General features: G+C 38.3%; 7 protein-coding genes and 1 pseudogene across 9 annotated transcripts; 3 read left to right on the forward strand and 5 right to left on the reverse strand.

Annotated features, from left to right (window-relative positions):
* Positions 1-37,509: 37,509 nt before the first annotated feature.
* LOC127424381 (5-hydroxytryptamine receptor 1A-alpha-like) lies at positions 37,510-39,262 on the reverse strand. The gene has a single exon (XM_051669534.1). It carries the CDS (start codon positions 39,181-39,183, stop codon positions 37,972-37,974), a length of 1,212 nt encoding a protein of 403 aa, XP_051525494.1. The 5' UTR covers positions 39,184-39,262; the 3' UTR covers positions 37,510-37,971.
* Positions 39,263-52,498: 13,236 nt separating this feature from the next.
* On the reverse strand, positions 52,499-60,267 carry LOC127424603 (trifunctional nucleotide phosphoesterase protein YfkN-like). The gene is made up of 8 exons (XM_051669945.1): positions 60,140-60,267; positions 58,481-58,632; positions 56,545-57,128; positions 54,672-54,819; positions 54,398-54,563; positions 53,161-53,308; positions 52,895-53,078; positions 52,499-52,605 (listed from the first exon to the last, which is right to left on the reverse strand). The coding sequence occupies exons 1-8, from the start codon at positions 60,265-60,267 to the stop codon at positions 52,499-52,501; spliced, it is 1,617 nt and encodes a 538-aa protein (XP_051525905.1).
* Positions 60,268-61,052: 785 nt separating this feature from the next.
* On the forward strand, positions 61,053-75,701 carry LOC127424389 (regulator of G-protein signaling 7-binding protein A). Of its 2 annotated transcripts, none has more exons than XM_051669550.1 (7): positions 61,053-61,359; positions 61,455-61,625; positions 63,207-63,373; positions 67,554-67,684; positions 68,530-68,671; positions 68,783-68,853; positions 71,584-75,701. In XM_051669550.1, the coding sequence occupies exons 2-7, from the start codon at positions 61,482-61,484 to the stop codon at positions 71,673-71,675; spliced, it is 747 nt and encodes a 248-aa protein (XP_051525510.1). In that variant the 5' UTR covers positions 61,053-61,359; positions 61,455-61,481; the 3' UTR covers positions 71,676-75,701. The 2 variants fall into 2 exon arrangements, with proteins under 2 accessions (XP_051525510.1, XP_051525511.1); XM_051669551.1 differs by having other exon boundaries at positions 61,460-61,625.
* Positions 75,702-78,378: 2,677 nt separating this feature from the next.
* LOC127424604 (complement component C7-like) lies at positions 78,379-85,706 on the reverse strand (annotated as a pseudogene).
* A 1,613-nt stretch (positions 85,707-87,319) lies between these two features.
* LOC127424385 (PI-PLC X domain-containing protein 3-like) lies at positions 87,320-118,225 on the reverse strand. Its single transcript, XM_051669544.1, has 3 exons — positions 118,024-118,225; positions 98,093-98,801; positions 87,320-88,923 (listed from the first exon to the last, which is right to left on the reverse strand). Exons 1-3 carry the CDS (start codon positions 118,124-118,126, stop codon positions 88,767-88,769), a joined length of 969 nt encoding a protein of 322 aa, XP_051525504.1. The 5' UTR covers positions 118,127-118,225; the 3' UTR covers positions 87,320-88,766.
* Positions 118,226-118,864: 639 nt separating this feature from the next.
* On the reverse strand, positions 118,865-203,220 carry LOC127424375 (succinyl-CoA:3-ketoacid coenzyme A transferase 1, mitochondrial-like). Its single transcript, XM_051669510.1, has 17 exons — positions 203,033-203,220; positions 198,937-199,045; positions 198,643-198,733; positions 189,451-189,586; positions 188,992-189,141; positions 185,992-186,098; positions 182,452-182,512; positions 158,285-158,392; positions 158,066-158,180; positions 151,519-151,613; positions 150,291-150,339; positions 150,095-150,167; positions 143,788-143,863; positions 130,430-130,519; positions 127,647-127,727; positions 119,602-119,703; positions 118,865-119,386 (listed from the first exon to the last, which is right to left on the reverse strand). Exons 1-17 carry the CDS (start codon positions 203,117-203,119, stop codon positions 119,351-119,353), a joined length of 1,566 nt encoding a protein of 521 aa, XP_051525470.1. The 5' UTR covers positions 203,120-203,220; the 3' UTR covers positions 118,865-119,350.
* A 117-nt stretch (positions 203,221-203,337) lies between these two features.
* Positions 203,338-211,219, forward strand: LOC127424386 (RAB7A-interacting MON1-CCZ1 complex subunit 1-like). The gene is made up of 6 exons (XM_051669545.1): positions 203,338-203,573; positions 208,235-208,344; positions 208,731-208,877; positions 209,358-209,489; positions 209,571-209,685; positions 210,353-211,219. Exons 1-6 carry the CDS (start codon positions 203,483-203,485, stop codon positions 210,586-210,588), a joined length of 831 nt encoding a protein of 276 aa, XP_051525505.1. The 5' UTR covers positions 203,338-203,482; the 3' UTR covers positions 210,589-211,219.
* A 151-nt stretch (positions 211,220-211,370) lies between these two features.
* LOC127424383 (F-box only protein 4-like) lies at positions 211,371-223,751 on the forward strand. 2 transcript variants are annotated; one of them, XM_051669536.1, is made up of 7 exons: positions 211,371-212,080; positions 213,480-213,715; positions 215,497-215,720; positions 215,832-215,907; positions 216,258-216,427; positions 221,920-222,107; positions 222,384-223,751. In XM_051669536.1, the coding sequence occupies exons 1-7, from the start codon at positions 211,937-211,939 to the stop codon at positions 222,465-222,467; spliced, it is 1,122 nt and encodes a 373-aa protein (XP_051525496.1). In that variant the 5' UTR covers positions 211,371-211,936; the 3' UTR covers positions 222,468-223,751. The 2 variants fall into 2 exon arrangements, with proteins under 2 accessions (XP_051525496.1, XP_051525497.1); XM_051669537.1 differs by having other exon boundaries at positions 221,932-222,107.
* The last annotated feature ends 12,142 nt before the right edge of the window (positions 223,752-235,893 follow it).

A 235,893-nucleotide genomic window follows, 5' to 3' on the forward strand; every position in this document is an offset into this window, starting at 1 on the left:
GATTGTAGATTGATGTGAAAAAATAAAATAATTTAAAGCGTTTTAGCATAAGGCTACAACAACAAAAAATGAAGGGGCCTGAATACTTTCTAAATGCACTGTATTTATGTGTGTGTGTGTATATATATATATATATATATATATATATATATATATATACACACAGCCGTGGCCCATGCATTTTAAGTCTAGGACTTCAGTGCGATTCATGCCATTAAGAAAATACAGTTTCACAATGAATAAGACACCATATGCATACATTACATGGCAGTCAACTAATAATAACAGTTGACATTTTAAAAACACGTCCACGCACAATAGCCAGAACCAAGAAGGTCTAATGCCAAGAAAAAGCTCTCTAATAATATTTGTGATTTAAATTTTGCTTGCAATAAATTTTGTTTCGTCAGGGTACATTTCAAAACTTGATCCGACACTGAATGCTCAAGCAGTCTATTTTACACTTAGAAAACTCCTGATGTTGCTATAACAATGCAATAAGCTCTTACCAAATTGCTTCAAGTGAAAAACAGTCCTCCTTTGCTGTTTAATTAATCAATCGCACGATCATGCAGAACATCTTAGGTTTTTAAATCCATAAGGATCTTTTTCTGAATGGTTATGTGGCAGTGATTACAGCCGACTCATCAGCAAGATCTCGCGCTCTTCGCTTTCAAATTACGTACATCACTTAAAGCATGATTGCGTCACTCAAGGCCAGCTAGAAGGCCTGCACTGGGACATACCCTAAAGACTACACCCACAAGAACAAATAAATCAATCTGATTGGCATATATATATATATATATATATATATATGTATATGTGTGTCATTGGACACGCAAAGTTCCATCCACATCTTTGATTATACTAAATAATCCTTTCGGTTTGGTCTTTCTGTGATCTCACCCACACATGCTGTGAATTGAATTGAGGAGTGAATCTAAAATGTTGCTTCTCAAAAAGGAAGCCATTTGATACACAGCCCAATTGTAATCCAAAATGCACAAATAAAATGGGTGGCACTGCTGCCTGGTGTGAGTTTACAGTGAATGAATTAATGAGGATTGGTGCTTTCAATCTTCAAAAAGGACGCAAAAGCACCATAACAGTATCATAAAGGTGGTCCATGCTTTAATTTCGGTCTGTTCTCCACACAAAGCTTTCGCATGGCTTCAGAATGCTTGGTATATAGTGCATGAGTTGTATGGAAATTGTTTAATACTTCTATTATGCATTTGCATCCTTTTGAAGCTTGAAAGCTCCAGTTGCCATTTATTGCAACTGCATGGAAAAAAAGTGACCAGTACATTCTTAAAAATTTCTAATTTTGTATTTGACATACTGTAAGAAAGTAAGTCATATGGGTTTGGAATGACACAAGGGTGAGTAAATGATGACAGAATGTTCATTTCTAGTTTCTAACTTTTTTAACTATTCCTTAACATTGTCAATTAAACTAATATACTAACTAAATTTTCTTTTACTATGTATTCACAAACTACATTGTGTTGATAGGGAGGAGGCTGTAGACTATAAACAAGGCTACAGAGATCAGCAGGATGGGAGTATTTTGTAATGCAGAAATAACTCTTTGGAAGAACACTGTTTATCAGAATATTAAGGTGAGCTTCTGTGCATGGGTCAACTCTGGCCAGGTTATTCTTGAATAATTTTAATGGTGATTTGTTTCCAAATGTTCAAGTTCCATCCCAAAGTGCTCTGTAAATGTCAAAATCAATTAGACTTGAGGCACTGTCCAAGGCACTTGATCCTTCTAAGCTGCCTATATTATTGGTAACTTTCCCATTCTGCTGTGGTATTGGGAGTTCAAGTAGCTTAGAAGCTACCCCATTGAACACTTAGCAAAGTGAAGGTAAAAATGCAAGCTTTAATTAAACTTTTGATCTATTTTTCTATTACAGAATATCATTCAGAGAGATCAAGCTTCAAATTCCAAATTCTTTGATAGGGTTTTAATAAGATTTTCTCCTGTGTTAAGGTTCAGATTTGAAAGCAATATTTATGTGGGAAAGTACCAAGTACGTAGTAGGTAAACTTAGTTTAAATACCTGGATCTTAATCACAAAAATTACATTAATATGGCTTAAGATTCAAAGCATATTATTTTTTTTGGAGTGTCAGACTTATGCTTGTGCCTCTTATGTGCTGCTGTCAACTTCCTGACACTCTCGTTGAGTTTTTTATTCAGTGTCGGGAACCTATAGGCATGTTGCACAAAGCTGGTTTCAGTGGCTAACCAGGTAAGTTTGAGTTTAGTTTGAGCAAACTCTGGTTTTTCGGTCTCAAGAAGGCAGGTCGGTTTTAACAGGTGTTCATCGCCATAGCAACTTATGCTACACGGCTAACCTGCTCCGGAGCTTCTGGGTTACAGATCGCAAACTGATGCTTAACCAATCAGCTGTGAGTAAAATGACATCTCTAACACAATGAAGTCACTCCCCCTGTATCTATCGCTCCAAATTATAGCGCGCTTCACATGGAAATTTATATATTAAATTAATTTAGATTTCTATATTGCGATTTAATATATTAGACCTAGCCTACATATTAAGATATTATGAGATTGTTTATTTTAGAGATCGGGGAATCTCTTATCTTTTGAGCAGCACATTAAAAATGCATCATTGTGTTTCTTTGCATTTCTTTAAATACTTTACCTGTTTGAAGTGTGTGAATTTTTTCAAATTCTTCATATTTCCATAATGATCTCTTGATCTTCAGCAGAAACAAATATCACACTGAATGTCTCGCAAGAAGTAAATCTCGGCAACTTTAAGCTTCACCCATTGGCTGTTCATGGCAAACGTCACTCATTCATGTGCACGAGCTTCTGGGTTAACCATGAACTCAGGATCAAACTCTGAGTTTACAGAGAAGGTTTGTAGCGAGCGTCTTGAGATCGCCAAACCCGATCTAAATCGGTTTGGCTCTATCTGGTTTTGTCAACCTGAAACTTACTCTGAAACTCTGAGTTTGTTCAACTAGCTTCATGCAACAGGCCACCTGTCAACTGTCTTTGTTTTGGTCTTGTGTGTGTTTTTCTCCTCCATGTGCTGCGTCTCATGTCTTAACCCCAAACCCTCGTTTGCCTTGTTCTCTGTTCATTTGCCCCCCCCATACACTCCTCGTTATATTCTCCTTGAGTCTCTTGTCTTGTGCTGGATCTTTCCTTGTGTGGTTTTATTTTTTTTTCACTATTTTCATTTGTATTAAATTCTAGGTCCAGTGCTTTCTGTTTTGTTTTCTTGTTTGTTTTGTTTGCCAGTTATGCTTTTCAGTTTTTTGCCCTCTCATGGGAATTTTGGTTTGCTGCCCTGTTGGCATCAGTCTGGGCCTTTTGATTTGGTTTTGCATTTTGTTTTGTAGTGTTGTTCTAAATAAAAACTTTAAGAGTTCCTGTCTGTCTGTGCTTCTATATACAAATACCTGACAGCTGCTTGTGTCGCTTGACAAATTCTGCTGTTAAACTATAGGAAACGTATTACCATTCACGCTTCATTACTTTCAGACAGGTTTTAACTTTCTATTCATTTACGAAATGAGAAGTGCTGCTTATGCTCTGGCAGAGGTGTTTCAAATGCGTTCATTTTTAGTTTTGCATTCAATTATATAATATAAAATATTAAAATGCAAATAGGAGTATATTTGAAAGGTGTCTGCTGTATTGTCACACATTTAGTTGCATTTTAAGAGGTATTAGTCTGCTTGTGGTTTAATTTTTTTCAACTTTTTGCTGGTTTATCTTGTTATCCTGGTGGTGTTAGTCCCAAGCAGCCAGGAAGCGGTTATCTGGCCGGGGCAAATAAATTCTATTCTTGGCCCTTCGGTGTGTACATTGGTTTGTTCCCTTTTCAGGTCTTTGTTTGCATGTACCATAAATGCACTCTATTGCAAAATCAGGAACAGAGCTTAAACATGTGGATTTATGAAGCCTTACTTTACTATTATTTATCCTCATATTCTTTGTTTTATGTCCCATTTTGAGATCAGAGTGGTAGCGCCTGATAACAAAAAGTGTAACTATCTATGAATGTGTGGATGTAACAGCTTCTCTTGATTACTCTTCATTTTATTTAAATGTTATACTATACCCACTTAATATGCAGAGACAGCTATAAGTAAGCCAATCATTGTTTGATTCCCCCGAAAAGTGTAAACACACACTTTCAAAAGATAGCACTGTTAGTTTGAGCATCACAGCGTGCTCAACATTGACATTAGCAAACCAATGGCGTGAGTTTGGGGCAGCACTTTCTGTTTTTCTGACCATTGGCAGATGAATTGTTCCAGAAATCTGTTTAAAAACTGATTATTTTTGCAATTTTGTTTGGTGTAGAAGTTACCGATATAGTCTCATGACAATTTGTACTAATTCGTACGAGATGGCAAATTTGTGCATTATCGTATGCCTTGGGTTGTACGAAAACATATGACTTTTAGACCAAACAATCACATACGCTTCCCCCGTCTCGTTCTAAACCTTGATATTTATTTTCTTCCGTGGTACACAAAATTATTTTCCCAATTCAAATTATGGTAAGGGTTTCAACTTTATGGTTGGTTATAGGCATGTTTTTTGGGTTAGGGGTTAAAATTAGTAAAAATCTCACAAATGTGTTCAAAACCTGAATGTTTCTCTTTCTTCCGACACAACAGGGTTTTTAGATTACTATCATGGTTACATTTAGTATCTGGGTAATGTGTTAGACTTTAGTGTATAAATGATTTTGGTTTGCCTCTAAATACATTTTGTGTTGCCTACCACAGAAGAAATACATTTTGGGTTTAAAATGACACGAGGGAAGTGTATGTGGTTGGTAGGTTTAAAAAAATTTTTTTTTACGATTTCATCATCTCAGCACTATTCTTACGACTTTTCATGAAATCGGGTTGGAAATTACACACTTTACCCTTACGTTTTAAACACTGCCCTCCTCAGACTTTCATTGGTGTGAGTGGAAAGTTATTGGAAATGCACAGATAGGCCAAACTGAAAATGAAAAAGTTGTTTCCAGAGAAGTTCTGGACTGTTGCGTAATATAATCTTAACTTACAAGTGTCACTGCCAAAAATATATATTTTAAATTATGATTTTAGATTCTCTCTGCTTGCATTCAGACTCGATATGTGGGGCAAATAAAAAAAACAAAACAACAACACTCGACTCGCATTAACCCAGAAACAGAATATCACCAGTACAACTTTGTGATGTACATACATACACTGAAATATCAGTACAGAATTTAATCATTTCTGACATGCGAATACAAATATGAATTACATTAGATATATCGATGCATAGTACAACTGTCATTGTGCTTTAAACTACTCTGTTTGCCATGAAAATAACCTTTTGTGCTTACATGGCATTACTTTCCGTCCGTCCTTCCATCCATCCATCTTCCCTAAATGACTTTACACATATAGTTTCACTGGTAAAAATATCAATACCCTTTGCTACCATACAAAGGCCATACTCATTAACTAACATTGAAACTGAGAAAAATCCCATTAACTATTTTGATGTGGATTTTGTTGTTTTTTCACACAGTGGTTACTCTGAATTTCAGCAAATGAGACAAACTCATCTGTCACTAGACAGATCATAAGAGACCTGTTTCATTCATAACTCTATTTTGCGTTTTGCCTTTGTGGGGCAGGATCATTGCTTATTACATTTCTGTCAGACAGAACGAATCGTCATCATTTAATATTATACAGTATAATTACTTCTTAAGCAGTTCCCATCTGTGTCAAATTTTAGGTTCTTAATCTTGATCTCTCCATCTAATATATTTCCTTTCACTCCATCCTTATTTTCCTCCTTGATATTATTTGTGAGGACTGTGATTTGTCTTTGTAATTTGCTTTTAGGCTGTAATTCTAATTACTCTAAGTGTAAAGTTGTCAGGGCCCACTTCGATCTTATGATTTTATACAATGTTTATCAGTTTATTTATTTGAATATATTCTTTAATATGGGGAATAAGGGTAAAATATAGTTATTTGGCCTTATGATCTTGACAATTACGCCATGTCACGCCAATTAAAGACATTCAATTAGTAGTCTGAGTAACCCCTGCCCCACCCAATCCCAAATGCCCACCTATAATATCCCCAGCCCACCCTAGCATATTTTTTGCTTTTGTAATGTTGTAGTGCTGCAATACTGTGAGACTGATGATTTAAGGACAGTGTGTTTGTTTTTCAGCTACAGTTACTAGAAAGAAAATTAAAGTAATTTTTAGCTGTCACAGAAAACAAATTTTACAGCACAAAATAAGTAAGGAATAATGTACAACAGACCGCTGAACTATTATACAATAATGCACACCCTAGGTGGTGATGCCGTTGCACCTCGGGTGTGCATTATTTTTCAATAATTCAACAGGCTGGAGTCAATTATTCTGCTTATACCACGGTTACCACACCTTAATACATAGTTCAGGGTTTTATATCTCAAGACATTTTCTGATTTTCATCCCTAAAATGCTCTTGTGAGTGGAACTACTTTCTTCCGCCACGGATTCAGTGTCTTGCTCTGATACAGCTCAAGCCTTCGTTGCTAGTTGAAAACGTCACTTTAGAACTAGCAATGGAGGATTGTGAGGCTTGCGCTGCTTTACTCGAGGATTTACTGGAGTAATGAGGTAGTGTGTGTGTGTGTGCACGTGTGTGCGTGCGTGCGTGTGTGAGAGAGAGAGAGAGTTTGTGTGTGAGTTTGTTTTTGAGGGGTCGAAAGAGAAAAGCTCAGAAACTGAGAGAGATCGCCTGTGGGATTACCTTTATTTGTTGCTGCTCTTGTCAGAAGTAACTTCGCTTCAAAATCGGCAAAATGTAAGTTTAAGCACTTCTCAGCAGCAGCCAGTGTCCCATATTCCGATGTAAACCTTAACCATTTTTAACCCCACTGAGATTCCGGTGACTGACATGACGGCTCTGTCAATAATGTGTATGTGTGTGTGTGTGTGTGTGTGGGAGTGTGTGTGTGTGAGAGGGGGAGGGGGAGTGCGATGGTGTTTCCCACAGATATTTCAGAAAATATAGAAACTGTTGTATTGATCAAGTGTAACTAACTTAGATACAGCTCAAGCCTCCGTTGCTAGTTCGAAAAATGTGTGTGTGTGTGTGTGTGTGTGTGTGTGTGTGTGCGTATGTATGTGTGTGAGCGTGTGTAATTGCGGGGGAGGCGAGGGCGCTTTTCAACCGAAATTTAAATAAATGTAGGATTTTGTAGACACTGACATTCTTAACCAATTTACTTTAACCAATGTCTTTGTTTATATGGTTATTTTGGTGATATGGAACCGTTATGTGGTCAAGACCTGGAACTACTTCATAGCCGTGCATTTACTTGAAAAATAATTGCACACCTTAGAACATCTGTCAACCAATCAGAATCAAGCATTCAGTAGATTCGTGGTATAAGTTTAAAATAATCACTACAAACAAAATCAAGAGAGCTGACCTGCTGACTTGATTGGTTTCAGTGACCACAATTCAAAAATGGTAAAAAAAAAAAAACTAATGTCACAGAAAACATAATAATAAGCAACACGTAGAGGCTGTCTATCAAAAGGATTATTTTGCTAATGTAAGGGTCAAGTTCTATTTCATGAACAGAAGGATTTTTGCATGTTACTGGAAACCCTATGATATTCTTTTTTTCCTCCAAACTTTTCTGTTTTCCATTATTTATGTATTTTTCTGAATTCCATATTCAAAGGTTTAATTTACGTTAGGGTGTCTAAATAAATGAATTCATTAAAACTTTAATCAAAAGAAAACAGAACAATTAATATTCAACATAACATTGCATTATTTTTATCATTTGAAGTACTTTTTTACAGATCTTCACAGCAAAATGCAGCATTTTCATCAAATTTTTATCAAATAAAGTGCTGCACAGCAGAGCATCACAGATGTGAGATATTGCTTAAATACAATACAATTGTTATTGAGTGATTATTATTATTATTATTATTATTATTATTATTATTACTATAGTGGATATTGCGTAACTTCACAGTAGTGATATACACTATATTGCCAAAAGTATTCGCTCATCTGCCTTTAGATGCATATGAACTTAAGTGACATCCCATTCTTAATCCATAGGGTTTAATATGACGTCGGCCCACCCTTTGCAGCTATAACAGCTTCAGCTCTTCTGGGAAGGCTTTCCACAAGGTTTAGGAGTGTGTTTATGGGAATTTTTGACCATTCTTCCAGAAGCGCATTTGTAAGGTCAGACACTGATGTTGGACGAGAAGGCCTGGCTCGCAGTCTTCGCTCTAATTCATCCCAAAGGTGCTCTATCGGGTTGAGGTCAGGACTCTGTGCAGGCCAGTCAAGTTCTTCCACACCAAACTCGCTCATCCATGTCTTTATGGACCTTGCTTTGTGCACTGGTGCGCAGTCATGTTGGAACAGGAAGGGGCCATCCCCAAACTGTTCCCACAAAGTTGGGAGCATGGAATTGTCCAAAATCTCTTGGTATGCTGAAGCATTCAGAGTTTCTTTCACTGGAACTAAGGGGCCAAGCCCAGATCCTGAAAAACAACACCACACCATAATCCCCCCACCACCAAACTTCACAGTTGGCACAATGCAGTCAGACAAGTACCGTTCTCCTGGCAACCGCCAAACCCAGACTCATCCATCAGATTGCCAGATGGAGAAGCGTGATTCGTCACTCCAGAGAACGCGTCTCCACTGCTCTAGAGTCCAGTGGTGGCGTGCTTTACACCACTGCATCCGACGCTTTGCATTGCACTTGGTGATGTATGGCTTGGATGCAGCTGCTTGGCCATGGAAACCCATTCCATGAAGCTCTCTACGCACTGTTCTTGAGCTAATCTGAAGGCCACATGAACTTTGGAGGTCTGTAGCGATTGACTCTGCAGAAAGTTGGCGACCTCTGCGCACTATGCGCCTCAGCATCCGCTGACCCCGCTCTGTCATTTTACGTGGTCTACCACTTCGTGGCTGAGTTGCTGTCATTCCCAATTGCTTCCACTTTGTTGTAATACCACTGACAGTTGACTGTGGAATATTTAGTAGCGAGGAAATTTCACGACTGGACTTGTTGCACAGGTGGCATCCTATCACATTACCACACTGGAATTCACTGAGCTCCTGAGAGCGGCCCATTCTTTCACAAATGTTTGTAGAAGCAGTCTGCATGCCTAGGTGCTTCATTTTATACACCTGTGGCCATGGAAGTGATTGGAACACCTGAATTCAATTATTTGGATGGGTGAGCGAATACTTTTGGCAATATAGTGTATTTCTGTTGCATTTTATTTATTTATTTATTTTATGGAGCTTTTATTTTGGAAGAAAATGGAATGAAGTTTTTGACGACAGCATTACACTGTTAGAAACTGTTCTTTTGATATGAAACCTTCCAATTGAATAAAGCATGTATGAGTATCACTAACAAACTTGTGGCTTAAAACACAAGCTGTGTCTCATTTCGAAGGGTGGTGCTAGGTAGGACAGCTGCTTGTAGGCAGTGTTATACCAACTTCAAATAAGCTTCATTTAAATGAGAAACAGCAACAGAGTTCATCAACAAGTCAGCATTTAAAACATAATTCTTAAAGGTGCACTCAGACATTTTTTGTTTATGTTGTCCAAGCCGACATTGCTTTATACTGACAACTAGTGGCATGGATGTAACATCACTCAAAAGCAAAGGTTACCAATGCCATTGTATAAATGCACTTTTCGCAGTCAGCATTGATAAATTTAGCAAAAGTGTCAAACAACAGGGTGTTGCTGAAACAAAGAGAGTAGTGTTTGGCTGGTCATGTGATCTCAACATGGCAAACCTCATGAGGTGACCCACTCCATGTAGAATTAAACAACTTTTATTTGGCTAGAATGACTGGAGTTTTCATCTAATATGAGTGTATGTGCCATTCATACTTAATGTACTATTCTTTTAGTCCTATTAATTTCTTTAAGTGGAAAACATTTTAATGAGGTAAAAATTAGTTTACCTTTTAGGACTGAGCCAAACTCTCTTAACCTTATGCCAGACTTATTCACTAAATCTTAATTGATGGCATAGATTGGCCACAGCAATTCACATTCAAGATCAACTTTCTTCCTGATGCAAGTGCATTTTGTCATGGCCTCCTTACAACAACAACATCTTATTCTGACAGGTGTATGTGGCAAGTCTTTATCCCACCACACAAGCAATAGGTGGCCCTCTGTTACACAAATCAATTATAAATAAGATTGGCCTGCCAGATATATTTTGTGTAGACTTCTATCTTATATCTCAGAAGCCAGAGCAGAACTCACCAAGGTTGCAAAGTTGCAGCCCATCGTTTGAAGATTTAAGACTCAGTAACACTCAGCTGGACAGGAAATTAAAAGCTCTGAATTAATGTTTTCAGTGTAGACAACTTATCGATTACTGCTTTACACAATCTTTTTTCCCCCGACCTGCATGTAGGGTGGGTCTGATTGTCTGGCAGCCTGGGTGTTTTGTCAGTCATTCCTTAGACTCACTAACTCGTCGGCTCTTAATCCAGGCCACATGCTCCTGATCGATCGTGCTACTACATTATGGAGGATGTTGTTTAGAGGACCTTGACATAATGCACTGCACTTTAACAAAGCCCTGTTTGTCATGTTTATGCCTAGACATGATTTGTAGTAGTGCTGTTGGTTTGCACTTGCCAGTTGGTGATAAAAAAATCAATGAATCGATTTTCATTGATTTAATCACTCAGTACTTGATGAATCTTGATGAATAGTGAATCTGTTTAACAAGGATTACTGCACTTTGCTTCTTTAAAGGTGGTCATTTGTTTTTGTTTTGTTTTTTGTTTTGTTTGTTTTTTTGTCTTCAAAAGCTTCATACTATCCCCAGCTAGCTTAATATGCAGTCAATGATAAGTAAGCCATTCTGAGGTTGTAAAGCGTAGAGTGTAAACACTGTGGCTTTTCATGACTCTCAACATTGCTCTCCTTGTTTGAGCATCCCAACATGACATAGCAACATTGGCTTAACTAATGGCATGAGTTTGGGGTGGGACTATCTGTTTGTTAAACCAATGGAAGATGATGGGAGAGTTTGGGAAACCTCTCTGATGTTCGATTTTGGTGACGTGTTGAAGAAATTACATACTTCACCTTTATATAAGAATAAGCTAGAATCACAGTTACAGTACATTCCCAAGAGGCAGTATGGTGGGAAAGAATTTATGAAAATCCTGGAAGAGTGATCATATTTCCACCAGTTGCTTTTCATGATCAAACTGTAGCCAAGTGAGAAATTTCTTGTAATTTAACTCTAGTCATAAATGGGACGTGACCTTTTTAAGAACCAGAGTTTTGTGACACCAGAGTTTTGACACCTGCTTTCCGGCACTCTCTCGTGTTGGAAATGTGAGAACATACATAGCTAAGCAGAGCTCCCAGTTTTGATCATTGGTTGAGAATTCTTGGGTAAATATCACAGGTTTTATTTTTTTTACACAAAATGCATATAAATTGCTTTAAATACTGTATGAGTCATATGTTAAAATTGAGTGTTTGTAATGGATCATTTTTGAAGGATGCATATGAATTGTATGTGTGGAGTTTGACCATATTTTGCATACATGCAAGGACTGAGTATGTAAATTTAGAATTAATCTTATCTTATTTAATTATTTATAGCCCAGAGTGTTTTCCAGTTTAGTTAATAAGTGTAATACGTGTTATATGTGAAAACGTGTAATGAGAATTCTATTGTTTTAAATGGTTATACACGTCCTTAAAGCCTGGTTAAAAATTCATAAATTGCTTTGAGTGATTTAAGCATGTGTTAAATTTATAAAATGCTGTGAATGATATAAGCATGTATTAAGGTGATGTATGCTGAAGCTTATGGGTAGGCTAATGCCCTGTTCGTATTTTCATTTGACATTAGCCCCTTCCATATTTCGTTGAACCATATTTCATTTTTGTATTTTATTTCCGTTTTAAATTTTTTTTTATATATACAGCCCCATTGACAGCCATCAGAATAAAACCCAAAAAATATCTTTTTGTATCCGGTGTTTTCTTTACAACCGCGGACTACAAAATAATCACTTTATGCATGGTATTAGTCCAGTATAACATTAGGCAAGGTGAGATTGTCATGATCTTATTGGGTCTTTAGAAAATAAGCTTGATTTCATATAGAAACATTGTCTTTCTAGGCACAACTCTCAAAACAGTCACACTTTGTCCAGAGAGGTCCAGGTATCTTAGTCCAGGTATTAACAAGAAGTTGATACCTGTTTGTTTTTTTTTAGGCTAAAGTTGAACTCTTTCTACCTGGGCCCGTATGCAACACCCCTTACTATAGGTTAAAGGGATAGTTCACCCAAAAATGGAAATTCTTTCATCATTTTCTCACCTTCATGCCATCCCAGATGTGTAGTACTTTCTTTCGTCTGCTGCATACAATTGAAGATTTATTGGAAAATGAAGAATATTTCAACTCTGTAGATCCATACAATGCAAGTGAAAGGTGGCCATGCCTTTGAATCTCCAAAAAGGAGATAAAGTCAGCATAAAAATAATCCATAGGACTCCAGTTGTTTAATCAATGTCTTCTGAAGTGATCCAGTTGTTTTTGGATGAAAACAGACCAAAAAGTAACTCCTTTTTCACTGTACCATTGCAGTCTCTAGGCATGATCATGATTTCAAGCTTGATTACACTTCCTAGTGATTGACGCATGTACACAGTAGATGGTGCTATAGAAAGAGTAATCGAGCTTGAAATCATGATCGCCAAGGTGAATGCTGTAAAGATTTACAGTAAAAAAGGAGTTATATTTTGGTCTGATGGGTTATGTTTATGCTGACTTGATCTGTTTTTTGGAGCTTCAAAGGCCTGGCCACCATTCTCTTGCATTGAATGGACCTACTGAGCTAGGATATTCATCTAAAAATCTTTGTGTTCTATAGAAGAAAGAAGTCATACACATCTTAGATGGCATGAATGTGAATAAATAATGAGATAATGTTTGGTTGAACTAACCCTTTAAGAAAACCCTTAGTTATAATTGTAAATGTATTGTCACTACAACATTATCAAACGAGAAGTCGGCATGTTGTTTCTGAGAGTTGGAGTTTGGGTTGGGGTGGGGGTCAGTTTATAAAATATGAATTCCTCTGTAATTATGCATTTCTAAAATATGCATTCCACTGTGTTACTGCCTGAAAAGCTGAAAACAATTCACTTTTGGCACCCCTTGGTGGACATTTCACCTGGAAAATTGAGCTCACACGTGCCAATACGCTCAACAGCACTTACTGCTTTGGCCACTGGGGGCAGTGTTTAGAATTTGTTAAAGGGATAGTTCACCCAAAAATGACAATTATTATTTACTCACCCTCAGGATATCCCAGGTGTGTATGACTTTCTTCACCAGAACACATTTGAAGAAAAATAGAAAAATATCTTGGCTCAGTAGGTCCTTAAAATGCAAGTGAATGGAGATTTCTCTTTTGAAGCTCCAATAATGTCATCCATACAACTCTAGATGTTAAATTAATGTCTTCTAAAGTGATACGATCACTTTTGGTGTGAAAAGAGATCAATATGTATGTACTTTTTATATAATCCAACATGAGGGTAAGCTTCACGAGAGGGTGGAGTCCAAGTTGTCTCTTGTGTGACGTATTCGCATTGACATGTTATGGATAAAATCTTACATTCTCCTCTCGGCTGAGACATCCAGGATAAGCACAAATGCACCACTGTGAGTAAAGAAACAGATCAATACAGATCTAAACCAAAAACAAACACCATTGCATTTCTGGCTGTGACGCACTTGCCTCAGTTCTCGTGTATTTCAAATGCCAATGCGATTACATCACATGCACATACCACTTCTGACCGGAAGCATGATTTCGAGTTAAAAATGTACTTAAATATTTATCTTTTTCACACCTGAATCATTCGTGTCACATTAGAAGACATTCATTTAACAGCTGGGGTCATATGGATGACATTTATAATGACTGTCTGTGATTTTTGGAGCTTCAAAAGAGAAATCCCCATTCACTTGCATTTTAAGGACCTACTGAGCTGAAACATTGCAGTATATAGTATATATATATATATATATATATATATATATATATATATATATATATATATATATATTCTTTTTCTTTTTCTTTTTTCTTTTTCTTTTTTTTTTCTTCAAAAATGTTCTGCTAAAAAAAGAAAGTCATACACACCTGAGATATTATGAGGGTGAGTAAATAATGAGATAATTTTCATTTTTGGGTGAACTTTCACTTTAAGCACAGACCAATTTTAGCAAAAGATGAGTCAACCTACTGTTTCCTATTACACTGTACTTAAAAATGACTGGCTGGTGTAACTTAATAAAAGTTATACCAGTCATATCAAATAGTATTTTCTGACTTGGAAAAAAAAGCATTTAATTTAGATGTTAGCACATGAAACGTATTTTTGGATTTCTAACAATTACTAGCAAACATTGATATAAAAAAATACAAAAAATGACACACTGTTTTGGTTTTTTGACACATTAATAAGCCAAAGGGAATAAAAGTAGTGCAGCTTTGCATAGAAAAGTGACATTACACAAAGACAAAATATTATGTTTTGACCTTGGCTGCCACCTTTGTATTTTGCTTTGTCTCACTCTACGTGTCTGGAAAAGTAAGAGTGCTTCGGCAGATACTTTCACAGACACACTGAAGAATGATGGAGAGACAGAGAGATTGTGATCCTGAATGCTGTGACGTCAATTATTCTTCACAATGTCCTGGAGGAGCTAGAGCTTTATTGTTTTATGAATCTTTTATTGGATAAAAAAATGACAATGCATCTAAGGTTTTAAATGTAAGTACAAGACAGAAAGCACATAATATGCTGCCATTTTTCATGGAGAATTGCAGAAATGTTTTGTAAATCATATTAGGGGCAGGGCTGGAGAGTAACGAAATACATGTAACGAGATTACGTATTTAAAATACAAAATATTAGTTACTATATTCCACTACAGTTACAATTTAAATTATTGGTAATTAGAATACAGTTACATTCAATAAGTATTTTGATTACTGAAGAGATTACTTTGCATTTTATTGTCATTTCTTTAATTTAATATTTAGTCCTTTCAGATGGAAAACATTTATACATATAAATGATGCGATCCAAAGTGTATTTGAACAGTGGTGAAACACTTTCTTATGAGTTTGAAGTTTGAAGTAAGTTTGGAGCAGAAGAAATAGAAATAAACCTTGTGTAAATTGTCAGTTCCCTATCTGTCACTCACTCGACGTTGTGTCGATGTAGTGACACTAGGGGTCACTCTTGGGAGCCCAAGACACCTCTGGTCTTTGATAAAAGGCCAATGAAAATTGGCGAGTGGTATTTGCATGCCACTCCCCCGGACATACGGGTATAAAAGGAGCTGGTATGCAACCACTCATTCAGATATTCTCTTCGAAGCTGAATGGTCATGCTCATTGAGCTGAATTCCTACTGTTCATTCACCTCTGCTGGATCTGATGGTGCATTTCAGCAGCTTCTCCCTCCTCTGCACTGGTGCACTGCAGAGAACGCCCCTGGGCACTTCGGCAGAGAAAAGAGAGTATATTTTCTGAAAGAGTTTATTTCTCTAAAAGAGTATATTTCTCTAAAAGTGCGGCACATACGGAACGTCTTTTTAAAGATGCCTTTCCGATTGTGTGTTATTCCTGGTTGCGGTTGTTATCTCAACTTCAGATGGTCATGATCGCTGTCTTTTGTGTCTGGGCATGACCCACACAGAGGCAGCATTCGTGGATGGTTCATGTTCTCACTGCGAGATCATGACCACGGCAACGTTGCGGTCGCGGCTTGCTTTCGACCTACGGGTTTGAGGCTAGCACTGGGGGCGGTTTGGGGACCCCAATGGGATCGCCTCCTCCGGGTATCCCCCCGTGGACCTCCCATTCCCCAGCACGCTCGTCTGCCCCGATCGGGCTTCCGGATGAGTCCGCCGGCTCATCCCACGGCGAGTCTGGCCTCTTATTCGGAGCCCGCGAAGCTGATGAGCTCTTGAGCGCAGCATCGGAGAGCGGGCTTGTCCAGTCAGACGCAGAAGCCTCAGCTGGGCTCCCCTCTTCGGGGACGATTGCCCAGTCACAGGCTGATGCAGAGATGACGGACATGCTTTCCCGGGCGGCTGCGAGCATCGTGCTAGAGTGGAACCCTCCGCTCTCCTCTAAGCCCTCGCAGCTCGATGATTGGTTCCTGGGATCGCGGCGCCACTCAAACCTTTTACTGCCCGGTCCCAATTCCTCAGTTCCCCTGCCCTCACTACCCTCGATGGCGGGGCGGCCAGGGGCTATACGGCGATTCCCCCGGTGGATAAGGTGCTCGCGGTGCACCTATGCCCGCAGAGCACCGCCACCTGGTGTGGACGCCCAAAGCTTCCGTCCAAGCCCTGTAGGTTCACATTGTCCCTGAAGGCTAAAGCCTACAGATCTGCTGGACAAGCCGCCTCTGCCCTGCACGCCATGGCTCTCCTGCAGGTCCACCAAGCCAAGGCATTAAAAGAACTGCACGAGGGTTGTTCTGCCCCAGATCTGATGCAGGAACTGTGCCCGGCGACCGACCTCGCTCTCCGAGCGACGAAGGTCATGCCGTGGTCTCTCGGGCAGACAATGTCCACATTAGTGGTCCAGGAGCGCCACCTTTGGATCAACTTGGTTGAGATGGGTGAGGCCGACAAGACAATGTTCCTTGCTGCCCCCATTTCCCAGGCTGACCTATTCGGCGACACCGTCGAGGACTTTGCCCTGCAGTTCTCGACGGTGAAGCAGCAGATGGAGGCTATCCGGCATATCCTGCCCCGGCACGGCTCAAGATCCCGCACCCCATCTGCTCATTGCCAAGGGCGTCCCCCTGCGGTGACTGCACCGGCTCCGCTGCAGCCCGCCCCTTCGGCCCAGCCCTGGCGTGGAGCCCACTGCAGGAAGCAGATGCCACCCGTCTCACAGTCGGCCGCTAAGAACCCACGGACGTCCTCAAAGTGCCCCTGAGATGGGCGACCCAGGATCGAAGAAACCCACTCATCTGGAGCTGGTAGGAAGACCACTCCATCCCCCGCATGCCCAAGTGGCTTCGGTACCCAACAGTTCAGCAAAAGAGCGGTTTCCTCCTTCCCTGGGTCATATACCCAGTGTGCACGGTTGTCATCATGACTACCGTCCATGGGTTTTTCCTTGCAGGATTGGCGCTCCAGCGGCAGTCTTCCCACCCCTGAGCGCCCAGCTGTGGCACACATGCACCCCCAATGTGACAGTCTCCACGGGTCACAAGGACAGGCCTCTTCCTCCCCATCCCAGGCTGTTCCAGGGGTGGTCACAAGGAGCCAGGTAAGTGCTTTGATGTCCCTAGACTCAGCACGGCCACGACGTGGCGTGGCACCTCGAGCTCCGCCACGCCACGAGGCCCCACCTGCCGGTACATCCGACGACGTTGTCCCCTTGGTCCCCCTTGCGTGGAACTTGGATGCATGGCTTGCGCTTTCCAATCCGTCACGATGGCTGGTCCAGACCGTCCGACTCGGCTACGCGATTCAGTTCGCCAGGCGCCCGCCCAGGTCCAGCGGTATCCACTTAATCTTGGTGAAGGACAAAAACACTGCTACCTTGCACGCGGAGATCGCTACCCTCCTACGGAAGGGCGCGATAGAACCTGTCCCTCCGGCCGAGATGAAGAAGGGGTTTTACAGCCCCTACTTCATCGTACCGAAAAAAGGCGGTGAGTTGTGGCCAATCTTGGACTTGCGAGTACTGAACCGGGCTTTACACAGACTCCCGTTCAAGATGCTGATGCAAAAACGCATTCTGGTGATCGTCCGGCATCAAGATTTGTTCGCGGCGGTAGACCTGCAGGACACGCACTTCCACGTCTCGATTCTACCACGACACAGACCCTTCCTGCGGTTTGCATTCGAGGGTCAGGCATATCAGTACAAGGTCCTCCCTTTCGGCCTGTCCTTGTCTCCTCGCATCTTCACGAAGTTCGCAGAGGCAGCCCTTGCTCCGTTAAGGGAAGTGGGCATTTGCATTCTCAACTATCTCGATGACTGGCTAATCCTAGCTCACTCTTGGGACATGTTGTGTGCACACAGGGACTTGGTGCTCTCACACCTCAGCCGACTAGGGCTTCGGGTCAACTGGGAAAAGAGCAAGCTCCTCCCAGTTCAGAGCATCTCTTTCCTCGGTTTGGAGTTGGACTCAGTCTCTTTGACAGTGCGCCTCACGAACAAGCATGCCCAGTCGGTGCTGGCCTGTTTGAAGGCGTTCAAACAGAAAACAGCGGTTCCACTGAAACTCTTTCAGAGGCTCCTGGGGCATATGGCATCTTTAGTGGTGGCCACCCCTCTCGGGTTGATGCATATGAGACCGCTTCTGCACTGGCTTCAGACTTGAGTCCCGAGATATGCATGGCGCTGCGGGACACATCGCGTGGTCATCACGCCGGTCTGTCACCGTCTTTTCAGCCCTTGGACCCACCTCTCGTTTCTACGGGCAGGTGTTCCCCTAGAACAGGTCTCCAGGCACGTCATGGTCATGACAGACGCCTCCAAAATGGGCTGGGGCACTGTTTGCAATGGGCACGCAGCCGCCGGCTTGTGGACGGGCCCGCGACTGCATTGGCACATCAACTGCCTCGAGTTGTTGGCAATTCTGCTCACCCTGCGGAGGTTTCGACCGTTGATCCAGGGCAAGCATGTGTTAGTTCAGACAGACAACACGGTAATGGTAGCATATGTCAACCGCTAAGGCGGTCTGTGCTCTCGTTGTATGCTAGGGGTGCCTCTCTAACCGACATTTGCAGAGCAGCGGGCTGGGCAACACCCAACACCTTTGCAAAGTTCTACAACCTCCGGGTGGAAGCGGTTTCATCCCAGGTAGTGGCAGGCAATACAAGCGGATAAGCCCGGGATAGCCGGCCAGGTGTATCGCTTGCACATAGCGCCTTTCACCTCTTCTGAGCTGAAGACGTGCGCCATTAATTTCCAGTAGTGTTCACAAACTATGTTCCCTGGTTGACTTCCTCCAAGCCCTGTGGCAGTCGAGTTTTCAGAGAGACTCGCTGCCGGCCCAGTACACGTGCTAGCTAAGAGCCCTGTTCTGGGGTACGTGCTCCGCATGTGGTGGTTCCCTGTAAGGTAACCCCATGCGATATATATCTTCTGCTAATTCATTTCCCTGTTGGCAAACTGCGTCTTCCTTGGGCAGAGCCCCTCTGCCACAGTCTCCATGTTTGTAGTAACTCCACCCCCATTGGCTACCTTGAGACTCTCCACATGGTTGTCAAGACCATGTGATGTATTTTTTCCACTTAAATATCCCCCCCTCTCGTTGGGCGAGGTGTGGTCTCCACAGTGTCCTCCCCTTGGGAGGGACACCCCCTAACTAGACCTGGCGGCCCAGTCGGATACTCCCCCTTCTTTTTTAGGGAGTGGGGAAAAAGAAGATAAGGAAAAAAAGAAGGGGAAAAGAGGCCACGATTGGGTTAGCCTGTGTCTATCTTTTGGGTAGTCGACTTGTCCCCAAAGGGCCGTTCGACACTCATAACTATATTGGGGGAGGTTACATGTCCTGGGCCTGGTGTGCTGGCTACGAGGCACACAGTGGTCTGCCCGCCAGTTCACGTAACACAGTTCAGCCAGTTGTGGCGTTTCGTATAGGGACCCCTAGTGTCACTACATCAACACAACGTCGAGTGAGTGACAGATAGGGAACGTCATGGTTACTTGTGTAACCTCCGTTCCCTGATGGAGGGAACGAGACGTTGTGTCCCTCCTGCCACAACGCTGAACTACCCGCTGAAATGGCCGGACCTTGTCTTGGCTCTTCAGCATAAAACCTGAATGAGTGGTTGGATACCAGCTCCTTTTATACCCGTATGTCCGAGGGAGTGGCATGCAAATACCACCCGCCAATTTTTATTGGCCTTTAATCAAAGACCAGAGGTGTCTCGGGCTCCCAAAAGTGACCCCTAGTGTCACTACATCGACACAACGTCTCGTTCCCTCCATCAGAGAATGGAGGTTACGCAAGTAACCAGGATGCTTTACGCTAAGCTAAAATGCTATTTCTAGACATTTTACATGCACATGTTACCAATCACAATCATAGTTTTTTATCAAGAAAATTCACATTGGATCATAATTTCTTTTTTCTAGTAAGACCTTTGATATTAGGGCAAAAATCGTATTCTTGATAATAATTTTTGTATTGTTTTCCTGTAAAAATATCTAAAAATCCTTAAAACAAGATCAGTTTGATTTATCTTAGAATCAACACTGCATAAGATATTTAGGTTTTTCAGAGAATGTATCTTTAACATGTGTATTTTGTCTTACTGTACTGGCAGAGTTTTTACAATCAAAACAAGTGAAAAAAATCTACCAGTGCTGAAGAAGTAATCCAAAGTATTTAGAATACGTTACTGACCTTGAGTAATCTAACGGAATATGTTACAAATTACATTTTACAGCATGTATTCTGTAATCTGTAGTGGAATACATTTCAAAAGTAAGAGTCTTTTCATTATGCACACTGGAAAAACTGTTTTGTCATGTAATATATCGAATGTGTTTTATGTAGTAACATCTGATTTAACTGGTTTTATTCAAGCCATATATGTTATTTTACAACACTAAATCTACCTGAATACATTAGGATACACCAACAAAGCGAAAGTCGAAAATAGCTCCTTAAGGTAACAATTGCAAGTTACCATTTTATACAGAATTGGCATTCATTTCTGTCTGGAAATGGAAATATATAGATGTAAATATACTGAATGTTTGTGTGTGTGTGTGTGTGTGTGTGTGTGTGTGTGGATATAATGGCCCCAAAACATATTTGGACACTTCAGACACTTAAAGAAGTCTAACTGCCATTACATTATATACAAAATATAATGATCTATACTATATAATGATTTATATTGAAGTATTTAAAAATACTGAAAGCACATGAATGCTTTTAAAGCAAAACATTTGACAAAAGAAGTTTAAGTTTTATATTGCAGATAAAAGAATTTGGGCACTTTCTGGATGTCAATTTTGGTGAAATATGCAACTTCATAGAACCTCATAGAACGTCTCATAGAATCACCTATAAATTTTTGCAAAATGATTTTTATAGTTAGTGGTGAACTTCACTTGTGGTTACTCTGCTAGCACATCTGTGAGATATTGAGGGAAACTGACTTCATACAGCCACTAAAATTTGGGACCAGTTGGTTAAAAGCAGGCTAATATAAAAAGCAGGATAACATTCCGACAACAAAAAGTAAACTAAGACCCTTTCCTCAGTTAGACTGATTTATAAACTCCTTCCAACATATAGGCTTGTGGATGAATGTCAACACCACGATTAATATGTTGAAATAGAGTGAAACTGGAGCAAAAGGATGAAGATATAAAATAACTACTTGTAATCTCTGGCAGCAAAGCACTAATATGAGTTTTTTCATGTTTAGTTTTTTAAAGGGTTCAAATATTACATTACTATATAGCAGAACAAGCAATAATACATAAATGATTAGAAAAATAACAGACATTGCCAAGCGATCACAAGATGAGAGGTTTCAGGAGTCTAGCTGAGTGTGATAATTTAAGCATTGCATTTAACTGAATTTAACTGTATCAGAATGAAAACAAAATGACTAGTTATATAAATGTTAGCCATTACTAAGCATTAAAACATTAAATAAATGATTAAATGTATGATCCAGAACATCTAGCATAATTTGTGTGCAGACTTGATTTGATCATTTTTATCTAATGCAACAAAATTCATACATTCTTAAGTGTGACTTAAATGTCTAAAAGTGTCCAAATACCTTTAGGCACATAGTGAAATAATGGGAAATTTGAATGCTCTGTGTGTCGCTTTGGGTGAGTGTCTGCCAATTACACACATGTACATGCATTCTTTCTTGTACCCCTGTTCAGTAAATAACAGGAAACTCAAAAAGCAAATATTATCTATTTGCTAGGTTGATTCTTGCTGTCTTTATGGTCCTTAAATTTTAAGCAGGATGTTCAGGATGCCTTAAGTATACAAATTTGCATGCAATTGAACATGACTGCAAAGGGATTTTACACAAATCCTGAAATAAGTCTGTTTTGCCAAGGTGAAAGCTGGGTTTACCTAATTTCAGAGATGAATGCTTAAATCACAAAGATTAAAATGGATTTGGACAGGCCTGTTTCCTAATACATAATGTGTCTTCCAAAGCAGTTTCCTGTTTTAAAGCAAAGAAGTGAATTATACCATCTATGAACCAAAGAAAAAGACAAAGGCAGGTAGCCAACCATATTATACATATTAAAATGACACTATTTATTTTGCGCCTATAAGGACAGTCTTATTCAAATGATGTCTGCACTATTAAAGTGGTCGTTACAGCTCAAAAATACCTCAAAGGTAGCAATGTGTTCTTGGTGCAGAAGGGTGTTATTTCATTACATTACTGACTGTGAAGCCTTTTATTGTGTTTTTTCAAAGTCTCTGAGTGCTCACAGTATTCTTTGCTCATTTTAAAGCCCATTTTGTGTGTTTTCTTTTTCAATTTTGACAGGTATCAAGAGTGATCTACGCAGTGCTCTTTCATTGCAGGGTGAAGTACTTCATTCTTTTTTCTTTCTTACACCCACAGTGTCCTCCCACTATTCCTTCTTTATTCAAAATTTAATGTGGTCATGTCTTTACATTAGTCTACATGTAAGAATGCAGTTACATAAGTACTGAGTAATGCTAATTAACAACATTTACTTAATAAGTAATTCTTTTGTGAAACAGCTTACATAGTATTGATGTAATTCCCATTAACTCCCAAGACCCACTGCAGCAAAATTGCAACAAGTTTAAAGCAATTAAATAATACCAATTCTTCTTTTTGCGTGTTAAAACTACATATAACCGCAGCTCACACTATGAAATGTATCATAGCTACAGATTTTGCTGAAAAATATTTACAATTTGAATCTCTCTCTGCCGATACCACTGTTTTAAAATTGTATTTAGCATTTTCTTCTCCATCCCCAAAACTTTTGTGATAGAAAAATGGCAGCAATCTTAAAAATGTACTTTTCAGTAGGCTGTAGTTCAACATTTCAACAAGTAGTCAATCAATAATTGTAGCTTTTTTTTAATCATATAAACTATTCCTAAGGATTTTCAATCTTACTCTGTTTTATTTATTTATTTATTTACAGTGGTCTGGTAAGGTTTTAATAGAGCAAGCTTCTAAGTGAATTTGCAATAGTACTTTAGTTAGTGAGGAAGGAAGAAAGGAACAACATTTAATCATGCTTAAAGAATCTTTTCTCAGTTCTAATCAGGGTTTGGTTCTTCATTTCCTCTAGTTTTCACTCCCTTTCTCTTTTTGTCTACTGCCCTCCATACAGCGACATTTCTCTTTGCCCAGATTTCCTCACTCTCTGCCACCTTTAAAGGCTCTTTACTTTTTGAGCTTCAGGCCAAGGAACTCACAAGGGGGACTCTTACCTCTTAAAAGGATAGACTACAAAGAATGAGTGAACAAGGCCCAGTGACTCGGAACAGAGCAAGAAATGGAATAAATGAATGTGATTGGAATCCCAAAGAATCCCGTAATGATCATGGGATCATGGAATTGACTTGGGGGTGAAACTACTTGACAGCTTCAAACAGAAAATTTATTCAATAAAGTGCAATACTATGAGGACAAAAATGAATGGAAATGAGCCACTGCATTGAAGGTTTCCATTTGAAACATACAGTACCTATAATGTATATGTATAGCTTTTAGCATTACTGTTACACTATTCACAGATCTGAAAATGCTGAATATTGCAATATTGGAATATGAACGCAGCCTATGTGACATTCACACTCAAGTATAAATGATCCTGTGCCTTAAACATGAAAAGTGGTGTCAATTTTGGGCCACTAACAGAACTAAATGGCATTATATAAAGAATGATTTTTTCAAAACAGGTTTTCCAAGCACTCAACCCCATCCCTGTCTACAATTGTTCAGACATAAAGGCAGTCCCAACCCAAACTTTTTTACACTCATCAGGAAGTCAACCTACAGTTAGCTTACATGTAGTTATTTCTGCACATTAAAATGGGAAAGGGAAAGTATTTAAACACTGAAAAAAAAAAAAAAAACTCCCTACACCTTTAATTACTTTCCATTTCTCCATTGTAATGGATTTTTATTTTATTTATTTATTTGTTTGTTTTTTATACGTCAGGGGGAAATACACATTAATATATATCCAACTGATGTAAATTTGTCAAATTTAACCAGAATGACTAATTTTCATCTGCTGTCCCTGGGCAGGTTGATGTCAAAGTACAAAATCACAAGATACTACACTACAGTCTATTCACACTATAAATAATAACAATACTAATAAATCCCCATAAAAATCAAAAACAACAATCAATTGACAATCACCAACAAATCCTAAAAATATTAAATAAATTAAAAAAAACACAGTACATATATAAGATCCCTAAGACAATACCGCAGGCATTAAAGGTGAACTCAGTAATTTTTTCCCCATTAAAAAAGTGAGATGAGGACTGTAGTCATATCAGTAACCTTGTAAAAGCTGTTTTATTCTACATGGGGCGGGGCGCCCTCATGGGGGCTGCTATTTTAAAATCACATGACCAGCTGAATACTACTCACTTAATCTCAGTAACCGTCTTGTTAATGGACACTTTCACTTTAAATGAATCATGGCTGAATGTAAAGAGTAAATTTCTACAAAGGCATCTGTAACTGAAAACTATTGATTTTGAATGATGCTGCATCCACACCACTAGGTGTCACTGTAAGTCCAAAATGACACAAGCAAAAAGTTACTGAGTGCAACTTTAAGTACCATGTTGGCAATTCTGGTTTGATAATAACCAGACTTGTTAGATCTTTCAAATCAGCAGGATGTCCATTACAATCATGGTTTGTTCTGAAAGCAAAAGCTAATTGACCAAAAGCTCCCTTAAAAATATTTTACAGTCACTCCTTTCACTAGCCCTTGGGACTTTTCCTGTCATTTATTAATGAACTGTTTAAATATAGGTGTGGCAAGACCATTAAGAATTTTCAGGAAAGACATTCATTATGTCAATTTGTAGGCCAATCTGGAAACAGTTGTCCAATTAGTTACATGTCATAAGTATGTATGTGAGTTTACCTCATTTTACTCATACATCGAAAACCACTATTCTAAAAATCCATTGGAAATTCACAAGAGGTTTGAAAATGCTAATTCTCTTCCAGGTTTTTAGACTACAAACCAAACAGCTCTATAATATTGCCTGAACACACATGCTTTAGTTGAGTTTCTGTGAGTGCTCTCCTGGGAGCAGGAATACTCTCTCTAAAAATCAAGTTCTGTTAAGAAGTGGTTGTGTTGTTGTCGATGCACTCAAAATGGAGTATCCCTGATAAGAGCTGAAGTGATAAGACCTGCTCTTTAATGGCCTCCTCAAGTGGTTTCAAGTGAATTGATTTACATGGTAAATCAATCCAAACCCCTATATTTAGTAATTGCAGACACAAACATGATATATTTTCAATCAGTTTATTGTCTTCCAGCTGTGTGATAGAATGGTTTGAAGTCCTGAAAGTGAATCAGGTTGGGACGTTAGTGGACCATTCATGGTGATCTTTCATGGTGACTAATGGAATATGAAGACAGTCTTCATTATCTAAAATGAAATCTAGTAGAAAAAGTCATCTCTGGCCAAATTGAAATGTAAGACAATATGTTATATTATTCTTTGTATATGAGTAGTGGAGTCATAGGTTTTCCATGGACTTTTTTGTTGTTGTTATCAACACCAAGATTTTAGGTAAATAATTAAATGAATGTATAATGGAAAATGTGTATATTGTAACATAACTGGTCATCATTTTTAATCATCTTTTTGTTTTCACTAGTTTCATTTAATTTTACAGTGAATTGTCCTGTGGTGTGACAAATGAACTGAAATAAAAGTATTTAGTCATAAAATAATATGAAGCTGCATAAAAGCCACATGTATAATAAATAAAAAAGAATTCGCAAAATGGTGTTTAAAATAATTTTAGATGGAGTAAAGCATGTCACCCTGCAGGACATGTCTACTATCCCGTATATTGATTTATTCGTATTAATATGAAATGTTTTAGTGTGTTTGATAGACAATATATTTCACTCTTATTTTATTCATTTATGTTTATTTCATGAAAAGTGTTAATGCTATGAAGGTCATGATTTGGAACCATAAGCATCTGAGTCTGTAGCTTGTCACTAATTGTCACAGACCTGATTCTTTGTTGTTTTAACTTGGTACATCAGTAATGAAGCTAGATTCTCATTAATAATTTAGATTTTATCTAAGCACTGATTTGTTCAGTCTTGTCCCTGTTTATGCATTTTGTTAGTTTGATGTCCCTATGTTGCCTGTAATCATCATAATCCTGTATACATTGCAGTTGCTGCTTCCAGGTTTAAAATATAGAGGCTTTTACAGAACAAAGGCATGTAGGAAAGGCATGTGACATGCTGTATTACAACTTCACAGGTTATTTGCCATTACTATGTGTCTGCAAATTTGAAAAGCATGAAATTCTTCTAGCATGAAACTTTAGCACATTACTGAGTTCACGCCTAATGCCTTACTAGGAGATCTATGTTATCTGTTGGATACAGAACAAAACATCCTTGAACAACAACAGGATTATAGGAAAAGAATTGCATTGCCTCTTATTGTGAAGCAGAGTTAATTATCACTCTTTGAACAAATGCAAGGATAGATATTGGAGGATTAAGGTGTGGCTTTGGTTTATTGACCGATTCAGTACCTTGAGAGTAGGTCACAGCAGGGGACGAATGTGAGAGATCTCAGATAGCTAACAAGTGTAGTAACACGTATGTGCACAGTATGAGTTTGCACTGGGAGATATTGCAGCTACAACTAGGGCATGCAAGGATTAAGGGGCCAGTCCAAGACCACAACCCACTCTCTGAAGTTGAGAAATGCATTACATGACAGCAGATATCTCCAATATTGGATTATTGCAAACATTGCAGCTAATTTAAAATTGACTGAAAGATGATTAGATTTCTTTCTATTGATATTTATCAGAATCAGTCTTGCAAAGCCATTCTCAATATGTTTAGGAGGGGACCCTGTCCTATATGAATGATATAGAGAGTGTAAAGAATATTTAAAACATAATGCTTGTCTTGTATGGCTCTTGAGCAATTGAACTTGTATGTTCAGCTCTGTTTGTTAAAGCAGAAGTGTGTAATTTTCTATTGTTAAATATTTGTTTTTTATTCCAGCTTAAAATGCAGAGACATCTATAAATAAAGCATTTGTTGATTTTTCTGAAAAGTGAAAATACTGTGACTCTGTGGCACTATCAAAACATTTCTCTGCTTGTTTGAGCATCCCGACCAGCCCAATGGCAGATGGGGGGTGTGTTCGAGGAAACCTGTTTGAAAACAATAATTATTTTACAATTCCATCGGGTGATGCTAGTGAGGCAGAAAATACACTCGTTTCTTTTCTCCCCTTTTTTCCCCAATTTGGAATGCCCAATTCCCAATGCGCTCTAAGTCCTCATGGTGGCGTAGTGACTCGCCTCAATCCAGGTGGTGGAGGACGAATCTCAGTTGCCTCCGCGTCTGAGACCATCAATCCACGCATCTTATCACATGGCTTGTTGAGCGCATTACCGCGGAAACCTAGCGTGTGTGGAGGCCTCACGCTATTCTCCGCGGCATCCATGCACAACTCACCATGCGCCCCACCGAGAGCGAGAACCACATTATAGCGACCACGAGGAGGTTAACCCAATGTGACTCTACCCACCCTAGCAACTGGGCCAATTGGTTGCTTAGGAAGCCTGACTGGAGTCACTCAGCACGCCCTGGGAAAATACACTCTGTTAATTTAAAGGTCCTCCAATATAGTGATGACAAGTCACGGTAAGACATACTGAGTTTCTGATTACAAGCAGTGCGTTCAACCAAGAGATGAATAAGATCTTATAAGTGTCTTCTCTTTCATGTTTTATAAATGTCTCTTGGAGCACATGCTGCAGGTCTCATTTAATGGGGAGAACACAATATACTGTATAGTGCTACTGTACAGCACAATGCCCCACCAAAATGTGACTTACACACAAGATTATCCTGAATGCTGGTTTCTTCTTATGCAAGGTGAGAGACAATCATTAGTGCTGTATAGTAATAAACAATTATGCCTTATTTTTTATTTATTTTTTTTATTTTTTATAAAGTAGCCAGAGTTTATTAAGCAGTCAATTTGCATCCAAATTACTTCAGTGCACTAATTGCAGGGAAAAGCCCCCCTAGAGCAACGTAGGGTTAAGTGTCTTCCCCATGGACACAACTCAGTGACTCTCAGTTCCTGGATGACCCCTTTTTTAGGACTGAAATATATGGTGTACGAAGTACACAAATCATGTACTTGAGTTAAGATTAAATTCTGTCAACATTTACTCACCCTCATGTTGTTTCAAACTTCAGTCAGCATGTTAGCTGCGAATGTAAATGGTATCTGAGACTTACATTCTGCCTAATATCTCCTTTTGTGTTCCACAGAACAAAGAAAGCCATACAGGTGATGATAGAATTTATTATTATTATTTTTATTATAAGTAGAATAAAAATACTTGCTAAACTTACAACTTGTTACAACCTTTTTAGTAACCCATATCAACAAAGTTTTACTACCTCTGATTTGTTCTCCTATTTGTGAGGAAATGTCGATTAATAGTACCTTGTACTTAAACCTAGTACCTACTACCTAGTAGTACCTTGATTTAATACATAAACAATACACAAGCATCACTGGACGTCATTGTATACTGTCACATAATCTCACTACAATATGCTCTTTTTTTTTCCCTCACAGACTTTTTCAATGTGAACAGCTGTACATTGTTGGCCTTCCTGGAATGCCTTAATACCAATGCAAATTTAGCATGTATTACCTCATTCCCCAGAAATACAAATGTACTTCCAAGTACATCAAACATTGTTTACTCTTCACATTTGATTTGCATCCTGCTGTTGCTCTCTGTGCAGTGGACAGGGAGTGGAAATTTCATGCAAATGAGGGGAATCGTCACACTAATTTTTTGAAGCCTGTCTGTCCTGCATGCTTCTATTGTGCTATTGAAGGGCTTTGATGTCATCAGGTAATTGCTCCCTTAGAACTGCAAAGGTTCATCTTTAGACCATCTCCATGGTGACCAGCACATCTCACACTGGCTACAAGTACCAGAATAGCTGTGTATTATTTCTTGTGATTGGGGCAAAAAGGGACACACAGCTTAAGCTACAGACATTTCTGTGCACCACGAGAGGTTTGGTGCCATAGAGGTGGTCTTATAAAGTGCAATACTCCTTCAGTGCATTTTGAAAATTGATCTGACAGAGATGACCAGAGAATAGCTCTTGGTGCTACTGATCTAAAGATAATTTGAGCATTGTACACTGCATGTGGACAATTTTAATAGATTACCATGTAATTATAAGACAATCCGCTGCCTCAGTAATTACTTAGAGTCATTGTGATACAAGTTGTGAACTTCTAGTTATATTTCATTAGACACTGAGAATAAAGTGGTCTTATTAGCGTGATATGTAAAAAAAAAAAATATAAAGGTATATAAATCCTGCACAGTTAGGTTCAAAAGTCACAGTCCACACTGAAAAGATGGTATTCAAAATCTAATTTAAACCTGGAAGAAATATTATGATGTAAACTCTATTTTAAAAAGCGTAATATTCTGCACTATTTTGAGGTCACAGATCAGTTCAATTATAGTACTTTTAGTGAAAGTGATTTGCTATTTATATAATTTGTCATTTAAAAAACAGTATTAAAGGGTTATTTCAACCAAAAATGGAAATTCTCTCATTATTTACTCACCCTCGTGCCATCCAAGATGTGTTAGACTTTCTGTCTTCTGCTGAACACAAACGAAATTTTTAGAAAATATTTCAGCTCTGTAGATCCATTCAATGCAAGTGAATGGTGGCCAGAACTTTGAAGCACCAAAAAGGACATAAAGGCAACATAAAAGTAATTCATACAACTCCAGTGTTTTAATCCATGTCTTCAAAAGCGATATGTTAGGTGTGGATGAGAAACAGATTCATATTTAAGTCCTTTTTCACTATTAATTATCCTCCCTGCCCAGGACTGTAGGTGGCGATATGCACGAAGAATGTGAATTGCCAAAAACAAAAGGATAATGTGTAAGTGAAAATGGAGATTTATAGTAAAAAAATGAACATAAATATTGATCTGTTTCTCTCCCACTCCTTTCATTCTGAAGACATGGATTTAACCACTTGAGTAGTATGAATTACATTTATGATGCCTTTATACCGTATGCGTTTTGGAGCTTCAAAGTTCAGGCCACCATTTAATTGCATTGTATGGACCTCCAGAGCTGAGATATTCTTCTAAAATCTTTGTCTGTGTTCTGCAGAAGAAAGAAAGTCATACACAACTGGGATGGATTGAGAGTGAGTAAATGAAGAGAAAATGTTAATTTTAGGGTGAACTATACCTTTAAAATAGAAAAATGTAAAATAGAAGCACAATCACAAGTGGATTTTTACAAGATGATCCTGAGCCCCACTATTCTAAGCCTGAAAATAACATTTGTCTGTTTAACATTCAAAAGGCATTTTACAGTTTTATAAATAAATTATGCTTTGTTCTTTTGGGACATTTTAATAATGTAGCTACCTGAATACATTATTACTTACTATATATTTTGCTGAAATTGTATGTAATTGCAAAGCATTATGAGGAAGTGTGAGATAAACTTATTTGGACTGGGGCTATGATTATTCATCAGCGACGTCTCCGCCGTGTTCTACATTCACCGTCTTTTAATGTTCACATGCACTGCACCTTCTTTGAGCAAACCACCGTCACTTAAGGGGAGGTGGCTGGAATTCGCTGCAGGCTAGTAGAAGCTTTAGTGGTGGCCTAGACCTTCTGCTGCATCTTAAATGACTGGGTCAAATGTGTGAAAGTAACTAATGGAATTACTCATTTAATGGAGCCAGCAGCAGAGCAGGAAAATGGATGGCTCAATCCACATCAGCCAAACAGTCAGCATGGGCAGCAAGAGAGAGAGAGTGTGAGTGCACACAGCAAAGAAAATCTGTCAAACATTTTAATAAGACAGTATGTATTTAAACATCATTAAAACTTCAATTACATGTCAGCCGAGTCAGTACAAACATTCATTTGAGATAAGGCTGAAGAAAAACAGGATCGACAGAGCACGCTATCAGGTAAACAAGATCTCTGCGGCCCCAACGGAAAGGAATCAGGAACGTATGACTTTATTGTGCACCTCAGCACGTCTCTATAAGCTCTTTATTGCTAATGATTTTTAGCTTTTTCTCATTGCATTGTTTTCAAGTCATTGCTCAGTTCATTTCATCCAAGAGAGAGAGAGAGAGAAAGAGAGAGAGAAATGTACCTAATATTTTACTAAAGACAGTATGCATTGCAAACATTTGCGGTTTATTTAAATTGAGTCATGAAAGCGAAGCTTAAATAAGGACAACTGATAGTTTCAGTTGGTGTCTTTCAGCCTCTGTCACCACATTACTCAGCCATTGGCTTGTGTTCATTTAGCCCCTTCTCCCTCTTTTGTACTGTATCCAGAGGGCTGAAATCAAACAGATCACCATAATGCCCACATAAACTGAACTGTTACATGTGTATAGCCTGTAACAAAACAGCTGAAGCAGTAATGAACTAGAACTTTTTTGCCTGTGCAAAACGTATCTTGGGTTCTGTCCCATGTGTCCATTCAATGAAATAACATTCGAATAACATTTCATTTATTTATTTATTTATTTTTTTTAAGAAATTGTGTGGCGACTCACGGAGGACTTTCATTTTTCATATGGTAGTTTGATCTCTTAAAGCTCTTTGGTTTGACTCCAAAACCAGCACTTAAATAAAAGCTCCAATGACAAATGCATAAGTCTTTGTATTCTTCCCTGATGTAATTTCATATCTGGAATATATTCTTACCTCCCCAATAAACAGGAGTCTGACAACTGGTCAATCAAATCAAAATTATAATAAGTATTGTTTTGATGAGACGTGTATTTTATTTTTTTTAATGAGAAAGACTAGCTTTATAATTCGATTTTGTTGTCAATACACAGCAAATTAATATATATATATATATTGTTTATACTAAGTTAGAATGGTATAATTTTTTTTTTTTTTTTTTTTTTTTTGTGATTACAAACAGCTTTGTACAACAAGAAATGGAATTATTGATCCACTCCCAGACATAATGGTGGTGTCTACGGTACAACACCCATTACTGGGGTGGTACCCTTAAGAGGACTTTTTCTGTACCGCTATTTTACATGCTATTTTACATTTATAATAATTGTACGCTAAGGACCTATCGTGTACCTTTAAAGGTATATTTAGGTGCTTTGTTCCTCTGGGATCTAAAAAAAAGTACCTTTTTGTCTCCTTAAGGGTCCAACCTCAATGATGCTGTTGTACCTTTAACTGTACTATTTTTCATCTTAGAGTGGATCCACTTCAGGATCAATGAGCTTCCAAGCATGGTAATGCATGCCATACCAAAAGTAAAACTATACAAAATAAATCAAATGCTTTTGAACAAATAATTACAAATCCAGAGTAATACATTGAGTCCAGTTCTCTTACTGTAATAAGTCCACTCAATATTCAACAGGACCATATGCTACAGTCAAGCGATGTAAAATCCATCAGTGTGCTCTATTTTATCCCAACGTATCATGTACACAATTACAAATAAAGTCAGGGAATTATCTTGCAACACAAAGTTTGTGGCTTAAAGGAATAGTTCACCCAAAAATGAAAATTCTCTTATCATTAACTCACCCTCATGCCATCCCAGATATGTATGACTTTCTTTCATCTGCTGAACTCAAATGAAGATTTTAGTCTGCATAAATGTAATATATAAGATTCCAGTGGTGAAATCAATGTCTTCAGAAGCGATTTGATAGGTGTGGGGGAGAAACAGATCAATATAAGTCCTTTTTTACTACAAATTCTCCTCCCTGCTCAGTCAATCTCCACTTTAATTTTCACATTGTTCTTCTTGTGTTTTTGGTGATTCACATTCGCTGTGCACCTTGCCCACTACTCCTAATTTCTAGCAAAAAAGGACTTAAATATTGATCTGTTTCTCACTTACACCTATCATATCACTTCCGAAGATATGGTTTAAACCATTGGAGTCATATGGATTACTTTTATGCTGCATTTATGTGCTTTTTGGAGTGTCAACATTTTGGCACCCATTCACTTGCATTGTGTGAACCTACAGAGCTGAAATATCCTTCTAAAATCATAATTTGTGTTCTGCAGAAGAAAGAAAGTTATACACATCTGGGATGGCATGAGGGTGAGTAAACCCTCAGTTTTGGGTGAACTATCCCTACTATTTCCTATATGCTTTTGATTTCATGCTTTCCAGCTAGTAAAGAATCATTAAAGTGGAAGAAAATCACGATTCACAGGTCTTTGCAATATATTACTTTTTTATATAAAGACATTACAAACATACTGCTTAATCTCTTCTTCCTTTTGAAGAGCAAATGTCTACTTAGAATCTAAAAAGAACTTAAAAGACTAGATGTCTCCAGACTGAGATTTTCTTCAGAGGGTGAGAGTGAACTCTTTTTCCACACAAATTATACACTTTAATAGTTATTTCTAGGTTATACAATCACCTTGTGAATGTCGCTTAAAGCCATTTCAATTCATTCCAGGGCACAAGGAGGAGAAATACTTACTACTGGAAAGTAAAGGACCTTTCCAATCAAACCAAAGTTAGTTAAAGTCACAGTGTGAGTCAGCAACGATTTTCACTCTCACAGAGAATATTATGCAATGTCTGTGAGTTTATTCATAATATCCTTAGTCAAGACTCCAGTTATATAATGCTGTCAGCCCCTGGAACTTGTTAAATGGCAGGTACTGTATGTCAGTCAAAGTACATTTACAAATGTGAAATTGACAAATCATAAGTATTACGTCCAATATAACCTTTTCCATTTATTTTGTCTAAGATGCATATCTTGCTAAGGTTTTGCATTGGTACAGCTTTAGGATGTTATTCAAGTAACATTTCTGCACCATTAATTCTCCCATCACACTGTCCATGAGATCACTGACTTGACACATGTGATATTCCACTAAAAGATTGGAAGATTTACAACCCCAATTCCAGAAAAGTTGGGACAGTATGAAAAATGCTAATAAAAACAAAAAGTAGTGATTTCTAAATTATTTTCACCCTTACAACTAAACATTATATGATGTTTTACTTTGTAAATTTTTTAAAGTACAGTAATTTCAAATCAGATGATTACAACACACAGGGGCAATTTAAGACTAATAATAATTTGACAATTTGTTAAAATAACGACACAATGTGAAACAGGAGATGTTAACAGGTGAGGCAATCATGTCTATAAGGAGCCTCCAAAAACAGCCTAGTCCTTCAAGAGCAAGGATCATTCGAGACTTGTCAATTTGCCAACAAATGCTTCAGCAAATAATCCAGCACTTTGAGAACAATGTTCCCCAAAGACAAATTGGAAGGATTTTGGGCATTTCACCCTCTACAGTGCACAATATAGTTAAAAGATTCAAGGAATCTGGTCCAATCTCGGTGCGTAAAGGGCAAGACGTAAACCACTTCTGAATGCGCGTGATCTCTGGTCCCTCAGACGTCACTGTCTTAAAAAACATCATTCATCTGTAATGGATATCATGGACATGGGCTTGGGATTACTTTAGTAAACCTTTGTTAGACAACACCATTCGCCGCTGCATCCACAGATGCAAGTTAAGACTTTACTGATGCAAAGCAGAAGCCCTACATCAACACTGTCCAGAAGCGCTGCCGACTTCTCTGGGCACGGTCTCATCTTAGATGGAAAGTAGAACAGTGGAACTATGTTTTTTGGTCCAATGAGTCCACATTGCAAATCTTTTTTGAAAAACACAGCCGTCGTGTTCTCCGGGCCAAAGAGGAAAAGGGCCACCTAAGCTGTTATTAGCATCAGGTCCAAAAGCCAGTGTCTGAATGGGCCAGGGGTGTGTCAGTGCCCATGGCATGGGTAACTCGCACATGTGAGGGCACCATTAATGCAGACAGATGTGAACAAATTTTGGAGCAGCATATACTGCCATCTAGCACCGTCTTTTCCAGGGACATCCCTGCATTTTCAGCAGGACAACTTCAAACCATGTACTGGCCGAATAAGCAGAGAGTGCAGGTGCTAGATTGGCCTGCCTGCAGTCCTGAACATCTCCAATTGAGAATGTGTGGTGCACTATGAAGCGCACAATACGGCAACGAAGACCCCGTACAATTGTGCAGCTGAAGACCTGCATAATGGATGAAGGGGTGAAAATTCCACTTTTTAAACTTAGCAAACTTGTGTCTTCAGTGCCTAAATGCTTAATAACTGTTTTTAGAAGAAACAATTATGTTTTACAGTGGTAAACACTCGACTGTCCCAACTTGTTTTGAGTGTGTTGCAATTATATGATTTGAAATTACTGTACATTTAAAAAAAAAAAAAAAAAAAAAAAATGAAATTCACAAGGTAACACATCATATAATGTTTAGTTGTAGTGCTTTCAATATAGCAAAGGGTGAATATAATTTACAAATCACTCCTTTTTGTTTTTATTGTCATTATGCATACTGTCCCAGCTTTTTTGGAATTAGGGTTGTAAGAACCAAGCACTAGATTTAAAGAATTATAAATCAGGAAAGATGTAAAGGATGAATTGGATGAAATAAACTGATTCCTACCAAGATCAAAACTGGAGAGGAGGTGTGTTTTGAAATATTATTTTCCACAGACTTAGAGTATTTAAAACCTTTTTGAGAAACTACAGAAGGCTTTTAATTTTTAATCACTTGAAGCGCTTTGCTTTTGAATTTGCTACAGGTTTAAAGTTTCTGTGTTGCTCGTTTGGTGGAGCGTAGCATGCCTGCAGTATCAGAGCAGCAAAGGGCTCATGGGTATTGGCCTAGCTTTGCTTGAGGCTAACTACAGTAATCCTGATACTAACTGTCACTGCCATTTAACACACATTCTTTGTCTTCTCAGTGCAACACATTAAATGCTTTGCTTTATTTTGAAATCTGATGGAAAAAAATACTTTGGTTTGTTTTCTTGTATTAATTTAATTGTTGATCTATATGAATGAGACAAGGCAGCTAATCACACATATTAAATTAAGTCCATGTGCAAATGAAACATGCTCTGACACTTAGCAGAAACTTCTGCATTTGCCAGGATAAAGAAAGAAATGAAACATTTTAGCAAGTTTGATACAAGCTACAGTTGGTATCAGGTTTCTCTTCATAATCTTAAAGAAATATTCCAGAATCAATATAAGTTAAGCTCAATGGACAGCATTTGTGGCATAATATTGATCCCCATACAAAATAATTACAACTTGTCCCTGCTTTTCTTAAAAAAAGAAGAAGCAAAAATCGAGGTTACAGTGAGGCACTTACAATGGAAGGGAATGGGGGCCAATATTTTAACGTTAAAATACTCACTGTTTCAAAAGTATAGCCACAAGACATATTATGTTATGTCTTAACATAATTTTAGTGTGATAAAATCACTTACTAACATTTTTGTGCAAAGTTATAGCCAATTTTACAACTTTGTTTTCATGTTGTAATATCAGCAAATCCCAAACCTCTTAAACGACAGTAAAAATTACAATTTAAACCATTTTACAGCTCTAATAATACATGAGTTTTAACAAAAGAATTAATGTATGTGCTTTTATAAAGTTATAAGCTTCATATTTCTGCCTTTAAACCCTCCAAAAATTGGCCCCATTCACTTCCACTGTAAGTGCCTCACTGTAACCTCAATTTTTGCTTTTATTTTATTTTTTTAAGAAAGAAAAGGACAGACAAATCAAAATAAATTTGTGTGGTAATCAACATTATGCCCTAAATGCTGTTGATTGAGCTTAACTTGTACTTAACCCAGAATATTCCTATGTCATGTTAACAACTGACCTGACAATAATCACATTTAGATCTGATTTAGATTTAGATTAGTTCAGTAGTCTTACAGTTGTACAGTAAGTCTGAATAGTATAGCTTACCATTTAAATTCCCCTATAAACCCCCCTCCAATAATTTAAATACAGTCCGTTTTTGTGATTTATGTTTTTATTTCAAGGTATTTCCAGTCAGTCCATCTAACTGAATAAAAACTCTGTTCAAAATAACAGAAATTAAAGAAATAGTCACATTACATTTAGCAAATAAATTATCTGCTGGGCCGTGTGTGTGTGTGTGTGTGTGTGTGTGTGTGTGTGTGTGTGTGTGTGTGTGTGTGTGTGTGCGCGTGTGCTTACAATCCCACAAACTTCTCTTTGCTCAGATTAAGGTGCCTTACCCTTACATATAGTACATTTTGTAATATACAGAGAAAGCAGATCAGTCATTTGTTCAGGGATTTATTGTTGAATGCAACAACGCAGATCCCATTTATAATTGTGTTTTGAGAGTCTAATCATCTGAATCCATTCAACGACAAGATACACATTGTCTTGTGGTGGAAGCAGATAAATTTAACAGATAAACAAATACACAAGGACAGAACTCTACCTCTTCTTGTGCAGTACTGCCCCTATTCCTTCAGACTGAATGCATTTGGCCAGTTATTTCACAATCAGCATCTGCATATCAGCATCCAGTAAACAGCTCTTTAAGAAAGAAAAAACTTTTCTTGAGATGACAGTCCCTCAGAGTTCATTGTCTGATACATTTGCATCTCAAAATTTTCTTAAACGCATTTTGGAAGTCTTTATTAAAGTAAGCATATATGATAGGATTTAAAAGCGAGTTGGAATATCCAAGCCAATTAATGACCGCCCCCAGCCACACTGGCATGTAACAGCCTTCACAGAAAGGCAAAACAAGCGCCACGATGAAAAAGGGCAGCCAGCAGAAAATGAACGTGCCCATAATGATTCCCAGTGTCTTCACCGTTTTGCGCTCTCTTGCCAGAGCCACTTTGCGCTTCGCTTCCGTGTTTTTTTCGTTTCTGTTCTGGAAGCACGGCTGTGGGTTGTTAGGCAGGGCGAGGTGGTGTTTGGAGACGTTGTGAACTTCTGTAATCTCGAACGATTCCCCGTCCTCGGCATGCTTCAGCGTTCCGTTTACGCACGAGCTGGGTTGTGGCTCCACGCCGCTTCGCCGCCAAGTTTTGCTAACCTCGCCGTTCCCCTTCCTCGGAAACAACGCCGGAGACACGTTCAGGCATTTATCCGATATTTTTGCTTTCTCTGATTTCTTGACAGTTTTTCTGATGCGAAACCTCGCCGCCCTGAATATCTTCCCGTATAGTACCAGCATGAGAATGAGCGGGATGTAAAAAGCCCCAAAAGTTGAGTAGATGGTGTAACCGTGGTCTTGGCTGATTGTGCACGCGTCTGGATTTGCGCGGTCCTCTGGTTTCCTCCAACCCAACATGGGCGGAATCGAAATGGAAAACCCTATTAGCCAAGTGAGGCTGATCAAGATAGCCGCTCTTCTGGGGGTCCTTTTATTCACATAGTCAATGGGATCAGTGATGGCCCAATACCTATCCAAAGCGATTGCGCACAGGTGCAGGATGGAAGATGTGCAGCACAACACGTCTAGAGAGATGAATATGTCGCACATCTCCTGTCCCAGTGTCCATTTGTTCAGAACCTGATACAGGGCCGCCATGGGTAGCACCAGCACCGACACCATGAGGTCTGTAACGGCCAAGGAGCCGATGAGATAATTAGCCACATTCTGAAGCGATCTCTCCAAGGCGATGGCAGCGATTACACACGCGTTTCCTAATACAGCAAACAGGATTAACGCACCCAGGAAAAGCGAGGCGACTATCTGATAACTCAGAGCAACTTCACTAACTTGCGTCGTGTTCCCACTCCAGTTTTGGATTTCTGTGGTGTTGTTGGAACTCTCCATGGTGAGAGCAATCAGTGCTTAGAAACAGCCCTTTACGCCAGTGTTTCTGCCCAGCGTCACCTCGCTCCTCTGAAGACGCATGACGGTCTCCGGTCTCAGAGTGCCGCGCACTCGAGCTGCTATCATTGGTGCTCAGTGACGAAGTGAATTCACTTATACGAGTCGTGTGAAGTGCGTCAGAGATGGCGGAGAGGTTGGCGCGCGCACTTTGGCACAACGGTTTACACATGAGCCACACGCATTTGGTTGCAAAGATTTAAAGCAGGACAAAGTTATCCTTTTGTGATACGAGCTATTCTGTCACAGCCTGTTTTGAGATACAAGAAACATTCAACAGTTGCAGTTATGAAAGTTGTGGACCGGTGGGTTAAAATTCAATATGCATGTGTGTGTTCTGAGCAAATTGTTGTTGTTTTTACCTAGTGATAAGGGAATTGTATTTTTGGGCAAAGAGATTTTTCATATAGCTAATTCTGGTGAACAAAGTATAAGGAATTGAAAAAGTATTACTGTAATCTCAATTTTATGCCAAATGCAAAATCGTACAATACATAATTACTAAGATTATTATTATGAATGATACATTTTATAAATACATATTATTACTGTATACTCTTGAACTTTTTATTATGGAAATATGAGTCGGAAAAACGCACTTTCAGCACCGCGGACAGTTCCACGTGCTCTCCAGAACGGAAATTTGCTGCCATCTGGTGAGAACATCGCAAATAGATGAAAGGATATAATGGCAGTACTAAACGGGAACCGGTTACTCAACCGTCAGATCACTCGTAACTCCATGCAGTACATCTACCACCTCTTTTACCGCTCTAAATGCCAGAATATAAACAGTAGCAATGCATTTTACATTGATATTCTCAAAGCGAATATACACGATAACCAAGATAAGAAAGTGTGTGATAACACTTAATAATTATGACAATCATTAATAACATTAACAAATATTACATTATATAATGCCCAACTGATCACGTACATTAAATGTAAAATTTACATTCATCACAATCAGATATGTGAAGCATTATACACTTTAAAAAAGCAGTAACCTGCAATTGTTACCCTAAGTATATATTTCTGCCTGATCTATCCTATAAAATTAGTTTTGTTCAGGTAACCTTATTCAGGTTGATTCACTGATGTTACAGTAAATTATATTTTTGACTTGAGTCAATGCAGTTTATTTAGCTATTAACACATAGATCAATTTTTTTTTCAGTGTATAACATACCAACTTATTAATGAAGGGTATTACCATTTAACTACCATGAGCATTACCAGGCATTTTTATTTACCAAAGGGAAACAACAATGAATGATAAATGTAGATCTCATAATGATCCACAAAGCTTTTAATGTAATTTTTTTGTTCTTGATCAGTTTGCACACGTGAAGTGTGCCACTTATTCTGTCTTTCGATTTAGTAGCATGTTGTCCAGCAAATATTCGCTATGTTATTTGTTCATGAAAACAAGGGTTAGGCAAAACCTGAAGATGTGGAAGATATTCTGCCATCTTCATTTCATCAACTAACATTAGTCAGTAATTTGTTGACATTGGCATTTCACTCTAAACATATTCAAAATGTTAATCATTATGTTGATAATTGTGTACTTTATATTAATTACACTTATAAGTGTACTTAATCACTGTACAACTGAATAAACAGAAGGGTTTAAGGCTACTCCAGATTAATAATATGGGGGTAAAACCCTACAAATTAAGCTTCAATGAGCAAAATACATTCAAACTGTATAAAATTACCACACATTTCTTTTTCTGTCAGCATGACACTCATCCTCCCATATGCAACTGATTGTTCTGATTGAAAAAGAGCTGACCACATCTTTTTAAAAAGGTTGGTCTAGTTATTTTCCAACTGTGAGTTGTCCAGTCTTGGGGATGGGCTCAAATAGAGGAGAGAACTTTGGGCATATGGCTGAGGCCCTGTGCCTAGAGGTCACACCTGTGCAGAGGGCCACACTTGGTGTTCGACTTGCCCACAGGAAGGCCTTTAGTCTGGACTGTACTGACACCCATCGAAAAGCTTGCATCAGGAGACCAGACTCCCTGGATGGATACTGTGATGTCAGGGCAGAGCATAAGCTCAGGTCAACAGTCAGCCAGCAGGCTTCCACCTCCCCATGCAGGGCCAGCATGTTGTCTAGGAGGGCCGATCTAAAACCTGTTAGGTTGGGTGTTATTAGAGGCTCACAGATCTCCCATGATGATCAGATAGCAGGCAGCTCCTTCAGCCACAGAGCTCCTCTGATGTCTCTCAGCAGCTCTGAGAAGGAACAGGAGGCTGGAGTACATGCTGGCAGAGCTCCAGTAGGGCTCAGTGTGGCTTCAACCCTGCTTCTGCCCACTGCCGCTGAGGATTGCAGACTAAGTAAAACAGAGAGGAAACGACTGAAGAGACAGGAGAGGAGAGAGCGCTGCAGACAGAGCCAGCTGCAGGAGAATGTGCAGGTGTGATATAAACACAGCAAGACATGTACATGCACACATACACATATGCTGTCTGAGTTGGAATAGTAACATTACAGGAGCAGCTCATGCTGGGGGTGTTATCTGCTTCATGCTCTTAGCAGTAATTGAGGTGTTCTCTGTGACAGATCAACGCTTAGGTCAAAATGTAATCTCTCCTTAGAGCTGCATATAAACTCAGCAAAAAAAGAAATGTCCTCTCACTTTCAACTGCTTTTATTTTCAGCTAACTTAACATGTGTAAATATTTGTAAGAACATAAAAATGTCATTGTTATTTTTGTCATGCTGGAGGGTCATGTCAGGATGAGCCTTCGAGAAACGCAAGTCCGACCATCACCCCTGGTAAGACAAAACCACGACTCGTCAGTGAAGAGCACTTTTTGCCAGTCCTGTCTGGTCCAGCGAAGGTGGGTTTGTGCCCATAGACGACGTTGTTGCCGGTGATGTCTGGTAAGGACCTGCCTTACAACAGGCCTACAAGCCCCCAGTCCAGCCTCTCTCTGCACTGATGGAGGGATTGTGCGTTCCTGGTGTAACTCGGGCAGTTGTTGTTGCCATCCTGTACCTGTCCTGCAGGTGTGATATTTGGATGTACTTATCCGACGATCAGCTGTTCTTCCTGTCTCCCTGTAGCGCTGTCTTAGGCGTCTCACAGTACGGACATTGCAGTTTATTGCCCTGGCCACATCTGCAGTCCTGATGCCTCCATGCAGCATGCCTACGGCACGTTCATGCAGATGAGCAGGAACCCTGGGAATCTTTCTTTTGGTGTTTTTCAGAGTCAGTAGAAAGGTCTCTTTAGTGTCCTAAGTTTTTATAACTGTGACCTTAATTGCCTACCGTCTGTAAACTGTTAGTGTCTTAATGACTGTTCCACAGGTGTATGTTCATTAATTGTTTATGGTTCATTGAACAAGCATGGAAAACGTTGTTTAAACCCTTTACAATAAAGATCTGTAAAGTTATTTGGATTTTTACAAAACTATCTTTAAAATACAGTGTCCTGAAAAAGGGATGTTACTTTTTTTGCTGAGTTTTACAATGAAAGACAACTATGCTATAAACTTAGATAAACTGTGATAACAATTTCTTAAAACTAAGATAACATCTGCAACTTCTACAATCATATCTGTGTATCAATTGTGAATCAATGACAAATCACATAAAGAACAATAGATTTTTAATAGTAGTGTCACATAGAAGGAATGAAGTAGGGTTGTTAGACAGACAAACATACAATGGATGGATGGATAGAAAGAAAGAAAGAAAGAAAGAGAGAAAGAAAGAAAGCCTCTGGATCACTCACAGATCATCAACTTAGAAATTATAATTTTCCAGCAGAGGGCACCTTTTAACAATCAACACATTCTGCACTTGGCATTCTACATTCAATGCAATTATGTCATTCTGCATTAACCCAACCTTGCTGATGTAAACTTTCATTTTAAATCGAAATACTTAATAGATTTAAATACAAATACAAAATGGAAATGTCTTTTCCTACACAATACCTTTCATTAAAGGTGCACTCAGTAATTGTTTCCCCATTAAAAAAGTTTTACTCCTAAAGAAATAAATTGTAATTTTGAAACATATGTATAAAATCACGAGCAGTCATATGAGATGAGGACTCTAGTCATATCAGTAACCTTATAAAAGCTGTTTTATTCCACATGGGGCGGAGCACCCTCATTGGGGCTGCCATTTTAGAATCACATGACCAACTGAATACTACTCACTTAATCTCAGTAACTGTCTTGTTATTGGACACTTCACTCTTGGATGAAATTAATCATGGCTGATTGTGAAGTGAATTTCTACAAAGGCATCTGTAACTGAAAATTATTGATTTTGAACGATGCTGCATCCACACCACTAGGTGGAATTTTAAGTCCAAGATGACACAAAGAAAAATTTACTGAGTGCATCTTTTAGCTTCTTTTAAGAAATTGCAATCCATAGTAACCTTTCTCATAGAATGAATGTTACTCTATATCCACCTTTTTCCTGAATGTGGAAGTGTTCCACGATTCGACTGTTTTCAATATCCGGTCTCCAGTGTTTTCACTCGCATCGGCATATATTCTCAGCAGGTAATGTAGTGTTTGAGGTATTACATTTGTAAAAATGTGGCTATATGTAAAAAAAACATGTGGCTATACAGTGCAAATACTTCACAGAGTCAAGATGACCATTTTTTATTGGCAGTTCCCCAACTGACATTATACAACCTGACATGAAGCGATGGTCCAAGGTTAGTTACTGTTGTTATGTTATGACAGCCAACAACAGCACAAGTTGAGCCTGAAATTCATTTTTACTCCAAAAACACTTAAATGGTTGTTGTTATCCATCTGGATCTCTCATTTTGGTCGTTTATGCATTGCTTCTCGAGACCAGAAACAGAAAACAGGCAATTAGAATCATCATGGCGCCGCCCAGAGGCTGCTCAGGAAAACTGTGGATGCATTATTGCAAACTGACTTTTACGTGCCGCTTTCTACATTTCGCTGCAGTTTCCTGGTGAAATGAACACTAGAGTCGCTACAACAGCTGAGTGGTTTATTTATTGTCACACAAATCACAAGTACAATTGCTGATTTTGATCTTATAAAAACTTATTTTCACTCTATTACTCATTGTTATGATATCAAAACACTTCTACTTTAACGCATGATTTGAAAAACAATACATTTTAACACTTGTATTACAGACCCACCTACATATACACACTTACTCCTATATTGGTAGCTTGCTTGGTAGCTCATCTGATAAAGCGTTGGCCTTTGGACTCAACAATTGTGGTTTGAGTCCAGTCAAAGATGCACAAATATGAAAGTGGCATAGAAACAATACGGAATAACATGGTTGCTTTAGTAAACATAGGGTGACCATACGTCCTCTTTTTCGGACCTTAAAAAGCATCCGGCCGGGATTTCTACATTTGCGGAAATGTTGGCTTTAGTTGCATTATGATGTGCATCTGGTCTAATACTTCACTGAGTGTGCACGCATATTTGCATTGCTTTAACCCCTTTTTGTAAGTCCCGCCTTCTTGCACACCAAATGGTCGATTATAAGAGGCTTGCAGCAACTATTGGCCAAATTCCTGCCTGTCAATCTCTCTGCGAACGCGCGAAGCGCTGTTGTGTTCGGCATCAAACAGTTGCTTGACAGTAGCAGCAAAGAACAGCTGAGTGGAAACAATTCCCAAACGAAAATACAAATTTACAGAAGATTTGCGCAAAATTCCCATGCTTTCGTCCAGGTCGAGATCCGTGGGAAGCAGAAAATGTAAAGCTGGCACTTATGTGTCAGTTGCTAAATAAAGGTGCAAGTGATTTAGAAGCACATAAAGGGTCAGGAAAAGGTGAAAGTTCATCAGGTAAATTAACGGACTACTTTTTGCGACCAGGTAAAATTGTTTTCACATTGCTTCATTTTCCACGGCCATTCAAAATAATAGTAATAGTAAATGAAGTTACACTCATGGCATCAAATATTTTATTTTAGTACATGGACATTCAAAAAAATGTTGGAAATTTTGATTTATTTATATATATTTATGTTATGCTAATAGAGAGTCTTTTTCACTGTATTAAAGTTTGCATTCTAGTAACACTGTTTTGAACCCTATTATTAAGGTGTCCTCTTTTTGGAAAACCAGAATAAGGTCACCCTAGTAAACATGTTTTTTTTATTTTTTTTTTTTATTTTGAATTTGCATTTTAAAACACTATCGGTTAGGATTAGGTGTTGGTTAAGGGTAAGGATGTCTGTTAAACTCTCATTTACCTTTTCGGACACTATTGGTAAGGTTTAGGGTAAAGTTTTAGGTTAGGGAGGTTTGTTTTACTTATTAAAACCTCCATCTAATACTCACCTGAAAAACCTCTTCTGATTTCAAAATTATTTCGCTCAGTTTTGGCGCCCCCACAGGACATTTCACTTGGAAACTGCAGCCAAACATGTAATGAAGCACGTAATTTCAGTTTTGCAAAAATGTTGCAATGCCCATGGAAATTTCATGAGACCAGGCTGAACCATACTACTCTGAAAAAGTATTGGCCATATAATTACTGTTTTTGGTCTGATTACTCATGCTTAAGATTTTGATGTCATGTTGCTCTCTCATTTGTCTTTGTCTCTTGGTATAAGTGGGTTGGATTGTGATTTGGTAGGAGGAGGTAAGAGTCCTTCACAGGGGCGTAGATTCTGGGGGAGGGGATGGGGGGAGGGATCGTCATGTTCTGTTTACACTGTCATCGTACAGTTCAATGTGTTATAATTCACTGACGTCCTCAGCTGATTTAGATTAGGCTGATCTCCGAAAACAAACTCTCTCTGGTTTAAGGGTGAATTCAATTCTAAGCGCTAAGAGTATGGAGCCAGTTCAGACCAGTATGCATATATATACATATTGCATCCTTGTGTGATTTTTTTCCTATGTTAAAATAATGTCTCTTATCGCAGAGACAATTATAGCCTACAGTAAGTAAGCCATTGTAGGTTGAATTCCCCCTAAGAATGCAAACACTGGCTCTGTAGTGCTTTCAAAACTTTGCTCCTTTTGTTTGAGTGACAACTTTTGGCTCAACCAATTGCTTGACTTTGGGGTGGGAGTACCAGTAATACGCTGTTTAGCTGTGAATTTACTATTTGCAAACAATAGCAGACTAAGAGTGGCAAGAGTGTTCAGAAAAACTCTTTAGAAATATGAGTTTGATTCGTCTCTGAAATTACAAAATTCATATTAAAATTAATATTTGATCTAGTTTTTTCTAGTATGACCTTTGATATTAGGGCAAAAATCGTATTCTTGATAATAATTTTTGTATTGTTTTCCTGTAAAAATATCTAAAAATCCTTAAAACGTGATCAATTTGATTGATCTCGTTTTAGAAACAACACTGCATAAGATATTTAGGTTTTTCAGAGAATGTATTTTTAACATGTGTATTTTGTCTTACTGTACTGGCAGAGTTTTTATAGTCAAAACAAGTGAAAGAATTTACCAGTGCTGAAGAAGTAATCCAGACTATTTAGGATACGTTACTGACCTTGAGTAATCTAACGGAATACGTTACAAATGACATTTTACAGCATGTATTCTGTAATCTGTAGTGGAATACATTTCAAAACTAACCCTCCCAACCCTGACTAGAACTATATGGTATACTGTTTCACCTACCATAGTAACCAACAATTGTTACCTTATTGTTACCGTGCTACCTGATCTAACCCTTACATTTAGGTTTGTTCGTGAAATATGTAGTCAGATTGATTCAGTGTAAAATTTTTGACTGGAATAAAACCCAGTTAATTTAGATGTTACCACACAAAGCACATTTTTAAGGTTAACATTTTTTTCCTTGTATGCATTCTCATTGGTATGGCACTATCCATGCTATATAAATTTGGCTTTCTTAAAACATAAAATTGTATTTTATATATACATAAATATATATATTGTAATTATTAAAGATATTGTATTACATTAAACGTACTGTACATAATTAATTTAAAATCATATATTATATATTTATTACAATAATATAATAGTTATCTTATTTTTTCATATTTTCTATGCAGATAAAGGATTTTCTTAATGATGTTAATAGAGGAATTGTTTTTTAGTGGACAGTAGACATGTAAAATGTTGCTATAAGGACTTTGGAGTCCACATGATTTGTTACTTGGTTGTCAAGGGGGATGCGAAGCCTTTTATGAGATGTGCATTAGATGATAATAACACACCTAGGGAACAAGGGGCATAACCCCTGGAGGCCCCCGAGGGTGTGAAAGCTGCAATTATGCACATGGGCCCTGTGCTCCAGAGGAGCCATGTGTGGGACACACATCTACTGCTCTAACCTCATGGGGCTTTCTGTATCACAGTCCAAAAGATGAAAATGTAGGGACCCTTATTGTGTCCAACAATCAATCTGGTTGAAAAAATGTTCTTGGTGTCTCATAGGACCAAGATTTCCCAACCAGCTAGTCTACATAAAATACTGTTTATGCGCAGCATCAGCATAAAACTGAAACCGATGCTCCCTAGTAAAGGTGAACCTCACTAGTTTGTTGAGTTTAATAGAAATGAGTCATCTTCTCTCATCTCTCACTCTGTTAAAGAGCTCTACATGTAACCCATCCAGCAGCAGTGAGGATGAAGAGCTGCCCAGCCTAGACCGTGAAGTCTATATCTGTGCTGTGTGTCTGGATGTCTACTTCAGTCCATACATGTGCCATCCCTGCAATCACGTCTTCTGTGAGCCCTGTTTGTGGACACTGGCCAAGAACTGCGCCACCAATACACTCTGTCCATTGTGCTGAACAAACATAACACATGTTTTCTTCCAGAACGTTTTGTTTGAGGGAAAAGAAGAAGAAAAATAAATAAATAAATACTAAAACATACCGGAATCTTTTTTGTTTGCTTGAATCGTATTATTTTTTGTTGTTGTTGTTGTTTTTGTTTTTTGTAATCTTGTTTATTTGCCTTGATCAACTGGCATGGTTATGATGCCACTTCCTCACTGGATGCTCATTAAAGATACATAATATGGGCAATAAGAGTTAGTTGTTCCACGTGGAAGTTGTCACAAGGGCTATATCTCAGTAAAATAAGGCTTTGAGTCAGAGGTCCAATTACATTGATAGATGCCTCTTGCAGTGGTTTTGTATGTTGGTTTCAAACACCTACTTCAAAACCCTATTAACTACATTTTCAATATATAATTACATTTTTTGCTAAAGCTGTTAGATAAAAAAAGTTATCATCATAAAACCAAGGGCGTAGCCAGAAAATTACTTTTGGGTGGGCCTCAAAAATGGATGGGCTAAGTTTTTGGCCAATTTGTTATTTGTGTATTTTATTTATTTTTTTACCAAATATTCCATAACAACAGAGAATCAGCAGATTCAAACAGTGCTTTCAGAAATCAGAATTTATGCATTTTTTAAACTAAGCCACTGCATAAAACCACACCGGTACTAAATAGGCTAATGAAGATAGATTGTAACAAAATGGTTGAAATACAGTATGTTCATGTCAGGGCAAATGAAAAGTTGTCACATATTTTTTAAATGTTGCAAATGTAAGTTGAGTCAGTCAGCCATTTATTTGTATAGCGCTTTTCACACACATTGTTTCAAAGCAGCTTTACAGAAAATTATGCTGTAATGTCTGCAATGTCTTAAAGTCCTCATTGTGCAGTTTAAATGAATTATGCAACTGAAAATTATGCCTGTATACAAATATTTTGTCTGTATACAATTTATTAATTGATATATTTGTTGGCCAAAACAATAATTTGATATTTTTTGTTACCTATAAATTTTCTTTTTTTTTTTTCTGTATCTCATAATTGTTAACTGTTTGAATTTTGCTGAAAAGTCTATGACAGGCTGTATAATGGCAGGTTCCATTGTGACAACTTACCCCATAGAGTGTGACACCATACCCTGCTATCTACCTTTTTGTAGCCAAGATTTAAAGGCATAGTTCATCCATAAATGAACATTCTGTCAACATTTCCTCACCCTCATATTGTTCCAAACCTCTTCTGTGGAAAACAAAAGGAGATTTTAGGCATAATGTTGTTGACTGACATTATCAATCACCATTCACTTTCATTTAATCTTTTTCTCCACACAATGAAAGTGAATGGTGACTGAGCTTTTCCAGTGAAAGTGTGGCAACTAGCCCCACTTTTGCCTATTCACCATGTGAAATGAAGTGAAGGCAGATATTTTTCATATTCCATTTAGGTTTAAGCAACAACTGGATATCAACAGAGATATCAACATGGGCTGACAACATAATGTTCTGTAAAGGTGGAATTTTTGGCAAGAGACCAGATAACAATCTTCGTACTCTGCTGGAGCCAATTTAAATGTTATGGGTTCTTGACACTGACTGAACAGAAATGAGGTCCTTATGTTGATTTCCACAGTAAATGTGACATAGCTAACACAACAAAAGGGCAGACAGGACAGACTGAGCCAAGAAGCACACTAAGATATACAGTATATGCAGTATATATACTGTATATATACACTGTATACTGTATATACATATATATATAGATAGATAGATAGATAGATAGATATACAAACAGTATATAAATCCACAAAATGGGTCTTGGTTTTCTGAAATTAACCCACTATGGACCTATGGTATTTTAATTAACTGAACTGAGCACACAGATTATTAATGCATAAATAAATTCACACATCCCACTCTTTGCAGAACTAAACCAGACAGCTTGTACGTTCTTCCCAAAGGAATACCTGTCTCAGAAGCAGAATTTCCAGAAAGCGAGCTGTGCAAAATGGCCCCTTCCGAGTTGCTGTAACTCGAATTTTTGGAGGTAAAACATGGCATTAAAAAAAAAAAGAAAGAAAAAAAAAAAGGCATATGAAACAAAAGATAAAAATATCTTAGTTATAACTATAGATATCTTTCAAAAAATATATTATTCATGTGGCATTAACGCTCAGAAAATAAAGATATTGTGCTCTGTCTCGTACTCTCTCTTTCTCACTCCCACTCTCTATCTATCTGTCCTCTCAGGCTTTCAAAGGCAAGCAAGTCCAATTGGCAGGCGCCAGTTCCCTCACGGTAGCTACCGGCTTGATGCCTTCAACTTTGAGGATGATTCGCATGGCTGGTGATTTGACATGGACATGGTGATCATCTATATATACTCTGTCAACTGGGTCATTGGCTTCATTATCTTCTGCTCCTTCTGCTATATCTTCTTCCCTTCCTTTTGAAAAGGAGGCACCGTGGAGCTGTCTGCAAAGTTCCAGATCTTTTAGGACAATGTGGAAGACAGCAAGAAAGACATCACATAATGAAACTGCTTCTGGACTTTCATAATTAATCATAATCATAAATCAGTTTGTGGTTTGCCTAGTATCTGTTTGCTTTGAAACAGAATGTTGGCTAACTGTGTGGTGGAAGTTTTGTATGGATAATCACCAGGGTTTTTTTTTATGCACACCAGTTGACTAGTTATTTCACAATTTGCATTCACATATATTCCGTGTGAATACTTTTATGAAAGGCAGTTTATTAACCTTAAGTGCAATGTTGTGGTTTGTAGAAATCTACAGAGGGATCCAAAAGTCTGAGACCACTAGTGAAAATGCATGTAATTTTATAAATTCTCTTTCAATCTAAATTATATTACCAGTATACCAATTTGAGTGAAAAGTTGAGTTGAAATGATTTATATTTTTTTAAAGAATACATTTTAGAATTTCAGAAACACTTAACAATAAGTTTCCATTCGTTAACATTAGTTAATGCATTAGATATCATGAACAAACTATTAACAATATATATTTTTACAGCATTTATTCATTTTTGTTAATGTTAATAAAAATACAGTTGTTAGTTCATAGTGCATCGACTAATTTTAAGAACACAACTTTTGACTTTAAAAATGTATTAGTACATGTTGAAATTAACATTAACTAAGATTAATAAATGCTGTAAAATTATTGTTCATTGTTAGTTTATGTTGACTAATATTGTTAACTAATGTTAACAAATGGAACTTTATTAAAAAGTGTTACTAAAATGTCTTAGTATTTGGTTTGTTTCCCTTTAGCTTTAATAATAAAATGCACTCAAGCTGGCATGGACTCCACATGTATGTGCAAAACCTAATGATCCACGTTATCCAGGATGTCTTCAGAATGTGCGCTTCAATGGAAGCAAATAAATCAGATGTTTTGCAGAAAGGAGTTAACACGGTCAATGTTATAAATTTGCTTGATGTAGAAATTGCGGAAATATTTCCTCTTCGTTTTATGGCATAACTTGTCTTTGTTTCAAATTTTTCCAAATCCTAAAACTTTTCCAGGTTTACTGTATATTAGACTTTGAATCCCAGATGTGGTCTCAGTCTTTTGGGCCCCTCAGTACTTCTTTATTATCCATAGAATACTCTGAAAATTAGAACAAGCTGCTGAAATCTAAAAAGAAATGGAAGCGGAAGCGTTCAGGCATCTCATCCAATCACAATCCAGCCTCTGCTTTAAAAGCTCTGAACAGCTGTTTTTCATCGCTTCCGTTGTGTTCACCCTCCACCACTCCATCACCACCAGTTTAGGTCCCATCCCGCCATAGGGGTAAGCTCCTATCCCCTGACGTCATTGCCTTCAAGAAAGATCTGACGGGTCAAGCAAATATATGAGCTCTGAATCACAGGACAGGGCTTACACAAAAGGAAACTAATTTATCACTGAATTTGTATCAGTTCTAAATTCTATAGTCTTTCTGGAAGAACTGAGGGTTGTGAATTGTTTAATAATGTTCTTGCTTGTTGTTTATTGGTCAAATGGCCATGATGGTTCTTAATCTGGTTTCAATAATCAATGCTTGGTTTGTTGTCTAAGTATATGTGCCAAAAGTCTTAGAACAATTTCTGTTATTAGACCAATGTGGTTCTGTTTTTTTTTTTTTTTTTTTGCAATAAGAAATAACACTTTAAAACCATATAAGTTGGAGTTTTAGTCTGCACATGGCACTAGAACTTCAATTAAATGGAAGTATTGCTATATTGAACATTTCCAGATAAATAATAATAATAATAACCTCTTAGCTGTAAGCAGTGAATTTTTTATTGGCAGAAATCTTTTCCTGAATGTGAATAAATATATCATACTAAAAGCATGAAGTATCATCCCTTGGCTACTCGAGGCTTTGTCCAGTTTATGCTGTCAAGAAACCTCTGTTCTAAAACACATGTATTCAAACAATGCTGCCAGGACACTGTTTCATGTAAATGTTTATTTTTGATTGGCTGTCTTTCTAGGTATGCACATTATCCTTCCCTCTATTGCTGGCACCACAGTTACTGACATCTCCATCATATCACTTTTAGTAATCTCAATGTCTACACAACACACACAAAGATCACTTTAGCAACATTAATAAAATCTCTAACACAGTAGTTTCTGTATTGTGGGTTGGCTGACTGTTAAAAACAAGAGACTGCCATTAACTGTTCATCTAATATGAGGTCTACTCTTGCTTCTTGCTTTTATACAATTAGTATTCATTGCAAAAAACAGTATGATTCAACCACTAATAGTTCATTTCCTTATAGCAAACCTTAAGTGGATACTTATCTCTTATAAATGTTTAACAAGAGTCATCTGAGACAATTTCCACTGGAAACTTACCAGACACAGAGGAGTTGCCTGGGACTTTGAGAAGGTCCATTGAATGACCTGACTTGCAATTCTTTTGGCCCTTGATATTCTCCCCTGACTCAAAATGGTTGATTAGAATGGTAGATAGTATCTGAGCATTCTCAGTGTGAAAAAGTTGGGGGCAGCTAGTGAACATTGAGTAACCATCCTTGCCCTTGAATTAAACAAGTATATGTAGGTGTCACAACTTCAAAATAAAAGTGTTAATCTCATTATTAAATATTGAACTGTTTTACCTTTGAAAGGTATTCCTTGATGGCAACCAAATACTTCCCATTCCTATCCAAATTTTGGCCTTGAATTTTAACAGACTCTGGAAAAACTCTTCTCCCTGATGGTGCTTCAGGATCAAAGCCAAACTGTATTCCAGCAACTTGGGGAAATCTAGTAGGATGACAACATTTTGTTAATGTAAAAGGGATAGTTCACCCAAAAATGAAAATTCTGTCATCATTTATGCACCCTAATGTAGTTCAAAACATTGTCACCATTCACTTTTTTTGTATGGAAAAAAAAATGCAATGAAAGTGAATGGTGACTGAGGCTAACATTCTGAAAGTCATACTGGTTTGGAACAGCATAAAGGTGAGTTTTCATTTTTGGGTGAAATATCCCTTTAAAACAACATTTCAAAACAGTTAGGTCACAGAGGTTAAAGGGTTAGTTCACCAAAAAATGTACTCACCCTCATGCCATTCCAGATGTGTATGACTTTCTTTCTTCTGCAGAACACAAATGAAGATTTTTAGATGAATATTTCAGCTCTGTAGGTCCATACAATGCAAGTGAATGGGTGTGAAAATTTTGAAGCTCCAACATCCACATTAGGGCAACATAAAAGTACTCCAGACAACTCTGGTGGTAAATCCATATATTCTGAAGAGATATGATAGGTGTGGGTGAAAAACAGATCAATATTTAAGCCCTTTTTCTTCACTTTCACTTTCTCTTTCTTCTGTTTTTGATGATTCACATTCTTCATGCAAGTTGTCCCCTACTGGGCAGGGAGGAGAATTTATGATAAAAAATGACTTAAATATTGATTTAATATTAATTAATATTAATATTAATTAATTAATTAAATTACTATGGATTTAACCACTGGAGTCATATGGATTACTTTTATGCTCCCTTTATATGGATTATGGAGCTTCAAAATTTTGGCACCCATTCACTTGCATTGTATGGACCTACAGAGCAGTGATATTTCTCTAAAAATCTTAATTTGTGTTCTACAGGAGAAAAGAAATTCATACACATCTGGAATGCCAGGAGGGTGAGTAAATCATGAGAGAATTAAATTTTTGGGTGAACTATCCCTTTAAATACTATGGCAATAAATGTGAGAGGACAGAACATCCATAAAAATTAACCTCAGAAAGTCTTTCACATGTATACCCAACCATTTGCTTATCTAATATTCAAATGAATGAAATCATAAATAATGATAAACAAATTCTTGATAAGAATCACCTTCCATCAAAAGTGGGGTAATTCCAGACTCCATTCTCCAATCCATCATAAAGCTGCTGCCCGGTAGCCTCAACCACCAGAACAGGATCCTTAATAGGCAGGATCTGCAAAAGGTCATGCATGGTGAACGGTCCTGCTGGATGTATGCGATCTGAACGTAGTGTGCCTGAGGGGGTAAAAAAATCAGGTAAATTTCCTCAGGAATGATAGCTTTAGTGAAATACTGGACAAAACAATATAACTTTATGGTTGTGAGATAAAGGGAGGTAGTGACCTGAGTTCAGAATCGCAACCTCAGCATGGGTGGCCTCCAGCATGGCATTTGTGATTAGATTTCCCAAACTGCATTCTGCATGTCGCACTGTCACAAACCGTGCATCCAAATCCACATTGGTATGGCAAAGCACTTTTCTAAGCATGTGCTATATAAAAAATAAAAAAAATACATTTTTAAATAGATATTTTAATGGCTTTGAACAGCTTTTAATCAGCTTTGACCTGATCCAATGACAAAAAGATAAAAGTAGTAATAAGCAGTGAGATACAGGTCAGTCAAGAGCAGAGAGCCAATCATAACAGTGGGCGTTTACTGTCAAGTCTTAAAGGAGAAGCAGCACCAAAACTGAGTGTTTCTGACAGAGGGTCACAATGAGGGTGGAAAATGATCATGTTTTACAGGTATATATTTACAAATATACTGTTTATGTGCAAAAACATTACTAATATTATAAGTGAACCTCAAGGATCATATTAAAATAACAAATAAGACATGTCATGACCACTTAAAGCTAATGATCTTGCTTGTGTCAGTCAGTAGCGGATCCTGGCATAGGCAATATAGGCAGCCGCCTAGGGCGGCAATGCTCTCTGGGGTGGCACGAAAGGGTACCTGCTCAGCTGCCCCCGCAAAGAGCTTGCAAGATCGCAATGGGAGAAAGGTGCCCCGAACTGTGCCGCCCTGCCCCCCCAACAGAGCTTGCAAGATCACGATGTAAGAAAGGCACTCCAAATCGTGCCACCCCACCCCCGCTCATAGCTTGCAAGATCACGATGTGAGAAAGGTACTTTTAAATTAGGGATTAGGTGTAATAGCACAAGCATCAATCTGTAAGTATTCTGTCATTTTCTTTATTTATTGACTATAATTTAATTGTGCAATTTAAGTTATGTATATATAATGTAAATGTTAATATAATTTTATTTTATTTTATTTAAAGGGATAGTTTACCCAAAAATGAAAACTCTCTTCATTTACTCACCCTCATGCCATTCCAGAAACATGTCTTTCTTTCTTTTGCAAAATACAAATGAAAATTTTAGGAGAATATCTCGACTCAGCAGCATAAAAGCAGCATAAAAGTAATCCATAAGACTCCAGTGGTTAAATCCATGTCTTTAGAAGCGACATGATAGGTGTGGGTGAGAAACGGATCAGATGTGAAAGTGAAATTAAACAGGCATCACACGTGACTTTCAGATGTGAAAGTGGAGATTTAGAGTCAAAAAAATGGCTTAAATATTGATCTGTTTTTCACCCACATCGGGAAACAGATGAAGTTTAATTCCTTTTTTTAACTATAAATCTCCACTTTCACTTTCTTCTTTTTTGTGTGTTTTTGGCAATTCACATTCTTCTTGCATATCGCCACCTACTGGGCAGGGAGGAGAGTTTAAAGTTAAAAAGGACTTAAATATTGATCTGTTTCTCACCCACACCTATCATGTCGCTTCTGAAGACATGGATTTAACCACTGGAGTCTTATGGATTACGTTTATGCTGCCTTTATGTGATTTTTGGAGCTTCAAAGTTCTGGCCACCATTGACTAGTATTGTATGGACCTACAAAGCTGAGATATTCTTCTGAAAATTATAGCTTGTGTTCAGCAGAAAGAAGAAATTCATACACATCTGGGATGGCATGTGGGTGAGTAAATGATGAGAGAATTTTAATTTTATGTGGGGGGGTTTTTTTTCAGGCGGGGGGGATTCTTGGGGCACCAAGAAAGCCAGAACTGCCACTGGTGTCAGTACCAACAATTACAATAAGACAAACTTAATAATCCTTTTTAAACACACCCTCGTGAACTCTTTCATGTTTGTTTATTATCAAAATAAGAGGATCACATTATAAAATCTCAAACTGTACCTGAATGTTTTTGTAATATTCCTCTACAATCTTCTTAATGCATGGATCTTCATCAAAAATTTTGGAAATGGGAATTTCTTGCACTGTGTACTTGAATGTCTTGCCACTGGTTTTCATAACATCCACTTTTGATAAATATCTGAACTCAGAGCCACTTTTGACAATAAGAATCCCATTAACTTCCTGAACTCCATACTCGTGGTCATGACCACCCAGAATCAGGTCCACATCTTTTGACTCTTTCGCCAGTCTTATGTCATTGTGCCATCTCATGTGAGTGAGGGCTATGATCAGGTCAGCCCCACACTCTCGCAGATGTTGGGAAAGACGATTAGCTGTACAGACATAATCTCTGTATTCAATATTGGCCTTATCAACTGTAGACAGAGTATCCAACCAGTCTTCTTCAACAAGACCCAAAAGACCGATTTTTAAGCCATTCCACTCAATAATGCTGCTTTCGACACCATTCCCAAGTGTCTGGGAGGTGCATCGGTTATAGACATTGCTCAGAAACCATGGAAATTTCATTTGCTGTACAAAGTCTTCAAGCACATCCATGCCAAAATCAAATTCATGATTACCTGCAAAAACAACAGAGAGAAATTCAATGGGACATTCATGGGCACTTATAACACTTCTAAACAACCAAAAAAGGATAAATTACACAGGTAAACCTATATACACTATATTGCCAAAAGTATTCGCTCATCTGCCTTTAGACGCATATGAACTTAAGTGACATCCCATTCTTAATCCATAGGGTTTAATATGACGTCGACCCACCCTTTGCAGCTATAACAGCTTCAACTCTTCTGGGAAGGCTTTCCACAAGGTTTATGGGAATTTTTGACCATTCTTCCAGAAGCGCATTTGTGAGGTCAGACACTGATGTTGGACGAGAAGGCCTGGCTCACAGTCTTCGCTCTAATTCATCCCAAAGGTGCTCTATTGGGTTGAGGTCAGGACTCTGTGCAGGCCAGTCAAGTTCTTCCACACCAAACTTGCTCATCCATGTCTTTATGGACCTTGCTTTGTGCACTGGTGCGCAGTCATGTTGGAACAGGAAGGGGCCATCCCCAAACTGTTCCCACAAATTTGGGAGCATGGAATTGTCCAAAATCTCTTGGTATGCTGAAGCATTCAGAGTTCCTTTCACTGGAACTAAGGGGCCAAGCCCAGCTCCTGAAAAACAACCCCACACCATAATCCCCCCTCCACCAAACTTCACAGTTGGCACAATGCAGTCAGACAAGTACCGTTCTCCTGGCAACCACCAAACCCAGACTCGTCCATCATATTGCCAGATGGAGAAGCATGATTTGTCACTCCAGAGAACACGTCTCCACTGCTCTAGAGTCCAGTGGCGGCGTGCTTTACACCACTGCATCCGATGCTTTGCATTGCACTTGGTGATGTATGGCTTGGATGCAGCTGCTCGGCCATGGAAACCCATTCCATGAAGCTCTCTACGCACTATTCTTGAGCTAATCTGAAGGCCACATGAACTTTGGAGGTCTGTAGCGATTGACTCTGCAGAAAGTTGGCGACCTCTGCGCACTATGCGCCTCAGCATCCGCTGACCCCGCTCTGTCATTTTACGTGGCCTACCACTTCGTGGCTGAGTTGCTGTCATTCCCAATCGCTTCCGCTTTGTTATAATACCACTGACAGTCGACTGTGGAATATTTAGTAGCGAGGAAATTTCACGACTGGACTTGTTGCACAGGTGGTATCCTATCACAGTACCACGCTGGAATTCACTGAGCTCCTGAGAGCGGCCCATTCTTTCACAAATGTTTGTAGAAGCAGTCTGCATGCCTAGGTGCTTCATTTTATACACCTGTGGCCATGGAAGTGATTGGAACACCTGAATTCAATTATTTGGATGGGTGAGCGAATACTTTTGGCAATATAGTGTATGTTATTTGCTTACCATATACAGCACAATGCACGCCTAATGTATTAAGAATGTCAACCATGTGCTTTCCCTTTGTAACTGTACTAAGCACAGAAGGACTCAGGCAGTCGCCACTAAACGCCACAAAAGGATTCAAATGTCTGTATTTTCTAAGTGCGGAGGCAAACCTGCAAAAGAAATCAGATAAGTCACTCTAGGTGAACAATAATCCCACTCATCAGAAAACAATCATACCATAATATAAAAAAAATAATATGTACTGTGGATCTAAAAGAAGTGCCACATCACAGCTTCAAAGTTCAATATCATAATAAAACTCACTAGAGAGAGATTGCTAGCTTTATTCAATATCAAGACAATCAACTGTAATAACTTTAATGAATGACCATGATATAGTCTTTGCTAAAGAAAATAAAAACACTACATTATGTAGGGGCCGCCACAATGCTGTGCCAATTTCTTACTGAAACACTTCCAGCTTATTCAAACCTACTGACAAACTAAGAGAATGGATGTTTCTGTCTGAGAAAGTGACAGACCGGTCAAACTGACCAGTTCCTTTATGTATTTTTTTTTCTTTCTCCCCTTTCCTCCCCAATTTGGCATGCCCAATTCCCAATGCGCTCTAAGTCCTCGTGGTGGCGTAGTGACTCGCCTCTATCCGGGTGGCAGAGGACGAATCTCAATTGCCTCCGTCAATCCGCACATCTTATCACTTGGCTTGTTGAGCGCATTACTGCGGAGACGTAGTGCATGTGGAGGCCCATGGTATTCACCGCGGCATCTATGCACAACTCACCACATGCCCTACCGAGAGTGAGAACCACACATTATAGCGACCACGAGGAGGTTACGCCATGTGACTCTACCCTCCCTAGCAACCGGGCCAATTTGGTTGCTCTTAGGAGATCTGGCTGGAGTTACTCAGCACGGCAATACTCGCTGAGCTACCCAGGCCCCCATTCCTTGATGTTTTTAAACATTTCCCTCTGCTAGACTATTTTGTGGTGGATTCTTCTAATGTCTCTTGAGTTTCCATCATGGTCTGTGTATCATTTAATTACCATTTTGATCTTGGTGAGAGCAAGCAACCAAGCAACAATTTGTCTAAACTCCATACGTACACCATTAGCAGCTTTGTACTCTAATGATACCAGCCTGTTTCTACACTAGACACTCTTTAAAGGTGCACTTAGTAGGCTAACTTTTTTGTTTGTGTCATCTTGGATTTACAGTGACACCTAGCGGCGTGGATGTAGCATCATTAAAATCAATAGTTTTCAGTTTCAAATGCTCTATTCACAGTGAGTCATGAATACTTTAATTCCTGAGTGAAAGTGTCCAATAATAGGGTGGTTATTGAGATTAGGCAAGTAGTATTCAGCTGGTCATGTGATTCTAACATGGCAGCCCCCATGAGGGGACCCTCTCCATGTAGAATAAAATAGCTTTTATAAGGTTACTGATATGATTGGAGTCATCATCTCAAATGATTGCTCATCCTTTTATACATGTTTCAAAATTACTATTCATTTCTTTAGGAGTAAAACTTTTTTTTTTTAAAAGAGGAAACAATTACTGAGTGCACCTTTAACACCAACAGAACCCAGTAAAACTTAACATCCATGCTACTGTTTCCTTCAGGCCTAACCAGTTTTTAATTTTAGGCTATACCTAGCCGCTCCACCGACTGGCTCCTCGGATCTCGCTTGTATCTCGTAAACATCGTTGAAATGTAAAATTGTAAGTGCTGTCTGTCCTTCACTGAACTGACAGGTGTTACCAGGTGCTTGTTCAGCCATGTTTCAAATGTTCGTTTGGAATTTTGAAACGTTTGAATTGTAAGTTACCATAGTAATATTGCGCGCGACACTTACTGTATGTGGAAAGGAAGTGAATCATTTCAAGAATAAGGGGCCGTTCACAACTAACGGTTTTTGCGTCCATCTGTGCTGTTTTTCAATTATTTGTCTATATCAGCATGCGCCAGATGGACGTGTTTGACCGCTGCGCCACTTCTAGCTGTTTTTTATTGTCTCGCGCAGGGCGTCGCGTTTTTTAGAGGCCGTGTCAAGTTAAAATAACGTATAGTTTTATTAATAAGAATAAGTTTAGTTTGTACAGCGCCCTTCCAAAGCTCAATATCGCTTTACTAGAACATTGCATCATGTTAACATTACATTAAATTAGGCTACTTGAGGCTAAAACGCGGTCTCGGGACACCTGCTTTCTGTGTCTGCGTTGCGGCTTTTTAATTTATTTATTTATTTATTTTAATTAATTTATTTTTTTTAAGCACAATAATGCGTTTGGTGTGAACGGCTCTTTAGTTTGCTTCCAATCTATTATGGATTTGTTTTTATTTTTATTTTATTTTTTATTTTTTTACTGATTTTAAAGTTAACTATTAGTTACATTTATGCAAACTTTTAAATACATGCTACACGCCTATTTATCTGTATCTTCTGGTACTTTAAGTGCTTCAGTGTCACATTTGATAAAGTCATAAACACACTGGAGTTGGCGAATCTGTTGCATTAGTATTCTCATCCTATGAGAGTGCAGTGTGCTCGACCACGTCATGCCTCAAGCAACTAACTGCACCTATCAAGGTTAGAATAGCGCTCTTAGATCACCTTCTGCAACATACTCTCAACAAACGCCAAATAGAGTTGAGAATTGCAACTTATTTCGAGTAGTGGTCATTGTCGTGCGGAATTGCTTTGTGTCTACACGTTGCTATTAAGGTCCATCCGCTGAAGACTGTACGGGGCATATCTGCCAAACATGTTTGCATGCGGGTCTTTGTTATCGCTACGTTTCTCTCTGCTGAAGACGAATCCCTGCAAGGACACTTCAGAAGAAGATTCGGCTCCCTGCTGAAGTGAATAAAGGTGACTCGTCTTGTGCATATGGGTAGACCTATCAATTGAGTAAGAAATAAAAAACGCGAGTGGGAGTAAATTTATTAATCAGCATTTTATATTAGGACAGTTTCTTCACTTGATGTGTATGCATGAGTTCTGCACCGAATGGGCGCAAAAACCGCCCCAGAACTGCCGGGACCATTTTCCAGATCTGCAATAAGTCCCCGGCGTCCAGAGAGTCGGAGCGCAGGGAGAGCAGCGAAGCGCTCCGCGCCGTAGCGGACTGCAGAATGGTGGGTATCCTGCGTCACGATCGTGCATCATTATTCTTGTCTGAACCTTTGTAATTCTTCGATCATTATTCACACGCACATCCTATATATAGAATGCGGCACAAACGTTGTACCGTAGGACAAGTCACACACCTCCGTTCTCCAAGCCAAACATATTTTAATTAGCGTCCCTATAGCTAAATAAAAGATGTTTGGCTTGGTGAAAGGAGGTGTGTGACTTGTCCTACGGTACAACGTTTGTTCCAGCTATGTTGAGCTTCCCTTTTCGGGGTGATTTTCCAGTGGCAACAACAGTGCTGCATTTTACTGGTTATGCCATCGATAGAGAGACACTGTAGACGGGTCTGTTGTGTTTGAGGAATCTTTGCCCCATTATCAGAACGCTTCCTTTCAAGCAAATATCAGTAAAATGGCACGTCTATCCAACAAATAGCCTGTTTAACCCCTTTCTTTACTTAAAATGTGCCTCGTTTTGTAACATCTAAATAACTACTGTTATTGAATTCAAAAAATATAATTTACCATCACGGATTCAACCTGAATACATTAGGTTACAGCAACAAAGCGAATTATAAGGGTAAAAGGGTTCATTAGGTAACAATTGCTCCTTAGGTTCACACAAAAATGTAAATTCTCTCATCATTTACTCACCCTCATGCCATCCCAGATGTGTATGACTTTCTTTCTTCTGCAGAACACAAACAAATATTTTTAGAAGAATATCTCACCTCTGTAGGTCCTCACAATTCAAGTGAATGGTGACCTGAATTTTGAAGCTCCAAAAAGCACATAAAGGCAGCATAAAAGTAATCCATACAACTCCAGTGTTTAAATCCATGTCTTCAGAAGTGATATGATAGGTGTGGGTGGGAAACAGATGAAGTTTAATTCCTTTTTTAAACTATAAATCTCCACTTTCACTTTCTTCTTTTTTGTGTGTTTTTGGCAATTCACATTCTTCTTGCATATCGCCACCTACTGGGCAGGGAGGAGAGTTTAAAGTTAAAAAGGACTTAAATATTGATCTGTTTCTCACCCACACCTATGATGTTGCTTCAGAAGACATGGATTAAACCACTGGAGTCATGTGGATTACTTTTATGCTGCTGTTGTATGCTTTTTGGAGCATTGGATGGACCAACAAAGCTGAGATATTCTTCTAAAAATCTTTGTGTTCTGCAGAAGAAAAAATTCATACACATCTGGCATGCCATACGGGTGTGTAAATAATGAGAATAATGAGAATTTTCATTTTTGGGTGAACTATTTCTTTAAGGGGACAATTGCAGTTTGCCAGTTTTTACAGTGTAGTTTCAATGTGAATGATCTGCTGATGTTTCTTGAAGGCCCAAATCAAGACATGTTCAAAAGATTCTTGACAAGTTGCTGACATGTACTTTCATTGGCATCTTGTCATGCTTTATTTATCTGCTTCATTTATTTTCAAATTAAGTTCAAATTAGCCAATGTTTTGTCTCAGCCTGTGTGTTTATGAATAAAAAATTAAAGAGTCTTGCTGTGGGACACAAGCCTGTGTATTTTCTCATCTTGTTTGCTTTTGTTTTTCCTCTCTTCCGTCAGGTTGTCCAGGAGTTCAATACCCTTGTGGCCCTCTATAGGGAGTTGGTTATCTCTATTGGAGAGATTTCCACTGATTGTCCCTCTCTTCGTGCTGAAATGCACAAGACGCGCATGAAAGGGTGTGAGATGGCACGGACTGCACATCAAAACCTTTCCGCAATATCAGGGTAAACACACACACACACACACACACACACACACACACACATTTACATACATGATAACGGCTTATACTCTATTTTTCTTTATATCTTACGTAATACCACATATCCATAATTAATTATAAGTTAATCTTTCATCATATTCTAGCCCCACAATAGCTAAATCCATAAATAGTGTGTTTGAAAGCCATTAACACAAGCAGTGTTGTACATTGAAGTCTTGGTATTTTGGAGGTCACTGTATTGGAGTAATTTCAGGAATAAGCCTGTCATGGAACACACAAGGTCAGTTGAAGATAATTTGTAGCTCTAAATACTATACAGATAGATTGGTGCAACATTAATTTATTTTGCTTTGTCAGCAGATTGGCCATATACAGGTGCATCTCAATAAATTAGAATGTCGTGGAAAAATTCATTTATTTCAGTAATTCAACTCAAATTGTGAAACTCGTGTATTAAATAAATTCAATGCACACAGACTGAAGTAGTTTAAGTCTTTGGTTCTTTTAATTGTGATGATTTTGGCTCACATTTAACAAAAACCCACCAATTCACTATCTCAAAAAATTAGAATATGGTGACATGCCAATCAGCTAATCAACTCAAAACACCTGCAAAGGTTTCCTGAGCCTTCAAAATGGTCTCTCAGTTTGGTTCACTAGGCTACACAATCATGGGGAAGACTGCTGATCTGACAGTTGTCCAGAAGACAATCATTGACACCCTTCACAAGGAGGGTAAGCCACAAACATTCATTGCCAAAGAAGCTGGCTGTTCACAGAGTGCTGTATCCAAGCATGTTAACAGAAAGTTGAGTGGAAGGAAAAAGTGTGGAAGAAAAAGATGCACAACCAACCGAGAGAACCGCAGCCTAATGAGGATTGTCAAGCAAAATCAATTCAAGAATTTGGGTGAACTTCACAAGGAATGGACTCAAGGCATCAAGAGTCACCACACACAGACGTGTCAAGGAATTTGGCTACAGTTGTTGTATTCCTCTTGTTAAGCCACTCCTGAACCACAGACAACGTCAGAGGTGTCTTACCTGGGCTAAGGAGAAGAAGAACTGGACTGTTGCCCAGTGGTCCAAAGTCCTCTTTTCAGATGAGAGCAAGTTTTGTATTTCATTTAGAAACCAAGGTCCTAGAGTCTGGAGGAATGGTGGAGAAGCTCATAGCCCAAGTTGCTTGAAGTCCAGTGTTAAGTTTCCACAGTCTGTGATGATTTGGGGTGCAATGTCATCTGCTGGTGTTGGTCCATTGTGTTTTTTGAAAACCAAAGTCACTGCACCCGTTTACCAAGAAATTTTGGAGCACTTCATGCTTCCTTCTGCTGATCAGCTTTTTAAAGATGCTGATTTCATTTTCCAGCAGGATTTGGCACCTGCCCACACTGCCAAAAGCACCAAAAGTTGGTTAAATGACCATGGTGTTGGTGTGCTTGACTGGCCAGCAAACTCACCAGACCTGAACCCCATAGAGAATCTATGGGGTATTGTCAAGAGGAAAATGAGAAACAAGAGACCAAAAAATGCAGATGAGCTGAAGGCCACTGTCAAAGAAACCTGGGCTTCCATACCACCTCAGCAGTGCCACAAACTGATCACCTCCATGCCACGCCGAATTGAGGCAGTAATTAAAGCAAAAGGAGTCCCTACCAAGTATTGAGTACATATACAGTAAATTAACATACTTTCCAGAAGGCCAACAATTCACTAAAATGTTTTTTTTTATTGGTCTTATGATGTATTCTAATTTTTTGAGATAGTGAATTGGTGGGTTTTTGTTAAATGTGAGCCAAAATCATCACAATTAAAAGAACCAAAGACTTAAACTACTTCAGTCTGTGTGCACTGAATTTATTTAATACACGAGTTTCACAATTTGAGTTGAATTATTGAAATAAATGAACTTTTCCACGACATTCTAATTTATTGAGATGCACCTGTAATGTTCATCTGTGTCCACATTTTTTACATGAGCATGTAACATAAATCATATCATATTACATTTATTTGTTTTGATGTTGTACTGTATTTTGTTATATATTTAAGCAATAACACACAAACAGGAGTGCTTTATACTGAATATCAGCATGGTTGTGATTCAGTCATAGGTAATCAGAGCAGGTAATCAAAGCCATGCTGATATTCAGTACAACAGCACAATAATGAGTGTAATATTGCTTTTATACAACAGTTCTGTAAACAAGGAATGAATATTTAGTAACTTACATTTTAGTCACAGTATTGGCAGTTATTTTGTTTATGTTCTCTCCACTAGTGAAAAATAGTTCCTAAAGAATCCAAATCTGGATCAACCACCAAGAAATGCACAGCTGAAGCGTCCCAATGCTGTTATACAAAATAACAGCACTCTTGCCCAATCAGATTAGAGGACTTTAACTGAAACTGTTGTATAATATAAGGCATATTCTAATATAGCAAAACCTCAGCTTCACAGCACCTTATGAATGACTACAGTTCTTAATAGTTAATTAATATCAGATGTACTTATTCACGTTCTCTTTAATGACTGGCTGATCATGAGGTAATCACTAGGTTCTGAAGGGCAAAATAAATGCTCAGTGCCTGTAACATGATGTCATATTCTGGCAAACTGAGACCATTTTGTCCAAAAACACAAAGTGAACTTGGACTTCTACCGCCCTTGATTAGCTAACACATCCGTCATTAGTGACATTCTCTTATTTTCTGTCATTAAAAGCCTCTGAAATGCTGTTTGCCGATGCTGTTCTTTACAGCGGGCTCTTTACTGTCAATTAAAGCAAGACAGTCTGAATGAACTGACAGATATGGCTCACATCAAATTGCTGAATGAATTGAATAATGTGCCAGAGGTAATGACAGTGTCATTCAAGTAGTCATTGTATGATTATGTGAATATGGGAACTATTTCAATGATAGAAAATCATAGTGCACATCAAGATCCAACACAAACTCTTTCTGTATTGCTACAATCCACAAACTCTCTGCTGTTTTCAAAAGGATTCTCAAAGAGATGATTATTATTTTCTATCTTTTAGGATGGATTGTTATGCCTGGCACTTTGCTGACTGTCAAAGTTTTGGTTTGTTTGTTTGTCCATGTGTTTGTCACAGTTTTCACGCAGCCATGATTAGTGAAATTTCTCTCTAAACACAAAAATTTAATAATACATTTACAGAAGAACTGAGGGTCACCAACTACATTGTGATACATTGCAATGTGTAACTATTTACTACATTGCATTATACTATCATAACTGGATCGCAATTGAAACTTTGCATCACTATTGTGCCTCATAAAATATGACTAGACTGAAAAATTATGGTTTCAGAGTTTCTCTTTATTTAAACAACCTGCTTCTTCACTAATTAAACAGTAGGAAATTAAATGAATGCAATGCACTCATAAATAAATGCAAAATATTGATATAAGGAGCTATGTATCAATGCAATATTATTAGAAACAGTGTTATTATAGTTAACAAAGAATTTAATTGAAAACTTAAACAAAATGAATTAAAACTGAAATAAAAACTTTAAAATAATAATAATAAAAAGAAAATAAACTAAAATACATTTTCATGGCTCCAAAGCTAACTAAAATAAAAAAGACCTCAAATTAAGTTTACTGTTAGTTTTTGATGTACAGCATATTATAAAATGTGAAACATACTCAAACCTTTACCTTTACTTTGGCTACCTTTATTACGCTAAAGTGTGGCATTTCTGTGCCACCAAACAGAAAAATACACCAAATTACAAAATTAAAACACCAAATTACAAAAGTAAACATTGTTTTTGAACAGCTTTCAAATAAACAGATAGTCCAGCCCCAAACTCACACCATTGGTTGAGTTAATGTTGCTGTGTCAGGTGGTTGGACGTTCAAACAAGTGGACCAATCTGGAAATCAGCTACAGTTATCTTTCTTTTACAGTAGTTGTCTCTGCATATTTAGCTGGGATAGGAGAAAATAGTCACATCGAAAACATCAGAAAAGTCACACACTTCAGCTTTAAACATGAAAATCGCACTAGATAGCGATAACACTAGACAGCCCTAAGAAATGTAAAAGCATTAAACATATTAAATTATATCAGTTAACGTTGACAAACAGAAAACAGCACAGCAAAGAGTAAGCTTGAGGGACACTTTACAATCTTCCCCCTTTCTACAGCCCAGAAGATGGAGAAATACATCCAGAGATCTGCCGTCTCTTTATCCAGCTGCAGTGCTGTTTGGACATGTATCTGACAGAGATGCTTAAGTCAGTGTGCCTGCTGGGATCCCTGCAGCTCCACAGAAAAGGTAATGCTGTGAGGGCACTCCTGGCCTCTTAGCCAGAAACATCCACAGCAGGGACGCAAAGTCCAGCTTGAACTGTAGAGCTTCTAGTGACAATGTTTTCGGGAACTGAAGCTACTAGCAAAATAGCGTTCTCACAAACAAAAGCTAAAGATGGCGTTAAACTTGAATGATCCACTTCAACTACCAAACTCTAAGCTTTCTGCTCGCATAAATGTGTTGCTCTGTGAACGTGCAAAATTATTGACAGACAAAAGCTAGTAATTCTTAACAGAAATGCATATATGATCAACCCTCCTCCCAAACCCCAACCCTAAACCTAAACATGGAGTAAAAATGTAATTTTAGAGTGAAAATGCAACCTCCGTCCAGATCGTACTCACCATTGTTGAACGCATGTGAACGCAATTACTTCCTGGTTTCCAGGGGACCAGAACCCATGTTTTAGAGATTGCTTGTGAAACACGCTATTAGTACTGCCACATGGAAAGATGAAAATGATTGAATTGATGCAAAAATGTCTGATGGGGTATAGCACTTGTCAGTAATTCGGCAGAATGTGGTCGATTTCAGGGTACATGAACATTCGGAAGCAGCATGTCGATTTTCAATGTTATCATGTCGCTCACAGAGATTGATTCATTGAAATCTGTACGGTATTAGAGACATTCCATAAAAATATTGCTTACAGCACCTTTAAGCTTAGCAGAAATAGTAAATATAAATGTTCTGGAAGCAAGTTGACAGTTACCCTGGGTTCAAACTTTGAGACAACATATTTTAGTGAGCATTCTATTGTCTTTTTCTCTAGAGTCTGTCAGTCTACAATTTTGGCCATTGTGTTCCAGAAAAACATTATTTAGGTACAACTAAGGTGGACAGTAAAGAGGACAGCTCTGACATCCCCATCATTGAAGACACTTCCTCCACTCCACTGGACTGTTCGCAGACCTTCTACCTGGTGGCCTCAGACATGGAGAACATCGAGAGGTAAATAATCTGTGCTGTTGAAGTGGAAGCTAACTGACATTTCTATCTTTTTTAGCTTTTTTCTTGTCAAATTAACAGTTTGAATCTGAAATGGTTGCTCAATGTTTCCAGGGACATGACAGATATGAAAAATCTGCTTAGCAAACTCAGGGAGACGATGCCTTTACCACTGAAGAACCAAGGTAATATTAGCTCGGCATCTTCAGTTTCTGCTCTCTAAATATTTTGGCTATATTAGAGTTGAGTTCATTTGATACTCAAATGAATGTCCTAGAACAACATCTTCAAGTCTTTTCTTGCTAGTTCTTGGAAGCTTCCCTTACCTACAGAGAAACATCTTCAGGATTGCCTCAGTTTATTGGATTAGTTGCCAGAGTAATCTTTATCCAGCAAGAAATAATCAGAATTTAAAATGAAAACATTATTAAACAGATATGGAGTTTTCTTGATCACTGTAGATATTAGAGGGATGAGACACTTGGTGTCAATAATTATGATTTGGAGAAACATGTTGTCATATGGCTCTTACTGTATACTGTATGTTATTCTTTGCTGCTATATGGTGCTTGGTTACTCTTGTTAAAGGGAGAGCGAACCCAATAATTTAATATTCAATATTCAGACTGATTACACTGTGAATTCGGTGTAAGGAGCTCTGCTGCTTAAATTCTTAATGCAAAATTCAAAACCACTGCCCCCAGTGGCCGAAACTAGAAGTGTTGTTGAGGTGAAATGCCCACAGGGTGGCACCAAAAAAAGTTGTTGAGTTGTAAATTAGGTAATACAGTCAACAGGAATGCATATTTTATTGACCCCTCCGCCTAACTCAAACCCCAACTCTAAACCTAACCGTCAGTGGCGTAAACGTGTAATTTTAGAGTGAAAATGCAACCTTCACGTCAGGCTTGCCAATGTTTATGTGAATGTGATTACTTCCAAGTATAAAATATAGTTATTAGGGCTGTCAATTTAATGTGTTAATTAAGCCACTTTTTGTATGATTTAATCAATGCTTTATTCATCTGCCACAATAATGCAATTTATTTATTATAGTTAATTAACTTTAGTCATTACCGTGTAAAATTTAGTCATTATGCACAGGACCCCAACCCATGTCACTCAAGTGAACACAATTACTTCCTGGTTTTCATGGGACCAGAACCCATCGGTGCTTCTCAATCGGAAGGCTGCTGCCTAGTTAGGCTGGATATCTCGGCTGCCACGTCATCAAACACCGTCGAAGGCCATGGAAGGCAGCCTCGTTTCGCAGCCTTCATTTTCCATTATTTGGAGGACGCATCAATTGCATCCTTCGTGGCCTTCAATCACCCACAATCCCTTGCACATGTCCCAATTTATAAAAAACAATTCGGAAAACGAGTCCTTCTGTGTGCTATTGCACAAATGTGCACTGTCCTGGTTTCTTCCTCCATTTCTACAAAGAACTTGTAGAGCATCAGCACAATTTCCACATCTGTCATCTTCAATGCCACTGTATGGCTGAAACCTTTATGACGTAGCCATGCGCACTTACTAGTCTCATTCTAGTGCTGAATGCTGAGGAGGAGCCTAACCTACAGCCTTAGAAGGACTGGTCCTGGAAGGACACAGCCTAGGCTTCAGCCTTCCGAGTAAGAAGCACCCCATGTCTCTGAGATTGGGTTTGCAACACGTTATCAAAAGCACCAATGGGAAAGGTGAATAAGTTTGAATTGATATAAAGATGACTGATGGGTATGGCATTTGTCAGTAATTCAGGACCTGGGGTATGCCACTTGTCATTAATTTGGCAGAATGGGGTCGATTTTATGAACAGTCAGGGGTACATGAACAGTCAGAACAGCATGTCAATTCTCCATCTAATCCTGTTGCTTTATCATTGTTGTTTGATCTTATGTATGATCTTTTTCTTCCATGGAACGCAAATGGAAATATCTAGCAGAAAGTCTAACATGCTAGTTGTGAGTAGTTGTCAAGCCCCAAAAAGTGCAAAATCGTTCCATAAAAGTAGTAACTCTGTACAATGTTATAAGTCTCCTAAAGCCACAATAGCATTGTTTTAGGACAGATTAAAATTTAAAGGTGCACTCAGTAACTTTTTGATCATGTCATCTTGGACTTACAGTGACACCTAGTGGTGTGGATGCATCATCATCATTCAAAATCAATAGTTTTCAGTTACAGATGCCTTTGTAGAAATTCACTTCACAATCAGCCATGATTAATTTAATCCAAGAGTGAAAGTGTCCAATAACAAGACAGTTACTGAGATTAAGTGAGTAGTATTCAGCTGGTCATGTGATTTTAAAATGGCAGCCCCCATGAGGGTGCTCCGCCCCATGTATAATAAAACAGCTTTTATAAGATTACTGATATGACTAGAGTCCTCATCTCATGTGAGTGCTCATTATTTTATACATATGTTTCAAAATTACAATTAATTTCTTTAGGAGTAAAACTTTTTTTAATGGGGAAAAAATTGCCGAGTGCACCTTTAAGTAATTATTCACTGAAAATCTTGCCTAGATAATCACAAAAAAAAATAAAAAAAATAAATGTTTAATGAATTGCTTAGTATTTGATATGTCCACCCTTTGCTTTAATGACAGCATTACTTCAAGTTGATATGGATTTGATATGGGAGATGTGCAAAACCTGATCCATGTTATCCAGCATGATTTAGGAATGTTCCAAAAAGCATATAAGCTTTAATGGAATCAAGAAAATGTGACCTTTTTACAAGGGTTTATTTTTCCAGGTTAAATTGATAAACCCCCCTGTGTTGAAAAGATGTAAACATTGAACAATTATTTGATGTTAGCTTACATTTGGTGAGCTTATATCCTAAGATACTTACATAGCATAAAGTGAGCTTTAACGCCTACCTGTGTCTGTTTTTTGAATCTATACAGATGACAGCAGTTTGTTGAATTTGACGCCATACCCCTTAGGCAGGCAGAGAAAGAGGCGTTTCTTTGGCCTCTGTTGTCTGGTGTCCAGCTAAAAGCTCTCTCCCAGAATCCAGTCACAAATGACTGCATTTCCTCACAATGTGTGACACTCACCAACCAACAGTACTACTGCCATTTCCCAAATCAGTGCTTTCTTTTGGTGAGTTCTGTCCAATTTCCTACTTCTGTGTGAATAAATAGTAATATCTGTGTGACATCAGTGGTCAAAAAATATATTATTCAATACAACAGATTTTCATTTTTAAGTGAATGTATGTTCGTCCACATTATGCTTAGTAAAGAGACTGGTTTATACAGTATAAATAACTACTGTTTGTCCTGTTCCATTGCTTTTGTGGAGTGTGACACAATCCAGTTTCTATCACATTATCACAAAAGTCATGTGCTGTGCTTTTTTTGTCAAGACAGCTGTTGTAATGAGGAGTACAAGACTGCAAATTAGAACAGAGGTTACAATAGATACTTTATGACATATGTAACAGTTTTGATGCTAAACATTTATGCTTAATTTGCATTAGCTCATTATCAACACAAAACAATGCAGCACAACATGAGTGAACATGGTATCTGTTGATATCTTTGATCTGATTTTTATTTTATTTTTGGCTGTTACCATGCTTTACTACAGTATTATTTAGTCTTCCATATACCGAAAATCCTGTAACCTTTCTCTGTTTGATTCAGCCTTTAGGATAATACAATACCTGAAGAAGCCTTTGTAAATAAAGTATATATCTATGAATAGAACATTTTAGAGATGTACATATACAATGTAAACCTAGCGTTTAATTATTTTTCAAAACTGATTTTTTTGAAAGAGATTGACAGTGAAGGGTGGCATGTCTATCCATCTGGCGTGATATAAGTCCAGATTGGAAGGACTCAGCATGGACTCGCATCTAAATGTGTCAGGCATGGCGCAGATACTGTAGTGTTTATGAAAAGGCGCAGTTTCATTTTATATTGGTAATAAGCCTTTTATTAATGATCGAACAGAACTGGCATTTTGTCTCTTTGTTTTATTAAAAATGATTTTAACATAAAAAATCTAATGATCAGCAGAAGAATAGGTACACAGAAATCAAGTTACAGGAATAGTTAAGATATTACTTTCTTTTCAGAGAAACTCACACTTGGAAGTCTTCTGTTCCTTCCACCAGCTACGTTTACATGCAGCCTAATAACTAATTAATAATTCAAATAATTGCTCAATCAGAATTAAAAGTATTTATATGAACACTTTTCTGGAACAAAAAAACAATGCAATTGAGCTCTATCCAAATGAAAAATCTGTCCGGTTGAAAGATGTGGTGCAAATGTTTAAAAAAAATTGTTAAATAGAAGAATAATAGCCATCTGAATCCGACTACTTATGAAATCAAAAATACCCTGCGTGCATAAACAAGGATGGATTCTGCTTCTTATTCGTCAGTTTCTTAGGGCAACCACCTATCTTTGCTCTGTACTCTAATCCAGAGAAGTTAATTTAGTTAGAGGACAAGAATAATGTCTGTTAAAGTAGAGGACAAAATGAATCTGCAATTGGATTAAATGGATTGGATTGATGAACATCTGTGCATGTCATAGTCAGTAATTCCCATACCAGTATTACTCATAAGATGTCAGCATCATTTATTATTAAGACACTTATTACATAAAGAAATATTCCAGGTTCAATACAAGTTAAGCTCAATCAACAGCATTTGTGAAATAATGTTGATTACCACAAAAATGTATTTAGACTCGTCTAAATCTGGGTGACAGTGAGACACTTACAATGGAAGAGAATGGGCAAACTCGTAAACATTAAAATACTCACTGTTTCAAAAGTATAGCCACAAGATGTAAACAATATGTATGTTTGCCAGCAGCATACTGTATCAATCTGCAGCTCTCACCTGTTTACCCACAGAAGCTACAGTAAACAGGGTTGAGCCTGGCTAGTACCTGGATGGGAGACCTCCTTAGGAAAACTATGGTTGCTGCTGGAAGAGGTGTTAGTGTGGTCTGTGTGGGTGCTATAATGCCCCAGTATAGTGACTGGGATGCTATACTGTAAAAAGGCATTGTCTTTCGCATGAGACATTTAACCAAGGTCCAACTCTCTGTGGTCATTAAAAATCCCAGGGCAATTCTCATAAAGGGCCAGATTTGCCCATTGGCCTCTTCCCATCATGGCTTGCTCATAATCACCTATATTCTTACAACTACTTTTCTGTGTAAAGTTATATCCAATTTTACAACTTTGTTACCATGACGATGTAATGCCATAAACCCTAAAACAACCGTAAAAACAATTAAAAAAACTTTACACCTCAAATAATACAAAAGTTTTAACAGACAAATTAATGTGTGCTTTTCTAAAATTAAAAAGTTTCACATTTCTGCCTTTTTAAACCCTCCAAAAATTGGCCTCATTCACTTCCACTGTAAGTGCCTCACTGTAACCTAGATCTTTTTTTGAAGAAAAGGAGGGACATGGTTTTCAATATTATGTCAATATACTGTCGATTGAGCTTAACTTGTATTGAACACACAGAATATTCCTTTAAAGAGTGAAATGGTTAGTTCATCCAAAAGTGAAAATTCTGACATGATGTTTTAATTTGTGTTTAGATATAAACCACCTGATATACATGATCAACAGTACTGTCAAAACAACACTCTAGGAAGTGATTAATACTGTGTCCTCCTTCAACAGGGCAAAAACAGCATCTATATAACAGCAAATATCACATTTGTCTCTTAGTCAGTTATGGGTATTTGAAAAGGTCTGCACATTAATAGGAAGGTTGTGATATTCGCACCTGGCACCTACCCTTTATTTTCTCACTACAGTGAAAAGGCAGTAATGGAGGATGTAATAAAGCATTTACAGGGACAGACATGCTTTTTAGGTTAATTATTTGGCTATGATGCTGAAGCTGGACAAGCTTTTGGCAGAATCTGGGCTGGTTGTCAGGAGTTTGGCAGGAAGTGTGGAGCTGGCCGAATATGACTGTTTTCAGTGCCCAGTAGAAGGACAGACCAGATATACAGGAATACACAGCAATGTGGCTTTGTTTACTTTTTTTTTAATTTTTTATTTAATTTGATTTTTTTGCAGATTTCTAGGTTAACCACAAATTCAAAGAAAGGAAGGAGACAGTTTTCTTGATATTTGTCTGAATTAAGCAAAGTCATAATTAGACTATCACCATAAAAATCATGGGAAGATGCCCAGCTTTTTAAAACCAAAATTAAAGCCTTTGTTGTTTTAAATCATGTTTAGATTGAATTCTTAACAAACTGAAGAAAAGTATGTTTACATGAATAATAATTGGGTGTTTTTTCAGCGTTTTGCATAATCTGAAAAATGTACAGCTTGATCGCAAATGATGCACAAAAAATATTCTGTTCTTGTGATATTTACTTTGATTTTTCTGTATTTTCTGGATGAGTGTGTGAGATAAGTATGTGCTTAATTGACACTTTTGTCTGGTGTAACAAAGTACACTACCTTTTGATAAAACTTTACTTTTGAACTGTTGACCCACAGCTGTGTTGTAAATTGTATAAAAATGTATACATTTTTCATGATGAATACAGGTAAAGTGGGACAACTGGTAAAGTGGGTCACTTTGGCTTAATCATCTATAAATCCTGTACATTCTTCTATTATTAAAAAATTACTTTGTAGCATATGATAATATACATAAAAGTAGTGGATAATATACTAAAGACAGTATACTTAAAGTTAATCCTAAACGAATGTGGTATGACATTGATGTAGCCATTTGGATCATATTGAAAAACAACGGCAATAACAGATGATCAGAAAGTGGCCCAATTTACCTGTATTCACCTTACAAAATTGATAATTTTCACACAATAAATACTAAAATGGTTTCTAAATATTTCACTCTTTATTTGGATTATCAGTTTTTAAAAATATAAGTTTATGATTTGATTTTCATATTTTATGATTAAAGGTAAAAAAAGAAATAAATAAAGAAGTAAGAAAAAGTGTAAAACAAAATGTATAGGTATTGGAAATGCTTGAAAAATAAATGATGAAGGCAAGGTAAAAAGTTTCCAAGTCATTTAAATTGACCTTAATATAACAACAAGAAAATGTTCAAATGTGTTGGTTCTAATGCATTTCAAAATGAAAGTTTTCATACATTTCATCATTTAAGTGCTCTTAGTTGCACAAGCACCCAGTTTTATGTGAGACTCTGAGCTTGACTGACAAGGTTCAATACTGACAACACGGACAGTCTCTCCTTTGCATTTCCTCACACCCGCCTCACATTCTGTCATTGTCTGGTTGCAGACGTGTCTTCCAGCTGCACACAGACACGGATCCAAGTGTCCAGGGGTGAACATTCCTCATGTGTCCTGCAGCGGCAGCTGTTTGTTTGATCTGAAATCACACAGTTGTTACAGCTTATCATGAACAATTCTTGAGCAACAAAGTTTATAAAATGTGTGGTTAATATGGCAAGTTTGAAAACAATTCAAATATGTCATGTACCATTATTTTATTTACATTTTACGGACCCACTTTGTATTAGGTGGGCTTAACTACTATGTACTTAACCATTTGATACAATGTACTTATTATGTACATACATGTTGTTGCATTGTAATTACATTTAAGGTACTTGCATTTAATTACATTTGTAGTTACACTGTTAACTTTACCCCTAACTCAACCCTTACCCCAAAACCTAACTCTAACCCCTAACCCTAACCCTACCCTTACTCCTAAACCTACCCATACCTCAACCTCAGTAGCAGCAAATGTGGGAATTTTGCAGAACAACATGTAGTTACACAGTAAATACATAGTCTTGTATGTATTTAATGTTAGTACATAGTAGTTAAGGCCACCTAATATAAAGTGTGACCCATTTTTCTGACCACGCTCAACATTAGTAGTACATATCTCCAGAGAAGCCATGCAAAGATGAGAAAAACGCCTCCGCTCTGAAGTCTTTTAAATTATACATAATAGAAAATAAAATACGTGGGTCTTTGCAAGTGGATGTTTGTGTATGTCCATGACATACACAAGCATCCATGACATACACTTTGCATTTAGACAGAAATGTACATATCAGAAAAGCATTCTGCTTTTAAAAAGTACAGTGCACCCAAAAATGCAACTTCTCTCATTACATAGCCAAGTTAATCCTGCTCTGTGCCTGCTTAAAATTCTGTGTAAAGATGCAATGCAGCATAAAAGCCAGTCTAAATTAAGCCTGCTCTATGCCACCTCAGAGCAGCCTTAAACTTTGTTTTTGTAATAATAGAGCTTATATTTCATAATTTAGTTTCATATTGAATGTATGATTTCATATTTTTATTCATTTCATATTTCTATATTCAAAATTGTATATTTAAAACATTAATCTCATATTATGAATGCAATTGTAATTTCTGTGTAAATGCATTAATGCCTGCTCTGAGCAACATTAAACAGTCTGTGTAAATGCATCTAAATGCCTGTTTAAATGCAGCTTCTGTGCCACCGTGGCAGTGTAAAGATGGCTATTGTATGGAAAAAAAGGATGCAGTGAAAGTGAATAGTGATGAGGATAACACTCAGACTACATTCTCCTTTTGTGCTCCACAAAAGAAAAAAATAATAATAATTTGGGTTTGGAACAACATGAGGGTGAGTAAATCATGACAGAATTAGCATTTTTGGGTGAACTATTCCTTTAAGGTCTACATGTGTTGTGTTAAGTCAATAGCCAATAAAACATTTACACAGTGCTGGGTAAAGTGCATGCTAACTAACACTTCAAATGATGTTCTTGTTTCAATGTTCATGTCCAATGGACTCTGTATTTATGGACACATACTTGCATTCAGGGGGCACTTTACAGAAACATTTGTCCTTTGCGAGGTTCTCCCATGGCTGGCATTGCACTGACACTGGGGTTGCCTTCATTATGGGCACTAGTTCAAGAACAAATCACATAATTACATTCTCATTCATTCTTCATTCTTATGCATCAATAGATGTAATACATTTATTGTAAAAGGGAATAGGTTAATTGTATTCAATATATTTTATGTAAAAACAACTTGTATGGGATGTCGCCTATGGCAATACCATTGCATAATGTGTCAAAATCCCTTCCCTTTGATAAACTTACAAGATCACGACATATTTTGCAAAAGAGCCGGTCCCTCTCTTTCTACTCTGGGCAAGACAGATAAATAGCCTCACCGATCTTATAGTTAAGCTTCCATGGCGTTCTAGTGATATCTGGAGGAAGCTGAGGTGGATCACATACTGTTCCTGCCAACAGGAAGCAACCATGAAAGGACATAACAATCAATACACTTGTTTCCAACTAGTGGTTTCTCATTTTTGCTTGAAATGCACAGATAATTGCAGTAATAATTTAAAATATGAGTTTAAATAAATATTCCAGGTTCAATATAAGTTAAGCTCAATCGACAGCATTTGTGACAATGTTGTTTACCACAAATAATGTCCTCTTTATGAAAAAAAAAAAAAAAAAGGACAAGTCTTGGAGGGACAAGTCAAATTAATTTTTGTGGTAATAAGCATTATGCCACAAATGCTGTCGATTGAGCTTAATTTGTATTGAACCTTGATTGGAATATTCCTTTAACAGTAAGAAGTTATTTATACTTTAAGACCCCATGAAATAAAAATTGGTGATTTGCAACTCTTCCATGTCTATTAGTTTTGAAGCCATCTATGTGCTAGTGTACTCCTCAAAGTTGACAAAATTAACTTTCTGCAGCTAGACCCACTTCAAATAACATTCTTTCACTTCCCGGAAAACGGACCAAATAATTTGAAGACTCGTCCTTCGTTACACAGATTTCTGTCCAATCAAATACTAACAAATAATGCCCCTCCCCATGACACAAACTGCAACCAACTAGCAAGTAGGTTCAAGGATGAGAAGCATAAAGCATTCCAAATTTATTGGCTTTGATATGTCCTGCCCAAACTTCCGGGTTCAGTATGTCAACACAGGTAATTTCATGGAGTTTTCAAGTTCCTTGCCTCTAAACAAGTCTAATTATTCAAACAATGTGTTAAGACAGCTCAAAAAAGCATACTCTGTCTTGCACTCTACTGGGTTTTGCATCCAGCTTAGATTGTCTTGGCATTCGGCTATAGGGTCTCCAATCAAATGGCAACCCTCAATACAGGTATCCTCAATCTTGTTGCCCATATTCATCTTTGGGGTACTGGAATTGTGATGAAAGAATAAAATTATAACACATAAAAAATACACATGTAAGAGGTGAATGTTTCATATTAGAACTATAATTACCAGAACAAAGCCAATGGCAAGTGAGGGGGGTGTTTTACAACTTTCCCTGGGCGTCATTGAATCATCAGTGCAGTGAGGCTCTATTGTGCTGGAAATCAACAGGTCGATACCAATTAGCCAAGTTCCCACTAAAGTGTAGACTTTGAATTCTTAAAAGTGTTAGTTCTCTTATCATTATCTATACTTACTAATTTCTTCATGTAAATTTTATATATAAATTATTTACTTTATTTTTTATTTTATTACTTTTCATTTTATATTGTTTTTGTGTTCACAAGTAGAGTCTAAAGGGATGTCTCTTTAAGGTCACAAGAAGCAGTAATTTTCCATTGCATTTGCTTGTTATAATAAAAAATTGTTAAATCTGTTTCTGGTCATATTGTGCACTGATAAAAATGCAACTATGATTATTAATTAAACTCTGCTCTTTATTTAATTATCACTTTGTCTCCTGTCTGTTAGAAGAGTTAACATGACAAAGCGTTGACTGGTGTAATATCAGACAAACAAAAAACTGTTATTTCCTGATGGAGTGAGGACGAGAGAAAGAGATCTAGTTAGAAATAATCTGGATCTAACACCACATAGTGGCAGTGTTGTTGCACAGATACACCGATCAGCCACAACATTAAACCCACCTGCTTAATATCGTGTAGGTCCCCCTTGTGTCATTAAAACAACTCTGACTCACCGAGGCATAGACTCCATAAGACCTCTAAAGGTGTCCTGTGGTGTCTGGAACCAAGACGTTAGCAGCAGATCCTTTAAATCCTGTAAGTTGCGAGGTGGGGCCTCCATGGATCGGATTTGTTGGTCCAGCACATCCCATAGATGCTCAGTCGGATTGAGATCTGGGTAATTTGGAGGCCAATCAACACCTTGAACTCTTTGTCACGTTCCTTAAACCATTCCTGAACAATTTTTGCAGTATGGCAGGGCGCATTATCCAGCTGAAAGATGCCACTGCAATCAGGGAATACCATTGCCATGAAGGGATGTACATGGTCTGCAACAATCTTTAGGTACGTGGTACGTGTCAAAGTAACAGCCACATGAACGCCAGGACCCAAGGTTTCCCAGTAGAACATTTCCCAGAGCATCACACTGCCTCCGCCAGCCTGCCTTCTTCCCATAGTGCATCCTGCTGCCATCTCTTCCCCAGATAAAAACGCACATGCACCCGGCCGTCCACATGTTCTAAAAGAAAATGTGATTCATCAGACTAGCTACTTCCATTACTCCATGGTCCAGTTCTGATGCTCACGTGTCCATAGTAGGCACTTTCGGTGGTGGACAGGGGTCAGTATGGGCACTCTGACCGGTCTGTCCCATACGCAGCAAACTGTGATGCACTGTGTATCCTGACACCTTTCTATCATGGCCAGCATTAAGTTTTTCAGCAGTTTGTACTACAATAGTTCTTCTGTGGGATCGGACCAGACAAGCTAGCCTTTGCTCCCCACGCAAATCATTGAGCCTTGGGCGCCCATGACCCTGTTGCCAGTTCAATGGTTGTCCTTCCTTGGACCACTTTTGGTATGTACTAACCACTGCCTACCGGGAAAACCCCACAAGAACTGCCATTTTGGAGATGCTCTGTCCCAGTCATCTAGCCAGCACAATTTGGCCCTTGTCAAAGTCACTTGGATCCTTGTGCTTGCCCATTTTTCCTGCTTCCAACACATGAAATTTAAGAACTGACTGTTCACTTGCTGCCTAATATATCCCACCCTTTGACAGGTGACATTGTAACAAGATAATAAATGTTATTCACTTCACATCTCAGTGGTTTTAATGTTGTGGCTGATCAGTGTATATTCTCTGGATCTACAGCATCAATTTATTAAAGCTGGAGGGGCTTTAGCAGCAACATAGCTTGTTCTTTTAACATATTGGGACCCTCCTCATCCTCACAGGCTGTCATCTCAACAGTTTTTCCAACACAGTTCCTGCCTCTTGAAGGGGCTGGTAGACTGCAGGAGTGGCTTTGGCTTTTCTGACCCTCCCTGCAAGTGCTCCATGCTGACCAATAGGCCCAGTCTCCATGGATCACTCATAACATATACTAACTGAATACTAACTAAAATGTAAGTGAATGGGTGCCAAATTTTTGAAGCTCCAAAAAGCAAATATAGCCATCATAAAAGTAATCCATATGACTCCAGTGGATTAATTAATGTCTTCTGAAGTGAAATGCTAGGTGTGTGTAAGAAATATATCAATATTTACAACTTTTTTTCACTTATCAAACAACCAAACTTGTTTTCGTTCTTTGAACCATTTTTAGTCCCTGCCGAAATGTACCCAGAAAGAGCCTTACACATGATGAATACTGTGAACACTTCCACTAATATATTCAATGTAATAGAGTGCATGCAAATTTTAAGTGTAAGATGATGCACACTTACTGTGTGTTGCATGCTTTTAAGTTAACAAAGAAAAAGAGAATATGGTGCTGTAGATACAGTATGAAGTTTAATTTACACCATGTTTTAAATCATAGATCATTACATTAATAAAGCACAGTGCTATGCCCCAAAACTCTCTTGTCCCACCTGTGTTTTAGAGCAGCCATCACAGGCTGACCAGGTTCTGAAAGGTCCCCATTGGCAGTGCACTGATTCAGCGGCGAGCTCAATGAATGCACATCTTTACAAATATAACATGTGGTATACAGTATATGTACATTTGTTTATGTAACATAAACCACCCATATTCCCCTAAGAAACAACACGAACGTGTGAGCCTTAGGTTTTTGACCCATACATTTTTTTTTTTTTTTAAATTTAGTAATAAATTCAATCATAAAGACCATCCCCGTAAGGGAAATGTTTTATCTCTAGTATTTTTAATATTTTATAATATATTTTTATTTATATTTGTATCAATAATATATATACAGTGTACAGTGATCAGCTGAATGCCACTTAGGTGAATAAAAGTACCAGTTTCTTTCCATAAGAGCAAAATCTGTACATTATTCCAAACCTTTGGCTGCCAGTGTGTGTGTGTATATATATATATATATATATATATATATATATATATATATATATATATATTTTATTTTTTTTATTTACAAATTTTTTTTTTTTGGGCTGTCAAATTCTTCTCATAGCTTTAAATTTTGTAATGTTTTTCAAAGATGGGTTAAATTTCAGATTTGTTTTTTTTTTTTTTTTTTGTATGACTGCAAAATTGTCAATTAAAAATGTATCATACATTTAGAGTAATTACTTACTGATACTGATGATGTTGCTCAAAAAGGATTTTGATTAAAAATTGGTGATAAGGCCACAGACGTTTTTATTACTTACTGTACAAGAGTTGCTAAAGACAACAGACAACGAAGAAAGATGACAGCTCCATGTAGGAACACACACTGAGTATATAGTTAAATGATGAAAAGATTTCCTCCACAATATTCCTTTTACCATCAGTTGAAAAATAAAATAAATGCATTTAATTAGTATTGCACTTAGCTTTAAAATTATTCCAAAGTTTACCATTTGCATGAACACAAATGCATTATTATGGCCCATGTTGCATTTTATATCCTGCATAATACACAGCCCGCTACGGGAACACACTTAGTCTGTTTATTATCTCCCTAAAACAAGCCATTCGTGGGAAATGCTAATTTCTCTGCCAAAAATACCTGTAACAACACAATCCTCATTTCATGGGAATGTGCGGGGGGCCCTGGAGGTATAAAGAGCACATAAATCTCTCTAATGACTCAGTAGAGTTTCTGGAACATTGGCATTGCTCAGAATTAACAGTCAGTTATGAATGTCCATTTGTGCAAATAAAAGACATATTAAATCACGTTCACTCAGGTAACTAACTGTCTTGCATCTAATGAGGATATAAGACATTTCTTGATTTTTATGTCAAAGTAGGTATTCATACTAAACACTTGATGGAGACAAATCACTATTTTCTCTGCAATCATACACACTTTTTAAATGCAAACTGTAATCTTTACAGAGGAAGTAACTTTTTTGTTAAATACTTTGTCCTGTCCAGAATAATGTGGATAGACTACAGTAAGTAAGGAATTGGTAGGTTGATTTCCATGAAAAGTGTAAACACTGTGGCTCTGTGGTGTTAGCTAAACACTGCTCTGTTTGTTTGAGCCAGCCCGACACAGCAACTATGGCTCAATCAATGCCATGAGTTTAGGGTGGGATTATCTGTTTGATTGACCAATGGTACAGTATACCAGGGAGTGTCCAGAAAACCTGTTTGAAAACAATCATTATTGTTGTAAAACTGATGGCTGTAGCTACAGGCCCATAAATGACATCAACTTTAATATCAAATCCACTTTTACATACACTGATCAGCCACAACATTAAAACCACCTGCCTAATATTGTGTAGGTCCCCCTCATGCCGCCAAAACAGCGCCAACCCGCATCTCATAATAGCATTCTGAGATGCTATTCTTCTCACCACAATTGTACAGAGTGGTTATCTGAGTTACCATAGACTTTGTCAGTTCGAACCAGTCTGGCCATTCACTGTTGACCTCTCTCATCAAGACATTTCCGTCCACAGAACTGCCACTCACTGGTTTTAGGCACCATTCTGAGTAAATTGTAGAGACTGTTGTGCGTGAAAATCCCAGGAGATCATCCATGTGATTATCTAATCGGCCAATCATGTGGTAGCAGTGCAGTGCATAAAATCAGCAGATACAGGTCAGGAACTTCAGTTAATGTTCACATCAACCATCAAAACTGGGAAAAAATATGATCTTAGTTATTTGGACTGTGGCATGATTGTTGGTGCCAGATGGGCTGGTCTAAGTATTTCTGTAACTGCTGATCTCCTGAGATTTTCACGCACAACAGTCTCTAGAATTTACTCAGAATGGTGCCAAAAACAAAAAATATCCAGTGAGCTGCAGTTCTGCGGATGGAAATGCCTTGTTGATGAAAGAGGTCAACAGAGAATGGCCAGACTGGTTCGAACTGATAAAGTCTACGGTAACTCAGATAACCTCTCTGTACAATTGTGGTGAGAAGAATATAATCTCAGAATGCTATTCTGAGATGCGGATTGGCGCTGTTTTGGCGGCATGAGGGGGACCTACACAATATTAGGCAGGTGGTTTTAATGTTGTGGCTGATCGGTGTATATTGACACTTTTGTTTACTGGTTTTGTCCCCCCATTCCTCTAAAGTAAAAGCACCCACTTTCCAACCACAGAAATGCATTTGAGAATAATACTGCCCTATATTGTCTGTGGGTCAGAGGTTAATCTGCATGCTTTTCTACTCTCTTGACCTCAGGATCCACAGTTCCTCTAAGGATCCAATTTGCATAATTAAAAGGTAATTGAGTTTCTCGTTGGCAAGCTGTTATTAGCAAGATGTTAACCGAGCAGGTAATGCATCATAAATTAAAGAGTCATTTCCTGTTCACACACACAGAAATATATCCCCTTACTATTATGGTAATATCTGAGATTTTATAGGATTCATATTTAAAAGCACTGAAAAGGAAATTTTGAGTGAACTTTGTACCTATGAGAGAGTGTATATGCATTGATTGATAATTTTTTGTCTCTTTCACACTCTGACTCTTAATGATTCTTCATTAACATTGGACACTTTTATGGATAATTCAATTATTCAAAGTAATTTGATACATGGCAATCTGGTTAAGTGAATGGTAACTCAGGAGAAAAGGAGCTGAAGAAATGAATATAAGAGTTATTGCTATACTCAGGGCACAACATTCTTGAATCCACTGATTAGACGCATTTCAATCATGAGATTTTAGTGCTTTTAAAGCAACATGGACAAACATTGTGTATGTTGGAGGATGACACATGAAACAACCTATATTATATTATATGATATTAAATTATAATATTACAGTTCTGCCGTATTTTACTCACTAAAATTTCCTTCCATCCTTCCTTCCTTCCTTAAAACACCAAAGGAGAAGTTTAGTTATATGTCTGAGCTGCTCTCTAAGCTTTGTGTGAGGAACAGAGTGAAATGTCATTTATTTCTTCTTATATAATCTTGCTTGAAAGTGGTGGTCAACATTCACTTTTATTGCATGGAAAAGAGCAGCCTGGACATTTTGCTATAAATAACTCTAATTGTGTTCCAAAGAAGAAAGAAAGACACATGGGTTTGAAAAGACATGAGGTTGAGTAAATAATTTATTATATACATTTTTCAGGGTTGTATTATTATTTTTATTTTTTTTGTGAACAATTTCTTTAAGTGTTTTATAATGGGACTGGAAATTCGTGGCACTCAGTGAGAGCTGAGAAATAAACTGCACTCTGAGTAAATCTCACAGTTAAGCCTTGTAGCTTATGATTAGGAGAAACAATGAATAGATAAAAGAGGAACAAATCAAATAAACACATTCGGTAAGCAGCTTTGAATTGCGCTGCAAGCAGCAAAATTGTGCATTTATTTAAATCATTAACTACATGGTCAACACTCCATTACTCCAACACTCATTTATACAGTTGCGTTTGGGTTTTAGGCTCAATATAAAAATATTTGTTAATGGATGGTGTCAAACTGGGATGTGCTAACTGACTAATATTTTTCATCTGTCTGTCTGAAAGCATGTTGGCATCAGGCAAACTCTTATCTTGCTTCAGTGCTGCTTTCAAAATGATACCATGCTGCTTGTAATTGATTGTTTGGCAAATTTCTGAATAGCGCTTCTTAATAACGCTGCTGGCAACTGTCAAGTACAGCTCAGAACACATTCTACTGGCAGGAGAAAGAGCCAGTCAGACAATGTCCACTCTTAATCAGGCAGAAATGGAAACTGACAAAAGATTATATCATGAACGCCACCCACAACAAATTCTCATTTAAGCCCAAGAGAAATGTTCCTCTCGCTCTTCTGTTATATGAACTCTCACTGCAAAATACTTCCAAAATTGTAAAGCAGGGAGTTTTGCTCATCAAGTAGTTGACTTACTTTTGTAAGCTGAACTTCCATCTCAATCCATAAACCATATCTGCACTTGTTCTTGTTCTTTATTTTTTAAAGGAATATTTCGGGTTCAATACAAGTTAAACTCAATTGACAGCATTAGTGGCATAATCCTGATTACCACAAAAATGTATTTTGTTTTGCCCCTTGTTTTTAAGAGGTCAGTTTTTAAATTTGAATATAAATATTATAATATAATAGCAAATATTGTTTAACTGGTTTCCTCTAATTTAGAGAATAACAAGTGAGAGTTTCATACTTTGTGTATGAAAGGAAGCAACATTTTACTGCAGTTTATAAAACAATAAACAGAATAACAGCTTCTACTAAAAAAGCTCACAATCAGAACAGAAAACATAGAGTGCTTGGAATAAGTGAAAGAGAGGTTTTTCACAGCTGCATAGTGCCATTGTCAAAACAAGCCGAGCGGACCTCTGCCAACAATGAATAGCTGTAATTGAGAAAGCATGTAATGGGGCCATGGACTCTGCTCTCTGTATCACAGAGAGATAGAATTGGCAAACTGCAGATCTCTGCAAATTATACTTTTTCTATCGTTATTTATTCAAATGAGCGTCTCATCTGCATTTCAATAGAACGCAACAGTCATGGCTCATTTGGTGGAGGAGATCACAGAAGACCTAGAGCAAGAATTTCAGCACGTTATTTAACTGCATTTCATTTTAACATCAGTGGTTATGATTGTAAACCCAGTCCTTGAAGGGATAGTCACTAAAAACTCTTTCACTATTTATTCACCCTCATGTTGTTCCAAACCCATGACTTACTTTATTCTGCGAAACACAATAAGATACATATTAAAGAATGTTGCCATCGCTAGTAGTTGAAGGTGATTCTTTTTTTTAGCTTAAAAGCATCCCAAAGTGTTATAAAAGCCACTTATATATGCCATTTGTGCATCATATTCCTAGGCTTCTGAAAGCTAACGGTCACTTAGTATGATGAACAGACGGAAATTGAAGTTGTAATTCAAATCAAATCATTGATCAAGTATATAGAGCCCAAATCAAATATGCGACATGCCAATAACATCAGACCTCATTTGAGCTCTGTACAGTAAACATGAGTTGATCAATGATTAGATTTGAAAGTGAGTCACTAATTAGTGCTATTGTATGGAAATCAGCAATTGACACATTCTTTAAAATATATACTTTTGTGTTCAGCATAAGAAAGCAAGTCAAATGGGTTTGGAATGACATGAGTGAGTAAATTACTGAATTTTCATTTTTGGGTGAACTAATTTTTTAAGCTACACAATTTACACATGAATGGGAAGTCATGCCATTTAGGAAGATATCAACAGTTGATTTCAGGTCACTGCCAAGTCTGAGAAACAAAGAAAAAGACTATGTAGTATATATGCAGTATTTACATTTATTGTACACCAGATTTGTCAGAAATGTTGGATTAGGACATATACCAATAGAAAGTTTACATACAATTTTCAACCTTGATGACTACATGCAATTTCATACTGTACAAAGGGATGATTCGTGTATTTATACTTAAGTCCATGCTCAAGGTTGGGCTGTGGGGTTTTCACTTTAATCAACATAATTCAAACACTTGAATGAATAAATAATTCTGAAAACTTTCTGTCCCATAAATTATGTTGAGAGTTGATTTTCTAGTGCCAATGATGTCTTGAGCACAATACCACATAATACCTTAATGATTCAGCCTATAATTACTATTAATTTTAGTCCAAATAGAGAAAACAAAGAGAGAAGGCAGTAGTGTTGGAGAATCAGTCACATTGTTAAAAACATTTCATATACTGATCAAATTCAATTATTTGGTATCTGATTGACTAAAACATTAGCACTGCCATTTATCCAGTTAGTCTGGGTAATTTGAAAATGGCATCATAATTGGTCTGTTTACAACAATTAAGTAATGTCCCTTGTTTATTTATTTAAAAAGGGGATACAAGGATTGTATTGAGCATTTTACTCAACTATCAGATATACTGCTTTTTGTGCACTGTATTTGGATTTAACAGGCCAGAAAACTTCAATGGCCACTCTTTAACAGTCATCAGTCACAGCAGTGCAAATGCAATGAATACTGTATGTATTTTCTTCACAAATACAAAATAATCTGTTTTAGAATCATAGACAATGTAAAGGACGACTACAAAAAATGTAGATACAAAGCCACACTTGTCAGTGTTGATACTGGCAGAAAGACAAATATGCTGTTACATACATTTGCAATTTTTGGTTGTGAATACAAACATCTAATAGTTCACTTATTCAGCATTGTATTGGAACCTTAACTCATCTGTTTGAGCATGACAAATAGCAAGCAAAGTTACAATTCAACAGGTTTACAAGTATTTACAACTTGACAATTATACAAGTTACTATTACCACTAGAAACAGACCTACTATAGAGTCAAACAATATTTATTCCCCATGAAATGAGTTAATGTTATTGGTACTTTGATGAGAAGCGAAATTGTGAAAATGTTGCGCATTTGAATCAGCATAGTGCAACAGATAGGAAGAAGAGAAACATGAGAAAAGGCCAGTCACCTTTTCGCCCAGAAAAAAATGAGAATAGTCAGAATAGTCTGATTTGTCCTAGTTCTCAGACAATACCCGAAATTAATCCACCTGACCATGTCTGCTCTCTACTCTTATCTCTTAACGTTACGGTTTTCATAAGCCCTAAAAATGTCAGAGACAACCAGAGCTCTATGATCCAAAAAATAGATACAAATCAATAAGAATACAATGAAATTAAAGAGAAAGGGAGCAAGTGTAATTAACACCACAAGTGACTCGGGATATTTGGTGGTTCAGGTTGCATTCTCTTCCTCATCATCCAGGTAGTAGTTGAGGGTGATAATGGCGCTGATAAATCCACCCAGCTCCACAAAGTCAGCCGAGATGATGTTAACGCCACTTTCGCCAGGTCGCTGCGAGCGGATCCACTGCATCATGCCAGGAAGAGCCCTGAGAGGACACACATTTATACTCAGTTTCAATCAAAGGGGATTTGTTACCATACAGAATGTCTAAGAAGGTGTTTGTGCTACACCTGGTCACTTCAGCAGACAGAGACTCACCCCTGAGAGGACAATAGCTGTCTCATTTCACTCTGTAGTAAACATGATCACACGGAAAGATGACATGATGCTACCAAATAAAGCGGTAGACTGACATTGTCCCTGTTCTGCAGAGTTAAAGTTAAGCAAACATCATCTCCCCTCAGGCATTTTTGTATCAATTCAAATGTGTTTACCTTTCCCTGTGGTCTGACTGAGAGCATGTTGTGCATGCAACCTCAGAGACACAGGTTCTGGTCCCGTGGAAACCATGAAATAATCAGGCTCACATAAACAACAAGGTAATTCAGCAGTTGTATTTTCCCTCTAAGATTAAATTTTTACTCCAGTGACGGTTAGGTTTAGGGTTTGGGTTTTGGGTATATGGTTCATAAAACATGCACATTTCTGTTGACTGTATTACGTGATTTACAAAAACAACTCGCTTTACAACTCTCTGGCACCACTTTGTGGATATTTGACACATGTATTGTTTAATACAATGTGCCTAAACATTCAAAAAACACTTCCAGCTTCAGCCACTGGGGGCAGTGATTCAAATTTCTGTCGGCACAGACTGATTTCAGAAGCAGAACTTTCAACCTTCTATTGCCGAGTTTACAGTACGATCTGCTCTTGTTCCCTATAAAGTGAATTAGATTGTCGTGAACACAAATTCGGGGGGGGCGGGGAATTGGCACACTAATGACTCAATTACCTGTAACATGCCATTGCTGGCATTAAGCAACAACATTAAGCAAAACAGATAATGTACAGTGCATACATAATAGCATTCAAACATTAAACAAATATAACAAAGCAAGTCACAAACTGTATTAGTCCCTAAATAAAAATCAAAACAAGGCACAATGAGACTAATAAAGTTTGATGTTATCAATGTAGCCACCATATTTGAGTTAAAGGGATAGTTCACCCTAAATGAAAATTCTCTCATGATTTACTCCCCCTCATGCAATCCCAGATGTGTATGACTTTCTTTCTTCTGCAGAATACAAATTAAGATATTTAGAAGAATATTTCAGATCTGTAGGTCCATACAATGTAATTGAATGGGTGCCAACATTTTGAAACTCCAAAATCCACAAAAAGGGAGCATAAAAGTAATCCATATGACTCCAGTGGTTAAATCCATGTATTCAGTCAAGGTATGATTGGTGTGGGTGAGAAACAGATCAATATTTAAGTAATTTTTTGTCATAAATTCTCCTCTCTGCCCAGTAAGGGGTGATATGCAAGAAAGATGTGAATAATCAAAAACAGAAGAAGAATGAGAATGAGAAAGTGAAAGTAAAGTGGAAATTGACTGAGCAAGGAGGAGAATTTATAGTAAAAAAAAAAAAAAAAGGACTTAGATATTGATCTGTTTCTCACCGACACCTATCAAATCTGTTTAGAATATACTGATTTAAAAACCAGAGTCATCTGGAGTACTTTTATTTTACCCTTATGTGGATTTTGGAGCTTAAAGATTTTGGCACTAATTCACTTACATTGTATGGACCTAAAGAGCTATGAAATTTTGATTGTGCTCAGCAGAAGAAAGAATGTCATACACATCGGGGATGGCATTAGGGCGAGTAAATGATAAGAGAATTTTCATTTTTGGGTGAACTAACCCTTTAAGCGCCTTTATAAACATGATTTGATTTGCAAGTGAAAAACAACTTAAATTTTGTTCTTTGCTTCGTATCACTTTAGAAGACTTGGAATGTAGTGCATGAGTTTTATTGACTATTTTAACATTTACTGTGGTTTTACTGCTTTTTTTTTTCTTTTCTTTCTTTTTCGAGCTTGACTATTTACTTATATTATGGCAAATAAACCCTGTGAAGACTTTTTAAAAATGCACATTTTGTATTTCACGGAAGAAATAAAGTCATATGGGTTTGAAGTGACATTAGGGTGAGTAAATAATGACAACATTTTCTCTTCCCCTTTTGTGGAACTCGAGCTGCGTATGATCGCTATGGGACACCATCCGAGTGTCACGTGGTCTGATGCCAATTTATTGGCTGATGGTGCTTAAGCGACGCCCTCTAGGGAGCTACGTCACAGGCTCCATAATGGTGCTTGCTTTCTTGCCATCGAGTCCAATTTTCTGTTCTTCAGTGCACGAATGGTCTAAGCCTGTGTTTGTTTCTAGCGACTCACGTCGAAGCGAGGATTATTTTTCTCCCTTTTGAGTGGTAAACATGTAAGGACGTCATTGAAACAGCGTAAATTTCGGAGCAATTTCAATGTGTTTTTTTCCAAATATTACAAGGACAACTGCGCTTCATCGAATCTCACAATTTCTTACAACGAGGTGTTATCCCTACTTGTTCCAGTACTACGGCCTCCAGATTTGGAGCTCCGTGTGCTGGAGCCGTTTGGGATTTCGGCTTTGTGTCCGAGAAGATAAGAGCACGAACGGACACCGTAATCCTCCTCTCGTTTGTCACACTCCCCTGAGCAAAAGCGTAAGTCTTGTCGGACATGCTCCAAGGCCTAGCTCGGCAGCCATTTTATGACGAACAATGCGTGCAAGAGACCACGCGTGTTGTGAGCCGTCGCCATTAAAAAACGTTCCATGAGAGAATTCATCGTTGGAGGGTGAGGAAACAAAATGGGACTCTCTCTCTCTCCCCTCCCCGTTCAAAGCGCTGCTCGTGGCGGTGGGGATCATGCATGGACCAGTGAGCCCGGCCGCAGAACGAGGGGGCTGAAATAAGAGAATATTCCCCAACTGAGTGATGGTGAACCAACACGTGGAGTGCTTCGTCTGTGCCATTATTCTCTCGGGATTCTATCAGGAGATGCAAGGTATTTTTTTTCTTTCGCCCGTTTCATGGTTCACACGGGCGTTCTGGCGAGAGAAGAGACGCACTGCTGTCTCTGCCTGATTTTTCGATGGCGGCATGGATGTCGCTCTTTTCAGACAGCTGTTGGAACTACACACCATGGTTTTGCAGTCCAACCAAGTGCATCGCATTAAGGAATGTCTTTGAGTTCACCGGCTCCATTTGGACTTTCCCTCGATTTCCCCCCTGCGGCTCGTGCTGGGGAACGCGTTGGTCAAGGCAATGCTTTTGTTTGCAAGGGTGATAGACAACAGATTTTGTGCCTCCTATGAATCGAGGTTATCAAACGCCCCCCCCCACATGTATCGCGTCTCCAGATGAGCGCTTGGTGTTTTTATCGGCGCCGTTCAGAGGACCATACATATGACTAGCTGAAGCCCACTAGCTGAGTTCACTATCAAGTCAAGTTTGCTGCTCAAAGTTGTGTCTGTGTAAACTGTCTATATAGACTGTATAAACATATCTGTTTCTCCCCTGTTTGCCCTTTGGTCAGTATCGGGATGAGTTTGCTGTTGTACACACCTCGAATGCCCGACAACCAGTATATGGTTCAGTTTCCCCCCGCAGCTTGCTCTGGAGAGCGAACATTAAAAAAAAGGCTTCCCGAATTCAGCCTCTGTCTCCATGACCAAAGGTCTCGCATAACAGACATGCATAACAGATCATCAAGCACAAGTGTACACAAAATACACAGTGAACATAAGCACCACATGTTGTCCCCCCATAAAGAATGCTGGGGCCATTGTGGCAAACCAGCTTTCTCAAATAAACATTCCCACCAATGCTCACACACTCGTCCCTGTTCAAAATACCAGGAAAAGGTTTATTCTCTGCTGTAAATGCATATCAGGACACTCATCATTTATGCCTGAATACAATAAAGGCAGAAAAATTATTAAATCCCATTCAACCAGCCACAGTAGCAGAGGGGCAAAGGTCCCCTTCCACTGTGCCATCATCAAAAGTAAGCCAAGTGCGCCATCTAGTGGTTTCATGTCATTCTACAGGCGATAGCGATGCATTAATTTATCTGTCTGCCCGTCTAGCAGCTTGGCAGCAGTTGCAGGGCATTTCGAACTGGATACTTCGAATGATAGAGCATGGTTATGTCATTCAATTCAGGCGGGCTCTGCCAGTATTCAATGGGGTTGTTCCGACAGACGTCTCTGTTCGGGAAGCGCAGTTTTTGATTCGGAAAATTAACTTTCTCTTAGAAACAGGGGTAATTGAGGAGATTCCCACTTCTCAGAGAGAATGCGGCTTTTACAGCCGTTATTTTCTGGTCCCGAAAAAAGAAGGTGGCTTGCGTCCGATTCTGGATTTGAGACGTTTCAATTTCACCTTAATGAAATGTCAATTCAGAATGCTGATGAAGAAACAAATAAAGTACAGCCGGGGGACTGGTTTGTGACAATAGATTTGAAGGACACTTATTTCCATATTCAGATTGCGCCGAAACAAGACAGGTGTTTTCTCAGATTCACTTATGTTTGCAAAGCTTGCCAATATTTGCGTCCTTCCATTCGGACTTGCACTGGCACCACGCATTTTCACAAAATGCATGGATGCAGTTCTGACGCCATTGAGGCTTCAGGGCATCCGCGTTATGAATTATCTCTATGATTGATTGGTGTTAACTCACTCAGAGACTTTGGCTACCAAACATCGAGATGTCATTCTCAGCCATTTGAGCAATCTAGAGCTGTGTGTGAACCTAGACGAACGTCCTGTTGCCAGGGCAATAGACTCTGTTTCTAGGTTTGGAGCTGAACTCGCAGGCGATGCAGGCGTCACCCCAGTGTCTAGCAATGTTCAGAGTGGGACATATTCTCCCTGCGAGAACATTTCACAAACTTTTAGGGCTCATGATCGCAGCGTCCGCTGTCATTCCCCTGGGCATGTTGTATGCAAGACTTTTTCAGTGTTGGATGAACTCCACACAAAGGGACTTCAACCACTAACGAATGCACTTCGTCCCTTCAGAGTGATGCATGGGTGCCAACAAACTCTGCCATGGAAATGGACCCGCCTTCTGATGTCGGGTGTGCTGTTGGGACAGGTGTGTCACCGCAAGGTGATAATGACAGATGCCTCCACCACGGGTTGGGGCGCTGTACACGAAAGTCCAGCGTATGGAGTCTGGATGGGCCAGCGGCAATATTGGCACATAAACTGGCTGGAGATGCTCATGGTGCTGCTGCCGTTAAGGTTTTTCCTTCTGGAGATTCAGGACAGTCATGTCCTCATCCAGTCAGACAACAGGACGGTGGTGACCTACATCAATCGCCTGGGAGCAGTGCACTCTCGTGCCATGCTAAGGCTGGTACATTGCATTCATCTGTGGGTACGGGACAATGTAATATCTCTACGAGCCGTACATGTTCCGGGCCGGGTGAACTTGGGGGTGGATCTCCTGTCCAGACAGGATCTGAAGCCCTGAAAATGGACATTACATTCTCAGATTATGGAACAAATCTGGAGGAGGTTTGGCAGAGAGGAAGTGGACCTGTTCTCTTCAAGCGACATGTCGCACTGTCCCCTCTGGTTTTCTCTCTCACACCCGGCACCACTGGGCATCAAATCACTGGCGCATCAGTGGCCGAAAACGCATCTTTACGCGTTTCCACTGATCAGTCTGCACTTTTGAATGATGGGTAATCCCCCGCTGTGGTTGATACCATTCTAAATGCTAGAACTCAATCACCGAGGAGTGTATATACGTTTAAGTGGCATATTTTTCTTCTTGGTGTACAGCACAAAGTGAAAATCCAGTTCACTGCTCTGTCAGTACAGTGCTAGAATTTTTACAGGAGCATTTCAGGGCCGGGGTTGCCCCAGCAATGCTTAAAGTCTATGTTCCTGCTATAGCGACTTAACATGTGCTTATCAATGGAGTCTCTATTGGTATGGGATTTATCTGTTGTCTTAGAGGTGCTCTCGGGTGCTCTGTTTGAGCCCTTGACAACAGATACTGATACGTTTTTAACTCTCAAAACGGCACTGCTAGTGGCATTGGCCTCATTTAAGAGAGTTAGTGATTTGCATGCCCTGTTGGTCAATCCCCTGTGTATGGATTTTGTGCCAGGGTGTTCTAAGTTTGTGTTAAGACCTTGCTTGGGCTATTTGCACAAGACTATTTCTACGTCATTTCGCTCGCAGACAATTATTTTTCAAGCTTTCTCTCCTTCCTCATTTGAGTTGGAGGAGCATGAAAGGTTACATATGCTTTGCCCAGTTCAGGTGCTGCGAGTTTATGTTGACCGTACTAGCCAGTGGTGTAAGTCAGAGCAGTTGTTTGTGTGCTTTGGTGGCCGCAACAGAGGTGTTTCAGTGTCCAAGCAAAGACTGTCTCATTAGCTTATTGATGCAATTTCGAGTGCTTACGAAGCATGGTTTACCTTTGCCTTTGGGTATTCAAGCTCATTCTACGAGGAGCATTCCATCCTCATGCGCTTTGGCTAGAGGTGCATCCTTGGAGGACATTTGTATGGCAGCAGGGTGGTCCTCTCTGCATACATTTGTTATATTTTATAATCTGGACGAGGGTTTGACTCCTGCTTCCCAGGTTCTCTCTGTTGGAACAGGAGTAAATTCATGATTCCTTTTATTCAGACGCTTTAGCTTGCTTGTGCGCTGCTGAATGCTTGCCACATGGGCTTAGACCGCTGGCAGCTACTGTTCGTATGCCATGAATTTATTTAGTTCCCATAGTGATCATATGCAGCTCGAGTTGCACAAAAGGGAATGTCTCAGGTACGCACGTAACCTTAGTTCCCTGAGGGGAATGAGACGATGCGTAGCTGGCCATACACTCTAGCAGCTGCATAGGCTCGTGCCTTTTGAAGAAAATCTGACTCGATGGTGCGAAAGCGAGCTCCTTTATGGAGCCTGTGATGTAACTCCCTAGGAGGCATCACTTAAACGCCATCAGCCAATAAATTGGCGTGATTGTATAAGGGCTTCAGACCACGTGACACTCGGACGGTGTCCCATAGCAATCATACGCAGCATCTTGTTCTCCTCAGAGAACCATGGTTACGTATGTAACTGGGACGCTTTTTAAACTATCATTTTAAAAGTTTGTAAGATTGTTTCCCTTTTGCGCACCTAAGGGATGACCAACAATTACAATTAGAATCTCTTTTAAACTGAAAAATTGGGATTTGTCTTCCAACACTTAAACTTGCAATTTTCTTCAGACAATCTGAAAGACTTACAAAGATATGACAACATTTCCTGAAAATGAATACTGTATACTGTAGCTAACAGCCAATGCTCAATGGTTTTTATATTGCATTCTGGTAATTTCTAGAGAGCGAAGGTTTCAATGCACTCAAACACTTTTGACAAAGTGACAGCCCTAGAAATGACCGACTCCCTGGGCAATGTACTTGTTACTGAACTGGGGAGCAGATTGAGACACACACTATGACTCAGGAGTCATCTCATGCTCTGCTGCTCACCCTGAGATGATGCGGCGGCTCGCAGGCTTTATCAGCTCATAAGACACTGTGCCTGTCAGATTGCAGTGCACTGGCTGAGCCCCTATCATTTTACACTCTGTACCCCCTCCCCTCATCTATAATTAATCTTCCATCAGTGCAATCAATGCGAATGTTCCAGTTACACCAAGTTACACCAAGCTGAAATAATGTGCTGCTCCATACCAAATACTCAGGGGGGATTGGATACATATGTGGATAGCATGAACATGGTCTCACAAGTTATGATGCATATGGTCTGGCTTAACTGCATGCACAATGGCACAATATATATCATGCATAGTGACAGGCAAAAAACAACAACAGTAGATCATCCACTGACAGATGCAGATGCAAATGTATTCCAAACGACAAGTGGAGAGATATCTTCTCAGTCACTTGACTGAGCACAATATTGGTACACTCTAGAACCAATGGAGCAAATATGTGGTTCTATCATGCAGAGTCTTTTTAAAAAATCAGCTTTATGCCAAGAGTTTCATGTTTTTAACTGAGCCTTATGAATCGTGATCAGTTAAGCTCAAGAGACTGTCAAGCAATGGTTAATAACTGTAATGACATTAAATTGGTACTGTAAAAAATCTGCATGGCACTTTTTTCCCCTCAATATGAGGATAACAGAAAGAGATCTAATAATTCACTATGTTCTCTGATGCCACACATGTCCCTGAATTGATTATGTAATAATGGAGAGCAGTATGCTGACCAAGGTTATTATCGTTGAAAACTAATACACTAATATTTCGTTTTAAAACTGAAGTTGAAGCAAGGTCACAAAATGTAAAGTATATGTGTAAAGTCTGAGATATGAATGATTAGAAAGTACGTGTCTACATCATTAGATTCTGAGCGCTTCTTCATGAGAAGAAAACACTTCCTTCAAATCACTGTCCTGCCTTATGCATGATATTACAGCAGAGAATTCAAAATCACACGCGGATGTGACAGCAGTTCCTGACCGATGCAAGTTCAACAGCACTCAGATATGAGAGGGGCCTTTGCACTAAACACCCTGGTAACATCGAAATCACTCATCAGAATGGACCGCTGTCCATGACCGGACTGGAGCGAGCATGTTTCTTGACCGCAGCTCTGCTACTCTAGTGCTCCAAACATGAAGCAGCTGTTTGTTTAGACGCACATATGTGCCTTCTTTGTATGTCTGATCATGAACAGGACAACATGATGGCTTGCTCAAAAACAGAAGACAATGATTAAAACCATAATCTCAAAGTCATGTCAACTCTCTTTTTGGTATCCTTTACATTGTGCGAAATTTAGCAGGATTTAGGCCTACAGGGTTTACCGGCATAACTTCATCATGACAATGAAGTTGAAATACTAGATAACTTTACACAGATAAGGAAAGTAAGTGAGTTTATCAGACTAGAGTCATGTTAACATATTATGTTAAAGTTTTGTGGCTAGACTTTAGACAGTGTATATTTAATGTTTTGTGCATTGTACCCATTTACATTCATTATATGTGCCTTATTGAACGTGATTTTTATTTTTTATTTTTTCAAAAGAGAGATGAGCTGAAATTATTTGTTGTGGTAATTAACATTATGCCACAAAGTCCGGGGCAATTTAGAGTCTCCAGTTCAAATATAAACTAAAACGAATAATAATATTTAAAAAAACAATAAAAACACAACAATATAAAAATAAAAAATAGTGAAAGTTTAAAAACCATAAAAACCTTGATTCCTACCTCTCTGTGATGGTCTCCCTCAGGCCACTGGTGACACCTTTCATGACGGTGCTTGCTTTAGGAGTGAGAACCACCTGGGACACAAAAAAGGTGCCCTTACGTCTCCGATCCTTGACAGAGGCTTGAAGGAATTGAATAAGCTTTTCGGGATCTGTAGTATTGGCCCAAGGGGAGGGCATCATCTGACCCGGCCACAAGAAAGGAACCTCCAGAGCCATGGGATTGTGATAGAAGACCAGCACCTGATACTCCTTTTCCCAGAGGTACTTCAGGCTTACCTCTTGAGCAAACACTACTGGGCAGAGTCGGTCCCCAAAGATGGTTCGCAGCATCTGGACCAGCTTCTCGTGATGGAGGTTCTGTATGCCATAGAAGTGGTTGAAGTCCAGGAACACCACTTCGCGAGCATGGGAGGCCAGGAATGTGCTGATCTGCTCCAGGCCTTCGCGTACGGTGGCGCTGAACAGACCATGTGCAAAGTAGAGCTCATTGTCGGGGTCTCTGGGTTTGGTAGATATGCGGAGATCAAAGAAGCGGATCCCTGCCTCCAGCTGGTTTGTGAAGTTCATCGTCTGTGTTGCCAACCATTTCCTCATCAGCTTCTTGGCCACAGTACCAAACACAGAGACAAAGTTCTGCACTGTCTCGGGCTGTTCAGGTCCAACTGGTGAGGCCTCATCAATGTAGAAACTAAAAGAGTCATGGGAACCTGGATGAGAGGGTTTTTGCGTTAGTATGTTTCTTTTAGAAAAAGCATATACACTGTATGACAGGGTTCCCCAATTAGTTTTCACCAAGGGCCAAATTCTGTCAGTAATACAAAATCAAGGGCCACTGCCATGTTATGAAAAAGTGTTTGTGCTGCTGCTATAATTATTTTTATTATTACTATTGTTAATATTATTACTATTGTTGTTTTTATTATTAAAAGAGATTTTTTTATTAGTTCTTTTTCTCAGTATTAGTAGCCTGTTTTATTTATTCAAGCAATTATGAACATTTTGTTTGTATACAGATACAAAAAACGACACAACTTTGCCTGCTAAAAAAAAAAAAAAAAAAAAAAAAAACTTGGGCTGGTTTGAGTATTTCTGTAACTGCTGATCTCCTGGGATTTTCACGCACAACAGTCTCTAGAATTTACTCTGAATGGTGCCTAAAACAAAAAACATCCAGTGAGCGGAAGTTCTACGGATGGAAACGCCTTGTTGATGAGGTCAACAAAGAATGGCCAGACTGGTTCTAACTGACAAAGTCTACAGTAAATCAGACAACCGCTCTGTACAAGTTGTGGTGAGAAGAATAGCATATATATATACACACACACACTGGTCTACAGATTTTGCTCTTATGGAAAGAAATTGGTACTTTTATTCACCAAAATGGCATTCAACTGATCACAATGTATAGTCAGGACATTAATAACGTGAAAAATTACTATTACAATTTGAAAAAAATGTTCAGAACTTCTTAAATTATTTCAAAGAGTTCTCATCAAAAAATCCTCCACATGCAGCAATGACAGCTTTGCAGATCCTTGGCATTCTAGCTGTCAGTTTGTCCAGATGTTCAGGTGACATTTCACCCCATGCTTCCTGTAGCACTTGCCATAGATGTGGCTGTATGTCGGGCACTTCTCAAGTTCAAGTTCAAGTTCAAGTGGTTTTTTATTGTCGTTCAACCATATACAGTTAGTACAGTACACAGCGAAACGAGACAACGTGCGCGCTTTGCCTCTCTGATGGCCCGGCACAGTTTGACCTGTTGTCGCCTGCTCTGAAGGCGGAGTCCCGGGTCCTCAGCAGCGCACGCACCTCCGCAGTCATCCACGGCTTCTGGTTGGAGCGTGTGGTGATGGTCTTGGAGAAAGTAACATCATCAAAGCACTTGCTGATGTAGCTGGTCACTGATGCTGTTTTCACCTGCTTCAGAAGCGGTTCTGTGCACCTGATGAGCGGTCTGTATGCTGGGATTAGCATAACAGAGATGTGGTCTGAGTAGCCAAGGTGGGGGCGGGGCTCCGCCCGGTACGTGCCTGGGATGTTTGTGTAAACAAGATCCAGCCTGTTCGCCCCTCTCGTTGCAAAGTCCACATACTGATGGAATTTAGGGAGCACTGTCTTGAGATTCGCATGGTTGAAATCTACGGCGACAATAAACAGTCCGTCAGGGTGAGCATTCTGCAGTTCGCTAATAGCCCCATACAGTTCACAGAGCGCTTCCTTAGCATTAGCACCGGGTGGAATGTAAACTCCGGTTATAATGAGAGTGGTGAATTCCCGTGGTAAATAAAAAGGTCTGCATCTAACAGTCACAAACTCCACCAGCGATGAGCAGCAGCTAGAGACTAGCATAGAGTTCTTGCACCATTCCGTGTTGATGTAAACACACAAGCCACCACCGCGAGTTTTACCACACAGAGCTGCATTTCTGTCGGCACGAAACGAGGTGAGCCCGTCTAGCTGAATGGCGGCATCCAGAACTCTGTCACTGAGCCACGTCTCCATGAAAACAAAGACTCAGCAGTCTCTAAACTCATGCTGCGTAGTCTGCTGGAGTCGGATGTAGTCCAGTATATTGTCCAAGGAGCAAACATTTGAGAGCAGGATAGACGGGAGAGCCGGCCGGCTAGGGTTTGTTTTTAGCCTAGCATGGACCCCTGCCCTCTTGCCGCGCTTCTCACGCACCTTACAGTCTAGCTGATCCCACAAATGCTCAATGGGGTTAAAATCCATAACACTCTTTTCCAATTATCTGTTGTCCAATGTCTGTGTTTCTTTGCCCACTCTAACCTTTTCTTTTTCTTTTTCTGTTTCAAAAGTGGCTTTTTCTTTGCAATTCTTCCCATAAGGCCTGCACCCCTGTGTCTTCTCTTTACTGTTTTACATGAAACTGGTGCTGAGCAGGTAGAATTCAATGAAGCTGTCAGCGGAGGACATTTGAGGCATCTAATTCTCAGACTAGAGACTCTGATGTACTTATCCTCTTGTTTAGTTGTACATCTGGCTTCCCACATCTCTTTCTGTCCTTGTTAGAGCCAGTTGTCCTTTGTCTTTGAGGACTGTAGTGTACACCTTTGTTTGAAATCTTCAGTTATTTGGCAATTTCAAGAAATGTATATCCTTTATTCCTCAAAACAATGTTTGACTGACGAGTTTCTAGAGACTTAATTTTTGACCTAATATTGACCGTAAGACATGCCAGTTTATTGCATATTGTGGCAACTCAAAAACAAACACAAAGACAATGTTAAGTTTCATTTAATGAACCAAATAGCTTTCAACTGTGTTTGATATAATGGCAAGTGATTTTCTAGTACCAAATTTGCAATTTAGCATGATTACTCAAGGATAAGGTGTTGGAGTGAAGGCTGCTAGAAATGGGGCCTGCCTAGATTTGATCAGAAATGACTTTTTTCAAATAGTGTGGTGCTATTTTACATCAGTAATGTCCTGACTATACTTTGTGATCAGCTGAATGCCACTTTGGTGAATTAAATTACCAATTTCCTTCAGAAACAGCTAAATCTGTACATTATTCCAAACTTTTGGCCACCAGTGTGTGTATATATATATATATATATAGAGAGAGAGAGACTATATCTATATATATATATAGATACCTTCAGTATATATTGTATATATTGTCTGCTTTGATGGTATGGTATAATGGAATAATGTATTAGCAACCCCTTGCATTCTTAATGCACCATAAAATAACCCACAGGAAAATTGTTGCTAGGGCCTGCAATATAATAACATGGAATTCACAAGCATGCTTTCAAAGTACAGTAAATACAGAGCAAAGCCAGGTGCTATGTTTGATCTCCAAAAATCACAAACAACTACAACCTATTTAAATACATGCATTGCTAATCTATTAAAATGAAAGCAGCAAGCAATCAATAAACAGTGTCAGAGAGATGATCTGAATAACATTTTTAATGAATAAACAATACATCTCTCCATCTGAAGGCAGCACTGTATTCATCAACATTCACCATGGGAAAGGGCCATTAGGCAAGCAGCTGTCTCGGCAGAGACATTTCAGCAATAAGCACAACAACAGAACCAGTCGAAATGATGGGAGCATTAGATAGTGCTTTTAACAAGCCAATGAGCACTCGTTAATGGGTACAGTGTTGAACAGGCACAGAAAGAAAGAAAGAAAGAAAGAGAAAGAAAAAAATTATAGAACAATGGAAGGAAGGAAGGAAGGAAGGAAGGAAAGACAATAAAGTAAAACAGAAATAAAAAGAAAGTCAGAATCATAGTTTTCATGTTGGTGAAAGAATAAGGAAGGAAGGAAAGAAAGAAAGAAAGAAAGAAAGAAAAAAGACAGGAAGGAAGGAAGGAAGGAATGAATAAAGGAAGGAAGGGGTAAGCGGAAGGAAGGAAATTTGTGTCAAATTGAGATTAATGAGTAACAAGACAATATATCTCATTTCCCTCCTTGACATAGGTAATGTGTTCTGGTACATGGAAATGGAGAGGAGTCTGCACTAACACAATTTTCACATGTCTCATCGGATTAGAGCCTGACAAGGCAGATAAGATATATGAGCATAATTGTGCACTTTAGAAGAGGCATTTTGACAAGGACATGGAGGCTGAAGGTCAAGTTCAACTTCAAGGGCATCTCAACATATTCTAATGGTTACACTCCTTTTTTAAAATTCTAATAGTATTAGCTATTATTGCTGTAACCTTCATTACATTCATGTTGACCGGCAATATAGACCTATTACTGCGTTTAACCAGGGGCGTAGATTCACCAGGGGCGTAGATTGTTTAAAAGAAGTGAGCAATCTGAAATTCAACAGACCTGGGCAAATAATATTCTATGAGAACACACTGGATTTATTGTGTTCTAATAGCTCATGAATTAAATGCAGAGAGTATTCTCCTGTTATGGGATCCCTGCCTTGAGATGTACTGAGCTGATATAAAGTAGATTTGAGGAAAATAATTTTTGGTAAAATGGACCATTTAACAAACTGACAGTAACTGACTGGTCTCATGTTTTACCTCAGAGAGGAGGTGCATTGGATCAAATTAAAGACATCAATAATTCTGTCCCATTTCTGTTTTTGAAACATCCATTCCAGAGATGATCTTTGAGACAGCAAATGTTGTTGTGCAGTGAAGTCACACACTAGTCTACAGCTAGCTGTTGATTTAATGGGCCAATATTGTCCTATTGTTATATACTGTACATTACAAAGATTTAAATTATATTATTATTTAATAATAATTAATTATAATAAATCCATTATTATATTTTATTTAGCTATTTATGTTTTTAAATTAAATATATTATTATTTAAATAAAGTATATACCTGTATCTTATAAATCAAGTGTTAAAAAAGGAAGAACTAATTGAAATATAAAATATGATGCTGTTATGAGTGGTTCTAAGAGCCAAAACACAGAAACAATCATAAAATGGATAGTTCCAGTCATGAATGCTGATCGATCAGTCAGTACAACATTCCAGCCATGCTAAAATACACAATATAATAACACGTGTACACCTTATCACCGTGCAGCATCCATAGTGGAACGGATTGTTATTGTTGCATAGCTATGTTGTTACGTCAGGGATTATATCTTCTAATGGTGGGATGGCACTTAATACATTTGCTTAATAAATAATGTTAATGAAAAAATGCATCCCTTAATTATGTGGTAACTGTTTCATAAAAACAATAAAGCACTCAAGCCCATGCTATATTGTGGATATAGTCATGTCTGAAAGGGCTGCAGCCACTCTGCAGTGCTCCATGCCTAACAATGCCCTTTAAGCTTCACTATATTCACAATATAGCACAGCTTCTTATACCTTATTGCTTAAAGATATGATACTAATGAAAAGCCCCAGTAAAAAACTCTGTTTTCTCAGATTTCATCCTAATGTGAATGGTAACGTTGGATACTGTTTTAAGTGAAGACTAGCATTATTTTCTATCATGATCTATCATTTGTGTACATTCAGAGTTTATATTGACCAATAATCTCCCTGATTTAAAGGTTCACTGTCCACTGCGGTCCAGTGACAGGGTAGCCATGCTAAAAAGCAAACTAACAACTGTAACACTTACAGCAGGTTCTATTTTAGGGTTTACTGTGACCCATTGGGCTGCCATTGTGATGATGTAACTACAGTTCACAAAAGATTGGCATGCAACTGTCAACAACAGGGCACTTCCTCACAGTGCAGCAGGAAAGAGCAGGGGCGGTTCTAGACCATTTTGAGTAGGGGGGCCAGGGTGGGGCCGGGTGTGCTTGAAGGGGGGCAACTGTATTATACCTTAAATGACCCCTGTTCACATATAACACATAATTTGCTGTTTCAATATTTGCAGACATGCAATTTATTTTTTAAAGACAACCAAAAATTCACCAAATTTGAGTAAAAAATTTGAAAATACTGTATATAAACAAATAGGCTCATGACAAATGTTTCAATAAGTCAATACACACTAACATTCTGATTTTACACACAAACTTTAAGCCATGTTGCCATGCTGTTCTTTAGAAAGACTAATGCAGTAAAGTTTTTGGGTAAAATGAATGATAGGCTGCACATCAAGATTTTAAGCTGTAGGCTATAATCAGCATGTACAGGTCTTGTAAATGGTCACGATTTCCTTTAAGATTCTTTTAAGAATTTTTAAGCACATTTTTAAATTCACTAGTTCATTTTAAATGGTCCAGTGTAACAAGTGCATTTTTAAATGTATGTCTCAATTATGAGTTTAAACAAGTTGCATGCATCGTACTTATATGTGACTAATTAGATGGCTTTAATGTGTTTTTTTTTTTAATTTTAATTATTATGTCTGCCAGTGTCTATGCACATTCCTTATTGAGCGCACTTGGTGTGCGCCTCTTATTAGATAATGCAGTTGCTAATATTAAGCTCAATTCTCCGTTATTGAGCACACGTGTGCCTCTCCCTTGTGAATGGTGCACTGCGTGTTAAATATTTGATTGATAAATGGTGTTCATATAAAGGACTTTGTATTTGTTATCTTCCCTGTAAACTGTTTAGTGCTTCTCTTGCATTTAGTTTGTAAGAGAAGCAGCAGAATCAACTCTGCAGCTTTGTTCTCTCTCTCTCGGTTAGTTGTTCATTTGCTTTTTTATTCTTGCACCTGTACCCAACAGTACCAATATTAATCTATATGTATTATTAGGCTGAAACAGGGCTGTAACCGCAAAATACATTGACGGGGACAAGTCCCACCCAATAATCAGATATGGCCAGATTGTCCCCTCCCAATAATTGATAACTTTGTTGCTGTTCTGCTGCAATCCACTATGCACCGCTGTCTAAGTTGTTGCAGGAATAACATAAAGGTTTACAAAAAAATTTTTTTTTTTGCGTGCTTAGTATCATTTGAGATGTTATGCACAGTATGTGATTTGTATGTCATTCATAATTTTTCATGTGAAAACATTGACGGGGTAGTTTTCACCATATCAGGCTTAAGATAAAGCGCAAATGTGTGTATATTGTAAAGGAATTGAATGAATGTGGTAATCTGGCAGGTGTTTGAAGGAGCTTTTTAGAAAATTCACTTGATATGGTCTAAGAAAATGTCCATAAAACACAAAGTAAAGCATTTTCACCCCTTAGATTAGAACTAGAACATGGTAAAACCTGTGACTTGTGGTTTCCATTGAGTTTTTAGGTTGTGACAAGGACAGCGTCATATATTTTTAGTGCAAACATTATTAGGTAATATTGAACAATCAATTCAAGATTTTCTAAATAATGTATTTGTCTTTAATTAATTCTGAATTTTGAATAGCATCTCCTAAGAGTCTTCTTTTAAAAGATACTTTATTTTGAGTGTCCTTGTCAGGTCTGTGCTCAAAAAAATGATCCACCAGTTAAAGGAGTAGTTCACCTAAAGATGTAAAATGTACTTTTATTCACTCAATTATTCACCCTTATGTTGTTCAAAACCCATATGCTGTTACAGCTCTATTCTATAGAATAACAGTTTATAGTGAGCAGGAGCTGTTGAGCTTCAAAAAGGACAAATATTATAAAGCACTATTAAAGTTTCAGTATAAAGACATTATAACAGTAGTCCAAATGACTTGTGCACTATATTCCAAGCTTTCTGAGTCCATACAACAGATTTGTGTTGTACGAACTACTTTTATGGTATTTGAATGATGATTTTTTTGTGACTTGAGGGCACTAAATAATCTTGTGTATTTTTTTATTTTTTTTTGATGTCATGTCATTTTACAGATTCATCTTTTCTTTGATACAGCACAAAAAAGAAAGAAAAGATGACGGAAACAGGTGAATTGCTAGCACAGCAGACGCAATGTTTGTCTTGTACTGTGAGAACTTAAAAAAAAAAGACATATTTTAAAACAAAAAATTATATATATATATATAACATTAAATAAAAGACAGTGAAAAAAATACCTCATTATTAATAACATAAGTTTGTACTATATGTTTAAGAAATTAAAACCCGACATATACACATACAAAAAAATATTTTATAACAAATGCTTGCCAAATAAGAGCGATCTCTAACGAATTGAGCTCAGGTGCATTCAGTAATGCAGAAAATCAGATCCAAATTGGGTTTCGTGATTAAAATGTTGGAAATTGCGCAATAAAAGTAACTTAACTTACACCAGCACGTAGGCCTATAATCCACATGAAGTAGAACTAAAACTGGAGTTGGCAGGTCCAAAGATGCAAAACGCTGAAAATTCTACCTTATCTCTAGAGGTTAGCTGTTGGTTCGTTATTCATTTGACATTTGGTTTCTCCTACCCACGCTATCTGGAGCCGTCAATTTTACAACAATATCAGTAGCACAATTAGGTTAAAGAATATATGACTATATCATACAGGCATAAAACATTGAACTCAAAAGGTCAACGCTTGTTGTAGCTGGAGAATTAAGCCACACCATGTCACGGTCCTGTCACTCTGTCAGTCTGGGTTTTTGTCTGACAGGACCATGGCATCATCGTCCCATGTCTGCCATGGGTTTCACTGTCTGTCTTTGTGTGAGCGCACAGTTTCGGTTGTATTCCCTGCCGTGCTCTCTTCGGTCTGTCTTGTTTCATGTCTGGAGTATGGTGTCTTGGTCCTGACTTCCTGTCTGGTTCGGTTTCGGTCTGTGTCGGGATCCGGACACTCATGCTCCATGTCTGTCTGTTATTGACATGGGTGCATCACGCTTATATCATCTTTCCAGCATGCACTCACTTCAATAGTTTCAATAGTCACGAACACGGGAGCGCCTCGCGTCGCTTTGCACGCCCAGGTCGCGAGCTGTCTTCATGTTGTGCTGAGGCTCGGTCACTTCAGTCTGAGATTTCGGGTTTGTGTGTGGCCGAACTCTCGCACAGGTGTCCTGTCTTGTTTTTGTCACCTGTTGCGTGCATCGCGTGGCGTTTGCCTCGCGATGTACGCTCAGGTTTCGTTTAGTGTGAGGATGCGTGGCATAGCTTTGTTTGGTGTTGCTTCGCATTCTCTTGTCTTGTTTGTTGGTTGGCATGGGGCGTATATTGCCTTATTGTCTTGGCGATGTGCGCTCATGCCATTCGGGTGTTTTGTTGTCTTGTGAGAGCATGTGACTTTGTTTTGTCTCTCTGTCTTATGTCATACACCGCCTCCTAGTTTGCCCATTATCAGATTATTAGTCACACCTGCCCTGTCTTGTTAACCTGTTGATTTCTCTCCCTATTTTAGTCTCCTCGCGTTTGCTCTCCAGTACAAGTTCGTCTTGTTTCCTGTCTTGTTGGTTCTCTCATGTCGGTCCTGTCAGTCGGTCTGTTTCCTCCTTCCCTGATTCACGTAGCCCAGTCCGGTCAGCCCTGTTCCCTGTTTTCCCTGCTTGGATTATTTACTTTGTGTTTTTCCCCTTCGGGGTAGTTTATGTTCATTTTCCCCCCTCGTGGGAGTTTTTGCTTTTGTGTATTTGCCCTTGTGTTTGTAAATAAATTCCCTTTTATTTTTCAACTCTGCGTTTGGGTCCTGTCTCTGCATTATGTGACACACCAGAAAAAAGAAATCCTCTATTTTGGGTCTAAAGTGCTGGATTAATGGATGAACTGTTGGATAGATGGACAGATTTAAAGATGACTCAGACATGAGCAATCAGTGCCATCGAGGTTTGAAGCCATTACAATTTTTCATGCCACTGCTGCAACTTTAAGTAATTTCACTCATGATGACTCTCGGAAAGATTTAGCATGTTAATGTGGGTATGACATATTGATAGGATATTGGTCTTGGCAGAATAGGTCTGCTATGCTGCTGCTGCATCAGAGCAAGTATGGAGACTTGCATCTGCTAGAAAATACACAGACATTCTAAGTTAAACATGTGGACATGCTGCTACACAGTTAGACAAAATGCAAGACATGCTGCAACAAGCAAGTATGAACATGCTGCTGTACAACTAAACATACAAACAACCCCCATGTAGCAGATCTAGACCAGTGAAGCTGGGGTGGAGGTGGGTTCAGAGAAAAAACTCTCACAGTGTGCTGCAGTAAAACCACTTGTCTGCAAAACTGAGCAATTTAAATGTTAGACAGAGAGACGCAAGTTGGTTGGCTACCTGATTACATGTCAAAGGACCAATCAATGTCACATGTGAGTGAACCGATTGGGTAACAGATAACAAGCTCAAAGAACCTAACAGCTTAAGCCACTTAGAGTTGCATGGCTGAACTTTAGTCATTGTAATCATTATGTATGTGTTTATGTCTGTGTCAAAAAAACAAAACAATTCCCACACCTTATCAAAGGAAACATTTTCAGAAGGCATTTTTACATCAAAGCAATGTAATGCTCTACTGTAAAATAATAAGGATAGAGATACATTGTGAAAAGTGGGCAGAAAAATTATTTGCAGAGAACAATTATCTTTGTAACGAAAAGGTGCTTTGAGTTTGGTGATTTCTGGCTTCTAACTGAGCACGTAAAATCAATCAAGTGAATATACCAAAATAATTTAGCCAAAATGTGCCCATTGAGGCTGCGTGTGGGGAGAAAAATTGACTTGGGCATAGCAGATGTGTTTCTAATGGCACTGCTGCTGTCTCAAGGTCAAATGTCTAGACATTTGAAGAGTGCTTCTATTGTACCACTGCAGTTAGATTATGCCAGCTTTTGTGAATCTCATCAACAAAAGCTATGGCTTTGTCATTAATGAATAGGTAGGATTACCAGGGATGTGTGCCATTTAGAATTTAACTGAGAATACCTTCTCAATTCCTTAATTTGAATGAAGGTAGCAAACAAGATGCAGAATTATATATATATATATATATATATATATATATATATATATATATATATATATATATATATATATATATATATATGAATTTCAGGAAGTGGACTTAAAATGGAAAGAATATAACTGCTATAGGATGATTCTCACAAAACCTGTCAAGAAAATGTAATCAAAACTCAAAACTAAAAAAAAAAAAAAAAAAAAAAAAAATCTGTACATTTTATTTTGTATAAAGAAAATTAAGCCTACATTTAGGGCCATTACATTTTTGGCATTTTCGGACACCTAAGCACATTTAAACCACAATTTCTACTACCGTAACCAATCTGGGTTTTTATTTTTATTTTCCCTCCCTAGCAACCGAGTCAATTTGGTTGCTAAGGAGACCTGGCTGGAGTCACTCAGCAGCCCTGGTATTCGAACTAGCGAACTCCAGGGGTGGTAGCCAGCGTATTTTACCACTGAGCTACCCACTTATACTTTTACTATTCCCATTGTTTTTAATAATGATTCTCATGCCTGAGCATGCTTTTTATTATTTTCTTTCCCCCATATTACAAAAAAAATAAATAAATAAATACAATGCTGTTGTAAATGTTGATTTAAAAACAAAAATGTAAAACAGTGCCAATAGTAGTACTATTATTTACTATTAATTAAAATTGTACTTAATTTATATTTATTTTACTTTTTATGTTTAATAAATTAACTTTAATGTAATGAAAGAACACTTCATTTCCCAGAAAGAATGCTCTAATTTATCCCAAACTCTTCAAAATGGAGCCAAACTAAAAGAAGCAAGCTTATAAACACTTATAAACAGAAGTTATCTGTTATTGCCTATTTTGTTGTTGGGTTAATGATTTTTTTTTGTTTGTTTGTTTGTTTTTTGACTGTGTTGAATTTCTTTGAATTGCAATAACTAAATTCCTTTTCCTTTCATTCGAATTCAAATTCAACATTATGTGGAGTGGCCAATTCAAACTAATTTCCAACTCATGAATTGAAAAGCAGACTTTTGTCAAATTCTGAATTGTGTCCAACCCTGAAGATTATGCAACCATATATGAAAAATATTTCAAGGGCAATATAATTATGCTTGGCCGCTGAGGAAATAATACATTTATTTTTGTGTCTGTCACTGGCTGCTATTCAAATGCTGATTCCATGCCAACTATGATTCATGGGCACAGGGACATCTCTTTATGAAAGTAAGTGCGTCAAAGCATGAATATCAATTATGGCTCTGCATAAAAACGAATGAAACCAGATTCCACCCCTGTCTCCAAACTGCAATAGTCTGCCTGCTTTCCAAATATGCTGGTGGCACATAAAGCAGCAGTGTTCTGCTTATGCTGCGTGCTTGTCACTTTAGCACAGCCACCCTCTGCACTGACACAATTCCCCTGCCCTGGTCTTGTCACCACTGCAGGTGACAATGGCAGGTGTAGTGGGGTGATGACCTCATCAAGCCATCCATAGAGCAGATTGCAGTGAAATAAGAGCCATACAAAAGCCCCCATCAGCTAAAGCACAAATGCATTTCTTTAAGATACAGAGACACATAGGTTAATTATATAAACCATTCAGAAACATCGTTCAATGTCCAACAAAGGGACTTTCAGGGTGCTGGGATAAATGTATCCCTTGGTGGCGAAGTTCCCGCTGGCACATACAAATTGGAAAAGGGCAGAACGTACAACATCTATTCCATTTAGTAATAGTTAGTCTGCCCCCTAGGGACTTGTTTGCAATAGAAGAATGACTCATGTTTTTGCAAGTGCGTTTGAAGAGGACAACAAGCTAATCTCTATTTTTTTTTTATTCATTCTATGATGAACATACTTTACACACATTGTCCGTGTTCAAAAGTTCAAGCTTTCATTAACATTTACTTACATAGATAAAGAAATATAGAAAAGAATAATAAAGAATGGAAAATAAAATAAAAATGAGAGTTTGCAAATGCTGCTTTAGAGATGAGTTAGGTGCAAATTTTAAAGGTAGAGCAAATTTCAAATGTTTTTATTCCTTTTTTTCTCTACAAAATATTGCAAATACTGATACTGCGAGTAAACTATGTTGAGATGCAACAAAAGGATCAGTCCAGCTCTAAGGAGAGGTTTGAGTTTATACATTTTTTTTTGGCCCTCTTAAATTGGAACAACTATGAGTTCCGAGGGAGGAAATAAAAGACACAGCAGAGTTTCTCTTAGTGCAATCACTGACCTTGACACTACTGGAGTTGGGAGAGCCAGTTTTAGTCCTGGAGTACTTAAAGGGACAGTTCACACAAAAATGAAAAATATGCCATCATTTACTCACCCTAACATTCACAAGCTAACATTCTGCTTACATCTTGTTTTGTGCTCCACGGAAGACAGACAGTCATACAAGTTTGAAACAAGATAATGGCGAGTAAATGATGTTTTAGGTGAACTATCCATTTAAAAACCCCAACCCCGGTGCAAATAAATGTAGATACTAATTGCACCCTGGTGCAAATAGTTTCAGATACTATTTGCACCATATTTAAATACTAACATACAGTATGGGCATCACCGTAGTGTGTTTATTGTGTTTATTTACAGTCCCACAGACACACTACATTAACCTCTGCCCTTAATCCTAACCTTAATCTTCCTTTAAAAAAAATAACCTTGGTTTTACAACAGTAACATTGGTGTCACCATGGTATTTTTGTAAATTTACAGTAACAAAATTAACCATGGCTACTATATTACCACAATATTACTGTACTAACACCAAAGTTAACTGTATTAAAACTATGGTTTCTGACAAAAAACATGGTTACTACAATATTAGTAATACAGTGGTGCAATCTACACACAAGCGATGCCGAGCTGTGGGAACGAGTGCGATCGACAGACCCCGCCTCCGGATCAAATCCTTCTCTGCACTCCTTGACTTTCACCGACTAAATCACTGTGATGAAATCAACATTTATATTCATTTTTATTTATTATTTTAAGTACTATTAAAGGAAATATTAAGAGTGGAAACAGGAAATCGGATGGGAAATAGAGAGGGACAAAACGCGGATTCGATCCAAGATTGCTAGGACATTACACATTCACACATTGTCTTTACACCCCACACCACTGCAGCAAAACCTTAAGTTTAGTTTCTCCTATATTTCTGTGGTTCCACCAGACTATTGGGGTGCAAATAGCTGCACTGTGTGGCAGATGCTATTTACACTGCGGTGCGAATAGACACTCTGTTTAAGAATATCAGGTTTGATGGTGTTATAATACAAATTGTCATCAAAATACGTCCACAAACTGACTTTGACGACTTAAATATCACTTTTGGCACAGATGGCTACTTTCCAAAAAGATTATATGGGAAAGAAATATTATGGTCCCTTTTCACAGATTATGATGACGTTTCCACCTTATTTAGCAGTTTAAACCTGGCAAACTTTTTTATACTTTCATTTTTTTTTGTTTTTGTCAATTTACAACATTATACTTTGTATTGTATTACCCTTGCATTCATTATTAAAATAATAATAATAATAATAATATATATATATATATATATATATATATATATATATATATATATATATATATATATATATATATAAATTAAAAAAACTAGTTACCACTGATGTGATGTGGTTTCTAATGCAGCTGCTAAGGGAGTGACAATACATTTGGCATCTTTCTCTTTACTGACTCTCTCTATTTTGTTTCTTTTCTTTTTGCTCTTTTGGATAGTCATCGAAACATATTAATGGATTATTTCCTGTTAAAGCAATTGGGAACTTAAAAATAATATTTGCTGTGGTCTCCCATTCATTGAGGTTTATCTTGCTCTAGCTATAGTTTACTTCCACGTTTCAAACCAGGAAATGTGAAAAGGGTCCATTAGAAGTACATTTTTGGTGGAAGTTCAAGATTTACTAATAAAGAGTTAAAGGTGATGTGTTAAAATCCTTTCTATTTCAGCTTAATATGCAGAAATAACTATAAGTAAGCCATTAATAGGTTGATTCCTCTGAAAGTGTAAACATGGTGATGCTATCAAAACATTGCATTTGTATGAGCATCCCATCTAGCTGTAGTGTCTGTGTGTGTGTTTTTGATTCATATTTCGATTTCATGTCTTTTATTTGGAAGTATATCAACATTTCCTGTTACTGTCTATGTCATGTGATTTCCTGTTACCCTCTTGTTTCATGTGCTTTGGTCTTTGGTTTCATTAGTCTTGTCTTTGGTTCATGTGTTTATTGTCTTGTTATCCTATTATTAGTTCAGTCCTGTCATTGGTTCTTGTTTATTAGTCTTGTTATTTTGATCATTAGTTCTTTTCTCCCATTGGTTGTCTTGTTATCTTGTTTCCCCAAGTCTCTGTATTTAAACCCTCATGTTAGCCATTGTTTCTTGTTGAGTATTGTTGGTGTAACTTATCTGTCATTGTTCACAGTCAAGTTTAGTTTCTGAATTGGTTATATTCTGTTTTGATTTCAATTTGGATTCATGTTTTGGATTTATTGCATTTTTTTAAGTAAACTGTACTTGGGTACACAATCATCTCGTCTTTGTCCTGCTTGCTCTGCTGTGCCTGTACATTACACTAGCCCAGCATATAGCAACTTTTGCTCAACCTATGTTGTGAGTTTTGGGTGGTAGTATATTTAACTGACCAATGGCAGATTAGGGTAGTGTTCAGTAAATCTGAAAACAATCATTATTTTTGCAGTACCACTGTGGCACAGAAATTACACATTTCAACTTTAAAAATTTACTAATAAAGAATTTATATAAATGTATTAAATTGCCTAAAAATATTGATTTATACAATACAGTTTACTATGCACTTTAAATAAAAAATAGTACATTTTTGTCAATATGACAGCACAGGAGCAAAAGTGCCTGAGACTAATATAAAGCACCATTGAAATATACATGAGAAAGTCAGAAGATCAATGGTTAGGCTATGTTTTTGGAATTTTTCCTGAGGAGTGAAAACGATCATTGGTATCTCTAATTATATCTGAAAACCTAAAACATACTGTACTTCTAGAGGGTTAGTTAAGCAAAATCAACATTGATTGATGGCATGATATACCCTATGTGGTTTGCTGTCTCTAGGGATTAGATCTCAGGAAGATGTTTTGGTCTCTATTTTACACAAGAACATGAGTGCTAGAACAGGATGCACACATTTTCATAAACTTTTTCACCCAATTTGGAATGCCCAATTCCCAATGTGTTTTAAGTCCTCATGGTCGCGTGGCGGAGGACGAATCCCAGCTGCCTCTATGTCTGAGACCGTCAACCCATGCATCTTATCACGTAGCTTGTTGAGTGCGTTGCCATGGAGACAGCACGTGTGGAGGCTTCACACCATCCACCGCGGCATCCACTCTCAACTCACCCCACTGAGAACTAACCACATTATAGCGACCACGAGGAGGTTACCCCATGTGACTCTACCCTCCCTTGCAACCAGGCCAATTTGGTTGCTTAGGAGACCTGGCTGGAGTCACTCAGCACACCCTGGGATACACTCAGTGACTAGCGAACCCCATGGGTGGTAGCCAGTGTCTTTTACCACTGAGCTACCCATTACCCCCTCATAAACTTAATTTCATGAGTCTTTAAGAGTGAGATCTAAAACTTGATTTGTGAGAACTTAGGCCTAAACACTCCCTTCAGATTTTCAAGATATCTGTGTGGGAGTGCTGTGTCCAGAATTCTTATATGAGACTTAATTTGTACAGAGCCTTTTGATAAACCGCTACTACACTATGACTTTCTATAGCCCAACCACAGTATTGCTGATATCACTATTTTACTAAAGTTTTACAGAAGAGAGATGATGGCACCTGGTCAAGTTGTCCAGAATTGGGCTAAGGCTTCAGTACTAATGAAATCAAGAATCTAGACCAGACTTATCAGTGGGATGAGGTAAACTTCTCCCAGCAGTATTTCATGCAAATTATGCATTTAAGTTTATATGTTGTAGTCAAAGCGCTTACTGTAAGATCAAGAAATCAGAATCTATAATTGATTGTTAACAAAATGATTTGGAGGTGGCTGGCCAGTTAATTAGTCCTTGAGGCAAAGGGTTGAAATCATGACATAGACGTTAATCAGGGGTTTTAATCAAAGCCTGAGTCTCTCAGGGCCTGTCTGGCTAATTGCTTCAGCCTCCGGTGCAATTCAACTGTGCATTTAGCAGAATAACTTCCCCTACACTACCATAAAACTGCAAAAACTTTTCCCTCTAGAACCATTCATAACAATGTGACTATGTAACACATTAATTTTGGATTTGTTAGTAAGCCACTTTCAACTAACAAAATGCTTAACCTCTGCAAAAAAATTTTTTATTTGGGATTACAATCTTAGATTTTCTTTTTTCATTTTCCACACTGTCCATACTCTACGGTGGTTTAGTACTTCTTATGAAACTACACTCAGTGACCATTTTATGTTGCTTTATTAGGTACACCTGTACACCTACTTTTTCATGCGATTATCTAATCAGCCAATCATGTGGCAGCAGTGCAATGCATAAAATCATGCAGATACAGATCAGGAGCTTCAGTTAATGTTCACATCAACCATCAGTATGGTAAAAAAAAAAAATTATTTCAGTGATTTTGACCTTGGCATGATTTTTGGTCCCAGACAGGCTGTATTGAGTATTTCTGTAACTGCTGATCTCCTGGGATTTTCACTCACAACAGCCTCTAGAATTTACTCAGAATCGTGCCAAAAACAAAAGACATCCAGTGAGCGGCAGTTCTGCGGACAGAAACGCCTTGTTGATGAGAGAGGTCAACAGAGAATGGCCAGATTAACAGAAAGGCTACAGTAACTCAGATAACCTTTCTGTACAATTGTGGTGAGCAGAATAGCATCTCAGAATGCACAACATGTCGAACCTTGAGGCGGATGGGCTACAACAGTAGAAGACCATGTCAGGTTTTACTTCTGTCAGCCAAGAACAGAAAGCTGAGGCTGCAGTGGGCCTACCATCTGTGTACCTCAGCAGAAATCAAGATTCATCAGGCCAGGTGATGTTTTTCCAGTCTTTACTGTCCAGTTTTGGTGAGCCTATGCTCACTGCAGGCTCAGCTTTCTGTTCTTGGCTGACAGAAGTAAAACCTGACATGGTCTTCTACTGTTGTAGCCCATCTGCCTCAAGGTTCGACATGTTGTGCATTCTGAGATGCTATTCTGCTCACCACAATTGTACAGAAAGGTTATCTGAGTTACCGTAGCCTTTCTGTTAGCTCGAACCAGTCTGGCCATTCTCCATTGATCTCTCTAACTGGATGTTTTTTGTTTGTGGCACCATTCTGAATAAACTCTAGAGACTGTTGTGCATGAAAATCCCAGGAGATCAGCAGTTACAGAAATACTCAAACCAGCCCGTCTGGCACCAAAAACATGCCATGCTCCAAATCACTGAGATCAAATGTTTCCTCATTCTGATGGTTGATGTGAACATTAACTGAAGCTCCTGACCTGTATATGCATGATTTTATGCATTGCACTGCTGCCTTACGTTTGGCTGATTAGATAATCACATGAATAAGCAGGTGTACACGTGTACCTAATAAAGTGGTCGCTGAGTGTATATAAAACTATTTAGCCTACCTCTGGCAGTGCATTTTGAGGTTAGGACCACAAAAGACTTGAGGGCTTAATATCCAAGGGTTAAAGAAATAGTTCACCCAAAATTGAAAATTCTCTCATAATTTACTCACCCTCGTGCCATCCCTGATGTGTATGACTTTCTTTCTTCTGCTGAACACAACTGAATATTTTTAGAAGAATATTTCAGCACTGTAGGTCCATACAATGCAAGTGAATGGTGACCAAAATTTTTAAGCTCCAAAAATCTAAAAACAAACTGATAAATAAGCTCCAAAAAACTATAAATACGTGTTTTTTATTTTATTTTTATAAACAATATATATATATATATATATATATATATATATATATATATATATATATATATATATATATATATATATATATAAGGTGCTGATAAGGTAACAAAAAACAAATAAACATCAACAACAAAAATAAGTTACTTTTTTTTTTTTCTCCCGGCCTGTCTTGTTTCTTTTGCTCTACATAACTAGGCCTACTATATGCGTATATTTATTTATTTATTTGTTATTATTTCATTTTGACTGGACAGGGCTTTAGCACAAGTGTATTGTGGCGTGACACTTAATTCGCAACACAGCCTTTTGGATTTCGAGCCCCGAGCAACAAGTATCATTTAATTTCTATTACACATTCTAACCTTATTATAAACTCATTCACTGTACTGGACCAGCACATAGTCACACAATAGATTGTGTCAGAATCACAATTCATTTGATCTTCATTAGCCTACGTTTGTATGACCTCTCATTTCAATGTGCGTTTTGAATAAGAGTATATACCCCACGCGGACATAATCGTTAACGTAAAATGCAACCAAAATAAAAACTTTCTGAAAGGTTCAGTTAAGTAATTCAAAAAGAATCTGGCCCCAAGCAGCATATTTTGCTCTATATAATATTTCCACCCCATTTCTCACCGTCCACTGCTACTATTTCTTCAAAACGTGCATTAAAAGGCAAGGAGAGCTTACCCGGTATTGCGAGATTGGTGAGAGGAATGCTGTGCAAGGTTGCCGGTAAACTTGACATCCAGTCCGCATAACGGAGTTCGCTCTTCCCCTGAGACGCAGCCATACCTTCGGTTCACCGGTGCTCGCTGTGCGCTGCTCGCTCTGAGTGCTGAGTATTCAGAGCCCGTGCGCGCGTGAGTTCACATCGCGAGCATTACCACACCCCCGAGACGGCGCGCGCCGCACAAACATCACAATTTCCCCAGCCTTCTGGATTCAAAGGACGTATATACAAATATAAAGCTCGTTGCACATAACAAGCCTGCTGTATGTCCTTCGGAAATGATTCCCCTCCCAAATCGTTCTGGGTGTGGGTGCAATTAGAAGGGGTTCCTGCGTGTGATTTAATTATTTTATTTGATGTTATTGAACAAGCACTGTTTGTTTGTGCTAAGGCGCCCGGCGGATGAGACCGCCGTCTGTGCATCATACGCATTCACCAGCACACGCTGTCATTGGGATTTGAACATGGTGGAGGTCCATGACTGTGGTGCTGAACTGCCAAGAGGCAGTTTAATGTAGAATAAGCGGTTGTGCAACAAGTGTTAAAACACACACACACACACATTACACAATAACAAGCTAAAATTAAAGACAGCCTTCATAAATATTGCCAAATAGGAATATAAAACGATGAAAATACAAAATTAAATTGTGACATGGCATGCATGTGTTTACAAAACAAATTAAGGGACAGGTGAAGAGTTTTTATGTGTTCCCTGAACATTACTTGTTTGACATGTAGATAATTATATACTGAAGTTCATGGATGGATGGATGGATGGAAATAGCCCAAACAAACAAGGTGTTTTGAGTTGTGACAAATAGATGTTTATTGTTTTGTACAAAGATTATGTACACAGTGAATAGAAAATTTAAGGCATCACAACTGTGAACAAACATTTTACCAGTAAAATTGTATTTTAACATGACAGTTTTATATTGTAAAATATAGACAGATTATTCTGTTTAAATGCAATACTTGTTACTGACAATATTCTATATTCAATACTCTGTCAATATTCTGCAATACCGCTGCATTCAAATCAATTGCTAAACTCAAAAAAAAAAAAACCTTAAAGCTTTTATTACCCATTTAGATACATTCATGGAAGTTATTTTAAAAGATGAAGACACTGTTGTGGCTTGAGGAGCTCACTGAATATTTGTTGTTTTGAGCACACTTCAGTCAAACTTCCATACAAATCTTCAGTTGATGTCTCCGTATGATTTGGCCTCCACCAACCTTGGCCTAGTTCCAACAACCTTCAGCAATTTTGTCTATACATTAAATCTGCTGCATTGGTTTCAAGTTAGAAGAAACCTGTTCGAGAATACAGAAAAAAAAATATCAGGCAAAAATATTAAAGGGGCAGATTTATGACTTAGTATTCTGGCTAATATTCGTAGTTTTCATTCAAGTGAGTATTAAAGGGCTTCTCATGTTGTTAAATGTCACTTATGCAATGGAAACAACATTTTGTACACAGTGCTCAATATATTTAACTGTTCCTGTAATTCATCAATAAAGTCATTCACCTCAAAGTCTGTCCCTGTGCATTTCTTAATGTCATCTGGTGTAAGACCCTCCCAAATCTCAATAAGGGTTAAACCTTTGTCCTTGTCCACATCGAATACTGCCTGGAAAAGAATGAAGAACAATGCAACAATGACAGAAGTGCCATCAAATGTGCATCCATGCGCAAGTTAAACTCCTCTGACATTGAGTATGTGGTCAGATGGGGTTGAAAAATGCAGTGTAACAAAAAATATGCAGAATGACATTCTGCCTGTTTTGACCTGAAAATACAGGCACTGGGCCTTATGACACATGAGCAGAATGAATTTCTGTGTGAACCGTTTTTGACAATGCAACAATTTACTTAAAGTGAGAGTTCACCCAAAAATGAAAATTCTGTCATTTACAGATATTCAACCTCATGTTGTTCCAAACATGTATGACTTTCTTTCTTCCATGGAACATAAAAGGAGAACTATCCATTTATGATCGTATTAATGGATGTTTTACATAGAAATAAGTTCAACTCATGTTTCATGAATGTGGCCCAGTGTTCCTAAAATACACATTTAACAATTTAAAGTAAAATATTAGTACATTTAGGGATACATGGGTACTACTTAAGCTAAAGTCCACTAAATGATCCAAATGAGCATTTTAAATAACTAAACACCCCAAGAGAAAACAACTAAACCAAATAACCCCCAGTGTTTAGGGAGTGCACAAACTATAATACTATGGTCTTAAAATTAGACAATACATGCACTGCAGATCTGAGCCAAAATGGCCCTCTGACCCGTTTCATTATGATGCTGGGTGTAAATACTATTGTTCTAATTCTGATAATGTACACTAACATCAGCCTGATTAAATGAAAGTTGAACAATTCACATGCAAACTGGGGCAGTTTTTACATTCTGCTTTTATTGCGTTCTCAATTTAATTCAGCTTACAGAGATAAAAATATCACCTCAACAATAATAAGGACACTCACTATTGAGGTCAGCAGCACATGTTTTTGATATAATAATAACATATAATGCTATTATTTTGGTAACACTTCACAATAAGTTTGTATATGTTAACAGTAGTTATTTCAATGGATAACACAAACTCACAATAAACATGAATGGATAATTAATAAAAAGCATTTATTAACCTTGGTTAAAGTTAATTTCTACATATACTAATACATTTTTGTAACACTTTACAATAAGTTTGCATTTGTTTACTAAATAGAGTAACACTTTATTTTACAGTGCGTTACATGTTACTATTATTAATTATTCTAGTAATGACATTAACAATATGTAAGTACAAGCAGCTCTACAATATAATTACACAGTAAATACACTTAGTTGATTAGAATTACTCAGTAATTACCTCTGTAAATACACAGCAGCATGAACACTAAAATAAAGTGTGACCCAAAATGCATTAGGTATCATGAACTAACAATGAGCAATCATTTTTACAGCATTTATTAATCTCAGTTAATGTTAATTTATAAAAATAAAATTGCTCATTTTTTTTTTTTTTTGTTCATGTCAGTTCATAAGGCATTCGCTTAAGTTTATGTATACAACTTTTAATTTAAAAAAACTGTTTTAGTAAAAACAGAAATTACCATTTACCAAGATTAATAGGCACTGTAAAAGTATAAATCATTGTTAGTTTATGTTACCTAATATAGTTAATTTATAATTGGGTCCAATATACTAACCATTAATACTTTTACAGAACCTATTAATCTTGGTTAATGGTAATTTCTACATTAAAAGTTGAATACATTAACTTTAGTTAGTTCCTTATGAACTAACATGAACAAACAATGAACAATTGTATTTTAAAAAATTAACATTAACTGAGATTAATAAATGCTGTAAAAGTATTGTTCATTGATAGTTCATGTTAACTAATATTGTTAACTATATAGGACCTTATTGTAAATTGTAACTTAAATTTTTTCATCAAAAGTTGTACATTGAAACATTACTTAAAGGGATAGTTCACCCAAAAATGAAAATTCTCTGATTATTTATTCATGATATCCCAGGTGTGTATAACTTTCTTTCTTCACCAGAACACATTTGAAGAAAAATAGTAAAATATCTTAGCTCAGTAGGTCCTTAAAATGCAAGTGAATGGAGATTTCTCTTTTGAAGCTCCAAAATTCACAGACAGTCAGCATAAACGTCATTTATATGACTCCAGCGTTCAATTAATGTCTTGTAAAGCGATACGATCACATTTGGTGCAAAAAAAAAAAAAAAGATCAATATTTAAGTACTTTTTAACTATAATCCAATGCTTCACGAGAGGGTGGAGTCCAAGCACTCTCTCCTGTGACGTATTCGAGTTGCCACGATACAGATATAATCTCACGTTCTCCACTCAGTTGAGACATCCAAGATAAGCACACAAATGCACCATTGTGAGTAAAGAAACATAAATACAGATCAAAACCAACCAAGCTACTGAACAGCATTCCTCCTTTCACTTGTAAACAGCGCTGCTCTTCCGGCTGTGATGCTCTTGCCTCAGTTTTGCGTGTTTCAAATGCCAATGCGATTATGTCACGCGCTTACCACTGCAGAACGGAAGCATGCTTTAGAGTTTAAAAAGTACTTAAAGCTACACTATGTAACTTTTTTTTGTTCAAAATAACAAAATGTTATTACTGAGAGAGTGCAACATAAATCCATCTTCCAAACCATGTCTTTACCCAAGTATACTATGATAAACCTATAATAATTATTTATATTTTAGAGTTGTCGGGACGGATTTTGCGGGAAATTGCATACATACGTCAGTCACCCGTGCGTGTTGACGTCATATCCGTACACAGAGAAAATATGCTCCGGCTACAGTAGCACGTGTATGGTGTGGGAGTAGCGTGAAGCTGAAAGTTTGTTGTCACAACGAACAAGAAAAATTGACCATGGACCATTCAAAAATTGAAAGCAACAGAGTCCGTAATAAAACCAGAATCAACATCGGCTTGGCTTTTCAGAGGTGTGACAATTCCGAGATCTGAAAGGATTTAAAAGCGACCCAGAGATGCCTTTTTTCTTGCTAAACAGGTAAGATATTTTATTGATATGGTTTATGTATATTTGTGTAGTGAAATACAATAATTATACTGTAATCGGTGCAGAACTTTTCACTTGCTAGCACAAGTGTGTATTTTTCTTTATAACGGCAATAATTTATAAATAAATACTTTTGTCCTAGGCTTGTCAAGGACATGTGAGTCTTGAAATTATGTTGACCACTGGTTGGTAATAATGACAATCTATAAATTAGTTACTATCTTGGTCTATTTGGCCAGAATAGCATGCAGTTATAAAAACTTTACAACGTTTGACCTTATCAGACTAGCAATAGTTGTCTAATGTTATCGAACGTTGCCTAACTTTTGTAACATCATTTATTTCAAAACATCAATGTTTCCAATAAGTCAAAACAACAGCATAAAATATGGCACTTACCTGCTCAGATGACATGATTTCGGATATCTGTCTTTTCCTTTCTTTCATTATTTATTTGTCCATTCACTCTGATAAGATGTCCTGTAACCTTGTGTACAAAGGTGCCTCGAACCACATACATCCGCACAGAGGAGCAGAGCCAAAGCACAACTTATGTCATTACCAAAACAATGTTCTCCCGGAAGACGCATGCAGTTTTATTTTTTAACCGCTAGAGGGCCAAAAGTTACATAGTGTAGTTTTAAATATTCATCTTTTTCGCACCAAAACCGATTGTGTCGCTTTAGAAGACATTAATTTAACAGCTGGTGTCGTATGGATGATGTTTATGCTGACTGTCTGTGATTCTTGGAGCTTCAAAATAGAAATCTCCATTCACTTGCATTTTAAGGACCTACTGAGCTAAGATATTTTTATATTTTTCTTCAAATGTGTTCTGGTGAAGAAAGACAGTCATACACACCTGGGATATCATGAGGGTGAGTAAATAATGAGAGAATTTTCATTTTTAGGTGAACTATCCCTTTAATGCATTATGATACAACACTGTAACACAGCCAATGTGGCTGATCGCTTCAACATGAAGGAACAATGAACAAAAGTATATTTATAAATGATAACATTAAACAAGATTAACAAATGCTGTACAAATCATTATTTGTTGTTAGTTTAAAATGTCTCATGGATTAACTAATAACTAACTTAACGTACAGAACCTTAAGTGACAGTGTTACCAATATCGTTATGACAATGTAATACATGCATAATATACAGAATCTAACCACCGTTAAGAATCAGGCCACTTGTAAACACAGATCATTGTACATTCAGACACCTACAATGATCTGCCCCACAATGACCTACAAAGGGTCAAGTGCATAAGTATAAAGCATGGCTGTTACTGAGCCAAATCACGTATGTTTGCATGAAAACATGTTCTGATGTAACATGACTCAGATCTAATGCTACTGTTGTCTCGTTTTACATATGACCTGTGGAGCACAACCTGCCAAGGGCACCATGCTTGCTATTAGTTTGCCTCTAGCCTGCTGTCTCTATATCCTGTATTCCTCTCCTTCACCTGTAATGCAAGTCTCTAAGTGCTGACGGATATGCTTGAGTGCGTAACAATGCAAGCAATAGGATTAATCCACCTACCAGAGTCCCAGCTCTAAACTCTGACAGTCCAAAAAAAAAAAAAAAAGAAATGTTGCTCCTCTCAGAGATATTGTACCGCATGCTTGTTTATTTTTTCAACAATCAGGGAAGTGCAGGATGAAGGGGAATTGAACAGTCAAAATATAGCAAAGATGGATGGTGCAATCACATCAGTTTGCCAGCAATATTTTTTTAATAAAAACTTCCATTACTGGAGATACAGTGGCCCCAAAACATATTTGGACATTTAAGCCATGCTTAAAAATGAATTCATTTCTTTGCATTATATAACACAATATCAAACCAAGCAGCATTTAAAAAAAGAAATATAGCACTTCTCATGCAAAACATTTCACAAGAATGGTTTGTTAGGTTTCAAACTATAAAACAATAGATATACTGCTCAAATTTAAGACAATAAATATTAAGGCACGATCTAGTTGTCAAAATTTGTGAAACATGTCCATAGTTTATGCTCTAAATTACACCTGTCGTTACTGTGCTAGGACATCTGAGTGAACATAAGGGGAACTGACTTCATACATGCATTAAAAATGACCTTGGGACCAGCTGGTTGAATGTAACATAATACTGAACAAAATATTGAATATTTTGTTATCTATGCAAATGAAATGAATGCACAGTAACTAAATTGTCAAAGTGTCCAAATACTATTTTGGGCAACTGTAAAACTGCATACTGGCCCTTAGTTTCATGCGAATTTAAGACTAATGGGATGATTGCCCTACAATATATTAGATCAATTTCTATGAAGACGCCTCAGAAAGAAAGCATCTTTGAATAAAGCAGTCCATTAACTAATATCTGAACCACATACATTAAGTCCCATTCATTGTCGTGAACAGTTCCGGTTTCCTGTCAGCTTGTTAGGATGACAGACAGGGGCTGTGTTAAACAGCAGGGTGGCATGACAAACACAGATTGAACAGAGGGCGGTGGCAGTGTCGCTGGAGAGGTCTAACCTTTCGAAATGTTGACAGAATCCTTTAATTGGAAACCACATTGTGAAATTGTTCTAAAAGCTAGCACTGGAGAGAGAGGGCATGAAAGAAAAGAGGGATAGGAGGAAAGGAAAGTAGGAATATATTGTCCAGAGATTCTGCTGGCAAGACGAGAGGCTGGTTGAGATTGCCCATGAATGCCTGCATCAGTCAAGTTCACCTGAAACATCTAGCCAGAAGGCCCTCATGCTAGCATACAGACCCCAGTGCCTTTGATGACTGTACAACAAATCCTTATACCGCGTGTACATTGGAAGCGACTGACGTCACAGCGGGACAGCGTGAGGCTGCCTATACTGCAAGTGTCGAAACTGCACATCATCTCACACAATGTTTACATCAGACGCAAGCGGTGCTTAAAAAGCATATCTTTCCCATTATTATCAATGATGCTGTCTACACTGGAAGCGTCCCTTGCGACACGTGGACAGGATGTCCTGTTCCATTTTGTACTGCACGTGCTGGTTGTACCCCGTTGCGTCACGTCAAAGGACGTGCCTGGTGTTGACAGGGTGTCAGAGTAATCATGACCATGCTTGAGGATAGACTTCAGGAACAGTAAAATGAAAATCAAATCTGTTGAGAATGACATCCTACTTAAAATGTATACTCAGTATTTTTTGGCTAATTGCTAAACTTTTAAACAAAGAAATAGTAATCATATAATATTTTGAAAAATTATGTTTTAAAATGACATACACTCACTCAAATGAGAGTCTAGTCATTTCAGTTTTAGAAAAAAAAAGCTGCTTGCTTTATTCTACATATGGTGCTGGGCACATATTCAAGACCGCCACGATGTTGAGATCATGTGACCAGCTGAGAATTACTCGCTTTATCTCATTAATTGGATGCTTTCACTTGCGGAAAAAATTCATCATGTCTGACAGCAAATAGTACATTTTTACAATGACATCTGTAAAAGAAACTGTTTTTGTGTGATGCTGCATCTACCCCACTAGGTGTCCATGCTACATAAACACAAATATTACTGAGTGTACCTTTAATTTTAAATTGAAATCTGCTGGTATAAAATTGACGTTGTAATGGTCATTTTAGAACAGCAACACTTTTTACATGTTTCTAATGCATATACATTTGGTTAGAAACAACATTTTGTTTAAATTAGTAGGCAACAGATTAAGAGCAATTCATGATATTTGTAAAAAAAACATTTTTAGAAGGAAGGGGAAAACAAAATGGCAGGAGTAGCCATGGGCTACACAGAAATACAACTAGGTAATCCATCAACTGTGAATCTTTGACGGTTGTGCCGGGTCTCACTGTTTTTTGCAGGAGCACCATGTTTAACTTATAAAACGCATCTTGAGACACCCGGGTTCTGTTCTATTCCTTGCGCTCATCTAGCTTTTTTAGATGAAAGGATGCACATGGTGGCTCCTTATGTTTCAAACATACTGAAAACAATTAAACAGAGCACTGTCGAACACTCAGACCACAGGTATAGAAAACACTCTTGGCTACCTAAATTCATGCATTTGAAAGTCACGTTTCCAATGCATATACCTATAGTTAGAAACAAAATATTATTTAAATTAGTAGGCCAGAGATAAATAAATAATTTGATCATAAATGGACATGGAATATAAAGTGGCAGGAGTAGCAACAGGCTTCAAAAATAGAAATGGGGAATACGCCAACTGAGGCGCATTGCAATGCAACATGCAGTGTAAAAAGCTTCATTAATGGGAGCCATGGTCTTGAAATCAGTAACTGAGATACAGCGAATTTTGGATTTTCGAAAGCACTTGAACGGCCTCTTTGAAATTCTAATTGGTGAACGGATGTACATTGTTGTGACACACAGTCCCCATTAAAATCAATGGATTCACAGTGCTGTAGCATAAACTTTAGAGAAATTGTGTGCTTAGTTTTGACGAGTAGAAACACTCGTGTCTGGTGTAGACACAGTGTTGCAGCTGGGATTCCATCCTCTCTAAACCCAGGCCATGTGGCATGGTTGATAATATTATTAAGCAACATTCACATTAAGGTGCTCCGCGTTTGAAAAAAAACAGTCGAAATGTAACCCTCCGATAAGCAGATTTGATTATGGTTAGCCCAATAACTGGATTTCCATTTTCCACTGCCGATGTGCAGTACCATAACAATTTATCAGTTCCTTTATGGCTTTGCACATGTGTTAAAAGAAAATTGCAAACCCCTTTCAAAGCTGCTTTTGCTGTGATTCAAATTTTATCCATTGCACGGCTGATTCAGAATATTGATGAAGCGATAAGCTGCTGAATAGATGACATACATTCTTTACCAAAAGAGACTGCTTAGACATGGCGTGGGCTTGTGATAAAAGCACACAGCAGTTTACTAATGTTAAAATGGTAAAATCAATGCTTCTTCCAAATCAAAACCCACCTTTTCTGTGATTATACGGTCCACACACTGTTTTCCAGTCAGAGGCAGGTTGCACTTGTCCAGAATCTTGTGTTTGCCACCCTAAGAAACACATCAAACAACATAAAGACCAGGCAATGTAAAAAATGAATTAAATAATAATAATGAAGCCATTGCAGAAGTTTCATTGGCACACGAACATAACACGTTCATAAACTTTAAGTTCCAAGAAAGCAAAATAATAGGTCCAAGTGTAATTATTAGGTTCAGAAAATTTAGTAAATTAATGTAAGCACGCTCTTTACTGGTCTCACTCGAACAAAAAACCAACAGATTCTCTATTTCTCAAACTGTATAAAAACACTAAGGAAATGCAAACTATTGCAAATTTCCAATAATTAAACAGTAACACATTTTATGAACTTCATCGAACATGTGTACAGAATGAAAACAGTTATAATCTTAAATAGAGTAAATGTGTTCAAGCCATTTAAAAACTAAACATGTATGTCCTTGTATTCTTAACGGCCGTTATCACCGAAAGAGTTTTTCCATTCTTCTGCGCTGCTTTTCAACTTTTTTTTTCTATGTAAACATGCGTTAAACAGACATCTTGGGCTGTTGTGGCGCATCTTGCTGGTGTATTTTCAGCGTCTCATGCAGGAGCGCGTGTTTTTCAGATGCTGTGTCAAGTTAAAAAGAACTTCAACATTTAAAAAAATCACTGCTTCCCAAGATACCCGTGTTCTGTTCCATTTGTTGCACTCCATCTAGCTTTTTAGATGCAAGGATGTGTTCGGCGTGAACAACCCTTTATATTTCAAACTTTGAAAATAGGTGAGCAAAGCACAGTCAACCACTCAGCCCATGATTATAGAAAACCTTCAAAGCCAGCTACAGTATATTCACTGGTAACTGTAATGAACAGAGTGGCCCTGCTGGCATCATGTGCTGCTGTATCGGGGTGGATCTGGAGGTAATAATTAGATAGCTGATCGGTGGTTAATTTTACTCAAGTTCAGAGAGGGCAGGCAGCTGGCCCTGTTAGCCCATACCCTGTCAATCCCCTTCACCCCAGGGCTGCCACTGCCAGCATGAATAAAGCAAAGGCAGCATGTGAACAGCATGTAACACCTTATCTTTCAATGCCCGTATCTCTCCATCACTTTCACTCTCTCAATACCCGGCAGATGAGATCTGAGTGGTGTGATGGAAATCAAGTCTCTGCAGTCACAATCATAACAACAAGACCTTTTGCGACACTGGAACAAATCTAAACACATTTCACAGACAGAGAACACTTAACTCTTGACACGGAATGGTGTCATTTATGTTAATAGGGTGTTTTGATGATGGACACAGCAAAAGATGTGACTCTATGTCTGAATGATGCTTTCAGGAGGTGAAAATATTCTCTGCCTGCCACTAGCCTCATTACAACAGACAGCATGACGACCGGCATGAAGATTTGATTTGGGTCAGCCCTAATCTATCTGTTGTACAGCACATGGGTGCACAGTCATGCAGGAGATATTATTTTCATTGAAGTATTTCAAACAAATTGCATATTCTATTATAGCTGTGCCTAAAGAACTGTTTAAGGTTGTAACATGCATAGCATATACCACTGGCACTGTGTGCATGCACACCACTGTGCACAGCTGAAAGCTACTCAGAATACTGACGCCTCTATAGTCTGCCTACCCAGGCGAAAGAGAGAGAGATTCTGTCACTCATGGGAAATAATGATGCCCTTCTTGCGTAGAATATGTGCCATGCAATGTGCATCAATAAGAACATGTTCATTAAAACTGATTGATAGAATCATCACTACCCTCTACTTTTAAAACACAACCCTCTAACAAACACACAGCAGCAATTACAACTAACAGGGTTTCCCCTTTTGACCAATACATTTTCATGACATTTCCAGTCTTTTGGGATTGCTGGATAAAGATTTTTTTTTTAATCATTTAAAAGAGTTTGCACTTAAGAAGAGCAACTTCTAGCTGACATATGACAAATACTTTAAAGCTGAGCACAACTTGTATAGAAAATCTATAGAAATGTTCACCACTCCTAATGGTTTTATTAATTTCCATGATTTTTCCAGAGTTGGAAATTACAATTTTAAATGTCCCTGTTTTTTTCCAGGCTATCCATGTCCACGGAAACCCTGAACAGATACCACACCATACACTGTTAGAAAAAAAAAGGTTTATGAGGGTTCTTTATATAGTTGACCACAGCGTTCTTTACTCAACTTCAAAGAACCCTTCCAATGAGGTTCTGGCATATGTATATACAAACAAAGAACTCTTCTGGCACAAATACTATTTTGACAATTAAAAAAGAAAAACTACATCTATAAAATGTTATGTTTGGAACCCCTAAAAGGTTCTATATTAGGAAATTTTGAGTTTCAACATTTCGGCACCCATTCATTTGCATTGTATGGACCTACAGAGCGGAAATATTCTTCTAAATATCTTAATTTGTGTTCTGCAGAAGAAAGAAAGTCATACACATCTGGGATGGCATGAGAGTAAATGATGTGAGAATTTTCATTTTTGGGTAAACTATCCTTTTAAGAATGTAGCTCTATAGGACGATATATTCAATGCAGCATATTCTGTTCATATACCTTTAATCTTTGAAACCTGCTTCATAATCCTCTGAAGAGAAAAGAACATCATTTACAGTATGTTAGATTGTCTCAGGTTGCCAGAACACACACATACCACAGTTATAAGATAATAAAAAGCCAATATGATGCAGTCTCATGAACAAATGATTAAAGATACCTTAGCAGAGTGCTCCATTGTAACAACCACTTTAGTCCCGGCGCTGGCCACTAGATCCATAGCCCCTCCCATGCCCTTCACCATCTTACCCTGAAGGAAAAAGATATACAAATAAAGATGGTGCAAGAAATGAGCAGCACATACAATACTGTGCAAAAGTCTTAGGCACATAAGATGTTTCACAAAAACATTTGTCTTAAGATGGTTATGTATATCTTCAGCTTTAGTGTGTCAATAGGAAATATAAATGTTAGACTCCCAAACATAACTTTTGCAAATAGAAAAGATTAGAATAGAAGAACAGGGAGCCCTGCAACAGATGTCATTGCCCCCACAGAGCCCCCCACTGAACATCGTGTCAGTCTGAGATTACATAAAGAGACAGAAGCAACTGAGACAATTGAGCAATTCTCCAAGAAGCTTGGAACATCCTATCTGCCAACAACCAAGAAAAACCGTGTCCAGGTGTACCTAGGAGAATTGGTGCTGTTTTAAAAGCAAAGGTGGTCACATCAAATATTGATTTAGATTTTTTATGTTTATTGGACTTTGTATGACATCAAGTGATAAATGAAAACAATTTATGGCATTATTTTGAAGACATCCTCACTATGCAATATTTTTCACAAGTGCCTAAAATTTTTGTACAGTACTGTATATTTACTTAAAAAAAATAAAATGTATATTGCAACACAATAGGCTATGTGAAACAATAAATTGGAAAATGAACAAATTAATTAAAACAAAATCCGACACTGACCGTGGTGTCTGATTTCAATTCAAGGAGGACGGGAGAGCTCGGTCAGGTTTGTTTTGGTGGGGAATCTAAAAGGCATTGTTGCTAGGTAACCATAAACCTGATTACCTGTGGATGGAGTCACTTAACAAAAGGGCCTTTTCAGTGACACTGATTTTACTGTCTTTTTGCTAACATGCACGCATGCATGCGCATGCACAAACACAAAATCGACACATGGACACTAAGAAATCTGTGAGAAGTCAATGTGGTAATGACATTTGTGTTGTGCCTCATGGATTTTGTTTCTAATTTGAATGCTTCAGCAGAACGATTACTTCTGTTCCTGAAGCATCAAATTAAAGGGTTAGTTCACCCAAAAATATTAAATCTGTTATTATTTACTCACCCTCATGCTGTTCCAAACACAAAAGGAGATGTTTAGCAGAATGTTAGCCTCAGTCGCCTTTCACTTTCATTGCATCTTTTTTCCATACAATGAAAGTAAATGGTAACAGAGACTAACATTCTGCCTAACATCTCCTTTTGTGTTCCACAAAAGAAAGAAATTAACATTAAAATAGCATGTGGGTGAGTAAATGATGACAAAAACATCCTTTTTTGGGTCCTATTCCTTTAAGCCAATGATTTAATTCCTGTATGAATGAATCTTTTCCATCACCTTGACCAATCATGCAGCTAAACCTCTGCAGTGTCATTTTACAGCAACTTTCAATATCTATTTTATATGTTGTTAAAAATGTATTTAAGAAAATATCCCTCTGCTGTTTCTCATAGTAGCTGGCAACAACTCAACCAGCATGCTTCCTCTGGTCTCAGTTAACAGAGCCAGAGGTACTTATTCTTGAAATGCCAGAGTAGTTGCTCTAATACAGGGGAATGTATATGAATGGAATACAACAACTCTAGAGGGGTTTTCCTTCCCAGAGTAGTATGTGAGTAGCACTATGTGCATGCTCAGTTTTGGAGGCATGCCATGTAAAAAGGTAAAATAGCCACAATATGAACAATGAAATTCTTATTTATTTTCCTCTTTCCATTTGTGGAACTTCACTCAAAAATAGCACAATATCCACATTACAATGTGTAAAATTATATTTGAGAAGCCACACAGAAATACAGTGGATGCAAAAAATATTTGGACACCCAAGCCACATAAAAAACAAAATGATGAATGTCATTGTCATGTCATTTTAGATAACAAAACATCAAACAGAGTGGAATTTATTTTAAAGATAGCACAAGCATTCTTTTCAAGCTAAACGTTTCACAAAAAAGAGGTTTGCTAGGTTTTAAATGATAAAACAATAGATGTTAAAAATTAATTCTGGTCATCAAAGTTAGTGTAAAATAGTGTAACAGTCTACAGTTAATATGATAAACTATACCTGTGATTACTCTGCTAGGACACCTGTGTGAACTTGAAGGAAACTAACTGACCTTGGGACCAGATGATTAAAGTAATTTCCATCATGTCTAAGAAAAGTGAAGGCAGTTCTGAGAAAAGGTCTTGTATCCATTGTTTGCAGATGCCACTTGCTCTGATAATAAGTTGTTTAATGTAATACCATTTAATAATTCATACATTTTAAGGTTGGCTTATTACAATGTTCCAGACAACTCTTTCACTCGCAGAATTCTTCCACTTACAATTTGAAAATACTGTAACTACTGTAACGTCGCTCAATTCGGACATCCGACATGGAAAGTCGGGGCAGACTGATAAACCCAGACTTCAGTGATAAGCATCATTTAACAATATTTCCAAGATTGTGTCTAGATTATTTATAAGACAATAAATTGAATATAATTATAATAATTGTATGATTATAATTATAATACAACAATTGTAATTAAGAACCCACTTTATATTAGGTGTCTTTACCTACTATGCACTTAAGTATTTGATAAAATGTACTTATTATGTGCATATGTGTTGTTGCATTGTACTTACATTTAAAGTACCTGCATTTAATTTCATATGTAGTTACACTGTTACCCTTACCCCTAACCCTAAACCTAACCCTACTCCAACCCTTACCCTAAACCTACCTGTACCTCAACCTCAGTTGCAGCAAATGTGAATCTTAAGAGAATTTTTAGCAGAACAACATGTAGTTCCACAATAAATGCACTGTATGTATTTTTTGTTAGTACATAGTAGTTAATGACACCTTATATAAAGTGGGACAGTAATTTATAATGTTACCCCATTTTTTAATTTTCAGCAGCCGCTTTTAACGCAAATGCAAGCATCTGTGTTTAAGGTTTTTATAGTTGTGCCATAATTGGAAAAAGAAAAAAATGTGTCTTAGTGAGTCATGGTGCCATCTTGTGAAGTATGATTGACCGGAATGATTTGAGGTCATATGTGGGGAATTTTAGCTTGAGTATTCCCACCTTCGACTTGTCTGGAATGTGGCATAAGTGTCTATATACTTTCTGGAGCCACTAATAATAACAGCAAATTGAAGTGGTGCCAGAGGGTGATGTAATGTGACATTAATGGGGTATTTTGCTTGTTCATTTTTGCAGGTTTTGAAGAAGGCACATTCTAGAAGAGCTGTTTACACATTAGGAGAAGGGGCACATAGAAGTGGTGTGTGGGTGTGTGTGTGTATATATGTGTGGAGGGGATATTTCTCATGGAAAACAGAAGAGAGGGTTTCCATGACAACTTATCAAATATTTCCCCTGTAAATCACACTAGCCTTGCTTTTCAAGCCTGCTGATTAAGATGTGAAATTATGCCCTTCACTTCAGGCAATTTCATTTTGTTGAGTCACATCCTTATCCACTCCTCTAAACTCATTCTCTCCTACACAAACCGGCTGGACAGTTAAATGCATGGCAATTCAATGATGCATTAATGATGTTTCCTAGACAACTATTGAGGCACCAGTGTCAGTGTGACAAAAGGCTGTGTGTAGTTTAACCGAGCAGAACATTGCAGACAATTGTCTAATTCCTTATCACATCTTGAAGGAAGTCTGTGAACTTTATGGTATTATCTTCTATGTTCTTATTTAAAGATTAACTGGGAACATAACCTTTGGCAAGGTGGCTTTCATCTTTGCAGCATGTTACCCTCTGTCACTACATCCTAATTAATATCAAAAGGCTGGTTCCTGCAAACATTTAAGCATACAACCCCAAATCCCAAAAGGTTGGGATGGTATTAAAAATGCTAATAAAAACAAAAAGGAGTGATTTGTAAATTATATTCACCCTTTGCTAAATTCAAAGCACTACAACTACACATTATATAATGTTTTTTTTTTTTTTTTTTTAACGTACAGTACTTTCAAATCAGATAATTGCAACACACTCCAAAAAAGTTGAGACAGGGGCAATTTAAGACTAATAACCATTTGATGAGTTAAAATAACAAGGCAATGTGAAACAGGAGATGTTAAACAGGTGAGGCAATTGTGTCATAGTATATAAGGAGCCTCCAAAAACAGCCTAGTCCTTCAAGAGCAAGGATCATTCGAGACTTGTCAATTTGCCAACAGATGCTTCAGCAAATAATCCAGCACTTTGAGAACAATGTTCCCCAAAGACTAATTGGAAGGCTTTTGGGCATTTCACCCTCTACAGTGCACAACATAGTTAAAAGATTCAAGGAATCTGGTCAAATCTCAGTATGTAAAGGGCAAGACGTAAACCACTTCTGAATGGCCGTGACCTCTGTTCCCTCAGACATCACTGTCTTAAAAAACATCATTCATCTGTAATGGATATCATGGACATGGGCTTGGGATTACTTTAGTAAACCTTTGTTAGACAACACCATTCGCCGCTGCATCCACAGATGCAACTTAAGACTTTACTGTGCAAAGCAGAAGCCCTACATCAACACTATCCAGAAGCGCTGCCGACTTCTCTGGGCATGGTCTCATCTTAGATGGAAAGTAGAACAGTGGAACTGTGTTTTCTGGTCCGATGAGTCCACATTTCAAATAGTTTTTAAAAAACACAGCCGTCGTGTTCTCCGGGCCAAAGAGGATAAGGACCATCCAAGCTGTTATCAGCGTCAGGTCCAAAAGCCAGTGTCTGTATGGGCCATGGGTGTGTCAGTGCCCATGGCATTGGGTAACTCGTACATCTGTAAGGGCACCATTAATGCAGATACACTGCCATCCAGCACTGTTTTTTCCAGGGACGTCCCAGCATTTTTAGCAGAACAACTTCAAACCACATACTGGCCAAATAAGCAGAGAGTGCAGGTGCTAGATTGGCCTGCCTGCAGTCCTGTCCATCTCCAAATGAGAATGTGTGGTGCATTATGAAGTGCACAATACGGCTACAAAGACCCTGTACAATTGTGCAGCTGAAGACCTGCATAATGGATGAATGGGGTAAAATTCCACTTTTTAAACTTAGCAAACTTGTGTCTTCAGTGCCTAAATGCTTAATAAGTGTTATTAGAAGAAATGGTGATGTTTTACAGTGGTAAACACTTGACGGTCCCAACTTTTTTTTGGAGTGTGTCGCAATCATCTGATTTGAAATTATTGTACATGAAAAAAACAAAAAAACAATGAAATTCAAAAGGTAAAACATCATATAATGTTTAGCTGTAGTGCTTTCAATATAGCAAAGTGTGAATATAATTTACAAATCACTCCTTTTTGTTTTTATTAGCATTTTTCTTACTGTCCCAACTTTTTCAGAATTGGGGTTGTACATTCAACAACAAAAATACAGTTGCCATCTGCCCGCCAACTGAGGCTCGTTGACGTTGGATGATGCAACTGGACAACAACCCAAAGCATAGGAGTAAAACCGGCTTCAACAGAAGAAAATATGCCTGTACCCAACCTGACTAAGATGCATTGGCATGATCTCAAATATCCTGAAATCAAGCCAACTGAGATGCAATAGCAAGACCTAAAATGTCTTGAACTGAACCTGACTGAGATGCACTGGCATGACCTCAAATATCATGAACTCAACCCGACTGAGATGCATTGGCAAGACTTTAAATATCCTGATCTAAACCTGACTGAGATAATTGACATTACCTCAAGAAAGCAATTCACACCAGATATACCAAGAATATTTCTGAACTGAAACAGATCTGTAAAGAGGAATGGTTCAATATGTATCCTGACCAAAGTACAGGTGTGGTCTGTAAATACAAGAAACATTTTGTGGAGGTTAATGATGCCAAATGAGTTTCAACCACTTATTAAAGAGTTAGTTAATTTAAAAATGAAAATTCTCTCATCATTTATTCACCCTCATGCCATCTAAGATGTGCATGACTTTCTTACTTCAGCAGAACACAAACAAAGATTTTTAGAATAATATCTCAGCTCTGTAGGTCCATTCAACGCAAGTGAATGGTGGCCAGGCCTTTGAACCTCCAAAAAGTAGATCAAGTCAGCATGAACATATTCCATCAAACCCCAGTGGTTTAATCAATGTCTTCTGAAGTGATCTAGTTGGATTTGGGTGAGGACAGACCAATTCCTTTTCACTATAATTCTTGACTGCAGTCTGTCAATAAGCTCGATTACACATCTTATAGCGCAATCTAGCAGACCTACTGTGTTTTTTTTTATTTCTATAAATTTATAACACATAAAATGTTTCTGCTTAATTTCCTATCTACTGTATCCATCCATCCATCCATCCATCCATCGGCATTAGTACTGACATTGGGAAATCATGCAAGCATATCCTTTTGCTGTAATTATAACAGGAGCACATCGTAAATTTTTTTTGTATAGATCAATACCATGTCAGTCATTAGCACATCCTTGTACAACATTAAGATTCCCCAAGCATTTATGCTCAAAATATTATGTTTCATTACAACACATTACACAATGCATAATAACAGTTCAAATTAATGCACAAATAAATAGAAAATCATATTCATAATCATATCATACTCCTAAATATTTATACACTGTGTACCATATCAAACATTAAGAAAAAGGTTTCATTTAGAAACATTAACCCTTTCATAAAACTACAATTCTTACCTGCGCTTTTGAAATACCTGCCTGTCTGCATTCCTCATCCAGAAATCAACAACTGATCATTTTTATGGATGCCTTTCACATCTCCACTGACTCCACATATGACTTGTTTTGTGTGGAGACCAGACCTACAGACCGAAATTGCACATGTTGTCAGCCACTGACTGTGTCTTAAGAGATCTTAAGTTTTATCCCTGCAGGGGGCGCTTGATGCTCCGAAAACCGAATCCTCCATTCATCGCATTTAAATCTCAGAATGTTTGATATCTAATTGCAGACATTTTCCACTGGATAGTTAGTAGTATTTATAAAACTATTATAAAAATCCTCATCCAGTAATAATAAACGACTGTGATTTGCCCATCCTGGCCAGTGCTGAGAAAAGTAACAAGTACCAAGTGTCAGGAATGTCAACGTGCTGTTTTGCATTTGAATCTCAGAACGTTTTACATCTCATTGGAGACATTTTGCACTGGATAGTAAAACTACGCCAATGTGCAGAAGAAAGAAATTCATATACATCTGGGATGGCTTGAGGGTAAGTAAATGATGAGAATTTTCATTTTTTGCTGAACTATCTCTTTGAGTCCAAGGGTTTACATACTTTTTCCACCCTGTACTATGAATTTTTTCACAGTATGTTCATTCCAGGGAAAAGATGCAGAATGGTTAGCAGGGACTGAGCAACTTCAGTGCCCTTAAGTTCTGTCAGGCAATGGGTAATTTGAAGTGAACTATAATTTTGTGTCTGGGCTTGTTGAAACGCTGTACAAGCACAATTTCTGTATGAAGGTCAAGAGTTAGAGAGTACCGGCTCAGATTTGCGAACATGAATCACATCTTTTTAACAAGAGAGCATGTGGGTGTTGGAATGTAGATGCAAGGGGCATTATTTCATAGAATCAGTCAATTACAGAATTTCAATTTATATATACATTATATATACATTTATGGTGAACTATTCCTTCAAGCCATTCTGGAACATCACAAATGCTAATTCGTAAATCCCCATTACTGATGCTTCTACCATAGCATGAAACCTGGAGAGTGAACAGTGTACCCTCTTTCTGAAAAATGTTCCCATGAATATCAACCCATCCTGGCACAACCTGAAACAACCCTTCCTCTTCATTGGTACCGACTCCCTGATGAGCATGTTAGGACTGTTTGATGTAATACGTCTTCATCATTATCGAGGATGCTGAAGAAAGAGACTAAACTGCTATCACTGGACGAGCAGATGGAAGAAGGGGCATTGTAATGTCCCTGTTCTTCTCTCACTGATAGTCTTCCAGCTTCAGGCCCTCTAGCTGCATTACAATCTGTTGTCCCTGTAGTCTTGAGAGGTGGCCGGGGAGCCCGAAGTAATTGGAAGGATTATTGTAATTAGTCTGCCAGGCTTGTTTGATTCATTAAGTGTTTAAAGGCTAAAGACAACTTGGAACAGCACACTCCGTAGCATTGCATGCAAACCAATTTATGTTTGGTAATGTACTCAGATAAAGTACTCAGTCCCTTCTGGCCGACAACATACGCTTACATGAGAATATGGTCTTCTTTACAACAACGCTGGTGTGTTTTTTTGTTTCTGATCATGAGATAACTGAAATCAGTGATCTCATGTGTATGTATGCAGCATGCTAATGTGTAAAGGAAAAGAGCGCAAAAATGTATTTTCTGAGAAAATGGTGTGAAATGGCTTTTCCGGAAATGACATTCAAGTCTAGGCCAAATTCACAGTGCATCCTTTTTTTTAAACCATTTTCATACAGAATGACTTGTATGACCTTTGAAAATCTTTTCACATCAGCACATATTTGATTTTTGACGTAAATGAAAACAAGGCTGTGATGGATAGACTTACAGTCTCTTTAATGGGATCCACTGTATAAAGCTCCTAGATCATATCTAATTTTCCACAAATAATATTTCCTGGAGGTTTTTGTCAACTGAAATTTAATGGAAAAATGTTTTCTTTTTAATGCTTCATCAGCGGAGAGATCAAAAACACTTTAAACAACCTTACAACCCATTGAATTGACTGTAAGTCTATCACTTACAGCCACGTTGTCATTCTTGTCAAAAATTAAAGATGGCACTGCTATGCATAAGGTCCATTCCGATTCTGAATTTTGCAGACGTACTTTGTTATTTTAATCCAGTCAAAATAAAACATGTCTACGTTTTTCCTCATACAACGTCTGTGAAAATCATGGTGCAAATTACCTACTGTTTTTTCTTTGGCTATCTCAGGCCTCCACTGAGAAATCTAATCCTGTCTGAATAGGAATGTCTGTAATTGCAGTATTTATTTTTTTCACAACGCTTCTCAATTGTTTTGACCTTTGTCAAAAACAATAACCAAAGGGGAATTTCTCATTGCACTGCCAAGAGCACCATTTTTTTTTTTTTGTGGATAAAATAATATTTACAGTTAGTTGTTCAAGTGTTGCTGATATCCCATCTGGCATAAAAAACTAGGCCTGGGAAATTTAACACATTAATTTCTGTGATTAATAGCTTTTGTATAACACGTTAAAAAAATGAACGCAATTAATGCAATAGCCGTTTTATTTTAACTTCCTGAAATTTCACGTGATACGAGAAATGTGTCTCGAGTTGTTCCTGGCAGGCTACTCAGCCTTACAGGCTTCATATATGTTTAGGACTACTACTGCACATTCTAGCACAGAAACTGATTGTGTGGAGCAATGCACGCTTATTCACTACACGTGTGCCGGGCATAATAAACACGGGAGTGGATTTAATGTACAGAGAATGGAGACTTCATCTGCAAACTGTGAACCATGCGTGCGATAGATAAGCGCAAGCTGCTGTTTCTCTTTGCATTCTCTTGCAAATGTTCAACTTCTGTCATCTGAATCAGTGTTCAGCATTTAATATGTTTTACAGTATATCTGTATGTATATAGTGTCTAATAATGTACTGGAAATGTACAATAGCCAATAAAGTTTGATTTGAATTAATTCTGCCCATTTGATCCTATTTATACAAAAAAAAGTCCACTGTAAAATGATAGAATATTTTGCCCAACATTTAATTACAGCATGTCCACTGATTTTATCTCATATATACATATACTGTATTTCTATTAAAGATTAATACTTAAAATGCGTCTAACTAAAAACCCCTGAACATTTTAACATGTACATATTAAAATAATTACAATAAATGATAACGAAATAAATTTATTGCAAGTTCTTTGAGATAAAGTATAAAGTAAATATATTTCTGATGATTTTTCTTATTGTTTTATGTAATGTATCATGTACCAAAATTTAATTGTGATTAATCACAATTAATCACAGAAAACTGTGCGATTAATTTGTTAAAATAAATTAATCGTTTCACAACACTAAAAATGAAAAGCAGTCTCAAACTCCTCAAAACAGCTACAGTAGCATCAGTGTCAGGTATGATAATGTAACCTTAATTAATGTATTTCCTTTCTTAAAACAATGTTAGAATATCAAATTTTTAAGTCTAGTTTTTTTTTTCAATCGTTTTTGTGATGTACAGTACGTGCATCCAGAGGAAATAACCTTCTGTAATGCCCAAATCTAGACAAAAAATACTCCCATCTTAGTAAAAACATGAAGGGCTCTATTTTTGTGACCGCACTAAGTGCAGCCCAACGACAGTGCACAACGTCTTCTCCAATTTTAGTGTGAGAGTAATTTGAAGCGCAATTTTTGCATCAGCGCAAAATGCAAGTGGACACGAGTGGTAGTGTGGGTGTATGTGCGCAAACTGGGTGTATTGTTTGTTAATGAAGTGGCATAAAGCACAATTTGCTATTTTTCTGAAAAAATGGGACATTGCGCTAAGACCTTTCAGAAGCACCTCTATCTCATCGCAAAGTCTGGAGATGGAGATTCCACCAGTAGGTGGTTATAAAGTTAATGTCCAACTCTGAAAATATAGCAGAACATCAAATAATGTCCCTGACAATAACAGTCGCAGCCGTTTTAAGAAACAAAAATGTATGAGATGTGTTAAACTTTCAAGAGGTCATGGTTTTATTTCAATTATTATTATTATGTTTAAGCTATATTTACAATTGTATTTATGATCGAATTTGATCGTCTTAGAGTGATTTTTAAGCCACTGGTGCTGGTGGAAGAAGTTGGAGAGGGTAACATATGTGGATTTGGGGAGGTGGTTATAAATGATTTTTTGACCACTTCATTATTTTATATATTTTAGTTTTTTTGAAGTGTAATTTGAATTTGGAAATGTTTTGGGTTTAACTTTTTAGATTTGTGCGTCACTTAATCAATATGATATAATAATTTAATTCTCTATAACTTAAAGGAACCTACATCCAAATCCTGATGAAAACAACATTTTCCATGCATATAAATAGGACTGTTACTAGAAATATGCCTCACATTCAACAAAGACTAAGTTAATGCACAAAAGGTTTTAAATCTATATTTCTATTTTTCTAATTCATTGCATACAGTCCATTTACACTACCACCTTTTTATGAATGTGCTGTCTTTGTTTATGTATGGAACAGACTATAGAATAACCAGAGAAGAACCGAAGAATTAAACTGCACTTGACCCAGCCCATTAGCACTTTGTGCGTGTAATTTTTCCAAACCCACTTGCGCCTAGACTTAGCACACGCTTGCAGAAAAAAAGACCAAAACTTCATGGCCATGCCCACTGACTTTGCACCTATGATGTATCGCGTAGCGCTGTGCTTAGCGTTCTAAAAATAGGCCCCAAAAATCACAGACGTCGCATGATAATTGCAACTCAAACATTGTTTAAAAATCTACTTCTGTCAAAATAGTGCTTAAGTAGTACATTTCTCGTAAGCATTATTACAAAAAATTCTCCTTTAATCTCTAGCTAATCACTTCAACTCTGCATTTCAGTGTATTCTTGACATTTTGCCCTTAGTTAAGTGCAAGTGAGGTGACTTGAAAAAAGAAGCAAAAAGAGAAAGGGACCAAGAAGAAAAAAAACACTGAATGCAGAGAGCAGCTCATGGTTCATGTTTTCCAGTTTGTGAGAAATAACCTTCAACCAAACTCGATAAGCGAGACGCGCAGAGGGCCATGGGGCTGGAAGGCATCAGTCACTGACAGGGTGAGGGCCCTGGAGGACTATAAATAACCCTGCAGAGGTGTCTGCATGCAGGGCAGCTGAGTATCGACAGCCCCCTCAACTGACAGCAGCACCAGGCGCCACCGGTGACAGCCAGCAGTACAATGGCTCCAAAAACCACAGCCAACATCGACTCTTATTAAGAACTGGAAACCCTTTTGTGAACCTAGAGGGAAGCAATTACTTTGGATATAGGGCATTTGCAGGCTAGCTGACTTGCAGACAGTATTTGAACATCTGTAAGAAAGAATTTAACTGAACAATGCGAACACAAGTAAACTAATAAGAGAAGAGAAGCTGCATTGACATGGAGTAGGTCCCGTTAGCTGAAGCCCTGAAGCTGAAGTGGCTATTGTTACATCTCAATTGTTGATTATTGCTAGTTTTCTTGTTTGTGAATTTAAAGTTTATGGAATGGCTCTGTTTGTTTAAGCATCCCAACCAGCAACATTGGCTAAACCAGTGGCGTGAGTTTGGGGCGGGACTATTTATTTTTTGAACAATGGCAGATGGGGGAATTGGTAAAGAAACCTGTTTGAAAGCAACCACTAGTTTTGCATTTCCGTTACATGACAATAATAGTGCAAAAATTACACACTTTAGCTTTAAACTCTTCATGTTTTTGTACATGCACTACCTGAGTGGCAATTGTTTCTTTTTTCTGCTTGAAAGGAGATCGTAACAGCTGTCAAATGAGACCATGCATCTCTATCTGTGCTGCTCGGAGAACATAATCTTCTACATAAATCATTTCTGATTTCACGCGGTGCATTCAATCATTAGACGCTCAGTGATTTCACAAAACAAAAGGAAAGCTCAAGTTAATTTCAGCGGGAGGTTAAGAGAAAAGCTGCAGGATCACTGTCACGACTACTATGTTGCTCGGAACTGCACCCAAGAATTTCACACACTATTGCTCTTGTGTATATGGTTGTGTGACAATAAAAGTGATTTGATTTGATTTTGATTTTGAGGAAGAAAATAAGTGGAGTTGTGCTATGATGGTTTTGAAGTTTGCCTTGATTCAACACTGAATGCTTTTGATGAGAGGGTTTACTTTGTCCACATGCCTTTATTTTTAAATATATCAGAAGGAACAATTAGCATCAATAAGCGGCTCTATAAGCAATTACAAGCCCCCTGTGCCTAAAAAGTTACACGCAGTTACCAAGGCATTTTCTGTGTGTGGGATAAAACACAGTTGGACTAAAGCCAGATGATAAAGCCTTTGAACTCTTTTTAGTAAAATTTGGTTCGATTGCTCCATTAGCTCAGCTGGTAGAATGTGGTACTAGCAATGTCAGGGACATGGGTTCAATTCACAAGGATCACATTGCTGATTGAATATATATCTTGAAAGCACTTAAAGTCACTTTAAAAGCATCTGTCATATGAATAAAAGTACATGTAATCCTGATTCAGCTTCATTCTGCTTTGTCAAAGAAGTTAAAGAAATTGTGAACTTGCCGGAATCATCCAATTGGCCAGATCTCCATACTTGGATACCTGCATGGCACCTAACATGGTCAAGTTGATGTGGCCCCTAGAGGAAAAGAAGCAAAATCAAAAATAACTCATAGCTAATTATTTAAACAGACTCAGATATTAACACATTAGCTCCTTTAACTTTATGTTTGGTCTCACAAAATTTGTATTACTTAAAAAGAGATATTTAAAGTGTGTGGAATAATAGAATTTGGATTCAGTGCTTTAAAAATGCCTGAATTAAATTACTAAAAACTGGAACCTACTTTTTCTTCAATTTAGGAATGAGGACAACATTTAGCCAATATATATATATATTTTTTTTTGTCTTTTTCATACAATGAAAGCATATAGTGACCAGGGGCTCTCAAGCTCAAAGGACAAAAAAGCACCTTAAAAATACAACAAAAAGTAGTCCATATTACTTAAAGGAATAGTTCACCCAGAAATGAAAATGTTCTCATTATTTACTCACCCTCATGATATCCCAGGTGTGTATAACTTTCTTTCTTCACCAGAACACATTTGAAGAGAAATAGAAACATATCTTAGATCAGTAGGTCCTTAAAATGCAAGTGAATGGAGATTTCTCTTTTGAAGCTCCAAAAATCACAAACACTCAGCATAAACGTCATCCATACAACACCAGCTGTTAAATTAATGTCTCCTAAAGCGACACAAACGCTTTTGGTGCGAAAAAGATAAATATTTAAGTACTTTTTTAACTTTAAATCATGCTTCCATCCTGCAGCGGTACGCATGTGTGTTGTAATTGCATTGGCATTTGAAACACGCTAGAACTGAGGCAAGAGCATCACAACTGGAAGAGCAGCGCTGTTTAGAAGTGAGAAGGAGGAGCGCTGTACAGTATCTTGGTTGGTTTTGGTATAGATCTGTTATTATCTGTTTCTTTACTCACAATAGTGCATTTGAGTGCTTATCCAGGATGTCTCAACCAGGAGGAGAACGTGAAATTACGTCTGTATCATGGCAAAGCGAATACATCACACGAGAGACTGCTTGGACTACACCTTCTCATGAAGCTTACTCGAAGCGTTAGATTATAGTTAAAAAGTACTTAAATATTGATCTTTTTCACACCAAAAGAGATCGTATCGCTTTAGAAGACATTCATAATATCGCTTTATAATAGCTGGTATGTGGTGAGTGTACTGGTGCACATCCAGGTGGATGCTGGTGGTGGTTGAGGAGATTCCCCCATACTATGTATGTAAAGCACTTTGAGTGCCTAGAAAAGTGCTATATAAATGTAAGGAATTATTATTTTTATTATTAATTTAACAGCTGGTGTCATATGGATGACGTTTATGCTGACTGTTTGTAATTTTTGGAGCTTCAAAAGAGAAATCTCCATTCACTTGCATTTTAAGGACCTACTGAGCTGAGATATTTTTCTTCAAATGTGTTCTGATGAAGAAAGAAAGTTATACACACCTGGGATAGCATGAGGGTGAGTAAATAATGAGAACATTTTCATTTTTGGGTGAACTATCCCTTTAAGCATTTTATTCCAAGTCTTCAATGGCCATATGATAGCTTTGTGTGAGGAACACATCGAAATTTAAGCTATAATTCCCTGAAAATCTTCCCCATCATTGTAGATTTCAAATCTCATTCGCATATCCGTATTAAAACTTTGTGTGAAGGGATCGATTACAAGACACGCAAGAGACGATGGCTTTGGCATTATTGACGATTCTCAAAATTATGTCTGAGGGCTTTGGCAGCAGTGAAAATTTTCAGCGAATAACTACTCAAATTTGCTATCCTATGGCTTTGGAAGGATTGGGATATAGTGCACCAGTCATATGGACTAATTTTATGGTAATTTTATGGTGCTTTTTTGCCCTTTTTGCTTGAAAGCCCCTGGTCACCATAATGCTCTTGTTGTATTGAAAAGAAAAGCGAGAACACCTTTAAAACATCTCCTTTTGTGTTCCGGAGAAGAAAGTTCATATGGGTTTGGAACAGCATGAGGGTTTGTAAATAAGGATCATTTTTGTATGAATTATTCCTTTAAAGACAGTAGTTCATGCTCAATATGCACTTGATTTGGGCAAAACTGTCCATTTTAAATGCCCATCCAAATAATGTTAATACCTACTTACCAACAAACTAGAATAAAATTATTTGAGTGTGCAATATCCTGTGTGCCACCACGTCTACCCTGCTGGCTTGAAATAGTGCACCACTAAACCACTGGCTTGTCAGAAAGTCTTGTTCACGAACCTATGTGTAGACAGTAAGTGGGTGGAAGGTCTCTATTCTTAATGTATGTGCTGTCATGACTCACCTTGTGCTGGGTACAGCAAAATCCCCATGGCCATTCTTTGTGCTCCCTACTGCACCGGACAATTAAAGCCTAAATATATGACCGCTGCTGGATTCACAGACGGTGAACACAAAAATAACTGCAAGGCATGTGGGAAGAAGGCGTCAGTCATCCGTGGAAAATCAATAAGACCCATAAAATATCGACATGGAGGACTCTGAACGACATGGGACTACTGTCTAACAAATAGCTCATGCAAACAGCTCAATCCCACAGGAGCAACAATATTACAGACGAACACAAGCCTACAGTCTAACCTTACTAAAACTGGCTGAATGGTTCACACGCTTACAATAACTGTTTTGATAGCAGACAAAAATATTAAAGGAATAGTTCACCCCAAAATGAAACTTAATCCATTATTTACTCCCCATCATGTTGTTCCAAACCTGCATAACTTTCTTCTGTGGAACACAAAGGTGATTTTTTTTCCCAATGAAGGTGAATGAAGATTGGGGGCTCTATTTTCGTGACCACACTAGGCACTGCGGTTGTGCTCAAGTCCTTATCTAATTTTCGCTAATTCTAAAGGCAATTTTCGTGCCAGCACAAGTGGCCGTGGGTGGGAGTGTTTGTGCTGTCCGTGGATGTATGCGCGCAAACTGTGGGTTTACTCTATCTTAATGAAGTGGCACAAAGCGCAATTTGCTATTTTCTTGGGAAATAGGTCATTGCGCTAAGACGTTTCAAAACAAAGTCTAAAATCAGTTCCTACATTTGCAGTTTGGAGATTCCACCAGCAGGTGGTAATAAAGTTCATGTCCAAACTCTGAAAATATAGTGGAACATCAAATAATGTCCCTGACAATTATTGTCGTAGCTGTTTTATGAAACAAAAGTTTATGAGATTTGTGTTAAACTTTCTAGAGGTCATGGTTTATTTTTCAATTATTATTATTTTGTTTATATTTTTAAAAAAAAATATAGTTTGTATTTATTATATAATTTGTATTGGTAATTTTTCCACCTGTTGATATAGTGATTTTTAAGTCAGTGCAAAAGGGGCAGGTGGAAGAAGTTAGAGAGAGTAAAATGTCTGGATTTGGGGAGGTCGTTATATAAGTTTTTTGACCACTTCATTATTTTATTTATATTTTAGTTTAGTTTGAAATGTAATTTGAATTTAGAAATATTTTTGGTTTAAGTTTTTTGTGTTTTAAATGAAAGAATTAAATTTTTAAAGCAAGTGAAGTGCGTGCCAAAAACAATGCCTCGATCCATAGCCTAACACTGGAAAGCTGATACAATCACTGTTTATACTAACCATGGTTTGTGTGTCAGTAGATCAATTTGATTAATAATACCTACATTCTCTATAACTTAAGGGAGCCTACATACAAGTCCTGATGAGAGCCACAATTTTCCATGCATATAAAAGAAGCCTTTCACAAGAAATATGCCAGACATTCAACAAGGATGCAGTTAATGCACAAAAGAACATAGGTCAATTTTTCTATTCTTCTAATTCATTGCATACAATCCATTTACACTATCAGCTTCTTATGAATGTGCTGTCTTTGTTTATTTTGCTGGTGCTTGACAGGGAATGGACTATTTAATAGGACGCTGACAATGCAATAACCGGAGAAGAACCTCAGAATTAAACTGCACTTGACCCAGCCCATTAGCGCTTTCCATGAGCAATTTCACCAAAGCCTCTTATGCCTTGACTTAGCACATGTTTGCATGAAAATACCAAAACTTAATGACAATGCCCACTAACTTTGTGCATATGACATATCGCATAACGCTGCGCCTAGTGTTCTTAAAATAAGGCCCTGGGTCTGTCAAGATCCAAAACTACAAAAAGCACCAAGACAAATTTGCTAAATAAGGTCCATTTGACTTGTTCATTAAATTTCAAATCTGCTGAAGCCATAAGAACAAGTAAAATTTAAGTAATTGTTCCCTAAAAATCTTGTCATCGATCCTAGCTCTTCTTGGCGTGTTCATGAGAGCTCATGAGGGAAGTAGCATTGTTGGATCTTTTCAATTAAACGGTTCATCCAGCTCACAAAACTGGTCTGAATGATTCATTTAGGAAACAGACTGATCTGGTTCTCAAGTTACTCAATGATTCAATGATTCGGTCACAGCAGTTAACAGCTCACCTGAGGGGAAGATTATAAGTGTACAATGACCTACATTTCAGTCTGTTCCTCAAATAAAGCTATCATATGGCTTCAGAACATAGCACAAAAGTCATGTGTACAACTTTCATGGTGTTTCATAGTGCTTTTTTGGAGTTTGACAGACGTGGTCCCAATGAATTGTAGTAGTATAGAAAGTAGTAAAGATCCTTCAAAATTCTCCCTCAGAATTTCATGGAAAAACTAGCATCATTCAAATGATTCAAACTAACATCAATACGTTACGTTGAACAAAACAGCATTTAAAATGGTGTTGTCAGAAAATGTATATTTACAGACACACACACAGGATCCACAATCACACTCGCGCACTTAGGAGCAGCAAGAGGCATTAGCTTTATCGACAGCGAAGCATGTCCTCTCCGTGAAGGCCAGATCAGCGCCGGCAGAGACAAAGCACCTACGTTCCGGCTCGTCTCTGAGCAATACAGAAAGCGTCCAATTAAAGTAGCCACCTGTTTTGACAGAGCTGAATATGTCAGCCAACGTGGCCCGAGGCGCAGCCACCATCATGGCAGACTCATTACACATTTTGCCTCTACTCCAACCCACACTTTCTCCATAAACACTCAGAAAACACTCCCTCAGCCACTCAACATCAAATCTTACCCCCCAAAACAGCCACACCACATCATTTGGCACAAAAAAGCCCATTTTGTTTATTATTGGAATATCTAAGTGGGCTCTTCCACCCACAGCTGGCTTCTTTAAAAGTGTCAGAGTCTGGGTCAAAGTACTCAGCCTGTCTGAGGACCTGGGGCCGGTTGCACCAGCTATACGCCAGTTACAACTTAGCCTAGTTGTAGCGTAAAGGGGCACCAAGTCACAATTTACGCACTACTAAATATGTGAACGTTGCTCCATTTAACTTAATATTTAAAAAGTAAATATTTACAGAAGCCTCCGAGCAGGAGTAACGGACAGAATAAAAAAGCAGACTCAATGAGCTCATGTTTTGGTTGACAGCTACAGTCTTTTCGACATATATGATAATGTTGGCACTCGTTTACATTTACAGGAGAAAAAAATATGTAATAAACATACTTCTTCAGCATGAAACTGATCTAACAGTGCACTTTCCTATATATAAGATATTAAAATAAATAAATGTCTATTTTTCCAGCCTGTTGTATTAGTATTTATATATTTATTGAAATTCATGGCTTTTTAACACTTCTGTGTACAGATTTGAAGGCTGCTTATTGGATCAAAACAAGTGAATGTCATATTATGCAACTATGCATTACTTTACGGAGAGCTTACAACCTACTAGTTAAGTCTTGCCTTAAGAACAGGTGGTGCAACCAAAGCACTGACTTAGTTACAAACTAACTAGTAGTTACTAAGCCCTTAGTTGGAACTTTATGTCCCAACTTATGTGAGAACTTACGCACAGCTGGTGCAACTCTACCCAGCATACTGAAAATAAAGCCAACCTGTAAAAAATGATGGTCATTTATACACTATTTTGTGGGAAAGCTTAACCTGCTGAACAGACCAGTTTGAATGAATTTTCATGCTGGTCTAAAGTTGGTTTATGCTGGTCAGTGCTAGTTTGATGCTGGTCTAGCTTGTTCTCCATCATGTAAAAATCGTTTGATGAAGTACTACTGACATGACCAATAAAAAAAAAACACCTGCTTTCCACAAGCAATAATAGCGCAACGTCAATTACGGTAGGCAAACAGCACAAGATTTTGTGAAGAAGGAATTTAGTAAATACAAGCAGTAATTCTGACAGAATACAAGTTTGAATGTTAAACTTAAATGTGATTCTTCATCTTACCCTCTGATCATGGCAAAGGAATCATCGCTAGAGAAATAGGAGGCTCCAGGAAGAACTGTGACAGTTTCTTTACCTGAAAGGTGAGGGTGAAATGGAAAGAGCTTTTATTTTAGTGTTCTAAATGGATAAAAAGGAAAATTAAAAGGCAATTTATGCTAATGCTGTGTAAATGTATGAAAGTGAGGACAATTATTACCAGCATTGATGAGATCGGCATCAACCTCTTCCTCTGTTGGGTATGGGCCCTGAATTATTTAATGAGCACAAAAAACAGTGCACTTGAATGCATTTATGATGTGCAAAATCACTCAAATTAATACAGAAATAAACGACAACAATGTTTTAAGTTAAAAGGACCCAAGGATTTAACTGGTTATTCATATGAATAAAACTAATTTTTACATATCTAACACTTATGTCTAAACTCTTTCCTTTTAAATTCTTTCCTTTTATACACTTGCGGCCAAAAGTTTGGAATAATGTACAGATTTTGCTCTTATGGAAAGAAATTGGTACTTTTATTCACCAAAGTGGCATTCAACTGATCACAATGTATAGTCAGGACATTAATAACGTGAAAAAATACTATTTCTATTTGAATTTTTTTTTTCAGAACTTCTTAAACTACTTCAAAGAGTTCTCATCAAAAAATCCTCCATGTGCAGCAATGACAGCTTTGCAGATCCTTGGCATTCTAGCTGTCAGTTTGTCCAGATACTCAGGTGACATTTCACCCCACACTTCCTGTAGCACTTGCCATAGATGTGACTGTCTTGTCGGGCACTTCTCACTCACCTTACAGTCTAGCTGATCCCACAAATGCTCAATGGGGTTAAGATCCATAACACTCTTTTCCAATTATCTGTTGTCCAATGTCTGTGTTTCTTTGCCCACTCTAACCTTTTCTTTTTCTTTTTCTGTTTCAAAAGTGGCTTTTTCTTTGCAATTCTTCCCATAAGGCCTGCACCCCTGAGTCTTCTCTTTACTGTTTACATGAAACTGGTGTTGAGCGGATAGAATTCAATGAAGCTGTCAGCTGAAGACATGTGAGGCATCTATTTCTCAAACTAGAGACTCTGATGTACTTATCCTCTTGTTTAGTTGGCTTCAAAAAGGACACAAAAGCATCACAAAAGTTGTCCATAAGGCTTGTGCGCTATACTCTAGAGCCAAACAATAGTTTTGTGTTCTTATCTTCCCATTCATTATAATCTAATAGAAAAGAGCAACCACTTCCTTCTTCAAAATGTCTACTTTTGTGTTTCATTGAAGAAATAAGGTCAACATTTATGTTAGAATTTTCATTTTAGGTGAATTATTCCTTTTAAAAGCAACTAAAATAAAGTTTTAAGAACAATTGCTTTTGCTGTCTATTTAGCAGCTTCAATTCATCTGCAACAAAAAGCTGTGAAAGGAAAACTTACCAGCCCCAAAATGCCATTTTCACTCTGCAGGTGGACAGTAATATCTGGTTTAATGTAATTACTGGCCAGCATGGGAATTCCAATGCCCAGGTTAGCTATAAAAAGGTTATTAAACTGCATTAATGGATTTCCGTGAGAGACTAAAACAAACATCAATAAACATTAAACATATGTTTCCAATAATCTTCATTAAAATTAAAGATAAAATTGGAGTCCTATGAGATTAAAATAATAAACAGAAGTGACATGGTCTAAAACATCCATGCAGTACACATTCTACCCCAAACCATCTCAACTTATATCAACTCAAACATCAGCAGGGGAGTAAATTACTCAATTACATTTCTAAGGTGAAAAAAATCATACTTAAATCTACCATAACAATAAATATTTATATTTTTGCCATCTTACTGAACTAAGTCAACCCACATTCTTATAACTTTTGTTGAAAACAAACTTGAATGTGAACACAATCTCCAACTATAGTCAAACAACTATATTCAAACAACTAAAAATTCAGCTGGCTGAATTGAACGTTTAACAATTTTAGGTGACAGGTTTCAGGATTTTGGTTTCAGTTTAACATCTAGTGTATTATAGAGTCAAAGTTAAATTAAGAAAATTGTGATTAAAAAAGTAGCTTTACAAATTGTGAATGCCAAAGTAACTTCAATGCAAAAATCGTCATGGTTACTTGTGTAACCTCCCTTCCCTTATGGAGGGAACGAGATGTTGTGTCGATGTAGTGACACTAGGGGTCACCCTTGGGAGCCCGAGACACCTGTTGAAAATTGGCGAGTGGTATTTGCATGCCACTCCCCCGGACATACAGGTATAAAAGGAGCTGGTATGCAACCAATCATTCAGGTTTTATGCTGAGGAGCCGAGACAAGGTCCGGCCATTTCAGCAGGTAGTTCAGCGTTGTGGCAGGAGGGACACAACGTCTCGTTCCCTCCATCAGGGAACGGAGGTTACACAAGTAACCATGACGTTCCCTATCTGTCACTCACTCGACGTTGTGTCGATGTAGTGACACTAGGGGTCCCTATACGAAATGCCACAACTGGCTGAACTGTATTACGTGAACTGGCGGTGTGTGACGGGCAGACTACTGTGTGCCTCATAGCCAGCACACCAGGTCGACACATAACCTCCCCCAATACAGTTATGAGTGTCGAACGGCCCTTTGGGGACAAGTTGACTACCCAAAAGATAGAGACAGGCTAACCCAGTCGTGGCCTCTTTTCCCCTTCTTTTTTCCACTCCCTAAAAAAGAAGGGGGATTATCCGACTGGGCCGCCAGGTCTAGTCGGGGGGTGTCCCTCCCAAGGGGAGGACACCGCGGAGACCACACCTCATCCACAGAGAGGGGGGGATATTTAAGTGGAAAAATACGTCACATGGTCTTTCCGACCATGTGGAGAGTCTTCAAGGTAGATCCTACCCAACGGGGGAGGAGTTACTACAAACATGGAGACTGGGGCAGAGGGGCTCTGCCCAAGAAAGACGCAGTTTGCCAACAGGCAAACAAATTAGCGGAAAATATACATTGCATGGAGTTTGCCTTACAGGGAACCGCCACATGCGGAGCACCTACCCCAGAACAGGACACTTAGTTAGCACGTGTACTGGGCCGGCAGCGAGTCTCTCCGAAAACTCGACTGCCACAGGGCTCGGAGGAAGTCAACCAGGGAACATAGTTTGTGAACACTACTGGGAATTAAATGGCGCATGTTTTCAGCTCAAAAGAGGTGGAAGGCGCTACGTGCAAGCGATACACCCGGCTGGCTATCCCGGGATTATCCGCTTGTATTGCGTGCCACCGGATGAAACCGGTTCCACCCGGAGGTTGTAGAACCTTGCAAAGGTGTTGGGTGTTGCCCAGCCTGCTGCTCTGCAAATGTCTGTAAGAGAGGCACCCCTGGCCAGGGCCCAGGAGGCCGCTACACCCCTGGTAGAATGGGCTCGTAACCCTACCGGGGGCGGCATGTCCTGGGCGTGATATGCCATAGCTATGGTGTCAATGAGCCAGTGGGCGATCCTCTGCTTGGAGACAGTGCTTCCTTTCCACTGTGCACCAAAGCAGACAAAGAGCTGCTCAGAGATTCTAAAGCTCTGCGTGTGTCCAAATAGATGCGTAAAGCACACACCGGACACAGCAATGATAGGTCTGGGTCTGCCTCCTCCTGGGGCAGTGTTCGCAGGTTCACCACCTGATCCCTAAAAGGGGTCGTGGGAACCTTGGGCACATAACCCGGTCGGGGTCTCAGGATCACGTGAGAGTAGCCTGAACCGAACTCCAGGCACGTTTTGCTGACAGAGAAGGCTTGCAGGTCTCCTACCTTCTTGATGGAAATGAGCGCAGTCAGGAGGGCAGTCTTCAAGGAGAGTGCCTTAAGCTCAGCTGACTGCAAAGGCTCAAAGGGGGCTCTCTGTAGACCCTGAAGAACTACAGCATGGTCCATTGAGGGAATGAGGCGTGGTCTGGAGGGATTCAGCCTCCTGGCGCCTCTCAGGAACCTGATGATCAGGTCGTGCTTCCCTAAGGACTTACCGTTGACTGCGTCGTGGTGTGCTGCTATGGCGGCAACGTACACCTTCAAGGTGGAAGGGGACAGCCTCCCTTCCAACCTCTCCTGCAGGAAGGAAAGCACTGATCCGACTGCACATCTCTGGGGGTCTTCCCGTTGGGAAGAACACCACTTAGCGAACAAACGCCACTTAAAGGCATACAGGCGTCTCGTAGAGGGGGCCTTAGCCTGAGTGATCGTGTCTACCACCACGTCCCATCCAGGGGTCAGACATTGAGATTCCAGAGGTCTGGTCGTGGGTGCCAGATGGTGCCCCATCCCTGAGAAAGAAGGTACTTCCTCAGGGGAATTCCCGGGGGGGGGGCTCTCGCGAGGAGTGTGAGGTCCGAGAACCACATCTGGGTGGGCCAGTAGGGTGCTACCAGGACGACCTGCTCCTCTTCCTCCCTGACCTGCACAGGGTCTGTGCAAGTAGGCTCACTGGGGGAAACGCATATTTGCGCAGGCCAGGGGGCCAGCTGTGTACCAGCGCGTCTATGCCGAGGGGGGCCTCGGTCAGGGCGTACCAGAGAGGGCAGTGGGAGGATTCTTGGGAGGCGAACAGGTGCACCTGTGCCTGTCTGAATTGACTCCAAATCAGCTGGATCACCTGAGGATGGAGTCTCTCATATGCATCAACCCGAGCGGGGTGGCTACCGCTGAGGATGCCATATGGCAAAGGAACCTCTGAAAAAGTTTCAGTGGAACCGCTGTTTTCTGTTTGAATACCTTCAAACAGGCCAGCACCGACTGGGCGCGCTCGTTCATGAGGCGCACTGTCAAAGAGACTGAGTCCAACTCCAAACCGAGGAAAGAGATGCTCTGAACCGGGAGCAGCTTGCTCTTTTCCCAGTTGACCCGAAGCCCTAGTCGGCTGAGGTGTGAGAGCACCAAGTCCCTATGTGCGCACAACATGTCCTGAGAGTGAGCTAGGATTAGCCAGTTGTCGAGATAGTTGAGAATGCGAATGCCCACTTCCCTTAATGGGGCAAGGGCTGCCTCTGCGACCTTCGTGAAGAAAAGAGGAGACAGGGACAGGCCGAAAGGCAGGACCTGACCCTCGAATGCAAACAGCAGGAAGGGTCTGTGTCGAGGAAGGATCGAGACGTGGAGGTACGCATCCTTCAGGTCTACCGCCGCGAACCAATCTTGATGCCGGACGCTCGCCAGAATGCATTTTTGCGTCAGCATCTTGAACGGGAGTCTGTGTAAGGCCCGGTTCAATACTCGCAGATCCAAGATTGGCCGCATCCCACCGCCTTTTTTCAGTACGATGAAGTAGGGGCTGTAAAACCACTTCTTCATCTCGGCCAGAGGGACAGGTTCTATCGCGCCCTTCCGTAGGAGGGTAGCGATCTCTGCGCGCAAGGTGAAGTGGATACCGCTGAACCTGGGTGGGCGCCTGGCGAACTGAATCGCGTAGCCGAGTCGGACGGTCTGGACCACCATCGCGGCAGATTGGAAAGCGCAAGCCACGCATCCAAGTTCTGCGCAAGGGGGACCAAGGGGACAACGTCGTCGGATGTACCGGCAGATGGGGCCTCGCGGTGGGGTGGAGCTCGAGGTGCCACACCACGACGTGGCCGTGCTGAGTCTAGGGACATCGAAGCAATTACCTGGCTCCTTGTGACCACCCCCGGAACAGCCTAGGATGGGGGAGGAAGAGGCCTGCCCTGTGGAGACTGCCACATCGGGGGCGGCTGTGTGCCACAGCTGGGCACTCAGGAGCGGGAAGACCACCGCTGGAGCGCCAATCCTGCAAGGAAAAAACCCGTGGACAGTAGTCATGATGACGACCGTGCACACTGGGTATGTGACCCAGGGAAGAAGGAAACTGCTCTTTTGCTGAATTGTTGGGTACCGCAGCCACTTGGGCATGCGGCGAAATCAAACAAAAAGGCAACAAAAGATTCTCCACCCGGCCCTCCACCGGGGGATAGAGTGGTCTTCTTACCAGCTCCAGGTGAGTGGGTTTCTTCGACCCTGGGTTGCCCGTCTCAGGGGCGCTTTGACGACCTCCGTGGGTCCTTAGCGGCCGACTGTGAGACGGGTGGCATCTGCTTCCTGCAGTCACCGCAGGGGGATGCCCTTGGCGACGAGCAGACGGGGTGCGGGATCTTGAGCCACGTCGGGGCAGGATATGCCGGATAGCCTCCATCTGCTGCTTCACCGCCGAGAACTGCTGGGCAAAGTCCTCGACGGTGTCGCCGAACAGGCCAGCCTGGGAAAGGGGGGCAGTAAGGAACCGTGTCTTGTCGGCCTCACCCATCTCGACCAGGTTGAGCCAAAGGTGGTGCTCCTGGACCACTAATGTGGCCATTGTCTGCCCGAGAGACCGCGCCATGACCTTCATTGCTCGGAGAGCAAGGTCGGTCGCCGAGCACAGTTCCTGCATCAGATCTGGGGCAGAACTACCCTCGTGCAGCTCTTTTAGCGCCCTGGCTTGGTGGACCTGCAGGAGAGCCATGGCGTGCAGGGCAGAGGCGGCTTGTCCAGCAGCGCTGTAGGCTTTAGCCGTCAGTGACGACGTGAACCTACAGGGCTTGGACGGGAGCTTAGGGCGTCCGTGCCAGGTGGCGGCGCTCTACGGACATACATGCACCGCGAGCGCCTTATCCACCGGGGGAATTGCCGTATAGCCCCTGGCCGCCCCGCCATCGAGGGTAGTGACTACAGGGGAATTGAGGAATCGGGGCCGGGCAGTAAAAGGTGCCCCCCATGATTTCGTCAGCTCCTCGTGCACTTCCGGGAAGAAAGGCACTGGAGCAGGGCGTGGCTGCTTTGAGCGGCGCCGTGAGCCCAGGAACCAATCATCGAGCCGCGAGGGTTCAGAGGAGAGCAAGGGTTCCACTCTAACCCGACGCTCGCGGCCGCCCGGGAAAGCATGTCCGTCATCTCTGCATCAGCCTGTGACTGGGCAATCGTCCCCGAGGGGGGAGCCCAGCTGAGGCTTCTGCGTCCGACTCGACAAGCCCGCTCTCTGATGCTGCGCTCGAGAGCTCATCATCTTCGCGGGTTCCGAACAAGAGGCCAGTGAGACGAGCCGGCGGACTCATCCGGAAGCACGACTGGGGCAGACAAGCGTGCTTGGGAATGGGAGGTCCACGGGGGGATACCTGGCGGAGGCGATCCCATTGGGGTCCCCAAATCGCCTCCAGTGCTAGCCGCACTGGCCTCAAACCTGTAGGTAGAAGGACCGAGGCGGGGAGCCGCTGGGGTGGCTTGCTTCCTTATGACAGCAAGCCGCGACCGCAATGTTGCCATGGTCATGTTCTCGCAGTGAGAACATGAACCATCCACGAACGCTGCCTCCGTGTGGGTCGCGCCCAGACACGAAAGACAGCGATCATGACCATCCGAAGTTGAGAGATAATGACCGCAACCAGGAATAACACACAATCAGAAAGGCATCTTTAAAAAGACACGTCTTTAAAAAGGGGCATTCTCTGCAGTGCACCAGTGCAGAGGAGGGAGAAGCTGCTGAAATGCGCCGTCAGATCCAGCAGAGGTGAATGAACAGTAGTAATTCAGCTCAGTGAGCATGACTGTTCGGCTCCGAAGAGAAAATCTGAATGAGTGGTTGCATACCAGCTCCTTTTATACCCGTATGTCTGGGGGAGTGGCATGCAAATACCACTCGCCAATTTTCATTGGCCTTTTATCAAAGACCAGAGGTGTCTCGGGCTCCCAGGAGTGACCCCTAGTGTCACTACACCGACACAACGTCGAGTGAGTGACAGATAGGGAACTTTTATTTCCCTCCGTTTCATCAGTCTCTTTAAGAAAAAGTTTACTTTTTACCTTTACGTACGTAACATCACTTAAATGCAGAAACTTTTTCACTTTTACTCAAGTATGTTTTTGGCTAGATACTTTTAATTGAGAAATATTTTGACATCGTACCCACTCTTCAACTTATTTATAATTTCTCTGTACTTTTACACCTCTGAAAGTCAGTAAATTTTCACAAGCATACCATACATTCCATCTTCAAACTCGAGTGCAGCTCTGCGAATAATCCTCTCTCTCAAAACATCAGAGTCTTTCTTGGGTTTGGGCTTTTCAGTCTGGCTTTTCTTTACTGTGCGCCTCTGCCAAGGATAAGACAGAGGGGCAGCAATAAAAAATATATGAAGGGAGATAAATGGATAAAGGAAAAGTGACAGAAATGTGCTGAAAAGTCAAGCAGCCTCACCTCAATTCGCTTCTCGTAGCGATCTCCTTTGACGATTCTGTGGACGTAGACACTGGGGATGTGGATGTCTTCGGCTGCAAACGAGCCTACGTCAACAATTTCCTCCACCTGAAGACAAAAGTCTGCAACCTTGGATTATTTCTAAATTTTACCCAGTAAATTACAAACCAGCATAGTTTAATTTAAGTATTTCACCCAATTGTTCCTTTTGTCATCACTATGAAGAAACAGTTGACCACCTGTTTTGGAATTTTGTAAAAAGGAATACATCCTAAAACTTCTGTATCAGACAAAATTTTGTATTTTATTATTATTTCTTGCAAAATGTTATATTCATCTTTCAAAAAAAGAGAGAGCAACTTTCAGGAAAGGGGCGCTACACCAGGTGATGTTGAACATGAGAAGATATTAAGTTTCCTGAATGCAATTCTGCTTAATCAACATTGCAACCAAAAATTTTAATGTTTCAACCAAGGCATCAGGGTTTGGCTGGATTGCAGAGGCAGTTGACGCCTTTTGGTAGATGCCATAACTACACCATTCTGGGGTAAAAAGCATCTTTCTCTATTGAAGGCTATTCCAAAGCAGTGGCGTACCCAGAAACAAGACTTTGGGTGTGCCAAAAGAAAACTGGGTGTGCAAGAATTAAAGCACAATTAAGGGAAGTATAATAAAATTACCATTAACAACCATTACATCAATTTATTTTTGGCTATAATTTTTTTAAGCTCTGTTTAGTTTAAATGATAAATAAATAAATAAATAAAAAGCCTTGTTAATATATAAAAATATAAGGCTTAACGATTCGTCGAAAAAAAAAGTTTAGGAATGATTCATCATTATTTTCTATAGGTTTAAAACTTAATTGTGGATAAAAAATAAATCAGTAATGCATTGTGTTGTACAGAAGAATGGACAACTGTAAGAAGATTTAAAAACTTTGCATTTATGGAGTACATAAATTCATGTTTATAATAAAAAAGAAAATTAATACTGTTGTTACGTTAATTATTAAGCCAATATTAATAAAGGATAATACCATGTCTGGCATGATGCAAACAGTAAAGTGTCAACAAAAACTGCCATTTCATTTAGGTGTGCACACTTACATTTTGGGTGGCAATTGCACACCCTGACACACCTGTGACCATGTATGCTGATGAAATACAAAAACAATTGTAAGCCACATATAACTTGTAAATGTTTCATTAGATTTCAGTAGATATTTTGCCTTTGACAATGTTTTTAGAAGGCTCTTAAAACCATGAGCAAAGATGGCAGCAGGCAGATCACGTTCTTTTGCCACTGAATGGGAATTCAATGGAATAAATGTGAATGCTAAAGGATAGCTTTCTCCAGGTATTACAGACCTCCCCGTGTGAAACCATTTAAAGTAAACAGTGCTGGATGAATGTTCAGTAGTTACAGATGGTCACAATGTGCCTCAGTTTCAATGTCAAATGCTTCTGCTCTGTATCATCGCCATTCATCCTCTTCTCTCTGTCTGCTATCAGTCATCACAGTTGAAAAAAGTACCCTACATTTCATGTCAAAATGGTGGAGACTTTAGGTTTCATTCACTAACAGTGTGTATGCACGTACTTTTGCATAAACGCTTAAACCCTGTGTGGTAATGCTTTAATGCAGAAATCATGATTCATCATGAAGGATAACATTTAAAACCAACTCAAACCACACATTAACAAAATAACACTCCTGGTGACCTTAGAAACAATGAAATGCATCGAATGCAAATGTTTTAATTTTTTTTAATTTAAACACACAAATATACACACATATATATACAGTATATATATTATTATTAAAAATGTAATTATTAGGTGACCCTTCAAAAAAATAAAAATAAAATAATGTGCATTATATCTCGTGCTGCAAGTGCTCTCTGCTACGAGTGCATTTTTGGAGAAGAATGTAAGAAAAAGCTTTTCTTCTGAATTTATAGGCACAGATATTGCTCAACATAGGGACTCGTCTTTGCATCACATTCTTATTGACAGCATTTTGGGCCCTACAGAAAAAAGTGAGAAAGTTTGAAATGCTTCACAGTTTTTCTGACATGGCAAGAGATTAAACCACTTTATGCTCAGTTATTATATGCTATAGTGGGGCTCAAAAGTCCACTTTGAAAATCTACAGTAGGATATTTTTTCCATGTACATACACCTGGAAATAAAGAGAGTTTTAGGATAAAAAAAAAAAAGATATGACAAAATATTTAAGATTCTGCACAGCACTCCACTACTAATCAAATAAGCAAATATGTGACACAGACCATGTTAACTCCTATGTACAAAAGATCAGGTTTCCCTGCTTCCAATGAAGCACACTTGCTTTTTGTTTAATATTCTCAAATAAAGCAGGAAAACATGGATCATCAGGTTTTGCACAAACTTGTGGTGTCCATGCTACCTCAAGTGCATTCTGTCATTAAAGCAAAAGGGGTCATACGTCAATCGATCACTGCCATGAAGGCGAAGTTCACTGGCGTGGTTACAAGAGTGGGGGATGTTGAGAAACAGATCGATTATCTAGAGTCATCAGAGAGGAAATTATCTGCTAATCCGCTAGTGACCAAGGTGGATTTGTAGCATTTCTGAGAGAAGTTGGAGGACATGGAGAACCATAGTCGGTGGAATAACGTCGGTATTGTTGGAATTCCTGAGGCCGAAGAGGGTCAGGATATGGTGAAATTCCTGGATGGGCTCCTTCTGAAACTGCTCGACATAACAGGCCATAAGCTGGAAATCGAGCAAGCTCACAGGGTTCCTGCTTGGCGATATGCAGAGAAAGACATCCCCCAATCAATTCTTGCCAAATTTCTGGCATCTTCCGATAAAGATCTTGTGTTACGCAAAGCGAGGAATAAAGGAAAGCTTTCTTGGAAAAACCACAGCATTTTCTTGTTCCTAGACTTTGCGAATTCGACAAGAGAGAAACGTGATCGATTCAAGGAATGTAAGAAACTTTTACATCAACAGAAGGTCACTTTTGCACTGATATTCCTGGCCAAATTGAGAACAGATGCTAAGGATGGCCGTAAAACATTCACATGCCCACAGCAAGCGATGTCCTTCATAAAGTCAATGGAGTGAGTAAGTCATCTTGTGGTACTCACGTTGCAGTCGAGTGGACCAGCTCACTGAATATTAATTTGACTGTTCGAGGAAACGCAGCGCTTTTTTTTGTGCTGGTTCCGCCTAGCAGCTGGAGTTTATTTTGTAGAGTAACACACCTTCAGGACAGTTTTATGGATGAAGCTACACGCTCTTTGTACTTATTCCTCCTATTGGCTGGAGTTTGAAGTCCCTCATTTCATCAGTTGTTGATTGCTCAATTGGAAACATTTTAGTCTCAGATCACCCCTGGTGTGTTTAGAGGTGTTGCCACATGGAGAAAAGGAAATCATATAGTTGGCACTTTAATGTATCCCTTTTGCAAAATCCTGAATTCCAACAAATGTTAAAGGCTGAAATCAATGTCTATATGGTGACCAACTGGTCCTCAGTATCCTCTGTGGGCGTGGCTTGGGAGGCACTTAAGGCGATTCTTAGGGGCCGGATCATACAGTATGCTACATTCAACAGAAAATCCAAAGCACAAGAACTCGTGGAATTGGAAGGGTATATTAAAAGTGCAGAGGCAGAGCTGAAGCACCAAATGTCATCTAATGGCCTCAGAGAATTGACCCGACTGAAATACAGATATAATATTATTTTGTTGCGGAAGGTGGAGTTTTGGCTATTCAGGGAAAGACAGTCATACTTTGAGTCGGGGGACAAAGCAGGAAAACTTCTGGCAAGATATATAAAACAGAGAGAATCTTTTTCTACCATTTCCTCAGTGAAATCTGCTGGTGGTGAAATAATTAGCTCAGCCACTGATTTTAATAATGCTTTTAAAGAATTCTTTCTTGATCTCTATAGTTCCACATCTTCATCTACTGATGAGGATATTAGAAACTTTGTGGAACCATTAAACTTCATCTGGGGCCAGACAGCTTTGCCACTGAGTTTTTTAGATCTTATGCTACAGAACTGGCTACAGTTTTGCTATTAGTTTATATGGCATCATTAAAGAATGGAAAGCTTCCGCCAACCATGATGAAGGTTGGACAATGATCCAAGAGAGTGTAAGAGTTACCGTCCAATTTCTCTGATCCAGCTAGACGTTAAAATATTGTCAAAAATTTTGGCTAACCGATTAAGTTATGACATCTCTTATACATCAGATCAAATCAAAATCAAATCAAATCACTTTTATTGTCACACAAGCATATACACAAGTGCAATAGTGTGTGAAATACTTGGGTGCAGTTCCGAGAAACATAGTAGTCGTGACAGTGATGACAAACAAAACACTACAATGTTGTGTTGGAGCTCGCAACGCAGCAGCCATACTCGGCGCCACCTTGAGTCCATGTGTGATCAGGTGGGGTTTATTTGGGGCCGTAACTCTTCTGATAACATTAGGTGTTTCATTAATGTCATGTGGGCAGTGGCGAACAATCAGACTTCAGTCCCTGCCATCTCACTTAACACCGAAAATGCGTTTGATATGGTTGAATGGGATTATCTTTTTAAGATTTTGGAAATGTACGGGTTCGAAAACACTTTTATTGTGTGGATTAAGTTACTTTATAGACACCCGGTAGCGGTAATTAATTTCTGATTATTTTACTCTGGATAGGGGCACCCAGCAGGGTTGCCCTCTTTCCCCCTTATTGTTCTGTCTTGCCCTGGAACCATTAGCAGCCGCGATAAGAAAGGAGGAGGATTTTCCAGGGGTGGTGGCGGGAGGTCTGGCGCATAAGCTTTTGCTTTACGCAGATGATATTTTATTATTTGTCTCCGACCCTACTATATCTATAGTAGTAAGCGCCTCAACAGAATTATTAATTCCTTTTCTAAATTCTCAGGATACAGGTTGAATTGGTCTAAATCCGAAGCTTTGGCTCTGACACCGTACTGCCCAGTAACGGCTTTCCGGCCAGGCACCTTCCAGTGGCCCAAACTGGGCATTAAGTATTTGGGTATTTTATTCCCAGCATATATGTGTGATTTAGTTAGAGATAATTTTGACCCTTTAATAAAAAGTTTTTCGAGCGATGTGGGCAGGTGGGCTTCATTACATTTACCTATGACTGGAAGTTTAATGTTATTAAAATGAATTGTATTCCAAAATTCAACTACCTGCTACAATCTCTCCCTATAGATGTCCCCCTCTCTTATTTCAAGCAATATGATAGCATAGCGAAGTCCTTCATTTGAAATGGTAAACGTCCCATATTACATTTCAGTAAGTTACACAGGCCAACTGACTAAGGTGGGCTAGGCCTAGCCAAGATTTTGTTCTATTATTATGCATTCAGTCTCAGACATTTGGCTCATTGGTCGCTCCCACCTGAGAGAGCCCCTCCCTGGTTTTGTATTGAACAGGAAGTTCTTGCCCCTATTTCGACATTACAAAGCCTTTCTATCAAACTAACCGGGGAAGTTAAGTTATACCCCGTTATCTCGCATTTGCACTCAGTATGGACAGAGTGTTTAATTCGGACATTTATTTAAATGTAGCCTCGAGCATATGGCTGAACCCAAAATTATGTATTAATAATTCCCCTTTCTGCTGGACAGAGTGGAATGTGAGGGAGGTTTTTTTTATTTAATTTTTTTTATCCTCTTTTCTCCCAATTTGGAATGCCCAATTCCCACTACTTAGTAGGTCCTCATGGTGGCACGGTTACTCACCTCAATCCGGGTGGCGGAGGACAAGTCTCAGTTGCCTCCGTATCTGAGACCTTCAATCCACACATCTTATCACGTGGCTCATCATGCATGACACCGCGGAGACTCCGCATGTGGAGGCTCATGCTACCCTCCGCGATCCACACACAACTTACCACATGCCCCACTGAAAGCGAGAACCACTAATCGCGACCACAAGGAGGTTACCCCATGTGACTCTACCCTCCCTATCAACCGGGCCAATCTGGTTGCTTAGGAGACCTGGCTGGAGTCACTCAGCACGCCCTGGATTCGAACTCGTGACTCCAGGGATGGTAGTCAGCGCCAATACTTGCTGAGCTACCCAGGTCCCTGTGAGGGAGGTTAATACGCTCGGTGACCTATATGAGAATGGAGTGTTGAGATCCTTTGAAAATATGGTTCAATATTTTGGGATTCCCAGGTCTCAGTTCTTTAGGTATTTACAGCTGCGCCACCTGCTCTGTTCTATTTTTGGGAGTAGCATACACCCCCCTAAAGCGGCAGATACTCTGGGAGTGGTGATTACTGCTTTTGGAAAAGGTCATGAGGCAGTGTATTACTCCCTGCTAATTCAGAGTCTGGGAGACAGAGCTTCAGCTTCTCTCAAGAGATTATGGAAGAAAGATTTAAAACTTGGTATTGGAGGAGGGAGTGTGGGCTAGGATTTAAAAAAAAAAAGTCAAATCCAGGGGGAAGGGTTTTATTTGATATAATTTAATTTAGCATTTTCTGTTATGTTTATTTAATTTGTTGAATGGAATCAATAAAAATTGGTAATAATTTATTTCCATCCACATCATGCTGTGTTGAATTTTGATGTTGTACCGGATCTGTTTGTTCTTGCGATAACAGCACAAAGCTAAACACAATGCTTTACAGACAGTGCCGGTGAGAGCTCAGAGAGCAGCTTAGCACCCTTTGAAGTCCCAAAATAAGCTCTTAAAATACTGAACAAAACTCTTAGGTTCTGATAAAGGCTTGGGGGAGAAAACACACTTCGTCGAGAACCAAGTTGATACGCCCAAAACACGTTTAAGCCCTGTAGACGTGCACAAACAGAGAACAAAGGCAACACTCCCAAAGACCCCACCAGCACAACTTTGCTTGTCACTTTCAATAGGCTTGAGTGTCGCACATAAAGGGACATTTCCTGAAACGAGTTGTCCTCTGCACACAGCACCTTTGGTGAGGGCAAAAAGATGAGCCTAGTGTAGCTATTGTCATAGTTACCACAGGCGTTTGGCATTTTATCATTAGCCAGGCTGCACAGGGCAGTGAATGACTGAAGGGCTCAGGGTTCTAGGCGGTCTAAGGCGGAGCACAAAATAAAATCTGTAGGAGTTAGCAACACTCTCTCTGCAGAGTTCTGTGCCTCATTAACCCTTTATATACCGTTACCACACACATTAGGATACAAAGAGTTACCACACTATTTAAAGCAAGAATGTAACAAAAAATTCAAGACTGGGGGGACCAAATGTAAAAGTTTTAATCATTAAAATAAATAAGTAAATACTTAAAAAGGTAAAAACATAAATACTACCTTACATTAGGGCATTTATGTTACATTAAAGATAGATGGCACATTTGCCTTGGTGTTGAATCACAGGGATGCCATGACAACCACATTTTTAGATTCTGAATACTTTATTCTTATTGGTTAAATTGTGTAATTGACTGCTGTCCCAGGCAATCGATTTCCTATATACAGTTGAAGTCAGAAATTTACATACACCTTAGCCAAATACATTTAAACTCAGTTTTTCACAATTCCTGATATTTAATTATAGAAAACATTCCATGTCTTAGGTCAGTTAGGATCACTACTTTATTTTAAGAATGTGAAATGTCAGAAGAGAATACTAGAGACAATTTTTTATTTAAGCTTTTATTTCTTTCATCACATTACCAGTGGGTCAGAAGTTTACATACAATTTGTTAGTATTTGGTAGCATTGCCTTTAAATTGTTTAACTTTGGTCAAACGTTTTGGGTAGCCTTCCACAAGCTTCTCACAATAAGTCACTGGAATTTTGGCTCATTCCTCCAGACAGAACTGGTGTAACTGAGTCAGGTTTGTAGGCCTCCTTGCTCGCACACGCTTTTTCAGTTCTGCCCACACATTTTCTATCGGATTGAGGTAGGGCTTTGTGATGGCCACTCCAATACCTTGACTTTGTTGTCCTTAAGCCATTTTGCCACAACTTTGGAGGCATGCTTGTGGTCATTGTTCATTTGCGACCGAGCTTTAACTTCCTGGCTGATGTCTTGAGATGTTGCTTCAATATATCCACATAATTTTCCTTCCTCATGATCCCATCTATTTTGTGAAGTGCACCAGTCCCTCCTGCAGCAAAATACCCCCACAACATGATGCTGCCACCCCCATGCTTCACGGTTGGGATGGTGTGTTCTTTGGCTTGCAAGCCTCACCCTTTTTCCTCCAAACATAACAATGGTCATTATGGCCAAACAGTTAAATTTTTGCTTCATTAGACCAGAGGACATTTCTCCAAAAAGTAAGATCTTTGTCCCCATGTGCACTTGCAAACTGTATTCTGGCTTTTTTAATGGTGGTTTTGGAGCAGTGGCTTCTTCCTTGCTGATCAGCCTTTTAGGTCATGTTGATATAGGACTTATTTTACTGTGGATATAGACACTTGTCTACCTGTTTCCTCCAACATCTTCATATGGTCCTTTGCTGTTGTTCTGGGATTGATTTGCACTTTTTGCACCAAACTACGTTCATCTCTAGGAGACAGAATGCATCTCCTTCCTGAGTGGTATGATGGCTGCGTGGTGCCATTGTGTTTATACTTAAATACTCTTGATTTTACAGATGAACGTGGTACCTTCAGGCATTTGGAAATTGCTCTCAAAGAAGAACCAGACTTGTGGAGGTCCAAACATTTTTTTCTGAGGTCTTGGCTGATTTCTTTTGATTTTCCCATGATGTCAAGCAAAGACACACTGATTTAGAAGGTAAAAATCTCCACTTTTTTACCAGCCCTGACCAGTAAGTGGCAATATGCTCATAAAATGCGAATCACCAAAAAAACAACAGGAGAATAATATGGAAGTGAAAGTGGAGATTTATAGTAAAAAATTATTTAAATATTCATCTGTTTCTCATCCACACATATCATATCACTTCTGAAGACATGGATTAAACCACTGGAGTCATATGGATTACTTTTATGCTGCTTTTATATGCTTTTTTTGGAATATTCCGCATTCCATACAAATTAAGCTCAATCGACAGCATTTGTGGAAAATACTGATTACCACAAAAATAATTTTGACGTGCCTCTCCTTGTCTTAAAAAAAAAAGCACAAATCTTGGTTCCAGTGAGGCACCTACAATGAAAGTGAATGGAGGCCAATTTTTTAACATTAAAATACTCACTTTTTCAAAAGTATACCCACAAGACATAAACAACATGCATGTAAACATGATTTTACTGTAATAAAAATCGCTTACCTTTTCTCTGTAAAGTTATAGCCAATTTTACAACTTGACGATGACAATGAAAATGACTGTAAAAATGCCCATTTAAAAAACTTTACAGCTCAAATAATACATGAGTTTTAACAGAAGAATTAATGCAAGTGCTTTTATAAAATTTTTGTCTTTAAACCCTCCAAAAACTGGCCACATTCACTTCAACTGTTAGTGTCTCACCTCGATTTTTGCTTTTGTTTTTTTTAAGAAAAGGAGGAATAAGTCAAAATTAATTTTTGTGGTAATCAAGTCAAGACATTTTTATTTGTATAGCGCCTTTCACAACACACATCGTTTCAAAGCAGCTTTACAGAATATCATGCATTAACAGAAAATGAAACTGTAATATCTATAATGTCTTAGATTCATCATTGTGTAGTTTGATAAAATACGATTGTGAATTGTGTTTAAAAATAAGTAATTTAATAATAATTGTATTTATAACCCCAGTGAGCAAGCCGAAGGCGACTGTGGCAAGGAACACAAAACTCCATAAGATGTTGGTTAATGGAGAAAAATAACCTTGGGAGAAACCAGGCTCACTGTGGGGGCCAGTTCCCCTCTGGCTAACATCATGAATATAATGCCAATATTACTTATGTATAGTGCAAGTCATGGTTTAAAATTACTAAACTAAGTAAGTGTTAAGGGTCAGTGTTTAAACAAAGATTTTGTATGAACTGTAAGATTAATGACTAATGTCTTTGAAGTCCATCCTGGATTAATTGCAGAAATTCACATAGATACAGTTGTCCTTGTTAGTTGGCTGATGAAGGGTTTTGTTGGCAATTAATTGATAGTCTATGTATTTCATTTCAAGAGTGCAGTCCATCATTAGACCGAGGTGATGTAGGCAGAGATCAGTTAGGTGCATCGCAGTTCAACCTGGCCAGTAACTTTGGTGAGGTCTATCCTAATTCCAAGGTTCAGGCAATAGCATATGAAGTATCCCATGTCTTATGGTTGGAGTTGGCATCAGTTCATCCTCTAAAGTCCATCGTAATAGACTTAAGTGATGTTTGGCTGGCACCGGCTGCTATTAGTCATCATCACACAGTGACACGTAGCAGTGGAGTACAACATGAAGCAGGAACGGAGCTGGATCTGGCCGGTTCTGGTGACCTTAGGATAGGAGTCCCGAGGTTGAGACAGGGAAACAAATAGAATAATATTAGCATAGATGCCATTCAATTTATTGCAGAGTTATGGATCATGATCAATGTTTCTGGTTTCGGCAAACCTATCTAAAGCAGCCTAATTGTGAGTTGAAGGATGAATTAGGTATATGCCTGGCTAAATAGAGTGAGTGTGTCTGCATCTCAAACAGTGTTAGGGGGACTATTCCATAGTTTAGAAGCCAAATATGAAAAGGATCTACCTCCTTTTGTGGATTTTGATATTCTAGGAACTATTAACAGGCCAGAATTTTGTGATCATAATGAACGTGATGGAATATAGCATGGTAGAAGGTCCCTTAAGTACTGCGGAGCTAGACCATTCAAAGCTTTGTACGTAGTTAACAGAATTTTAAAATGAATACGAAATTTAGCAGGTAGCCAATGTAACGACGATAAAATGGGGCTAATATGATCATATTTCTTGGTTCTAGTCAGCACTCTGGCTGCTGCATTTTGAACCAATTGAAGTTTATTTATTGATCTTGCTAGACATCCTCCCAGTAATACATTACAATAATCTAGTCTTGAGGTCACGAACACATGAATTAGCTTTTCGGCATCAGCAACAGAGAGCATGTGTCATAATTTAGTGATATTTCTTAGGTGGAAGAATACAAACATTGGTAATTTTATTTTCAAAGGACAGATTGGTATCAAATATAACACCTAAGTTCTTCGCTGTTGAAGACGATGTAACAGTACATTCATCGAGAGCCAAATTATATTTTAGCGGCTTGTTTTTAGAGGATTTTGGTCCAGTAATTAGTACCTCTGTTTTGTCGGAATTGAGTAGAAGGAAATTTCTGACCATCCAATCTTTTACTTCATTGATACACTCTGCTAATTTGGAGAATTGTGAAATCTCATCAGGTTTTGAAGAAATATAAAGTTGGGTATCGTCGGCATAACAATGGAAACTTATTCCATGATTCCTGATAATATCTTCCTGGGGAAGCATATACAAGGAGAAAAGCAGAGGCCCTAAAACTGATCCCTGTGGCACTCCATACTTTTGTTTGGTTTGACAATTCCTCATTTACATAGACAAAGTGGTAGCGGTCTGCTAAACAGGACCTAAATCATGCTAATGCAACTACACAAATGCCAACATAATTCTCTAGCCTATTCAAGAGAATGTCGTGATCTATCGTGTCAAATGCAGCATTAAGATCTAAAAGCACTAGAAGTGAAATGCAGCCGCGATCAGATGATAAGAGCATGTAATTTGTGACTCTGATAAGTGCAGTCTCTGTACTGTGATAAGGCCTAAATCCTGACTGAAGTTGTTCATATATACTATTTCTCTGTAGAAATGAACATATTTGAAAAGGTAGTATCCTCCCTAGTATTTTCGACATAAATGGGAGATTTGAAATCAGTCTATAATTAGCCAGTTCTCCAGGATCAAGTTGTGGCTTCTTAAGAAGCGGTTTGATAACTGCCATTTTAATGTTTCTTGGGACATGTCCTAAGGGTAGCGAGGAGTTAGTAATATTAAGAAGAGGTTCTGAGATTACAGGGAATACCTCTTAAGAGCTTGGTTGGTATTGGATCTAACATACATGTTGTGGCTTTTGATGTTTCAATAAGTTTTGTTAGCTCTTCATGACCTATGACAGCGAAGGATTGAAGTTGCACATGAGGAAAATTATGAGACTGTTTTCTGAGGTACTGTGACAGATGACAGCATAATTCAAATTTTATTTCTGATTATTTCAATTTTATCAGTAAAGAAATTCATGAAGTCATTACTTTTGTGCTGCGATGGAATATCTGGTTCTGTTGAGGCTTTATTCCTAACCAATTTAGCCACAGTACTGAATAAACACCTAGGATTGTTGTGGTTATTTTCTATGATATGCTGACCTGGCAGCTTTTAGTGCCTGTCTGTAGCTACAGACACTATCCTTCCATGCACTGTGAAATACCTCTAATTTTGTATTCGTCTTCTTGCACTCCATTTTTCGAGCTGCTCTCTTAAGAGCATGAGTGTGATCATTGTACCATGGTGCGAGGCTTTTTTCTTTAATTTTATTTAATCGAAGGGGGACGACACTATCAAGAGTGCTAGAGAAGACTGCATTTATATTTTCTGTTATTACATCAAGTTCTTCTAGACTTTTTGGCTTACTCAGTTTGTGAGACAATTCTGGAAGATTATTAGTGAAGCTATCTTTCGTGGTCTAAAGAATAGCTCTACCTGAACAATAGCATGGTGTAGACTGAGTAATTAGCTGAACACAGCAAACAAGAGATGAGGTAATGATCTGAGATGTCATCGTTCTGCGGTAGAATTTCTATAGTATCAACATCAACTCCATATGACAGAATTAAATCTAGAGTATGATTATGGCAATGAGTTGGTCCTGTCACATTTTGTCTGATTCCAAGAGAGCTGAGAATATCAATAAATGCTAATCCCAATGTGTCATTTTTATTATCTATGTGAATGTTGAAGTCACCAACAATTAAAAGCTCTATCTTCAGTAATTACAAGATATGATAGACAATTTGCAAATTCACCAAGGAAATCTGAGTACAGCCCAGGTGATCTATATACTGTAGCAAGGGTAAAAGACGACAGAGTTTTTTATTTATTTATACCTGACGGTGTCACATTAAGCATTATTAGTACAAAAGACTTAAACTTATATCCTGTCCTCTGAGTCACACCAAAAACATCACTGTAAATTGTAGCAACACCTCCACGACCCTTCAGGCAAGGCTCATGTTTATATCAATAACCTGGGGGAGTATTCATCTGGTTTAACCCAGGTTTCAGTCAAACAGAGCATATCCAAACTATGATCTGTAATAATTTCATTTACAATTAGTGCTTTGGTAGAAAGAGATCTAATGTTTAGTAGCCATACCTTCATATGATGTTTATCTTAAATGTTTTGTTTTGTTCAAGTTTGACCTTAATCAAATTTTTTCTAAATGATTTAGTGAGAGTTTTGTGTTTGGTAGTTCGGGGAACAGCCACAGTCACTATGTGACATCTAGGAGATACAGTCTCTATGTGTTGTAGTTTATGTGACCTGTGTGACATCTCAAGGCAGCTAGCAGACGTTCGGATTAACCAGTTTGTCTGCTTCCTGACCTGGGCCCCAGTTAGTCAAATACTATTATTATTAAGACTATGAGCCAAATTACTAGAGGAGAGTGGCACCTTCCCTGGAGGGATGGTGTCCTTCTCTCTTTAGCTGGTCAGGTCTACCCCAAAAACTCTTCCAAATGTCTATAAATCCTATTCTATTCTCCAGACACCACTCAGACATCTAGCCATTCAGTGACATTAATCTACTATAAACCTCATCACCACGATGAGCAGGGAGGGGGCCAGAGCATATTACAGTGTCTGACATCGTTTTTGCAAATTCACACACCTCTTTAAAATTATCTCTAGTGATTTCTGACTGGTGAAGCTGGACATCATTAGTGCCGACATGAATAACAATTTTAGAAAATCTACGTTTAGCATTAGCCAGCACTTGTAAATTTGATCTGATGTCAGACTCTCTGGCACCCGAAATGCATTTAACAATAATGGCTGGAGTCTCTATTTCCACGTTCCTTACAACAGAATCACCAATAACAAGGGCTCTTTCAACATGATCCTCAGTGGATGCATCGAGTGAGGAGAATCGATTGGAAACCATAACAGGAACGGGAGAGTGGTGTCGCTTTGCTGAGCGAGTATGCCGCCGAGACGTCACCCAAACGCCCTGCTGCGGGGGCTCTACAGCCGGAACCAAAGTGTGTGTGTTGCTCTCTGTACTGCCCGCATCCGAAACTGTATCTACCGGCTTCTCTTTCTCACAGACCTCCACTAGCGTTCGGATGTGTGTCTCTAACTCATTAACCTTCTCCGTCAGCCTGACTAATTCCTTACATTTATCACATGTGAATCCCTCACTGATGATGGAAGAAGCTATAGTAAACATGTGGCATGCAATGCAGGAAGAAATAACATGAGCGGATGCCATGACTTACTGCAATTGATTGTTGTTTGTTGTTGCTGAGCGGTGAGGGTTTGAGATCGATGTGAATCCCTCACGCAATTGTTGTTATGGTTGTTGTTAATAAGCGGTGCTTTGAGATCGATGCAAATATCCGTGTAACAGAGAGGAGAAAAACGGGTGCGCGCTGTAAAATGCACACAGTTGAATCGCGATAAGACAATAATGCAGGTGAAAACCTGATGTGCGCTGAAAAATGGCAGATGTTAAGGATTAAAAGCTGAAAACAGATAGATAAGCGATGCTAAAAAAGCTAGCAGGCTACAAACACAGACTTGAGCTAGGCGCCAGCAGCAACAGGTAAAATACACACAAATGAAACAGTAGAAAAGCGGAAAAACCCGAAACACGGTAAAATGATAAAGGATAAAATGACGAATGCATGAGATTAAGAATAAGCAGGCTAGCAGGCTACAAATACTCATGCAGCGTGCCGCCAGCAACAGGAAGTCTAGTTCCTGTTTTACGTTTTTTAAATAATCAACATTATGCCACAAATGCTGTCGATTTACCTTAACTTGTATTGAACCTAAAATATATTGCTTTAACAAATAAATTAATAAATAGACATTAAATAATGATTTGAGTTACTGGTTAATAAATCATGACAATATATAGCATATATTATCTATATATGCTGTAGAGCAGTTCCCAGGACAAGAGGTTAACTATTTAAGTAAACTGAAATATTATTCACAATGGCGTTCCTTCCTCTAAAGTATGCTCTTCAATAGAAACAGAAATAAGCTTGGAGTGAAGGAAGAAGGAAAACTGAGATACAAAATCCCTGAGGGATACAGAGAAACCTTTTTTCCTAAGGGTTTGTTCTTTTTTTTGGACTGTGAGCCCTGTCAATACCACTTAAATCTGCAGAATCTGATAGACATGTTGTTATGAAACAGTTGGTTTCACTTCAGAAGTATTTCAGTGAGTGTATGCTACATATAGCTTTGAATCAGGCAGGTAGCTTAAAAGGATAATACATTCACTTTTGCAGGTCTCACTATTTGTGAAGTTTCAAGTAAAAGCATCAGACACTGTACAAAATAAACACTAATCTCCAAAAACAGGGTGCACAGTATGGCATTGTGTCACTAAGCTTGATGAGATGAACAAATCCAAATCCAAACATAAGGCGAAAGCATGAACATCTGAGCTAACTGTACGTGACATTTTCAAATACCAAATAAAGGCTTTTAAAAATAAGAAGCATAAATCTATTTTTATATCCTAAAAAAAAAAAAAAAAAAAAAAAAAAAAAAAAAAAAACACACTTCACTCAAGTACCCCTTGAGGGGAATATGCACCAAGATATGGGGACCTCTGAAGATAGAGGGAAGATAAAAGATAAAAAAGGTATATATCGACATGTTGCACATTTTCAAAAAATGTATTTTGTGCTAAAGGCCTTGATAAAACACTATTCAGCCTTTCAAATACTTGTCATATACTAACCTTGCAATCTACAATATAAGCAGTTGATTATCATATATACACCTGACACTCATGTTATTCTGAACCCAAATAACTTCCTATTGCAGAATAAAAAAATTAAAAAAAATAAAATAAAATACAGATCCATCTTCTAAAATATAATGTCTGTCAATAGTGTCTCTTAAAAGCTTAAAAAAGCATAAGTCTATGTGGATCATGCATCATATTGCATGTCTTCTGAAGGCATACAATAGGTTTTGGTGAAAAACAACTCGAAATTTAAGTGAGAAATCAACCCGAGCACTATGAGAGACGTTTGATCACAGTGGCTCATGTATTTTACCTTGTAGTGCATTGTTTAGCACTGAAAACAATGCAAGACAAGCCAGGAGGCTGTTTGATTAAAATAAAGAGGCTCCATTAAAAAAAATCTAGACTGTACTACTGGTCATACATTTTACAATATTCCTGTTCTCGCTCACATCCCACAATGTCTGGGCCTCTCGTACCTGCGAAAACAGGATAATTGAAATACTGTATGCCACGGATCTAAAGTGCAGGCTTCCGTTGCCTGGCAACCAGCTGACCAAATCGATTATTCTCGCCTGCTTCATTAATTTTACTTTTTTGCAATCTGCATTAGTTAATGCTAATGGTCATTTATTTTTATTCATTATAAAAAAGGCAGCTCTATCTAAACACAGCTATCAGATTTAATCTTAACGAGGACGCCGTGACATCACAGCACAGTGTTATTTTTTTTAAATAGAGTGAAATTAAGGTGGCTGTTTCCTCCAGTGAGGAATCCTTCAGCCATCACTATTTTCAGCGCCTGGCTCTGACAAGCAACAGAAACACCTCTCTCCAAACTCTGAGCCATTGGCAAGCCTCATCAGCCAGCCAATTGAGAGGAAATAATTCATTTTGGCAGATTATAACTGGAGCATCATAAAACACTGTCTGCCATCCACACAGCTAAATATGATCACAGCTGTTTTAGACTGGAAATCAGATAACGAAATGTAAAGGACTTGTTGGACTAATGAAGTAAAGTGCATTCCACAGCTAAACCATATAAAACCACAGGCAGATACAGGAAATGCAATTATTCTATATCCTAGATACAGTGGGATCCAAAAGTCTAAGACCACTCATGAAAAAAAAAAAAAAAAGCTTCTATTCTGTAATTTCCTAATTTAATAAATAATAATAACAAATCATTAGGAATTATATTATCAGCATAACAATCTGAGTATGGAGGACCAAAGCAGCCTAAATTAAAAATAAATGAATATATTAGCAAAGAAATGTGAAAAAAGTAGTGTACAGTACATAGAAATAAATAGATACAATTTTCAAATCTGACATAAACGACTATTAATGCTTCACTTGCACTCTGAGCTCGATTATTATGCTTGAAATAGAAAGTACACCCCATCATTACCATATGGACAAAGAAATGTATAAGTAAATAAATAAATAAATGTATAAATAAGTAAATGTGGAATTAAATAAATACTGAAATAAATACAATAACACAAAGAAATAAAAGTACAAATACTAATTAATGTCAGATTTGAATACTATTTTTTAATGTACACCTTTTCATTTGATTTATTTATGTTTTATTTATTTATTTGAACTGAACTGAAACATTTAATGACAGCATGCACTCAAGCTTATATGGACTCACACGTGTGCAAATTCTGGTAATCATTTGAGATCATTCTTCCATGTGTGTCGCACATGTGTCAGTTCTCGTGTGTCTCACGTGCCAACGCACATACCGCCGCTGATCGGAAGCGATTGTTTATAGTTAAAAAGTACTTAAACACTTTTTGCACCAAAAGCAATAGTGTTGCTTTAGAAGACATTAATTTAACAGCTGAGTCATATGGATGACGTTTATGCTGACTGTCTGTTCTTTTTGGAGATTCAAAAGTAGGATCACCATCCACTTGCATTTTAAGGAACTACTGAGCTGAGATATTTTTCTATTTTTCTTAAAATATGTGCTGAAGAAAAAGTCATCCACACCTGGGATATCATGAGGGTGAGTAAATAATGAGAGAATTTTCATTTTTGGGTGAACTATCACTTTAAGAGCTTTCATGTTTCAACAGAAGCAAAAACCTGAAACCTGACCTTTTGCAATAGAGAGTTAACATGATCAGTGTCACAAACTTGCTTATTTGATTAGTGATCTACAGACCATTTCAAGCATGTAAACAATAACAAAGGAATTAGAATGCTACTGACCCTAAAGCATTTCTGGTTTCATTACTGGATACTTTAAATAAGGCTCCGATTTAACATATTTTCTCAAAGAACATCAAACGTTTACCTGAAGTGACTTATCCAGTTGTGATGTTGATACTGAGCATCTACATGAGACAGGCAATGAAACTGTATCGTAGTTTAGATTCTCACAATTATTTCCTCAACATAAAGATTGGGGAATATTGGACCACTCCTATTATAATTAATGAAGCCATTCAAAATTGATGTCCGTGTGACCTGCGGACCAGGTTTAATGTGTTCTTAAACTGTAAGTCGTTTTGGATAAAAGCATCTGCTAAATGACTAAATGATAAAGTGAATGACTTGCGCAGCTTCATTCATTATAATGGGAGCGATCTATATTCACTTTTAAAGCTTTACCTCTCAAACTTACAATTTGTTGGCCAAACTTTTGTTCACCAACCAGAGATAAGATGTGTGCTACAATTATTAGTACTGCACGTATCGAGTCGTCTCACTTCACTGCTGTGGTCCATGCATCCATTTGTAGTTGTTTTTTCAGAGATCTAAACACTTTTATTTACAGTTGTGCTCAAAAGTTTGTATAATCTGGCAGAAATTGTGAAATTTTGGCATTGATTTTGAAAATATGACTGATCATGCAAAAAAAAACTGTCTTTTATTTAAGGATAGTGATCATATGAAGCCATTTATGCCTGGATTTTTTCCTCATAACAGCTTAAAATACTCCATCATTTTTGGGCATACAGATAAGTGTAAGACATCATTGGAAACTATAAAGGGTCTACTTTTATTTGTATACACTCACAATAACAACAAAATCTTGTACTTTTGTAAAATAAAGAAAATAAACAGGATGAGCTTTCAGCTGTCTCCACGAGCATCTTTCTGAAAAACTTCACAAAAATTAACTGAAACTCTGCGAATACTTGTCAGACAAACATGAAACATATGTCTAAAGAAAGCTTAAAATGTCTACTTTTAAATAAAACAATTCAAATTTAAAACACATATTCTCCTGCAATGTAATCTGTATGAAACAAAGTGATGTACAGTTTCTCCTGGCTCAGCTAATTATCCCTAATGTGATCACACCCACCAGCAGAGTGCGCTATTCATACGGTAATGTACTGAGGCGATCAATGCAAATGGTAAATGCCCCCAACAACACTTTAAAAACATCAAGTTCATTCACTTTTCTGCGCATTTGGAAGATGGCACGCTACACAGGTGAGGAAGCTCCTGGATAATGACGAAGAGTTCACATTTTCCTCAGAAGAAGAGCGACTTGATCCAGCCGAGGATACAATTTCAGATGAGTAAGTCATTTAGTTTTACGTACATTAGTTGACATGCTATTTTATATAAACATGTACATATTTTACTAGTTGGACTATTTCCAGACTTGCCAGCCAGGATTCAGAGTACTGAAATTTGAAATATGTCCTAATAGGTAAGTTTTAGTTATATTTAAATGTTGTTTCGGCTAAAGCAGGTATTTAAATTGTATGCTGTATGATATAAATATGATATGTAATATGCTATAAAAATAATATGAATGTTTAGATTATATTTTAACTAGTGTTTATGCTGCCTCATTATCATCAATGAAGCTTGTGCTTGCAAATATCTGTTCGAGTGTAAATGTGTAAAATGTGCTGTAAATATGCCCATATTAGAAAATCAGCATATTATAATGATTTCTGAAGGATCATGTGACACTGAAGACTGCAGTAATGATGCTGAAAATTCAGCTTTGATCACAGGAATAAATTGCATTTTACAATATATTCAAATAGAAAACAGTTATTTTAAATTGTAAAAATATTTCACAATATCACTGTTTTTGCTGTATTTTGGATCAAATAAATGTAGCCTTGGTGAGCAGAAGAGAATTCTTTTAAAAACATTAATAAATCTTAACGATCTAACACTTTTAAACGGTAGCGTAAGTCTAAAGTTTTTAAGTAAAGTCTTTATGTAAAGAAAATGTATAGTCAGATAATACATTCAATCATTAAGTCTCCTCACATTCATTCTCTCTCAGGGGAGGGGTCCTCAGGTGTGAATCACATCAATAATCATCCTCGCATATGGCCTTTCTAACACTAAAAGTGTCTTACAAAAGTTAAATGACAATATTGTTTTGTATGAATTAGTGATCAGGATGGTTTTCACATCATTTTATAGCAAAGACTCTAGGCTACAAGATCCAGTTCTCAAAAGTCTTGTGAACAAATATTTAGTATGTGTTATATGGCCTTATTTCAGTGATAAGCTAAAATGTTTGACTTAATGACTTAAAATTTTAGTTTTTTTCAAAAACTACGCATAAACATTATTTTCTCAAAAATACAAACATGTACATACATGCTGCTCCCATATTATTGTAGCCCAGTTTGTGCTGAATACAGTGTTATCAGACTTTAGCCATAAATATGTTTTTAAGCAACTGAAAAAGCACATATGTCAAGGCATGTCAAAACTTCTCCAGGGCCCAAAACACCCTCAGACACCAGAGGGTTATATCATAATGATAACAGAAATCACCCAAATGGCCCTGATCAAAAGTGTACACACCCTTGAATGTTTCCCTTGTTACAGACACACAAGGTGACACACACAGGTTTAAATGGCAATTAAAGGTTAATTTCCCACACCTGTGGCTTTTTAAATTGCAATTAGTGTCTGTGTATAAATAGTCAATGAGTTTGTTAGCTCTCATGTGGATGCACTGAGCAGACTAGATACTGAGCCATGGGGAGCAGAAAAGAACTGTCAAAAGACCTGCGTAACAAGGTAATGGAAATTTATAAAGATGGAAAAGGATATAAAAAGATATCCAAAGCCTTGAAAATGCCAGTCAGTACTGTTCAATCACTTATTAAAAGTGGAAAATTCGGGGATCTTGATTACAAGACAAGGTCAGGTAGACCAAGAAAGATTTCGGCCACAACTGCCAGAAGAATTGTTCAGGATACAAAGAAAAACCCACAGGTAACCTCAGGAGAAATACAGGCTGCTCTGGAAAAAGACGGTGTGGTTGTTTCAAGGAGCACAATACGACGATACTTGAACAAAATGAGCTGCATGGTCGAGTTGCCAGAAAGAAGTCTTTACTGCGGCAGTGCCACAAAAAAGACCGGTTACAATATGCCCGACAACACCTTGATATGCCTCACAGCTTCTGGCACACTGTAATTTGGACTGACGAGACCAAAATAGAGTTTTATGGTCACAACCACAAGCGCTATGTTTGGAGAGGGGTCAACAAGACCTATAGTGAAAATAATACCATCCCCACTGTGAAGCATGGTGGTGGCTCACTGATGTTTGGGGGGGGTGTGAGCTCTAAAGGCACAGGGAATCTTGTGAAAATTGATGGTAAGGTGAATGCAGCATGTTATCAGAAAAAACTGGTAGACAATTTGCATTCTTCTGCACAAAAGCTGCGCATGGGACGCTCTTGGACTTTCCAGCACGACAATGACCCTAAGCACAAGGCCAAGTTGACCCTCCAGTGGTTACAGCAGAAAAAGGTGAAGGTTCTGGAGTGGCCATCACAGTCTCCTGACCTTAATATCATCGAGCCACTCTGGGGAGATCTCAAACGTGCGGTTCATGCAAGACGACCAAAGACTTTGCATGACCTGGAGGCATTTTGCCAAGACGAATGGGCAGCTATACCACCTGCAAGAATTTGGGGCCTCAAAGACAAGTATTACAAAAGACTGCACGCTGTCATTGATGCTAAAGGGGGCAATACATAATATTAAGAACTAAGGGTATGCAGACTTTTGAACAGGGGTCATTTCATTTTTTTCATTGTTGCCATGTTTTTTTATATGATTGTGCCATTCTGTTATAACCTACAGTTGAATATGAATCCCATAAGAAATAAAAGAAATGTGTTTTGCCTGCTCACTCATGTTTTCTTTAAAAATGGTACATATATGACCAATTCTCCAAGGGTATGCAAACTTCTGAGCATAACTGTACGTTATGCTCAGAAGCGCCTCCCACTGTTTTTTTTTTTATGAGTTTGGCAACTAGCAGGAAATGTTCAAGGAACAAGTACGTCACTTTAAACTGACAAATAATCCTTGAAATGATCTATAGAGTGCAGAATCTTAAACATTTCTAATACATTATGCATAATATAATTTCTTTGTTTTCAATTTTCCAAGTCTTAAAAATCTCCTGATTATTTCCTAATTTAAATTTTGGAATGCAAAATGTTCAATGTGAAATGAAACATTAAGATAGACTCCTCCTATAAACCTTTTAAAAAAAATTACCCTAATCAGCCAGACATACACTACCAGTCAAAGGTTTTGAAACACTTGACTGAAATGTTTCTCATGATCTTAAAAATCTTTTGATCTGAAGGCGTATGCTTAAATGTTTGAAATTAGTTTTGTAGACAAAAATATATTTGTGCCACCATATTAATTTATTTCATTATAAAACTAAAATGTAATAAATTAAAAAAAAAAGTTTTTGAAATGGATGACTTGGACCAAATAATAAAGAAAAGCAGCCAATATGTTCCCAACATAGATGGGAACTCCTTCAATACTGTTTAAAAAGCATCCCAGGGTGATACCTCAAGAAGTTGGTTGAGAAAATGTCAAGAGTACATTTCTGCAAATTCTAGGCAAAGGGTGACTACTTTGAAGATGCTCAAATATAACACAGTTTTGATTTATTTTGGATTTTGTTTAGTCCATAATAATAATTCCCATAGTTCCATTTATGTTATTCCATAGTTTTGATGACTTTACTATTATTCTAAAATGTGACAAAAAATTATAATAAAGAATGAGTGTGTTTCAAAACTTTTGACCAGTAGTGTATATCACCTGCTGTTGCAAACCAGATGACTGTTTTCATTTTCTTATCCCCAGACAAAAGGGATTGCAGTGCATGGCATGAGTCAATCTTTATTCTTAAACCCTGCTGCGAGTTGAAGAGCTGCTGCCACCAACAGCATCTTAACCAGTCAAACAGAGACAGAGCGCAAGGTACTCCGCCAACTGATTCATTCTCCTAGCAGGACAGCTTTCATCACCAGATGTACAAACAAAGAAAAGACCCATACAGTATAACCATTGCCGTGTGTTCAGTAAACAGATAAGCTTATCTTTAGTGGCGCTGCAATAACCATATTGTCAGATGGTATTGGCCACTAATAACTGCTCTTATTGCTGTATAGCCACAATAAAGATGGGAAACAAGACAAATTATAGCTCTAATGTGTCGATAGTGTTTGTCATGGAAGCAGCAGAAGACAATTAAAGGATCTGATTGGCCAAAAAGTCTTCCTTGCTGATAACTCAAGTAATGGGTTGATTCAAAGACAGATGGCCAGTGTAAAGGATAAATACTGGAGAGAAAAATATCTGTTCAAAGGGTTGATTGTATTCAATTATGATTGCTTCACATTGTAAACTGCTTCGAACCAGGGCTGAAAGAGGAAGAATGGGGCTGCTGGAAGACCAGTTTAATTAATGGAGTTCATTCACGGCAGCTGAAAATGTCTTTTTGATAAGTCTTTTGTTCGTATCTGCGTGTTCTGAACAAAGGCTCAGATAAAAGCATTTTTGATATGCAGACAAGTGTTTTAAAAGGGCTCTCGCTAAAAAAGGAAATGAAAAAGGAGAGAATAGGGAGGATAAACTTCCAAAGATCTAGATGAAAATGACAATTTGTTTTGTTTATGTAAAAAAACAATGATGAAATGAAGCACAGGAGGAGAGATATTCGTTGGGGCAATTGAATTCATAGGATGGACAAGGCAAGCTTTAGAACTTGTAATAATGCATCCAAGTAGGATTTACCAGAAGCACATGTACACAAGTCAGCAAATTAAGAAAAAGAGCTGTAGTAATGCACGCATACAGTATTATACAGTATTACATGTGATACTGTAATTGCACTGGAATTACCTGAAACATTCAGTATGTGATTTGTATCTCACCACTCACCTCCACAACTGTGACCTTGGCTGCCTTGCACATGGGCTGGTTGAAGTTTCGTGCTGTTTTCCTGATCAAAAGAAGTATGTTCTCAGGTGTAAGAGCAACAGTGAGACTGTAAAATTAATTAACTTCAAATATGTACAGTTGACATGGAATGTTATAAACTGATGTATGGCATGTTTTTCCTCTATTCAAGAAGCACTGATGGTTAATATAGTGAAATAAGCCATGTGTCACAATGACAAGCCATAAAAAAATTGTGCATAAGCAGCTTTCACTACTGTAAAATGATCCTCCATATAATATTAACATCTTCCTAAACAATCCTCATATTTCAACCGAAGTAGAGCAAGGCACAGTAATTGAATAGGAAACAGTGCACCCTTATGGTCAAACAAAATGCTGCATATTGCATCATATGTTCCAAATATGAACATGTAGTACAATGATGTGCTTATAATGTCAAGGTCACTGACCTTAAAATCCACTAATTTCAGATCTATTAGAATGCAACATCATGACTATTATCCAACAACACACAGCCATTTTTTTAACAAACACTATTCTCATCTGTAGGTTGTTTGATGGTGAAACAAATGCCTGGGTTTGAAATGGCACAATAATTTAAAATGTTTGGCTTTACTACTATGTGTTTGAAGTATTGTCTAAACTATGGACCAGTTTATGTCTCCTTTTCAAAAAGTATATCTTGTCACTTTGCCTTCAGTGAAGCAGTGCTGCCTGTGGGCATGTGGTAAATGGAAACAGCAAGGTGAGAGATGAGAGCTATTTTCAGGTTTGGGCAAAGCACCAACCATACCAGTGAACATGTGATTTAATATTTCAGTTAAAGGAATAGTTTGCCCAAAATAAAACATTCCGTCATTGAGTGCACATCCTTGTGTCGTTCCAAACCCGTTAGAATTCCTTTCTTCCATGAAACACATTTTTTAAGAATGTTCTTGTTGCCCTTTCCCTGCAATTATAAAGGGACTGGAGCTTTCAAGCTTCAAAAAACAATGCAAAAACACTGAAGTATCATTAAAGTGTTTTTATATGACTTGTGCGCATAATTTGATGGAAATTTAAGACGTGATTCATTGAAAATCTTCAAGTCCGCCCTTTCTCTCTTTGTGAACTGGGTTGGGGAGTAGCGGAATACATGTAGCAAGATTAGGTATTTAAAATGCTGTACAAAATACAAGTAACTGTATTCACTACAGTTACAACTGAAATCATTGGTAATTAGAATACAGTTACATTCAAAAAGTATTTTGATTACTGAAGAGATTACTTTGCATTTATTGTCATTTGTTTCATTTAATATTTAGTCCTTACAGATGGAACATCCTGAGGAGCGTCTGAACAGCGGTGAAACACTTTCTTATGATGAATTAGATTCATATGAGCTGACAGAGGGTGCTTTCACACTGTTATAAGTGAAAACCGTTTGATCACCATATGACCTCTTTGAGTGTGTTTGCGTGCACGTTTGAACACTGATTATGCATAATAAGCCAACAAAGTGTGTGGTAAATTAAATGCATTAAACGACTTTATCAGTTTATGGTAATAAATGGCTTAAAGGATTATTACTGGTTCAATACAAGTTAAGCTCAATCAGCAGCATTTGTGGCATAATGTTGATTACCACAAAAATTAATTTAGACTCGTCCCTCCTTTTCTTTAAAAAAAAATAGCAAAAATCGAGGAGGCAAAAATTTAAGCTTATAATTTTATAAAAGCACTTACATTAATTCGTCTGTTAAGAGTCATGTATTATTTGAACTGAAAAGTTGTTTAAATTGTCATTTTTACTGTCATGACATTACATTGTCATGGCAACAAAGTTGTAAAATTGGCTATAACTTTACACAGAAAAGGTTAGTACGTGATTTTATCACACTAAAATCATGTTTACATGCATATTGTTTATGTCTTGTGGCTATACATTTGAAAAAGTGAGAATTTTAATGTTCAGAAATTGGCCCCCATTCACTTCCATTGTAAGTGCCTCACTGTAATCCAGATTTTTGGAAAAGAAAGGGAAGAAAAGGAGGGATGAGTCAAAATTCATTTTTGTAGTTATCAATACTATGCCACAAATGCTGCTGATTGAGCTTAACTTGTATTGAACCCGGAATATTCTTATAAGAATAAACCGGTCGACATGGGTAGATTTTTGCCCATTACAGTGGTTTTGCGTTGCATGTTAAAACAACTTAACCTGCGTTCTTACCGGCGTATGCAATGTGCACACATGTGTGCATGCCTATTCATGGTTTGGTGTCAAAAGTGGAGAATAACATGATTATTTCCAATGTCATGTAAACGTGGATTTCATGCTTTTTCAGATTTTTTTTAAATAAGATGAATTTTGGGAGTAGTTAGTCTGCATGTGTAAACAGGCTTATTTTGGAACTTTCTCTTTGAGAGCTTAATAGAGAGAATCCACATACGTTTAGAATAAACATGTCGCTGTGTACACTCTGTGGGGTTTTGAAATAAGTTTGGAGCAGCAGACATAGTTAACCTTGTGTAAATTGTCATATGAACATTTAGCTTTATGCTTAGCTAGACCTTTTTTGTACATGAATCTGCTACCAGGCACGATTATAAATGTTATATAACAAGAAAATACTATTTTGTTTTTTTCTAAAGTATGACCTTTGATAAAAATCTTATTCATGTTGAGAACAAGAAAATTCCAGAGAAAATTCCTGTTTTGTATTTAGCTTTTTTTAATATATATATATATATATATATATATATATATATATATATATATATATATATATATATATATATATATATTAGAAGTGTATTTTTTCTTACTGTACTGGCAGATTTTTTTTCATCTGTTGTCCACTTGTTTAAGTCAACACTAAAACAAGATTTCAACCTAAAGCAAGTCTTCTTCAGCACAGGCACATATTTTTTTACTTGTTTTGACTAAAACAAGTGAAACAATCTGCCAGTGCTGAAGAAGTAATCTAAAGTATTCAGATTATGTTACTGACCTTGAGTAATCTAACTGAATTTGTTACAAATTACATTTTACATCATGTATTCTGTAATCTGTAGTGAAATACATTTTAAAAGTAACCCTCCCAACCCTGTTCATGAACTAAGCGTTCTTTTGAGTCTGATATTTTCAATGAATCGGTTGATCGGGTTCACAAGTGAAAATTGGCTTAAATTTCAGTCTTTTTCACACCAAAAGCTATCCTATGGCTTCAGATGACTTAACACTTGATGATACTTAAATGGTGCTTTTAAATTCTATTTGAAGCTTGAAAGCTCCAGACCCATTCCATTGTAATTGCATGGAAAAGAAAAACCAGGACATTCTTCAAAATTTCTCCTTTTGTGTCCCACAGAAGAAAGAAAGTAATACAGATTTGGAACAACATGAGGGTGATTACATGATGAAATTTGTATTGTTGGGTGAACTATCCCTTTAAAGGAAGCTTTGTCTTTTATTTCCTCTGTAATGGGGCTCAATAACAGAGGAGAGGAATATAGTGGAGCAGCAGACATTGATACCTGAAGATGACATTTCCAGCTTTATCTGCTTTCCAGGCTTTGACCAGCGCAAAGTCACCTGTGATGGCTTTCTCCATAATGAAGTGAATGCCGTTAAATTCACGCACCTGAAACACAACAATGGCAGAAATGGTTGACATAAAAATAGAAAAAAACTTGCCACCTTGCTCACTTCTCCAAAATTTTAATCTAAAACCATGTGGTTTTAACATTTCGACTCATACGAGTCTTCCTCAGAACAATACAACAGACTTTGTGATGTCAATTTCAAACAAAAATCCCATGGTTCCCACTGGTGCCCACAATTAGATGTCAATGACCTAGCGATGTTTGAGATGATACAAACAATTGTATAAACGGGGTTTCATACACAAATAAATGCATCATAATACGCACCAATAAACCATATACACTGTGCATACACATACATTCACATATACCACAGTCCCCATGTTACATACAAATATACCTCCCTCTACATATGCACGTTGTTGATTTTTTCTTAAAGCCTTGTGTACAGGAATTGCCTTCTTACACATGTGATACTGGAGATATGCTTCTATTACTTGGTTCTTTGGCATCCATAGAGACAGATTATATACTGGCCACTTTGGATATAGAAAGCTAAACAGCTGAGTTACAGTTTTTTCCCCAGAGCAATAACTGTTATGAATCAATCCACTGAGTACCCCCTGACAACTTGAGTCGTTTGCCCACAGATCTGTTTGGTCACTGTTTACATTGTTATATATCATTTATATGGTACATATTGTGCAAACTGTGTATACTGTGCATACTGTTTGACATTTCATACCCTTCCACACTACTGATTCTGTTGCTGGACTACATACCTGAGCTATTGCACTATTTACATTTGCTGGATTTTCCTATCATGTTTGGTATTTTTTATTTTATTTACTTGATTTATTGTTTTATTGTTCTATAGTATCGTAAGGAGAGTCGCAAACCTAATTTCGTTGTACCTGTGCAATAATAATTGTATTTATACAATGACAGTAAATATATTCTATTTCTATTCTTGCACACTAATATACCACATCTAGGGGGTTTAGAGGCATTAATATATTTTCTTCAACATAAGAGACAGGAAGCCTTACCTAGTGTACATTGTTTGCATTCACTGGCAGAGAAAATACAACTGTACAGCAATGAATATTTCCTTCAAATATCTGGGACAGCTATGGGTTCAACCATGGCACCTAATTTTGCCAATTTATATGTCGGTTTATTTGAAGAGCAGGTAATCTATTCCGAACAAAATCCTTTTTTACAATATATTAAAGTTTGGCGTCAGCATATTGATGATTGTTTTATTATATGGACTGGTAATGAACAACAATTAATTGATTACTATAATTGCCTACATGACAATAGTGAGTATTTGAAGTTTACTATGGAATTTAATTATGACCAAATACATTTTTTAGATATCTTGATCACCAATGAAGATGACAAATTGACTACTGACCTATTTCGGAAAACCACGGGCCGTAATTCTTTGCTAAGAGTGGATAGCTTCCACCCTACACATCTTAAAAAAGGTTACCTTTTAGGGAGTTTCATAGAATACGTAGGATATGTAAAAAAATAAAAAAATAAAACAGGCTGATATTTTATTTCAAAGGTTTAGAGAGATGGGTATTGTGAAGACTGGATAAAGCAAGCGAAACATTGGGTAGAAAATATACAATATGATGATGGGCTAACTCGGATTAAGAATTATTCTTCCATGGTGTCTTGCATCACTGGATATTCTCCATTAGGTTGCATTTTTAAGGAGATAATTAGAAAACATTGGCATATTATTGACACTGACCAATATCTGAAAAATACTTCTAAGGAACCACCGAGACTGGTTTTTAAAAGACAATGAAATCTAAGAGATAGGTTGGTTAAAGCTGATATGCCACCTTGGAATATCGGGACATTTCTAATAATGGTAAAAAAAAAATTTACATCAAGGGTGTGATTAGTTGTAATACAAATAATGTTATTTATTTTTTTAAATGTCCACGTGGTTTGGGATATGTAGGCAAAACTAGAAGACCTTTGAAAATTAGAACAGGAGAACATCGTGGCAATATACGCACTGGTAAATGTCAACAGCCCAGTGGCGATGCATTTTCAGAAACTTAAACACCCTGTTTCTAGTCTTAGACATTGGGGTATAGATAGAGTAAGCATCCCACAGAGATGAGGTGATATAGAAAACCAACTTCTCCAAACAGAAACTTTTTGGATTTATTTTTTTACGGACACTATCTCCAAATGGTCTAAATGAGGATTTTAACATCAGATTGTTTCTCTAAATATCTTTACTTCCACAATTTTGAAGATTAAATTAAGAGATCTGTATTGTAGAACTGTGGGTATATGTGCATATGTAGAGGGAGGTATATTTGTATGTAATATGGGGACTGTGGTATATGTGAATGTATGTGTATGCACAGTGTATATGGTTTATTGGTGCATATTGTGATGCATTTATTTGTTTATGAAGCCCCATTTATACAAGTCTTTGTATCATCTACAACCACACTAGGTCATTAACATCTAATTGCGAGCACCAGTGGGAACCATGGAATGTTTGTTTGAAATTGACATCACAAAGTCTGTTGTATTGTTCTGAGGAAGACTCGTATGAGTCGAAACGTTAAAACCACATGGTTTTAGATTAAAATGTTGGAGCAGTGAGCAAGTGTGCAAGTTTTTTTCTATTTTTGATCAGGCTTCTTTTTTGACTGCACCTTGCAAAGTTAGTTTTGGTGTGCTTGGGTCCTTAATATTTTATAGAAATGGTTGACTTCCCAGAAAACATGAAAAAGCCCAACTCCATATAGAATATGACAGCTTTTTCATGTGCATGTACATCATTTTAAACATACTTTTTATTTATTATTTACATTTATTTCTTTATTTTCTTAATGATTTAAGCTGACAACAATCAAACTCCATCAGGTTATTTTATTATTATACTACCTCTCTTGGTTCGCTGGCAATGGCGATGGTGCCATCTGTGTTGTATTTGATGGGAGATCCCCCCTCCTGGATGAGTGTGCCATAGCCTGTGGCAGTGAAGAAGGCAGGCACACCTGCGCCACCGGCCCTGATCCGCTCCGCAAGTGTGCCCTGTCATCAAAACAATAAAAGAGGTAAATAACACCCACCTGATAGGATATTTCAAATAACATTCAGAAGGAACATGCTATAAAATCTAACTATTCATCTATCTATCCATCAATCTATACACACTATACACAAATATATATACACAGCCCATATACTGTATATTTCATACATAGTGGTATATTCCAAAAAATTAAAAAGAAAGCAAAAAACAAAATCAATGTATATATGAGACCTGGGTCTGATGGTAAAGTGTTTATTCTGAGGATGGGCGAGTGAAAGTAGATAAGGTAGCGTGAAGGATGGTCTCACCTGTGGGGTCAACTCTACCTCCAACTCACCGGCGAGATACTGCCTCTCAAACTCCACATTCTCCCCCACATATGACGAGATCATACGCTTGATCTGTTTGGTCTGCAGAAGCAGGCCCAGGCCAAAGTCATCCACTCTGCAGAAAACATACACAACATCAAACACTAGCTAAAACTGTCCACCTGCATTGTGCTTCAGGTTTTCATTTGTCATTTAGCAGATGCTTTTATATAAAGTGACATCACATGAAACACACAAAAATACATTTCTGAAAACAATCTACCAATTTATGCTTGACTGTTGAAAAAGACGCACCAAACCCTACACTGATCTAAATCCAGTGTCAAATGATCACTCTGTACCAAACAAGTCATTAAATTCCAAACATGCAGAGAATACAGAGACAAAGGCCACACAACTAATTTTTACAGCAAGAAACATATTAAATGCTTTACAGCTCTCTCTGGTCTCCTCAGTTCAGTGTGTGCGGTGGCTTAGCACAGTTAGTGAGGCAGTGACTCAAAACTGATTTTGTCATTCATTAACAAATGGCATGACTTATTGAGACTTGAAATGCACTGAGGTATGAAACTGAAGCAAGCTGTTAGTTTGCCATCTCATTTTTAATGGCAATACTGCAGCCAGTATGTTTGAGAATTGAGGTACACAGCAAGCAGGTAATTCACGCTCACTAAAATGACTGACTGTCCTTGCTGTCCTTTTGCACGTAATGAAATCTAATCTGTTTCCTCCGACAGTGCAGTCAATATGCAGGTGTTTCATTATGGACATATAAGACAGAAAATGGAAATGTAAGAATTTTTAGGATCCAGATTTTAGAGTCAGAAAAAGTCTGATTTTTGCTTCGTCTGAACAAAGCCTTAAAGGGATAGTTCACCCAAAAATGAAAATTCTCTCATCATTTACTCACCTTATGCCATCTCAGATGTGTATGACTTTCTTTCTTCTGCTGAACACAAACAAAGATTTTTAGAAGAATATTTCAGCTGTAGGTCCTCACAATGCAAGTGAATGGTGACCAGAACTTTGAAAGTCCAAAAAGCACATAAAGGCAGCATAAAAGTAATCCAAAAGACTCCACTGGTTAAATCAGTTTCTTCTGAAGTGAATGCTAGGTGTGGGTGAGAAACAGATCAATATTTAAAAACTTTTCTACTGTAAATCTACATTTTTACTTTCACTTCCATGGTCTAGTGTAGAAGTGACATTAGCCACCAACTGGTTGGGACTGGTCAAAGGTGGAGATTTACAGTAAAAAAAGGACTAAAATATTGATCTCTTTCTCACCTATCATATCGCTTCAGAAGATATAAATTAAACCACTTGAGTCAGTATGGATTACTTTTATGCTGCCTTCATGTCCTTTTTGGACCTTCTGAGTTTTGATCACCATTCATTTGCATTGTGGGGACCAACAAATCTGCAATATTCTTCTAAAAATCTTGGTTTGTGTTCTGCAGAAGAAAGAAAGTCACATCTGGGATGGCATGAGGGTGAGTAAATTATGATAGAATTTTCCTTTTTAGGTAAATTACCCCTTCAGGCATGTGATCGGCTAAGCACAAAAAAAGCAGGAAAATGTAAGTGCAAAGTTGGGGGCACTTGGCCGTTCAACTTTCGATTCAATTCATTTCGACATTGACCTGGTTGAAACCCTTGTATAAAACACCAATCTTTCTGATTGGCAATGGTGTTTGAGACCTGCCCCTTCAGGTGTGAACTTGGCCTATATAAGCGGGCGCTCAATCACCATTACTTCAGATTTTTCTTCCTTCACGACAGGACTATTCGACTTTGTTTAAGAAACCCTTCTCTGCTTTGCCGTCACAGGTACACGTTCAGTGGACTATTCTTCTCTGCGGGACACCCTCAAGACGACTTGTCGCCTGTGCTTTAACGTCTACAGTGAGGAAATTCTTGATCCCCTGTGTGTTCCGGTGAAGTTTTCTCAACCTCACCATTGAGGACGCTTTGGTAACAGGTTACTCGTTCAGAGGCTCGGCGTCGAACAACGAGGCATTTCAGTGTGACACCTACCCGCTTTGCAGTGTGCAGGCAGGAGTTTACTGTAAATCTTATTACTATATTATAACTGTATTGTATATTATACCTTTATAAAAGCCGCTTGCGTGTTTGTATATTTTTTAAGATGTCATTCCGCAAGTGTTCCCTGTGCAAGCGGCACATCCCACCATCAGACCAACATGAGAGCTGCATTCGCTGCCTGGGCTGTGCCCACGCCGAAGCGGCTCTCATAGAGACAGACTGCCCTCATTGCGAGGGCATGAGTCTCAAGACACTGCACTCCAGGATCACCCTCGTTCTGAGGGACGATTCAGCCTCATGCGCTCTCACACCCACTTCTTCTGTGTTAAGTCCCGAAGGACCACATGAGGAGGTACAGCGGGGCCATGAGGTGGAGATGGATGATTTAGAGGAGGACCTGGCGTGCGCCCTACTCTGCAAGCACCCAGGTCGGAGGGACGGTCGTCCTCACCTCCGTGGATCACACGGATGAAAACGGTATTCCAAGCTTCCCCCTGTGGAACAGGAAGCCCATCTTTGCCCGAACTCTTTCATGGAAACTGTGTCGACTGACGTCCGCACTGGCTGGAAGGGCATATGTAGCGGCAGGCCATGCTGGATCTGCACTCCACAGCATGGTGGTGCTCCAGGTCTTTCGAGCCAAGCTCCTCAAGGATTTAGATGAGCAAGGCCCTTATTCAGCAGCATTTAAGGAGCTTTGCACCGTGATAGACTTGGCGCTGTGAGCTGCGAAGGCTACCACACAAGCCATCGGGAAGGCGATGGGCAATTTGGTGGTCCTGGATCGCCATATATGGCTCACACTCACGTATGTGTGCGACGCAGAAAAAACCACCCTCCTTGACACTCAAGTATCACCTGAGGGCCTCTTCGGCAGCACCGTGGAGGGCTTTACGGAGCGATTCTTAGCTGCTCAGAAACAGTCTCAGGCTACGAGACATTTTTGGCCAAAAATAAAAAAAGCAGCGCCACCTCTCACCCAGCCCACTCTCACTCTACATCTAGTCAGCGACCAGCTAAGAATCCCTCTTTCACTGGTCAAGTGCTGCCAAAAGCCACCGCTGAGCAAGCAGTAAAGCCGCGCAAGCCGCGGGACAGCAGAAGCGTTCCTGACTGGACCAGCCCTGTGAAGAGGAGCCCGGAGCGCAACTTTTTTCTTGGCCCGAAACCAAAGAGGGCTCGAGTCCAGACACACAGTGTTTCTTCCCTCCTCCCCACCACAGTTCATCGGGAATGGGATTTTGTTCTAAATGCTTGTGTGTACTGTGCAAATAAAGAATGTTCTTGCAAAAAAGAAAAAAAAAGAAAAATCACCCGTAGTAAAAACACGGGATGCTCACACATTCTCAATAAAAGGGCATTTTCCTCTTCATGCTCCTCACACACGCTCTATAATCAACCACTTTCCTGTGGCGAGCGGCCATTTAATAAGCCCACCGTCTTGCTATGTGGATACGCGGCAAGCCCTCACGGACATGTCAGTGTATCACAACACACACATTACGGTGCCTCGTCTCCGGTAGTGAGCGAATCAATAAGCCTGCTGTCTTGCTGCACGGATGCGTGGTGAGCCCTCACGGGTGTATCAAATTGTGTGTTGGACACTATTGAGCGCGGTTACACAATTCAATTTGTACACTGACTGTTCCGAGCTGAGAAGCGCACATTAGGGTTTACAGCTGCTATTTTCTTGTTCCAAAGAAGGGCGGCGGGCTTCAGCCAATTCTAGATCTAAGAGGCTTGAATTGTGCGCTTGTGAAGTGCCCATTCAAAATGTTAACTCAGAAACAGATGTTATCGCACATCCGTCCAGGGGACTCGTTTGCGTAAATAACCTGAAGGACACGTACTTTCATGTACAGATTGTGCCGCATCACATGCGGTTTTTGAGATTGTGTATCAATTTAAAGTCCTTCCGTTCATATTGTCTTTGGCTCCCCGTACGTTCACGAAATGTATCGATGCTGTACTTGCCCCTCTGAAGATGAACGGCATGCTCGTATTAAATTACCTCGATGATTGGCTTTTGCTAGCCCAATCAGAGACTCTAATGAGCGAACACAGAGACTTGTTGCTTTGCCATCTGAACAAACTGGGCCAGACAGCATGTACTGCAACACATTTGGTGCCACGGGTGCATGCGCGTGAGTAACTCGCCGCTGTCTGGCTGCTTTATCACCTTGGACAGCTCCTTCTTTCTATCAACAAGGTCATGCTTGGTCAAGTATTCAGACGAAAAGTGGTGACCATGGACTCGTCCAACATGGGATGGGGTGTGGTGTGCCATGGCCAACCAGGCTTTTGGCACCTGGACAGGTGCGAGGCGCTCATGGCATATCAACCGCCTAGAACTACTAGCTGTATTTCAAGCCCCAAGATGTTCCATTCCAACATTGTGAATCACCACGTCCTGGTTTGTTCAGACAACACGACGGTGGTAGCGTACATAAATCTCCAGGATGGAGTCCGGTCACTGCAATTGATGAGCATGAGCAAAATGCCTCCTCCAATGGAGCGGGCGTCATCTCCTCTCTCTACGCGTGACATATGTCCCAGGCCGTCTGAATCACGGAGCGGACCTGTTGTCGCGCCAGGGAGCATCACCAGGGATTGGAGGCTCCACCCTCAGTCGGTTCTGAGGATTTGGGAAATATTCAGCAAAGCAGAAGTATACCTATTCACCTCCACAGAGAATGCCCACTGCCCTCTTTGGTACTCCATGTCCCCAGGCCCTCTGGGAGTGGACACACTGGCCCACAAATGGCCTGCAAAATGCAAATATGCATTTCCCCCGGTACATCTTCTTCACTCTGTTATCAGCAAAATCAGGGAAGCGGTTCTGTTAGTTGTGCCGAAATGGCCCAACCAGTCCTGGTTCCCGGAGATGATCGAATTGTTGAACGCCCCCTGTGGGAAATACCACTGAGGAGGGACCTCCTTTCTCAAGCCCAAGGTACGATTTTGCATCCCCAACCGGAGCTGTACCAGCTGGACGAATTGCTCGAGCGGTTGGGCGCGCTCAATTTTTTTCCGACACTGGACTTAACAAAGGGTTATTGGCAGATCCCTTTAACTCCAATCTCCCGAGAAAAAAAACTGCTTTTTCCACACCATTCGGCCACCCTCTCCCGCCCCCTTTTTATTTTTTTAACAGATTTACACAATTCATGCGGGTCACATTTTTAGGTCAGAAAAAACGTAATTCCGGATTAATCCAGAAGAATCACATCCCTGCCCTTTAATGTACACGAAACGACCAATTTTCTGTGCCAATTGATTTTAATTAAATGTGCTGTAAGTGAATTTAGCCGTTCTACTTCCAAGAGATTGAGCCGTTGAATTAGCCACGCCCCCTCTTTTCAAAACCAACACTCCAAAGTTACCAAATGAGCTTTACTGAGAGCAGAAACGGTTGTTAAAAACAGCAGCATAATAGTGCCCTCAACTGATGATCTATGAACAACATGGCATAAAAATGGCAATAAGCCTCAATAATTCACTGCAACTACAACACCATGAGAATGTGCAAAATGATTGACAGGCAGAAAGCGTCAGAGACCGTGGCCCGCGGACACATTTTTGTCTGCAGTTTACAGAGTCTAGATCGGTGAGATATATCACAACACTTATTTCATAAATATCTTTAAGAGTAGGAAATTTTTTTGAATACCTTTCCATGAAATATAAATCGCTTACAGCAACTTTAAGGGTTAATTTGTAAAAAAAAAAAAAAAAAAAAATTCTGATGAGGTTTAATGCAAGTTCATACAGACATTTTATGAGCTCATTTATATTTTCTAGGTTCATTCGCTCAACAGGGCGCACAGACTCCTCATGTCACGATTCATTCATCGGACCGAGAAAGGCTACAATTAGAAGCATGCTGTGTCATGTCATGTTCTCATTAAATCTTCTAATGTGTCCTCTTCAATTTTTCTCCAAGGAGAGAAATGACAATGGCTTTTTTGTGCTTAGAGATTTGTTTTATGTTAGAGGATAAATGACACAGTCAAATGCCCTATCTAGGTCAAATGTGGAGGTTATATTTGAATCTCGAATTTTAAAAGCACAATGTAATTACTAGTACTTAACTCTTAAATCCTTCAAATTCTTACATTAAAGTTCACAAAACAAATTACCTTATGTTTAAATTACCTATTATTACCATAATTTATTCAACCTCATGCAGTTACAAACCTGTATGACTTTGTCTTTGAACTGACTTTGAAATGTCTTTCTTCCGTGGAAAACCAAAAAATGAGATGTTAAGTAGAATGACAGCCTCAGTCACCATTGACTCTCATTGCAGGGAAAAAAGATGCAATGAAAGGTAATGGTGATTGAGGCAGTCATTCTGCCTGAAATCTCCTTCTGCATTCTAAGGAAGAAAGAAAGAAATGGAAGAACATGAAAGTGAGTAAATGATGCCAGAATTTTTATTTTGGAGTGAACTGTCCCTTTAAAAAATATTCCTAAAACTATCAATATGATGTTTGTTTCAATCCCCATGTAATTATCTACATGACACTGCTGCAGGGCTGTGGAAGCTCTTTTGACACAAGCTCTAGTAATATGAAAAATTTTAACCTGTATTAAGTACAGTAGCCCATAACTGCTTCAAAACAAAATGTCTGTTGTATCAGCTGGGGTTGATGATAAAAAAAAAAAATACGCTGCATAGGAAACAGTGTCCTTCTGTGTGAGCAATGCATGCTAATGCCAAGTACTGCTGTGACGATGGTTTCACATTACAGTCTCTACAGATCAGTCACTCTCTGCAGTAGGCCAAGAGCTTTTTTCACCACAAAGAGCCTGAGATTCAGAACTCGCAGTGCAAAGTTTCTGACAACAAACAATTCATTGAACACTAGGCTTCAAACAGCCAAACTGGAGAAAAGCATACTTCAAGAACGTTACTAATGCAACTTTATACCTAACATTTGTCAAAACTTCTTAGAGTTTTCCTAAAACTTCCAAAAACATATCTATTAAATTAGTGTAGTGTTTTGTAGTGAGAAACAGATACAATTTTAAGTCCTTTTTTACTCTAAATCTCCAACTTCACATTTATTTTCAGATGTAAAAGTGGATATTTAGAGTTAAAAAACGACTTAAATTTGTATCTGTTTCTCACCCAAACCTATTATATAGTTTCTGAAGACACTGATTTAACCACTGGAGTCTTATGGATTACAATCCCAATTCCGAAAAAGTTGGGATAGTATGAAAAATGGTAATAAAACAAAAAGGAGTAATTTGTAAATTATATTCAGCCTTTGCTATATTGAAAGCACTGCAACTAAATATTATATGATGTTTTACCTTGTGAATTTAATTTCATCATGAACATGGGCTTGGGATTACTTTAGTAAACCTTTGTTAGTCAACACCATTCGCCACTGCATCCACAGATGCAACTTAAGACTTTACTATGCAAAGCAGAAGCCCTACATCAACACTGTCCAGAAGCGCTGCCGACTTCTCTGGGCACGGTCTCATCTTAGATGGAAAGTAAAACAGTGGAACCGTGTTTTTTTGGTCTGATGAGTCTTTTCAAATCGTTTTTGAAAAACACAGCCGTCGGAAAAGGATCATCCAAGCTGTTATCAGTGTCCAAAAGCCAGTGTCTGAATGGGCCAGGGGTGTGTCAGTGCCCATGGCATGGGTAACTCGTATATCTGTGAGGGCACCATTAATGCAGACAGATATGTAAACATTTTGGAGCAGCATATACTGCCATCCAGCACCGTCTTTTCTAGGGACGTCCCAGAATTTTCAGCAGGACAACTTCAAACCACATACTGGCCAAATAAGCAGAGAGTGCAGGTGCTAGATTGGCCTGCCTGCAGTCCTGTCCATCTCTAATTGAGAATGTGTGGTGCATTATGAAGTACACAATACGGCAACAAAGACCCCGTACAATTGTGCAGCTGAAGACCTTCATAATGGATATATGGGGGGAAATTCCACTTTCTAAACTTAACAAGTTTGTGTCTTCAGTTTCTAAATGCTTAAGTGTTTTTAGAAGAAATGGTGACGTTTCATCCTCAACTGTCCCAACTTTTTTGGAGTGTGTTGCAATTATCTGATTTGAAATTACTGTACATTTTTAAAAAAAAAATTAAAAAACGGAATTCACAAGGTAAAACATCATATAATGTTTAGTTGTAGTGCTTTCAATATAGCAAAGGGTGAATATAATTTACAAATCAATCCTTTTTGTTTTTATTACCATTTTTCATACTGTCCCAGCTTGTTTGGAATTGGGGTTGTACTTCTATGTTTCCTTTTATGTGATTTTTTGTGTTACAAAGGTCTGATCACCATTCACTTGCATTGTGAGGACCTACAGAGCTGAGATATTCTTCTAAAAATCTTTGTTTGTGTTCAGCAGAAGAAAGTCATACACATCTGGGATGGCATGAGGGTGAGTAAATGATGAGAGAATTTTTGGGTGAACTATCCCTTTAATACCAAGTGTAAATGGGGCCAAAGGTTGTCATATTTTATCAAACCATTGGTTTTGCAACATGATCACACAGGAACTCGACATGTTGCTACCGAATATTCCAGTTCCCTGACAATGACCCCATTCTGCTAAATTATTGACAAGCGCTATCTCCAATCCCACATTTCTGCATCAATTCAAACGTATTTACCTTTTGTTGTGGCACTACCCATAACACGTTGTGCAAGCAGCCTCAGAGACACGGGTTCGGAAGCCAGGAAGTTATAGCATATACAATCAATTATGAGTGAGATTCAGTGGTTGTATTTTCCCTCAAAGATTACATTTCACTCCACTGATTAGGTGTAGGGTTGGGGTTTGGGTTAAGGTTAGAGTGAATGGTTAATAAAATATGCATTCCTGACTGTTTTACATTTAATAAAAATACAACTTGCTTTTGGTGCCACTGTGTGGACATTTCACCCAGAAAACACAGCTCACACATGCCAATACATTTAACAACACTTCCAGTTTGGGCCACTGTTGGCAGTGCTTCAAATTTCAGCAAGCACAGACCGACTTTAGCTGCAGAACTTTCAACCAACTGTTGCCGAATTCATAATGAGATCAGTCTGGTTTTAACTAGATTTATGTTGTTAGCTTTTGCAAATACTTACCCTGCATTATTACTGACTGCAGTCAGACTCTTCACCCCTGTCTTCAACAAACTGTTGATCAGGTTCTCTGGAATGCCACATAAACCAAAACCTGTGAATGAAAAAGAGCAAAGAAATGACACAATATTTGCTGACATGACCTCAGGCATTCATAATGGGGATGTCAGTAAATGCTTTGATGTGCTGACTTGGGTATTATACGTATATAATAAATAAATTATTAAAAATAATATAGAAATAATAATTAGTAATTAGCAGACAATTGCTGAAAAAGGCATAAATCATAACTTTTACCTCCAACAAGCACAGTAGCTCCATTAGGAATATCTTTGACAGCATCTAAAGGGTTGGAATAGAACCGTGCAGACCGTTGACTTGAAGTGGAAAAGTAGCAGCCACATGTCTGCCAAGCACAGATATTCAACAGAATGAATGAATAAACATACAAAAACAAACAATCTAGCAAGAGCCTTTAAGTGTTGACTAAACAGATTTCCTCACTTGAACTCACAGTCAATGAGCCAGCACTAGAATGGAAATCCTCGAAGACTGTTTCCAATTTACTACCTAATATTCCATTGAAGACAATGTAGTGTATTTCTAGTGAGTAAAATCTAGTCAATTCTGCAGTAATCAGTCATAAAAAATATGGTTTGAGGAATAGAGCCTAGTGAGACAACACTCTACTTCAAAGGTCAAAAATGTACTTTCTCCGTTTGCCTTGCTGCACCTGTCCAGATCTTAACTTACTAGGTAATCCTGTGCATTGACAAGGCATTTAATGTATATGCCAACTCCTCTCATGAGGAGCATAGAATGTCTTAAAAGGAATAGTTCACACCCAAAAATACAAATTCTCTCATCATTTACTCACCCTCATGCCAACCCAGATGTGCACAACATTCCTTTCTGCTGGAGCACAAACGAAGAATTTTAGAAGAACATCTCAGCTTTATAGGTCCATACAATGCAAAAGAATGGTGACCAAAATTCTGAAGCTCCAAAAAACATATAGGCAACATAAAGGTAATCCATATGTTTCCAGTGGTTTATTCCATGTCTTTTTAAGCCATCTAATCGATTTTGGGTGAGAACAGACTAAAATATAACTCCTTTTCACAGTCTCTAGGAAGTGTAATCAAGCTCGATTACACTTCCTAGTGCTTGACGCATATGCAGAGTGCTAGATAGATGGCACTATAGGAAGTGTATTGAAGCTTAAAAATCATGATCGCCAAGGAGAATGCTGATGTCAAGATTTATAGTGAAAAAGGAGTTACATTTTAGTCTGTTCTCACCCAAAACAGATTAGATTGCTTCAGAAAACATGGATTAAACCACTGGAGTCATTTGGATTACATTTATGCTGCCTTTATGTGCTTTTTGGAGCTTCAAAGTTTTGGTCACCATGCACTTGCAATGTATGGACCAACATAGCTGAGATATTCTTCTAAAAATCTTCATTTGTGTTCTGCAGAAGAAAGAAAGTCATACACATCTGGTATGGTGTGAGGGTGAGAAAAATGATGAGAATATTCATATTTGGGTGAACTATTTCTTTAAACCTTCCTTAGTATGAACATAAAAAATGCCTTGGTGAACAATGCCGGTTTGGCTACTTTTAAAACACGCCGACATGCTAAATATGAACAGTACTTGGTTGATATCATGAATTATCTGTCAAAGGAAGAGGAAAAAGCTTGATTCACTTCAATAAAGCATTCGTTTCTGAAATAATGATATTTATTACAGTATATGTAAATATAATTATATAATGTTTCTGTAACAATAACAGTAATAATAAATAATAGACAAAATTTACTGAGCTAGAGCCCAAGACCATATCTTCTCTCTCAATGAGGAAACTATTGTGTATATTTTATTTAACACATGGCACATTACCTAACGCTGTGTTGTTCCTTGAAACAGTCATTCAAAGGTTTCTGCTCTGTCTGTATATGGAACAACTTCATGTGACCCTCACGACCACATGACACTAACATAGACTTGTGCCAAATAGTATGCTGTATAAAGAAATAGCCAAAGCTTTCATAACATGAAATGCAAGGCTACATTTGTGATCAGGGCTTGAGAATTGCAAGCGCTGAGTACTAATTACATTAATCAAGAAGTCCAGTTGCCATGTAACAAGAAGAGACGGGGAAAACAACGGGGTTTGGAGAGAAATGGACAGAATAGCCCATTTGTTTTAATTTTGTCGTCAAGTTAGATGTCAGATGTCAAGAAAGCATTTTCACATGAAAGCGAGATTGCACTACAGCTCAATTTATGCCTCAGGACAGATACCCTTAGTGACCACGTGTTCCCAGCGCAACAATGAAACAAACTCGGCAAAAAAAAAAAAAAAGAAACGTCCTCTCACTTTCAACTGCTTTTATTTTCAGCAAACTTAACGTGTAAATATTTGTATGAACATAAAAAGATTCCACAACTAAGACATGAACTGAACAAGTTTCACAGACATGTGACTAACAGAAATGGAATAATGTGTCCCTGAACAAAGTAACAGTCAGTATCTGGTGTGGCCACCAGCTGCATTAAATACTGCAGTGCATCTCCTCCTCATGGACTTCACCAGATTTGCCAGTTCTTGCTGTGAGATGTTACCCCACTCTTCCACCAAGGCACTTGCAATTTCTCGAACATTTCTGAGGACCCTGGCCCTCACCCTCCGATCCAACAGGTCCCAGATGTGCTCAATGGGATTGAGATCCGGGCTCTTCGCTGGCCATGGCAGAACACTGACATTCCTGTCTTGCAGGAAATCACGCACAGAACGAGCAGTATGGCTGGTGGCATTTTCATGCTGGAGGGTCATGTCAGGATGAGCCTGCAGGAAGAGTACCACATGAGGGAGGAGGATGTCTTCCCTGTAACTCACAGCGTTGAGATTGCCTGCAATGACAACAAGCTAAGTCTGATGATGCTGTGACACACCGCCCCAGACCATGACGGACCCTCCACCTCCAAATCGATCCCGCTCCACAGTACAGGCCTAAGTGTAACGCTCATTCCTTCGACGATAAACGCGAGTCCGACCATCAGTCCTGGTGAGACAAAACCGCAACTCATCAGTGAAGAGTACTTTTTGCCAGTCCTGTCTGGTCCAGCGAAGGTGGGTTTGTGCCCATAGACGACATTGTTGCCGGTGATGTCTGGTAAGGACCTGCCTTACAAAAGGCCTACAAGCCCTCAGTCCAGCCTCTCTCAGCCTATTGCGGACAGTCTGAGCACTGATGGAGGGATGGTGCGTTCCTGGTGTAACTCGGGCAGTTGTTGTTGCCATCCTGTACCTGTCCCGCAGGTGTGATATTCGGATGTACCGATCCTGTGCAGGTGTTGTTACATGTGGTCTGCCACTGCAAGGACGATCAACTGTCCTTCCTGTCTCCCTGTAGCGCTGTCTTAGGCGTCTCACAGTACAGACATTGAAATTTATTGCCCTGGCCACATCTGCAGTCCTCATGCCTCCATGCAGCATGCCTAAGGCACGTTCACGCAGATGAGCAGGGACCCTGGGCATCTTTTGTTGTTTTTCAGAGTCAGTAGAAAGGTCTCTTTAGTGTCCTAAGTTTTTATAACTGTGACCTTAATTGCCGACCGTCTGTAAGCTGTTAGTGTCTTAACCGTTCCACAGGTGCATGTTCATTAATAGTTTATGGTTCATTGAATAAGCATGGAAAACATTGTTTAAAGTTTAAACAATGTTTTCCATGCTTGTTCAATGAACCATAAACTTTACAAATAACTTTACAGATCTTTATTAAACCCTTTACAATAAAGATCTGTAAAGTTATTTGGATTTTTACAAAATTATCTTTAAAATACAGTGTCTTGAAAAAGGGACGTTTCTTTTTTTGCTGAGTTTATATGACAACATGAATGACTTTGATAAGCTGTGACCTGCAACTGACATCTTGGGGCCCTGAATCAGATAGGTCTATCCATACAAAACCAAATAAAAGAACTCGAGCCTAAATAATACAGACAAATGGAATGGAAAAGATTTTACCAATGACTCTGTATCTAAATTATCAGTCTTTAACTCTGAAACCAGGGTTATATGTGTGTCGTCTGTCTCCAGGTGGCTAACGTCGTACAGCACAAGAACTTCCTCATAATGGTCTCCAAACTATGTGCAATGGTACAACTCCACGTGTCAATGCAACTGCATCACATCAACAATTTAATCGCATGCACACATGCGACCTATTTAATTATGAACTATTTATGGCACTCCCATCCGACTCAATCCCACCTTTTTTTGTGCAACTTTAAGTGGGGGCCAAAAGAGACAAAAACCGAACTACGACACGTTCACCATCATGCAATATTCGGGATGCACGGTCTTTTGTTTTTAAACACTGACCTTTCCAAACGAGTGTCGCGTGAGGTTCGACTTGATCGTGGCTGACAAGTTCCTGAAGATCACACTCTCAACTTTAAGAGTCGCCATGTCTGTAAAGTACAGGTCCAAATTTGTGTTGGGTGAATGATGGTGACGGTATACCCTTGCTGATCTCACAGAGAGGCGGAGAGGAGAAGAGACAGAGGAGTGAAGGGGGCTCGGTTATCTTATTTGCATTTAACCCCCTCGCTTCCAAAGTTCCCTTCAAAACACTGATATCATAAACACAGAGGATGAGATGATTTCGAGCTTGGGTGGACATATAACTAACTTTCTCTTGATATAAATTCAAGCTGCGCGGTTTATACGTTAAATGCCGTTTAAAACAAAGGAAATCAAAACGAAAATATGCTCAGAAATCCTCCGCACGTGAATAATCGCGCGCTCATCACGTGACTGTCGTTCGCAGTCATGGCCGACGACTACAGACGAAGCGTCGAGCTGGAGAGGAGGATTTTTGAGTTAGATAATAAGTGTGCCACTCTTCGGACGGAGAAACCAGGTAACTGGTAATCTTGCAGTCAATGGCGCAAATACAGACTCCTTTTGGTAAAGACAGGGCGTGTTTATAGGCCGAACAGGCCCGGTGTTGTCATAGTTAGCTTAGCCGCTCTGCGTTAGCATTCCTGCGAACCACAACAAACATTTTCCTGCTGCTCTGTCACCCTGTTAATACTACCGAGTGTTTATTAAATAGTTTATAATGTCGCTTCGTGACACATTCTAAACAGTGGGCTTCTATAAAGGTTAAAGTAAATTATTTTGAGCTGTATTTTCTAGTTTGTGTGTTGGCTAGCTAGTTATTTGCACTTAGTGAGTGAAGTTGCTAGCACATAAATGCACATAAAATATTAAATATTGCATATGTACACTGGCGGCCAAAAGTTTGGAATAATGTACTGATTTTGCTGTTTCGGATGGAAATTGGTACTTTAAGTGGCATTCAACTGATCACAAAGTATATTCAGGACATTACTGATGTAAAAAAACAAACAAACAAAAAAAAAAAACAGCACCATCACTATTTGAAAAAAGTCATTTTTGATCAAATCTAGACAGGCCCCATTTCCAGCAGCCATCACTCCAACACCTTATCCTTGAGTAATCATGCTAAATTGCTAATTTGGTACTAGAAAATCACTTGCCATTATATCAAACACACCTGAAAGCTATTTGGTTCATTAAATGAAGCTTAAAATTGTCTTTGTGTTTGTTTTTGTGTTGCCACAGTATGCAATAAACTGGTCAATTGTCTTAAGGTCAATATTCGGTCAAAAATGGCAAAAAAAAAAAAAGAAACCGCTTTCTCTAGAAACTCATCAGTCAATCATTGTTTTGAGGATTGAAGGTTATGCAATGCTTGAAATTGCCAAAAAAACTGAAGATTTCATACAAAGGTGTACACTACAGTCTTCAAAGGCAAAGGACAACTGACTCTAACAAGGACAGAAACAGATGTGGAAGGCCCAGATGTACAATCAGCCAGGAAGTTAAAGCTTGGTCACAAATGGGTCTTCCAAATGGACAACAACAAGAGGATAAGTACATCAGAGTCTCTAGTTTGAGAAATAGATGCCTCACATGTCCTCAGCTGACAGCTTCATTGAATTCTATCCGCTCAACACCAGTTTCATGTACAACAGTAAAGAGAAGACACAGGGGTGCAGGCCTTATGGGAAGAATTGCAAAGAAAAAGCCACCTTTGAAACAGAAATAAAAAAGAAAGGTTAGAGTGGGCAAAGAAACACAGACATTGGACAACAGATAATTGGAAAAGAGTGTTATGGATCTTAACCCCATTGAGCTTTTGTGGGATCAGCTAGACTGTAAGGTGCGTGAGAAGTGTCCGACAAGACAGCCACATCTATGGCAAGTGCTACAGGAAGCGTGGGGTGAAATGTCACCTGAGAATCTGGACAAACTGACAGCTAGAATGCCAAGGATCTGCAAAGCTGTCATTGCTGCACGTGGAGGATTTTTTTATGAGAACTCTTTGAAGTAGTTTAAGAAGTTCTGATTTTTTTATTTCTTTTTTTTTTTTTTTTTTTAAATTGTAATGGTAATTTTTCACGTTAATGTCCTAACTGTACATTGTGATCAGTTGAATGCCACTTTGGTGAATAAAAGTACCAATTTCTTTCCATAAGAGCAAAATCTGTACATTATTCAAACTTTTGGCCATCACGGTAGTTATAGCTGTTATCTGCCTTTGATGTGAAATTAGAGATGTAGTTACGACTTGCTTTTCAACAAACCTTGTGTTGTGGTTCAGTGGGCTGCTGTCATAATCTCATTTTAGTACGTAAAACCTAGTTTGCTTAAAACAGTCAAACTAAATGTAATGCTTAAGTGCACTTAGGTGTTGTAGGTTCTGCCAGTCATAAGTTAAACATAGTAATGCATTCTTGTGTTTTAATGGTTCTACTCTAATAATGAATGAAATAAAGGTTTTCAAGCATATGGGGGAAGTAATGCTCAGCAGGTTGAGCATAAAGTGCTTAAGTAGAATTTGAGAGGTCTTTTCAGTCATAGTGGCACTGAAATACGTCCTTTGTCATTAAATGTGATTACACCTTTATTACACATGTATTAATAGGGTAGGGTTGCAAAGGGGTGGAAAATTTCCTGTAAATTTCTGGAAACTTTCCTAAAACTTTCCATGGGAAGTTAAGCTGGGGAATTTTGGAAATATTGGAAAAAACTTTGGGCACTTGGCTATATGCTGCTGCATCTTTGTGGCATTCTTAACATAGGTCTTTGCACAGTATTTGCAAATGTACACAGCCTTCTGCATTGGCTGAGGTGAAATGTATCCACGCATCAGATGGCGCACGTGGCATTGTTCTGTCAAATAAGATTAGAAAAAAGCTTGTAAAAAAACAGTAATGCAGTGACATGCACAGATATATAAATAGTCTGCTAAACAGTTGGAATATTCTGGAATGGTAAAAATATTTTACAATTGATGCTGGACAAATGAATAGAAATAGGCTAGATGAATAGATGAACACTTCTCAATCAGCATGCTAAATCAAACTATAACCTACGTTCTTGTATGATAACAGAAAACTGGCTAGCAGAAGAAACAGCATCACAGTTGAGCTAGCTAGCACCATGATAGCTAGCCTCTTAAATTGTCAATGAAATGGTGTTAGCTAGCATACATTTAGCATATCTGATTTACTGGCTAGCTAGCTACTGTATAAACACATTTTGATTTAGTATTTGCCAGTTAAACTTTAATACCATAGATCAAATATATTTACCCTAGTAATATCATCAAAACTTACTTGACTGGATGTAGTCCTTGGGCTCAAATGCAGTAGTGTGGCTTCAATAGTCCTGCTGTAGTAAGTAGCCTGCAGTAAGTAGTGTGCTGTGTGCATGTGATTGAGGAAAGCGCAGGGTAGAAATTCAACTGAATTTGCATTAAATCTGGTTGTTTTATTCAAGATTATGCTGCAAGATTTTTTTTTTTGTTTGTTTTTTAACTACATTTAAGTTCCCTGTTATAGGCTAACTTGCAATTTTGCAAATTTCCAGTTTATTCCCATTAATTCCCATGGAAAGTTTCCAACTTTGAAAATTCCCGGAATTTTGCAACCCTATTAAAGGGTGAGTTAGTCTGTTTCGGAGCCTGATGCCACAAATTGATTTAGGGCAAATCATTGCAAGAAAAAAAGAATTGGTGCATGTAATGGAAAATATACAGTCAGACATTTACATACACTTGGGTTGATGTCATTAAAACTCATTTTTTAACCACTCCACAGATTTAATATTAGCAAACTAGAGTTTAGGCAAGTAATTTAGGACATCTACTTTGTGCATGACATCAGCTTTGCTTGACATCATGGGAAAATCAAAAGAAATCAGCTAAGATCTCCAAGTCTGGTTCATCCTTGGGAGCAATTTCCAAACGCCTCAAGGTATCATGTTCATCTGTACAAACAATAGTACGCAAATATAAACACCATGGGACCACGCAGCCATCATACTGCTCAGGAAAGAGATACATTCTGTCTCTTAGAGATGAATGTAGTTTGGTGCGAAAAGTGCTAATCAATCCCAGAACAACAGCAAAGGAGCTTGTGAAGATGCTGGAGGAATCAGGTAGACAAGTATCTATATCCACAGTAAAACGAGTCCTAAATTGATATAACCTGAAAGGCTGCTCAGCAAAGAAGAAGCCAATGCTCCAAAACCGCCATAAAAAAGCCAGACTACAGTTTGCAAGTGCACATGGGGACAAAGATCTTACTTTTTGGAGAAATGTCCTCTAGGCTAATGAAACTAAAATGTAACTGTTTGGCCATAATGACCATCGTTATATTTGGAGGAAAAAGGGTGAGGCTTGCAAAACAAAGAACACCATCCCAAACCTGAAGCATGGGGGTGGCAGCATTATGTTGTGGGGGTGCTTTGTTGCAGGAGGGACTGGTGCACTTCACAAAATAGATGGCAACATGAGGAAGGAAATTTATGTGGATATATTGAAGCAACATCTCAAGACATCAGCCAGGATGTTAAAGCTTGGTCACAAATGGGTCTTCTAAATGGACAATGACCCCAAGCATACCAACGGAGTTGTGGCAAAATGGCTTAAGGACAATAAAGCCAAGGTATTGGAGTGGCCATCACAAAGCCCTGACCTTAATCTGATAGAAAATTTGTGGGCAGAACTGAAAAAGCGTGTGCGAGCAAGGAGGCCAACAAACCTGACTCAGTCACACCAGTTCTGTCTGGAGGAATGAGCCAAAATTCCAGTGACTTATTGTGAGAAGCTTGTGGAAGGCTACACAAAACGTTTGACACAAGTTAAACAATTTAAAGGCAATGCGACCAGATACTGCCAAAGTGTATGTAAACTTCTGACCCACTGGGAATGTAATGAAAGAAAGAAATAATTCTCTCTACTATTATTCTGATATTTCACATTCTTAAAATAAAGTAGTGATCCTAACTGACCAAAGACAGGGAATGTTTTCTACAATTAAATGTCAGGAATTGTGAAAAACTGAGTTTAAATGTATTTGGCTAAGGTGTATGTAAACTTCTGACTCAACTGTAACCTTAATGGTTTTCTACAACAGCAAATCTACAACTTTAATGCTGTGTGACCTTTTGTGTTAGATATTTAAATATTGGGTTTTTTCTTTCCAGATGATGACTACTTACAGAATGCATCTTCTATACTAGACAAGTTGAAAAACTTTTACAGACATGGAGGAGAAAGCAACAGCCTCCCTAAACTGCTGCAGGACTTCACACAGGTACTTCACATAACACAGATCTTGCCTCCCTTTAAGCATGAGCTGTATTTTGACATCTTAGCCATATGTTCACAGGGTATATATACTATTTAAGACTTTGAAACGTTAAGTTATGTGGTAATTAAACAGTCAGTTGTTATATTAGCATACATAACAATTTGTAAGAACATTGTTCAGATTCAGGAAGAATATACTACAGAGTTGAGAAAGATGGAATTCTTTTTTCACAGGTTTATTTTCATGTTAGGACATTTTTAGACCAACAACTTTGCTAACATAAAGTAACAAGGTAACTGTTTTGCAAGGTAAACCTCATCAGTAGTCATTTTCACCAGATCTCTGGTATTGAGGATTATATGGCCCATTTTCTCCCCACATTTTTACAGGTTGTCTTGGACATTACATTCTATGAGGAAAATAAGCTTGTAGATCAGGAGTTTCCAGAAGACACTTCGCCTTTTAAAATTCAGCAGTTACTACAGGACTTGACAGAGCCAGAGGTGTTAGCAGGGCGCCTGGTGCCTGCTCAAGAGGTACTGTATTTCTTTATTTGTAGAGGATCTTTTCTTGACATGTTCATTTATTTTATTTATCACCATATTGCTGATTCAGAATAAGGCAAGCATCACTCTCGCTAGTTAATATTCCTGTTGACACACCTGTAGTTTTGTGTGGAAAGATACCATCATTTATTACATTCCTGAATGCAACAAATGCAAATGCATTGTTTTACAATTTACATTATTGCTGTTATGAAAACAGCCGTAATGTGTTCGGAGTGGTGTTGGACTAATCAGATGAAAATACTTCATGAATAGAGAACTTTTTGACATATTATGGCTCAATAGGATGACTGTGTTCCAAATGACATGAAGGTAAATTGGCATAGATTGAATAAGAAAACCCTTTATGCCTAAAAAGACTAATTAGTATCTTTCAAATTGTTCTTGGAAAGACTAACTTGTTCACTCTGTTTGCGAGGAACTCTTGTTTGGTTCTCTCTTTGTGATCAGGTGCAGTCTGTGCTGGGTCTGGAGCTGTTGGAGTGCCTATACTGGAGACGTGGGGCATTGTTATATATGTACTGTCACACACTACACCAGCGCAAGCAGTGGATTAAGAAGAACAAAGCCACATTCCTTAAGGTTTTTTCCCCAACCTCTCACTCCACAGTGCCTGTTTTAGTGGCCAAGATTTAAGTGTTGCAATGCTCCATGTCTTCACAGTGTCTTCAAGAAGGTGTGCGTTACCTTATGAGAATGTTGCAAGTAAGGAACTCAGTGAAGCTGAACGATGGTGTGGTTTTTCATGACTCTGCAACCGCCAATTTTCTGGCAGAAGGTACATCTTCGCAAATGTGCTTTCTGTTTTGAAATGCATCGCTTGTTGAGATTTTTTGTGGGGTTTGTTTGAAATTTGGAAACCAAAATGTCTATGCATGACATCCGATGTCTTAATGCTCACTTCTTTAGTTATGTCTACACTTAACAAAGTCTCTCTGTTTTAGCATAAGCTACTAGGTTATCAGTATGTTACATTTTTAGGTGTATTTCTGAAAGATGTTAATTTAAACCACACCTGTTGTGGTTTTATTCATGTATAGCAAGCAATTAGCTTTTCAAGATTAGTAGTGGGTTTACAATACATTTGTTTTTATATTTTTGCCTGAATTTATTAGCATTACATTTGCCATTTTATAAAAAATGATCTGCTTCATAACTCTGAAGCAGGCATGGCAGAGAACTTGTCGAACTTCTCAGTTCTGCCTGGAAGGAAATGTTTGAAAATCTGTACAGACATCTGTTGTTGTGAGCTTTTAAGTTGATGGGCAAGATATTATGAGATGCTAAGAAAAAATTTCTGTGCTCTACAATTCAACTTTTACTTATAATTTTTACTTTAAAAAACGAATTACAAAATAAAATGTTAGGTGTTTATGTTATTATATTCTTGTCAGAACTTACGAATTGAAATGAAATCAAATGTTTATTCCCCTTTCCTCCATTAGGTATCTTTTCTGATACTCACTTGCTTACTATGATGTACATTGGTGAGATGTGTTTCTGGGCAGTGAAATATGAGGACTGCAGCATGGACACCACAGAGCGCAAAGAGGATAGGCTTCATTTCCGGGATATTGGCACACAAATCCTGCATAAGTATGTGCTGGCATGTGAGGGGCCACTTCAGGGTCAGGGCTGGAACACAGAGAATGCCAAGGAGATCCTTAGTATTTTACAGTAACCCTGGAGAGAGCTTTGAGGAGAGGAGGTTCACAAAATATCATTGTTCTGAAGCTAGCAAAAAAGTAAACAAACAAACAAACAAAAAAAGATTAAAAAGGAAAAATACTGAAAACAAAAAAGGCACTTATCTTCCGGTCCAGACTTGTTTTCTGGATGTGTGTTTTCGCTGAGAATGTGGAATAATACTTCTAATGTAAAATATAAACAAATAACTATTTGTTTAAGAAAAATATACCAGCTGAGAAACATCACGCAATTCTTTTTATTTATTTTAATTTTTATTTATTTATTTTTAATTACATTTATATATGTTAAAAGAAATGGTACAAAGGAGGGGAGAATGCAGATATATGTTGCAAATTTAAGTATTCATGACCATTTTTATGCATGGACCTTTTTCTTTTTAATAACATCTTAGTATATGACACCTGTTTTGCTCACTTATTACAAGTTTCATCTTTATTCCTTTCGTTGACAAGATGTAATGTTCAGAGATGGGAATTTGGATATTTTGATAGTATACTTTTAAAAAGCTAAACTTTTTGGTCATATTCTTTTTAAAATGAAGTTCATATTTTGTTTTTTTATGTCTTCATCGAAAATAAATTTTGGGTTAAGAAATGTTGAAATATTATTGTGAGTGCTCATTTTTAATATTTTTAATCATGTCTCAAGGCTCTAGTAATTATCAAAAAGTCATAACCCTTTCTTTCTCAAAAAAAAAAAATGTTTTCGCACCACTATGTTCAGATAGTAAAATGAAATTAGTTCAGACTTTATCGAAGCATCAAGGAGTAGTAATGCAACATAATTTAAAGTGATAATTCTATACTGATTGTGGAACTTTGTTACCCTACATTAATAAGGAAATGCTTATGAATATTACACCAACACATTTATGGTGCTGGCATAATATTCATAAGGCAAGATCTTTTTCACATGTCTAACAATATACTTATACAATACTATTGGTTTGGTAATAATATGGCCAAATTGTAGGTGCTTGTAATAAATGGTAGTTTGTTTGTTTTTTTCCACTTAAAAACATAAGCTCATACTCGGTCTGAAAGGGCGCTGGGCGTTTAAAAAAAAAAAAAAAAAATACTACAATACCCACAATGCAATACTGTAAATGACGTTGCACACGCTCGTTTTGAAAAGACGAGAGACGTGTAATTTTGACAGTTCCGGGAAAAGCCATAGGGATGTCTGAGATTGCTCAAACTGAAATCGTGTCTTGTAGGAAAAGCAAGCAACTTTTTACGTTTTTGTTATAATAACAAGCTTGTACGCGTATAAAACTTGACGAAATAGATTTTTTTTTTTAACTCTTTCAAAACACCGTAATGCTGAGTCGATCTATAGTCGTGCAAAGTCTCAGGACTATTAGAGAAAGATTTTTTGACAGAAGACAGAGAAATTATGACCAACGTGATGCTCAGGATGAGCCAAATCATGACGTCACCGGCCCCTCTCTGGACAATCTGTCGGTAAGGCACGAGAGACTTTTTTTAACTATCCAAAGCGACTGTACTATATACTGCATACTATAATATACTTATATAAGGTAACATGGGGTAAGACGCCCCCCTTAAGAACAATGTTCATTTACTTATGTGAATCCAGGTCATGCTGAGTGACTCCAGTCAGGCTTCATAAGCAACCAATTGGCCCGGTAGCTAGGGAGGGTAGAGTCACATGGGGTAACCGCCTCCATGCTATTATGTGGTTCTCGCTCTTGGTGGGGCCTGTGGTGAGTTGTGGATGCCGTGAGAATAGTGTGAAGCCTCCACAGGCGCTATGTCTCCAGGGTAAGCCACGTGATAAGATGCGCACATTAAGGGTCTCAGACGCGGAGGCAACTGAGATTCGTCCTCCGCCACCACCAGACTTAGAGTGCATTGGGGATTTCCAAATTGGAGAGAAAAAAAAATGGTAACATTTTATATATATATATATATATATATATATATATATATATATATATATATATATATATATATTTATACTGTAGATAAACATGGCATGTACAGGATGATGATGCATCATCCAACATATTATCAAGGGAAATAAATAGGAACATTTGCTAATTTTGTTGTCATAGCACAAAATAAAAAATTATGAAAAGGGGCCATTTTACCCCACTAATGGGGCAAGATGACCTCCCCACCCCCACACACACACAAACACAAACACACACACACACACTTTAAGTTATAATGAATAGAGAAGATGTTTGAAATGTACTTCTAATGCATGGAAGTATTTAACAATAACCAAATAAGTTAATCATTATTAAAGTGAATAATAATGACACAAGAAACAACCTTCTTCCCCAGTTTTGGGGGGGGGGGGGCATCTTACCCCAAGGGTCTAACTTTAACTTGTCACTTCAAAATAAAAACAATACATTTTACTCAAAAAATCTAAATACATTACTGTGTCCACAGATCCCCCATTAACAAATAGACATAAAAAACGTTTACTATCCAACATATTAGAATGTCAAAGGTCACTATATTTTCTGATGACAAAAACAAAATTTGATAATTTAACCTCAAAAATGTTTGGATGGAATAAATATCACAAATGTTGAAATTCAGATGTAATATCAAGATTAAAAGGAACGCAGACATTCAATTAAGATTTTGAGATGAGATTTAGTGCCATCTACTGTATGGTCAGGAGAAAAGGTTGGGGGGGGGGGGTCACCTTACCCCCGGCGTCTTCCCCCATCTTACCCTACTGCTGTAGATACTGCACTACAGCTGTATAGTTGTGAAGGCCTGATGTTAATTATGTAGTGTTACTTATGTTTAAGCAACAACAATAAAAAAAATTTCTAAACTTTTTGTTTGTTTGTTTTTTGTATTATCTTAAACTTCACAGGTGGACATGCAGTTTCTCATTATGAGCTTTCTCTCTCCGCAAGACCTCTGCAGACTGGGAGGCACGAGTACATACTGGCGATCAATGGTTCGAGACCCTGTCCTGTGGAAGTACTTCCTTTTGCGTGACATGCCGCTCTGGCAGTCAGTTGATCATTTATCAATGCCTCAGGTCAAGCTCACTGACACATCTGTGCTGACTCACTCTGAGATGCAGCAGATTGATTATATGGCAGAGTAAGGGCACAAAGTTGGGGCAGACGGCACTACAATCAATGGCAGAAATTAATTGAACACTTATTGTTGTGCATGGACACCAGGGTTGTTTAAAGTTCAGAATTTCAAAATTAACTCCCTTTCAGTTCATGAGTTGGAATTTGAATTGATTTGGCCATGCCCCACAGGAAGTTGAATTGGAATCTGAATTGAAAATATTAGGAAGTGGAATTTACTGAATTGCAGTTAGAAGAAATTTAACACAGTCACACAACACAATTTCATATAGTCCAAAACACATTTTGTGACCAATAATAGTGTTTTTGTGTGTGTGTGTGTGTGTGTGCCAAGTATTCCTATTTATTCCCTAATAGGTAAAATTAAATTTTTAAACTTATAACATTTCTCTCTCTCTAAAAAAAAAAAACATTTTTAATTAACATAGCCATCAAAATAATTTGTTTTTGCTGTACAGCACCAGAAATGGTCCACCACATTGTTTTTTAGATAACTTCATAAAAATAGTTTCAAAATTTGAATCTATTGATTGTTTAATATATTGAGCAAATAAGAGCATTCCTGGAAATGAAGTGTTCTTCCACCATGGTCCACAAAATAAAAATATATTAAATATAGTGTACTGAAATACAAATTTGTATAGGTGGCATTTTGGACATTGTTACATTTTATTATATTTATTATTGATTATAAAAACTGTAAAAAGTGATATGTTCATAAAATTAAGAAAGTAAGTTTGCATTGCTTTTTTTTTAAGTTGGATTAATCTACTTCATTTTAAGTAAATTAACTGAACTTAAAATGTCAGCCTGCCATGACTTCTACATAGTAGCTGTACATATTACATAATAACTACATATTTAAATTAAGTTAACTTTAAAGAAGATTGCTTAAACTCTGTCATCTCAGTCCTATGACAGTTGCTTCCTTTATTTACATGGTTTTAAACTGTTCAGTATCCTGAGCATCTCATGCACGTTTCTATAAACATAAGTTTCATGGAGAGCTTGCTGTCTTACATCAATCATATCACATTTTTACTCATCACATGAACTCTTATGTGAGTTCTTCAAATATATTTAGCATTTTGCAATGGCGCCCACAGACCTCGACACTTGGTACATTAAACATGACAATGGTAACGATCAATAAATGGATAATTTTATTAGAGAAACTCATCCTGACATCGCAAAACAATAAGTTACCTACTGTGACAACAATATCAACAACAACAATGTAAATAAAACCATGCAAATGGCCAAACAATGCAACCATATTATTCATGCCCCAGTGTATGCTGGGAAAAGGGTAAATGGGACTGAACTACTTTTGTGTAGGCCAATTTAAACTCAAATAAATGCATTAATGCAACTCGCTGCTGTGCATGTTGATTTGACTAAGGATGTTGAAGTAGAAAAGCTGCATTGAGATGCATTACTTGTGTTCCTTAAAGTTGCTACGCCCAAAAAACTACAATAATTATGTAAATATTTTAATGATTTTTCAGCATTGTTTACCAAGAACAATCTAAACTTTAAAACAGTCATATGAATTTCTTTTAATTTAATTCCAATTTATTTCTACTTAAATTCAAATTGCAATTCTACATCCTTTTTGTTTCCTCAATTCAAATGCAGTGATGCACAACCCTGATGGACACATTGCATAAGAATGTCTAAAAAAAATAAAAGATGTTAATAAAATAAAACAATAATACTATACTATACTATATTATATAAATAAAATAATTTATTTCAGTTGGGTACCTTTTACTGCACCCACAGGTATCTACGGGTCTGCCCAGCATGTCGAAACCAATGGCGACGTCAACCCAGTTCAGCATTTGAGTCTGTGACTTCCTTCTTCCAGTCCCTTGTACCAGTTGCAGAGCCACAGTTTGCCATGTTCGGCCCTGGGCTTGAGCAGTTAGAGGTTTCCCTAATGACTAAGATCATGCATTCTCCTGATGTACTGCCTATTGCAGGAATACCTCAACGTCAGATCGATGGTGCCAAATCATTACTCACACTTATTCAACAGTTATGAAAAACGGAATAAATGCTGGTTGTAAGTGTTGTGCATGCTTTTTGTTGATCTGACCTATTTTTGTTTTTCTCAGGCATTGGATCTGGAATCAGTTTTAAGTACAAAGATCAGCACAGATTCAATATTATAACTTTGTATTCGACCAACAGGTGAGAAATACGGTATTATTTTTTCAATAAGAAATGTAAACTACACTGAAAATAGTGTTACTCTAGAAATGTGCTGCAATTGGTAACCATTAAATTAACTGGTTTGATTCAAGTCAAAAATATTATTATTATTATTATTATTATTATATGTCTGAGTCAACCTGAATATATTAGGCTACACCAGGAAACTCGTTTTAAGGGTTAGATCATGTAGAAATAGCTCTTTAAGGTAACAAATGCAGGTTACCCAAAACATGTTGTGGATGTGATTTTAAGAAGTTTTATTGGAGTTGATATCAAAATGAGTCACATAGTAAATTGTTTGAATGGGAATCTGTGTCTTGATCTAGGACAGAGAGAGAGAGGGCTCGCCTGGAGCAGCTCAGTCTGCGCAGTAAGCTCTTTGTCTATCAGGAGGGTAGTGAGTGCAATACGCCCTTAAGTCTCAACCCTATGTTTAATCAAGTTTGTGAAGTTGTTAATGGATTCATCTTTGTGGCAAATGCTGAGACTGAAAGAGGTATGATTGTCCTAAATAAATATACATACTATGTTTTGTTACATACTCCCAAAAATTAAAATTATGTAATCATTTACTTACCCTCATGTTGTTCCAAATCCATATGACTTTCTTTCTTTTCTGTGGAAGACAAAAGGAGATGTTGGCAGAATGTTAGCATCATGTCACCATTCACTTACAGTATGTTGTATGGAAAACAAGATGCAATGAAAGTGAATGGTGACTGAGACTAACATTCTACCTAACATCTCCTTATGTGTTCCATGGAAGAAAGAAAGTCATACAGGTTTGGAACACCATGAGAGTGAGTGAATGATGACAGATTTTCGTTTTGGGTGAACTATACAGTACTGTGCAAAAGTTTTATGCACTTTTGAAAAATGTTGCATATTGAGGATTCCTTCAAAAATAATGCCATAAATAGTTTTCATTTATCAATTAACATCATACAAAGTCCAGTAAACATAAAAAACACATAAATCAATATTTGGTGTGACCACCTTTGCCTTCAAGACAGCACCAATTCTCCTAGACCTGGACACAGTTTTTCTTGGTTGTTGGCAGATAGGATGTTCCAAGCTTCTTGGAGAATTCGCCACAGTTCTTTTATTTATTTAGGCTGTCTCAATTACTTCTGTCTCTTTATGTAATCTCAGACTGACTCGATGTTCAGAGGGGAACTCTGTGGGGCCCATGCCATCTGTTGCAGGGCTCCCTGTTCTTCTATTCTATTCAATTTGCAAAAAGAGGGTTTGGGAGAATAAAATGTATTTTTCCTATTAACACATTAAAGCTGAATATATAAATAACAATCTTAAGACAAATGTTTTTGTTAAACATCTTAAGTGCCTAAAACTTTTGCACAGTACTGTACATTTAAGCATCTAATGTACAGTATAACAAAGATGCTTTGGTATTGCTAACCCGATCTCATGAAAATTCGTACATATTTTACGAGTTGGCTATTTCGTATGATTTCATTCATACGATTTCATCACGTGCAAATGCCCGGATGTGTAATGCGGAAGTAAGCTCGAGGTCTGTGCACGAGGTGTCAAGGACATGTTTGTTAATATTATGCCCTTACCCAAACCCCTTATCGAAACCTAACCGATCAGTAGAGTGTGTAAACATAAAGCAAGTAATTGTCGCATATTAGATGAAAACGATGTCCAGCGACGTCATTGGCTGTAGTGAAATTCACACGAGTGCAGTCGTACGATATCATACGAATTAGCCAAATTTAGAAAAGATGTACGAATCCTTACGATTTCGCTGTGAGAGTGTGTTGGTATTGCTCATGTCTTTTTTTTTTTTTTGTCAAAATAGGAGCAAATATGTAAATATTTGCTCTGACAACAATTTGATTCAGTTATGATTCTTTACTAAGTGATGCACCTTAAAATCTAAGAATTTGGTCTATATTGCTTTTTTTAATGCAAAAGACAGAAATGTACAGTATTTGGAGGGACAATCAAATCCCCACTTGAAGTATACGGGGGATCTGGATTTGGTGAAATTTAAACTCAAAGTAGATCAAGAATTGCATTTTGCACAACAATTCATATGGTATTACTGCCATTTCAAATCAAATCAAATCAAATCAAATCACTTTATTGTCACACAGCCATATACACGAGTGCAATGGTGTGTGAAATTCTTGGGTGCAGTTCCGATCAACATAGCAGTCGTGACAGTGATGAGACATATACCAATTTTCAATAACATCAAATTAACACAACGCAATTTAAACATCTGTTATACATAATTAAACTCGACTTAAAACATCATTTTAACACAACACAATTTAAACATCTGTTATACATAATTACACTCAACTTAAAACATCAAATTAACACAACACAATTTAAACATCTGTTATACATAATTACACAACTTAAAACATCAAATTATCACAACACAATTTAAACATCTGTTATACACAATTACACTCAACAATATACAAATAATAACATACACTGTACAGTATACAATATGCTGTTTTTGTTTTTTTTGTTTTTTTTTGTTTTGTTTTTACTATATAGATACTATATAGATACACATTATTCAATAAAAATTAAAATATATATGAAAAAAGTATATATATAGAATGTACAGTATTGTACTGTATTGACATTCAGGCTGTCGGTTGATAGTCAGTTGTTAAGAGAGACATAATATAATGACAGTAATATAATTTATGACAGTCCGGTGTGAGATAAAAGAGTAATAAAGTGCAGGGCTGATGTATTTTGATCGTGGGAGATCAAGAGTTCAGAAGTCTGATTGCTTGGGGGAAGAAGCTATCATGGAGTCGGCTGGTGCGGGTCCTGATGCTGCGATACCGCCTACCTGATGGTAGCAGTGAGAACAGCCCATGGCTCGGGTGGCTGGAGTCTCTGATGATCCTCCGAGCTTTTTTCACACACCGCCTTGTATATATTTCCTGGAGGGAGGGAAGCTCACCTCCGATGATGTGTTTGGCAGTTCACACCTCCCTTTGCAGTGCTTTGCGGTTGTGGGCAGTGCTATTGCCGTACCAGGCGGAGATACAGCCAGTCAGGATGCTCTCCACAGTGCAGGTGTAGAACCGTGTGAGGATGTGGCGGTTCATTCCAAACTTCCTCAGCCGTCTCAGGAAGAAAAGGCGCTGATGAGCCTTCTTCACAACGACTTCAGTGTGGACGGACCATGTGAGTTCCTCAGTGATGTGGACACCCAGGAACTTGAAGCTGCTGACTCTCTCCACTGGTGCTCCATTGATGGTGATTGGACTGTGTTCTCTGTCTTTTCTCCTGAAGTCCACCACAAGCTCCTTTGTCTTACTGACGTTGAGGGAGAGGTTGTGCTCCTGACACCAGTGTGTCAGAGTGTGCACCTCCTCTCTGTAGGCTGTTTCATCATTGTCAGTGATCAGACCTACCACCGTCGTGTCATCAGCAAACTTAATGATGGCATTGGAGTTATGTGTTGCCACACAGTCATGTGTGTACAGGGAATACAGTAGTGGGCTGAGAACACAGCCCTGCGGGGCTCCAGTGTTGAGGGTCAGTGATGAGGAGATGTTGCTGCCTATTCTAACCACCTGGCGTCTGCTTGACAGGAAGTCCAGGATCCAGCTGCACAGTGAGCTGTTTAAGCCCAGAGCCCGGAGTTTCTCATCTAGCTTGGAGGGCACTATGGTGTTGAATGCTGAGCTGTAGTCTACAAACAGCATTCTCACATAAGTGTTCTTTTTTTCCAGGTGGGAGAGAGCAGTGTGTATTGTAGATGCAATGGCATCATCAGTGGAGCGGTTGTTGCGGTAAGCAAACTGCAGCGGGTCAAGATTGAGTGGTAATACAGAGCAGATGTAATCTCTGATTAGTCTCTCAAAACATTTGCTGATGATGGGGGTCAGAGCAACAGGACGCCAGTCATTTAAACAAGTTATGTTCGATTGTTTTGGAACAGGCACAATGGTGGATGTTTTAAAGCATGTGGGGACTACAGACAAAGAGAGGGAAACGTTGAAAATGTCCGTAAAAACACCAGCCAGCTGGTTCGCGCACGCTCTGATGACGCGGCCCGGAATGCCGTCTGGACCCGCGGCTTTGCGGATATTCACCCGTCGGAAGGATCGGGTTACATCCGCTACAGAGACGGAGAGTGAACTAACCTCTGTAGCTTCGGCCGTGAGAGCTCTCTCCGCGAGGGCGGTGTTATTTCCCTCGAAACGAGCATAAAAAGTATTTAGCTCATCCGGTAGAGAGGCAGCGGTGTTCATGGCAGAGTTTTTATTCCCTTTAAAGTCCGTGATGATGTTAATTCCCTGCCACATGCTTCTAGAGTTGGTGGTGTTAAACTGTCCTTCAATCTTACTCCTGTACTGGCGTTTTGCTGTTTTGATAGTTTTTCGGAGGGCATAACTGGCTTGTTTATGCTCCTCCGCGTTCCCGGAATTAAAAGCGGAGGTCCGCACATTAAGTGCCGCGCGAACATCGCTGTTGATCCACGGCTTCTGATTCGGATAGATTCGCACAGTTCTGGTCGGAATCACTTCCTCTACACACGTTCTGATGAAACACATTACGCTATCAGCGTAAAGCTCGATGTCGTCATCAGAGGCAGACCGGAACATCTCCCAGTCCGTGCGATCAAAACAGTCTTGTAGCGTAGAGTCTGATTGGTCCGACCAGCACTGGATCGTTCTGAGGGTGGGTGCTTCCTGTTTCAGTTTCTGCCTGTAAGCGGGCAGAAGCAGAATGGAAGAGTGGTCCGATTTGCCAAATGGTGGGCGGGGGAGGGATTTGTAGCCATCCCGGAACGGAGAGTAACAATGGTCCAAAACCCGGTCCCCTCGTGTGTTGAAACTAATGTGCTGGTGGTATTTTGGTGCGACTGATTTTAAACTGGCTTTATTAAAGTCCCCGGTCACAATGAACGCGGCCTCAGGGTGCGCGGTTTCCTGCTCACTTATACTCCCATACAGTTCCTTGAGTGCCCGGTCTGTGTCGGCTTGTGGGGGAATGTACACAGCAGTGATAATGACCGCTGTGAATTCCCTCGGTAGCCAGAATGGTCGACACAGAAGCATAAGAAATTCCAGATCAGGAGAACAGAAAGACTTGATGGAATGTACGTTCCTCTGATCACACCAGGATTTGTTGATCATAAAACATACACCACCTCCTCTAGTTTTACCTGAGAGGTCTTTCGCTCTGTCCGCTCGGAGCATGGAGAACCCCGCGGGTTCAATGGCTGAGTCTGGAATCTCCGCAGACATCCAAGTTTCCGTAAGGCAGATAACGCAGCAGTCCCTCGTCTCTCGTTGGAAAGAGATCCGCGCTTTCAGCTCGCAGAGCTTGTTATCCAGAGACTGAACATTTGCCAGTAGAATAGTGGGTAGCGGGGGTCGATTTGCGCAGCGTCTTACTCTGATGAGAACGCCGGCTCTGTTTCCCCTTTTCCTCCTGCGTTTCCGCGGCCGTGCTGCCCAGACAAAGGGCTCCGCTTGCGTGTTTGTAAACAGCGGGTCGGCATTGAGGAATGTGAAGTCCGGTTTACGGTGTGAGATCGCTGAGCCAATGTCCAAAAGTGTTTGTCTGTCGTAGACAATAAGGCAGACAACATCCAAGACAAAAAACATAAGAATTGTAAACAAAACAAACAAACCATTGCTATGTTGTGTCGGAGCTCGCAACGCAGCAGCCATACTCGGCGCCATCTTGAGTCCAAAACATCTATTTAATCCATTTAAATGGATTATTGTATTCTGTAATTGATGCATTGAAATTCCATTGTCAGATTGGTGCATTACAGTGCATTAATACATTTTACACCCCTAGTGTCAATCTTGTATTGTTCACTTGGTGAAACACCATTAGTTCAGTCTTAGTTCAAGCATCAAGGTGAGATAATTAAGAAAGCACAATGATATACAGTCCAGTCTTAAGCATATCCTCATAGTGTTTTCTGTGTGTATGTCTTTCTTTTTCTTTCTTATTTTGGAGGATCTGACAAAGAATGGGAGGAGGAAATTGCTCAGATCAGGGTCATGTTAGACCCTGTGGTAGGTGCTGTTCCCCGGCCTCTCCTGGTGCTCGCCTGCGTGTCTAGAGAGACAGTAGACAGCCGCAGGATACCATGTGTGACTGTGGCCCATCAGCTTCAGCTCTGCTCACTGCCCAACTCTTGGATGGTAAGAACAGCATATGGAAAGGAAAGGGCCATTTAGTATTCTAATGTGCTATAAATTTTAATTATAAATTACATGTTTGAACTGTTTTTAACCCTTTCCATGTATCAGATAATCAAATAATTTCTAGGCACTGTATGATCACAGTGCATTTTGATCATACTGACATGTCCAAGAAATTAATATGGTACCCTAGACTAGAGTATACTCAGCCTGTAAAGGAAAAGTAATATTAAACGTAAAATTGAATGTTTTAAAATGTGTTTTGTCAAACTGTAGGTACAAGACACTGCTGCAGAAACACTAACAGGACTGCTGGATGGTATTGATTGGCTATTGAGACACTCTGGAGTTAAGATATGACCACCAAGACTGTTATGAATCTGCAGGATGTAACTACCATATAATAGAGGTCTTTCAAACATCTTATTATCAGTAACGTAAGATTGCACTATATAAGATGGTTCTAACTTGGAGTTTATTTTTCATGTACAATACCGTGGACCAATTTAAACTTTTTGTAATATATTCCATGCACTTTTATAGTGAATTTCAGTCAACACTTTCCTGTTATACAGCCCTTTTTACTACTTGCTAATTATGTTTGCTTTAAGGTGTATTCTAATCATTTAGATTAATTTTTTGCAGTATAAAATACATTTTTAAATTCTTGTTATTGTTTGTATTGTTTTGTTGTTATTATTTATTTGTTTAGCTCCGTAAAACTGAATATGGTTTCATAAATATAATATGGAGCTATCTTTGGTACTTATGTAATGAAAGTTTTAAGTTTGTAATAAAGATAGAATGATAGTTCAATTCTCAGTTGTTCAATTCACTGTGTATTAGATCATTTTTGTCTTGAGCATTTCAACTATGAAAGGTATGTCCCCTCTTTTGTCCACAAAGAGGCAGTAGCGTCAGCTTTATAAGAGGTTTGTTGGCAACAATAAGAACATTGACCTAGCATAACCTCATCATCCTGCTGGCCAGTTTTAGTCAGGGTGGAGGTCATCCATTGGCCAGTGTTCCAGAGATATTTAGCTATTGCTTTGTCTCTGTCTTTTCTTTGTTGCCGACTCCCTGTTTTCTTCTCGGTTTAATTAAAATGAAAGCCAGCTTATGCTTTAGGCATTTTGCAAAGGCAATATGCTAAACTACATAATTAAGCTTATCCCAAAGTTCAGACTTACTAAAGGCCACACTGTCATTCTGAGGCTCTTGAATTAGTAAGACAGGGCAAAATAGGAAGACAAAGGTTGCTTTTGCCACTCACGGTCTCTGCCAGTTTCATAAGATATGTCTTTGTTTTTTTTTCCCTCTCTCCAAAACATTGATAAAAGGTTGAGCGTTTTAATGGTTTGACAGGTACTTCTCTGGAGTTTTATTTTCAAGCACTAAGCACATGTCCTGATTTTATTTGTCAAAACCCATTCCGAAATAAGTTTATTTTAATATATATTAAATTATATTTAGTCCTTTTGTATTTCCCAGGAGGAAAAAAACAGTTTCTCTGGCAATCTCTTATTCTTCACCCAAAATGACTATGTACAGCAACAATCATTGGCTCGGAAAAAGGCTGTTTTATAATGAAATTGTAATTGCTTCAGTTTGGATGCATTAAATCTAACCTGAATGGAAGAAATGGCTGCTTGTCTGTAGTCAGATTTATCATAATGGAGAAAGTGGTGACCTTTCCTCATATTAAACATTTCTCTTTCATCTCATCCAAAGCTCTTGCAAGCTGTTTTCCTCCACACACTTCACTCTCGCTCATTTTGTTAATCCTCTTAGCAAGTCAAACCCTAAGTTGTCTGCTCCAAATAAGAAATCTTTTAAGATCAGATTTTATTATTATTTTGGTCGATTTACTTGGCTTGCATTGATTATTTTGAAGATAAAATGCATCATAACTGTTTGACTATTAACATTGTAACAATTCAGTATCTGGTAATACCAAAAGAAAATAATAATAACAAACAGTGTGTGTGTATGTATGTATGTGTGTGTGTGTGTGTATATATATATATATATATATATATATATATATATATATATATATATATATATATATATATATATATATATATATATATATATATATATACACATACACACACACACACACACAGTACTGTGCAAAAGTTTTAGGCACTTGTGAAAAACTTTCAAAGTGAGGATTTCTTAAAAAAAATAATGACATAACGTCATACAAAGTCCAGTAAATAGAAAAAGAGCTAAATTAATATTTGGTGTGAACACTTTTGCCTTCAAAACATCACCAATTCTCTTACTTACACCTGGATACAGTTTTTCTTGGTTGTTGGCAGATAGGATGTTCCAAGCTTCTTGGAGAATTCACCACAGTTCTTTTATTTATTTAGGCTGTCTCAATTGCTTCTGTCTCTTCATTATAATCACAGACTGACACAATGTTCAGAGGGGAACTCTGTGGGGCCCATGCCATCTTTTGCAGGGCTCCCTGTTCTTCTATTCTATTCTATTTGCAAAAGGAATGTTTGGGAGAATAAAATATATATCTCCCATTAACACATTAAAGGTGAATATATAAATAACCATCTATATATATATATTCTCAATTGGAGATGGACAGGACTGTAGTCAGGCCAATCTAGCACCTGCACTCTCTGCTTATTCGGCCATCTTTTTTGGAATTTGGGGTTGTGTGTATATATACAGGTGCATCTCAATAAATTAGAATGTTTTTGACAAATTAGACATTCTAATTTATTGAGATGCACCTGTATATATATATATATATATATATATATATATATATATATATATATATATATATATACATACACTGATCAGCCACAACATTAAAACCACCTGCCTAATATTGTGTAGGTCCCCCTCGTGCCAAAACAGCACCAACCCGCATCTCAGAATCCGATTGTACAGAGCGGTTATCTGAGTTACCGTAGACTTTGTCAGTTCCAACCAGTCTGGCCATTCTCTGTTGACCTTTCTCATCAACAAGGCATTTCTGTCCACAGAACTGCCGCTCACTAGATGTTTTTTGTTTTTGGCACCATTCTGAGTAAATTCTAGAGTGTGTGAAAATCCCAGGAGATCAGCAGTTACAGAAATACTCAAACCAGCCCATCTGGCACCAACAATCATGCCATGGTCCAAATCACTGAGGTCACATTTTTTTCACCCATTTTGATGGTTGATGTGAACATTAATTGCTCCTGACCCGTATCTTCATGATTTTATGCACTGCACTGCTACCACACGATTGGCTGATTAGATAATTGCATGGGTGATTGTTGGTGCCAGATGGGCAGGTGGTTTTAATGTTGTGGCTGATCGGTGTATAAACATAAATATATATATATATATATATGACAAGACAGAAGCAATTGAGGCAGCCTAAATACATAGAACTGTGGCAAGATCTTTATGATGCTTGGAACAACCTATAGAATCTGCCAACAACCTTGAAAAACTGTGTGCACATGTACCTGGGAGTTGGTGCTGTTTTAAAAGCATGGGGGATTCACAAAATATTGATTTAGTTTTCAATTTTCTGCACTTTATTAACTGATAAATAGAAATTATTCGTGGTATTATTTTTTAAAACATCCTCACAATACTAAAGGTTTTTAACTGCCTAGAACTTTTGCTCAGTAATATAGTCCTTTGTATAAATATATAATATGTTATGCAATTCCGTTTACATTCCTGTTAAGACAATTTGCATTTAATTTTGACTGGACAGCAGGCCTGGAATTTTTCTTTAAATTATTTACTTCTGTGAAAACAGTTTATTTCAACATTGTGCCCTCATGTCTGGTTCATAAATAGACCAACTAAGAATAATATTCCATCATAGGAAGTTATGCAAGAAAAATAATCAATCATGTTCAATCAAACCACATTTTATCTCATTGGAACATGTTGGAAGTAGCAAAGTGGACATGAAAATGGTACACTGTGTTTCACTTTGGTAATGGATGTAACAGAACAAAATGTTCTTGTTTTGTTTTTTGTTTTGTAAGAGTCTTGATATTATCACACAATGAAATCCATGGCCACATTTAGACTGGGGGGTCAGAAAATACGGAAACATTTCAATTTGTGGGCTGAATTTCATCTAGGTCTGTGGTCATTTTGGTGCAATTTAGCTCTATCAAACACTTCAGCAGCATGAATACCTGAGGAATTGCATAAATCCCATGCATCTCTGAGGCAGAGGTCCAGAGATAAAGAGATGGGTCAGGGACAGTGTGACTAACATGAACACTCATGTGTAAATAGATTGTTTTTTCTCTAACAGCATGTTGTTTTTATTTGTTTTTTTTCAGCAAATATAAGTCCTATTTTATCTTTTGATGATATCTCAGGTATATCCACCAGCATTGTTCCCCTCACACAAAGGTACAAAATTTAGCATTAGCGATACTGCTACATTTTAGAGGTAGGTCTCTACATTTTGTGGGAATTTTGTGCCAGACCTTACCTTTATGTCTTATGAATTTGGACACAATATAGTTAAAAGGATAGTTCACCCAAAAATGAAAATTCTCTCATCATTTATTCACACTCATGCCATACACATATGTGTTTGACTTTATGTGCAAAAACAAAGGTTTTTAGAGGAATATCTCATCTCTGTAGTTCTGTAAAATGCAATTCAATGGTTTAGAGAACTTTAAAGGTCCAAAAAGCATATAAAGGTAGCATAAAAGTAATCCATAAGACTCCAGTGGTTAAATCTATATCTTCTGAAGTGAAATGATAGGTGTGGGTGAGAAACAGATCAATATTTAAGTCTTTATAAAAATTTTTTTTTTTTTTTACAATCAATCTCTACTTTTACATTCTTCTTTTTTTGTTTTACAATTTATGCTACTTGGCAGGGAGGATAATTTATAGTAAGGACATAAACATTGATCTGTTTCTCACTCACACCTATCATATCACTTCAGAAGACATAGATTTAACCACTGGAGTCTTATGGATTACTTTTATGCTGCCTTTATATTCTTTTTGAAGCTTCAAAGTTCCGGACACCAATCACTGGCATTGTATGGACCTACAGAGCTGAAATATTCTTCTGAAAATCTTCATTTGTGTTCTGCAGAAGAAAGAAAGTCATACACATCTGGGATGGCATGCGTGTGAGTAAATGATGAGAGAATTTTCATTTTTGGGTGAACTATCCATTTAAGGTTGGATGATGGATTAATGTAATTTGTACACTTGACTGTGTTCCCTCGCTGTACCCCCCCCCCCCCTCTCTTCTTTATCACTCATCTTTTTCACTGCTAATTATGATTAAATGTCCTATTTGTATTCCTTAATGTTAATCTTCATTAGGATCATCCGTGCACAAAAATATATGAGGGAATAATTTCATTTGCATACTGTATTGAAAGTGACAAGGACAGAGATGCAAATTGTTTTGTTTTTACCCACTCAATGGGTAACAGCCGGTGGGTAAAAACATCTCTTCTGAGTCCACAAGAGTGCAGCATTCTGGGCTGGTGTTGCAGGATGTGACTACTATAGAATTACTTCTATATCTTCACTAAATACTGAATCCCTCAGATTTTAGCTCTGGAGAGTCAAGGTCAAACATTTTTAAAATACAAAAAATAATTTTTTTAAATTCAAAATTACAAAATTACTACCACTACAACAGCAAAAATGGTATAAGTAATCAAATTATTTGTAAGACTGTAAGCCTTAAAGTTACTGAGGTACTGCCCTTGAGACATCTCCCCTTATGTTGCTTTTTTAACATACATATATACAGGTGCATCTCAATAAATTAGAATGTCGTGGAAAAGTTCATTTATTTCAGTAATTCAACTCAAATTGTGAAACTCATGTATTAAATAAATTCAATGCACACAGACTGAAGTAGTTTAAGTCTTTGGTTCTTTTAATTGTGATGATTTGGCTCATATTTAACAAAAACCCACCAATTCACTATCTCAAAAAATTAGAATATGGTGACATGCCAATCAGCTAATCAACTCAAAACACCTGCAAAGGTTTCCTGAGCCTTCAAAATGGTCTCTCAGTTTGGTTCACTAGGCTACACAATCATGGGGAAGACTGCTGATCTGACAGTTGTCCAGAAGACAATCATTGACACCCTTCACAAGGAGGGTAAGCCACAAACATTCATTACCAAAGAAGCTGGCTGTTCACAGAGTGCTGTATCCAAGCATGTAAACAGAAAGTTGAGTGGAAGGAAAAAGTGTGGAAGAAAAAGATGCAAAACCAACCGAGAGAACCGCAGCCTTATGATTGTCAAGCAAAATCGATTCAAGAATTTGGGTGAACTTCACAAGGAATGGACTGAGGCTGGGGTCAAGGCATCAAGAGCCACCACACACAGACATGTCAAGGAATTTGGCTACAGTTGTCGTATTCCTCTTGTTAAGCCACTCCTGAACCACAGACAACATCAGAGGCGTCTTACCTGGGCTAAGGAGAAGAAGAACTGGACTGTTGCCCAGTGGTCCAAAGTCCTCTTTTCAGATGAGAGCAAGTTTTGTATTTCATTTGGAAACCAAGGTCCTAGAGTCTGGAGGAAGGGTAGAGAAGCTCATAGCCCAAGTTGCTTGAAGTCCAGTGTTAAGTTTCCACAGTCTGTGATGATTTGGGGTGCAATGTCATCTGCTGGTGTTGGTCCATTGTGTTTTTTGAAAACCAAAGTCACTGCACCTGTTTACCAAGAAATTTTGGAGCACTTCATGCTTCCTTCTGCTGACCAGCTTTTTAAAGATGCTGATTTTCCAGCAGGATTTGGCACCTGCCCACACTGCCAAAAGCACCAAAAGTTGGTTAAATGACCATGGTGTTGGTGTGCTTGACTGGCCAGCAAACTCACCAGACCTGAACCCCATAGAGAATCTATGGGGTATTGTCAAGAGGAAAATGAGAAACAAGAGACCAAAAAATGCAGATGAGCTGAAGGCCACTGTCAAGGAAACCTGGGCTTCCATACCACCTCAGCAGTGCCACAAACTGATCACCTCCATGCCACGCCGAATTGAGGCAGTAATTAAAGCAAAAGGAGCCCCTACCAAGTATTGAGTACATATACAGTAAATGAACATACTTTCCAGAAGGCCAACAATTCACTAAAAATGTTTTTTTTTTATTGGTCTTATGATGTATTCTAATTTTTTGAGATAGTGAATTGGTGGGTTTTTGTTAAATGTGAGCCAAAATCATCACAATTAAAAGAACCAAAGACTTAAACTACTTCAGTCTGTGTGCATTGAATTTATTTAATACACGAGTTTCACAATTTGAGTTGAATTACTGAAATAAATGAACTTTTCCACGACATTCTAATTTATTGAGATGCACCTGTAAATGTAAGAGACAGCCATCAGATCTTTAGATGTGGGTGGATGAATCATTCTGTCTCTATTTTTGTCCCATAATTTGACATTTCCTTTTTCCCTTAACACCTTATTGTCATTTCAATTATGCAGCAACTTATACAAATGTTGTTATCTTAATGCCTCAGGGGACTTAAAACCAAGGTTGTGTCCAACCAGCAGACAGGCCATGCACAACAGCCCTCCTAATCCAATTGAGGCTTGGCTGCTGACACTGAGGTAAATAGACATTAGCTTGGTGTGACACCAACAAAGTGAATTACACTTTATTTGGAGCAACAAAAGGCCACTTCCATAAGAAACAGAAAGAGGAGAGGAAAACCTTTACATTTATTTTCATCCTCAGACCATTTCTCAAGGCATGTAATGTCGGCTGAGGACCAGATTTTTTCTTCTTTTTTTTCCTCTTTACAACAAAGGCTACGTGCAAGGTAAAAACTATTAGCTCTTCATTCCAAGTCTGCAAGAAAAAGTGGTTGCAAAAATAATGATTCCAGAGTTGGCTACTTGGCAGTGTTGTGTAAGTATATGTAGCCTACTGTACATGTTCAGTGTTGTATTAAAATAAAATTCTGGGTTCAATACAAGTTAAGCTCATTCAGCAGCATTTGTGGCATGATGTTGATTACCACAAAATTGTATTTTACGGATTGACCCCATTCACTTCCATTGTAAGTGTCTCACTGGAACCTCATTTTTTTTTAAGAAATGGAGGGGTGGGGGCCTGGGTAGCTCAGTGGTAAAAAGACACTGGCCACCACCCCTGGAGCTCACCAGCCCACCAGCTCAAATCACAGGGCATGCTGAGTGACTCCAGCCAGGTCTCCTCAGCAACCAAATTGGCCCGGTTGCTAGGGAGGGTAGAGTCACATAGAGTCCTCCTGGTCGCCATAATGTGGTTTGTTCTCGGTGGGGTGCATGGTGAGCTGAGCATGGATGGTGTGAAGCCCCCACACACGCTGTCTTTTTTTTTTTTTTTTTTTAATGCTTTATTTATTAACAAATCACACAATAATCAAATACATAATAACAATAACAATAATTGCAAGAAAATCTGTAAAAATAACAATACAAATTTAAAAAAAATTATAAAAAAAATAAATAAAATTAAGAACTATATACATAGTGGTATTGAAATCAAATCCATATCTCTAATTGCAAAATAAATACAAAAAAACCTTAAAAAGGATAATATTTCAAGGCTTTACAACAATCTATAGTCTTTTTTGCTTTGGTGTTCCTCACACCCTCCAGTGCTTTAATATACTAACAAAGCTCAAACTTAAATTGTACAAAACTAGGTGTACTTTTTGACCATCGATATTTATGAATGTTATTTCCCTAAAATAATAAAGAAATTAAGAACAAAACAAATGTTCTTTTCTAAAGGCTTATTGTAAAAAAAAAAAAAAAAAATTAAAAAAAAAAATATATATATATATATATATATATATATATATTGTCCTCCAAAGTAATATCAGATCCAGCAATCTCCTTAAAAAATACCTTAAAATCACACCAGAACAATTTAGTGCAAATACATAAAAAAAAAAGAAAGAAATAAAAAAAAAAGAAAGAAATAAAAAAAAAAGATGACTCTCTTCATTCAAATGACAAAACACACATTCCAAATCATTCTTAAATCTTTTTATGACCTGATTTACTGGGTAAATACAATGAATAAATGAAACCTCTCGAATCTTATTGATGACACAGTATCTTCTGGAAACCATAAAAGCCTCCTCCCACTTAATGTCCTGGTAGCGTGAATTCCAGAAACTTTTAGCTGGGGGTATCCTAAAAGAATGACAAATCTGTCTAAAGAAACTATTGTTGCATTTTTTATCAACAATACTTATACCATCTAATTTTAAATTGAGGTCAATAGTTATATTCAAATTAACAATATCAGCAACACGCAACAATTGAAGGAGTCCAGAAGGTATGGGATCAAAAACAACTGCATAATCCTTTGCAGATATTGGAAGTTTGAATTTATCTAGAAATTCTCCATATGAAAGTAAGTGTCCATCATGGCGAAGCAACTGCGTACCAATAAAATATTATTTCTAAACCAATATTTAAAAAAAAAAGTGTTTTCTTATATTTAATATTTTTATTATTCCAAATCAAACATTTGTGAGGAGAGAAATTGTGTTTGTACACCAGCAACCAGGATAACAGAGCTTGTCTATGAAAGTTAGACAGTTTAATGGGGATTTTATTAATATTAAAGTTGCAACTGAGGAGAAACTTAATACTGCCAATTTTGTTAAAAACTAAATTTAGGATATAATACCACAATTTGTTATTAGATTTGATACAATTCTGAATCCATTTCATTTTAAAGATGGTATTAGAAACTTCAAAGTCAATAGCATTTAAACCACCTTGATGAAATAGATGACCTAATATACACTATATTGCCAAAAGTATTCGCTCACCTACCTTTAGACGCATATGAACTTAAGTGACATCCCATTCTTAATCCATAGGGTTTAATATGACGTCGGCCCACCCTTTGCAGCTATAACAGCTTCAACTCTTCTGGGAAGGCTTTCCACAAGGTTTATGGGAATTTTTGACCATTCTTCCAGAAGCGCATTTGTGAAGTCAGACACTGATGTTGGACGAGAAGGCCTGGCTCGCAGTCTTCGCTCTAATTCATCCCAAAGGTGCTCTATCGGGTTGAGGTCAGGACTCTGTGCAGGCCAGTCAAGTTCTTCCACACCACACTCGCTCATCCATGTCTTTATGGACCTTGCTTTGTGCACTGGTGCGCAGTCATGTTGGAACAGGAAGGGGCCATCCCCAAACTGTTCCCACAAAGTTGGGAGCATGGAATTGTCCAAAATCTCTTGGTATGCTGAAGCATTCAGAGTTCCTTTCACTGGAACTAAGGGGCCAAGCCCAGCTCCTGAAAAACAACCCCACACCATAATCCCCCCTCCACCAAACTTCACAGTTGGCACAATGCAGTCAGACAAGTACCGTTCTCCTGGCAACCACCAAACCCAGACTCATCCATCAGATAGCCAGATGGAGAAGCGTGATTCGTCACTCCAGAGAACCCGTCTCCACTGCTCTAGAGTCCAGTGGCGGCGTGCTTTACACCACTGCATCCGACGCTTTGCATTGCACTTGGTGATGTATGGCTTGGATGCAGCTGCTTGGCCATGGAAACCCATTCCATGAAGCTCTCTACGCACTGTTCTTGAGCTAATCTGAAGGCCACATGGACTTTGGAGGTCTGTAGCGATTGACTCTGCAGAAAGTTGGCGACCTCTGCGCACTATGCGCCTCAGCATCCGCTGACCCCGCTCTGTCATTTTACGTGGCCTACCACTTCGTGGCTGAGTTGCTGTCATTCCCAATCACTTCCACTTTGTTATAATACCACTGACAGTTGACTGTGGAATATTTAGTAGCGAGGAAATTTCATGACTGGACTTGTTGCACAGGTGGCATCCTATCACAGTAGGACGCTGGAATTCACTGAGCTCCTGAGAGCGGCCCATTCTTTCACAAATGTTTGTAAAGCAGTCTGCATGCCTAGGTGCTTCATTTTATACACCTGTGGCCATGGAAGTGATTGGAACACCTGAATTCAATTATTTGGATGGGTGAGCGAATACTTTTGGCAATATAGTGTACCTCTGTTTAAGTAATGTGGCTTGTTCTTCCAAATAAAATTATACATTTTCTTATTAACTTGCCTAATAATTAACTTTGGAGCATCTAAAACCATTGCTGTATAATCTTGACAACCCTTCATCAATTGATAGCAATATTCTACCAGTCAAAGATAAATCTCTAATTAACCAAGCATTAAATGTATTTTGTACTTTATCAATTAATGGAAGATAATTTAAATCAGTTCTTTCCTTTTGATTTTTACATATTTTGATCCCCAAATAAGAGACTTGACTTTTAAATGGTATGCCACACAATTCCACCACACCATCAGGTATGTCTTTCAAAGGGAACAATTCAAACGCTATGTCTCCGTGGCAACGCACTTAAAAAGCCACGTGATAAGATGCGCGGATTGACGGTCTCAGATGCGGAGGCAGCTGGGAGTCGTCCTCCGCCACCCAGATTGAGGCGAATCACTACGTGACCACGAGGACTTAAAAGCGCATTGGGAATTGGGCATTCTAAATTGGGTGAAAAAGGAGAAACATCATAAATAAATAAATAAATAAATAAATAAGAAATGGAGGGGCAAGTCAAAAATATTTTTTTGTGTAAATCAACATTATGCCACAAATAAGGTCAATTGAGCTTAACTTGTATTGAACAAAATGTAGAGGATGTGACCCTGGCGGTGACCCGAAATCAATTAACAACAACAAAAAGATGTTGGCCAAACTTGTGATGCACATTGTTGAGATAAACAATGATGACAAGGAAAATAGATCATCGTTTAAAGTTTGCTTTAAGGGAGGTGTTGTGTATATTTGGTGTCTCGTCCAAAAGCTTTGTTCACATGCCACATTCACTTAATGTGAAGTTGCTGTTTTTATCCACTCATATTCACTGAACCACTATAGGGAGCTTGGAATGTGTTTGGGTTTATTTGTGAGGGCCCCTTTAAATGGACCTACCCTTCGAAAATCGGATCAAAATTCATTACACACTATCACATTTGTGTGTTCTTTTTGTAGATCAAATGCACCTAACTTTAAAAAGTCTTTTAGAAAACTGATTAAAAAACAAACAAACTTGGATTTATAATATATTCATATTTTAGGACACCTGTGGGTATTAGAGCATTCAGAAATAGCTTCTTAGTGATGATTTTTTTTAAAACACAACATTGCCACTGATTTGATTCATAATATTAAGCAGATATGTCAAACTTAAGTAAAAAAGATGCTTTCTTAAATATGGTCTTTGAATTCTATAGCATCTTGGTACCCTTTCATCGTCTGAAATCATGCATGAGGAAATATAATTAAGCCAGATGTGGAAACATTCTTTAGGATGTCTTATTTGATTTATTTGAATAGAGCATGTAAGGTCTTTTAAAGTCTAAAAAAACAGGTCACATTGGATGTCAAAATACTCCATTTGAGACAAATTTAGTAAATAATTGGTTATAGATGGCAGAAACAAGTGATAAACAACCTAATTTAAAAATGATGTAATTTCATCTATCTGTCCAGGTAAAGATTTGCAGTGATTTAAAATGCTGTGCTACCCCTGAAAGGGGAGAAGACCAACAAAATATTTTTTGACACTACACAAATATTGCACTATTCTTTTCCCACTAATCTGCAATTACTGTAATTACTCTGTTGCTGGCAGTTGTAGTGTTTTCCCAATAATCTAGAACCAAAAAAAAAAAAAAAAAAAGGTCAGCACCAGGTCTGTGAGTGGCTTTGAATTAAAACAATTGACATCTGAATGAAACAAATACCCTACACCATGCCAGAATCCACGTATGGTCAAAGTGTGACTCACTGATAAATGACACACTTCCTCCAATATTTTCTTTCATGCATTTTTGAGCCAGACTCCAAAAAAGCAAACATAGGCTCATTGTTTGTCTTTATAATATGTTAATGCAACTGTCTATTTACAAAGAGGTTAACAATGATTTAAAGGGATAGTTCACCTATAAAATTAACATTCTCTGATCATTTATTCACACTCATGCCATTCCAGATGTCTTCTGCTGAACAAAGATTTTTAGAAGGATATTTCATCTCTGTAGGTCCGCACAATGCAAGTGAATGGGTACCAAACTTTTGAAACTCCAAAATGCACATAAAGGTAGCATAAAAGTAATTTATAAGACTCCAGTGTTTAAATCTATATCTTTAGAAGCAATATGATAGGTGTGTGTAAGAAACAGATCAATATTTAAGTAAGATATTTTTTTATTTACTATAAATTCTCCTCCCTGCCCACTAGGTGGCGATATGCACAAAGAATGCAAATCACCAAAAACAAAAAAAGAAGAATGTGAAAATGAAAGTGGAGATTTAGAGTAAAAAGGCCTGAAAAATTGAGCTGTTTCTCATTCACACCTATCATATCACTTCTGAAGACATGGATTAAACCACTGGAGTCATCTGGATAACTTTTATGCTGCCTTTATGTGCTTTTTGGAGCTTCGAAATTTTGGTACACATCCACTTGCATTGTATGGACCTCCAGATCTGAGATATTCTTCTAAAAATCTTTGTTTGTGTTCTGCAGAAGAAAGAAATTCATACACATCTGGGATTGCATGAGGGTGAGTAAATGAGGAGAATCTTTTCATTTTTGGGTGAACTATCCCTTTAACAGTGACCATATCATGACCAAAACAAACAAATACCAAAAAAGTTACCAATCATGGGGCCTACTATGCAGGGCCGTAGCTAGTGGAGTGAAAGGTTATAACG

Source organism: Myxocyprinus asiaticus, chromosome 33 (genome assembly GCF_019703515.2).
Source record: "Myxocyprinus asiaticus isolate MX2 ecotype Aquarium Trade chromosome 33, UBuf_Myxa_2, whole genome shotgun sequence".
Classification (NCBI taxonomy): Eukaryota; Metazoa; Chordata; class Actinopteri; order Cypriniformes; family Catostomidae; genus Myxocyprinus; species Myxocyprinus asiaticus.

Bases quoted from the DNA above. Each gene is read 5' to 3' on its own strand.
- LOC127424381 (XM_051669534.1), bottom strand. From the start codon at position 39,183: ATGGAGAGTTCCAACAACACCACAGAAATCCAAAACTGGAGTGGGAAC.
- LOC127424603 (XM_051669945.1), bottom strand. From the start codon at position 60,267: ATGGCTGAACAAGCACCTGGTAACACCTGTCAGTTCAGTGAAGGACAG. The intron at 58,633-60,139 runs GTATAGCCTAAA...TTTCTTTTGCAG, and splicing joins CCAGTCGGTGGAGCGGCTAG to GTTTGCCTCCGCACTTAGAA. The intron at 54,820-56,544 runs GTACAGTTTGAG...TTTTTTATATAG, and splicing joins AATATTACAAAAACATTCAG to CACATGCTTAGAAAAGTGCT.
- LOC127424389 (XM_051669550.1), top strand. From the start codon at position 61,482: ATGAGTTCTGCACCGAATGGGCGCAAAAACCGCCCCAGAACTGCCGGG. The intron at 61,626-63,206 runs GTGGGTATCCTG...CTCTTCCGTCAG, and splicing joins CCGTAGCGGACTGCAGAATG to GTTGTCCAGGAGTTCAATAC. The intron at 63,374-67,553 runs GTAAACACACAC...CCCTTTCTACAG, and splicing joins AACCTTTCCGCAATATCAGG to CCCAGAAGATGGAGAAATAC.
- LOC127424385 (XM_051669544.1), bottom strand. From the start codon at position 118,126: ATGGCTGCGTCTCAGGGGAAGAGCGAACTCCGTTATGCGGACTGGATG. The intron at 98,802-118,023 runs GTAAGCTCTCCT...CCTCTCATCCAG, and splicing joins CACCAATCTCGCAATACCGG to GTTCCCATGACTCTTTTAGT. The intron at 88,924-98,092 runs GTAGGAATCAAG...GTGTCCTCTCAG, and splicing joins AGGGAGACCATCACAGAGAG to GGCTCTTCCTGGCATGATGC.
- LOC127424375 (XM_051669510.1), bottom strand. From the start codon at position 203,119: ATGGCGACTCTTAAAGTTGAGAGTGTGATCTTCAGGAACTTGTCAGCC. The intron at 143,864-150,094 runs GTAAGATGAAGA...CTTTTCCTCTAG, and splicing joins TCCTTTGCCATGATCAGAGG to GGGCCACATCAACTTGACCA. The intron at 119,704-127,646 runs GTGGGTTTTGAT...ATTCTTTTCCAG, and splicing joins ACCGTATAATCACAGAAAAG to GCAGTATTCGATGTGGACAA.
- LOC127424386 (XM_051669545.1), top strand. From the start codon at position 203,483: ATGGCCGACGACTACAGACGAAGCGTCGAGCTGGAGAGGAGGATTTTT. The intron at 203,574-208,234 runs GTAACTGGTAAT...TTTTCTTTCCAG, and splicing joins TCTTCGGACGGAGAAACCAG to ATGATGACTACTTACAGAAT. The intron at 209,686-210,352 runs GTACATCTTCGC...TTCCTCCATTAG, and splicing joins CGCCAATTTTCTGGCAGAAG to GTATCTTTTCTGATACTCAC.
- LOC127424383 (XM_051669536.1), top strand. From the start codon at position 211,937: ATGCTGAGTCGATCTATAGTCGTGCAAAGTCTCAGGACTATTAGAGAA. The intron at 213,716-215,496 runs GTAAGGGCACAA...CTGCACCCACAG, and splicing joins CAGATTGATTATATGGCAGA to GTATCTACGGGTCTGCCCAG. The intron at 216,428-221,919 runs GTATGATTGTCC...CTTATTTTGGAG, and splicing joins AAATGCTGAGACTGAAAGAG to GATCTGACAAAGAATGGGAG.